The sequence below is a fragment of the Oncorhynchus masou genome, chromosome 15, assembly GCF_036934945.1.
Source record: "Oncorhynchus masou masou isolate Uvic2021 chromosome 15, UVic_Omas_1.1, whole genome shotgun sequence".
NCBI classification, from domain to species: domain Eukaryota; kingdom Metazoa; phylum Chordata; class Actinopteri; order Salmoniformes; family Salmonidae; genus Oncorhynchus; species Oncorhynchus masou.
The window spans coordinates 55,106,472-55,394,829 of NC_088226.1; the positions used below are offsets into that span (position 1 = coordinate 55,106,472).

At 44.8% G+C, this 288,358-nt stretch overlaps 5 protein-coding genes and 1 non-coding gene across 11 annotated transcripts in view; 4 read left to right on the plus strand and 2 right to left on the minus strand.

Moving 5' to 3' along the window:
- The first annotated feature begins 9,460 nt into the window (after positions 1-9,460).
- Positions 9,461-152,365, plus strand: LOC135556480 (semaphorin-6B-like). 4 transcript variants are annotated; one of them, XM_064989718.1, is made up of 18 exons: positions 9,609-9,713; positions 25,551-25,638; positions 83,624-83,750; positions 84,643-84,757; positions 98,752-98,812; positions 98,911-98,973; positions 105,025-105,123; positions 106,412-106,502; positions 108,100-108,219; positions 108,711-108,799; positions 109,900-110,117; positions 116,056-116,187; positions 116,831-116,980; positions 117,776-117,955; positions 119,742-119,882; positions 121,522-121,599; positions 125,053-125,111; positions 149,985-152,365. In XM_064989718.1, the coding sequence occupies exons 1-18, from the start codon at positions 9,700-9,702 to the stop codon at positions 150,866-150,868; spliced, it is 2,709 nt and encodes a 902-aa protein (XP_064845790.1). In that variant the 5' UTR covers positions 9,609-9,699; the 3' UTR covers positions 150,869-152,365. The 4 variants fall into 4 exon arrangements, with proteins under 4 accessions (XP_064845788.1, XP_064845789.1, XP_064845790.1 ...); XM_064989716.1 differs by lacking the exon at positions 25,551-25,638 and having other exon boundaries at positions 9,461-9,713; XM_064989717.1 differs by lacking the exon at positions 25,551-25,638 and having other exon boundaries at positions 9,461-9,713; positions 109,906-110,117.
- Positions 152,366-160,184: 7,819 nt separating this feature from the next.
- LOC135555131 (G-protein coupled receptor 55-like) lies at positions 160,185-161,680 on the minus strand. Of its 2 annotated transcripts, XM_064987488.1 has the most exons (3): positions 161,579-161,680; positions 160,929-161,266; positions 160,185-160,797 (listed from the first exon to the last, which is right to left on the minus strand). In XM_064987488.1, the coding sequence occupies exons 2-3, from the start codon at positions 161,256-161,258 to the stop codon at positions 160,780-160,782; spliced, it is 348 nt and encodes a 115-aa protein (XP_064843560.1). In that variant the 5' UTR covers positions 161,259-161,266; positions 161,579-161,680; the 3' UTR covers positions 160,185-160,779. The 2 variants fall into 2 exon arrangements, with proteins under 2 accessions (XP_064843560.1, XP_064843559.1); XM_064987487.1 differs by having other exon boundaries at positions 160,185-161,266.
- A 33,815-nt stretch (positions 161,681-195,495) lies between these two features.
- On the minus strand, positions 195,496-195,571 carry trnaa-ugc (transfer RNA alanine (anticodon UGC)). The gene has a single exon. It is a non-coding gene; the product is annotated as a tRNA-Ala (tRNA).
- Positions 195,572-208,278: 12,707 nt separating this feature from the next.
- Positions 208,279-228,659, plus strand: LOC135556482 (nuclear receptor ROR-beta-like). The gene is made up of 10 exons (XM_064989720.1): positions 208,279-208,734; positions 221,111-221,196; positions 221,685-221,826; positions 222,146-222,577; positions 222,694-222,815; positions 222,938-223,070; positions 224,565-224,672; positions 224,883-224,993; positions 225,108-225,220; positions 225,358-228,659. The coding sequence occupies exons 1-10, from the start codon at positions 208,728-208,730 to the stop codon at positions 225,517-225,519; spliced, it is 1,416 nt and encodes a 471-aa protein (XP_064845792.1). The 5' UTR covers positions 208,279-208,727; the 3' UTR covers positions 225,520-228,659.
- A 1,640-nt stretch (positions 228,660-230,299) lies between these two features.
- On the plus strand, positions 230,300-261,456 carry LOC135556483 (endophilin-A2-like). The gene is made up of 9 exons (XM_064989722.1): positions 230,300-230,614; positions 238,460-238,528; positions 242,258-242,330; positions 244,046-244,189; positions 244,294-244,427; positions 244,578-244,736; positions 246,898-247,001; positions 247,397-247,533; positions 258,797-261,456. Exons 1-9 carry the CDS (start codon positions 230,570-230,572, stop codon positions 258,988-258,990), a joined length of 1,059 nt encoding a protein of 352 aa, XP_064845794.1. The 5' UTR covers positions 230,300-230,569; the 3' UTR covers positions 258,991-261,456.
- An 11,291-nt stretch (positions 261,457-272,747) lies between these two features.
- The window catches only part of LOC135556485 (signal-transducing adaptor protein 2-like), a 16,676-nt gene continuing 1,065 nt past the window's right edge, over positions 272,748-288,358 (plus strand). Inside the window, exons 1-13 of one of the 2 annotated variants that reach the window (XM_064989725.1) lie at positions 273,048-273,138; positions 279,852-280,035; positions 280,833-280,904; positions 281,090-281,166; positions 281,253-281,309; positions 282,423-282,574; positions 282,670-282,801; positions 283,048-283,117; positions 284,085-284,187; positions 284,349-284,450; positions 284,820-284,891; positions 285,002-285,079; positions 288,083-288,226. In XM_064989725.1, the coding sequence (XP_064845797.1) occupies positions 281,140-281,166; positions 281,253-281,309; positions 282,423-282,574; positions 282,670-282,801; positions 283,048-283,117; positions 284,085-284,187; positions 284,349-284,450; positions 284,820-284,891; positions 285,002-285,079; positions 288,083-288,226 (937 nt within the window). In that variant the 5' untranslated portion in view covers positions 273,048-273,138; positions 279,852-280,035; positions 280,833-280,904; positions 281,090-281,139. Of the gene's footprint in view, positions 273,139-279,851; positions 280,036-280,832; positions 280,905-281,046; positions 281,167-281,252; positions 281,310-282,422; positions 282,575-282,669; positions 282,802-283,047; positions 283,118-284,084; positions 284,188-284,348; positions 284,451-284,819; positions 284,892-285,001; positions 285,080-288,082; positions 288,227-288,358 lie in introns of both variants that reach the window. The other variant, XM_064989724.1, reaches the window with a different exon arrangement.

Here is a 288,358-nt window from a genome sequence, read left to right on the forward strand (position 1 = left end):
TGACCTTACACAGTCATGACACAAGTTGTTAATATGGAAAGCTAGTTGACTAATGGTACAGTCTACACACTGTCACGTTCTGACCTTTATTTCCTTTGTTTTGTCTTTATTTAGTATGGTCAGGGCGTGAGTTGGGGTGGGCAGTCTATGTGTGTTTTTCTATGTTGGGGTTTTGAGTTCAGCCTAGTATGGTTCTCAATCAGAGGCAGGTGTCGTTAGTTGTCTCTGATTGAGAATCATACTTAGGTCACTTGGGTTTCACTTTTGAGTTGTGGGTGTTTGTTTCCGTGTGAGTGTTTGTTGCCACGCGGTACTGTTTTGTTGGTTTCACGTTTATTGTTTTGTAGTGTTCAGTTTATGTCTTTAAGTAAACATTATGGACACTTACCATGCTGCGCATTGGTCCTCCGATCCTTCTCGCTACTCCTCCTCAGAAGAGGAGGATGAATGCCGTTACAGAAACCCCCACCAACAAAGGACCAAGCAGCGTGGTAAAGGGCAGCAGCAGCGGCAAAGAACACATGACTCCTGGACATGGGAGGAGATTCTGGACGGCAAAGGACCCTGGGCACAGCCAGGGGAATATCGCCGCCCCAAAGCAGAGCTGGAGGCAGCGAAGGCAGAGAGGCACTGGTATGAGGAGGCAGCACGGCAGCACGGCTGGAAGCCCGAGAGGCAGCCCCAAACATTTATTGGGGGGGGGCACACGGGGAGTGTGGCGAAGCCAGGTAGGAGACCTGCGCCAACTTCCCGTGCTTACCGGAGAGAGAGAGGGACCAGGCAGGCACCGTGTTATGCGGTGGAGTGCACAGTTTCCCCAGTGCGTGTGCATAGCCCGGTGCGGTACATTCCAGCTCCTCATTTCGGCCGGGCTAGAGTGGATATCGAGCCATGTGCCATGAAGCCGGCTCTACGCATCTGGTCTCCAGTGCATCTCCTCGGGCCGGCGTACATGGCACCAGCCTTACGCATGGTGTCCCCGGTTCGCCAGCACAGCCCAGTGCGGGCTATTCCACCTCGCCGCACTGGCTTGGCTACGGGGAGCATTCAACCAGGTAAGGTTGGGCAGGCTCGGTGCTCAAGAACTCCAGCGTGCCTGCATGGTCCGGTCTACCCAGTGCCACCTCCACGTACCATCCCTCCGGTGGCAGCCCCCCGCACCAGGCTGTCTCTCTGTCTTCTGCCTACAGGTGTTCCCGCCTGTCCAGCGCTGCTAGAGCCTTCCTCCTCTCCAGCGCTGCCAGAGTCTCCCGTCTGTCCTGAGTCGCCAGAGTCTCCCGTCAGTCCTGAGCCGCCAGAGTCTCCCGTCAGTCCTGAGCCGCCAGAGTCTCCCGTCAGTCCTAAGCCGCCAGAGTCTCCCGTCTGTCCTGAGCCGCCAGAGTCTCCCGTCTGTCCTGAGCCGCCAGAGTCTCCCGTCTGTCCTGAGCCGCCAGAGTCTCCCGTCTGTCCTGAGCCGCCAGATTCTCCCGTCTGTCCTGAGCCGCCAGAGTCTCCCGTCTGTCCTGAGCCGCCAGAGTCTCCCGTCTGTCCTGAGCTGCCAGAGTCTCCCGTCTGTCCTGAGCTGCCAGAGTCTCCCATCCGTCCTGAGCCGCCAGAGTCTCCAGTCTGTCCTGAGCCGCCAGAGCCGCCAGTCTGTCCTGAGCCGCCAGAGCCACCAGTCTGTCCTGAGCCGCCAGAGCCACCAGTCTGTCCTGAGCCGCCAGAGCCACCAGTCAGCCGCCAGAGCCGCCAGTCTGCCACGATCCGCCAGAGCCGCCAGTCAGCCAGGAGCCGCCAGAGCCGCCAGTCAGCCAGGGGCCGCCAGAGCCGTCAGTCAGCCAGGAGCCGCCAGAGCCGTCAGTCAGCCAGGCGTTGCCAGAATCGCTTCACTTCGGCGCCGCCGGAGTCTCCCACCTGTCGGGCGCTGCCGGAGTCTCCTGCCTGTCCGGCGCTGCCGGAGTCTCCCGTCCATTCGGGACCCATTTCTAGGGTCTCCAGTCCGAGGTCAGCGATGAGGGTCGCCGTGTTTAAGAGGCCACGGAGGCGGACAATGAGGCGGAGAAAAACTGTGGTGAAGTGGGGTCCACGTCCCGCGCCAGAGCCGCCACCGCGGACGGACGCCCACCCAGACCCTCCCCTATAGGTTCAGGTTTTGTGGCCGGAGTCCGTACCTTTTATTTCTTACAAATTTGTGCACAAATTTGTTTACATCAATTTGGCAGTACATCCAATCGGCCTCACAACCCCGCAGACCACGTGTTTACACGCCATCCCAGGAACTCCACATCCGGCTTCTTTACCTGCTGGATCGTCTGAGGAGGGGTGGTGCTCAGGAGTATTTCTGTCTGTAATAAAGCCCTTTTTTTGGGAAAAACTCATTCTGTTTGGCTGGGCCTGGCTCCCCAGTGGCTGGGCCTGGCTCCCCAGTGGTTGGGCCTGGCTCCCCAGTGGGTGGGCCTGGCTCCCCAGTGGCTGGGCCTGGCTCCCCAGTGGCTGGGCCTGGCTTCCCAGTGGCTGGGCCTGGCTCCCCAGTGGGTTAATACTTGGTGGAAGCACCTTTGGCAGCCATTACAGCTGTGGATAATTTTTAATAAGATTCTACCAACCTTGCCCAACTCTTAGGGCAAAATACAAGTAAATCCATTGTTTCTGCTCATCAAAACTGCTCATATATCCATGTTAAGAAAGTTTAAGTTAATTCACTGCATTTTTATACAATGTAAAAGGTAAAATGCTATTTGGAGAACAGCAAAAACAAGCAAAAATGTATCCAGCCATTATGACATTGGTTGCTGTGGCTTCACTCACCTCAGTCGATATACAAACACATATACAGTAATTGTATAACTAAACACATTAGTTATACAATTAGCCACTACACATAAAGTCACATTAACACAGCACCGAGATTAAAAACTATCATTTAATACGTAGAGAGGGATCTGTTAGCAGAAAAATTATTTTAATAACAAAAGGTGAACAAATATGTTTGCTGTACATAACTTTTTGTTGCAGTTTTACAGCTAATTGCCTGCTATTCTATACATTTTGCCATGACTTAAGACTTATGCCATGTTAATACGATATCTGAGTGAGAGTGACTAACCAAATCAATGGGGTCCCCCTGGAGGTCAGGGCCCCTGGGCACGTGCTCTGTGTGCCTGGTCGGTAATTCGGCCAGTTTACGTTGCTGGCTAGACTAACTAAACTAATTTACCAATCTAAAATGTTTTAACTGACATTGGGTAGTTGAGTGACTGTCAGTGAATGACATATAACAACAGGAAAACTGCTTATTTAAAAATAAAAAATATATTTCACTTTTATTTAACTAGGCAAATCAGTTAAGAACAAATTCTTATTCACAACTACGGCCTACCTCGGCCAAACCTGGGCCAATTGGACTGCTCCGCAACTCAGGAGCCTGGGAATACCATTTATTTATGTGATCTTAAAGGGCATGTAGAAGCTATTTCTCAATGTCAGAAATGCAGCCATGGTAACTTAGAACACCCAAAGAAAACATTACCAAATTAAATACATTTTTATAGAGCCAGTTTGCACTGCTCTGTGAAGGCTCCTGAGTTGCTCCTAGTACACAGCGTTGTACGAGATCTTTAGTTTCTTGACAATTTCTCGCATGGAACAACTTTCCTTCTCAGAACAAAAATAGACTGACGAGTTTCAGAAGAAAGTTATTTGTTTCTGGCCATTTTGAGCCTGTAATCGAACCCACAAATGCTGATGCTCCAGATACTCAACTAGTCTTAAGAAGGCCAGTTTATTGCTTCTAAAACAGGACAACAGTTTTCAGCTTGTCACGAATACCACCGAAGGTGGCTCCCCTTCCTGTTCGGGTGGCCCTCGGCGGTCGTCGTCGCCGGTCTACTAGCTGCCACCGATCCCTTTTTCCTTTTGGGATGGGTGTTATTTAAGTTTGTTTAGCCCGTTGGTATTTGTGCGGGCTTGTGGTTATTTTACGTTAGTGGTGTTTGTTGACTTTTGGGTTTTCGCTGTCCGGTATTTTTGTAACAGTGGTTTTGGGTTTGTTGCGCCTGTGTTTTGGGCTTCACCCATGTTTGTACCTGTTACTGTGATTGAGGACATTAAAGCGTTTTTTCCCATCTACCTTCTGCTCTCTGCGTCTGACTCCACACCAATCACTCTCCCGACATTACAGAAGCCCGCACCACCATATGGAGTCAGCAGGAGCAGCGACCACCACTCTCCCCACGATGGAGGAGAGAGTCCTTCATCATACGTCCATCCTACATCGCATCGGATCAGCGATGGATCAAATGATGGAGAGGATGGACCGTTGGGAGAGGAGTGGTCTCCCTACTACCCCACCTACCCTCCCACCAGCAACTCTACCATCTCCTTCAGCGGGATCCGGTGCCAGCACTCTGCGCATCACGCCTCTGAGGGAGTACGATGCAGTGGCGGCGGGGTGCCAGGGATTCCTGTTACAACTAGTGGTCTACCTGGCCACCGTTCGGCCGGCTCCCTCGGACGAGGAGAGCGTGAGTGTCCTCGTCTCCTGCCTGATGGGTAGAGCCCTGGAGTGGGCCAATGCCGTCTGGAACGGGCCCGACTCAGCGAGGGGTAACTACCTGGAGTTCACCCGCCGTTTCGGGGCCGTGTTCGATCATCCTCCGGAGGGCCGAGCAGTGGGTGAGAGGTTGTTCCATCTCCGGCAGGGGACGATGAGCGCGCAGGACTTCGTGCCGGAATTCCGGACCTTGGCAGCTGGAGCGGGGTGGAACGACAGGGCCTTGATAGCCCATCACAGGTGTAGCCTAAGAGAGGACGTCCGCAGGGAGCTGGCTTGTCGGGACACTACGCTCAGCTTGGATGAGCTGATCGACATGTAAATCCGGCTAGACCATCTGCTGGCTGCTCACGGACGTTCTGAAAGGGTCCTGTCAGTTCCACCTCCTGGTCCCCCCGCTCCCACGATGGAGCTAGGAGGGGCTGCATCTAGGGAGACCGGAGGAGGAGGCTCCTCCTGTACCCATTGTGGCCGGAGAGGGCACACTTCCGGTCGGTGCTGGAGGAGTCCATCTGGGAGTCAAGAGGGCAGACAGAACAGTCCTCAGTCACCCCAGGTGAGTCAGCACCACACTCTCCCAGAGCTTCCTGTTGTTCACATGTTTTTGTTAATTTGTTTCCTGAAGTTTCTCCCCTCTCTCCAGCATAAGGCGCTAGTTGATTCAGACGCAGCGGGGAATTTTATAGATTGCGGGCTCGCCCAGAGGTTGAGGATTCCGTTAGTTAAGGAAGACAGTAAGAAGAAGGCGACCCTATTACCACCCCATCGACAGGGGGATTGCGTGATAAACCTCCAGGTAAACGCTGCACTACCCAGGAGTCACGTGTATCCTTTGTCCCAGGAGGAGACGTTGGCTATGGAGACATATGTCACGAAAGCCCTGGGACAGGGGTACATTCGGCCCTCCATGTCACCCATCACTGTGGGTTTTAGTTACCCACTACCTCTCATCACTATGGCAGTGGAGTCATTTCACGGGGCGCGATTCTTCACGAAACTGGACCTCAGGAGCGCGTATAATCTGGTGCGTATTCGGGAGGGAGATGAGTGGAAAACCGCGTTTAGTACCACATCGGCGTTCCAATTCTGTGAACTTGTGCGGCCTACCACTTTGCAGCTGAGCCGTTGTTGCTCCTAGATGTTTCCACTTCACAATAATAGCACTTAGAATAGTAGAATAGTGCAATTTCTGAACTTGGTTGTGCATTCTGTGCTGTTTTTGTAGCAGTGCCTTGCTTTATCTTGGCCAGGCCGCAGTTGTAAATGAGAACTTGTTCTCAACTGGCCTACCTAGTTAAATAACGTTTACATTTAAAGAAATAAAATTAAAAAATAATTTGTAACTCCACAGTAAGGAACAAGTTGTTCTAATTGGTCAGATGGGAAAGCATGTGAACCCTTTTGAAATACATGGATTTCTGCGTAAATCTGATCTTCATCTAGGTCACAATAATAGACAAACACAGTCTGCTTAAACTAATAACACACAATCAATGATACGTTTTCATGTCATTATTGAACACACCGTGTAAACATTCACAACGCAGGGTGGAAAAAGTATGTGAAACCTTGGATTTAATAACTGGTTGACTCTCCTTCTGCAGCAATAACCTCAACCAAACATTTTCTGTAGGATCAGACCTGCACAATGGTCAGGAGGAATTTCGGACCAGTCCTCTTTACAACACTGTTTCAGTGCAGCAATATTATTGGGATGCCTGGTGTGAACTGCTCTCTTGAGGTCATGCCACAGCATCTCAAACGGGTTGAGGTCAGGACTCTGACTGGGCCACTCCAGAAGGCGTATTTTCTTCTGTTGAAGCCATTCTGTTGTTGATTTACTTCTGTGTTTTGGGTAATTGTCCTGTTGCATCACCCAACTTTTGTTGAGCTTCAATTGGCGGACAGAGAGCCTAACATTCTCCTGCAAAATGTCTTGATAAACTTGGGAATTCATTTTTTCGTTGATGATAGCAAACTGTCCAGGCCCTGAGGTAGTAAAGCAGCCCAAACCATGATGCTCCCTCTACCATACTTTACAGTTGGGATGAGGTTTTAATATTGGTGTGCTGTGCCTTTTCTCCACACATAGTGTTGTGTGTTCCCTCCAAACAACTCAAATGTAGTTTTATCTGTCCACAGAATATTTTGACAGGAGCACTGTGGAAAATCCAGGTGCACTTTTGCAAACTTCAGATGTTTTTTGGACAGCATTGTCTTCTTCCGTGGTGTCCTCCCATGAACACCATTCTTGTTTGGTGTTTTACATATCGTGGACTCGTCGACAGAGATGTTAGCATGTTCCAGAGATTTATGTAAGTCTTTTGTTGACACTCTAGGATTCTTCATAACCTCAATGAACATTCTGCGCTGTGCTCTTGCAGTCATCTTTGCAGGACGGCTACTCCTAGGGAGAGTAGCAACAGTGCTGAACTTTCTCCATTTATAGACAATTTGTCTTACCTTGGTCTGTCTCATTGATTGGACTCCAGGCTAGCTGACTCCTCACTCCAATTAGCTTTTGGAGAAGTCATTAGCCTAGGGGTTCACATACTTTTCCCAATGTACACTATGAATGTTTAAATTATGTATTCAATATAAACAAAAAAAATACAAACATTTCTGTGTTATTAGTTTAAGCACACTATGTTTGTCTACTGTTGTGACTTAAATGAAGATCAGATAAAATTTGATGACCAAATTCATGTAGAAATCCAGGTAATTCCAAAGGGTTCACATACTTTTTCTTGCCACTGTATGTGCCAGAGCCCTTTATCAAAAAGGTTATTTTGTATCATGTTGAGATGAGCATATCCTCACATCAAATCAAATCAAATTTTATTTGTCACATGCGCCAAAAACAACAATAAATTGCTTACTTACAAGCCCTTAACCAGCAATGCAGTTTTAAGAAAAATACAAAAAAAAAGTAACAAATAATTAAAGAGCAGCAGTTAAAATAATAATAGTGAGGCTATATACCGGGGGTACCGGTACAGAGTCAATGTGTGGGGACACCGGTTAGTCGAAGTAATTGATGTGATAAGTACATGTAGGTAGAGTTATTAGGTGACTATGCATAGATAATAACAGAGTAGCAGCAGCGTAAAGGGGGGTGGGCAGTGCAAATATTCTGGGTAACCATTTGATTAGATGTTCAGGAGTCTTATGGCTTGGGGGTAAAAACTGTTTAGGAGCCTCTTGGACCTAGACTTAGTGCTCCGGTACCGCTTGCCGTGCGGTAGCAGAGAGTACAGTCTATGACTAAGGTGGCTGGAGTCTTTGACCATTTTTAGGGCCTTCCTCTGACACTGCCTGGTATAGAGGTCTTGGATGGCAGTAAGTTTGGCCCTAGTGATGTGCTGGGCCGTATGCATTACCCTCTGTAGTGTCTTGCAGTCGGAAGCTGAGCAGTTGCCATATACCAGGCAGTGATGCAATCAGACAAAAGGACAGATTTCCATCAGTCTAATGTCCATTGCTCGTGTTTTTTGGCCCAAGCAAGTTCTTCTTTTTATTGGTGTCTTTTAGTAGTGGTTTCTTCACAGCAATTCGACCATGAAGTCCTGATTCACGCAGTCTCCTCTGAACAGTTGATGTTGAGATGTGTCTGTTACTTGAAATCTGTGTAGTATTTATTTGGGCTGCAATTTCTGAGGCTGGTAATTCTAATGAACTTATCCTCTGCAGCAGAGGTAACTCTGGGTCTTCCTTTCCTGTGGTGGTCCTCACGAGAGCCAGTTTCATCATAGCACTTAATGGTTTTCGAAACTGCACTTGAAGAACTTTTAAAGTTCTTGAAATGTTCCTGATTGACTGACCTTCATGTCTTAAAGTAATGATGGACAGTTGTTTCTATTTGCTTATTTGAGCTGTTCTTGCCATAATATGGACTTGGTCTTTTACCAAATAGGCCTATCTTCTGTATACCACCCCTACCTTGTCACAAACGCATTAAGAAGGAAAGAAATTCCACAAAGGATCTTTTAACAAGACACGCCTGTTAATTGAAATGCATTCCAGGTGACAACCTCATGAAGCTGGTTGAGAGAATGCCAAGAGTGTGCAAAGCTGTCATCAAGGAAAAGGGTGGCTACTTTGAAGAATCTCAAATATTAAATATATTTTGATTTGTTTAACAATTTTTTGTTACTACATCCATATGTGTTATTTCATATTGTTTATGTCTTCACTATTATTCTACAATGTAGAAAATAGTAAAAATAAAGTTAATTATTAGGTGTGACCCAAACTTTTGTCTGGTACTGTATGTAAATAAGGTATTTCTGTTTTTTAATTGTAATAAATGTGCAAAAATGTCTAAAAACCTGTTTTTGCTTTGTCATCATGGGGTTCTGTGTGTAGGTTGAGCAGGAAAAACATGAATTTAATGAATTTTAGAATTTGTATGTAATGGAACAAAATGTAAAAGGGTCAAGGGGTCTGAATACTTTCTGAATGCAATGTTCAGCACAAACTACATAAATATCTGATAGAGTCCATTATCTGCTACCTGAACTTTAAAATGGATACTTCGGGATTCTGGTAATGAAGACCTTCATCTATTTCCCTGGAGTCAGATTAACTTGTGGATACCATTTTTATGTCTCGGTATCCAGTATGATAGAAGTTAGAGTTAGTTTTGCTAGATGTTACCATAGACGTCCAGTCATTGTGCTAACGCTAGTTAGCAACTTCCTTCAAACTGCTTGGTATCCATTAGTTCATCTGACTCTGGGGAAGATGATACATGGCTTCATTGTTAAAATCCCAAAGCATTCCTTTAATGTTTTATTTAAGAATATAATAATTTGCCTAATTAGGCCTAAACGTTAGCCCAACTATGAATTAATTCCATTCCAGTCAATGCATAATTCTGCTTCAGGTTTTGGTATCGCCTTGTTTTCTGTCCCTGTGGGTGACAGAAGGAGCAGTAGCCCACTGAAGATGCTGTATTCCACCGTTAGTAGAGAAACAGAGCCTACCTTGACAAAGCTCCTGAGGGGTAAACCACAGAAAAAAATTAAGCTAAATATTTTTAATAAACCGATTAATGGGATTTTCCTTCCCGGAAAATCCTGAAGTTGGAGCATACTGGAAAAGGTGCGCATTCCAAACTGATGAACAGCCTTTTCTTTCAGTGAGACCCGAAGTAAAACGACGCAGCAATGACATTCTACTGGTAAGAGCACCAGCCGTGCGCAGCTACATCGAGCACAAAATAACTATTGTGGGGATAGATGATTGATAACGCAACTGCTATAGCGCAGGCCGGGAGACGGAAACATATGTAATTGTCTTATTGTACAGCTGGTTCAGTGACACTGGGTGCTGCATGGATTGTTATTGCAATCAGTCCTTCTACATCAGCTACTTCAACCAGCAATTACAAATTACTTTGATTCCGGACGGCTTGCCGAGGAGGAATATTGCTGCAGAGCTATAGGGGAATGCCATGTGTCGTGGCCCGACATAAGAAGCGCTTTGTGGTGTGTTTTCCACCGGGGACAGGTGGTGTTGGGAGGTAGCGGGTGTATATGAAAACACAACCCGGAGACAGTTGTCTTAAGGATGTCACGCTGCCGTACAGGATATTTTTTTTTTGCCAGAGACAGATGCGACAGAGAGGAGTAGGCTAGTAGTTTACAAATTAGGTTAGGATTAGGTTTGACGAAAACATCGGATCACTCTCTCCTCTTCTTACATACTGGATATTATTCCAGGGGAAATCAGACTGTAGAGAGAGGCAAGAACTGTGTAAACGCCGCGTTCCGGGCGCACCCTTTACGCGACAATAAGCGGTAAGTGAACGGAGCTGTCCAACGTTGGGGTCCGGTGTTTGAGGGTGGTGGTGCGCGCTGTGGGACATTGCCTCCGGTCGCGCCATGCGGATACATTGGGTACAATGGTGTTCCAAATATAATCAAATGTGATGATTTGTCATGGGTTTGAAAATGGCTCAAACGAATGTAGGGAACTTACTTGAAATTGGCCTTGGTATTTCCCTCGGAGGGAGAGTTTCACAGTTATCACAATGACACACATTATTGCGACATAAATATAAAATGTTGTTCAATTGCCTAATGTTAGGCTACCTAGTTTTTCTATCATTGTGTAGTTCGTTTCTCGATTTCATACTGCGTAGCTCCATGTCCAAACCACATGAAGATTTCATGTTTTTTACAGACAGCAGGATTTATTAATTGTTGACTATAAAAAAAGTATGCTATGTTTATTCCTTCCCTATTTATAGAGAAGTAATTGACACTGACATGTTTACTATTTTCTAAAATAATAGGCTATCTTAAAATGCACAGAAATGACTCCTTTTACTCTTCTCTCACATGAAGAGTTCAGTAGCTATGAGGGCAGCAGCCCTCTCTGTGTTTGGTGTGTGTGTCTGGTGTGTGTCCAGTGGCACTGCTGGTGGTTGTGCATGCTGATCTGTGATCCTGCCCAATGGCCCCCAGGTGTCCTTACACCTGTCCTCCCCTCGGGCTCCTCTCTCTCCTTTTACCCCGTCCCTCTATTTCTGAAGCAGCTGCTGCCTTTACAGTACACTGAGTTAGTGTCAAAATCAAATGTGCGTTTTTATGTGAGGGCTAATTTTGAATTGCTGGCACTGAGCTCCCCAAAGTTTCTTCTTTCGGGAGAAAGCTGCACGTTTTTGTTGTGCTTCCTGTTTCAAATTCAAATAGCCTTTGAGCTGCCTTTTGTTTGGCCCTGGGGTTTGTGGCCTGGAAAGGGAGACAAGTAAGTGAAGTCCCCAAGGGTCAGAGCATTCTAATAATGAGCCCAAGTGTAAGAGAGGAGAGTGGAAGAGAAAAGGGGGCTAGGGAGAGGAGACAGTTCTGTTCAGCCAGCGAAAGCTAAGATATAACCAAGGGAATAGCACAAGCCCTCCCCTCACTCACATGTGTCAATCAGGCTCTAAGGACAAGGGGCTCTTTAAAATCCCCTGAAAGGCCTCTCTTTCTCCCTGGGCTCTGCCACAGGTTGCAGATCTCACCTATACTCAAATTAACTCTCCTGGTTCCCAGATGCTGGGCTATTGTCCTACAGTTCCAGCCTCATGCCATTGTTTTCTTTGCCTATGTGTAGAGGGAGAGAGAGAAAGAGAAATTGAGAAAATAGAATGGAATAGAGTGAGTAAGAATGGGAGAAAATGGAAGAAGAGAGAGAGGGGAGGGCTACTGGCTTAGTGGGTGACTGTGCTGTGTGTTCTCATGGCTAAGGAGTTCCTCTACTACACCTTTCTCCCTGCTAATGCCTCCGACCTCCTTGTACACTCATCATCCCACTAGCACTGATTACACAACAACTATCATAAGGAATAAATTAGGTGAGAAGAACAGAGGGAAACGCCTGTCTGATAAATGCTGTGATCTCCTCATTGTACTTTAAGAGCTGAAGAGGATGGATTAAATAAGAGAAAATAGTCACCTACCAGAATAATAATTTGTGGGATCTGTCTGAGTACTGTGTTTGTGTGTGTGTGTGTGTGTGTGTGTGAGAGAGAGAGAGAGAAAGAGAAAGAAAAAGAGAGGGAGAATTTGTTTGTCACAGTCTGTTCGTTTTCCTGTCATAGTGTGTGCCTGGGTGTATTTGTGTCTGTGCGCCTAAATGTGTGTGTTTGTTTCTCTACCACAGTGTGTGTGTGTGTGTGTGTGTGTGATTCAGTGCTGTCCAGGATTTGTTGAATGGATGCCCTGTTAGTATCCTCTCCACTCACTAGGAGCCGCGCAGGCCAGCGCCCCTCAGAGCAAGTGTTGATCCCACTGTGCTAAAATAACAGGTGCCCCTGTCCTGTCGCAGGGGTCTCAATCCTGTCCCCGCCACCCCCTCCTGGGGGTTATGTTACCTGGTCGGGGTAGCCCGATCACTGGCTCATATGTGAGAGAGCTGGTGACATCTCTACCACCCCCTGACTATTGAGCTGCCTGCCTGGGGGCCCCAAGGCTAACCTGCTCTGCCAGCCCTCCCCCTCTCCCTCCTGCTGGACCTTGATGTCAGGCCCTCCCAAGCAGTGTGGCCTCTCTTTGGGCTGTCAGGAGAAGGACACTGCCCACTGGGACTCTGAATGGGACACATTTACCGTAGCAATGTTTCCACTTAGTACGTGGCGTTAGGAGAAAGGGAAGGTGAATGAGAGGCTTGGTCAGTGTCAGTCCGTGTTGCAGAGTGAGGAGTAGACAGACGGGGCTCCTGTGTGCTCCTTTGCAGGAATCAGCAGTGCCTTGTATTTTATCCATTTCACCTCACCATTTAGGCACGGCGCCCAGCAGCCATCCGCTGCTACCACTGTTTATGTTTGCCCAAGGCCACTGCTGGGGTTGCTATGGCAGCAGATAAACAGGTTAGCCGGTGACCCCTGGGGCCTCCATTCCCAAGCTCCAATGGGCTTGCAGTGTAGCGGCTACCCCTCACCTGCGGCGAGGTGCGGCTGGAGCTGGCCAGAGGTCACCAAGCCACCAATCCCTCCTGTTGTTTAATCACACTCTCCCTCATCATCTGCACTTTCCATTTTATTTCCCCTCTCTCCTTTCCTCCCATATGGCTCCGATCATATATATCTCTAGTACACATGCATTTTCACGCTCAAGGTTTTCTTTGTACTTATATGTGAGTTTGGGTACCCTAGACACTGGAATGACTGTAGAATAAATAACCATCCCCTGGGTAATATGTTGTCTCATGAGTTTTAAACTATGGCACAAAAATTCTACAAAATGTCAATTCGTGTGTTATTGTTCTTTACTGCCCCATCTATCATCAGGCTGGTAAGGCCACTGGCTATAGGAGAATAGAATGTAGAATAGATCCGGAGAAAATAATGTAGGAAAAAAGTATGAAAATGTATGCACTCACTACTGTGCGGCTCTGGATAAGAGCTTCTGCTAAATGACTACAATGTAAATTATAAACTGGGTGGGTTGATTGGCTGGGTGGGTTGATTAGGTTGATTGGCTGATGGCCATCTTATATCAGACCGTATACCACGGGTATGACAAAACATTTATTTTTACTGCTCTAATTATGTTGGTAACCAGTTTATAATAGCAATAAGGCACCTCGGGGGTTTGTGATATATGGACAATATACCATGGCTAAGGGCTGTATCCAGGCACAGTTGTGGCGTGCCTAAGAACAGCCCTTAGTCGTGGTATATTGGACATATATTACACCTCATCGGGCCATATTGCTTAAATGTACTGTATATCTAGTGCAATACCAAAGCAAGGCAGGAGGATAAACGAAGCGGTACAAAGATAATGTCCCCTGAAATAGTCAATAATCAGAGCTCTTTCATTTTCCCTCAAAGGCTTTCCCATTGCTGCTCATTCTCATTCTGAGGCATATTTCTTCTATGTTATAATTTGGTGTCTGTGGCCTCTAACAGTGGAGAGGCTCTGGGAAGGTGAAGGGTATCTGTTACATAAGCCTGAGGTGATGGAGGAGCACAAAGCTACAGTCTCTCTGAGGACTGACTCGGCTAGCTGTTGAATAAAAAGCCCTCTGTATGGTTAATACATTACTTCTCCATGTTTAGATGTAGGAGAGGGGGGATTCATTCCACTACAGAGAAAATACACATTTCCATGGATACAATTCCACAGTGCCTTTGGCAGTGCATCATGAAGGATATTGTGCAGGAAAGGCAGGCAGATGTGATGGAGCAGGACGAGGCATTACTTCCTGGACATGAATGAACATACAGTCTATGTGTGAGGATGCTTTATATAGGCTGTTTTTTTGTCCATTGAGGCACTCTGACATGGCTGTACCACCACCGACATGGCCAATGTGGCATATAGAGGTGTGTTAATGAGTGGAGAGACTAACGATGGGCCATCGCAAGGAAAGATGTGGACAGACTGGTCCCCCTTTACTTTACCCCACACACACACACACACACACGCACACACACACACACACACACACACACACACACACACACACACACACACACACACACACACACACACACACACACACACACACACACACACACACACACACACACACACACACACACACACACACACACACACACACACACACACACACACACACACACAATGAGGCGGCTTGCATGGAGACTCTAATAGTACCCTGTCCGCCCGGGGAGAGATGTGGAGAGATGTTTAACAGGCCGTTTCCCGTTAAACTCCACATACACAATTAACAAGCATACCCTTTATACCTTAGATGCCTCATCTTTCCCATTTGGCCAACCTGGCTCTTTCTCATTGTGTTGTTGCTGACTAACAGACCATTGTTGTTGGATGGGGAGGAAGTGGGAGTGATTGAGTCACACTTCACCACCACAGTGTGAGGCTGTGGATGTGTGCCCTTTAGGCCCACAGATATCATACTCCTCATTTATGGCTGCCTTTATTTTAGGGAGACTATATCCTTCAATTGCTTGTTTTGCTTGTTTGCTGAGAAACGATGAGATTGTGCTTGTTTATCGTTCTAAGCCTAGCGACTCCTCCTTCTGTTCTCAGTGTACTGTAGTCTACCAGTAGCTAATGTGGTTCTCTTCATTACCAGGCCATTCTGTTCTATTCTGTTTCTCTCTGTCTGCCTGCCTGTTTTGCTGTATTTATTTTTCTCATGTACAGTGCCACTTGTTTTCCGCTTTGAAGAAATGAATGGCTTACTGCACTCTGCGAGGGGAGCCAGTCATGCGTGAGGCAGTCTGGCTGAAGAGAAACTGTACCGAGGGGAGGGATGGGTGAGGGGGTGAGGCATGAGGAGGGAGTGGTGCCAAGGCCTGGGTGTCCTGTGTGATGGGTGAAGTCGAGCTGCGAGGTAATGCTCACAGAGACCCAGGGAGGGGGAGGGGGAGGGAGAGATGGAGAGAGGAGGGGGATGACGGTCAGTGTCAGGGGGCAGAGATGCAGTAGCAGTGGAGGACGAGCAGCATTATACTGGGTGGGCAGAAGCATAACTCTGTAGACTGCTTACTCTGATGAAGTGGGCCCTCGAAAGCACTAAATCAACTGTTCACAAAGCACCAATTAATGTATGGTGCCGGCATCTCTGGTGTGAGGAATCAAAGATGTCTGGCTGTGCTGAGCGTCTGCTCTGCCCCCTCTCTGTGGAGCCAGCCAGAGAGCCATGGCCTGAGTCAGAGATGAGGGAAGGATAGAGAACGTGTGATGGAGGGAAGGGGGGCCCAGGGGCCATCTGGAGGCAACAGGTCTCAGGACAGCAGGTGGGTTCCAATCAGAGCATCACATGGCCTGTGTCAGGGCCAGAGTCTGAGCCAGGGTCTCCCCTATCCAAGACCCCCACATCCCTCCTTCTAATAAAGGAAATAAAGGATGTTGTATACTGTAGTTCCTGTATTTTATTGGAAATAAAGGATGTTGTATACTGTAGTTCCTGTATTTTATTGGAAATAAAGGATGTTGTATACTGTAGTCCTGTATTTTATTGGAAATAAAGGATGTTGTATACTGTAGTTCCTGTATTTTATTGGAAATAAAGGATGTTGTATACTGTAGTTCCTGTATTTTATTGGAAATAAAGGATGTTGTATACTGTAGTTCCTGTATTTTATTGGAATAGTTCCTCTTTCAGGGTGGTAGTGGAGGACTATTTGCTGGTCTCCTATGTGGTTATTTGCTGTCCGTGTGCATTCAGAAATCCCATGACTACATGCCTGCTCATAACTAGAGGGTCATTTGTATTTGCATGTAAATGTTTTTCACCCCCTGGTCTGCTGGTGGAGCAATCAAAATGGCTCACTGTCTGCCTCGCTTAGAGAGAGGGCGGGCTGACTGTCAGTGACATTCAGAGCAGTGCCACCCGCCCGCCCGACAGGGTTTTAATGCGTAGGGATTTTTCTCCTTGATGTGCTCTCTAGCCAGTGGATCTCTGTGTGAATATTCATGCACATCCTCCTGCCTTTAATGACTTGTTTTGCCGCAAACATCAGAGCTCAGCCCCCAGCACCGCTCCGACCGCCCCTCCACTCTTCATTGGCCCAATCCCTTGGCGCCTGTAAGATGGACACATCCAAGGTTTTCTGCTCAAAGTATGGCACACTCATCCGCCCGTCTGACTCACATACACATATCAGGGTCGGTTGTTTGAAGTTCGGCAGTTCAGCTCTAACAGTTCAGCTCGAGGAGTTCTTATTGTCAGAATGGAACATCTTTAACTCAGCTTGAGAAGTTTGACTTTGCAGCATGGGGAGTGAGTTCAGTTAGATGGCAGTATTTCAACGCTGGTGGTACTGTGCCATGGAATGCGCTCTGCTTTGTGCCGATAGCCTTGGTGTTTTGCCATCACTAGTGTGTGTGTGTGTGTCTGTATAGGGTTATGTGTGTATGTGTGTATGTGTGTGTATATCTGTATGTGTATGTATATATATGTCTGTATATAATGTATGCATTACCATCATACTTCAGTGATTGCCCCGTTCCTGCTTGTAATTACATGGTTGTATGGTTGGTCTGTGGGTGCTAGAGCATGACCAGCTAATTCTGGGAGACCATTGGCTGGAGCTGTGGGTCTCCTGGGCAGACAGCCACTCAGCCATGTGACAGGCCTAGAAAATTGGCTTTTTTCAGTAGCATGCAGCAACACTTCCCAGATTTCTTGTTCTTGTTGTTTGTCCCTTGCTTGTAGACTAACCTTTTAAACAACTATCTGCTTGCTCCATATAAATAGCATAGCTTGTCCCCTCTGTTTTGTTTCAGTCCTGGCCTGCTCTCTCGCTTAGCCATTGCAGTAGCCAAGGAAACTCGATCCCTGAGACTAAACTAAAGCAATAATCAGGCCAGGCTGAAGTGCCTGAGAATCCAGCTCTCACAGGCCTGTAGCCTGTAGCTTGTCATAACTTCATGTTCCCTGAAATGCTACGGTGGGGTAACAAGGGCACGGCAAGGCAATGACAGAGTTTTTCCATGTTCACGCAACTGAAGAATAGCCACAAAAGAAGAGTAGCAACAATAAAATCTAATATTATGATGGTTTGGAAATTGTGAGCACATGCTGGCACCAGGGAAGAATAGCCCTCATAGAAATATGTAAAGGTAACATTCTAAACAGCCCTGTTACACTCAGCATACTCCTGGCTTTCAGGGAATCAAATTGTTTTGGAACTCTTCTCTTTACTGACTTGCCTTGTTAAATAAAGGTTAAATAAAATGATTGATGAATCTCGGCCAGAGTGTATATAATTGTACTGCCCCAGTGTTGAGTGCTTAGTTTAAGTAACACTGGAGAGTGCTGTTCCTGCCAAATGTTAAATATGGCAGTCATTTTAGGATGGGTTTTTATGGCCTTTGGACAAGAGTGTTTCTCCCTCTGCTACTTGTATTTTTTGGCCTGGACATTTCACCCGCTTGGTGCTTCTCGCTGCTTCTGTCATCGGCACCATTAGCGGACACTACAAAGTGGCTTTGAAGCTCCACAGGGCTCAGGGCCTTAAAGAGGGACAGCTCGGGAGTTCAGCGTTGATCCTTAGTTCAGATTTCGGTCCCCTCCTATACGATAAGGCCCTCAGGACAGCTGGGCCAATTATTCTCCCCCTGTCGACTCTCTCTCTTTGTTTCTCTCTCTCTTCCCCTTTCATTCCCACTCTCTCACACCATGTGTGACCTTGGAAAGGTCCAGGCAAAACATTTAGCCCTTTTTTAAAAATGGAGTATTGTACAGTTGATATAGTAACATGCTTTGATAGTAACGTACAGTATATCAATGTTAAGACAGAACCTAAAACTAAAATAAGTCATGTTGTAAAAATGACACTCAATAACACAAGCATTGATCTGTTTTCTATAGCAGATGTAGTGACTGTTGGCAAGTTAACATTTTATTGGCGAATCTCTTGTGTGCATTTACTTGCCTTGAGTGCATTTACTTGACTGTGTTTCAATTCCTAATCAGATGGTTAATTTACTATCTTGGGGACATTTACCAGCTGGCTGTATGGAACGCAGGCTGATCCCATCTCTTTATCTCTGCCTTCATGTCTCCCATTGGTGTCTCCATGGTTTCCACATATGCAGTTTTGTTTTGGGAGTGGACTTATGCTAACAGAGGAGTCCAGAAGGTGAGGGGGATAAGGATGCAGGGCTTGAGGAGGGATGTGTGTGCGTAGGAGTGTGTGTGTGTGTGGGGTGGTGGTGGGGGGGGTTCATGTGACAGTCGTCCTGTCTCTGCATCAGCAGGCAAGGTGTCGGGGAGATTTGGCTGGCAGATCTTAATCAGCCATCAGCCCAGTGCTGAGAAGAAAAGTCCATGCAAATCCCTGCGTCGGCAGCTGTGTAGTGTCCTTCATTAATGTAATAACACTCCTCCATTATTCCAGCTTCACACTGAGTCCAGCACCGCATCCACATACTCGTAATGGCTGCCTGACTTGATGACTGGCTGGCCGGGGACCGCCGCCCGCCCGACAGACACCTTTATATATTTATATACTTGTCACTTAGCCTTTGTCACATTCGCAGCAAGGAAAGTGGAAAAGCTGATTATGTTGCCTGGAATCTATTCTGTTTGTATTTCACTGGCCACTAGGCTGTGCTTTGGCTGCATTGTTATGCATGTTCCCTGTTGCTGATAAGAAGTAATTAATGGTGTGGCTGTGCAGGCCTCTTCCTAGAGAGTTGACGCAGCATCCAGGCTCAAGCAGCTGCTGAGGAGCTTTTTGTTCACATGAAGAGTACATCAGAGTCTTTGTCTGCTCCGCTGTCGATGGAGGTGCGTTCTTTTCTCATTGGATAATCCCTTTCTGTTTTTCCATCTCAAATGAGACAGTGTGTCACTCCTCAGACTGAGAAGGAGTGCCAGACTTCCAACAGCAGTGCTCAACCAAGCAGGCTGGGCGTGTGCGTGTTTGTCTGGGCCTGTTAAAACAGTTTATGCGTGTGTCTCAAGAGCCTCATCTGTACCCTAGTGTCTCACTCCAGGCTCTTCATTAGTGTGGATGTTAATGAGTCACCCTCTGATCAGTGCAGCATCAAATCAAATTGTAGTCATCACATGCTTCGTAAACAACAGGTGTAGACTAACAGTAAAATGCTTACTTACGGGCCCTTCAAAACAATGCAGATAGAAAGAAAATAGAGAAGTAATAGAAAAGTAAAACACGTAATAATAAAAAATATATATATATATATAATAATATATACACAGAAACTATGCAGTATTTTGTCTTATTGTTAGGTTACTTGTTAGATATTACTGCACGGTCAGAACTAGAAGCACAAGCATTTTGCTACTCTCACATTAACATCGGCTAACTATGTGTATGTGACCAATAAAATTTGATTGGATTTGAGAATGAGTAACAATAACTTGGCTATATACAAGGAGTTACAGTACTGAGTGGATGTGCAGGGGTACGAGGTAATAACTTGGCTATATACATGGAGTTACAGTACTGAGTGGATGTGCAGGGGTATGAGGTAATAACTTGACTATATACAAGGAGTTACAGTACTGAGTGGATGTGCAGGGGTACGAGGTAATAACTTGACTATATACAAGGAGTTACAGTACTGAGTGGATGTGCAGGGGTACGAGGTAATAACTTGACTATATACAAGGAGTTACAGTACTGAGTGGATGTGCAGGGGTATGAGGTAATAACTTGGCTATATACAAGGAGTTACAGTACTGAGTGGATGTGCAGGGGTACGAGGTAATAACTTGGCTATATACAAGGAGTTACAGTACTGAGTGGATGTGCAGGGGTACGAGGTAATAACTTGACTATATACAAGGAGTTACAGTACTGAGTGGATGTGCAGGGGTACGAGGTAATAACTTGGCTATATACAAGGAGTTACAGTACTGAGTGGATGTGCAGGGGTACGAGGTAATAACTTGGCTATATACATGGAGTTACAGTACTGAGTGGATGTGCAGGGGTACGAGGTAATAACTTGACTATATACAAGGGGTTACAGTACTGAGTGGATGTGCAGGGGTACGAGGTAATAACTTGACTATATACAAGGGGTTACAGTACTGAGTGGATGTGCAGGGGTACGAGGTAATAACTTGGCTATATACAAGGGGTTACAGTACTGAGTGGATGTGCAGGGGTACGAGGTAATAACTTGGCTATATACAAGGAGTTACAGTACTGAGTGGATGTGCAGGGGTACGAGGTAATAACTTGGCTATATACAAGGAGTTACAGTACTGAGTGGATGTGCAGGGGTACGAGGTAATAACTTGGCTATATACAAGGGGTTACAGTACTGAGTGGATGTACAGGGGTACGAGGTAATAACTTGACTATATACAAGGGGTTACAGTACTGAGTGGATGTGCAGGGGTACGAGGTAATAACTTGACTATATACAAGGGGTTACAGTACTGAGTTGATGTGCAGGGGTACGAGGTAATAACTTGACTATATACAAGGGGTTACAGTACTGAGTGGATGTGCAGGGGTACGAGGTAATAACTTGACTATATACAAGGGGTTACAGTACTGAGTGGATGTACAGGGGTACGAGGTAATAACTTGGCTATATACAAGGAGTTACAGTACTGAGTGGATGTGCAGGGGTACGAGGTAATTGAGGTAGATATGTAATTAGGAATAAAGAGACAGATAGTAAACAGTAGCAGCAACGTCTGTGATGAGTCAAAAAAGTGTGTGCAAAAAGGGTCAACGCAGATCATCTGGATAGCTATTTTATTAACTGTACTGAAAAAAAATATAAACGGAACATGTAAAGTGTTGGTTCCGTGTTTCATGAGCTGAAATAAAAGATCCAATAAATGTTCCATACGCACAAAAAACATATTTTTCAAATTGTTTTTGCACTAATTTGCTTACATCCCTGTTCGTGAGCAAATCCCTCTTAGCCAAGATATCCACCTGACAGGTGTGGTATATCAAGAAGCTGATTGAACAGCATGATCATTACACAGGTGTACCTTGTGCTGGGGACAATAAAAGACCACTCTAAAATGTGAAGTTTTGTCACACAACACAATGCCAAAGATGTCTCACGTTTTGAAGGATTGTGCAATTGGCATGCTGACGGCAGGAATGTCGACCAGAGCTGTTGCCAGAAAATTGAATGTTAATTTCTCTACCATAAACTGCCTCCAACGTTGTTTTAGCGAATTTGGCAGTACGTCCAACCGGCCTCATAACCGCAGAACAAGTGTAACCATGCCAGCCCAGGACCTCCACATCCGGCTTCTTCACCTGCGGGATCGTCTGAGGCCAACCACCCGGACAGCTGATGAAGTATGTGGAGTATTTCTGTCTGAAATAAAGCTCTTTTGTGGGCTCCCCAGTGGGGGGGCCTATGCCCACCCAGGCCCACCCAAGGCCCAGTCATGTGAAATTCATTGATTAGGTCCTAATTTATTTATTTTAATTGACTGATTTCCTTAAATGAACTGTAATTCAGTAAAATCTTTGAAATTGTTGCATGTTGTGTTTATATTTTTGTTCAGTATATTTAAATATTTAGCGGTCTTATGGACTTTCTCTGATACCGCCTGGTATAGAGGTCCTGGATGGTAGCGAGCTCGGCCCCAGTGATGTACTGTGGTGCCTTGTGGTCGGATGCGAAGCAGTTGCCATACCAAGCGGTGATGTAGCAAGTCAAGATGCTCTCAATGGTGCAGCTGTAGAACTTTTTGAGGATCTGAGGACCAGTGTCAAATCATCCTAAGGGGGAAGAGTCATTGTTGTGCCCTCGACTGTGTTGGTGTGTGTGGACCACGATAGATCCTTAGTGATGTTGGCAAGGAGGAACTTGAAGCTCTCGACCCACTCCACTACAGCCCCATCGATGTGGATGGGGGCGTGCTCGACCCTCCGTTTCCTGTAGTCCACGGTCAGCTTCTTTGTCTTGCTGACATTGAGGGAGAGGTTGTTTTCCTTGCACCACACTGCCAGGCCTCTGACCTCCTCCTTGTCCCATTGCCGTCTGTGATCAGGCCTACCACCATCGTGTCTCATGTCTCTGCCCATTTGCCAGCCAGCGGCTCAGTCAGCTCTACCTGGCCTGGTGTAACAGATGTAAAACGTACTCTCCTTGCGTTGTGTTTTGTCTAAATAAATCACCCCAGCCTTTGGTCCCAGTTGAGTATGATTTATTACTTTAGTTGTGCAGTGCTTAACTTCTTGCGTCGAGCAATCCCGTATCCGGGAGCGTAATCATAGCCTCAAGCTCATTAGCATAACGCAACGTTAACTATTCATGAAAATCGTAAATGAAATTAAAGAAATATATTCACTCACAAGCTTAGCCTTTTGTTAACAAGACTGTCATCTCAGATTTTCAAAATATGCTTTTCAACCATAGCTACACAAGCATTTGTGTAAGAGTATTGATAGATAGCATAGCATTAAGCCTAGCATTCAGCAGGCAACATTTTCACAAAAACAAGAAAAGCATTCAAATAAAATCATTTACCTTTGAAGAACTTTGGATGTTTTCAATGAGGAGACTCTCAGTTAGATAGCAAATGTTCAGTTTTTCCAAAAAGATTATTTGTGTAGGAGAAATCGCTCTGTTTTGTTCATCACCTTTGGCTAAGAAAAAACCCTGAAAATTCAGTCATTACAACGCCAAACTTTTTTCCAAATTAACTCCATAATATCGACAGAAACATGGCAAACGTTGTTTAGAATCAATCCTCAAGGTGTTTTTCACATATCTATTCGATGATAAATCATTCGTGGCAGTTGACTTTCTCCTCTGAAGCAAATGGTAAAATGCACGCAGCTGGAGATTACGCAATAATTTCGACGGAGGACACCAAGCGGGCACCTGGTAAATGTAGTCTCTTATGGTCAATCTTCCAATGATATGCCTACAAATACGTCACAATGCTGCAGACACCTTGGGGAAACGACAGAAAGTGTAGGCTCATTCCTGGCGCATTCACAGCTATATAAGGAGACATTGGAACACAGCGCCCTCAAAATCTGGGCCATTTCCTGTTTGAAATTTCATCTTGGTTTCGCCTGTCGCATCAGTTCTGTGGCACTCATAGATAATATCTTTGCAGTTTTTGGAAACGTCAGAGTGTTATCCTTCCAAAGCTGTCAATTATATGCATAGTCGAGCATCTTTTTGTGACAAAATATCTTGTTTAAAACGGGAACATTTTTTTATCCAAAAATTAAAAGAGCGCCCCCTATATTGAAGAAGTTAACGATGTTGATGGCTGTCGATGGTCAAATCTGTAGCATGAAAACAACTGCGTTAGCAGTGGGCTTATGTGACCATTACATCAGTGTATGCTAGCTAACATAGTTATTTACAGCAATCATATGCCAAAGCACATCCCAGAAAGCCCCTCAATCCCTAACAGGTACCATATACCCACACATGTATAAATCAGTAATGTACAGCAAACTTGTACACATTGTAAAATAGAAAATAGAAAACCGTATTCCGAATGTGACCTACCCCTTGCATCACATTTTCATACTGGTGCGACCTGATGTTCGCGATCTCCCCCTATCTGCATGCGGGGCCAATCACAACACACCTTATTGTCATCAGAGTTGAACCAACCAATAAGAATGCTTGAACATTGAGTACACCTTTCTTTAGAGGCAAGTGGAAACATTACCAATCCTGTTACATTGGCATGGGTGAGGTGGACACTATGGACTACCCCTCACTGCTCTGCGGCACTGTGCCCTACCTTGCTTGCCCATCACTGGCGCTAAGGTGCATTAATGAGTTGCTGGGGTGTGAGGTTCTTCTCTCCCAGTGGCAGATGGGCGTAAGTCTGTCACAGTGTGTGGCTTATTAGCTACCGACAGAGTCCCCGACCTACTTTATCTCTGCCTCCATTCACAGCAGCAAGACAGGGAGCCCAACCAGAGGCCATTACTACTACCAAGGAGTCGCTGAGCACAGCCACACAAACATGCACACACACACACACAGCTCTGCAACAGAAAATATTCGGCCACAGAAAAGGCCTTAATAGCGTTTGTGTGATATTGTCCCATGGGAGAGTGTTGCTGTAAGCTTAAACTCCTGCTGTGGAAATACATCTTAAAGCCATGCATGCTCTGCTACTTGGTGCAATTTGTTGAACTGCTCACATTCATTCTCCCTGACTAAACCCAATGAGAGTAGGGTGTATTTTGGGGGATCCTGCCCTAGAAATAGTTGATGGTTTGTAAACACAGTCTCAGTTCTCCCTCCCTCCCAACCTAATTGGAGAGCATGATTTCAATCATGCTGATATTGGACATGTCAAACTAGTTTTCACGGGCAGGCATTGTTATTTAGTCTGTCTGCCTGTACGCCTGTCTGTACGACTGCCTGTGTATACACAGTATTTGTTTTTGTTGTGACCACAGTATTTGTTATTGTTGAGAGGCGTCGCCGGGAAGTAAAACCCATGGCATGGTTATTGTAAGCCTTACAGAGTTGCCTGCCAGACAGTTTTTTTCAGAGCTCTGGGACCCAACCCTACATACCCAGAGTAATTCCTCTGCCTATCATTAACATAATCTTAATGTAAATTATTATACACTCAAACCCAGTCAGGAGCCAGCTGGCAGGCAGGCCCACCAACCAACGTAACCAACTAGTCTGGAAAATGAGAATGCCCACTCGCGGTTGAGTCACCTGTGTCTTATAGCCACAGTATCTCCACATCAATCTTTTATACTGCAGAACAATACATATCCTCAATTACAGAATTCAGTCTAGCGTGTTTCAGGGGGCGTGATGGTAAAGACTACCTTCTCTGCTTTGGGATTTCTATGGGTATCAGAAAAGTATTTTTGCTGTTATTCTGATAGTTATTTTAATATAGTGTAATAAACCCTTCTCCTGACTTGGATGTAAAACATGCATACGAAGAAGTCTATAAATGAGTTTTCTGACCCACTATCTCGTAGCATACACCCATCCTGTATGTGACAATGTGCCAATCAGGTTGTTCCGCAGTGGGGTTGGTTATAGCTCTCGAAGTTGAGTGAGAGTGTATTTAAGAATTAATATGAGTGTTGTGTTGGTTGTGTTCATTGTTTTTTGTGCATTAGGGAGGAGGATGGTGCAACATTAGGCTGTCAACAAAGGTGTCTTACCCAGAAAAACAAACAAGGTTGTTTCACTACTTACTTCGTGCTGGTAAGTGATACCACAGGAGAAAAGAGGGAACGTCATAAACACACTTTAAGTAAGCAATTTTATGATAATTAGTGAGATGCACGGCTGTTTAAAATGCAGACAGACTTCCGAGAGTGAGGAGAGAGGAGGACAACAGAAAGGAAAACAGAAAGACCAGAGTGCAATCACGTCGCACGAGCAACAGCGGTTTATATATTTCATTACAACCGGAACACAACGTAAATAGCCTGTTATTTCAGGAAGTGCTTTCGTTTGTTCCCCTCAGAATAGCTTGGAAAATTGGTCTGGGACTGTCTATTGTATCACGTGTTACAGTGTATTTTATAAGAGCCCTTTGATATAGAGCACAGCCCAATCCACTAGCCATTGGCAGGGCTGGGTAATATAGAGATCCAAATGCATCCTTTCAACCAGTACAGGAACCCCCTCAACCACCACTGTCCCTCCTAATGTAATGGCGGGTGTCAGCATGTGAAATACAGCCAGACTGTCACGCCCTGGCCTTAGTATTTTGTGTTTTCTTTATTATTTTGGTCAGGCCAGGGTGTGACATGGGTATTTATGTGGTGTGTTTTGTCTAGGTTTTTTTGTAAGTTATGGGATTATGGTGTAGTATAGTAGTCTAGGAAAGTCTATGGTTGCCTGGAGTGGTTCTCAATCAGAGGCAGGTGTTAATCGTTGTCTCTGATTGGGAACCATATTTAGGCAGCCATATTCTTTGAGTGTTTCATGGGTGATTGTTCCTGTCTATGTGTTTGTTTGCACCAGATAGGGCTGTTTCGGTTTTTCACGTTCCGTTTATTGTTTTTGTATTGTTCGTTATTATCTTTATCAAAGATGTATAAAGATAACCACGCTGCATTTTGGTCCTCCTCTCCTTCGACTGAAGAAATCCATAACAGAATCACCCACCACCCTGGAATTCGCTGGAGCAGTGCGAGGAGGGTTATAGGAGAATGGAGTTGGAGAGATGAACACGGTGACGCGGATGGAAGCCCGAGAGTCAGCCCCAAAAATTTCTTGGGGGGAGGCACACAGGGAGTATGGCGAAGCCAGGTAGGAGACCTGCGCCAACTTCCTGTACTTACCGGGGGGCTAGAGAGACCGGGCAGGCACCGTGTTATGCTGTGGAGTGCACGGTGTCTCCAGTGCAAGTGCATAGCCCGGTGCGGTAAATTCCAGCTCCTCGTATTGGCCGGGCTAGAGTGGGCATCGAGCCAGGTGCCATGAAGCTGGCTCTACGCATCTGGTCTCCAGTGCGTCTCCTTGGGCCGGCATACATGACACCAGCCTTACGCATGGTGTCCCCAATTCGCCTGCATAGCCCAGAGCGGGCTATTCCACCTCGCCGCACTGGCAGGGCGACCGGGAGCATTCAACCAGGTAAGGTTGGGCAGGCTCGGTGCTCAAGAGATCCAGTGCGCCTGCACGGTCCGGTCTATCCAGTACCACCTCCACGCACCAGCCCTCCGGTGGCAGCTCCCCGCACCAGGCTTCTTGTGCGTGTCCTCGGCCCAGTGCCAGCACCACGCACCAGGCCTACAGTGTGCTTTGCCTGTCCAGCGCTGCCCGAGTCTCCTGCCTGTCCAGCGCTGCCGGAGTCTCCCAGTCTGCAAGGAGCCGCCAGAGCTGCCAGTCTGCAAGGAGCCGCCAGAGCTGCCAGTCTGCAAGGAGCCGCCAGAGCTGCCAGTCTGCAAGGAGCCGCCAGAGCTGCCAGTCTGCAAGGAGCCGCCAGAGCTGCCAGTCTGCAAGGAGCCGCCAGAGCTGCCAGTCTGCAAGGAGCCGCCAGAGCTGCCAGTCTGCAAGGAGCCGCCAGAGCTGCCAGTCAGCCAGGATCTGCCAGAGCCATCAACCTGTCTGAGCTTCCCCTCAGTCCCGAGCTTCCCCTCAGTCCCGAGCTGCCCCTCAGTCCCGAGCTGCCCCTCAGTCCCGAGCTGCCCCTCAGTCCCGAGCTGCCCCTCAGTCCCGAGCTGCCCCTCAGTCCAGTGGGGCTCTTTGTTAGGGTTACTAGGCCAAGGTTGGCGGCGAGGGTCACCAATCTAAGGACGCGGAGTAAGCGGACTAAGACTGTGTTGGAGTGGGGTCCACGTCCCGCGCCAGAGCCACCACCGTGGACAGACGCCCACCCGGACCCTCCCCTATGGGGTTAGGTGTCACGACCTGGCCTTAGCATTTTGTGTTTTCTTTATTATTTTGGTCAGGCCAGGGTGTGACATGGGTATTTATGTGGTGTGTTTTGTCTAGGGTTTTTTTGTAGGGTATGGGATTGTGGTGTAGTATAGTAGTCTAGGAAAGTCTATGGTTGCCTGGAGTGGTTCTCAGAGGCAGGTGTTTATCGTTGTCTCTGATTTAGGCAGTGTTTCGTGGATGATTGTTCCTGTCTCTGTGTTTGTTTGCACCAGATAGGGCTGTTTCGGTTTTTCACGTTACGTTTATTGATTTTCTATTGTTCGTTAACTTTATTAAAGATGTATAAAGATAACCACGCTGCATTTTGGTCCTCCTCTCCTTCGACAGAAGAAATCCGTAACACAGACTCTTTTACTGGGCTATAATAGAACCACTCCTATGGAAAGCTCAGTGTCCATGGCAAGACCTAAATAGACAGATAGCCTGGACAGAATAGCCCAGACAGCCAGAAGACCCTCATCCCAAACCAGGCCTAGTATTACTGCCAATATACAGTACCAGTCAAAAGTTTGGACACCTACTAATTCTAGGGTTTTTCTTTATTCTTACTATTTTCTAAATTGTAGAATAATAGTGAAGACTTCCAAACTATGAAATAAGACGTATGGAATCACGTAGTAACACTAAAATGTAAAATATATGTTATATTTGAGATTCTTTAAAGTAACCGTCCTTTGCCTTGATGACAGTTTTGCACACATTCTCTCAACCAGCTTCATGAGGTAGTCACCAGGAATGCATTTCAATTAAAAGGTGTGCCTTGTTAAACGTTTCCTTAATGTGTATGAGCCAATCACTTGTGTTGTGACAAGGGAGGGGTGGTATACAGAGAGAGCCCTATTTGGTAAAATATCAAATCCATATTATGGCAAGTACAGCTCAAATAAGCAAAGAGAAATCACAGTCCACCATTACTTTAAGACATGAAGGTCAGTCAATATGGAACATTTCAAGAACTTTTAAAGTTTCTTCATGTGCAGTCGCAAAAACCATCAAGCGCTGTGATGAAACTGGCTCTCATGAAGACCGCCACAGGAATGGTAGACCCAGAGTTACCTCTGCTGCAGAGGATAAGTTCATTAGAGTTAACTACACCCCAGATTGCAGCCCAAATAAATGCTTCACAGAGTTCAAGTAACAGACACATCTCAACATCAACAGTTCAGAGGAGACTGTGTGAATCAGGCCTTCATGGTTGAATTGTTGCAAAGAAACCACTACTAAAGGACACCAATAAGAAGAGATTTGATTGGGCAGAGAAACACATGCAATGGACATTAGACCGGTGAATAGCTGTCCTTTGGTCTGATGAGTCCAAATTTGAGATTTTTGGTTCCAACTGACTTGTCTTTGTGAGACACAGAGTAAGTGAACTGATGATCTCTGCATGGGTAATTCCCACTGTGAAACATGGAGGAGGAGGTGTGATGGTGTGATGGTGTGGAGGTGCTTTGCTGGTGACACTATTTGTGATTTATTTAGAATTCAAGCCACACGTACCCAGCACACCTGGTTACGTGTGGCTTGACACCTGGTTCAGCATATCGCTGAAGAATGCTGCATTCCACAGCATTCTTCAGCGATATGCCATCCCATCTGGTTTGCGTTTTGTGGGAATATCATTTGTTTTTCAACAGGACCCAACACACCTGCTGGCTGTGTAAGGGCTATTTGACCAAGAAGGAGAGTGATGGAGTGCTGCATCAGATGTCCTGACCTCCACAATCACCCGACCTCAACCCAATTGAGATGGCTTGGGATTGAGTGAAGGAAAAGCAACCAATAAGTGCTCAGAATGTGGGAACTCCTTCAAGACTGTATGAAAAGCATTCCAAGTGAAGCTGGTTGAGAGAATTTTTTTATTTTACTAGTCAAGTCAGTTGAGAACAAATTCTTATTTTCAATGACAGCCTAGGAACAGTGGGTTAACTGCCTGTTCAGGGGGCAGAACAACAGATTTGTACCTTGTCAGCTTGGGGATTTGAACTTGCAACCTTCCGGTTACTAGTTACTATCCTTCCAGTTACTAGTCCAATGCTCTAACCACTGGGCTACCCTGCCGCCCCAAATGCCAAGAGTGTGCAAAGATGTCATCAAGGCACAGGGGGCTACTTTGAAGAATCTAAAATCTAAAATATATTTTGATTTGTTTAACACTTTTTGAGTTACTGCATGATTCTATGTGTTATTTCGTAGTTTTGATGTCTTCACTATTATTTTACAATGTAGAAAATAGTAAAAAATAAAGAAAAACCCTTGAATGAGTAGGTGTGTCCAAACCTTTGACTGGTACTGTATATTGATGCATCAACAGAGTCAGCCATGCCAAGAGGAGCACACAGGTCAATATCTGTGAATAGCAACCTTGTTTCGCTAAATTCCCCTGATGTGAATATAGCAACCTTGTTTCGCTAAATTCCCCTGACGTGAATATAGCAACCCTGTTTCGCTAAATTCCCCTGACGTGAATATAACAACCTTGTTTCTATATTTACCGCCCGTAATGGGTATCCTGGGGTAGCATAAAATATCTTAAACTTGTAGGCCTTTTGTTTCAGATACCACCCACTATAGGTTTCATTAGATAAAATGCAACATTCATGAACATGCATAAATAACCAGGAAAGTGTTTCAGATGGAGTTTCACTTGTCTTTCACTGCGTTTAGTTCATAAATTGAACATAATTTCATCATACGGGGCTTGACCTAATTTGTGTATGTGTTTGTTTCCAGTCCAGCTGTCTGAGGCTGACCCAGGCCCAGGGCAGAGGGGATTCGCCTGTGGTCACGCCTCTGTAGTGTTCTGCCTGTGAGCCTCTAATGGATTGGTCAGGACAGGCAGGGGGATGTTGAGACAGCTCCAGAATTACTTCCACTGTGGCAAAAGCAGGAGCAAACTTTGTGATTTGGAGGCCCCAGGCAGAGTCTGTGCACGTGCCTGCTAAAATATATTATCTCTTAATGTGCCATGAACACAATCCTTCATTATGTTTTCATCTGATTGGCAAATAAATCACTTTAAAAAAATGTTGGTACATTTATCCAAAATAATTCCAGGATCCAAACAGTGCAAAACAGTCTTACTGCAGTATATGTAGCCCATGTAGCAAATGCTGTCTGGACTAAAAGAGCACGACATGCCATACTCTCTGTTGACCAGACAGCATCGGATACATGGGCTACAGATAAGTCCTCTACCTCTGCCTTGGCAACAGTGGCAGTATTATCAGCAGCACCTGTCTTTTTAATAAAAACATTTGTTAATTTAGGTCATTTTGCTGTTAAAATAAAAAAATTAAAAGAAAAGATGAACAATGTAATGTCTTGATGTTAACCTGTTCTCCTTCAGGGTAGTTCACCATCAGAGTGAAGCGTAATAAAGATGGGAAACTAACTACAAGCAGTGAGCACGGTATGCTATACCAATCCCCTGCAGGAAGAAAACCCCAGAATGCAGACAGGTGGAGGATGGGGTGGTGGTGGGATATCAGAAAAAGCTAATATAGCTAATAACAGCTAGTTACAGCAGCAGCGGCCATGGCAGCAAGACACCAGCAAAACCAACCCAACCCTAATGACATGGCAGAGAGGGAGGGACAAGGACACAATGTCAGAAAGTGAGAGAGGGGAAGAGGTAGAGTGTTTGTACTGGGATGTACATGTATCTGTGCTTGCATGTCTGTTCATGGTTGTGTGTGTGTGAGTTTGTGTGTGTGTGTGCTTGTATGTATTTGTGTGTACTTCCCCCTCCCTGTTGCTTTTACAAAGTAATTTTGAAGCCAGCAGCAGTCTCTAAAGTTCCACGTCGCTCGGGTGGCTTGATAGAGTTTTGAACCAAGTGGATCACAGACAAGCCCTGGAGACACCAGTTAGTTAATTAACCAAAGAATGACACTGATTCACCAGGGTGATAAACAGGAATAAGGGAAACTCTTTCCCCCTCCTCTCCTCCTCCGGAGAGAGGGAGGGACTCTGTTTCAGGCTGTTTGCTCTTCCAACAGATGTAGGCATCTTATCTAGTGTGAGGAGGTGGTGCTGATTTCACTATCAATTCTACCTTTGTTTCTGATGTATGATAATTATGATACACCAGCCAATAAATTCCTCCATTTATGGAACTTCTGCCAGTGATGCATGTCCTCCTATCATCTGATACAGCATTTGTGCATACTGTGCATTCAGGGATGACCGCCTGTGTGTGTGTGTGTGTGTGTGTGTGTGTGTGTGTGTGTGTGTGTGTGTGTGTGTGTGTGTGTGTGTGTGTGTGTGTGTGTGTGTGTGTGTGTGTGTGTGTGTGTGCAGTGCGGCAGGAGAATGTTGATGACTGTAGGTAAATAAGCGACACGGGGGACTGAGCAGACAGAGCAGAGCATGCTGGGATCATGTAAAGTGCTGGTGGAAATTATTAACAACCTTGCCGTCCCAAAATAACCCCTGCCTGCTTTACTGTGCCTCATTTGCTGTGAATTGACTTTTTCAAAGCTGCTAGTGGTGAGCATGATTTGGGAAGAGGAGGTAGGGGGTGTTGTTTGATGAGAACTCCCTAAGTCCTCTCCCATTGCTGTCTAGCGCTCTCCTTCAGCGCAGACCGGAGTGTCTGGGAGACAAAGTGCGCCGTGTCCCCTTTGAGTGGTGAGAAACTTTTTGATGATGATGATGATGCTGGCTGACAACTAGCCAAGTGCACATAGAGTGGACGACCCTGTGTGTGTTCAGCCCATTTCTGCTACCCTACTCTTCCCTCAGTAGTCTCTGTTCTACTGGCCCATTGTCTTCACACTAAAATGCTCAGAGCCTGCGTGCGTGACTGTGCTCTGGCTCTGCTTATCTAAACATTTACTTTATTAGACAAGGTCTCATAGACGCTGCTCTGCAAATTGCCCATTAAAAAAATCCTCCATTGTTGTTCATAGTGCTGCCCTGATGGAACATAATAGCTGGCTGTCACCTGCCTGTGCTCTGAGTGGAGGTGAAGCTAATGATACAGGGATTAGCTAATGAGATGATGGAGGAGATGATATGGATGTCGTATGCCTGGGATTCCTGTACTCATACAGGAGGTCTTAGAAGCACTGATTCCACAGCTCAGAACCGTGCATTTGAGTATTCAGAATGAATACATTACCATATCATAAGACATCTGTAGTGTATTTGTTTTATGCTGCCCTGCAACATTATTGGAAGTACTGATAGGGCTGTTCCAACACTTTGTACCTGAGCACTTTGGCCAGGCACTCACAGTTAAAGGAGTGTTTGTGAGAGTGGTCCTGTGATTGTGTGGGATGCTGGACAGACAGTGGGTTACAGTATGTACCCTGGTCCTTAACCCACTCTGTCACAGCAGGGCTGCATTGTTCCTGCTCACGCACTTCCCCAGGCACTGAGCAGGGCTAGCCAGGGTCAGCCACTTCAATGAGCAGAACCCATTAGCTTTACACAAAAATCTTAATCAGAAATGTCCTTTCCTCATGCAATCAGAAGTGAGTAGTGGGGCTGGCAAGCAGAAGTAGTGGTTTAGGTGAGGGGTGTGGTGTAGTTAAAGGTGTGTGTGTGTGTTAGTTAGCAACAGCTTTCATTCATCTCTATTCAAGTTTCAAGTTTTATTTGTCTCATGCACAAGTAGAGTGAAATGATTTACTTATTATAAGGGTGGCAGGTATAGCCTCAAAGTAAGAGTGTTGGGCCACTAACTGAAAGGTCACTGGTTTGAATCCCTGAGCCAGAAGTTGGCAAAATTGCAGTGGGGTTGCCAAAATAATAAAATACAACAATTTAGAGTACGGATTATTGTATGGGACAATATACAAATGTTTTTGAGAAAGCTTTAAAGAAAATGATGTACCGCGGTTGTGTTATTAGGGGTGTGGTGGGGTCACCAGAAATTCAGGTGAAAGAAATGGGTTCCCCGCTGAAAAGGTTTGAATACCAGCTAGGTTTCTACTAAGCTAACATATGGAATTGTTTTAAGATGGTCCTACCAAGGATCATTTAGCTATTTGATTTGGAATTTTAGGACTCCTATAGGTATCAACATTTTGGGGGGATAAAACATTGCATTTGGCCTTACTGCTATTAGCCCATAGAAACACACTGAATAACAGATTTATACATTCAAAAACATATATTTTTGTACTATAAGGGCACAAGGTGAGACCCACATGCAGACACAGAAGGCAGATGGTTGAGCTCCGATATTTGTTATAGCAAAAGGGTTAGGCAAAAGGCAGGTCGGGTACAGGCAAGAGTTCATAAACCAGGTCAGAGTTCAAATGGTACAAGACGATAGGCAGGCTCGATGTCAGGGGCAGGCAGTGGTCAGGCAGGCAGGCTCAGAGTCAGGACAGGCAAGGGTCAAAACAAGGAGGGCGAGAAAAGAGAGACTGGAAAAAGCAGGGGCTAAGACACAAAAACACTGGTTGGCTTGATAAACAAGACGAACTGGCACAGAGAGACAGGAAACACGGGGATAAATACAGCGGCGATAATAAGCGACACCTGGAGGGGGTGGAGACAAGCACAAGGACAGGTGAAACAGATCAGGGCGTGACATGTACTAAGTCAAAATGAAGTATGTTTTGGTATACAAAATTATCTGTACACCTGACATGGAAATACCCCATTCACTTCCATACATTTTTCGACCCGGTACCAGGTTACCTACAGACGAGTCCTGTGACAGTGGTGGGGGTCGTAGAGCAAAGCAGAGAACAACATCGTGTTCGTGATATTCTCATCTTTCCATAGAGGGGGTTGTAGTCCATAGTTTGTCGTCTCAACCATTCGGATGCCTCAGACGTTTTCGTGAGAAGGTCTCCTGTTCTGACAAACAGTGCTGTAGCTCTGCCATCTTCCACTGCAAATGCAGAAAGCCGACATTAGCGGATGCGGTGGATTGAGATACAGCCCATGCAAAAAACTGCTTGATCATGCTAATGAGGGGCTCAGACATCGACTCTAGGGTTAACCCCAATTACTCCAGCAGAGCTGGACAATGGTGACCCTGGGCATGATCCCACTCCAGGGGGAGTTGGGATATGCAAAAGCCACATTTCCATTACACACTTGTGTGTAACAGAACAAATATAAGCACCCCCCAAATTACTATTATTATTATTATTATTATTATTATTATTATTAAGCCCTTCCCAACAATGCGGTATTCAATATAAGAGTGTGCTGTGCCCTTAATTGCTGTCACTGTAGGCATACACTGAGTGAAAAAGAGCACAAAGAAGGACTTGTCATGGCACTTGAATGGCCTGATTTCCATACTGCTTGAGGAGTACTGTTCCTGCTCTGTCAAGTGGCCCAACAAACCAAACCACTCCGCAAAGGAAATGTACTGTACATTGTGTGGTTCGATAATGAGATCTACTGAGCTTACATTCTACTCAGGTCTTTACAGCTCACCTCTGTCACTGGGCTCGCAGAGTCCAGCTCTTTAAAAACACATTGTGTCTTCCCTCCCGGACACATGGCTGCTTACTGCGCAGACCCGGGGTGAATTAGTTTATAGCCTTTGCTTTCACAGCGTTAACCAATGCCACATTCATCACTGGAGGAGAAACATAATGCAGACTGCAGAGCTGCGGACTCTCTGAACCTTTTAATTTAACTTCTGTCCCCCTGTAAATGCAGAAGAGCATCTGCTGATGGCTCAGCCATCTCCTGCTGTATGGAAAGGGCTGTAGAGAGCCCTCCAGCTTTGCTCTCGTTCTCAGCCTCGCCAACCATGGTGGTTGACAGGGTGTGAGTGTTTGCACTTTTTAATATAGTCCTTTATGAAGTGTTTCCACAGTCAAGAGACATCATAGATCAGCAACGGTGCTCAGGGAGGAAGCCAGTGCCTATGGCCGGAATCTGTCTTTGCTACTACACTCTTAGAAAAAATGGTTCCCAAGGGATTCTTCAGCTGTCACCATAGGTGAACCCTTTTTGGTTCCAGGTAGAACTCGTTTGGGTTCCATGTATAAGCCAATAAGGTTCTACTTGGAACCAAAAAGGTTCTACCTGGAACCAAAAAGGCTTCTTCAAAGGGTTATCCTATGGGGATAGACTATGGGGATAGGTTCTAGATAGCACCTTTTTTCTATGAGTGTGCTAACTGATGTGGCCTGATAGCTAATCACCAGATCTGGTGGAGCTTTAGCCAACTCCGTCGTTTCTTGGAATGAAAGAGGAGTTAACTGAAGCACAATCAGATCCGGCTATCAGGCTATTACTGATGTCCTCGCTCCAGTCACAGATTGTCTGGTCACTGTGCAAACATGTGCATCAGTTCATTGCATTTGTGAAAATACAGAGAGGTAGCAAATAAGGTTGACAGAGAAAACACATGATAAGAAAGCTATCAATGATTGCAATGTTATTATTTTCAAATTACTGTAGGAAAACATGGCCCTCCCACGCCTGCTTGTACTTTCCCAGAGGCCTCAGCTGTCCTAATCAGCCTATCAGACTGCTCCTCTGGCCCAAATGTCTTCACTTACCAGACAGCGTGTTGCGCTGCCTCCCTGCAGCCCAGTACATTTGTTCCCTGACAGTTATGTGGACTGTGCTGAATGCAAATGAACATGTTGTGCTGTGGAAGGACTGAGTGATGTGAGAGACAGAATGAAGCCCCAAGATTTGTGGCAGAGAGGCGTTACAGCATCTTGCCGCTTAGGGCCCTACTCTCCTCTGTCTCTCCATCACTCTATCATGCTATTTCTCTGTTTACTTAGTATGCTGACTTTGTCTCTGCTCATTCATTCTTGCCCTCCCCTCTCCTTGTCTTCTGCTCTCTCTTCCAGCGGCCCCTGGAAACATTGGAAATTCCATCTCTATCTCTATAAAAAAATATATTGTTGTACCTGTCCCAAGAATCTCTCATCCAATTGCATCAAATTACTACAGACCTGTTGCTCTGACCTCTCTCTTGATTAAATCTCTTGAAAAGATCTTCAAGGCATACATAATCAACACCAGACACCTTCTTGACCCACTCCAATTTGCATACCGGTCAGAGAGAGGAACAGATGATGCCATCCTTTCGCTCTTACATCTGATGAATATGCATTTGGAGGGCAGTAAAACCCATGTGCATAGCATGTTCACATTTAACACAATCAATCCGTTGGTCCTCTCGGACAGACTGAGAGGAGACTTAATGCTATGCTTATCACATGGATCACCAACTTCCTAACTGATAGGTCTCAAAAGGTACGCGTTAGCAACACACTCTCTGAGATGTGCACTACTGCAGTTGGATCCCCACGGGGCTCTGTTCTTTCACCAGTACTATACATACTGTATACCAGTATGGAGCCGATTCCCAGGGCGCCACCTGATCAAATATGCTGACGGCACACTGCTTTGGTCAGTCTTCTGGAAGGGGATCAGACGAAGCACGGACCGGCTCTGAATGATTTTACTGTCTGGTGTGAGTCATTCCATCTAAAATTAAATACATAAAAAACAAAGGACATGGTGATTGACTTTGGAAGGGCTGGTCATTGACAACAAGTGTCCTGACGCTATTTTTAAGAAATGCCAACAGAGACTGTTTTTCCTACGGAAACTGCACTTTTTTACTGTTGATCTAATCATCATGGTTCTCTTTAATAAATCGTTCATTAAGAGCATTCTGTCCTACTGCTTGACCTGCTGGTTTGGGAATATCAAGGTTGCACAGACAAATAGGTTGGGCAAAGATAGTCAGGACTTGTGGGAAAATCATGGGGCTGCAACAGCATGAACTGTCATCTCTCTACCTGGGCAGAGCCCTCCAGAAGGAGAATAAAATAGCGGTTGACTCTCCCCATCCACTCCACCCTGAATTCCAGCTCCTTCCTTCTGGACACAGGTACAGACAACCTAAGGTTAAAAACAAAATAGGGCCAAGTACTCTTTTATATTGAAATTCTGCAACTTAACAAATGTTAGAATAATTGCACTTAGCACTTGTAGTATGAAACTGCACTTACCCTGCTTATTTGCTTGTAAATAAAAATGTTTATATGCTGGGTAGCACTCAGCAGGGTAACAGAGGTGTGTGGGTGGCAGTAGGATGGATGGGGTCTGGTCTGTCGCTGCCAGTGTCCAAGGTGTGGGGAGATATGCCAGAGTGCCCGCCAACCCAGGCCAGGGAAATAAACAGCGTTCAGGAACATTCTTCATAAACAGGTGTTATGGTTGGCAAGGCAGCTGTACATTTGTAATGTTAACTTAAGATCCTCAATCTCTCTCACTTTACTTGTGGTTTCCTGAGTATCGTGCCCTGAGGCTCAACACCTCTGATTAAGGAAACAGAGTCGCCCTGAAAGAACCTTGGAACAATGGAGCGTGGATGATATTAGTGGTGTACAGGATGGTGGCCCACCTTTTCCTGCTGCTAGTGTTCCTGTATGTGCACAGCCCAGGTCTGCTTTCTAAAGCTGTGTTTTAATGGGGTCATGACTGAAATCTCATGACTAAGAAGAAGTTTGTTTCCTGTTCCAGCAGCAGGAACACAACTCAACATTCCTCGTTCCTCTGCCTGCAGCGGCGCCAGTTCATTCCATGGGACTTGATCCCACTAGATTGCTGTCTGCTCCTCCAGATATCAGAAATATATTATTTCCATGTGTATCATCCTGTAAGGCAGAGAAGACCTCTATCTCACACCTTTCAAGAATACCGTGACCTCCTCTGGCTCCAGACTGAAATTTCTCATGGAATGCTGTCTTCTGATAGGGCGGTTGAAGGGGGGAGGGGGTTGCTGAACTGTCATCTTGTTCTGGAGTTGTGGATAAACAGTGTCAGAGGGTCTGTTTACTCTGCAGATCCCCCATTTCCTTCATGAAATGTCTGGGAGGAGAGGAGGAGATGTACTGTGTGGAGGGAGTGAGGGGAGGAGAGGAAAGAGAGGGTAGAGAGGTGTGCTCCATCATCACACTGCCAAACCAATATGCACTCAGTCTAATTTGACAAACAGCCCAGATGGACCAAGAATAGTGAGAATCACCTAAAGTTTTCACATGATAACCCACAAGTCCAACAGGAAATTTAATCTAGACGTAGGCTAACCTGCACATTAGTGTTTAAATTGCCTGGCAATTGACTGGAGTAGTAGGATATTTAACAAAAAAATGTGGTTTCTCCTTTGTCCTCTCCAAGACCTTTCAGTTAGAAGGGAGAAGAGGGTATATTACCCAATAATGCCTGTTCGCCTGTTCCTTGATAAGATAAAGAGCTGTCCTGATGAATTTCCATGCTGCTGTGTGTGTGCTGCTTTGTCCCCGCAGAATCCCTTTTGATTCCTCTTGTCTCCTCTCCCTTACAGTCCACATTTGGCATCCAGCACAAAACCAGAATGCATTTGGACACTGTCTGTGGGCCAGAGGTATTCTAGCATAGCAGAGGTTTGGTTTTCTAGATGTTCGGAGTTGAATTTTAAAATGTTCAGGTATTTCAGGTCAGTAGCAACTCTAGCTACATTAACATAAAATAAATAATATAGAATAGATTTTACCACAGGACATACTTTGTAAAACTAGTGCAAAGTATTTGAAAAGTTGGCAACACTAGTGCAAGGCTCCGGAGTGGCGCAGGGGTCTAAGGCACCACATCTCAGTGCTAAATCAAATCAAATCACATTTTATTTGTCACATACACCTGGCTAGCAGATGTTAATGCGAGTGTTGCGAAATGCTTGTGCTTCTCGTTCCGACAATGCAGTAATAACCAACAAGTAATTTAACTAACAATTCCAAAACTACTGTCTTATACACAAGTGTAAGGGGATAAAGAATATGTACATAAAGATATATGAATGAGTGATGGTACAGAGCAGCATAGGCAAGATACAGTAGATGGTATCGAGTACAGTATATACATATGAGATGAGTATGTAAACAAAGTGGCATAGTTAAAGTGGCTAGTGATACATGTATTACATAAAGATGCAGTAGATGATATAGAGTATAGTATATACAGTGCCTTGCCAAAGTATTTGGCCCCCTTGAACTTTGCGACCTTTTGCCACATGTCAGGCTTCAAACATAAAGATATAAAACTGTATTTTTTTGTGAAGAATCAACAACAAGTGGGACACAATCATGAAGTGGAAAGACATTTATTGGATATTTCAAACTGTTTTAACAAATCAAAAACTGAAAAATTGGGCGTGCAAAATTATTCAGCCCCCTTAAGTTAATACTTTGTAGCACCACCTTTTGCTGCGATTACAGCTGTAAGTCGCTTGGGGTATGTCTCTATCAGGTCGCAAAGTTCAAGGGGGCCGAATACTTTCGCAAGGCACTGTACGTATACATATGAGATGAATAATGTAGGGTATGTAAACATTATTAGGTAGCATTGTTTAAAGTGGCAAGTGATATATTTTACATAATTTCCCATCAATTCCCATTATTAAAGGTGTCACTACAGACCCTGGGTTGATCCTGGGTTGCATCACAACTGTCTGTGATTGGGAGTCCCGTAGGGTGGCACACAACTGTTAGGGGAGGGATTGCCCGGCGTAGACCGATAATGTAAATAGGAATTTGTTCTTAACAGACTTGCCTATTTAAATATAGGTTCTATTTTTATTTAAAGTTTCCATCTCCAGTTTAAAGGTCCAATGCAGTTGTTTTTATGTCAATATCAAATCATCAAGTACCTTACAGTGATTTGAATTTTCAATTTCAATTAAAATGCAAAAAAAGGCTTTTTAGTAAAGACCAATTTTTCAAGCAATAACTTTTCTAGGACTGTCTGGGAGTGGTTTGAGTGGGGAGGGAAAAACGAGTTGTTATTGCCCAACTACCTCATCCCCATATTGTTATTTTTTGTTGTTCCTCTTTTGCACCACAGTATCTCTACCTGCACATCATCATCTACACATTTATCACTCCAGCGTTAATGCTAAATTGTAATTATTTCGCCATTATGGCCTATTTATTGCCTTACCTCCCTAATTTTACAACATTTGCACACACTGTACATAGATTTTTCTATTGTGTTATTGTCTCTACGTTTGTTTATCCCATACGTAACTCTGTGTTGTTTTTGTCGCACTTTGCTTTAGCTTGGCCAGGTCACAGTTGTAAATGAGAACTGGTTCTCAACTGGCCTACCTAGTAAACTTCTGACCCACTGGAATTGTGATACAGTGAATTATAAGTGAAATAATCTGTCTGTAAACAATTGTTGGAAAAATGACTTGTGTCATGCATAAAGTATATGTCCTAACCGACTTGTCGAAACTATAGTTTGTTAACAAGAAATTTGTGGAGTCGTTGAAAAACGAGTTTTAATGACTCCAACCTAAGTGTATGTACATTTCCGACTTCAACTGTAACTATGGTAGCTATTGAAATGGAACAGTTTGGAGATTATGGGAAAATTATTAGGCCAAAGGTAAGGACACAACAGTTCACCTGACACAAGACCGAATTCAAATCAAATTTTATTAGTCACATGCGCCGACTACAACAACCTTACACAGAAATACTTACTTACGAGCCCCTATCCAACAATGCAGTTTAAAAAAATAGAAGTCTCTTGGACCTAGACTTGGCGTTGCGGTAGTAGGGAGAACAGTCTATGACTGGGGTGGCTGGAGTCTTTGACAATTTTTAGGGCCTTCCTCTGACATCGCCTGGTATAGAGGTCCTGGATGGCAGGAAGCTTGGCCTCAGTGATGTACTGGGCCGTTCGCACTACCCTCTGTAGTGCCTTACAGTCAGAGGCTGAGCAGTTGCCATACCATGCAGTGATGCAACCAATCAGGATGCTCTTTATGGTGCAGCTGTAGAACCTTTTGAGGATCTGAGGACCCATGCCAAATATTTTCAGTCTCCTGAGGGGGAATAGGTTTTGTTGTGCCCTCTTCATGACTGTCTTGGTGTGCTTGGACCATGTTAGTTTGTTGGTGATGTGGACACCAAGCTCAACCTGCTCCAATGCAGCCCCGTCGATGAGAATGGGGGCGTGCTCGGTCCTATTTTTCCTGTAGTCCACAACCATCTCCTTTGTCTTGATCACGTTGAGGGAGAGGTTGTTGTCGTCCTGGCACCACATGGCCAGGCCTCTGACCTCCTCCTTATGGGCTGTCTCGTCGTTGTCAGTGATCAGGCTGTAACTATGTTGTGTCCTCAGCAAACTTAATGATGGTGTTGGAGTCGTGCCTGGTGGTGCAGTCATGAGTGAACAGGGAGTACAGGAGGGGGCTGAGCACGCACCCCTGAGGGGCCCCTGTGTTGAGGATCAGCGTGGTGGATGTGATGTTACCTACCCTTACCACCTGGGGGCGGCCCATCAGGAAGTCCAGGATCCAGTTGCAAGGGGAGGTGTTTAGTCCCAGGTTCCTTAGCTTATTGATGAGCTTTGAGGGCACTATGGTGTTGAATGCTGAGCTGTAGTCAATGAACAGCAATCTCACATAGGTGTTCCTTTTGTCCAGGTGTGAAAGGGCAGTGTGGAGTGCAATAGAGATTGCATCATCTGTGGATATTTTGGGGCGCTATGCAAATTGGAGTGGGTCTAGTGTTTCTGGGATAATGGTGTTGATGTGAGCCACAACCAGCCTTTCAAAGCATGTCATGGCTACAGACGTGAGTGCTCCGTGTCTGTAATCATTTAGGTAGGTTACCTTAGTGTTCTTGTTCACAGGCACTATGGGGGTCTGCTTAAAACATGTTGGTATTAAAGACTCGGACAGGGATAGGTTGAAAATGTCAGTGAAGATACTTGTCAGTTGGTCAGCGCATGCTCACTGTACACGTCCCGGTAATCCATCTGGCCCTGGGCCCTTGTGAACGTTGACCTGCTTAAAGGTCTTACTGACATCGGCTGTGGAGAGTGTGATCACAGTCTTCCGGAATAGCTGGTGCTCTCATGCATGTTTCAGTGCCATTTGCCTCAAAGCGAGCATAGAAGTAGTTTAGCTCATCTGGTAGGCTGTGCTTCCCTTTGTAGCCTGTAATGGTTTGCAAGCCCTGTCACATCCGACGAGCTTCAGAGCCAGTGTAGTACGATTCAAGGTTTTTTCCCCTCTGGTTGCACATTTAACATGCTGATAGAAATTTGGTCAAACGGATTTTAGTTTCCCTGCATTAAAGTCCCCAACTACTAGGAGCGCAGCCTCTGGGTAAGCGTTTTCTTTTTTGCTTATGGCGGAATACAACACATTCAATGCTGTCTTAGTGCCAGCCTCTGACTGTGGTGGTATGTAAACAGCTACAAAAAATAACAATGAAAACGCTCTAGGTAGATAGTATGGTCTACAGCTTATCATGAGATACTCTACCTCAGGCGAGCAACAACTATTACACTGTTGATTTTAAGTGCATTTTTCATTTACTGTACTTTTTGCTGGATTTGTTGATAATGAAATCTGAAAATACTCTGCATACATTCAGTAATATGGTAAGAATATTCCTGGAAAATGTGGGGTAGGTGCAACATAAGACAAAATAATTACAAGGGTTTGAGTGAGAGGACTAACAGGTGTCTCCAAGTGGCCACACACCTCTCCAAAGTTTGTACAGTTCGTAAGTGATTTCAATGCACTTTTATGACTCAAAGAAGAGTCTTTTAGTCTTGAGCATTATTCAAATTGTCATACCGACCTTGTGCCATACCGGGATATTCGGTAATACCGGCACTGAACACAAGGGACGCTGAACACAGTGAGACAAACCCCACTGATAATCTGTAATCCGAAGTTTAGCATTGCTAACAAGTACATGTAAAATCCCATAGAAAATTATAAATAAATGCTACCGAGCGCATTGCGAATATTTAGTACAGTTTCTGACCTAAATGTCTTTATCTCCTATGTATTGCACAAGTTGACTGCAGGTATTTACTTTAAAAGTAAGTACAAATATTGAAATGTATTAAAAACTTAAAATAAATAGTTTCAACGGTAAATGTTACCCAGGTATATGATATACCGCCCAAGACTAGAGTCTTCATGTCACGTTCTGATCCTAGTTCTTGTGTTTTTTGTTTGTTTTAGTTGGTCAGGACGTGAGTTGGGTGGGCATTCTATGTTTTGTGTTTCTATGTTGTTTTTCTGTGTTCGGACTAGTATGGTTCTTAATCAGAGGCAGGTGTCGTTAGTTGTCTCTGATTGAGAATCATACTTCGGTAGCCTGGGTTTCACTGTTGTTTTCTGGGTGTTTTCTGTTCTCCACACGGTACTGTTTCGGTTTTGTTCACGTTTATTGTTTTTGTATTAGTGTTCATGTTGAGTTTTTTCATATTAGAAACATGGACACTTACCACGCCGCATCTTGGTCTGATCCTTGCTACACCTCCTCAGAAGAGGAGGAGGAAAACCTTTACACTTCAACAATAAGGTGCTTTTCTGAGCTCTCCTAGCTGAGCCGTTGGGAAACTAGAGCAAGCACAGTTGTTCTGCTTGGAACGCAACCCTGCATCCCTATCATCACACAATTACTGCTGTAGTTTATGCAATCCAAAAACGGTCCATTATAAATTGCAATCTGGGTCAGGTGGGCATAATTTGAAAGCTTGTTCTATTGCCAACAGGACTAGCTAAATTATAAAATCAATATTACAGTGTTAGGCTTTCACAACGCAATTTAGGGAAACAGATCATAATTTTGTTGCGCATAGAAAGGAGTTATTAGTGCATTCAGGTGTGTGTGCCGTGTCGAATTTTCTTCACAATAGACAAACATAGGGTAATTCTGTTCAGAACTACCCAGGATGATTTTGTGAGCGGGTGAACTAATGATGAAGAAGGGAATGTTTTCCTGATGAATGGACTCCACAGTGAGGGTGAGTGGTGTGGTGATGTGTGTGATGGTTCCGGATCTTAGTGGCCGATTATCAAGAGTTTGAACCGGAAATGGAGAGGAGAGCGGGTATGAGGTGATGTTAAGAGAGGAGGCAAGGGTCTGGTCAATAAAGTTCCCCGTGACACCGGAATCCACTAGCACTGTAGAAACAGTACGAGGGTTTGGCACAAAGTGATGAAGATGGGATACTCACACCTGCCCCAGGAGGTGGAAGATCACGTGACCATCCCTCTGCTCTCGTGGATCCCGAGTTGGGCGTACCGGACACTGCTGAAACTGGTGCCACTCTTGACCACAATAGGGACAGAGGCCCAGCTGTTTCCATCTGCGTCGCTCAGCCACGGGGAGGTGTGTGACCCCTACCTCCATGGGTTCAGGCTCTGATACGGTGTGGTCACTGAGGGAGAAAGAGGAGCGATGAGGGTACCGACGCTCCCGAAGTAGGTTATCTAGACTGATGGCCATCGCGATGAGTGCGTCCAAGAAGAGGTTGTCTCGACATGCCAGTTCCGTCTGGACCTCCTCGCGCAGTCCTCTTCTGAATAGCTATGGAGTGCTGGCTCATTCCATCCCATGGATGCTGCTACTGTCCGGAAGGTGAGCATGTACTCGGCAGCAGTGTACTCCTACCCCCCTCTCTGTCCTCCGGTGGATGATCGACGATACAGTACCACTGAACAGAGCCATGATTTCCTGCTGCTTCCATTTGTTGAAGCAGCATTCTCTAACGGAGACGCTGGGAGTCAAGAAGAAAGTGCACTGAACATGGAATGATACAAACCAAGAGTAGCGTCTGTACATGAAACACATAACTAATACTGCCTGGGGAATGAACCAAAGGGAGTGACAGATACAGGGGAGGTAATCATAGAAGTGATGGAGTCCAGGTGAGTCTCATAATGAGGCGCAGGTGCATGCAACGATGGTGCCAGGTTTGCTTAATGATGGTTGTCACAGCCATTGATTAGTAAATTGGCGAAGGCCGGAGAGGGGGAGGGGGAGCAGGCGTGACAGTATGACATCAAAGCTGTATTTATTGTAAACCTCTACGTACCATCTTTCAACATATAGAGAGTCCTGCTAATTTACAGCATTTCCCTCACTCAGGCAACAAAACATTTGCAAACGTTTCCTGATTAGTCGGAGGGATGGGGGTAACTTCTTGTTGCAAGAGGTGCAAGAAGTTCAGAACGGCTGTCAGTCAAAACCCATACAGAGCTGTGAGGTACAGAGCTCTGGTGTCATGTATAGCATGTCCAATTTAGGCATTTATCAGTGCCATTTTCAAGGTGTATATGGGTACGACTGTAAAGGGTTACTGTTCACATTCAATCCCAAAGTCAATGTAGAGTGGGGTTTTACCTGTGTGTCTGTCTCCCAGTGTGTTCTGGGTAGGAACTCTTTGAGCTGCTTCACATTGAGCTGAGTGTGATTGGCAGAGGCTCAGGTGCCCAGTGTGAGGGCTGTCAGGTTCAAGGCCAGCCTGCTGATCCTCCACTGCCTGGGGGGGCTTCTGTTTTATTCACTCTTCAACCCCACCCCTGCCTTGTCTCAGCTGTATGTGTGCGTGTGCGCGCGCGAAAGTAGAGTGAGACAAAGAGAGCGAGAGAAAGAGTAGAGCGAGAGATGAGGGAGATGGAGAGGAAAGTGAGAAGTGAGAGGTTTTCTACCTGATGTCAATGCTGTCAGTGCCAGAGGCAGAGAGGACAGACAGGTCTTTGATCTGCACTATGATGGGTCCCAATCCTCCTCCACCACAGCTCCACTGTCCCAGCTGCCCGCTCTATCGGAACCCGCAACACGTTCTCCCACTGAGACACTGCTAATCACTGGGTCCCATTGTCAGATCCAGGGGCACAGGAAGGCAGCCAGGCAGGCATACTGCTTTTGGGAGGCGGCAGTGAGTTAATGTGTTTTCCATGCCTCTCTCTCTCCCTCACTCCATCTCACCTCGCACCCTTTCTCTCTTCTCCTCCTCCATCTCTCAGTGTCACCTCCGTGATATTAAGTGGAGAAAACAGGACTTGTCACACTGCTTCCCCAACTCATCTCTGTGCCTGCCATTGTTTACACTCCTAAAATAATGCAGGTGCACCACTCACTGACAAACAACCGCCATGGTCTGGTACGAGGGGTGGCAGGTGGAATCAGGGCCTCTAAATGGGGCTTTTGTCTTCCATTGTTGATCTTTGTCACTCACGGACAGAGTAGTTGAGAGTAGTTGAGAAATTCTGCATCTGAGATTCATTCAAATGATATTGAAAGATTGTTTTCTTAAAAAAAAAACATCTGAACACCATTGTAATAGTATGGTTGTACATTTGAAATAGATTCAGTACTTCATATATTTAAAGTTATGACACCAAAACATGTAATTGTAAACCAAAGGCTCATATTGGCACATATTTGCTATTGAATTTGTTTGCTCACAAAATCACTGGATTGTTGAAGACCAAATCCCATGCTACTCACACTAGTCTTTTTCGACCATCGCCAAGTGAGACTACTCATACACTGAGTGTAAAGCATTTTTACATTGGCAATTTAAAGTTAAGCCACCACAAAGTCCACTGTAACACATGGAGCAAATAGCCATTTGACACATATTTGCTGTTGAATTAAATTGGCATTTCAAATAGTTTGCGCACAAACTCACTGGATTATTGAAGACTAAGTCCTAAACCCATCTTAGACTCATTGAGTATGAAACAGTTTTACTATGGAATCGTTATATTAGATTTGAAAATAACATGTAATGCATGTAATCAGACCAAACCGTATTTGATTTTATATTTGAGCCAAATAATCACATTGCATTGTAGGACCTCCTGAACCAGCATTAAGTTACACGCTTTAATGACGATTATGACGGCCATTTAAATGGTTGCAGCATTGTTAAATTAACTCTTAATTACACTATTGATTCAATTGCCATTTATTTCCCTTAAATCCAGCCAACTGAGTCGTGTTAGTAGATAGTACATTTACTGTAGTAATCAGGCGAAAGCAAGCATTTAAATGGCCTGTTTACCACTGAGCCAGACTCTGGTATCAGCCGAAAACAATTGAAGTCACATTATAATTCAAAAAATTGTTTAGACAGCAGTCAGACGATTTACAGCAATGTCTCAATCCTCACCACACGACCTCCGGGCAATCACTGTATGGAGTGGCATGTGAAGGCAATGTCACAGAGCAAGATGAAGATTCAATTAGGGGTTATTCTCCCAATGTGGACACAGTGCTGGGAAGTCTGAGAGTGGAGATGGCACTGACTAGGACTGCATAATAGAAGGTCAAGTGAAGGGAGAGACTGATGGAGCCCTGTAACATACTGTCGTCTACTTGCACATTTGTATTCCTCTAACACTCCCAGGCCGATGGACAAGTTAGCACTTTCTGCTCCGCTTGGGCTGTGAAAGAAAGCGGATGAGCGGATAGCTTCTTCTTTTCTCCAGGTTGTATCTTTCTTGTATGAGGTGCAAACTTTGAGCTGAAACCCCTGCAAAGCCCTTGATTATAGGGCTGTATTGTGGAGCAGCAGATTACTCTCTCCCTGCCTCTGCCTCGCCTCTCTGGGGAGACTGACAGAGAGACTGGGGCTACATGGGGCTGAGGGTTCCTGGCGTGGAGAGCGACAGAGACGCCTCCAACTCCTGGGGACACAGGGATTGGCGGAGTGATGAGGGTCTGGAGTCAAAACAGGCAGGGAGAATAGAGGGGCCCAATGCCAGAATGGTGGGCAGGAGGATTGCGGTTAGAATGGGGACAGGGCAGGGGGGTCAAAGGAACTGGGGGATGTGGATATGAAGAAACATCCAGGGTTGGAAAAGGCATTGTGCTATATTTTAGTATTTAGTATTTGTTAGGATCCCCCTTCCTGGGGTTCAAACAGGAATACAACAATTACATCACAACACAACAATAGCCTACATCATAAATAACTTTGTTGCTTCAGCATTGTGCTTGTAATGCCAGGGTAGTGGGTTTGATTCCTGGGACCACCCATACATGAAATGTATGCACACATGACTGTAAGTCGCTTTGGATATAAGTGTCTGCTAAGTGACATATGTTAGGCATCGTTCCTCTACTATTACAAATGTTTCTTATAGGTCAGGATGAAGGAAGATCTCTAAGAGGTGGACAGGGCTGGGATGGAGCCAGTGGCAGGGCTAGCTTTTGAGGGTGTTGTGGTCAAGGTTCACTCTGCGTCTGCTGGATACAGGGGTCAATGAGACTCCTCTGGCTGAGGGGAAGAAAGAACGGAGCCTGCCTGGGCCTCACACACATGCCTATAATCACACCCACACACACAGAGACCTTACCCAAGTATTCTGCCTATTTCTCTTTGTGACACACACATATGCACACCACCATCTTCAATTGAAAGTTCAAGTAATGGGAAGAAGAGAGAGAAACATCTCAGGGGAGGAAGCCCTTAGGAGTGGAAGCCCTAAGGAGAGAGCTAATATACCACTATCTAGTTTCACCTTTTGTCAGATGAAGCCTTTCCCGTGCTCTCTCTTTCTCGCCACCACTCCTTCCCTCCCTCTTTGACTATATCTCTTTTTGTCTGCCTTTCTCTCCTTTCCCCCATTCCTGCGCTCTCTCTTTCTCGCCACCACTCCTTCCCTCCCTCTTTGACTATATCTCTTTTTGTCTGCCTTTCTCTCCTTTCCCCCATTCCTGCGCTCTCTCTTTCTCGCCACCGCTCCTTCCCTCCCTCTTTGACTATATCTCTTTTTGTCTGCCTTTCTCTCCTTTCCCCCATTCCTGCGCTCTCTCTTTCTCGCCACCACTCCTTCCCTCCCTCTTTGACTATATCTCTTTTGGTCTGCCTTTCTCTCCTTTCCCCCATTCCTGCGCTCTCTCTTTCTCGCCACCGCTCCTTCCCTCCCTCTTTGACTATATCTCTTTTGGTCTGCCTTTCTCTCCTTTCCCCCATTCCTGCGCTCTCTCTTTCTTTCCCGCTCTTTCTTTCGCTCCTTGGCACATGCCTATCCAGGCACTCACAAACAGACGATTTGGCCTCATCCTCGTAACATGTAATTGCCAACGCAGGAACAATGCATCCAGCAGCAGGAACAGTTTTCTTCTCTCAGTTCCATGGTTCTACCTCTGCCACGCCAGATACCGGCGCCAGGGGAGTGGAGCCCTTCCCTTCTTAAACAGAACATAGTTTACCTCACTTTGAGGCTCTGTACAAAGTAAGCCAGGGCAAAGCTGGATGTGAAACATTAGACCCCTAGGAATGATTCACAAGAATCTGGGGTCAAATAGGAACAACATATATTTCAAAGGTGATGTCATTGAAACTGAGCTGTTTTCTCCCTACCATGGGCCGAAGGAGAGTAACCTGATATATGGTGCTCATAACGGGAATTGTGTGAAGATGACATGGCTGAACCTAAGCCCTCGGAGAGCATGTCCTTGGTATTGATTAGCATTTGATCCTAGCCACTCGCTCCTCTTGCTCTACACGCTCCTCTCTCCACTGTCCCCCCAGGCACTACTGTGACCTTCCCTGGCTGTCTGCCTTCTACCCTGTCCCCTAGTCCCCTATTCCCCTCAACCCTTTTAGACTCTTCTCTCCACTAGTAACACGAGTGATGGGGTTACGGGATGGTGGGTGAGTTAAGTAGAGAGTGAGAGAAGAAGAAAGGAAGAGAGAGAGAAAGGGTATTTCGCTTTGGGCATAAGGCAGAAAACAAATTCCTGAATGGGTCCATTATCAGAGGGGGGTGAGAGAGAGAGATGGGTGGTGAAGATGAGGCATTGAATGGATGTGAATAGATGCAGGGAGGAAGGGATGGATAGATCTGACAATCTGCTTAACCAGTGTAGTACTTGTGCATCTGGCTCTCCATTCTCTCTGCTCAGCCCTGCAGTACTGTGCCTGTAATATTGTCTAAAATGAGTCATTTATGTGGCTAGTCTATCCAATTGGGGTCTCTGTCTTATGCCATTGTTGTGTACCACATCCTGCTATTTGTTTCCACACAATACCTCTCTGTCATGGTCACTGACCAGGTATGGTTGAATTTCATAACAGCTAGAATTCCTTTTCCATTTACCTCCCACATCCCCCTGTCTCTGTCTCTCTCTGTCACTCTCTCTCTCTCTCTCTCTCTCTGTCACTCGCTCTCTCTCTGTCTCTCTCTCTCTCTGTCACTCTATCTCTCTCTCTGTCACTCTCTCTCTGTCACTCTCTCTCTCTCTCTGTCACGCTCTCTCTCTCTCAGTCACTCTCTCTCTGTCACTCTCTCTCTCTCTCTCTCTCTGTCACTCTCTCTCTCTCTCTCTCTCTGTCACTCTCTCTCTCTCTCTCTCTCTGTCACTCTCTCTCTCTCTCTCTCTGTCACTCTCTCTCTCTCTGTCACTCTCTCACTCTCTCTCTCTCTCTCTCTCTCTCTCTCAATTCAATTCAATTCAAGGGGCTTTATTGGCATGGAAAACGTGTTAACATTGCCAAAGCAAGTGAGGTAGATAATATACAAAAGTGAAATAAACAAAAATGAACAGTGAACATTACACATACAGAAATTTCAAAACAGTGTTGTAACGATGTACAAATGGTTAAAGAACACAAGGGAAAATAAATAAGCATAAATATGGGTTGTATTTACAATGGTGTTTGTTCTTCACTGGTTGCCCTTTTCTTGTGGCAACAGGTCACAAATCTTGCTGCTGTGATGGCACACTGTGGTATTTCCCCCAGTAGATATGGGAGTTTATCAAAATTGGATTTGTTTTTGAATTCTTTGTGGATCTGTGTAATCTGAGGGAAATATGTATCTCTAATATGGTCATACGTTGGACAGGAGGTTAGGAAGTGCAGCTCAGTTTCCACCTTATTTTGTGGGCAGTGTGCACAAAGCCACTAGGTACTATCTGTTTAAAGGTCAAATAGCATTCTAGTTTGCTCTGCTTTTTTGTTCATTCTTTCCAATGTGTCAAGTAATTATCTTTTTGTTTTCTCATGATTTGGTTGGGTCTAATTGTGTTGCTATCCTGGGGCTCTGTAGGGTGCGTTTGTGTTTGTGAACAGAGCCTCAGGACCAGCTTGCTTTGGGGACTCTTCTCCAGGCTCATCTCTTTGTAGGTTATGGCTTCGTTATGGAAGGTTTTGGAATCACCTCCTTTTACATGGTTGTAGAATTTAACGGCTCTTTTCTGGATTTTGATAATTAGTGGGTATCAGCCTTATTCTACTCTGCATGCATTATTTGGTGTTCTACGTTGTACACAGAGGATATTTTCGCAGAATTCTGCATGCAGATTCTCAATTTGGTGTTTGTCCCATTTTGTGAATTCTTTGTTCGTGGGCGCACCCCAGACCTCACAACCGTAAAGGACAATGGGCTCTATGACTGATTCAAGTATTTTTAGCCAGATCCTAATTGGTATGTTGAATTTCATGTTCCTTTTGATGGCATAGAATGCCCTTCTTGCCTTGTCTCTCAGATCGTTCACAGCTTTGTGGAAGTTACCTGTGGAGCTGATGTTTAGGCCAAGGTATGTATAGTTTTTTGTGTGCTCTAGGGCAATGGTGTCGAGATGGAATTTGTATTTGTGGGCCTGGCGACTGGATCTTTTTTGGAACACCATTATTCTGACAGAATCTATGCAGAAGATCTAGGTACTGCTGTAGGCCCTCCTTGTTTGGTGACAGAATCACCAGATCATCAGCAAACAGTAGACATTTGACTTCAGATTCTAGTAGGGTGAGGCAGGGTTCTGCAGACTTTTCTAGTGCCCGCACCAATTCGTTGATATATATGTTGAAGAGGATGGGTCTTAAGCTGCATCCCTGTCTCACCCCACAGCCCTGTGGGAAGAAATGTGTCTGTTTTTTGCCAATTTTAACCGCACACTTGTTGTTTGTGTACATGGATTTTATAATGTCGTATGTTTTACCCCCAACACCACTTTCCATCAATTTGTATAGCAGACCCTCATGCCAAATTGAGTCGAAGGCTTTTTTGAAATCAACAAAGCATGATAAGACTTTGCCTTTGTTTTGGTTTGTTTGGTTGTCAATTAGGGTGTGCAGGGTGAATACATGTTGTACGGTAATTTGGTAAAAAGCCAATTTGACATTTGCTCAGTAAATTATTTTCACTGAGGACATGTACGAGTCTGCTGTTAATGATAATGCAGAGGATTTTCCCTAGGTTGCTGTTGACGCATATCCCACGGTAGTTATTGGGATCAAATTTGTCTCCACTTTTGTGGATTGGGGTGATCAGTCCTTGGTTCCAAAAATTGGGGAAGATGCCAGAGCTAAGGATGATGTTAAAGAGTTTTATTATAGCCAATTGGAATTTGTTGTCTGTATATTTGATCATTTCATGAAGGACACCATCAACACCACATTAGAGTCTATGGATTATTCAATTACATTGAGCTGATTTCTGACGTGCTGTTCCTTCTTTTTCTGTAGTGTATTTTTGTATTGTTTTAGTGATTCACCATAGTGAAGGCGTAGACTCAGGTTTTCCGTGTCTCTATGTTTTTGGTTGGACAGGTTTCTCAATTTCTTTCTTAGAATTTTGCATTCTTTATCAAACCATTTGCCATTGCTGTTCATTTTCTTCGGTTTTCTTTTTGAGACTTTTAGATTTGTTGCTGGTATTTTGGCCCATTCCTCCATGCAGATCTCCTCTAGAGCAGTGATGTTTTGGGGCTGTTGCTTGGCAACGCGGACTTTCAACTCCCTCCAAATATTTTCTATGGGGTTGAGATCTGGAGACTGGCTAGGCCACTCCAGGACCTTGAAATGCTTCTTACGAAGCCACTCCTTTGTTGCCCGGGCGGTGTGTTTGGGATTATTGTCATGCTGAAAGACCCAGCCACGTTTCATCTTCAATGCCCTTGCTGATGGAAGGAGAATTTCTCTCAAAATCTCACGATACATGGCCACATTCATTCTTTCCTTTACACGGATCAGTCGTCCTGGTCCCTTTGCAGAAAAACAGCCCCAAAGCATGATGTTTCCACCCCCATGCTTCACAGTAGGTATGGTGTTCTTTGGATGCAACTCAGCATTCTTTGTCCTCCAAACACGACGAGTTGAGATTTTACCAAAAAGTTATATTTTGGTTTCATCTGACCATATCTTCTTCTGGATCCTCCAAATGCTCTCTAGCAAACTTCAGACAGACCTGGACATGTACTGGCTTAGGCAGGGGGACACGTCTGGCACTGCAGGATTTGAGTCCCTGGCGGCGTAGTGTGTTATTGATGGTAGGCTTTGTTACTTTCGTCCCAGCTCTCTGCAGGTCATTCACTAGGTCCCCCTTGTGGTTCTGGGATTTTTGTCCACCGTTCTTGTGATCATTTTGACCCCATGGGGTGAGATCTTGCGTGGAGCCCCAGATAGAGGGAGATTATCAGTGGTCTTGTATGTCTTCCATTTCCTAATAATTGCTCCCACAGTTGATTTCTTCAAACCAAGCTGCTTACCTATTGCAGATTCAGTCTTCCCAGCCTGGTGCAGATCTACAATTTTGTTTCTGGTGTCCTTTGACAGCTTTTTGGTCTTGGCCATAGTGGAGTTTGGAGTGTGACTGTTTGAGGTTGTGGACAGGTGTATTTTACACTGATAACAAGTTCAAACAGGTGCCATTCATACAGGTAATGAGTGGAGGACAGAGGAGCCTCTTGAAGAAGAAATTACAGGTCTGTGAGAGCCAGAAATCTTGCTTGTTTGTAGGTGACCAAATACTTATTTCCCACCATAATTTGCAAATTAATTAATTAAAAATCCTACAATATGATTTTCTGGATTTATTTTCACATTTTGTCTGTCATAGTTGAAGTGTACCTATGATGCAAATTACAGGCCTCTCTCATCTTTTTAAGTGGGAGAACTTGCACAATTGTTGGCTGACTAAATACTTTTTTTGCCCCACTGTAGGTAGCACACAGGAGGACATTTTTGTCTGTTAAGATATTTTCCTTTTGAATTTGTACAATGTTCCTGTTTTGACTAATTTTATGGAGTGAGTTAGGTCTGCTCTATACCAAATTAGCATACCCCCTGAGTCCCTTCCCTGTTTCACACCTGGTAGTTTGGTGGATGGGACTACCAGCTCTCTGTAACCTAGAGGGCAACCAGTGGGTCCATCTCCTCTATACCAGGTTTCTTGCAGGATGACAATGTCTCTATTACCGATTTCTTTGGTGAAGTCCTGGTTCCTGCTCTTTAGGCCAAAGGCAGATGACTTCAGGCCTTGGATATTCCAGGATGATTTAGTGAAGGCTTTGTGTTCCATAAAGTGTCCGATGTTGTTGGTCGTGTGGTTTGGCCTCAGGCCAGTAAGTGTGAGCAGAGCCTGCTGAGCATCTGGTACATGCCATTGGCTTGGGCTAGTGTAAGAGTGGGGGTTGGGCCTGTTTGCCAGCTCACTGCCTGGGCATATGTGTGACTTCCATGTTGATGCCCTCTTTGCGGGGGTGGGGTGCATGGGGTGGGCAGGAGGGGCAGAGGTCTGATCTGAGGGGGGCTAAATGGGGTGTGGGCATGGTTGACGTGGGGGGGTGTTGATTGATTGGGGTAGGGGTGTGGATGTGGCTGGGGGTGCTGTGGTCTGGATGTAAGTCTTCTTGGCGTGGGTCCTCTATGTGTAGGTCCAGGGGGGGGTGGGGGTTCCCGCAGGTCTGGGAGAGTGTCTCGCTGGTCTGGGCGGGGTGTCTATTGATCTGTTGCTCCTGTGTGAAGTGTTGGGGATAAGTTTGAGAGCGATGTCCTTTCGACTCCGGGCAAAGGTGGGCACTGCTGCCTTGTAGAGGTGGACCTGGTCATAGCGGCTGTTCAAGTCCAGGGTGGAGTGGTGGGCCAGGAAAACATTTGGTTTTGAGGCACAGTCACGAGAAATACTTGCGTTTACCCGCTGTATTGAGGCAGGGTGGAAGTCTTTTCTTGGTAGCAGGGTGGAGATAACCACTTGTGCATTGGGGAAAGTAGAATAAGCTTTTTCAATCACTCCCTTCATTGCTGTGGCCACCCTTTCCTGCTGTGCTCTCAGGTAGTTTGTGCCTGTGTGTATTATTATGTGGCTGGGTGAACCTAGCTGGTCCTCAGCCAGAAGGTCTAGGGTGCGCTGGGTGTTTGGACACCAGTTTAGACACACTGTGTTTGGGGAAAAGTTATTTTTTTCTTGTATATATTTCCCATTTGAGTCATAAGGAGAACAATATGTGTCTTGTGTATGTCCTCAGTGGGTGTGGGGGGGTTGTCAGAAGGGCTATCAGGGTGGCTGACAGGGGGGGGATGCTCAGAGGACTCAGAGAGCCCCTGGGCCTGGGGTTCTTCATTTGTCTGTTCTGCTGTGATGTCGAGGATATGGTCAGGGTCTGTGGTGGACTGTTCTGTTGTGGTGTTGAGACTTTTGTCGGGTGCTGAGGTGGGCTGTTCTGCTGGCTTCTCTGTCTGTCTCTCTCTGTCTCTCCCTGTCTCTCTCCGTCTCTCTCTGACTCTCCCTGTCTCTCTGACTCTCTCTGTCTCTCTCTGACTCTCTCTCTCTCTCTCTGACTCTCTCTCTGTCTCTCCCTGTCTCTCTCTGTCTCTCCCTATCTCTCTCTGTATCTCTCTGTCTCTCCCCGTCTCTCTCAGTCTCACCCCGTCTCACCCCGTCTCTCCCTGTCTCTCCCCGTCTCTCCCCGTCTCTCCCTGTCTCTCCCTGTCTCTCTGACTCTCTCTGACTCTCTCTGTCTCTCTCTGTCTCTCCCTGTCTCTCCCTGTCTCGCCCTGTCTGTCTCTGTCTCTCTCTGTCTCTCCCTGTCTCTCCCTGTCTCTATCTGTCTCTCCCACTCTCTCTGTCTCTCACTGTCTCTCCCTATCTCTCACTGTTTCTCTCTGTCTCTCCCTGTCTCTCCCCATCTCTCTCTGTCTCTACCTGTCTCTCTCTGTCCCTCCCTGTCTCTCTGTCTCTCTCTGTCTCTCCCTGTCTCTCTCTGTCTCTCCCTGTCTCTCTCTGTCTCCCTGTCTCTCTGTCTCTCTCTGTTTCTCCCTGTCTCTCCCTGTCTCTCTCTCTCCCTCTTACTGTTAAGTCATGTTTTATAGTTCTATTTGCTGACTGAGGGACCTGAAACTGGGTGCCTATCTTCTTGCTGTAATAGAATTGCTCTTTCCAACACGGCTAACAGTTTCCACGGTAACAGAGACAGGGGAGAAATAGGCTGGGAATGCAATGGTGTGGTGAAGACAGTTTTATCGTTGGGATGTTTTAGGCCTTTTCTGATACAGCATAACACCATCATAGAGTTCTGGAAATGGAACTTCTGCTATCATAATTGCCTGTTTGCATTTATATAATTGCTTTTCATAGCATATGTCTATCTTTCCCACTAACATAAACCTAACAGTTATGGTGAATCGTCTCATTTTCTCTGCTCTGCAGGTACGATCTATCGGCCATTGTAGGAGATAACCCTGATTGGTATTTGTAACGAGTGAGGTTGAGGTGCCTTGCAGGGAAGAGACTCCATGACATTTTCCTAATCACTTCATCCCCTCTTCTTTTATGACCTCAGGAAGTCATTCTCTGGTGGGGCTTCAGCTGCAGCTCTGCAGATCTTTTCTCTTCATGTAGTATTGGACATTTTGCCAGACAGAGTAGAGACAGACCATAATATAATACTACTTTCTGGCAGGCTGCTCATCTTATGTGCATGCTCTCAATGAGGATTTGCATAAAGCAAAGACATCAACTCTCATTCATCCAGACAGTTAAAAGTTTCCATAACAAGAGTATTCCATCCAATGCAAATATTGATGTTTGCATGTGGGATTTTCAAAAGATAGACACATTTAAGCCACAGTGTAAGATGGAATTGTGTGGGGAGGATAAGTTCTGATGGCTAACTCATCAGTGCCATTGGAAGAGCATTTATTTCTGAACACTATAATGTGGTAAAGGGATAGTGTAACCCTAAGGTAGCTTCTATACTTCTACCTAGCTTCTACGCTTCTACCTAGCTTCTACGCTTCTACCTAGCTTCTACACTTCTACCTAGCTTGTATACTTCTACCTAGCTTCTACGCTTCTACCTAGCTTCTACACTTCTACCTAGCTTCTACGCTTCTACCTAGCTTCTACACTTCTACCTAGCTTCTACACTTCTATCTAGCTTCTACGCTTCTACGCTTCTACCTAGCTTCTAAGCTTTTACACTTCTACCTAGCTTCTACGCTTCTACACTTCTACCTAGCTTCTACGCTTCTACATAACTTCTACGCTTCTACCTAGCTTCTACGCTTCTACACATCTACCTAGCTTCTACGCTTCTACCTAGCTTCTACGCTTCTACCTAGCTTCTACGCTTCTACACATCTACCTAGCTTCTACACTTCTACCTAGCTTCTACGCTTCTACATAGCTTCTACGCTTCTACATAGCTTCTACGCTTCTACACTTCTACCTAGCTTCTACGCTTCTAACTAGCTTCTACGCTTCTACCTAGCTTCTATGCTTCTACACTTCTACCTAGCTTCTACACTTCTACCTAGCTGCTATGCTTCTACCTAGCTTCTACATTTCTACCTAGCTCCATGTGAGGTTTGAAAGGGGTACTGGGATTGGGAGCGGGCTATATTTAGGCTGACCTGATTGGCCGTGTGCACAGTGATAACCGGGCGAGAGACAGGTGCAGATCAGAATTCATGGAAGAACACAAGAGCCCCACAGGCAGATAATGGAGCCCATCAGACAGCCCAGGCCCCAGCCCCTCGCTATATTTAGCCCACAGTCAGGGAGGGGGCAGAGCGGGTAGGGCCGTGGAGCAGGGCTGGGGGGATCCAGTAAAAACAGGGGGCTTGCTGGAGACTGTTTCACTGTTAGAGTCTCCTGGGTTTCAAGGCCTATTGCCTCTCTGCTGTTGACTCAGTGCGCGTGTTACTGTGTTTGCTCAGGCTGGAGCCATGTGAATGTTTTTTTGTTGCCCACAAGTAGTCTCAACTGAAAACAAATACGTTTGATGTATGTCTCTGGCACAGAGCGGTCTATTATATCCCTGTATCTCTTGTTTGGTGTGGACACTGGCAGTGCGGCCTGCGGCTGAGTGACGCATACTACAGGAAGAACCATCAGTGGTATCAGCCTGGTTGTTTTAGAAGGGAACAGATACACTGTGACACCAGGCAGAATATGTGGTCTTCTTAGTGGTATCTCTGTGCCAGTCCCTAGCACCCAGTCGTAGAGAGCACAGCTCACCGTGGCAGTTTAAGCAGTATAAGCAGGGAAATCAGATAGCTCCTGATTACTCTAACATATTGGCCCCGGTCTAATGAACTATTAGAGCCGGCTCCGGTTGCATGGGGGATTTCAATGTTAAATCTGTTTTCCATTTCACAGCATAAGGGCTCCATTTTATAGGTTTTGGGGGGGAAATTAGTTTTTCATACTCATTCAGGGTTGATTTGTTAATTTTCCATTTCAATGTTCTGCCACGCACTGAAGAATGAGTGAGTTGGGGTGGTGTCATAAAAAACACTTTATCTACCAACCACTGCCTGTTGCCTATAGATTGGTACAAAGTAATCATTTCCCTGAGTAATATACATTAAGTATTGCAGAACGACACCCACAATAACAGAATTTGTTATTTTGAAAAACACATTTTTAAGTTGAATCAAAACTAGTATAGGGGATTTGATTCATGTTTTGTATACACTGTGTTATGTTTATTGTTGCTATAGTACCAGACTTATAGGCACGGATCGGATGAACTGTCGACCTTTAGCTAACTCTAACTCGTAAATGTTCTACCTGTTAGTTCACGCTCGCCCAACCAGCCCCAGCCTGCTCCAGCCCCACAGGGTTCCCTCCATTTGCAACATTAGAGAGTCATTTGAGATCATGTGACGGGTCTGTGTGTTTCATATTTTTATCTGACTGGCACAATGCATCCTGGGTAGGGAACGAGAGGGTGCGTTGAGATGATGGGGGTGAGGGAGGCCCAGGGTGAGGAGAGAGGGAAGGTGGAAGAGAGATGGCGGGAGTATAAAGAGAAGACAACAGCCAAGCAGAGAGATGTGCAGAGAGATGTGCAGAGGAGATGAGCATAGGAGATGAGCATAGGAGATGAGCATAGGGATGAGCATAGGAGATGTGCAGAGGAGGTGTGCAGAGGAGATGTGCAGAGGACATGTGCAGGGAGATATGCAGAGGAGATGAGCATAGGAGATGTGCAGAGGGCACACGCAGAGGACACACGCAGAGGAGATGTGCAGAGAGATGAGCAAAGGAGATGTGCAGAGGAGATGTGTAGGGATATGTGCAGAGGACACGTGCAGAGTAGATGTGCAGGGAGATGTGCAGAGGACACATTCAAAGGGAACATACAGAGGAGACATGCAGAGGAGATGGGCAAAGGACACATGCAGAGGAGATGAGCATAGGAGATGTGCAGAGGACACACGCAGAGGAGATGTGCAGAGGACATGGGCAGGGATATGTGCAGAGGAGATAAACATAGGCTATATGCAGATGAGATGTGCAGAGGAGATGTGCAGAGGTGCTGGACATAGGATATGTGCAGAGGAGATGAACATAGGATATGTGCAGAGGAGATGAACATAGGAGATATGCCGAGTAGATGTGCAGAGGAGATGTGCAGAGGAGATGTGCGGGGAGATGTGCAGAGGAGATCTGCAGAGGACATGTGCAGAGGAGATTGAGGATAGCAGAGCCAGAAGAGATTCAGCTTGCCCACGGCGATGAAGAGGAGCAGTATAGAGAGAGGAGGAAGAGGAGAGTTTACAGGGTTTGTTATTGGAGGACAGGATGATGGATGGAAAATGTGAGTGTTTGACAGAGAGATCAGTGTGCTATTGGAGGATCCAAAGCAGGGGGCAACATGATCCAGTCACAGCTCCTCTCTCCCATCTCATTTCTGCACAGTGTGGGGAAAGAAGGAAACAGACGGGGGAGGTGCAGGGAAAGGTAGAGAACAGGCGCTTGAGAATTGTGAGGCACAGTAGGCACTGGCATCCGGGTCCCTATACCTACAGATGAGCCCATGTCAGAGGAGAGGAGCAGCCCATCCATCTGCAGAAAACGGCCAGTCCCAGACCCTTCTCTAGTCGAGTTCGGGGATCCACAGCTGCGGCTTTCTGAAGAACTTTCTGATCATTTCATGAGTGGATATTGAAGGAGAAGTTATATATATATATATATATATATATATATATATATATATATATATATATATATATATATATATATATATATATTCACAGATATATGTATATATATATTTACACATATATATATATATTTACAGACAGAGCATGCCCTCTGATGCATTATTCTTCTTCATTTCCACCACACGTTTCCTCTCCCCTCTGTCTCTATCCCCTTTACTCTCTCTCTCCCCGAGCATATAAAAGTTGGAGTGCTTTAATATGTGGTTAAAAAGGAGAGAGACGAAGTTTGTGATGCAATGGATATGTGAGCGGTGATGAAATGGAGATGGATTGGATGTGGATGAAGGAGATAGGTGACGAGCCTCTTCCTTCTCTTTCTTTGTCTATTTTTCTGGCGCTCCCCTCCGTACACCATGGCGCACGGTGCGGCACTTGGATAATTAGTGTGCGTTCATTAATAATGAATTAAAGCGGGCTTTCGGAGCCTGTCAGTGGGCTTCTTGCACTGCCTCATTAATTAAACATCAGAGTTTCTCAGGCTTTTGATTAAAGATAAAGAGGAAGTGGGATGATCAATAGACATCCTTTAGAGCCTGAGCAGACATCTCAGCCTGCTGCACCGGGGCGAGCTGGATGACACTCACCATGCCGGTCTGGGTCTTTTAGGAGGGCAGCAGGTTTTGCATGTTCCCACCTCACGTGACATCGACAACTCGGTAGGAGGGCCGGTACATTGTAATTGGTTGGATCAGATGTTGAGTCAGTACGCCCCCACACAGGCCCAGGGTTGGGCCAATGCCAGGCTGCCAGAGTGCCAAAGTACCAAACCCTCCTCCTCCTCCTCTCCTTAGGCCTCCAGGGCTCCAGCCATTCAACCCTTCTCTCTCTCTCTCTCTCTCTCTCTCTCTCTCTTTCTCTGTCTGTATCTCTCCCCCGCAGCACCGACAGCCTGCAGCAGGGGCTGTTGTCTGAGTGACAGAGTGGCTCTCAACACTGTACCAATAACACCCAGACACACATATACACACACAGAGGTCACACCCCTGCCCCCAGCAGCCACTCATCCTCTGACCAACATACCAACTGACCGACTAAAGGAAATAGGAGTTTCATCCCAGAACATCATGACACAACAGATGGCCTCACTCTCTCTGAGTAGGAGGAGAATGAGAACAAAGAGACACTGAATCATCTTCTGACTGACTCAGATCTTCATTAATGGTATGATGGTCTGATAGTAATTGTAAATGATGCTCTGGAGGATTGCGAAGGCTGCCTCCCAATAAGAGTGTTTGGGGCCTCCCGGGTGACGCAGTGGTCTAAGGTATCATCATTACAGACACCGGTTCGACCCCAGGCTGTGTCACAACCGGCCTGTGAGCGGGAGTCCCATAGGGTGGCACACAATTTGCCCAGCGTCGTCCGGGTTAGGTGACGGGTTTGGCCGGGGGGGCTTTACTTGGCTCATTGTGCTCTAGTGATTCCTTGTGGCGGGCCAAGTGCCTGCAAGCTGACTTCGGTCGTCAGTTGAACGGTGTTTCCTCTGACACATTGGTGCGGCTGGCTTCTGGGTTAAGCTGGCGGGTGTTAAGAAGAACGGTTAGGTGGGTCATGTTTCGGAGGACGCATGACTCCACCTTCGCCTCTCCCGAGCCCGGTGGGGAGTTGCAGCGTTGAGACAAGATCAAAACTGGATTGCAATTGGATATCACAAAATTGGGGATCAGAGGAGAGAGAGAGAGACAGACTATAGGAGAGAGAGAGAGACAGACAGATAGGAGAGAGTGACTTCAACTCTACAGGTTGCATTCTAAACAACAATATTTCAGTAGTATTTGTGAATTGTCTAATAAGTAAACTATATATATATATTATTTTGTAGTTCCACCTGACACTCATCAGTCACTTTGTTATGTTTGGTGTTTTGATATTCATGCAACCAATAGACTTCTAGTCATTGCGCTAACTCTAGTTAGCATTGGCTCATGAAACTACCTCTAACTTCCTTCATGCGGGACACAGAGGCATAAAGATGTTGTCCACGAGTTCATCTGACTTTGGGGAAGTAGATAATGGGCCTCATTAACAAAATCTTGAAGAAAAGACAGTGCTTATCTACATATCCTCTGTAAGTGGTTTAACAGCGAGGCTGTGGGATCATTAGAGGCAACTTGTACACTACGATGAGCGGAGGACAACGTATTCTCATTTAATCTAGGCCCAAAGACTTCAACCTGGGTTGAAGGGCAGGATAACGGTTCAAAAGCTGTCAGAGGAACTGTTGACTGATTATGAATATAAAAACCGACTTGATGTATATTCTCAAATGTAATTTGTATTTATATTATTTCAACTGAAATGGATTACCCCACAGGATATGGGAGATGTTCCCTTGATGTTTTATAGAGGCTATATAAGCATGTTAAGCCTGTACTCAACCCAAACACATTTGACATGTATTCCCTATCATATCACACCAGCAAAATCATAGGCATAGGATGAGACAAGCATGCAGGCACACACACAGTCTCCCACTGATACTCATGTATGTCGAGACACTTACAGAGGAAATGTCTTGTTGCCATAGCGCCCATTGGCAGTGTGGACGCAGCAAGCCTGACTGAACACCAGAGAAATAGAGGGGGGGGGGGGGTTTGAGAGAAAGAGAGGGTACAGGGAACGAGAAAGAGAGAGCGAGAGCGAGGGAGGTTCTTATTCTGATTGACTCTGGGAATCAGGCACCATGGCGCAATGTTTCATTTGTAAACTGCAGCCATTATACATCAGAGCAGGGAGGAAATGTCCCCCTTTCTATTGCCTCCCTCCATCCCTTTATCCTTCACTCCTCTCTCTCTCTAACACATCTCCTGGATTAGAAATGATTCTGATCATGTCTCTTTGGCCAGGGTGTGCAGCCATTTCAAAGCTCATAGCCAATACCTTTCACAGGTCTGATCACTGGTGTACAGCTCTGGCCATCCGCACAGAGAGAAATTAACCTGAGTCGTATCATTAAGGACTTAACACTCTCATAAACCCAGTCTTTCATACAGCACAGTGTAAACTGATGTTCTGTATCTGTTCTACAGCGAAGGCCATTACGTTTCATTTAACGCCAGTGTTGCTTCTACTAAGTTGCCCCTCTCCGTCTGTGTTTTTCTCCTTCTTACTCTTGATGGAACAACAGCAGAATGTGATAGCTAGCAGAGGAGATGAGACAGACATTTTGGCAGTGTTATTTAGCCTTCACTCGGAATGAGTAAAAAATGGAGGCTCAGGTTGTGACGGCTGTCCTTATCTTGTCATGAGCAGAATTGTTTCAGTGAGAGAGAACGATATTACCACAGCACTGGGGAGGCTGCCTTCCCCAGTCTGTTCCATTTGTCTCCACCACTTTCCATTCAGCTCTCTAGTTGGGTTTTCATCTCCCTCTGTCATCTCTCTCAGAATCAAAATTTCATTTCTGCACCCTCTCTCTCTCCCGCTCCCCTACCCGCTCTCTCTCTCCCTCTTTCTCTCTGGCTCTCTCCATCTCTCCTATCCTCACCTCTAGATGAATATAGATCTCTCTATCTGATTCAAATAAGACTTTCCTGGTTTGACAGTCGTCCATCCGTCCTTCAGTTGCACCAGATCTCCAAGTGAGGCAAGGTGCAGAATGGCGAATGTTAGGCTAAGTTGTATTTTAGTCAGACCTATCCAGAGCACTGTCTTCGTTCCACAGTACTTCATTCTATCTCCTTTTTCTGTGCTGGTCTGACAATAATCCTGGAAATACCCGATGGGAGAAAAACTGAACCAGTGGACTGATAGAAAACGAAGGAACTAAGGAGTTCATTACTGGGGGATATTGAATAGTAGGGGCCTGTTTCACACGGACAGAGAGAGACAGAAACCCAGGGTGTAGCGTCATACACAGTAAGGCTGTATGGCCCCGGGTTCTCTGCTCAAGATGAACCCTGGAGATCCTTCAATAAACAGCCTACCAAGGTTTAATCAATGGTGTGTTCTAGACCTTGTGCACTGTACATGCTTCCACCAGCTTGGATGTACCAGTACCACACAGTGGATGGTGCAGCTATCTCACTATTGTTTTCCTTCAGAATTAAGAAGTATTTAGCTACTACAATGAGCAACACAGGATGAATGGAAATCTCTTCTTTGTTGAGTGACTTGTTGGAAGAAGCGTTATGGAATGTGGGTGTCTTGAGAGAGTTGTGTAGGAAACTGTGCATTGTCTTGGCTGTTTGTCCCTCTCCTTTCGGTCTACTTAAATTGGTGCATCTGTCAACAAAAGCAGCAGGAAACCTCCAGTGTGTTTGGCTGGCTCTGTGTTGGAAAAACACCAGTCAACGGTACACAACTTACACTGTGATTTGGACATCACTTTGTATTAATAGAATCAACTCCGCAGGAGCACAATGGATGTGGGAAGCGAAGGTCTTTCAAGGCTTGATGACAGGTGATCAATGAGACTGTGTGGGATTGTTGTTGTCATTAAGGCCTAAATGAGTCTGCATTCCTGTTCACTGTGTAGACGTAAGGCCACCCACCCAGCCTTGAGTCTTGTGCCTGAGCCAGCATAGGCTTAAATACATGCCTCTGAATTGTGAAAGGACAGACCTGTTTGTCTCTGTCTGACTAAAGCATGTAGCTGTACGTGTTAAAAACGCTGTTGTTTTGAATCGTTCTTCAATAGTTTCAGCCTCACGTAGCCTCGCTGGATCCCACTGAGACTTTTCTACTGCACTTTTTCTTCTTCTTTATTGAATTACCAAACGGCGCGGATGCCATGGCGTTTGGAGGGAAATAAATGACTGTATTGATTTGATCCATTCCTTGAGATGCCAGGTAGTAAATGACATTGTCGAATAACCCTCCAACCGGCGAGGAGCGTGAGTGCAGCGGGGGATATTATTGGCTGATTCGATAAAGGAACTAAGGAACTCCTGGTGGTATTATTTTGAAGGGTCTGAGGATGTCATGTGAAACCTATTTATTGTGCAGACAGAGCAGAAAAGCCAGTGAACTAAAATAAATAAAAGGAGCCGTCAACCATAATAACATATTCAGGAAGGTCTGACAGGGTCATTCAGGTCATAGAAGCATCTCCTTTAATCCTTCACTGAGCTCAGCCCAATGTTTATTAATGTGTGAGTGGCTCTTATGTACTCTCCCCTCCACACATACATGTTCGCACTGAGCTATTGACTGGCCACGCTTCTTTCTCTGTCTCGGCACCACTCTTTCACACTCTCCTCCCCCATCTCTAAGGCTCACCCATTTTCAACCATTTTCTTTATTTTTCCTCTCCCACCCTACTTCTTTCCTCTTTTCACTTACTTCCTTCCTTCCTTCCTTCCTTCCTTCCTTCCTTCCTTCCTTCCTTCCTTCCTTCCTTCCTTCCTTCTCACACACACTCTCACTCTCTCACTCTCTCTCTCCCTCACACTCTCTCTCTCTCTCACTCACTCTCTCACTCTCTCTCTCTCTCTCACTCTCTCTCTCTCTCTCTCTCCCTTATTCTCTTTCATTCTCCCCCCCTCCCTCGCTCTCTCTCTCTCTCTCTGTCTGTCTGAACATGTGTATGACTATTGCTCTCTGTGAATGGCTGCTGCTACAGCTTTATCAGTCTATTCTTCAGTTATGACTTAATATGTCCCTGAGTTCTCATCTCCCTAGCAACGGGCTCAGTTAACACTAAACCTGGATTCAATATTTTCCGTTTTTCATATATCAGCCCCCGTCCACCCCCCTACACTCAACCTTCCTGTCAAGACTGACTGACATCTATAACCCCCTACACACACACACACACACACACACACACACACACACACACACACACACACACACACACACAAACCCTTTGATATCACTAGAACAGTCCACTCCCAACCCACCCACCCAGATTTGCCCAGCGTAACCCAATCTCTTTGTAGTAAACAGCACAGAGGGGCTGTAAGGAACTGTGAGCAGAGAGAGGAGAGGATAAGCGGGCAATTAAACTGTCAGCTAGAGAGAGAGAAAGAGGAATGAGGAATCTTAACAAAGTCCTGCTAAATGAACTTTTCACCACCGCCACCAAACCTCCCAGCACAAATCTTATCACACCAACACAGAAAATAATGCATTATTAGACCGATGGAAATGGATAGACCGGGATGCTAGACAGGATGCTAGACAGGAATGGGATGCTAGACAGAGAGAGAAGGACAATATTTTAAAGATATGTGAAGATGCAAGATCCTATCAGACAGAAAATGATAAATAGAGAATAAAGGGGTAAAGAGAGACAGCGAGAGAGAGAGAGAGAGGAGAGAGAGAGGAGAGAGAGATGGAGAGAGAGGGAGATGGAGAGAGAGAGGGAGATGAGGAGAGAGAGAGAGAGCGGAGAGAGAGAGAGGGAGATGGAGAGAGAGGAGAGAGAGAGAGAGGAGAGAGATGGAGAGAGAGGGAGATGGAGAGAGAGGAGAGAGAGAGAGAGAGAGAGAGAGGAGAGAGATGGAGAGAGGAGAGAGAGAGAGATGGAGAGAGAGGAGAGAGAGAGGAGGGGGATGGAGAGAGGAGAGAGAGAGAGGAGAGAGAGAGAGGGAGATGGAGAGAGAGGAGAGAGATGGAGAGAGAGAGGAGAGAGATGGAGATGGAGAGAGAGGAGAGAGAGAGAAAGAGAGGAGAGAGAGACGGGGATGAGGAGAGAGAGAGAGAGAGAGAGAGAGAGAGAAAGGGAGATGAAGAGAGAGAGGGAGAGAGAGAGAAATGGAGATGAAGAGAGAGAGAGAGAAATGGAGATGAAGAGAGAGAGAGAGAGAGAGGGAGATGGGGAGAGAGAGAGAGAGGGAGATGGGGGGAGAGAGAGAGAGAGTGTGCCATCACAGCAGCAAGATTTGTGACCTGTTGCCACAAGAAAAGGGCAACCAGTGAAGAACAAACACCATTGTAAATACAACCCATGTATGTGTAATGTTTACTGTTAATTTTTATTGTTTATTTCACTTTTGTATATTATCTACCTCACTTGCATTGGCAATGTTAACATGTTTCCCATGCCAATAAAGCCCCTTGAATTATATTGAGAGAGATGGAGAGGGAGATGGAGAGGGAGATGGAGAGAGAGAGGGAGATGGGGGGAGAGAGAGAGAGAGAGAGAGAGAGAGAGAGAGAGAGAGAGAGAGAGAGAGAGAGAGAGAGAGAGAGAGAGAGAGAGAGAGAGAGAGAGAGAGAGAGAGAGAGAGAGAGAGAGAGAGAGAGAGAGAGAGATGTGTGTATGGTGGCTCTGTCAGCCCCCCACCCTGATTTCCATGCCTGTCAGTTCTGGTGTGGAAGAATCAAGCCAGCCACATTCAGGGCTGGGAGTTATGCCTGCTACTCACAGATAGATATGTGGGTGCGCCTGTGTATGTGTTGGTAGTTGTGCATGTGTGTGTAATTGTCAGTAATTGTGCTTCTGTGTGTTTGCATTCCCGGTGTTGTCTATGATAGACAATTATAATGTTACTTGATTAACACAATGCATGGGTGTTCCCAGTGTACTTGTGTACTGTATGTACTATACTTGTGAATCGTTTGAATCTTGACATTCATTCTACCTGAACGACAGGGATACAGACAGGAAGGCAGAGGCAGACAAGACTGCAGACTCTTCTATTGAAGTAGATACTGAGGAATTGATCTCACTAAATTGGATGAGCAGGTGGCTGATTTCTGGAGAAAGAGAAAAAGAGAGAGTTGGGAGAGAGACAGAAAGGGAGAGGGGAGAGAAAGGGACAGATACAGGGAAGTGATAGAGAGATTCAGAAAGGGAGAGGGGAGAGAAAGGGACAGATACGGGGAAGTGATAGAGAGATTCAGAAAGGGAGAGGGGAGAGAAAAGGACAGATACTGGGAAGTGATCGAGAGATTCAGAAAGGGAGAGGGGAGAGAAAGGGACAGATACGGGGAAGTGATAGAGAGATTCAGAAAGGGAGAGGGGAGAGAAAGGGACAGATACTGGGAAGTGATCGAGAGATTCAGAAAGGGAGAGGGGAGAGAAAGGGACAGATACTGGGAAGTGATCGAGAGATTCAGAAAGGGAGAGGGGAGAGAAAGGGACAGATACTGGGAAGTGATCGAGAGATTCAGAAAGGGAGAGGGGAGAGAAAGGGACAGATACTGGGAAGTGATCGAGAGATTCAGAAAGGGAGAGGGGAGAGAAAGGGACAGATACGGGGAAGTGATAGAGAGATTCAGAAAGGGAGAGGGGAGAGAAAGGGACAGATACGGGGAAGTGATAGAGAGATTCAGAAAGGGAGAGGGGAGAGAAAGGGACAGATACTGGGAAGTGATAGAGAGATTCAGAAAGAGAGAGCGGAGAGAAAGGGACAGTTACTGGGAAGTGATAGAGAGACAGAAAGGGAGAGGGTAGAGAAAGGGACAGATACGGGGAAGTGATAGAGAGATTCAGAAAGAGAGAGCGGAGAGAAAGGGCCAGTTACTGGGAAGTGATAGAGAGACAGAAAGAGAGAGGGGAGAGAAAGGGACAGATACGGGGAAGTGATCGAGAGATTCAGAAAGGGAGAGGGGAGAGAAAGGGACAGATACTGGGAAGTGATCGAGAGATTCAGAAAGGGAGAGGGGAGAGAAAGGGACAGATACTGGGAAGTGATCGAGAGATTCAGAAAGGGAGAGGGGAGAGAAAGGGACAGATACTGGGAAGTGATCGAGAGATTCAGAAAGGGAGAGGGGAGAGAAAGGGACAGATACGGGGAAGTGATAGAGAGATTCAGAAAGGGAGAGGGAGAGACAGGGACAGATACGGGGAAGTGATAGAGAGATTCAGAAAGGGAGAGGGGAGAGAAAGGGACAGATACTGGGAAGTGATAGAGAGATTCAGAAAGAGAGAGCGGAGAGAAAGGGACAGTTACTGGGAAGTGATAGAGAGACAGAAAGGGAGAGGGTAGAGAAAGGGACAGATACGGGGAAGTGATAGAGAGATTCAGAAAGAGAGAGCGGAGAGAAAGGGCCAGTTACTGGGAAGTGATAGAGAGACAGAAAGAGAGAGGGGAGAGAAAGGGACAGATACGGGGAAGTGATCGAGAGATTCAGAAAGGGAGAGGGAGAGAAAGGGACAGATACTGGGAAGTGATAGAGAGATTCAGAAAGGGAGAGGGGAGAGAAAGGGACAGATACTGGGAAGTGATAGAGATTCAGAAAGGGAGAGGGAGAGAAAGGGACAGATACTGGGAAGTGATAGAGAGATTCAGAAAGAAAGAGAAAGGGACAGTTACTGGGAAGTGATAGAGAGATTCAGAAAGGGAGAGGGGAGAGAAAGGGACAGATACTGGGAAGTGATAGAGAGATTCAGAAAGAGAGAGCGGAGAGAAAGGGACAGTTACTGGGAAGTGATAGAGAGACAGAAAGGGAGAGGGTAGAGAAAGGGACAGATACGGGGAAGTGATAGAGAGATTCAGAAAGGGAGAGGGGAGAGAAAGGGACAGATACGGGGAAGTGATAGAGAGATTCAGAAAGGGAGAGGGTAGAGAAAGGGACAGATACGGGGAAGTGATAGAGAGATTCAGAAAGGGAGAGGGGAGAGAAAGTGACAGATACGGGGAAGTGATAGAGAGATTCAGAAAGGGAGAGGGGAGAGAAAGGGACAGATACGGGGAAGTGATAGAGAGACAGAAAGGGAGAGGGGAGAGAAAGGGACAGATATGGGGAAGTGATAGAGAGACAGAAAGAGGGAGGGGAGAGAAAGGGACAGATACTGGGAAGTGATCGAGAGATTCAGAAAGAGAGAGTGGAGAGAAAGGGACAGATACGGGGAAGTGATAGAAAGACAGAAAGGGAGAGGGGAGAGAAAGGGACAGATACTGGGAAGTGATCGAGAGATTCAGAAAGAGAGAGGGGAGAGAAAGGGACAGATACGGGGAAGTGATAGAGAGAATCAGAAAGAGAGAGGGGAGAGAAAGGGACAGATACTGGGAAGTGATAGAGAGATTCAGAAAGAGAGTGGGGTAGGGGGGGGGCAGATGGACAAATAATCTGCTGAATAAAATGTGTGTCCAGGATGTTGTCTGATTGCATGTGTAGGGTCGTCAGACTGCCTGCAGCAAGGGGCTATGCTGTGTTTGATGTGAAGGGATGTATCTATCTATATATCGCTCTACCACTCTATCACTATCGTTCTGCTTTACCATGGTGCTGTGACTGTCTCAACTATTGAGGGAGGAGGATATCCTGCATTTCTATTTCGTTTATGTCTCCAACCAGACAGTCAGAAATTGGAATTGCTTTTAGATATTGTTTTTGATGAGGCGTGAGAGTGACATTTCTCCTGAGCTGATTTCCTCCTGGAATATGCTGTTACAGTCTGATCTGAGATGTGGAAGACAGAGAAACAGAGGATTGCTGCTGTTACCCATCAACTGAGTTGCGATACTGACCACATTCAACTTATATTTGCGTGTTCTGCTAGCCTTGCAGTTGTGTTCTTCTTTCCCGACCATTAGGCAGGTTTCTTCTTATCATGTTCATTTGGTGCTGAAGGCCTAACAGTACTGCAGTCATCAGATTCACCCTGGTCTACAGTCAGGAAAAGAGATGAAGGAGAAAAGGGAAGATGAGTAGGTTTGGTAGAACTAGAAAAATACCATTAGTATACTGAGGTGTCATTCTGAATCCCACAATGTCTACAGCCCTGCCTCTCTTTCTCCCTCTCTCATTCCCTTCTTTTCCCGCTCTCTCTCGCTTTCCCCTCTATCTCCCCCTTCTGATGTCTCCTCCCCCTCCAAATAGAACAGAGGAGATGCTTACCTTGACATGCTCCCTCCCTCCCTCCCTCCCTCCCTCCCTCCCTCCCTCCCTCCCTCCCTCCCTCCCTCCCTCCCTCCCTCTGACAGGCCGAGACCCAGACCATTGTTTCCATTACAATAAATTAATCTTCCCTCGTGATTCACGGAGGGAAAGGGCAAATGGTGGCTGGATGAGAACAAGTTGGGGTATTACATTTCCCAGTCTATTTCTGTAAGATAACACATGGCCTCAGGGGAATTTTAGGAGAATAATCCCATCAAGGTTGGTTGTGTGTGATGCTCAACCATTAGGCAGGTTTCTCTAGTATTCTAACAGGCTGGAGATCTTTCAGCTTGTCGTCTGGGTTTATAGACCTTCACGGTGATGGATGCTATGGTTGTACTCTCTGTCACTCCAATGGGTTGTTCTTTTACTTTTACTGCGTGAAGTAGTTTGTATTTCCTGATTTATGTGTAATTTACGACCCCTCTCTGATCCCTGTCCTGCTAATGATAGCTATAATCTGGGCCGGGGTTAAAGGTCAGGTCACATTTATCTATAGTTGTGATGTGTTTATGTCTCTGTGACAGAACATGTGGTCATAATGGATGTATGGATCACCACCTAAAGGTTGAAACGTTGTCATAACACTCTTTTTATCTGATCAGCTTTTACAGATGTCTGTTACCAATCCCTATTCCAGACATTCTCAGACAATGGCGTATTCTTCCTGGCTGGTGCTGCGTCTCAGCCTCTCAGTAGGTGTAATGATGATGAGTGAGGAGGTTCGTGGGAGTGACATAGGGCCTGGAGGTACAGATCCAGTCATACCTGCAGATATGACTCCTTCATCAACAGTAAGCACATATATAGGACTTTTGTACTCCGCCAAGCACGGCTCTGCAGTTCTGTCTGCTCAGTGCTCAACTCACTGAGATATATTGTTCCAAGTTAATAAGATAAATGCTGAAGGGTAATGCCTTCTGACTGTAATGAGTAGAAACTAAAGATATGTTCCCAGGCAATGCTGCTAATGTAAAGAGTGATGTAGCCATGCTGTAAGAGGCAATATAGATCCCACTCCATAAATAAACATAGCTATGTTACCATCACCTGTGCAAGGGAAATGGCTGTGTCCAAAGACGACACACTCTAAGAATGTGGTCATAGTGACAGTGTGTCTGGTGGTGTTACGGTATGTGTGTCTTCTCTACGGTTCCAAACCAGAGACAGAAAGTCTAGAGCACAGCACTGCAGTCGCATCAGTCTTCATGCAAACAGCCATGTTTTGGTTAATTGGACTGGAATCCTGCAGTGTTTTTACAGGAGGCGTGAGTGACTGGAATCCAGCAGTGTTTTTACATGAGGCGTGAGTGACTGGAATCCTGCAGTGTTTTTACATGAGGCGTGAGTGACTGGAATCCTGCAGTGTTTTTACATGAGGTGTGAGTGACTGGAATCCTGCAGTGTTTTTACATGAGGTGTGAGTGACTGGAATCCAGCAGTGTTTTTACATGAGGTGTGAGTGACTGGAATCCTGCAGTGTTTTTACATGAGGTGTGAGTGACTGGAATCCAGCAGTGTTTTTACATGAGGTGTGAGTGACTGGAATCCTGCAGTGTTTTTACATGAGGTGTGAGTGACTGGAATCCAGCAGTGTTTTTACATGAGGTGTGAGTGACTGGAATCCTGCAGTGTTTTTACATGAGGTGTGAGTGACTGGAATCCAGCAGTGTTTTTACATGAGGTGTGAGTGACTGGAATCCGGCAGTGTTTTTACATGAGGTGTGAGTGACTGGAATCCTGCAGTGTTTTTACATGAGGTGTGAGTGACTGGAATCCGGCAGTGTTTTTACATGAGGTGTGAGTGACTGGAATCCTGCAGTGTTTTTACATGAGGTGTGAGTGACTGGAATCCAGCAGTGTTTTTACATGAGGCGTGAGTGACTGGAATCCGGCAGTGTTTTTACATGAGGTGTGAGTGACTGGAATCTTGCAGTGTTTTTGCATGAGGTATGAGTGACTGGAATCCGGCAGTGTTTTTACATGAGGCGTGAGTGACTGGAATCCGGCAGTGTTTTTACATGAGGCGTGAGTGACTGGAATCCTGCAGTGTTTTTACATGAGGCGTGAGTGACTGGAATCCGGCAGTGTTTTTACATGAGGCGTGAGTGACTGGAATCCTGTGTAACGGACGTGAAACGGCTAGCTAGTTAGCGGTGGTGCTCACTAAATAGCGTTTCAATCGGTGACGTCACTTGCTCTGAGACCTTGAAGTAGTGGTTCCCCTTGTTCTGCAAGGGCCGTGGCTTTTGAGGAGCGATGAGTAACGATGCTTCATGGGTGACTGTTGTTGATGTGTGCAGAGGGTCCCTGGTTCACACCCGGGTATGGGTGAGGGCACGGTCTAAAGTTATACTGTTACACCTGCAATGTTTTTACATGAGGCGTGAGTGACTGGAATCTGGCAGTGTTTTTACATGAGGCGTGAGTGACTGGAATCCTGCCGTGTTTTTACATGAGGCGTGAGTGACTGGAATCCTGCCGTGTTTTTACATGAGGCGTGAGTGACTGGAATCCTGCCGTGTTTTTACATGAGGCGTGAGTGACTGGAATCCTGCCGTGTTTTTACATGAGGCGTGAGTGACTGGAATCCTGCAGTGTTTTTACATGAGGCGTGAGTGACTGGAATCCTGCCGTGTTTTTACATGAGGCGTGAGTGACTGGAATCCTGCCGTGTTTTTACATGAGGCGTGAGTGACTGGAATCCTGCAATGTTTTTACATGAGGCGTGAGTGACTGGAATCCGGCAGTGTTTTTACATGAGGCGTGAGTGACTGGAATCCTGCAGTGTTTTTACATGAGGCGTGAGTGACTGGAATCCTGCCGTGTTTTTACATGAGGCGTGAGTGACTGGAATCCTGCCGTGATTTTACATGAGGCGTGAGTGACTGGAACCCTGCCGTGTTTTTACATGAGGCGTGAGTGACTGGAATCCTGCCGTGTTTTTACATGAGGCGTGAGTGACTGGAATCCTGCCGTGTTTTTACATGAGGCGTGAGTGACTGGAATCCTGCCGTGTTTTTACATGAGGCGTGAGTGAGAGGGATCATTTGTGGAGCGGAACCTGCACTGGTGGTTGAGTGTTTAGAGTTTAAAGTTGAGCTGACTGGCTTGTCCCTGGGGAGGAGAAGGAGGGGTGGGAGGGGATGAGGGGAGGTTAAGCATCCCGGGTCACTGGAGCAGATTTAGGGTGTGCTCAGGAAAGAATCAGTCCACTCTTGGCTCGATGCTCTTCCGCTCTCAGCGCCTTTCCCAGCCTCCAACCTATTAAAGCATTCCTCGCATACTTCAGCTGCACTTTCCACATATCCAACGTGATTCCTTCAGTGCTTTCTGCCACACTCTGTGCTCTTACCTTCCCTCATTCTCTCTCTCTTTCTCACTCGCTTACATTTTTTTCTAACTTTCTTCCTCATTTCGTCTCTCCTTTATGAGTATCCGTCTCCTCTCACTTTCTATCCACCCTCACGTAAAAAACTGCATACATTTCACGTGATCAGGTGTTCCAAAAACCTGTGTTTTCATGTGTCCATGTGATCTTATGAGAAGTTAATATGATAACATTCTGTGTTTCTCCAGTAAAGGCATCCCTACTGTGAGTGTAGGTAGTGTCTCCTGTTATTGCTACTTGAAAACGCTCCAAACTGGATGAGGCTAGCCTGTGATTGATTCTACACACTCCATAAAGCACACCCTCCCCTCCCTGTTATGACAATTAGCCGCTATAAGATCTATGAAGTGGGGCTTGCAGCACGCAAATTAAGGGAATCATTCATTGTGGGAAAAAGGAGAGTACAGTACTTCACTGGTTCAGGCTTTTCAGTTCCCTTTTCCCATGTAGGCCTGCTATATACTACGGAGACATATTTTAAATATTGACCAATGCCATTAAGTTTAGATTGTTGGGTTGTAAAGTTCACTGATGAACCCACTCTGGTCAAAAGTGCTTGTCTACTTGTACCAGAGCTCAGCTATTGATTTACAGCGGAGTCGTGTGTTACCACTGTATAATAAGACATGCCTCATGCAACTGAATACTGTAACACACCACAATATACCTACCAATCTCTCTATTTAGGAGATGCACAATCTGGGTTTGCTCTCCAATCCAAGGTGTGATTCATAGTACAAGAGTCTCAGGGCTACGTAATGGAAGCACTTTCTCAGAGTACACACACTAACACCAAGACTGTGAAGCAGACGCATACAAAGCTCTCCCTCGCCCTCCATTTGGCAAATCTGACCATAATTCTATCCTCCTGATTCCTGCTTACAAGCGGAAATTAAAGCAGGAAGCACCCGTGACTAGATCAATAAAAAAGTGGTCAGAGGAAGCAGGTGCTAAGCTACAGGACTGTTTTGTTAGCACAGACAGGAATATGTTTCGAGATTCCTCCGATGGCATTGAGGAATACACCACATCAGTCATTGGCTTCATCAATAAGTGCATCGATGACATCGTCGTTCACACCTGGACAAAAGGAACACCTATGTGAGATTGCTGTTCATTGACTACAGCTCAGCTTTCAACATCATAGTGCTCTGCAAGCTCATCAATAAGCTAAGGACCCTGGGACTAAACACCTCCCCTTGCAACTGGATCCTGGACTTCCTGGAGGGCCGCCCCCAGGTGGTAAGGGTAGGTAACAACACATTCGCCATGCTGATCCTCAACACAGGGGCCGCCCATCAGGAGTGCGTGCTCAGTCCCCTACTTTACTCCCTGTTCACTCATGACTGCACTTTCAGGCACGACTCCAACACCATCATTAAGTTTGTCAATAACACAACTGTGGTAGGCCTGATCACTGACAATGACGAGACACCCTATAGGGAGGTGGTCAGAGACCTGGTTGTGTGGCACCAGGACAACAACCTCTCCCTCAATGTAATCAAGACAAAGGAGATGATTGTGGACTACAGGTAAAAGAAGACTGAGGACGCCCCCATTCTCATCGACGGGGCTGCAGTGGAGCAGGTTGAGAGCTTCAAGTCCCTTGGCGTCCACATCACCAACAAACTAACATGGTTCAAGCACACCAGTCTCCCTCAGGAGACTGAAAAGATTCGGCATGGGTCCTCAGATCCTCAACAAGTTCTACAGCTGCACCATCGAGAGTATCCTGACTGGTTGTATCACTGCCTGGTATGGCAACTGCTCAGCCTCCGACCACAAGGCACTAGAGAGGGTAGTTGAACGGCCCAGTACATTACTGTGGCCAAGATTCCTGCCATCCAGGACCTCTATACCAGGCGGTGTCAGAGGAAGGCCCTAAAAATTGTCAAAGACTCCAGCCAATTTCTCTAAAAATTGTCAAAGACTCCCTCATCATAGACTGTTCTCTCTGCTACCGCACGGCAAGTGGTGCCTGAGCGCCAAGTCTAGGTCCAAGAGGCTTCTAAACAGCTTCTATCCCCAAGCCATAAGACTCCCGAACATCTAATCAAATGGCTTTGATTTGAGATAGAAGAGATTGGAGTCCATGGCATCCTTAATTACGAACAAAAGCATTCAAATTTCCAGAAAATCCAAGCAATGACAAGTATGAGCCGTGTCATTGACGTGCTAAGCATCTCAGCCCGGAGTATTGCGTCAATCTTTTTGTTTACCCAGAACCTGATGCTGCATCGCACTCATTCTACCTGCCTGCCTCCCGCCAGCCTCCTTCCTGCCTCCCTGCCTGGTCCCTGGTTCCTGCCTCTTCTCCTCTGTCTGTCTGGCCCCTGTTCTCCACTCTATCAGCACAATATCACTCCTCATGTGTTATTGAAGCCTTCAGTGGCGACCCCTCGCTGTCCATTGTGAATACAGCGTCCACAGCCTCCCCTCCATCTCAGACCCTAAATGATGTCTTAACTGCTTTATTTAGGAAATGTCCTGGCTAAATGTCTGTAATTACATTGATCTAGGTCTGTGGGAATGGACAAATGAATGGCTGTGTGTCAAGCCTGCTGGAGTGGATGGCTATTGTAGTAAATACAGTATAGCCAATTACATTGTAATGCTTAGGAATGCTATACAGTAGGCCGGGCCTACAGTTAAACTCTAGGCCACAGGCTAGAATATAAAGGCTAGCTTTGTTCACTGAATTGACTCCACCACAGTCATTTGTCATAATTAGGAAAACACTTCTCTGGATCTGTATGCTGTGTCTGCCCCTGAACGTCTACTGTATCTGCTTAGCGTGTTGTCCCATGAAATCCTAGAGCCCTCAGTTTCTAATTATGCTAATTGAATGTGTGAAGCCTGGCATTTAGTCATACATTATTAATAAATAGACACAATGGAATCTCTGGTAATACCGACTCACCCACTTCCACTCTTTATTTTCCTCCACATGTATTTCTCTCTCCTCTTCTCTCATTCCTTCTCTTCTCTCCTCTGACCTCCTTTTCTTCTGCCTGTGACTCTCTCCTCTCTCATTCTACTCTAATGTTGGGGTTTGGGTGTTGAGCGATTAGTGTTATGGGACTTCTCTTGTTCTGACTTCAATGAGAGGAATTTGAGTAATGCTCCGTTAAGATGACATATTCTGATAAAGTTCATTATAATGATGTCTAGATGGTTCTACAATGGCTGGTTGTGTGGCGATGCTGAGGAGAGAAAGGCAGTGTGTGGAGTGTGTGGCAATGCTGAGGAGAGAAAGGCAGAGTGTGGGGAGTGTGTGGCAATGCTGAGGAGAGAAAGGCAGAGTGTGTGAAAGTGCTGAGGAGAGAAAGGCAGAGTGTGTGGAGTGTGTGGCAATGCTGAGGAGAGAAAGGCAGTGTGTGTGGAGTGTGTGGCAATGCTGAGGAGAGAAAGGCAGTGTGTGTGGAGTGTGTGGCAATGCTGAGGAGAGAAAGGCAGAGTGTGTGGCAATGCTGAGGAGAGAAAGGCAGAGTGTGTGGAGTGTGTGGCAATGCTGAGGAGAGAAAGGCAGTGTGTGTGGAGTGTGTGGCAATGCTGAGGAGAGAAAGGCAGTGTGTGTGGAGTGTGTGGTAATGCTGAGGAGAGAAAGGCAGTGTGTGTGGAGTGTGTGGCAATGCTGAGGAGAGAAAGGCAGAGTGTGTGGAGTGTGTGGCAATGCTGAGGAGAGAAAGGCAGTGTGTGTGGAGTGTGTGGCAATGCTGAGGAGAGAAAGGCAGAGTGTGTGGCAATGCTGAGGAGAGAAAGGCAGAGTGTGTGGAGTGTGTGGCAATGCTGAGGAGAGAAAGGCAGTGTGTGTGGAGTGTGTGGCAATGCTGAGGAGAGAAAGGCAGTGTGTGTGGAGTGTGTGGTAATGCTGAGGAGAGAAAGGCAGTGTGTGGAGTGTGTGGCAATGCTGAGGAGAGAAAGGCAGAGTGTGGGGAGTGTGTGGCAATGCTGAGGAGAGAAAGGCAGAGTGTGTGAAAGTGCTGAGGAGAGAAAGGCAGAGTGTGTGGAGTGTGTGGCAATGCTGAGGAGAGAAAGGCAGTGTGTGTGGAGTGTGTGGCAATGCTGAGGAGAGAAAGGCAGTGTGTGTGGAGTGTGTGGTAATGCTGAGGAGAGAAAGGCAGTGTGTGGAGTGTGTGGCAATGCTGAGGAGAGAAAGGCAGAGTGTGTGGCAATGCTGAGGAGAGAAAGGCAGAGTGTGTGGAGTGTGTGGCAATGCTGAGGAGAGAAAGGCAGTGTGTGTGGAGTGTGTGGCAATGCTGAGGAGAGAAAGGCAGTGTGTGTGGAGTGTGTGGTAATGCTGAGGAGAGAAAGGCAGTGTGTGTGGAGTGTGTGGCAATGCTGAGGAGAGAAAGGCAGAGTGTGTGGAGTGTGTGGCAATGCTGAGGAGAGAAAGGCAGTGTGTGTGGAGTGTGTGGCAATGCTGAGGAGAGAAAGGCAGAGTGTGTGGCAATGCTGAGGAGAGAAAGGCAGAGTGTGTGGAGTGTGTGGCAATGCTGAGGAGAGAAAGGCAGTGTGTGTGGAGTGTGTGGCAATGCTGAGGAGAGAAAGGCAGTGTGTGTGGAGTGTGTGGTAATGCTGAGGAGAGAAAGGCAGTGTGTGGAGTGTGTGGCAATGCTGAGGAGAGAAAGGCAGAGTGTGGGGAGTGTGTGGCAATGCTGAGGAGAGAAAGGCAGAGTGTGTGAAAGTGCTGAGGAGAGAAAGGCAGAGTGTGTGGAGTGTGTGGCAATGCTGAGGAGAGAAAGGCAGTGTGTGTGGAGTGTGTGGCAATGCTGAGGAGAGAAAGGCAGTGTGTGTGGAGTGTGTGGTAATGCTGAGGAGAGAAAGGCAGTGTGTGGAGTGTGTGGCAATGCTGAGGAGAGAAAGGCAGAGTGTGGGGAGTGTGTGGCAATGCTGAGGAGAGAAAGGCAGTGTGTGGAGTGTGTGGCAATGCTGAGGAGAGAAAGGCAGAGTGTGGGGAGTGTGTGGTAATGCTGAGGAGAGAAAGGCAGTGTGTGGAGTGTGTGGCAATGCTGAGGAGAGAAAGGCAGAGTGTGGGGAGTGTGTGGCAATGCTGAGGAGAGAAAGGCAGAGTGTGGGGAGTGTGTGGCAATGCTGAGGAGAGAAAGGCAGAGTGTGTGAAAGTGCTGAGGAGAGAAAGGCAGAGTGTGTGGAGTGTGTGGCAATGCTGAGGAGAGAAAGGCAGTGTGTGTGGAGTGTGTGGCAATGCTGAGGAGAGAAAGGCAGTGTGTGTGGAGTGTGTGGCAATGCTGAGGAGAGAAAGGCAGAGTGTGTGGCAATGCTGAGGAGAGAAATGCAGAGTGTGTGGAGTGTGTGGCAATGCTGAGGAGAGAAAGGCAGTGTGTGTGGAGTGTGTGGTAATGCTGAGGAGAGAAAGGCAGTGTGTGTGGAGTGTGTGGCAATGCTGAGGAGAGAAAGGCAGTGTGTGTGGAGTGTGTGGTAATGCTGAGGAGAGAAAGGCAGTGTGTGTGGAGTGTGTGGCAATGCTGAGGAGAGAAAGGCGGTGTGTGTGGAGTGTGTGGTAATGCTGAGGAGAGAAAGGCAGTGTGTGTGGAGTGTGTGGCAATGCTGAGGAGAGAAAGGCAGAGTGTGTGGAGTGTGTGGCAATGCTGAGGAGAGAAAGGCAGTGTGTGTGGAGTGTGTGGCAATGCTGAGGAGAGAAAGGCAGAGTGTGTGGCAATGCTGAGGAGAGAAAGGCAGAGTGTGTGGAGTGTGTGGCAATGCTGAGGAGAGAAAGGCAGTGTGTGTGGAGTGTGTGGCAATGCTGAGGAGAGAAAGGCAGTGTGTGGAGTGTGTGGCAATGCTGAGGAGAGAAAGGCAGTGTGTGTGGAGTGTGTGGTAATGCTGAGGAGAGAAAGGCAGTGTGTGTGGAGTGTGTGGCAATGCTGAGGAGAGAAAGGCAGAGTGTGTGGAGTGTGTGGCAATGCTGAGGAGAGAAAGGCAGTGTGTGTGGAGTGTGTGGCAATGCTGAGGAGAGAAAGGCAGTGTGTGTGGCAATGCTGAGGAGAGAAAGGCAGTGTGTGTGGAGTGTGTGGTAATGCTGAGGAGAGAAAGGCAGTGTGTGTGGAGTGTGTGGCAATGCTGAGGAGAGAAAGGCAGAGTGTGTGGAGTGTGTGGCAATGCTGAGGAGAGAAAGGCAGTGTGTGTGGAGTGTGTGGTAATGCTGAGGAGAGAAAGGCAGTGTGTGTGGAGTGTGTGGCAATGCTGAGGAGAGAAAGGCAGTGTGTGTGGCAATGCTGAGGAGAGAAAGGCAGTGTGTGTGGAGTGTGTGGTAATGCTGAGGAGAGAAAGGCAGTGTGTGTGGAGTGTGTGGCAATGCTGAGGAGAGAAAGGCAGTGTGTGTGGCAATGCTGAGGAGAGAAAGGCAGTGTGTGTGGAGTGTGTGGCAATGCTGAGGAGAGAAAGGCAGTGTGTGTGGAGTGTGTGATAATGCTGAGGAGAGAAAGGCAGTGTGTGTGGAGTGTGTGATAATGCTGAGGAGAGAAAGGCAGTGTGTGTGGAGTGTGTGATAATGCTGAGGAGAGAGGCAGTGTGAAAGTGCCTTTATTTGCATTTGTGTCATGCAATGCCTTTGTAACCACAGTAAAATATGGAAATGGTTTTGAATAAAGAAATCCAAACCTTGAAGAGTCCAATGTGATAATACCTACACCACTACACCACTGAATAACACCCACTCATTGAGTCATTTGTGTTTGTGCTGTCAGCCACTGTGACTGACAGCTTTTCCCTTTATTGATTTTCAAAACAAATTATTGACAGTGTAAACTGTAATAATGTCAAAAGTTAAATAAGTGTCATCTTTACAAATATTTTTAAATAGTTCATGTTTTGTTCATCGGTGACATACACTACAGTTCAAAAGTTTTGGGTCACTTAGAAATGTCCTTGTTATGAACAAAGAGCACATTTTTTTGTCCATTAAAATAACATCAAATTGATCAGAAATACAGTGTAGACATTGTTAATGTTGTAAATGACTTTTGTAGCTGGAAACGGCAGATTTTCTATGGAATATCTACATGGGCGTACAGAAGCCCAGTGTCAGCATCCATCACTCCTGTGCTCCAATGGCACGTTCCATTTGTACGTGATCTTCAGTTTCTTGGCAATTTCTCGCATGGAATAGCCTTCATTTCTCAGAACAAGAATAGACTGACGAATTTCAGAAGAAAGTACTTTGTTTCTGGCCATTTTGAGCCTGTAATCAAACCCACAAATGCTGATGCTCCAGATATTCAACTAGTCTAAAGAAGGCCAGCTTTACTGCTTTGTTAATCAGGACAACCGTTTTCAGCTGTGCTAACATAATTGCAAAAGGGTTTTCTAATTATCAATTAGCCTTCTAAAATTATAAACTTGGATTAGCCAACACAACGTGCCATTTAAACACAGGAGTGATGGTTGCTGATAATGGGCCTCTGTACACCTATGTAGATATTCCATAAAAAAATCTACAATTTCCAGCTACAATAGTAATTTACGACATTAGCAATGTCTACACTGTATTTCTGATCAATTTGATGTTATTTTAGTGGACAAAAAATGTGCTTTTCTAAGTGACTTTTCTAAGTGACCCCAAACTTTTGAACGGTAGTGTATATTTGTGAACATCGTCACGCTGAGATTTTATGTGAAAAGAACAGAAGCATAATCATCCAGGAAGAGAGGCAGAGAGGGACGCAATGATAAGTATGGAGAGTGCTCTTTCCTTCAGCCACAACAAAGAGCCACTACAGAGCATAATATACCTTCAGCACTAAGAGCTGCTCTGCTCTAATCTCTTCTGTTCTGGGAGGCGGTTTGAGGTTTATGACAACAGTCAATAGCAATACCCAAGGCTAGCCTCCTCCAAAGTGCAGGAGTGATTTTCTCGATGGATTGGGTGTGCTAACTTAATTTGGCTATCATTTGTATTTCCATGTGCATTACATCCTCTCCCATCCTCTCGTTGTGGCTCAGGTTGCTGTAGAACAGCTTCATAAAAAATACCTGCTGTTTAGTCACCTGCCAGAGATGTGATTTGCGTTGACGGCAAAGATTTAATTTGAGTAAACAGTCACCTGACACACCTCACTCCTCTCTCTCTCTCTCTCTCTCTCTCTCTCCACCCCCTCTCTCTCCACACCCCCTCTCTCTCGCTCGCTCCCCTTCTCTTTTTTCTCTCTCACTCCCTTCTGCCGTGTCTCTCTTTCTTTCTTCCTGTCTCTCACCCATTCCAGCCTTCTTATCTCTCTCTTTCTCTCTCTCCCTCCTTCTTTTTCACTCCCTCTGTCTCTCTCCATCTACTGCCCTCTTGTTGTAAACCACCCTCCCTCCATTGTGTCTCATGTGTCATTGGGCTCCTGTGGTCTGATCTTTTCTCATGTTCAGGCTGTTCAGGCTGACTGTGCACTTCTCTTCTCCATCATCTCTGTCTCGCTCTACATTTTTCTGTCCAGCTGGAGGGAGAGAGAGATCTTGTGGGAATGCAGACAGGATGCCTGCTTTGTCTGGACAGTCAGTCAGTGTGTGTAGTGCATTGTAGTGTGAGCTGGTCACACTAGGTTTGTGTACTGCTATGTCACTGTTACGGCTTAATCTGACTAACCACGCTTTCTCTGTCTCTCTTTATCTTCACAGAGTCTGTGTTCTACTGCTGCCATGGCAACCCTGGCCCCACCCTTCTTCCTGCTGTTTTGGCTCCTCCGATTGGCCAGCGCCGCATTTCCAGAGGAACCGGGGCCTCTGAACTTTATACCCACTGAAGGTAACACCTCTCTCACATACAGCGTGTAGAGTATGGGGTCACTGTCATGGTTTAACATGGAAGGGGTGGAGTAGTGTGAGGTGTGACTGAAGGGGTCATATGCAGGATCTATGTTGTGGGAGTGGGGTCAGGGCCGACATGCACAGTGTGAGGAGTAAGGCGTCAGTGAGTTGTGTGGGTGCGAGGTCAGAGTCAGGGTTTATGTCAGGCTGCTCCCACAGAGGGCCAGACTCTGAGCCTCCATTATAGAAGGGCAGTCTCCAGACCAGAACAGAGTTGGCCATGATTGACCACAACTCAATAGTATCGACCAAGACCTCCCAGCTGAATTCAGACCCTTCTCAGGCTATCAATGCTAAGATGTAGGAGTCCTGTAGGGTCCTGTAGGGTTTTGGATTAAGGCAGATAATGGGCCTAGACAGTGAGGCAACAGTCTCAGCATATATGTGATGGGTGGATGGGGAACAGAGATGGACAGAATAGTGGGAGGACACAAAAGAAGAAGGAAGAGGGCACTCTATCACTTACTCCAGTCAAGGCCAATAAGAGATGGCAGCGTTAGACGGCTTCCCATGGTAACTTAGCAGATGTATGGTTCCCTCTCCCCTGTATCCTCCCTCTGCTCTCTCCCCTCTCTGTTCACCCCCAAGATAACTACTGCATGATAACAAAATTATGTAACTCCCTCTTTTTTGCTCTCTACTCCTTCTCTCTCTCATCCCTTTCTCTCCTCCTTCTCTCTCATCTCTCTCTCTCATCTTCTGACTCTCTCTTTCTCTCTCCCTCACTGCTCCCTCCTCCTTCTCTCTCTCATCCTTCTCTCTCATCCTCTGACTCTCTCTCTCTCTCTCTCTCTCTCTCGCTCTCTCTCTCTATCTCTCTCTCTAAACAGTGGTACGGCGGTACCCAGTGTTTCTGGGTCGGCCACATCGTTCATCCCTGAGACAGGAGACACTGCATATTCAGAGAGTTCTCAAGGTGAACCGGACTCTCTACATTGGAGCCAGGTATATTTCACAAATATAAATGTTTATATTCCACAAATATAAATGTTTTCATCAGATTTTAGCCACGAGCATTAATGTATTTATTCAGCCATCTTTTATAATCCTGCATACATTGTCTGTGTATCATCAATCACATATGAAAGTAAATGCCATTGAATCTGAATACATTTGTATCAAATCAATCTCAAAGCTCGCAAAGGACATTATCTGAGCTAGTGGTGGCCGCGGCTATAGAAGTGAGTGATTGGGGCCTCCCGAGTGGTACAGTGGTCTAAGGCACTGCATCGCAGTGCTAGCTGTGCCACTAGAGATCATGGTTCGAGTCCAGGCTCGGTTGCAGCCGGCCGTAACCGGAAAACCCATGGGGTGGTGCACAATTGGCCCAGCGTCGTCCGGGTTCGGGGTGGGTTTGGCCGGCAGGGAAGTCCTTGTACCATTGTGCTCTAGCGACTCCTGTGGCGGGCCGGGCTCAATGCACGCTGACACGGTTGCGAAGTGTACGGTGTTTCCACCGACACATTGGTGTGGCTGACTTCCGGGTCACCATTAAGCGGGCATTGTGTCAAGAAGCTGTGTTGTGTTGTGTTGTGTTGTGTTGTGTTGTGTTGTGTTGTGTTGTGTTGTGTTGTGTTGTGTTGTGTTGTGTTGTGTTTCGGAGGACGCACAGCTCTTGACCTTCGCCTCTCCCGAGTCCATATGGGCATTGCAGCAATGAGACAAGACAATGAGACAAGACTGTAACTGCTAATTGGATACCATCAAATTGGGGAGAAAAAAGGGTAAAAAAAGAAAAGAATACAACAACGAAAAAGGAAGTGAGTGCTTGACTCCCATCCGCAGAGTGTTGGTCAGGCCAGGCCAGGCTGGAGACCGAATGTGCTGATTCTGGTTAGACTAGTCTGTTGATGGGTGGTGTTGGACCAGAGGCCACACAGGTGTGGAAGTTTGTTCAATTATATCTGTTGTCTTGTCTGCCCTTTCCAACCAGAAATAGAAAACAACAATCAATCTTCTTCTAATGCTCTAAAAGATGACGGATGATGTCACAGACAAGCTTAATATTACTGGGAACCTATTAAAAAGACTACAATGTCTGTAGGGCAGAGACATATGGTGGTGGTTACAGCAGACTAGGCCATAGACATTCCCAATAAGGAGCCCCATACTGTGTCAGGAAATGACTCGGTCCGTGGCCTTTGGCCTTTCTCTAACCTCAAATCCAAAGGCCTAATAATAAATAATTATGTCAAATCCTGCAGCATTTGGCTCCAGCCGCTCTGGCTACACAGCCTAATAATAAAACCTAGAGGCTGAAGACAGGAGGCCTGTAGTGACTGCAGCCCGTCTCACTGCAGGTTAGTGATCAAATATAACCACAACCAGGAGACTCATGTTTTAGTGCCACTGTTACATGATAGAAAAGGTAAACTAATGCCTATGTCTCAGTGGACCGGATGGTAGTGAAATCCAATAACTAGAGTTAGTGGGAGGCAGAGCGTGCATGCGTGCGTATGTCTGTGTGTATAAATGTTGAGCCGGGTTGCGAAAAGCCAAGCAGATAGACTTAAAAGTGCAAAGGTGCCTGAGTACCTGTGGGGAGGCCGGGCTGATTGCCTGAAAGCTGCAGCAGAGTGGCTGGCCTGATAAGAGGCTCCAGTGAGCCCAAATCCTGTCACCATTAGCTTAGGTGTTCATACTGCAACGATTAAAGCCCTGCCCTAAGCCCCAAGCACCTGTTGGGGAGCTTCTGTCACTCTGTCCTCTCCCATCTATTGGCTGGCCAGAGATGGAGAGAGAGACGGAGGGAGAGTGGGGGAGAGAATAATTGGCCCAACTGTCCTGAAAGCCTTACCATATAGGAGGGGACCGGAATCTGAATATATGAGCAATACCTAGAGCCTTTATTTATTTTAGTTATTTATTTAACCTTTATTTAACCAGGAAGGGCTCATTTAGATTAAAATATATTTTTCAAGAGTGCCCTGGCCAAAATAGGCAGCACCAAGTCATTACAAAAAAAATACAGACAGACAACATGAAAAACTACAAGTAATCTAGTAAAAACCATTGAATTCACAAGAGTATAAAACCGCAAATTAAAAACATTGACAGGTCAGGGAATCAGCCTCAAAATCCTTCATCAGTGATTTAAAAACACCAATCGGGACAAGTTCTTCCAGTTTAAAAGTATTTTGTAAGGTGTTCCAAGACGATGGCGCAGAGTACATAAAAGCCCTTTTACCAAATTCAGTTTGGACATTTGGAACAGTTAGCAGGATAAAGTCCAGCGAACGAAGAGACGACCCACCACATTTCTGAACAATAAAAATGCACAAATAAAAAGATAGTAAGCACAAAATGGCTTTGTAAATAAAAGTATACCAGTGACTGAGCCTACGAGTGACTAGAGAAGGCCAGCCAACCCTGGTATACAAAGTGCAGTGGTGCGTAAGGGTTTTGCAGTTTAAAATAAATCTCAAAGTGCCATGGTAAAGAGTGTCAATTGAATCCTACAGACGAAGAACCATATGTGACAATTTTTCCATTTTAAGATAATCAGTTATTTTTATATTATTAATTGTGTGTACCACATTAGGTGTTTTATGGTTGACAAATAATTCACCATACCCATATCTTCCAACAACTATTTATATTTTTTTGTTATTTCAAATAATACTTTTTTTATTGCCGTTTTAATTTTTAGAATGTGGAAGAACAGTATATCTTGGTACTTGTTTTTTTTTGATAGGCAGAGGACTCTCATATGCTCTAGGGTAGTGGCTTGCAAAATAGGGAGGTTGAGGTGTAGCTCCTTGTTTTGGTTTGGAGATCAGCCACGATTTCCATCCCTCAAATAGACTGTGGCTCTGTCTGGCGTACAGATTCCAAGGATCCTTAACTGAAATTAGAACAGAAACATTCCTGACATCAATAAACAACTTTCACAGTCAAGCATTGGGATATTTTATTGTTAGAACAACATGTTGCATGTTGATGGGATGTTAGTATACTATTCTCTGTGCAATACCTGTGACTTTTAACCACTTCACTGAGGTGATCTGTCGTCCAGCTGGTCGCTTGAGGACAGAATCTGGGAGGTGCCTGAAGTCTTCACATTGCATCCTCATCACCTTGAATGGTTTTGCTGGTTGTGCTTCAAGTATCATCTTTGAAACATCATCAGGTGTATGAAGGACTGACACCTTGCACCTCTTCTCGATGGTGGCAAAAGATCCATCACAAGGAAGAAAATGATAATGATCTCAAACACTGAGCGGAAGCATTCATATATAAAATATCCCCATAGTCTAGTAAAGGCATACATGTAGCTGATACTAGGTTCCTTCTAGCTTCAAAAGAAAAACAGGCCTTATTCCTAAAATAAAATCCTAATTTCAGCTTCAATTTTTTGTAAGTTGCTGAATATGCAATTTAAAAGAGAGGCCGTCATCAATTAAAATTCCAAGATATTTATATGATGTTACAACCTCAATCTCCTGGCCCTGACAGTAATAGATGAAAGGTTCAGAGGTCTATTTCTTGCATTAGAAAAGTTTAGTTTTGTCAGTATTGAGGATAAGCTTCAATTGACACAAGGTATGTTGAACAGTCTAAAAAGCAGTTTGCATGTTCTGGAAAGCTTTTGTAAGAGACGAGGCACAACAGTAAATAACAGTATCATCAGCATAAAAATGAAGTTGTGCATTTTGGACATTTTTGTCTAAATCATTTATATAAATAGTGAATAAGAGAGGACCAAGTACAGAGCCTTGGGGCACACCATTCAAGACAGACAATTTAACAGACGTAAGCCCATCAAATTGAGTGCACTGAATTCTATCAGACAGATAGTTAGCAAACCATGCAACTGCATGCTCCGAAAGACCTACACTCGAGAATATCTGCCTTAGTATAGCATGATTAACTGTATCAAAAGCCTTAGAGAGATCAATAAAAAGTGAGACACAGTGCTGTTTTTTGTCAATGGCTTCAGTGATATCATCTAAAACCTTCATGGCTGCTGTAATTGTGCTATGCTTCTTCCTGAAGCCCGATTGGTACATTGATAAAATAGAGTTAGTAAATAAAAACTCTTTTAGCTGTTCAGCTACAAGTGTTTCAAGTATTTTCACCAGGGGTGACAGCTTTGAGATTGGCCTATAATTATTCAAAAGAGTTGGTTCTCCCCCTTTTAAAAGTGTTAGGACAAATGCTGATTTCCAGATCTTTGGAATTACATTACATTCCAGGGTTAGATTGAACAGAGATGTAAGTGGTTAAGCTATGAAATCAGCTGCCAGATTTAAAAAGCAGGGATCCAAAAGATCAGGATCTGCAGGCTTTCTCTGATCTAAGGATTTCAGGGCGTTATGTACCACCTGCACTGAGAATGGCAAAAAGCTAAAAGTTTGACCAGCTCTCACTGGTTCATCCACACAGGGTTGTACAGAGACAGAGGACACTGAATCAAACAGCCTAGCAGATGATACAAAGTGCTCATTGAAACAATTCAGCGTTTCAGTTTTGTCATATATAGCAACAGAGTCCTTCAAAACACATGACGGTAATTCATTAACATTACTGTTACCAGACATAGACTTAAATAGCCTTTCAACACTTTCTAGGGTCATTCAGGTTATCAGTGGTAACAGACCACTTGTTTCGTAACTGCCTAAAAATAAGCCAATCAGCATCAGAACATGATTTCCTTGCTTTAGCCCAGGCTAGATTACGGTTGTGAATAGTACAAGACAGCTCAGAAGAAAACCATGGATTATCCCGCCCTTTAACCCTGAACCTGCGGAATAGGGCATGTTTGTTTACTATTTGGGAAAAACCATCATGAAAGAATCTTACTCCAGTCAAAATAAAATAAATCATGAAAGAAAGCCTGCTCATTAAAACACTTCAAATTTCTCTTACGAATAAAACGTGGGTTTGTCTTTGGTACCTTAGTATTTCTAACAGCAACAACAGCACAATGGTCACTTAAATCATTACAAAAAATACCAACCACATTTTTTACATTTACATTTAAGTCATTTAGCAGACGCTCTTATCCAGAGCGACTTACAAATTGGTGAATTCACCTTCTGACATCCAGTGGAACAGCCACTTTACAATAGTGCATCTAAATCATTAAGGGGGGGTGAGAAGGATTACTTATCCTATCCTAGGTATTCCTTGAAGAGGAAGAATATTTATGTGGAACATTTGTCAATATCAAATCAATCAGCGTAGATTTATCTGGGCATTTAAGATTTGGGCGAGTGGGTGAGTTAATCAACTGGGTAAGATTCATAGAATTACAAAACATTTTTAAATCATCAGACACTGGCTTTAACCAACACCAGTTGAGATCACCAATCAAGATCATTTCACTGTAAAGAAGTTTAGACATAAGGTGCGTCAAAGAAGAAAATGCATCACCGAGAGCAGAGGGGGATCTGTAACAGCCAATCACAGTTATAGAGAGCAGAGGGGGGTCTATAACAGCCAATCACAGTTATAGAGAGCAGAGAGGGGTCTATAACAGCCAATCACAGATATAGAGAGCAGAGGGGGGTCTGTAACAGCCAATCACAGATATAGAGAGCAGAGGGGGGTCTGTAACAGCCAATCACAGATATAGAGAGCAGAGGGGGTCTGTAACAGCCAATCACAGATATAGAGAGCAGAGGGGATCTATAACAGCCAATCACAGTTATAGAGAGCAGAGGGGGGTCTGTAACAGCCAATCACAGATATAGAGAGCAGAGGGGGTCTGTAACAGCCAATCACAGATATAGAGAGCAGAGGGGATCTATAACAGCCAATCACAGATATAGAGAGCAGAGAGGGATCTGTAACAGCCAATCACAGATATAGAGAGCAGAGGGGGTCTGTAACAGCCAATCACAGATATAGGGAGCAGAGGGGGATCTATAACAGCCAATCACAGATATAGAGAGCAGAGGGGGATCTATAACAGCCAATCACAGATATAGAGAGCAGAGGGGGTCTGTAACAGCCAATCACAGATATAGAGAGCAGAGGGGGATCTATAACAGCCAATCACAGATATAGAGAGCAGAGAGGGATCTATAACAGCCAATCACAGATATAGAGAGCAGAGGGGGATCTGTAACAGCCAATCACAGTTGTAGAGAGCAGAGGGGGGTCTATAACAGCCAATCACAGTCATAGAGAGCAGAGGGGGGTCTATAACAGCCAATCACAGATATAGAGAGCAGAGGGGGTCTATAACAGCCAATCACAGATATAGAGAGCAGAGGGGGTCTATAACAGCCAATCACAGATATAGAGAGCAGAGGGGGATCTGTAACAGCCAATCACAGTTATAGAGAGCAGAGGGGGATCTGTAACAGCCAATCACAGATATAGAGAGCAGAGGGGGATCTGTAACAGCCAATCACAGATATAGAGAGCAGAGGGGGATCTGTAACAGCCAATCACAGATATAGAGAGCAGAGGGGGATCTGTAACAGCCAATCACAGATATAGAGAGCAGAGGGGGATCTGTAACAGCCAATCACAGATATAGAGAGCAGAGGGGGATCTGTAACAGCCAATCACAGATATAGAGAGCAGAGGGGGATCTGTAACAGCCAATCACAGATATAGAGAGCAGAGGGGGATCTGTAACAGCCAATCACAGATATAGAGAGCAGAGGGGGTCTGTAACAGCCAATCACAGATATAGAGAGCAGAGGGGGTCTATAACAGCCAATCACAGTTATAGAGAGGCCCTTTGAAACCTCAATATTCAAAGAAAGAAATTACAACTATTTACAAATAGTTTCAGACTTTGCCACACTTACATGGAATTTAGATTTTACATATATATCCACACCCCCACCTTTCTTAACCCGATCAGTGCGATAAACATTGTAACCACTTATACAAATATCCTTATCAAAAACAGACTTGCTGAGCCAGGTTTCAGAAAACACAATTACATCAGCATCAGTTGATTTAGCCCAAATCCTAACCCCATCAATTTTTGACAACAGGCTGCGTACATTGAACTGGCCCTCTTTTAGACCCTGAGCCCGGCGGAGTGAGAGAAAGTACACACACCTATTCACCAGGCGTTGGAACCGGTCCAGGGAACAGAACTGAAAACCTGAAAAAATCATATTTATCAAGGAACAGAATTAGAAACAGGGAACAAAAGTGATCTTTACTGTTCCGGAAGAGTTCCATTGTTTTAAATGCATGGGAACCGGTTAATAATGTTATTTTACATTGCAGGCAACAAAGCGCCTATGATCCGTCAATGCTAGTGAGGGATAGATACTATAGTTATCACATTTGACATTGGATTTATTAACTACAAAATGGTAAGATATGTTTTTAATTCTGGTCCCGCTCTTCACACACAAGCTTGAGGTCCAACGTTAAGCCAACTCTGAAGTTCAAAGACATTCAAAGTTCCCGCCATAGAAGCCCCTCCTCCTCAGCCCTCTCTTGCTCTCTCTCTCTACTGTATTAGCTCACGCTCCAGTGCTCTCCTCTCTATAAGTAGATGTGTGGACTCTCTGGACCTGTCACACAGCTCCAGATCCACTGGACTAATCCACAGAAATAAACCAATTGAGCAGTGCTTATCCCAAAAGGAGAGAGGCTACCAAGGAACATGGCCAATACATGATTAATTGGTTCCAATTATGGGAAACCGTAAGAGGATTTTGCCATCTGGATTTTGCGAGCAGGAGAGAGGCAGTAGAATCTATCTCTCCATTAGAGGCTGAAGAGTGAGAGTGACCATAGTCGCTGCCAGACCAGACCATCCGCTGGCCATGGAGAGACGCAAGACCTCAAAGCTCACAGGGGGATCATCTATGCGACAGACGCACAGTCACCACAGACGCTTCAGAATAGAGCCGTCTGGGGTCTGGCTACAGCTGCCCACTCAGCTGTAGGGAGTAACATAGCAAACAGGAAGTAGCATGCAGACAAAGGGACAGCGACAGAGTGACAATCAGTCAGCACAGGGAGGGTCAGGGTCACTGATTGGTCAGAAACTTCTCTTTTTCAGTTTCATCTATTTGTGTGGCGTTCTCTGCAAAGTCAGTGTCTGACAGCTCAGAAAGGCTTAGAGAAGCTCAGCATCTGAACAGCCCAAAATAGGCATTTGAGAATAATACAACACTTTGCGCAGTTCACAGGGTTGTTGCCTATAAATCTGAACGGTAATCCACACACGTATATATTCTGTTAACTCAATTTGCAGGTCTTCAAATGCCAGTCGGAGGACATTTTATTGGTGGTCAGGGAGATTGACGGCCTTGTGAACCGCCTGCAACATAAACAATGTAAAATTACATTTACATTTTACATTTAAGTCATTTGGCAGACGCTCTTATCCAGAGCGACTTACAAATTGGTGAATTCACCTTATGACATCCAGTGGAACAGCTACTTTACAATAGTGCATCTAAATCATTTAAGGGGGGGGAGGGGTGAGAAGGATTACTTTATCCTATTCTAGGTATTCCTTAAAGAGGTGGGGTTTCAGGTGTCTCCGGAAGGTGGTGATTGACTCCGCTGTCCTGGCGTCGTGAGGGAGTTTGTTCCACCATTGGGGGGCCAGAGCAGCGAAGAGTTTTGACTGGGCTGAGCGGGAACTGTACTTTCTCAGTGGTAGGGAGGCGAGCAGGCCAGAGGTGGATGAACGCAGTGCCCTTGTTTGGGTGTAGGGCCTGATCAGAGCCTGGAGGTACTGCGGTGCCGTTCCCCTCACAGCTCCGTAGGCAAGCACCATGGTCTTGTAGCGGATGCGAGCTTCAACTGGAAGCCAGTGGAGAGAGCGGAGGAGCGGGGTGACGTGAGAGAACTTGGGAAGGTTGAACACCAGACGGGCTGCGGTGTTCTGGATGAGTTGTAGGGGTTTAATGGCACAGGCAGGGAGCCCAGCCAACAGCGAGTTGCAGTAATCCAGACGGGAGATGACAAGTGCCTGGATTAGGACCTGCGCCGCTTCCTGTGTGAGGCAGGGTCGTACTCTGCGGATGTTGTAGAGCATGAACCTACAGGAACGGGCCACCGCCTTGATGTTAGTTGAGAACGACAGGGTGTTGTCCAGGATCACGCCAAGGTTCTTAGCGCTCTGGGAGGAGGACACAATGGAGTTGTCAACCGTGATGGCGAGATCATGGAACGGGCAGTCCTTCCCCGGGAGGAAGAGCAGCTCCGTCTTGCCGAGGTTCAGCTTGAGGTGGTGATCCGACATCCACACTGATATGTCTGCCAGACATGCAGAGATGCGATTCGCCACCTGGTCATCAGAAGGGGGAAAGGAGAAGATTAATTGTGTGTCGTCTGCATTGCAATGATAGGAGAGACCATGTGAGGTTATGACAGAGCCAAGTGACTTGGTGTATAGCGAGAATAGGAGAGGGCCTAGAACAGAGCCCTGGGGGACACCAGTGGTGAGAGCGCGTGGCGAGGAGACAGATTCTCGCCACGCCACCTGGTAGGAGCGACCTGTCAGGTAGGACGCAATCCAAGCGTGGGCCGCGCCGGAGATGCCCAACTCGGAGAGGGTGGAGAGGAGGATCTGATGGTTCACAGTATCGAAGGCAGCCGATAGGTCTAGAAGGATGAGAGCAGAGGAGAGAGAGTTAGCTTTAGCAGTGCGGAGCGCCTCCGTGATACAGAGAAGAGCAGTCTCAGTTGAATGACTAGTCTTGAAACCTGACTGATTTGGATCAAGAAGGTCATTCTGAGAGAGATAGCGGGAGAGCTGGCCAAGGACGGCACGTTCAAGAGTTTTGGAGAGAAAAGAAAGAAGGGATACTGGTCTGTAGTTGTTGACATCGGAGGGATCGAGTGTAGGTTTTTTCAGAAGTGGTGCAACTCTCGCTCTCTTGAAGACGGAAGGGACGTAGCCAGCGGTCAGGGATGAGTTGATGAGTGAGGTGAGGTAAGGGAGAAGGTCTCCGGAAATGGTCTGGAGAAGAGAGGAGGGGATAGGGTCAAGCGGGCAGGTTGTTGGGCGGCCGGCCGTCACAAGAAGCGAGATTTCATCTGGAGAGAGAGGGGAGAAAGAGGTCAGAGCACAGGGTAGGGCAGTGTGAGCAGAACCAGCGGTGTCGTTTGACTTAGCAAACGAGGATCGGATGTCGTCGACCTTCTTTTCAAAATGGTTGACGAAGTCATCTGCAGAGAGGGAGGAGGGGGGGGAGGGGGAGGAGGATTCAGGAGGGAGGAGAAGGTGGCAAAGAGCTTTCTAGGGTTAGAGGCAGATGCTTGGAATTTAGAGTGGTAGAAAGTGGCTTTAGCAGCAGAGACAGAGAAGGAAAATGTAGAGAGGAGGGAGTGAAAGGATGCCAGGTCCGCAGGGAGGCGAGTTTTCCTCCATTTCCGCTCGGCTGCCCGGAGCCCTGTTCTGTGAGCTCGCAATGAGTCGTCGAGCCACGGAGCGGGAGGGGAGGACCGAGCCGGCCTGGAGGATAGGGGACATAGAGAGTCAAAGGATGCAGAAAGGGAAGAGAGGAGGGTTGAGGAGGCAGAATCAGGAGACAGGTTGGAGAAGGTTTGAGCAGAGGGAAGAGATGATAGGATGGAAGAGGAGAGAGTAGCGGGGGAGAGAGAGCGAAGGTTGGGACGGCGCGATACCATCCGAGTAGGGGCAGTGTGGGAAGTGTTGGATGAGAGCGAGAGGGAAAAGGATACAAGGTAGTGGTCGGAGACTTGGAGGGGAGTTGCAATGAGGTTAGTGGAAGAACAGCATCTAGTAAAGATGAGGTCGAGCGTATTGCCTGCCTTGTGAGTAGGGGGGAAGGTGAGAGGGTGAGGTCAAAAGAGGAGAGGAGTGGAAAGAAGGAGGCAGAGAGGAATGAGTCAAAGGTAGACGTGGGGAGGTTAAAGTCGCCCAGGACTGTGAGAGGTGAGCCGTCCTCAGGAAAGGAGCTTATCAAGGCATCAAGCTCATTGATGAACTCTCCGAGGGAACCTGGAGGGCGATAAATGATAAGGATGTTAAGCTTGAAAGGGCTGGTAACTGTGACAGCATGGAATTCAAAGGAGGCGATAGACAGATGGGTAAGGGGAGAAAGAGAGAATGACCACTTGGGAGAGATGAGGATCCCGGTGCCACCACCCCGCTGACCAGAAGCTCTCGGGGTGTGCGAGAACACGTGGGCGGACGAAGAGAGAGCAGTAGGAGTAGCAGTGTTATCTGTGGTGATCCATGTTTCCGTCAGTGCCAAGAAGTCGAGGGACTGGAGGGAGGCATAGGCTGAGATGAACTCTGCCTTGTTGGCCGCAGATCGGCAGTTCCAGAGGCTACCGGAGACCTGGAACTCCACATGGGTCGTGCGCGCTGGGACCACCAGATTAGGGTGGCCGCGGCCACGCGGTGTGGAGCGTTTGTATGGTCTGTGCAGAGAGGAGAGAACAGGGATAGATAGACACATAGTTGACAGGCTACAGAAGAGGCTACGCTAATGCAAAGGAGATTGGAATGACAAGTGGACTACACGTCTCGAATGTTCAGAAAGTTAAGCTTACGTAGCAAGAATCTTATTGACTAAAATGATTGAAATGATACAGTACTGCTGGAGTAGGCTAGCTGGTAGTGGCTGCGTTGTTGACTTTGTAGGCTAGCTGGCAGTGGCTGCGTTGTTGACACTACACTAATCAAGTCGTTCCGTCGAGTGTAATAGTTTCTACAGTGCTGCTATTCGGGGCTAGCTGGCTAGCTAGCAGTGTTGATTATGTTACGTTACGTTAAAAGAACGACAATAGCTGGCTAGCTAACCTAGAAAATCGCTCTAGACTACACAATTGTCTTAGATACAAAGACGGCTATGTAGCTAGCTAGCTACGATCAAACAAATCAAACCGTTGTACTGTAATGAAGTGAAATGAAAATGTGATACTACCTGTGGAGCGAAGCGGAATGTTGACCGGGTTGTTGAAGTTCTATTCAGTAGACGTTGGCTAGCTGTTGGCTAGCTAGCTAGCAGTATCTCCTACGTTAAGGACAACAAATAGCTGGCTAGCTAACCTCGGTAAATTAAGATAATCACTCTAAGTCTACACACTATAAACTACACAATTATCTTGGATACGAAGACAGCAAAGACAACTATGTAGCTAGCTAACACTACACTAATCGAGTCGTTCAGTTGAGTGAATAGTTTCTACAGTGCTGGTATTCGTTAGCTAGCTGCTGGGCAGATAGCAGTGTAGACTACGTTAGGACGACGAAATACGATAATTACGCAATTATCTTTGATACAAAGACGGCTATGTAGCTAGCTAAGAAGAAATTGCTAAGATTAGACAAATCAAACCGTTGTACTATAATGAAATGTAATGAAAATGTAATGAAAATGTAAGGAAAAGTTATACTACCTGCGGACCGAAGTGTAACAATGCAACAGTAAAGCAGAGAGGTCAATCTAACAGCCTGAAGGAGACAAGAGACAACATTCACTGGCCTCTTCAAACCACAGCAGCCTTAGCTTAGCCACACCCACTGGCCTCTTCAAACCACAGCAGCCGTAGCTTAGCCACACCCACTGGCCTCTTCAAACCACAGCAGCAGTAGCTTAGCCACACCCACTGAGAGGCCTGTTCACATTTTCATATGTTAATACTGGACAGGGCTGAAGTGCTCTGGATGCGATTACGCCACACTCACTGCCCTACTTGATTGTTTGTAGGCTGCTTAAACTTTGACCCAGCCCAATGAGCGAGGCACAGAGTAAGTGGATGGTAATTCTACCCACATCACTTAGCCACCGTCCTGTATTGTGAGGGAGGTAACCTAGGGAGGGAATCTTTGAGCAAACCTAGAGGAACCACCAGTGAATAATTCAGTAGAGGAGCGCTTAGGCTTACCCTGTTCCCCTCACCAAAGACATACACACACGCAAACGCAGGTGCACCCGCATGAGCACGCGCACACACAGAGAACCTGCCTTCTGCTGAGGAGTAAGGCAGAACAGATGGAAGGCAGATCTAGGAGATAAGATCGATACTGCTGCAATAACATAGCTTTGGCAGATTTACAGATTAGAACATTCAAAGCCTGGTGTCTGAAAGGAGGTTGGCACAAGCAGAGCCTCTCCAGCTTATTCACCAGAGATATAGGGCCTTGATCAATATGCAACATCAGCTGTTAGCATCTTCCTTAAGGCTCCTACCCTAACTCAGATTCTAAAGGCCCTTTCACAGGCACGCAAAGGGGGCTCCCGAGTGGCGCAGCAGTCTAAGGCACTGCATCTCAGTGCTGGAGGTGTCGCTACAGACCCTGGTTTGATTCCAGGTTGTAACACAACCGGCCGTGATTGGGAGTCCCATAGGGCGGCACACAATTGGCCCATCGTTGTCCGGGTCAGGGTTTGACCGGGGTAGGCAGTCATTGTAAATAAAAATTTGTTGTTAACTGACTTGCCGAGTTAAATAAAGATTAAATCAAAATATATAAGAATTATGAATGTATTAGCAGTGAGTAGCATGAATGCATGGTATTATATGATGGGACCATTAGCATTGTGTGCTGTCTGTGTGGGGGTGGGTTATGAATGCAGGCAAACTTCCTGATTAAATCATCCATTAATTCAATTTCTTCCCAAGTGAGACAATTCAGGCCTCCCAGCAAAACCAACTTTACTGCAAGTGAACTCAAATGAGACCAAAGTAAACCAAGGGAAAAAACATTATGCAATTCAAAATGTCCATTATGCAATTCAAAATGTCTATTTATCAACCATACCCTGAAATGTTCTATTATACAGAGCTGAATCCCAATCTGAATCCCAACAGATTTCATAGCCTACTGTGCATGAACAGACAAAGAAGATTCAAACATTTAATCCAACCATTATTCTATGGCATGTCCAGAATTGTCCATAGGATAGTGGAGTATTTCTACTGCTGCTATGTGTGAGAGCGTGTGGAATACAGTTGAGTGCTTGTCTAAGACTTAGCTAGCTTTGTCTTGCTGTTGGCTGACTGCCGTGCTCTTTGTCTGTCAGAGATGACCTTTTCCGTGTGGAGCTGGACAATGTGGCGGGAGAGGAGATGTTCTACAGTAAGGTGAGGCCCTCTCCGTGCACACGCCTCATTAACATCTTACAGTACAGTCTAACCAGCGTAACTGACACGGTTGGAATGCCAATGTCTGTCTGTTATAGAAGAGAACATGGGAGTCCAACAAAAACGACATCAGGACCTGCAGGATGAAGGGCAAGCACGAGGTGAGCTGGGTAATGCACACACTTTCAGGGTTGAACACGCACGCACACACACACACACACACACACACACACACACACACACACACACACACACACACACACACACACACACACACACACACACACACACACACACACACACACACACACACACACTGAAACATGGCACAGGCCCCACCTTGCCACATGGAGCCGGGCATTCATGGTGCCAAAAGTTTGACTGGCACTCTGCTAGCTCTTCTAAGAGGAGGGGGCACCACCATGTGCCACCCCAAGTGTTCCTGTTCACCTAAACCACTACACACTTCAGAGGTCCAGCCGTCCCACCCCCTTTTATGAACATGGCCGCCTCGCAGGACATTCTAGTTGTGGTGTGTGCCCTCACAAAATGGAGGGGGGTTAAACCAAGGAGTTGAGCTGAGATGTGGCGAAGAATCAACAGTGAAACAGTCCCCACAGTCAACCCAACCCACGCATGACTACCTCAGCTATCTCTCACACACCCACTCTCCCTCCTCTGCACTTCTCTTGCCCCCACCAACACACAGCGGGCGGATCAGTGCCTCTCTCTTCTGACTTCACACACATTCTCCTAGCTCACACACCAACCCACACACAAACCGACCAGGGCATTGTTGAAAGGTGTCTGTGAAGGAGAGCGAAAAAAGACTGACTTAACACTGAAAATAACACCTGACATCAAATCTGTGTGAGACACCCCGAGACGAAGGCTCAACGTAGAATAGGGAGCGGAAGGTGGAGGAGGTAGCCTAGCGGCAGGTAGCCTACTGGTTAAGAGCATTGGGCCAGTAACCGAAAGATCACTGGTTCGAAACTCAGAGCCGACTAAGGGAAAGATCTGTCAATGTGCCCTTAACCCTAATTGCTCATGTAAGTCGCTCTGGATAAGAGCGTCTGCTAAGTTATTAAAATGTAAAATGAGACAAAGGTGGTTATGGGGAGAGGAGTCAGTCCCACCTGCCTGCCCCTAAAAAGAGCCACAGGCCTGACTGAGAAGAATAAAAGGCCATCCTCCCCCTAATGACTCTGGTAATGCAGTGAGTTACACAAGAATGAGGCAGAGATAAGCGCACCAGGTCCCTCATCCCCTTAACCTTCACCCACGGACACATGTACAAGTAGAAACACACACCTCTATCCTCTAGGCCCCTGTCCTCCACTCACTCTCTACACGCCACCCTCCTCCACCATCCACACCATCCCCTTAGCCTTCACCCATGGACACATGTACACGTACAAACACACACCTCTATACTCTAGGCCTCTACCCTCCACCCTCTTCCTCCACCCACGCCACCCTCCTCCACCATCCACTTATCCACTTCGCCTCCTGCAAATGTCCTGTCCGGCTCCCGGGATGGTTTTGTCAGATGTGATACATTCGCCACCAAATTAATTGGTTTTGTAATTAAATGTTTCTGGTTGGTTGATCAGAAAGGGCATATTCTCATAATTGGGTGGGAAATTCAACATCCTTCGTCCTCCTGGTGGACTTTAAAGGAGCCATTTTATTGTCCAGCTGAATGCAGATGGGTTCCCTCCCTCTTTCTCTCTCTCTCTCCCTCTTTCTCTCTCTTTATTTATTTCTCCTTCTCTTTCTCCCAACCCTAGAGACTGTCTCAGTTGTATGCAGCCTAGACTCAGAAACAGAGAGAGAGACTCCCCAGCTGGGGCTGGCTCAATGCCAAGCACAAGGGCAAGGCCAGTCAGTATGCAAACAAAGACATTCCATATAGACTTTTTTAAAGAGCAGGTTTGCATTGATATGTGCAGCACTTAGTGAGATTGTTTGATCAATATGTTGTTGATACCCACTCTCAGAGGGGGTCTGCATTTCAGTCCTCTACACCAGACAATATCAGTCTAACCATGATATGGTTCCACAGCTTATTTTATGTTTATTATATAGTATCTCTGCAGATGCCCTATATACAGCAGCTCTCCGGCTGCTCAAAACAACCTCGCTCAAAACAATGCGCGAATACAACATAATACAACAACCTTACAGTGAAATGCTTACTTCCAAGCCCTTAACCAACAATACAATTTTAAATAAGTGTTAAGAAAGTATTTACTAAAAGACACTGAAGTAAAAAAGTTTAAGAAAGAAAAATAGAAAATAAATAATTAAGACACAACAGTAAAATAACAGTAGCGAGGCTATATACAGGGGGTAGCTGTCACGTCCTGACCTTAGTTCCTTTTTATGTCTCTATTTTAGTTTGGTCAGGGCGTGAGTTGGGGTGGGCATTCTAAGTTTTGTGTTCTATGTTTTCTATTTCTATGTGTTTGACCTGGTATGGTTCCCAATCAGAGGTAGCTGGCAATCGTTGTCTCTGATTGAGAACAATACTTAGGTAGCCTGTTCCCACCTGGTGTTTGTGGGTAGTTATTTTCTGTGTAGTGTGTGTTGCACCTGACAGAGCTGTTTTGGTTGTGCCTTTTGTTACTTTGTTATCTAGTGTTCAGTTATATTTAATAAAATGCCGAACACGTACCACTCTGCACCTTGGTCCTCACCTTCTTCCACCAACGACAATCGTTACAGTACCAGTGCAGAGTCAATGTGCGGGGGCACCGGTTAGTCAAGGTAATTGGGGTAATATGTACTTGTAGGTAGAGGTAAAGTGACTATGGATGGATAATAAACAGAGAGTAGCAGGAGTGTAAAAATAGGCATTTGATGAGCTTTTCAGGAGTCTTATGCCTTGGGGGTAGAAGCTGTTAAGAAACTTTTTGGACCTAGACTTGGTGTTCCGGTACCACTTGCTGTGTGGTAGCAGAGCGAACAGTCTTTGACTAGGGTGGCTAAACATTTTTAATGTCTCCCTCTGACACCGCCTGGTATAGAGGTCCTGGATGACAGGAAGCTTGGCCCCAGTGATATGCTGGGCCGTACTCACTACCCTCTGTAGTGCCTTGGAGGCGGAGGCTGAGCAGTTGCCATACCAGGCAGTGATGCAACCAATCAGGATGCTCTTGATGGTGCAGCTGTAGAACCTTTTGAGGATCTGAGGACCCATGCCAAATCGTTTCAGTCTCCTGAGAGGGAATAGGTGTTGTTGTGCCCGCTTCACGACTGTCTTGGTGTGTTTGGACCATGATAGTTTGCTGGTGGACAACCTGCTCCACTGCAGCCCATCAATGAGAATGGGGGTGTGCTCGGGCCTCCTTTTCCTGTAGTCCACAATCATCTCCTTTGTCTTGATCACGTTGAGGGAGAGGTTGTTATCCTGGCACCACACTAACTGGTCTCTGACCTCCTCCCTGTGGTGAACATGTTTCTGAGTTCTTAGCAGGCCACATACTGCAGTAATTTGGGTTGTTCTGGTCAAGAATAGACCGCAGTGAACTCGACAGGGAGCTGACCCTGCAATCTCCAGGTCACCCGTCAATTGTCCTAACCACTACTGCCACAAAGCTGTCTTCATTAGTCTCTGGATCTCTCCCTCCTCCTCTTCCTCTTCTTCTTCAGGGGAGATGTTGATGCTGGCCTGTAGTGCATTCACTCAGGATTAGCATCAAACAGTCTCTGAGAGAGACAAGACAAGCTCGGGAGGGGATGTGGATTAGTACTAGCATGCTGAGTAAGAGAGAACGCGGGCAGGAAGTGCTTTTGTACTGGCAAATTTGTGCTAATTTAGCACTGCTGTTAATTGTTCCTCCGCATTCACCCCCCGCCTGCTCGTGCACCAGTCACTCTGCCTTACGTCAAAGTCTGAGTCAGACTGTTGCCTTGAAATGACAGGCCTGCTGCTGATGATCAGAGTCAAGCGTGGCTCACCCAATGAGAGGGAGGTGAGAGAAGAGCAAAGAGGAGGAGAGGAAGAGACACGAGTAGCCTGCTGGAGTGTGGGGAGAGTTCTGGCTCTGGAGCACTTGGCAAAGACACCTCTGCTCTGCATCATCCCAGCAGTGATGGACTCAATCGAGCATGCTACGGAAACTTTTAAGGTTTTAGTGAGAAGCTGTTTGCTAAATATTACCCTGTGATGAAGCAGCGTAGCTGACGTGTGTCGTTTGTGCCTGGCTAAACTCGGCTGTGCTCATTAGCTCTTCCATAGTTTAGTAAAAACATCATGGTCCAAGGAAGTTGGTTTCTTTTAGAGGTTCCTTGAGTCTTTATGCTTAGGTAATAACATACTGTTGCTTTACAATAAGGGGCGCCACCCTGGTGAATTGTGCAACCAATTTCAACATCAGGAGGATTAGATCAATGGAAACCAGATACACTAGTCTAGGTGGAGGAAGTCTTCATTTGTAATGCTCTCTGACTGTGGTGGGTTGTTGTGAGCAGATGTGTTGTTGTAACAGAGGGTTGTTGTTCCTCTGAGTGAGGTCTGTGTCTGGGTCTGTCTGACACTGACTGAGGGATGGGCTAGAGACTGGAAATCAACAGAGAGAGGTCTGCAGTGGAAGGAAACCTCGGTGTGTGTGTGTGCCCCCCCCCCCCACACACACACACACACATACCACAAATACCAACATGTTTATGTTTGTATTCATATGTGCGGCACACTGCGCAATTCATCCGGGCTGCTCTGTATTAATAATGCAGTGGTGTAACACAAACAGTGAGAAGTAGAGCTGCGATCGTCTGGATGTGGGTCACGTGAAAGAACTGCCAGCCAGCACAGGTGGTGCTTTGTCTGGAGCGTGCCCAGGGAGAGGAAATGGTGAGATTGGAGAGAGGAGGGAAACAGGGGGATGGATTGACGAGGCTGTGTGGTTTAATACAGGAGACGAATAAAATCTGTATATGGAGGCAGATTATAAAATAAAAATAGAATTAAAGCGAAACACCATTCAAGCGAATAAAGTGATACACCATGGCTCACAATGATGCAAGAGACGAGAGGCTTCCAAACAGTATAATTCCCTGTTGTTTAAACGGCAGACATCCTGTATTTCAATTTACGTTGCAGGGCCATGCCAAAAGCCCACACTTCATGTGATGGTATTTATTGTACAATCTTAACTGAGATTTTGGCGCTGTGTCTCGTTCTGTCTTTTAGCAGGTAATGTGTTACATCTGGCTTTATGCTTTCAGCCTATAGACCGCAGTCCCACTGAAAAACAAACATGCAAATCACACTGACACGAACAATGAATCTGTGCAGTGACACACACATGCGCACACACACACACTCATGATTTAGTATGCAGTTAGTAGTGGCTGTCACACGTCTCCCTATCTAGTACCACAGCGGTGTGGTGAATTCTAACCTCGCCTCACTCAACACACGTTGCTGCCCCCCGGCGCTCCTGCTCAGGCCACTCTGCTCCACCGTGGATAAACAGAACCCTGTTTGGGGCTGGAGCATCTGGAATAGCCCTCCCCCTTCTCCCATCCCCACACCCCCCTTTCCCTCCAATGACATCAGTGGCTCTGCTCCCCTGTGGTGGAGGGGCTGAGATGCCAGGCACAGGGCCAGGAGCTGGAGTTGGAGCCACGCTGACATGGACAGGAGAGGGGAGCGAGAGGGGTACATGCCACTAGGGATTTAGATGTACAGGGATACAAATCACTGCACTGACACACACTCACACAGATTACATAAATAAAATGTTGAACTATCAATTACAAATTGGATCTGCTGGTGATTGCTGCGCTGCTTGTTAACATGGTAATCATGGTAATAAGGTTTGTACCACCGCAGTAAAGTGAGTGGTGGTTGAAAGTACAAAGTTAGCTGGGATTTCCATCTGTCAATCAATAGCTGGTGTGAGCCAATGGAAAGTCTTTGATGCTACAGGAGGGCAGACTTGGAACCTCTGTAGAGGGCTGAGTAATGAGGAGATTGACAGTGTTAATGATGTGATAATTTCTCCCATCATGCATTTAGAAGCCTCATTTCACCTTGCAGTAGGATAATAAGTCACAGACTATCCACTCTGATTTGATCATTCTGATGTGATCATTTCTCCCATCATGCATTTAGAAGCCTCATTTCACCTTGCAGTAGGATAATAAGTCACAGACTATCCACTCTGATTAGAACCTCCTCATTTCTCTCTCTCCCCTATCAGGACGAGTGTCGGAACTTCATGAAGGTTTTGCTGAGTCGACAAGGAGGTCTGTTTGTCTGTGGGACCAACGCCTTCAATCCGCTGTGTGCCAACTATACTGTGAGTACCTATAGAACACACACGCTGTCTGTCAAATTCAAACAGCAGTCATTGCTGCTTGGGGAAGCTGAGCACATCTCTACCTGTCAGCAGTCCAGCCATGCATCAAGCCTAATGATTGGTGCATCGTTGATAAATGGACTATTCCTTTTCTCTGGAATCTGGAGCTCGCTCACAAACATGATTAAGCATGTTGCTTACTCACAAATTTACAACTTGTTTTCTGTCATTTGTTTCGTACCTAAGGCAGAGACAGAGAGAGGCTAGATATCGGCTAGATATCAGTAGCTATTGCACCACGCTTAAACTGTGGAGGTTGTTTTTGTAGAGCGGCAGAGACAGATGGTCATAGTGCAGAGCTGAGGGCTTGGAGAGGGTCAGCTGGAACCAAGGAGGAGGCTGTGCTTATGATGTGTCTGGCTGGTTCGTTTCTTCGCCTCTGGTGAAACCCAGGCAGGCAAGTAGAAGGAAAACGCTAAGTGGTTGCACTGCTCATGTACCTGGAGTTGCTCCCCTCCGGTCATACACCCTGTCCTGGAAGAGCACACCTCGGAGTTACTTATCTACCTGCTCCGTTTTACAGCCACATCCAGACTCTTCCAATCAGACTACCGAGTTGAAAAAGCTTGTGAAGGAGGGAGGGAGGAAGGAGATGGGGGATAGGGGCATCCAGTTTACGTGTCAAAGGCTTTCAGAGAAGTGTTATGTTCAGTCTGTCACATCTCCAACATACCAGCACACTGACTCCCTCCTCTATACCTGGCCCATTATCTCTGGCTGTTAATGAGCAGTGGAACCTGTGTAGGGCTGACGGCCTCAGGGCTTCTCCTGGGACTAGTTAGCACACCTAGGGTTTATTTATAGCTGGTTTTAATGACAACCACAGCGTTTCATTTATTTAATTCATTTTCAATCGGTGTTGGCATCTGTGTGACTTTGATTTCGCCTGTGGTTGTTTAGCTGCATGCATTTCAAAAGGTTGTGTTTGTGTGTATTTGTTCCTGTTGTTGTTGTTGTCTTCAGTATTTGCACGATTGCAGAGGGAGAATAACAATGCTGTGAATATGTTATAATATATACTAATTGCCATAATCTGTCGGCATTTATGTCAAATCAAATAACATTTTATTTGTAACATGCGCCAAGTACAATGGGTGCTTGATTACTAGTCCTTCCCCACTTCCCAACTATGCAGAGTTTAAAAAATATGTTTACTGTATGTGAAGGTAAACTTCACTTTTTGTTTCCCAGCAACACTATATAGTGAACTGTGTGTGTGTTGTTTCAGGGAGACACACTGGAGATGGTGGGAGAGACGGTCAGTGGCATGGCCCGCTGCCCCTATGACCCTAAACACGCCAACGTGGCTCTGTTCGCCGGTGAGGAGAAAACACAATCATTGCTTTAAATACCTCATTCTGTAGCAGGGTCCCATCACCACGTCAACAATGGCAGTGGCTGAAACAATAGGAAGCCTTTATTACACATTACTGGGCAGTAGAAATAGAGTGAATTTGTCCACTCTGCACCACTGGTGTCACGTCGGTATAAATGGTTGGGAGACAGGCGCAGGAATGCGTACTAGTTTTTATTTATTTACCCAAATTACAGCGTGCCATGTATAGGCACAGGGACCAAGACAAAACAAACACGATCAAAAACACATGGTTGAGACCCAAACAAAAGAGCGAGGAGTACCTCGAATTAATACACAATCGCACTCGACCCGTAATCTTCTGCACAATACAAGCGGCTCGAATGCCAAAACAACACAGCAAAGGTACTCACACGACCAAAGGACATTGGAAAAATAATCGACAGGACAATGGTGAACAAAGGGCACACTTATACAATTACGAATCAAATGGGAATAGGGACCTGGTGTGCGTAATGACAGTTCTGGAGGGATCCGTGACAACTGGAATTATCTCAAATCAAATCAAATTGTATTAGTCACATGCGCCTAATACAACAGTTGTAGACCTAACAGTGAAATGCTTACTTATGTGCCCCTAACTAACAATGCAGTTTATAAGAAATAAAAGTGACAAGTAATTTAGGAGCAGCAGTAAAATAACAATAGCGGGATATACAGGGGGGTACCAGTACAGAGTCAATATGCGGGGGCACTGATTAGTTGAGGTAATATGTACATGTGGGTAAAGTTATTAAGTGACTATGCATAGATGATAACAACAGAGAATAGCAGCGGTATAAAAGGGGGGGGGCAATGCAAATAGTCTGGGTAGCCATTTGATTAGATGTTCAGGAGTCTTATGGCTTGAGGGTGGAAGCTGTTAAGAAGCTTCTTGGACCTAGACTTGGTGTATAGAGGTATAGAGGTCCTGGATTGTAGGAAGCTTGGCCCCAGTGATGTACTGGTCCGTACTCACTACCCTCTGTAGTGCCTTGCGGTCGGAGGCCGAACAGTTGCCATACCAGGCAGTGATGTAACTAGTCAGGATACTCTCAATGGTGCAGCTGTAGAACCTTTTGAGGATCTGAGGACCCATGCCAAATCTTTTCAGTCTCCTGAGGGAGAATAGGTTTTGTCGTGCCCTCTTCACGACTGTCATGGTGTGCTTGGACCATGTTAGTTTGTTGGTGATGTGGACACCAAGGAACTTGAAGCTCTCAACCTGCTCCACTGCAGCCTCGTCGATGAGAATGGGGGCGTGCTCGGTCCTCTTTTTCCTGTAGTCCACAATCATCTCCTTTGTCTTAATCACGTTGAGGGAGAGGTTGTTGTCCTGGCACCACACGGCCAGGTCTCTGACCTCCTCCTTATAGGCTGTCTCGTCACTGTCTGGGGTGTGTTGTCATCCAATTATACATTGTTCATTGGTCAACTGTCATATGCATTGATTAGTGTACTGTACTGTCATTATATAAACTATCCTCTGCAATTTCTTTATAGGTTGATCTGTAACTGTCTCGATTTCCCATTCTCACTGATCTGGTGTGTGTTTTTGCCAGAGGGGAATCTGTTTACGGCCACTGTGACAGACTTCCTGGCAATAGATGCAGTGATCTACCGTAGCCTGGGGGACAGTCCTGCACTCCGCACTGTCAAACACGACTCCAAATGGTTCAGAGGTACGCCCCTCGGTTAAACATGTTTATTTGTGTGTATTTGTTTGTGTGTGTGTGTGTGTGTGCAATTGTGTGTGTGCGTGCAAGCGTGTGTCTGTGTGTGTGTATTTATTGGTATTTGTGTGTGTGTGTGTGTATTGTCTCTGTTGTTGTTGTTTAAATGCGATGTGTTTATGTCCACATCACTTAGTATCCGGATCGATATCTGGATCAGATTCACTACATCCCTGCTGATGTCAGTGGAGCCAGGGCTCTAGTCTGCTCTGTGCCTGTGGGCTATGCCTGATGGGGTTCAGTAGGCATGACACAAGAATGTTTTGAAACTGACAACGAAAATTAGCCACCTCCCTGACACCTCTATTTCCATCCATTTTCTCTAATTTGGTGCATACTAAACACAACCCTGGTGTTTGTGGTTGGGATTTAGGGAGGCATCCGATAGCTCTTACGGTAGCTATTGCTGTGTAACATGGCCCTCTCCCCTCCTTTTCCAGAGCCCTATTTTGTCAGTTCAGTGGAATGGGGTCCTCACATCTACTTCTTCTTCAGAGAGATGGCTGTGGAGTTTAACTATCTGGAGAAGGTACGAGACAAACTGGTAAAGCTTTGAACACTCCCCTGTGTGTAGTGTGTCTGCCTGCCTGGATGTTCCATCTCATGTAATTATTCAGATGTCAAAACCAGCCTAGTGCTTCTGATGACCTTTTTCCATTTATCTGTGTATCTGTGTTTCTGTGTATCTGTGTTCCTGTGTATCTGTGCTGTAGGCATATCTAATATAATAACAGTGGGCTATGCGAACAACCTTGCATCTGAGTTAGACAGGGGAAAAGTGTTTTCATAACAGCTCCAAATGGCATCAGTCATATCAGATTTGGGATACGTGCTCATGAAAAAATAGGACAGTAACAAGAAGCCTTTTTATCTAATAAATTAGCTATTCACATTTGGTGGAAATGTGCTGGCGCAGGCATTTCGTGCTGCATGTTTATAGGGCTCCCAGTAAGTGGAGACTTACACTATACCACAGTTGTGTGGGTTGAGATTGTTCAAAGAACACATTTGAAATGCACTGACATATCCTGGAATAATACATATTAATTTACCATTTTAAAACAATGATCTGTCAAATGTGGTCGTATGCATTGCAAATACTTTTTTTTTTTATCACCCAACTTGTTAAAAAGGGTTTCATCTTCATTTTGGAAGAATGTTTATTGTGGTATAAAACTGATTATTAACTGGGTGGTTTGAGCCCTGAATGCTGATTGGCTGACAACCGTGGTATATCTAACCGTATACCACGTATGACAAAACATTTATTTTTACTGCTCTAATTACATTGGTAACCAGTTTATAGTAGCAATAAGGCACCTCAGGTGTTTGTGATATATGGCCAATATACCACGGCTAAGGGCTGTATCCAGGCACTCCGTGTTGCGTCGTGTGGAAGGACAGCCCTTAGCCGTGGAATATTGGCCATATACCCTCGGGCCTTCGTGCTTAAATATATATCCATGGGCTCATGAATATGAGCCCATGAATATATCAACCACTAAATCTAATGTGTGCTTTAAAATGTCCCAGCGTGGAAAACTCTGTACATGGTTATTGATATGTAGTTTGGTGCGAGGTCATTGACTGTTCTGTCTGTTCCACGTACTTGCGTGCATGTGTGTTCAGGTACAGGTGTCTCGGGTGTCTCGGGTGTGTAAGGCGGACCTGGGGGGCTCTCAGAGGGTGTTGGAGAAGCAGTGGACTTCGTTCCTGAAAGCCAGACTGAACTGCTCCGTCCCTGGAGACTCCCACTTCTACTTCAACCTGCTCCACTCCACCAGCCCTGTCATCAGGATGCACGGCAGGGACATCGTCCTGGGAGTCTTCTCCACCCCCGCTAACAGGTACACACAGACACACAGAGACAGACAGACACACAGAGACAGACAGACAGACACACGCAGACAGGCAGACAGGCAGACAGACAGACACACACATAGACAGAGACACAGACAGACACAGACAGACAGACAGACAAAGAGACAGGCAAACCGACACAGACAGACAGACGGACAGACTGACTGATAGACAGGGAAGTCCCTGAAAAGAGGGGGATGGTTGGGGTTTATGGATAAGGTACAGTTCTGGATTAGGCACATTTATTTGCCACAAGCATTAGCTTTTAGAGAGGCAAAACATGCTGTTAAATGATTGGAGTGATGAAATGGAAGAAAAATGTTGTTTTTTTGAAGAGATTAGAGTGATGCAATAGAAAGAGAAGGAACGAGGGATGCTGCTTGGTAATAGAAGGATTAGATGAGGCTGAAGATGTTTGCAGAGAAAGCATAATAAACAGATTGAACAATGCAAGGGAGGAGAGGAAAGGTCCCCTGAGCTGCATTATGTGTATGTGTCTTATATATATCTTATATATCACCTGAGAGATAGTGTGTGTGCTGTGTATACAGAGCAGACTAATAGGAAATCGATGCAGGTTTCCCATGCAGAGGAGCCAGCAGGATGTATATCAGCAGAGGAGCCAGCAGGATGTATATCAGCAGAGGAGCCAGCAGGATGTATATCAGCAGAGGAGTCAGCAGGATGTATATCAGCAGAGGAGCCAGCAGGATGTATATCAGCAGAGGAGCCAGCAGGATGTATATCAGCAGCAGAGGAGTCAGCAGGATGTATATCAGCAGAGGAACCAGCAGGATGTATATCAGCAGAGGAGCCAGCAGGATGTATATCAGCAGAGGAGTCAGCAGGATGTATATCAGCAGAGGAGCCAGCAGGATGTATATCAGCAGAGGAGCCAGCAGGATGTATATCAGCAGAGGAGTCAGCAGGATGTATATCAGCAGAGGAGCCAGCAGGATGTATATCAGCAGAGGAGCCAGCAGGATGTATATCAGCAGAGGAGCCAGCAGGATGTATATCAGCAGAGGAGTCAGCAGGATGTATATCAGCAGAGGAGCCAGCAGGATGTATATCAGCAGAGGAGCCAGCAGGATGTATATCAGCAGAGGAGCCAGCAGGATGTATATCAGCAGCAGAAGAGTCAGCAGGATGTATATCAGCAGAGGAACCAGCAGGATGTATATCAGCAGAGGAGCCAGCAGGATGTATATCAGCAGAGGAGCCAGCAGGATGTATATCAGCAGAGGAGCCAGCAGGATGTATATCAGCAGAGGAGCCAGCAGGATGTATATCAGCAGAGGAGCCAGCAGGATGTATATCAGCAGAGGAGTCAGCAGGATGTATATCAGCAGAGGAGTCAGCAGGATGTATATCAGCAGAGGAGCCAGCAGGATGTATATCAGCAGCAGAGGAGCCAGCAGGATGTATATCAGCAGCAGAAGAGTCAGCAGGATGTATATCAGCAGAGGAACCAGCAGGATGTATATCAGCAGCAGAAGAGTCAGCAGGATGTATATCAGCAGAGGAACCAGCAGGATGTATATCAGCAGAGGAGCCAGCAGGATGTATATCAGCAGCAGAAGAGTCAGCAGGATGTATATCAGCAGAGGAGCCAGCAGGATGTATATCAGCAGCAGAGGTGCCAGCAGGATGTATATCAGCAGAGGAGCCAGCAGGATGTATATCAGCAGCAGAGGAGTCAGCAGGATCTATATCAGCAGAGGGCAAATCTCAACTAATGTCAGCTCAAATAGCATCCTCTACTCGTAATGGCTGCTGTTGTGGCAGCCAGGAGAGGAAGAGAGGGAGGGGGGAGAGAAGAGAAGAGAGGGAGGAGGAGAGAGGGAGGGGAGAGAAGAGAGGGAGAGGGAGAGAAGAGAGGGAGGGGAGAGAAGAAAGGGAGGGGAGAGAGGGAGGGGAGATAAGAGAGGGAGAGGGAGAGAAGAGAGGGAGAGAAGAGAGGGAGGGGAGAGAGGGAGAGAAGAGAGGGAGGGGGAGAGAGGGAGGGGAGAGAAGAGAGGGAGGGGGAGAGAGGGAGGGGAGAGAAGAGAGGGAGGGGAGAGAAGAGAGGGAGGGGGAGAGAGGGAGGGGAGAGAAGAGAGGGAGGGAGACACTCTCAAACCCTTTGAAGGACAAGGAAGTCAATAACTGGACACATCTGCAGCTCTCCCGCCCACCACCCTTTAAGACTTAAAACGGTTTCATCAGCTGCATCTTATCTTTTGGCCGGAGGGCTGGGAGAGGGATGGGAGAGGGATGGGAGCGGTGTGCCTGCAAAGAGAGATGGATGGTTTACACAGGGCCAACAATGACTCCCAGATAACATTGTGACCAGAATGTCAGGGAGAGGCCCAGCTGAACACACACTAACACACACTAACACACACTACCCGCCTGGGAACCGCTCCATAGCTATGCTCCATTATAAACAGCTGGAGGCAGAGAGAGAGTGACAGAGAGAGAGAAAGGGGGAAGTTTAAGAAAGAGAGGGGGAAGAGAGAGACAGAGAGGGGTACGCCATAAACCTTCCCTATAACGTGTGGTCCTCTGCGCCATACTTTTAAAAGCCTTACCACACAAATTGCGTGTTTTGGGAACAGCAGGGAAGAGGATTTGGTCAATCTGGAGTGGCCATTTTGAGATATTCTATCATCTCCCGTGTGTGCACATGTGCTAACAGCGTGGGAATAGTGGAAAAAGAGCTCTGTTTTAAGAGTTTCCCCACCAGCTTCCCTTGATGTTTGCTTGTTATTCTTCAGGTTGTCATACCTACAAACCCACAATAGAGTTTACAGCCCCATGAAACAGCCTGCAGCTGCTCAGGCCTCTATCTCCAATCCTGGTCTATGATGTCAGCGTTAGCTAGCCTAGCAACACAAATGCCAAATCCTTCTGGGTTTCCAGTTCTTCAGCGTGTCCACTTCTCCTGCCCCTGGTCCTTTCTGTCTGAGTGGATTAAAGAGAGGCTTGAGTTTCTTCTGAGCACCTGATCCTCCTCACAGCACAGGTCAACCTAACCCCCTGGAACTGCAGGAGGTCAGGGAGTTAGAGGAGCACGGGAGGCTATGAGAGGAGGATATGAGAGCACCTCCGAGCCTGCAGGTGAAAGGGAGGGGTGCTTTTTATAGCAACAGGATAGAGAGACAATTTAAGAAGATACTGTAACATGGAGGTGAGACAAGTCTAGCTATGCTACGCTTTATGCTATCCTGGGGCTAGGAATAGGCTTCGTTGTAATAGATTTGGCCTGACCAGATGGTGCCTGGTTCTCGGCTGGAGAAGTCCCCTGTGGGGAAGTGCAGGGCTCTCAGGGGACCCAGCCTCAGAGGAGCCATCAAGAAGACACAGTTGACAGGGGAGCTGTGAGGCTGTGACACCAAGGAGACAGGGTGGGAGTCACACCTGGATACGTCCACCGGGCCCCGGTTTGAGGCAGGAGGAGAATACACAATGGGGCCTTACCAGGTGCTGATGAAGCATATGGGAGAAGTAAAGGAAGAGAAAGCAGACAGACATGGACGGAAATGACAAAGAGTTTGATTGTGTGCAGAGAGTGGAGAAAGAGATGGGGAGAGAGGTGGAAAGAGAGATTAAGCCCCAGGTGGAGAGAGAAGAGAGAGCGAAGCCGTAACAAAACATCCTCTCACCTCACCTTGAGCCCTCGACTGAAGAACTCCTTCCAACCCACTAGCCTCCATCAGCCATCATGCTGTCACTGGAGCTGGGCTATAGAGAGCTGTCAGTCTGCTGGTTAAACTGTGAGGACGTGGTCTGACACAAAGTCTGACCACTCCAACAGCCTCCTACAGCACAGAGCTCAGACTGTACTGCCTGTCAGTCAACCACCAGCTCCACACAGACAGAAATAGAATAAGCATAGTATGAACAGAGAGATAATTAGCATGACCTTTTTATTGGGACAAAGCCAAACTAATGTCATGTCATGAGCAAATATTTGAGCAAATGAGCAATGAGAGAATGAGAAAGAGATCAGAAGAGAAGAGAAACAGAGGATGAAAGAGCAGAGATGAGGGAGGGAGAGGGAATGAGAGAGAACAATAAAGAAATCAAACAAAACAGAGAGAGAAGAAGAGGAAGAAGAAGAGGATGAGTACAGAATACAGAGAGATAGAACTGGAGGCAGGTTAGGCTGTCAGACAGGCAGGGAGCCTCACAGAGCCACTGACCTGCAGAGAGAAGAGAGAGTGGAGGGCACGCTGTGACCAGTGTACCGCTGGCAGCTGTGTCACATGCCAACATCTGGTGCCTCCTGTGAGAGGCCTGTAGAAAGCCTGAAGCTATACTACAGCACACTGGCATGAGGCACATTCATATTCCCCGTACAATGTATGAATAGCAAGCGAGTGGGAGAGAGGTTGACCTGGTCAAATGCTGTATTAGGTTACCTTGCTGGAAAAAGCCAATGGTTACTCAGCAAGGTAAAACTCTGACAGCTTACTCAGAGAATCCCTGGAAATCTCTCTACTGGCAGGCCAAGGTGCATAGGGCAGCGCAGAGAGAGACCATTAGCTCCTCTGTCGGTGAGTGTCACTACTTGACCCTAACACTGGAGTGATGGAGTGTTGGTGTGAGTGGCAAGGTCTCACTCCTTTCCTCTACTGTTTTCAAGCTTGCTTTCTCTCTCTCTCTCTCTCTCTCTCTCTCTCTCTCTCTCTCTCTCTCTCTCTCACTCACTCTCTCTCTCTCTCTCTCTCTCTCTCTCTCTGTCTCTCTCTCTCTCTCTCTCTCTCTGCAGTGCTCTCTCCCTATCTCTCTTTATCTTCCTTTCTACACCTCTGCAGCTCTCTCTCTTATTCTCTCTCACCCTCACCCTCTCCATTTCACCCCTTCTCTCAGGACATAGTGTCAGAGCTGGGAAAGGGAGAAGGGAGTGGGTGTGAGGTAGCCGGCGGGCACTGAGTCACTCTTTCAGGTTTACTTTGTGCTGTACAAGAGAAGTACTAAGTCACTCTACAGACTCACGCGTCGTCTTACCAGAAACAGGAGGTTTCAAAATGAAGAGAAGGACCCTAAGAAGGAGACAAGAGAGAAAGAGAGATGTTCGTATTCATCCCCTGTTGTCCTGACACATCTCTCTCTCTCTCTCTCTCTCTCTCTCTCTCTCTCTCTCTCTCTCTCTCTCTCTCTCCACTAACTACTACAGTCTAGTCCACAGTAACAGCACTGTAGTGTTTGGTTCAGTCAATTGTGGGGACTTTTTTGTTCCATTCTGGGTCAGTGAGTTCAAGAGGAGTTTAGCAGCAGCCAAGTTGTGCAGGCATTTTATTGGTACATCTTATGGACTCTATAGTATTGTCTTCGGAGTGTTTCCTCTTTCCTTAACTACTCAATTCCTGTAGGCCTATATTCACGGATTCTAATACAAAACGTACGCTGAGTATACAAAACATGAAGAACTCTTTCCATGACATAGACTGACCAGGTGAATCCAGGTGAAAGCTATGATCCCTTATTGATGTAACTTGTTAAATCCACTTCCATATGTGTAGATGAAGGGGGGAGAGACAGGTTAAAGAAGGATCTTTAAGCCTTGAGATAATTGAGACATGGATTGATGTGTCCCATTCAGAGGGTGAATGGGCAAGACAAAAGTGTTGTCTTTTAATTAACAGGGTATGGTAGTAGGTGCCAGGCGCATCGGTTTGAGCGAGACCTTGTAGAGTCCATGCCCCGAAGAATTAAGGTGGTTCTGAGGGTGAGGGACAAAGGCGGGTGGGGGGGGGGGGGGTTGCAACTCAATATTAGGAAGGTGTTCCTAATGTTTGGTATACTCAGTGTATGTTTCACATACCAACTTCAATGTCATATAGGACATAATCGTCCATTTCTGTTTGGTCCAGTGCTATCTATTTAACTATCTATCTAACCCTGCCTTATCCGTTGTATCTGGTTCTCTCTCTGTAGTATCCCTGGTTCAGCAGTGTGTGCCTTCGACATGGAGCAGCTGGCTGGGGTGTTTGATGGGAGATTCAAGGAGCAGAAGTCACCTGAGTCTATATGGACCCCTGTTCCTGATGAGCTCATTCCCAAACCAAGGTACTGTTTCACATAACATAGAGCATTGATCTACTGTATGAGTCTAGTTGTGTAATACTATGTTAGCTGAATTATAGCTCCTTTCTCACAGTTCAACATTGGTAATGTGAGCTTGTGCCTAAGTACTATGGTACTTTTACCAGCAGCATACCACCCTGCATCCCACTGCTGGTTTTCTTCTGAAGCTCAGCAGGGTTGGTCCCTGGATGGGAGACCAGATGCTGCTGGAAGTGGTATTAGAGAGCCAATAGGAGGCACTCTTTCCTCTGGTCTAAAAAAATATATCCCAATGCCCCAAGGCAGTGATTGGGGATATTGCCCTGTGTAGGGTGCCGTCTTTCAGATGGGAAGTTAAACGGGTTTCCTGACTCGCTGTGGTCATTAAAGATCCCATGGCACATATTGTAAGAGCAGGGGTGGTAACCTCGGTGTCCTGGCTAAATTCCCAATCTGGCCCCTCATTCCATCATGGCCACATAATCATCCCCGCCTTCCAATTGGCTCATTCATCCCCCCTCCTCTCCCCTGTAACTATTCCCCAGGTCGTTGCTCTAAATGAGAATGTGTTCCCAGTCAACTTACCTGGTAAAATAAATAAATAGACATATGGGTCAGCCTGTGCTAAGCCCTGTTCCCTCCACAGGCCAGGAGGCTGTGCCATCCAGGGCTCCAGGTTCAACTCATCCAATGGTTTCCCTGATGAGATGTTGAACTTTGTGAAGACCCACCCCTTGATGGATGAGGCTGTGCCCTCACTGGGACAGAGTCCCTGGATTGTCAAGACCATGGTCAGGTGAGGCTCCACTGTTCTCTTATCACAGACATGAGATAATACTCACACACACAAACATACTGTTCTGTCGCCCTGAGATATGGCTGTAGACTTCTATGGTGTCTTACCATGTCTCAGGGCAAACTGTGTTGAGGGCTTGCTAACAAACTAAAACATGGACCCATGCACCCAGACCTCATTTGTATGAACACACAGGCATTAGTCTGTTTATGGTGGTCACTCGATCCGCTCACTGTGAGGGTTTGCTGCAGGAGGCAAGCAGCTGGGATACATCAAACCCCACTGGCCACCAGCCGAGCCCGAGCAGGGAGGAGAAAATGAGTGTGACAAGTTGTATGTGGAATATTAAATACCCAGTGGTACATTAACTCATACACACAGGACTCATGTAGTTCAACTACGGTGCTATTGTCTCATGACAAGACCATTCATCTGAATGATATTAATGAGTGCTCTTGGTAATTAGTTCTGTATGTAAATGAGATGAATATTTTACTGTGTGAATCTCATTTAGTTGGTCTGGAGTGTCAGTGCAGTATGAGTCGACAGTGAGAGGTATGCAAGTAGACCCTATTCCAAATTGAGCTCTAGACACTACCCTCAGTAACTTCATGTACAATTTGATAGGACCATTTAAGCTTAATTAAAATTGTAATAGCAGCTGCACTTTGCCGTTTGACAGACTAGGTGGAATTAACACCATATTGCTTACTCCGATCCTCTCAGGTCCACACTAGGGGTCAACATGACACTGGATAGACTGTCTTTATCTCACCACTATATCTGCCTGTCCAGGTACCAGCTGAATAAGATGGTGATGGACACAGAGGCTGGCCCCTACCGGAACCGAACGGTGCTCTTCCTGGGCTCCAGCCGTGGGACCATCCTCAAGTTCCTGATCATCCCCAACTGGGACAACACTGTGTCCGGCAGCAATGTCTTCCTGGAGGAGCTGGAGGGCTTCAACCCTGACAAGTAAGGGTGAACAGGTTACAGACTGTCTCCAATAGGGTTTTTTTGTGCGGTATTGTGATCGTCTTCTTAATAATCTCTAAGTGTTTCACTGTAACATATATGTGGGACTGCAGGGGGGATAGGAAGCAGTCTAAGCAGATGGGGTATTAGTTGGTTATTATCTTCCACTGAGCCCAATTAGAAATGTCTCCTAACCAGAGCTACAGCGGCAGTGCTGCTTATTGTGGCCCCTGATCAGGTTGCAGGTAGCCTAGTGGTTAGAGTGTTGGGCCAGTAACCAAAAGTTTGCTGGATCAAATCTCTAAGCTGACAATGTAAAAATATGTCATCCTGAACCAAACAGTTAATAACCCACTGTTCCCTGCTAGGCAGTAATTGTAAATAAGAATTTGTTCTTAACTGACTTGCCTAGTTAAATAATTAATGTAAAATCTATTCTCAGCTTCAACTGAGGGGGAGATGGGGCTCATTTTACTATAACGGAGCAGCACAAACTTATCCGGCAGGTGAAAGGAGGTTCCAAGCGTAACTTTGCTACCCTTCAAAACAATGCATTAATTTTGGTGTCAGGGCAATGTTCCATTCCACAAACAACTTACATGGGGCGCAGAGGAGTCAGATCACAGGAACAATTAGTTCCGGCTGCAGCAGTAGCGGCGGTGGTGCCGGTGTATGAGTGTGTTTGGAGGTGATTTGCTGTGCGGTGACGGTTGCGTGACTGTGAGCCTGGTATAGGGGTGTATGACAGGGCTGGCAGGGAGCCAGCTAATCAGGAGACAGGTAATGGAGAAATCAGATCAGCATTCTCCCAGCCTGCCCTTCCTTAACCCCAGACCATCTCTCCTAATGGGTCCAGGGTAGATAGACGGGCCACCGCTACCATCACCGGGGCAACGGGAACACAAGACATCACAGAGAGAGATCCACAAAGACCAAATTGGTTTGTGATTGGCTGCCATAATGAACCAGGAAATGACGGAAATGGAGAGACTAATGGTCCACACTTTCATTATTCTTGCTACCTGTCTCCATTTGATTATTTCTTACTTTTACTTGTTTCTTGTTCTCTCTCTCTCTCTCTCTCTCTCTCTCTCTCTCTCTCTCTCTCTCTCTCTCTCTCTCCGTCTCTCTCTCTCTCGCCCTGCCCGTCAGTCTGGTTTGTCACATAGTGGATGTTTGTTGTGAGGTATGACTCACAGCTTGGCCGTACCGTACTGTAATTTCTGTAGAATCTCAAACCTGCCGTGTGTGATAAATTCCCCCTAATGACTCCTCAGCTCTCAGACATGTTAATTACCATAAGTCCATGCATGAGTCCACATATGTATATAGATCGATACAAATCCAGCCTACAAAGGAAGGTGTGTGGAAGATATGGGAGTGCTAAGTGGCAATTAGAGCTAATGCAGGGTGTAGCTGGTGGCTTGTTTGATGTCCATCCAACCCTAGACCTCACCCATCAGCACCCTGCATACTAAAGATGACACTGTGACAACCAGGCATTTCAATGCTTCCGAATGCACGTTACTGATTTTACTGCTATTGTTGTGCTTTTATTTATATACCGGTTTGAGGTATACTGGTTTGAGTTATACTGGTTTGAGTTGAACTGGTTTGAGTTATACTTCATGAAGCATTTGGTGTGAAGAACTGAGCAGTGAGTGTTGTCTTGGTGTCACGTGTATTGAGATCAATATGAAACAGAGTAGGGTTCTGTTCAGTCAGTGTGTGATATGATGTTTGATATTGAGGTGCATTAATATGTTAACTCTGTGTGTGTGTCCAGGTGTGGGGAGGACACTCCGCAGGCGAGGCATCTGTTGTCCCTGACTCTGGACCGGGTGAGCCGCTCTCTGCTGCTGGCCTTCCCCTCTTGTGTGGTCAGGGTCCCTGTGGCACGATGCCAGCTCTACTCACGCTGCATGAAGTAAGTCACATACACACACACCTCACACACACCCTACAAACACGTTGCTGTCCTCTGTAGCTCACACACACTTTTCAGCCACATACAGTAGATCTGTCACAGTACCGATCATTAAAATCACAACTTTAGTCAGGCCCTAAACCTTCTGCCAACGTTAAAAAAGCTACCCTCAGTGCACCTAAATACTTTACCACATCCCCAAGTGCTCTTCAACAGATCTGTAAATCCAAAATATCACAACACAAGTCTTACTTTCTTGCCTTTGGGCCTTGCTGATCCATCACTAAGTCGTGTTGCCTTGATGCCAGCAGTCTCCAGACCTAGTGAGGAGTGACATGCAGTAAACCATATTTCACATTTTTAATGTGTTCACTGAACCTGGGGACTCATACATGTCTGTAATGTGTTCACTGAACCCGGGGACTCATACATGTCTGTAATGTGTTCACTGAACCTGGGGACTCATACATGTCTGTAATGTGTTCACTGAACCTGGGGACTCGTACATGTCTGTAATGTGTTCACTGAACCTGGGGACTCATACATGTCTGTAATGTGTTCACTGAACCTGGGGACTCATACATGTCTGTAATGTGTTCACTGAACCTGGTGACTCATACATCTCATACATGTCGGTAATGTGTTCTCTGAACCTGGGGACTCATACATGTCTGTAATGTGTTCACTGAACCCGGGGACTCATACACGTCTGTAATGTGTTCACTGAACCTGGGGACTCATACATCTCATACATGTCTGTAATGTGTTCACTGAACCCGGGGACTCATACATCTCATACATGTCGGTAATGTGTTCTCTGAACCTGGGGACTCATACATGTCTGTAATGTGTTCACTGAACCCGGGGACTCATACATGTGTGTAATGTGTTCACTGAACCCGGGGACTCATACATGTCTGTAATGTGTTCACTGAACCTGGGGACTCATACATCTCATACATGTCTGTAATGTGTTCACTGAACCCGGGGACTCATACATGTCTGTAATGTGTTCACTGATCCCGGGGACTCATACATGTGTGTAATGTGTTCACTGAACCTGGGGACTCATACATGTCTGTAATGTGTTCACTGAACCTGGGGACTCATACATGTGTGTAATGTGTTCACTGAACCTGGGGACTCATACATGTCTGTAATGTGTTCACTGAACCCGGGGACTCATACATGTCTGTAATGTGTTCACTGAACCCGGGGACTCATACATGTCTGTAATGTGTTCACTGAACCCGGGGACTCATACATGTGTGTAATGTGTTCACTGAACCCGGGGACTCATACATGTGTGTAATGTGTTCACTGAACCCGGGGACTCATACATGTCTGTAATGTGTTCACTGAACCTGGGGACTCATACATGTCTGTAATGTGTTCACTGAACCCGGGGACTCATACATGTGTGTAATGTGTTCACTGAACCCGGGGACTCATACATGTGTGTAATGTGTTCACTGAACCCGGGGACTCATACATGTCTGTAATGTGTTCACTGAACCTGGGGACTCATACATGTCTGTAATGTGTTCACTGAACCCGGGGACTCATACATGTGTGTAATCCCGTGCACATTTGGAATGGATCCATCACTAAAGACCATGTTTACTCTGTTTATCTCCAGGAACTGCATCGCCTCCAGGGACCCCTACTGTGGCTGGACCAGGGGAAGCACCTGCTCTTTCCTCAGGCCCGGGACTAGGTGAGGTGCTGGGGGTGACAAGGGCACTGCTCTGGCCTCTGTCTGTCTCCGTCTGATCTCCAATTGGGCTCCGTCTGGTCTCTGTCTGGTCTCTGTCTGGTGTCTGTCTGGTCTTTGTTTGGTCTCTGTCTGGTTTCTGTCTGGTCTCTTTTTGGTGTCTGTCTGGTCTCTGTCTGGTCTCTGTCTGGTCTCTGTCTGGTCTCTGTTTGGTCTCTGTCTGGTCTCTGTTTGGACTCTGTCTGGTCTCTGTTTGGTTTCTGTCTGATCTCTGTTTGGTCTCTTTTTGGTCTCTGTCTGGTCTTTGTTTGCTGTCTGTCTGGTCTCTGTCTGGTCTCTGTTTGCTGTCTGTCTGGTCTCTGTCTGGTGTCTGTCTGTTGTCTATTTGGTGTCTGTTTGGTGTCTGTCTGGTCTCTGTCTGGTCTGTACCTGCTCTCTATCTGGTCTGTACCTGCCCTCTGTCTGGTCTCTGTTTGGTGTCTGTCTGCTCTCTGTCTGGTCTGTACCTGCTCTCTGTTTCATCTGTACCTGCTGGACCACCTGGGTTGCTCTAACAATCATTATTGGTACTTAATGAGTTAGGCTTAGGTTCTGACAGAGCCTACAGTTTATAAGCCTGCAGCACAAGCTGTCACTGCACAAACATGCCCTCATTTAGTTTTACTATCCTGTCAGAGCGAACTGTGTTAATTCATTCATTCATTCATCTATGATGTCTGCTATTGCCGTTGTGTGTTCACAACAATGCTGCATTTTCAATACAGCTTAATATCCAGAGCTGGGTGTACATCTTTGTCTTGTTCTCCTGCCATAGGAAGATTCCTGCCTGCCTTGGCAGCTCACCTCTTGTTCTGGTCTGTAAACCCTCCCCGCTCCCCCACCGCTCCCTCACTGCTCTCTCCCCACTCCCCCACCGCTCCCTCACTGCTCTCTCCCCACTCCCCCACCGCTCCCTCACTGCTCTCTCCCCGCTCCCCCACCGCTCCCTCACTGCTCCTTCCCCTCTTCCCCACCGCTCTCTCCCCACCCCCCCCCCGCTCCCCACCGCTCCCTCCCAATCACCTCCGCTCCCCCACCACTCCCTCCCAATCCCCCCTGCTCCCTCCCAATCCCTACCGCTCCCCCCCACTTCCTCCCCACTCCCTCCCAATCCCCCCTGCTCCCTCCCAATCCCTCCCGCTCCCCCCGCTCACTCCCCGCTCCCTCCCCGTGCCCCCCCACGCTCTCTCCCCGCTTCCCCACGCCTCCCTACCGCCCCCTTCCCACTCCCCCATCCCCGCACCACCGTTCCCTCCATTCCCCCACCGCCCCCTTCGCACTCCCCCACCACTTCCCCTCACGTCCACCCAGCCCAGTGAAATAAATCTCTCTTTAGAGAGGCTGCTTATTGATTTATGTGTGCGAACAGGTACAGTGCCAGCAGTATCAGACAACAGAGCCTTAAAGAGCACCTTACGGCCTCACCGTTATACAGTTAAGGCTCCTGTGTTGTTTCTGATTTGATTTAGCAAGGGCGGTCAACTTGCCCATCGATCCTGTATTGAGTGATGCGCCAGTTCTAGTTTGAGGATGAATTCCATTTGGAAAAGTCAAAACAATGCTGGGCAATGAAGAAACTCTCAGTAGTTTGCAATATAAGACCGTAATATGGACTATAACATAGACTGTAACAGGGACTATAACATGGACTGTAACATGAACTATAATATAATATAATATAATATAATACTGTAACATGGACAGTAGCATGGACTATACTATAATATAATATAAGACGGTAACATGGACTATAATATAATATTGTAACGTGGACTATATTCAAAGGAAGATAATTAAGTTCCTTACTGATTAGTTTGTGTTGATATTGTTTTATTACTTTAGGTGTTTTGTGCATCTTTTTTATTTTTTTATTTTACCCCTTTTTTCTCCCCAATTTCATGGTATCCAATTGTTGTAGTAGCTACTATCTTGTCTCATCGCTACAACTCCCGTACGGGCTTGGGAGAGACGAAGGTTGAAAGTCATGCATCCTCCGATACACAACCCATCCAAGCTGCACTGCTTCTTAACACAGCGCACATCCAACCCGGAAGCCAGCCGCACCAATGGGTACACCGTGCACCTGGCAACCTTGGTTAGCGCGCACTGCGCCCGGCCCGCCACAGGAGTCACACACAAGAAACACACACACAGGATACACACACACACAGGATAACTGTATCCGTAACACTGGTGCACAATGAGACAAGGACATCCCTACCGACCAAGCCCTCCCTAACCCGGGCGACGCTAGGCCAATTGTGCGTCGCCCCACGGACCTCCCGGTCGTGGCAGGTTACGACAGAGCCTGGGCGGGAAACCAGGGACTCTGATGGCACAGCTGGCGCTGCAGTACAGCGCCTTTAACCACGGCGCCACCCGGGAGGCTGTTTTGTGCATCTTTATCAGACTTTACGTTCATATTGCTCAGTTATAACTTTACTGGTAATCTTGCCTCCTGTAGACAATTCGTCCTTAAACTAATTAGCATTTTCTCAGCTGAAGGTATTGTTACAAAACATTGCCATTCTACCCATCTACTCTAAAGATTATAGCCTTCAGCCTGCAGCCTGCATTTAGCCAACACAATATACCCTATCAGGGTGAGCAATATATTCACAATTACTGTAGCCTCCAACCACTTCAGTGTAAACTCACTTTTCAAAGTCACTCTCAGGCAGTAAAACACTCAGTTGGCCTGCTTGTTGTCTGGGCCTTTTGAACTAATTGCAGATCGTACAGCAGGAGACACATCCCAGTGAGCTGTCTGTGACTGTTGCTGTGCAACCTGCCCTCTTGCCCTGGGCACTTTCCATGTTTAAATTACATAATTGGACGGGGGCCATTTTGAAGTCAAACTGCAGCCATTTCTCCTCGTTAGAGGGCCTTTATGGTATACATTCAGTAGATTAGAATAACGAGCTGATGTTTCTCTGGATATGGGCCATGACTAAGAGTGGCCTGCTCTCTCCAGGGGACGATAATGCACCTGGTCTCACTGCCGCTGGAACCCACTGGTTTCATTTGCTTTTTATTTTGTCGCTTCATCATATAATGTCAGAGCTCCCTTTAGTTTTCCAAGGTCTCATATTACCAAAGTAGAAATGGTCAATTGTTTTTAAAGTACGAGGGGAAAGAGCATATCCAGACGTGCTTTCTGAGGTGGGGGTATACTGGTGGGGTTATACTGGTGGGGGTATACTGGTGGGGGTATACTGGTGGGGGTATACTGGTGGGGGTATACTGTACAGTATGAGTACTATCAACTTCACACTAAAAACTCTTCCTGTCCTTTCTGGTACATTTCATAGTGTTTTGTTTACCAGAGAAAAGCAGAAAGTTCTGTCAGACCAAAGCAGTTACACGATGTATTGTTTGTGTCCGTTGATAAATGACTGTGTCTTTCCTCTCTTCCAGACTGCCGTTCGAGCAAGACGTGGAACGTGGCAACGTGTCCCACTTGGGCGACTGTGACGGTAAGATATGTTTTTCTTTCTCTTTATTGCCATCCTCTCAACCTGTGTTGAGAAGTATTAGTGTTGATTCTGTGTTCCTTACGTAATTGCCTTCTCTGGGGTAGAACATCATACTGCTGCCTAGCTCCATATCATCATTGCCATGTTGAAATCCCCATGTCTGTTTAGAATCTTTCCTTTTTTTTCTCTTCCCCAGCTTTGCTTATTTTTTTCCACTTCTGGCTAATTATTATGCATCTCTGAGAATCCTCGCCTTGATGTTTTCCGAGTTGTGTTCTGTTGTGAAAATGAAGGTGGCACAGCAAAGCGATTGCTCGGAGAGAAATCTCCTCGACTCCCGTGGCTCTTCTGATCCCCCTGCTAATTCTGATGAGACATGTGTGCTATTACTGCTCCACCTCCAGTTCTCAGAGTTCATCTGCCATGCACCTCGAGAGCCACTCAGATAAATAGTACATAACGGTCACACACGTGCCTCTAATCCTGCATCAGAGGGTCTGTTTGAAGCTGCTCCCCGCCCATGGACCCCTCTGGGTCCTGCTCTGTCTACGGGTGCTGGGCCGGTGGCTTGTCACTCTTCCTCTACGCTTGCGGTTCTGATACTGACATGACAAACGTGTGGTGGCCCTGACTTCTGCTGACAGAGGTGCTGTTGGTTGTCTCAAGATGAATGGTGCACCGTACCCCTGCGTACGCTTGCCAAAAGGGTGCGCCAGAATCATTAGGCACTGTGTCTTAGATAGTGATGAACTTGTGCTTCAATGTCCTACTCCTATTGATGCTAAATCCGTTTTTACAGCACATAGTTCCCCCAGTGTACATCGCTCACATGGTCTACACAGATCTCTGTATCTTTGTATCTATCAATAGACAAGACAGTCTGTGGAAGACAAAAAGCTGTAGAAAAGAGACCAGTTATGACATTTCATCATTCATAGTGTTACTGTTTGTAACCTGTGAAGTATCGTCTTCATTCTCACATCACATCACAACACACACACACACACACACACACACACACACACACACACACACACACACACACACACACACACACACACACACACACACACACACACACACACACACACACACACACACACACACACATATACACACACACACACACAGAGAAGGCAGGTGTGAGTCTCCAAAGCTCTGAGGTAGATTAGACAGAAGCATATCAGTCTATATCTCTCTACCTGACATCTGTCTGAGTCTGTAGCAGGCAGATAGAAAAGAGCCTGCCGTGCTCCATCCATCTATCTATGGGTTAATGCAGCATTCATCACCATCTCCCTCCTTCTCTCTCTCCCTGAGTGAGGGAGCGTACCCGGGCTCTGCCGCTCCTCAGTGGTGCCCCCACTGCACACACACAGCGCTGGGCTAGGGCCCACCGAGCTGAAGCCACAGCCAAACGCCAGCCAGACCCCCCCCCCCCCCCCTTTTCGGCACCCCACAGAGGAAGATGGATGGACAGCCCTGCTAACAGCCCATCTTACTGCCTGTCCTTCTCCTTAGCCAGAGAAAAGTACCCCTGGAATGAGAGGAGGGTGAATCGATTTTCATCTCCTCTTTGGCTCGATCTGAGTCTAATAAATATCAGGAGTGAATCTATAAAGCAGTCTGCAGCCGTGATGGCTGAGGGGCTGAAGGAGGGGTTGAGGGAGGAGACATGGCTGAGCCCGGGGTCCTGGACAGGGGCGTGACAAATGGAGTGAGAAGGCCACCGCCGTGTCTGGAATCACCGTGTTGGCACTGCTCCCGTTAGCGATAGCGTGACGAGGCAGTTACTCTGTCAGTTGGCACAAGGAGGCTGCCTACTCCTGCTCTCACACCTCGCTTTTGCTCTCCCTCTCCATCCATCCTTCTACAGTATCAACGTTAGAGCATGATTTAGTGCAGGAACAGTATATCCCATGGTGGTCTACCTCAGCCCAGGTTAGGAAAGAGGCAGTCACTGTCTCTCTTCTTCTACTCAACAAAACAGAGATCAGTTCAGGACAGGAGCTTGTGATTATTCCCCTGAAATGTCCGACGTTTGGATGCCTGACTTCTCTAAATCAGTCCTGATCAAAGCAGATGGAGACATCACAGCTTTTAATTGAGCTGACCTGTGGTGAAGGGCTGCTTAGTCAAATGAGTCCAATCAGAGCTGTGTGCGTGGGGGGGGGGGGCTGTGTGAGTTTGTGTTTGCCTGCGCGTGGCTCTGCATGCTGAGGGTCTGGGCCTATCCTACCTCGCGTCAGCCCACAGCCGACAGCTCAATCATTCTGTCCCCAGAGCAGCCCAAGTCTAATGCTGGACTTAGACTTTTAATCATGTTTGAGTTGAACCCAGTCAGCTCTGAAAACTCCTCTAGACTTGTCAGGTAATAATCACCAGCAGTGTAAACACAATAATGAGCGGGGTTTGAGTCCGGGCGTCAACTGATTGTCTAACGTGTCAGCTCCACTAATGGGCAGTTATTGCACCACGCGACTGCAGAGTGCAGGTTTTCCAGGTCATGACCTAACTTGCAGGAGTATCAGGTACAACAGGGTAAGCTCAGCTAAGTGTCAGGCTAGACATCAACCGTATACTATTTCATTTGTTGAAAGGGACCTTTAACTCTCACAAAATGTAAAACTATGTACATAGGAAAAGGCTAGAACCCTATAGTGTTGTTTCTTCACCCAAAAGCTCCAGACAGCTTGGTACCAGTGATACGGTTCCAATGCACCCACTGGCTTCACTAGCAAACGCTGTGGGAATCAACAGGAATTTCTGTTCGCACAAAAAGCTCATCAGCTAATGTCAACTGTATTAAACCAGGCGTCAAATGGGAGAGGATGCTGTCACTGCAGGAGAGAGTCGCTGGCACTATCACTTGTTCCAAGTCAACGCATTTCAAATCTACCTTTTCCCAGAAAGACGTCTCAGGGAAGCCGAGTAGGTTTCCGTCTGTGTGAACCAAGACAAAACGCGATAGTCAACTTTTACGCTCCTTCGCTGCTCGCTCACCATTCACTCCTTCCACGCCGCCTTGAAAGCACTCAGGCATAATGACAGACCCTCACCAGCGAGCGAAGCCATTACAGATGGAAGCAATTATGGTGCTGTGAAAATATTTCTCAATGTAAGGCGGTGTTTTGCCCTGGAGAACAGCGGGTTGCAATCACAAATTAATTGAGGTCCACAGCACAGCATTGAAGCGAGAGCAGGAAAGATCTGACGCGGTTGCGTCATGTTAGTGGGTGACAACTGCAAGGACTCCGGGGGAGAGGAAGCGGGAGGGAGCATTTGTTAGCACATTTACCACATTCTAATTTGTGTCGGTTAGAGGCCTGAAAGGAGCCGGTAAAGATTAGTGCTTTATATTTACATTGTGGGAGCAGTAAGTAGAGTTTTGAAACCTCTAGATGACAAATGCATTCCCTGAGGCTGAACCCAGCAGAGACACTGCAGCAATCACTCTAGGAGAGCTGCTCTGTCTGAGATCTTGGCGACCTTTACTACACCGAAGTTATCCGTGCCCGACTATCAAAGCTCCGCTCCTCGCACAACGAGAAGGAGGAGGGCAACCCACACGCCCCAGACGCCAGCCTACGTTCCTCTCACATACGTCTCAGCCACAAAGCAAAGATCTGAGACGCTTGAGCTGGGCCTATCCTACCTGCTGTCTGACGAGAGGTGCAGGTTTGTGAAATGTGAGGGAGTTTCAATGTGCAGCATCAAACCTGAATATCTAGAGAGGTGTGAGGACTCCTGAAGGGTTTCTTCTCTTTCATGTGGGTCTCTCTTGTGAGGAGTATGGGGAGAAGAGAGTGGTAGGAGAGAGAGAGTAGGCAGAGAGGGGAAAACTGATGGGTATCAGAGAGAGCATGAAAGGACAAACAGCTGCCGTGAGGTGCCGACCGAGCCAGACCGATAGCTGGCTAACACACCGCCATCAGGCCTCTGCGTGTCAACAGGAAATAAACCCCATAGACACAAAGTGCTGATCTTCTGAAGGATGATTGACTGCCTCAGTCTAAAGCGGTCTAAGGCCTCACGCTGCATGGCTGAGGAAAAAGTGTTCAGCAGTTAGTTAAGTCCCAGAGCCCCATAATGCCTCATTCCTAACCCTCACATAGTGACATCGTCTCTGAAACTCGTGGCATTATCTCTCACTGAGACTATAATCCAGCGTGCTGTTCCCAGGTAACATTCGGCCTCCCCTCACTAGTCTCCACACCCAGTGTATCGATCACCTTAAAGGGGATTTTGTTCAATTCACCACAAAAGCTGTCTATCTGATGCCTCATCTCACTGAGGATTGGTCTCATTGTTGTACAGGAGGATTTTCTAAAGCCGTGGGCCTGTGGCGGAGCGGATGTATGGTGCTGAAGGCATTTCATTAAGCGTGTGTCGTAAATCAGAGGAGCAGGGCGGAGGAGCTGATTCAATCAGCCAACCAGATGGGCTGGAGTCCCAACCAATGCTGGATGATTTAATCATCCCACTACTAAACCTTAAACAGTGTGTGATGGGAACAAATCAATGCTACAACACTGAGGTGTTGACACCGAAACAAATAGTTCTGTGTTTTCAGCTGGCGGTCATACTGTATATTGTGGTGTGTACAGCCATGGCACACTAGATTTATGTCTACAGCATGTGGGAAAGATGAATTTGAAATTGCGAGGTACCTGATTGGAGAATGAGCGATTGTAACCCTCGGTGGATCGTTAAACTAATAACACGGCCCGGATTTTGAGTTTATTGCCTGTGACATATCTTTTGAATATTTGTTATTAGTTTCCATGGTGTGCTTTTCCTTCGCACCTAAATTGAGGATATCAATTACTGCCCAACACCAACTATAACCGTAGGCCATCATGGGGTTGTGGGAAAGGGAGTAAAAAGCGACATCCCTCCGAGACGCATTTTTCTGGAAAACTATTTATTTCAGCACGTCTTCCACAGTCCACAGCCCAGATGTTTTATTTGGATTTTATGCAGCGGAAAGTGCTAACAGCCTCAACCTTGTTAAGCTGCTCCTAAAGGCCGGCATGATAAGAAAAGAAAGGTCTCAAAATATAGGCCCTCTAATATAAGCCCACTCAGTGTGGAACATGTGAATAGAAAGTGTTAAAAAATATAACACAAAGGAACCAGTCAAACGACCGACAGTTTCCCTCTCATCAAATTGGGCATGGGATGGAGTCAACTTCCTGTGATAGATATGAATTGAACACACACCTTTATTTAAACAACTCTGCTCTATCATTTAGCACAAGGGCATTGTAGCAGCACAGTGGACTACTGTGTGGATGCATTTATGATGGAATTAGCTACCTTGAGCCCGAGCTAGTAAAACTTCAATCTGTCCTTTACTAAAAGGACGGCTGAAAACCTGATTCTATTAACAGAGTTTTGTGGAAATGTTATGGAATTTAATTGAAAACACATGCTGGGGTTCATAAATATTTTACCATATTGATCAGTAGAGGCAACCTAGACCTGCCCTTATAAGGTTCTACACAACCTCTAGGCAGCTCACTCAGTCATGACTCTTCCTTGGTAATGTAGTCAGAGGAACTATAAATGCCTTGATAATCAACTCTATGAGTAAACACAGTGTCTATGATGTAGCAAGGCTATGGAGCTCCAACATGTCTGACCACAGAACAGTGGTGGAGGGAAGGAGACCACACTGGAGAGGAACCCAGATCAGAGAGAGAGAGAGAGAGAGAGACAGAGAGAGAGAGACATAGAGAGACATAGAGAGACAGAGAGAGAGAGAGAGAGCGAGAGAGAGAGAATGAGAGAGAGAGAGCGAGAGAGAGACAGAGAGACAGAGAGAGAGAGAGAGAGAGAGAGAGAGAGACAGAGAGAGAGAGAGAGACAGAGAGAGAGATAGAGAGAGAGAGCGAGAGAGAGAGACAGAGAGAGAGAGAGAGACAGAGAGAGACAGAGAGAGAGAGCGAGAGAGAGCGAGAGAGAGAGAGCGAGAGAGAGAGAGAGAGTCAGAGAGGGAGAGAGACAGAGAGGGAGAGAGACAGAGAGGGAGAGAGAGAGAGGGAGAGAGACAGAGAGGGAGAGAGACAGAGAGAGAGAGACAGAGAGGGAGAGAGACAGAGAGAAAGAGAGAGAGAGAGAGACAGAAAGGGAGAGAGACAGAGAGGGAGAGAGACAGAGAGGGAGAGAGACAGAGAGAGAGAGAGAGAGAGAGAGAGAGAGAGAGAGAGAGGGAGAGAGACAGAGAGGGAGAGAGACAGAGAGAGAGAGAGAGAGAGAGAGAGAGAGAGAGAGAGGGAGTGAGACAGAGAGGGAGAGAGACAGAGAGGGAGAGAGACAGAGAGAGAGAGAGAGAGAGAGAGACAGAGAGGGAGAGAGACAGAGAGGGAGAGAGACAGAGAGGGAGAGAGACAGAGAGGGAGAGAGACAGAGAGAGAGAGGGAGAGAGACAGAGAGAGAGAGACAGAGAGGGAGAGAGACAGAGAGGGAGAGAGACAGAGAGGGAGAGAGACAGAGAGGGAGAGAGAGAGAGAGAGAGAGAGAGAGGGAGAGAGACAGAGAGGGAGAGAGACAGAGAGGGAGAGAGACAGAGAGAGAGAGACAGAGAGGGAGAGAGACAGAGAGACAGAGAGGGAGAGAGACAGAGAGGGAGAGAGACAGAGAGAGAGAGAGAGAGACAGAGAGGGAGAGAGACAGAGAGACAGAGAGGGAGAGAGGGAGAGAGGGAGAGAGACAGAGAGAGAGAGAGAGAGACAGAGAGGGAGAGAGACAGAGAGACAGAGAGGGAGAGAGGGAGAGAGACAGAGAGGGAGAGAGACAGAGAGACAGAGAGGGAGAGAGACAGAGAGAGAGAGACAGAGAGGGAGAGAGACAGAGAGGGAGAGAGACAGAGAGACAGAGAGAGAGAGGGAGAGAGACAGAGAGAGAGAGAGAGAGAGAGAGAGAGAGAGAGAGAGAGAGAGACAGAGAGGGAGAGAGGGAGAGAGAGAGAGAGAGAGAGAGAGAGAGAGAGGGAGAGAGACAGAGAGACAGAGAGAGAGAGGGAGAGAGGGAGAGAGGGAGAGAGAGAGAGAGAGAGAGAGAGAGAGAGAGAGAGAGAGAGAGAGAGGGAGAGAGGGAGAGAGGGAGAGAGAGAGAGAGAGAGAGAGAGAGGGAGAGAGGGAGAGAGAGAGAGAGAGAGAGAGAGAGAGAGAGAGAGAGAGAGAGGGAGAGAGGGAGAGAGGGAGACAGAGAGATATCACGGCAGCCCCACTTCCCCCCCAGGAGGCTGAAAAGATTTGTCATGGGCCCTCGGATCCTCAAAAAGTTCTACAGCTGCACCATCGAGAGCATCTTGACTGGTTGCATCACTTCTTGGTATGGCAAATGCACCGCTCTTGACCGCAAAGCTCTACAGAGAGTTGTGTGGACAGCCCAAGCTTCTACCCACAAGCCATAAGACTCTGAATTAGCCAGACTGCTAAGTAGTTAGTTAATGGTACCCCAACTATCTTCACTGACTCTGTCTTGCACTGACCCTATGCACACTCACGAGAGTATATATACACACCATATACAGTATACACTCACACACACTACATTGACACTCCCACAAAAAATACACACACATTCACATACACTACAATCCTCATTGATCTGGTACTGGTACTCCCTGTATATAGCTCTACATTGATTTGGTACTGGTACTCCCTGTATATAGCTTCACATTGATCTGGGACTGGTACTCCCTGTATATAGCTCCACATTGATTTGGTACTGGTACTCCCTGTATATAGCTTCACATTGATCTGGTAATGGTACTCCCTGTATATAGCTCAACATTGATCTGGTACTGGTACTCCCTGTATATAGATCCAAATTGATTTGGTACTGGTACTCCCTGTATATAACTTCACATTGATCTGGTATTGGTACTCCCTGTATATAGCTCCACATTGATCTGGTACTGGTACTCCCTGTATATAGCTCCACATTGATCTGGTACTGGTACTCCCTGTATATAGCTAAAAATTGATTTGGTACTGGTACTCCCTGTATATAGCTTCACATTGATCTGGTACTGGTACTCCCTGTATATATCTCCACATTGATCTGGTACTGGTACTCCCTGTATATAGCTCCACATTGATCTGGTACTGGAACTCCCTGTATATAGCTCCACATTGATCTGGTACTGGTACTCCCTGTATATAGCTCCACATTGATCTGGTACTCCCCGTATATAGCTCCACATTGATCTGGTACTCCCTGTATATAGCCTGTATATAGCTCCACATTGATCTGGTACTGGTACTCCCTGTATATAGCTCCACATTGATCTGGTACTGGTACTCCCTGTATATAGCTCCACATTGATCTGGCACTCCCTGTATATAACTTCACATTGATCTGGTACTGGTACTCCCTGTATTTTGCTCCATATTGATCTGGTACAGGTACTCCCTGTATATAGCTCCACATTGATCTGGTACTTGTACTCCCTGTATATAGCTCCACATTGATCTGGTACTCCCTGTATATAGCTCCACATTGATCTGGTACTGGCACTCCCTATATTTTGCTCCACATTGATCTGGTATTCCCAGTATATAGCTCCCCATTGATCTGGCACTCCCTGTATATAGCTTCACATTAATCTGGTACTTGTACTCCCCTTATATAGCTCCACATTCATCTGGCACTCCCTGTATATAGCTCCACATTGATCTGGTACTCCTTGTATATAGCTCCACATTGATCTGGTACTGGCACTCCCTGTATTCAGCTCCACATTGATCTGGTACTGGCACTCCCTGTACTTATCTCCACATTGATCTGGTATTCCCCGTCTATAGCTCCACATTGCATTTACATTTACATTTAAGTCATTTAGCAGACGCTCTTATCCAGAGCGACTTACAAATTGGTGAATTCACCTTCTGACATCCAGTGGAACAGCCACTGTACAATAGTGCATCTAAGTCATTAAGGGGGGGGGGGAGAAGGATTACTTATCCTATCCTAGGTATTCCTTGAAGAGGTGGGTTTTCAGGTGTCTCCGGAAGGTGGTGATTGACTCCGCTGTCCTGGCGTCGTGAGGGAGTTTGTTCCACCATTGGGGGGCCAGAGCAGCGAACAGTTTTGACTGGGCTGAGCGGGAACTGTACTTCCTCAATGGTAGGGAGGCGAGCAGGCCAGAGGTGGATGAACGCAGTGCCCTTGCTTGGGTGTAGGGCCTGATCAGAGCCTGGAGGTACTGCGGTGCCGTTCCCCTCACAGCTCCGTAGGCAAGCACCATGGTCTTGTAGCGGATGCGAGCTTCAACTGGAAGCCAGTGGAGAGAGCGGAGGAGCGGGGTGACGTGAGAGAACTTGGGAAGGTTGAACACCAGACGGGCTGCGGCGTTCTGGATGAGTTGTAGGGGTTTAATGGCACAGGCAGGGAGCCCAGCCAACAGCGAGTTGCAGTAATCCAGACGGGAGATGACAAGTGCCTGGATTAGGACCTGCGCCGCTTCCTGTGTGAGGCAGGGTCGTACTCTGCGGATGTTGTAGAGCATGAACCTACAGGAACGGGCCACCGCCATGATGTTGGTTGAGAACGACAGGGTGTTGTCCAGGATCACGCCAAGGTTCTTAGCGCTCTGGGAGGAGGACACAATGGAGTTGTCAACCGTGATGGCGAGGTCATGGAACGGGCAGTCCTTCCCCGGGAGGAAGAGCAGCTCCGTCTTGCCGAGGTTCAGCTTGAGGTGGTGATCCGTCATCCACACTGATATGTCTGCCAGACATGCAGAGATGCGATTCGCCACCTGGTCATCAGAAGGGGGAAAGGAGAAGATTAATTGTGTGTCGTCTGCATAGCAATGATAGGAGAGACCATGTGAGGTTATGACAGAGCCAAGTGACTTGGTGTATAGCGAGAATAGGAGAGGGCCTAGAACAGAGCCCTGGGGGACACCAGTGGTGAGAGCGCGTGGCGAGGAGACAGATTCTCGCCACGCCACCTGGTAGGAGCGACCTGTCAGGTAGGACGCAATCCAAGCGTGGGCCGCGCCGGAGATGCCCAACTCGGAGAGGGTGGAGAGGAGGATCTGATGGTTCACAGTATCGAAGGCAGCCGATAGGTCTAGAAGGATGAGAGCAGAGGAGAGAGAGTTAGCTTTAGCAGTGCGGAGCGCCTCCGTGATGCAGAGAAGAGCAGTCTCAGTTGAATGACTAGTCTTGAAACCTGACTGATTTGGATCAAGAAGGTCATTCTGAGAGAGATAGAGGGAGAGCTGGCCAAGGACGGCACGTTCAAGAGTTTTGGAGAGAAAAGAAAGAAGGGATACTGGTCTGTAGTTGTTGACATCGGAGGGATCGAGTGTAGGTTTCTTCAGAAGGGGTGCAACTCTCGCTCTCTTGAAGACGGAAGGGACGTAGCCGGCGGTCAGGGATGAGTTGATGAGCGAGGTGAGGTAAGGGAGAAGGTCCCCGGAAATGGTCTGGAGGAGAGAGGAGGGGATAGGGTCGAGCGGGCAGGTTGTTGGGCGGCCGGCCGTCACAAGAAGCGAGATTTCATCTGGAGAGAGAGGGGAGAAAGAGGTCAGAGCACAGGGTAGGGCAGTGTGAGCAGAACCAGCGGTGTCGTTTGACTTAGCAAACGAGGATCGGATGTCGTCGACCTTCTTTTCAAAATGGTTGACGAAGTCATCTGCAGAGAGGGAGGAGGGGGGAGGGGGAGGAGGATTCAGAAGGGAGGAGAAGGTGGCAAAGAGCTTCCTAGGGTTAGAGGCAGATGCTTGGAATTTAGAGTGGTAGAAAGTGGCTTTAGCAGCAGAGACAGAGGAGGAAAATGTAGAGAGGAGGGAGTGAAAGGATGCCAGGTCCGCAGGGAGGCGAGTTTTTCTCCATTTCCGCTCGGCTGCCCGGAGCTCTGTTCTGTGAGCTCGCAATGAGTCATCGAGCCACGGAGCGGGAGGGGAGGACCGAGCCGGCCTGGAGGATAGGGGACATAGAGAGTCAAAGGATGCAGAAAGGGAAGAGAGGAGGGTTGAGGAGGCAGAGTCAGGAGAAAGGTTGGAGAAGGTATGAGCAGAGGGAAGAGATGAAAGGATGGAAGAGGAAAGAGTAGCGGGGGAGAGAGAGCGAAGGTTGGGACGGCGCGATACCATCCGAGTAGGGGCAGTGTGGGAAGTGTTGGATGAGAGCGAGAGGGAAAAGGATACAAGGTAGTGGTCGGAGACTTGGAGGGGAGTTGCAGTGAGGTTAGTGGAAGAACAGCATCTAGTAAAGATGAGGTCGAGCGTATTGCCTGCCTTGTGAGTAGGGGGAAGGTGAGAGGGTGAGGTCAAAAGAGGAGAGGAGTGGAAAGAAGGAGGCAGAGAGGAATGAGTCAAAGGTAGACGTGGGGAGGTTAAAGTCGCCCAGGACTGTGAGAGGTGAGCCGTCCTCAGGAAAGGAGCTTATCAAGGCATCAAGCTCATTGATGAACTCTCCGAGGGAACCTGGAGGGCGATAAATGATAAGAATGTTAAGCTTGAAAGGGCTGGTAACTGTGACAGCATGGAATTCAAAGGAGGCGATAGATAGATGGGTAAGGGGAGAGAGAGAGAATGACCACTTGGGAGAGATGAGGATCCCGGTGCCACCACCCCGCTGACCAGAAGCTCTCGGGGTGTGCGAGAACACGTGGGCGGACGAAGAGAGAGCAGTAGGAGTAGCAGTGTTATCTGTGGTGATCCATGTTTCCGTCAGTGCCAGGAAGTCGAGGGACTGGAGGGAGGCATAGGCTGAGATGAACTCTGCCTTGTTGGCCGCAGATCGGCAGTTCCAGAGGCTACCGGAGACCAGGAACTCCACGTGGGTCGTGCGCGCTGGGACCACCAGATTAGGGTGGCCGCGGCCACGCGGTGTGGAGCGTTTGTATGGTCTGTGCAGAGAGGAGAGAACAGGGATAGATAGACACATAGTTAACAGGGTACATTGATCTGGCACTCCCTGTATATAGCTCCACATTGATCTGGTACTCCCTGTATATGGATCCACATTGATCTGGTACTGGCACTCCCTGTATTTAGCTCCACATTGATCTGGTATTCCCCGTATATAGCTCCACATTGTTCTGGCACTCCCTGAATATAGCTCCACATTGATCTGGTACTCCCTGTATATAGCTCCACATTGATCTGGTACTTGTACTCCCTGTATATAGCTCCACATTGATCTGGTACTACCTGTATATAGCTCCACATTGATCTGGTACTGGCACTCCCTGTATTTAGCTCCACATTGATCTGGTACAGATACTCCCTGTATAAAGCTCCACATTGATCTGGTACTGGTACTCCCTGTATATAGCTCCACATTGATCTGGTACTCCCCGTATTTAGCTCCACAGTGATCTGGTAATCCCTGTATATAGCTCCACATTGATCTGGTACTGGTACACCCTGTATATAGCTCCACATTGATCTGGTACAGGTACTCCTTGTATATAGCTCCACATTGATCTGGTACTTGTACTCCCTCTATATAGCTCCACATTGATCTGCTATTCCCCGTATATAGCTCCACATTGATCTGGCACTCCCTGTATATAGCTCCACATTGATCTGGTACTGGTACTTCTTGTATATAGCTCCACATTGATCTGGTACTGGTACTCCCTGTATATAGCTCCACATTGATCTGGTACAGGTACTCCCTGTATATAGCTTCACATTGATCTGGTACTGGTACCCTGTATATAGCTCCACATTGATCTGGTACAGGTACTCCCTGTATATAGCTCCACATTGATCTGGTACTCCCTGTATATAGCTCCACATTGATCTGGTACTGGCACTCCCTGTATTTAGCTCCACATTGATCTGGTATTCCCAGTATATAGCTCCACATTGATCTGGCACTCCCTGTATATAGCTTCACATTAATCTGGTACTTGTACTCCCTGTATATAGCTCCACATTGATCTGGTACAGGTACTCCCCGTATACTGCTCCACATTGATCTGGTTCTGGTACTTCTTGTATATAGCTCCACATTGATCTGGTACAGGTACTCCCTGTATATAGCTCCACATTTATCTGGTACTGGTACTCCCCGTATATAGCTCCACATTGATCCTGTATTCCCCGTATATAGCTCCACATTGATCTGGTACTCCCTGTATATAGCTCCACATTGATCTGGTACTCCCTGTATATAGCTCCACATTGATCTGGTACAGGTACTCCCTGTGTATAGCTCTATTCTTGTGTACTTATTTTTTTTCCTCTTGTGTTACTATTTGCTGGGATGTGTTCGTAAGCAAGCATTTCGAGAGAGAGAGAGAGAGAGAGAGAGAGAGAGAGAGAGAGGTGCCTGGAGTCTTTCTTTAAACAAAGATAGAAATAATGGTAGAAAGTGTACTGAGCCATGAGTGCAGGCAGTGCATTCAGTCCATAATTCTCATATATTACATACACACACACATAGTATTCTCACATAGACACACACACTCATGTTTATACACTGCTCCAAAAAATAAAGGGAACACTAAAATAACACATCCTAGATCTGAATGAATGAAATATTCTTATTAAATACTTTTTTCTTTACATAGTTGAATGTGCTGACAACAAAATCACACAAACATGATCAATGGAAATCAGATTTATCAACCCATGGAGGTCTGGATTTGGAGTCACACTCAAAATTAAAGTGGAAAACCACACTACAGGCTGATCCAACTTTGATGTAATGTCCTTAAAACAAGTCAAAATGAGGCTCAGTAGTGTGTGTGGCCTCCACGTGCCTGTATGACCTCCTACAACGCCTGGGCATGCTCCTGATGAGGTGGCGGATGGTCTCCTGAGGGATCTCCTCTCAGACCTGACCTAAAGCATCTGCCAACTCCTGGACAGTCTGTGGTGCAACGTGTCGTTGGTGGATGGAGCGAGACATGATGTCCCAGATGTGCTCAATTGGATTCGGGTCTGGGGAACAGGCGGGCCAGTCCATAGCATCAATGCCTTCCTCTTGCAGGAACTGCTGACACACTCCAGCCGCATGAGGTCTAGCATTGTCTTGCATTAGGAGGAACCCAGTGCCAACCGCACCAGCATATGGTCTCACAAGGGGTCTGAGGATCTCATCTCGGTACCCAATGGCAGTCAGGCTACCTCTGGCGAGCACATGGAGGGCTGTGCGGCCCCCCAAAGAAATGCCACCCCACACCATGACTGACCCACCGCCAAACCGGGCATGCTGGAGGATGTTGCAGGCAGCAGAACGTTCTCCATGGCGTCTCCAGACTGTCACGTCTGTCACATGTGCTCAGTGTGAACCTGCTTTCATCTGTGAAGAGCACAGGGCGCCAGTGACGAATTTGCCAATCTTGGTGTTCTCTGGCAAATGCCAAACGTCCTGCACGGTGTTGGGCTGTAAGCACAACCCCCACCTGTGGACGTCGGGCCCTCGTACCACCCTCATTGAGTCTGTTTCTGATCGTTTGAGCAGACACATGCACATTTGTGGCCTGCTGAAGGTCATTTTGCAGGGCTCTGGCAGTGCTCCTCCTGCACCTCCTTGCACAAAGGCGGAGGTAGCGGTTCTGCTGCTGGGTTGTTGCCCTCCTACGGCCTCCTCCACGTCTCCTGATGTACTGGCCTGTCTCCTTGTAGCGCCTCCATGCTCTGGACACTACGCTGACAGACACAGCAAACCTTCTTGCCACAGCTCGCATTGATGTGCAATCCTGGATGAGCTGCACTACCTGAGCCACTTGTGTGGGATGTAGACTCCGTCTCATGCTAACCCTAGAGTGAAAGCACCACCAGCATTCAAAAGTGACCAAAACATCAGCCAGGAAGCATAGGAACTGAGAAGTGGTCTGTGGTCACCACCTGCAGAACCACTCCTTTATTGGGGGTGTCTTGCTAATTGCCTATCATTTCCACCTGTTGTCTATTCCATTTGCACAACAGCATGTAAAAATTTATTGTCAATCAGTGTTTCTTCCTAAGTGGATAGTTTGATTTCACAGAAGTGTGATTGACTTGGAGTTACATTGTGTTGTTTAAGTGTTCCCTTTGCTAAAAAAATAGTGTATATACTCAGTGTCCAGTTTATTAGGTATACCCATCTAAATCCCTGTCGGACACCCCTTTGCCTCCAGAACAGCCTGAATTATTTGGGGCATGGAAACGTTGCTCAATTGGTATCAAGGGACTTAATATGTGCCAGGAATACACTAGTCACACCATTACAACCCTGCCATGTTCGGTGCCTCCTAAGAAGAGGTAGGTGCAGGAGTCAGGAGCAGGAGAGCAAGGAATTTCCAGTGGCACAGTCGTTTATTATAAAGTCCCAAAACAATAACAGGTGGGGAAACACACCCCAACGAGGTCACCACACATAGGGAAAATCACGAAGCACACAGAGGAGAAACCTCTACTCTTAATACAGTACCAACGGTACAACGACTGTGAGAAACAAAAAACCCTGTGGTGCAAACACGCACCCCTAACAAAGCAAACACAGCAACATAATCCCACACAAAGACTAGCAGGCAGCGGAGGTTAATAAACCCACCGAAAATTAACTAATAGGACACAGGTGTAAACAAAAACAGACAGACACAAACGAAAAGGAAAAATAGATCGATGGCAGCTAGTAGGCCGGCGACGACGACCGCTGAGCACCGCCGAACAGGGAGAGGAGCCACCTTCGGTGGAAGTCGTGACATGCCACCAGTTATTACCGTTGACACCAGGCAGGATGGACTCACGCAGCTTATGCCAAATCCTGACTCAACAGGAACTGGGATTTGTCCCACCAGGTGATGCTTTTCCACTCCTCAAATATCCTGTGTTGGTGATCGCTTGTCCACTGGAGCCTCTTCTTCTTGTTTTTAGCTGATAGGAGTGGAACCCATTGTGGTCGTCTGCTGCCCATCTGTGACAAGGTCTGACGAGTTGTGAGTTTTGATATGTCGTTCTACATACCACTGTTGTAATGTGCCGTTATTTGCCTGTTTGTGGCCCGCCTGTCAGCTTGCAAGATTCTTGCCAGCTGTTTTTGCCCACAGGACTGCCGCTGACTGGATGTTTTTTGTTTGTCGCACCATTCTCGGTAAACCCTGGACACTGTCTTGTGTGATAAGCCCAGGAGGTCGGGCCGTTTCTGAGATATTCAAACCGTTTTACCCATTCTAACGTTCAATTGAATAGTAACTGAATGCTTCAATGCCTGTCTCGCTGCTTTATATAGCAAGCCACGGCCACGTGACCCACTGTCTGTAGGAGCGAACCATTTTCGTGAATGGGGTGGTATACCTAATAAGCTGTCCACTGAGTGTATACAGTACACACATAAAATTAGATGTGCATGCATATTATACGTACAAGTACATTGACATGCAGAGAAACAGTGGCTCCCTAGGTCAAAGTCTCTCAGATCATTCTATAACACCAATAATGTCGCTTTCAACCTAAGATGCATTTATGTCATGTGCATGTCCATCAGGAGTGTTGCTGCTTTGTACTGTAGTTTGAAGGCAGGATGTGTTTCATGTGTGAGCCAACCCAGTCTCCGGAACAGTAGTTCCATATCCCCAGCCTGTTCTATCCCCTACTGCAGCAGCCAGCATCACAGTTAATAACTGCATGTTTCCAGTCACCACATACCCGCCGTCACTGACACCGCATTGGGTTTGAAAATCAATAACTCCACCGCTGAAAGGACTGCCAATTTGTGAGCACGGGCATAGCAAATCCATAAACTGCCAGTGTTTTAATGAAGAGAATCTTAACTATTGTGGCTTTTCATTATGCCGGCCTACTCTGAGCCAGGGTCCATGGGGGGAAGAGAGGGAGAGAGGGCAGGAGGGAGCGAGGGAGGAGATGGAAGGTGGAGGAATGAAGGGAAGGAATCTGAGGGATATCTCTGGAGATGCAGAGAGAGACAGGGGAAGATTAACGGACATGCCACTGGAATGGAGGACGAGAGAGGAAGAGCAGATCAGGGAAGCGAGGGAATAGAAGACGGGGCTGCAAATGAATGGAGAGATATGGGGAAGATTAACGGCAACATAGAAATGAAAGAATGTGAGCCCTGAAGCCTGGTGAATACACAGAAAAAAAAAAAAAAAAACAAATACATGGCAGTTAGTTAGTCGGCCTCCGTAGCTCAATTTCCCTCCGCTTGGCCCATTTCTCCCTACCTCCAGCTCTAACTAGGCTTCTCCTGCCTCCGCGCTTGTTCTCCTGTAATTGGAGCTGGAAGCCCAAGACGTGCTCAGTGTTCGTCAGGCTGACAGTCAGGGCGGCTTCCATTAAGGTTTAATAAGTGAGTCGGCGAGGAGAGGGTTGCTGTCAGCCTGGTGGGGCAGAGAGAGACCTGCCCCCCTCCCCTCTCTTCCCTCCTCACCCCTCCCTGCTCCAGCTGCTTTGTCTCCCTCAGCCACGGCCACAAAGCAGAGTGGCCCCAAAAGCGACACTCACTAATAGCCTTTCAGACTGCGATGTGCATCGTCTCTCTGTGAGGAGAAAGAGAGAGACACATTGGGTCTGAAGGGGAGGAGAACGTGCTGCTCCAGATATGGAAGATGCATTTCAATGATGGTTCATTCTCATTAGCAGGAAAGGGCAGCCCTCATTGCAACATTCTCCAGCTGAGCCATGGAAACACAGACACTCATCGGGACCACTCCCTCACACCGAGACCACAGCATATTATTGCACCGTACACAATTTAATGTGAAGCGCCATAGTGAACCCCGGACATGCACTGGTAGGACCCAATTTGCTAACAACCGTCAGGTTGGTACTCAGGGCTCTACTGTCCCTCCATCAGGTCTTAACTTTCTGGTACTCAGGGCTCTACTGTCACTCCATCAGGCCATAATGACCTGGTACTCAGGGCTCTATTGTCCCTCCATCAGGTCCTAATGAACTGGTACTCAGGGCTCTATTGTCCCTCCATCGGGCAATAATGACCTGGTACTCAGGGCTCTATTGTCCCTCCATCAGGTCCTAATGGCCTGGTACTCAGGGCTCTATTGTCCCTCCATCAGGTCCTTATGGCCTGGTACTTAGGGCTCTATTATCACTCTATCGGGTCCTAATGGCCTGGTACTCAGGCCTCTATTGTCCCTCCATCAGGTCCTAATGGCCTGGTACTCAGGGCTATGTTGTCCCTCCATCAGGTCCTTATAGCCTGGTACTCAGGGCTCTGTTGTCCCTCCATCAAGTCCTAATGGCCTGGTACTCAGGGCTATGTTGTCACTCCATCAGGTCCTAATGGCCTGGTACTCAGGGCTCTGTTGTCCCTCCATCAGGTCCTTATGGCCTGGTACTCAGGGCTTTATTGTCCCTCTAACCACTCTGACGTCAATGAAAATGCAGTTCAAAATCACATCAAACACTTATCGTCAACACAGTATCATCATTTTAAAACTAAGCTCGCCGTGATGATCAATTTGAAGAAGTTCAGCAACAGGTTGAAACTGAGTGGAAAACATGGTTGTTGTGGATGTTGTTTCAAAGCCTGAACCCAAAGAAATACACATATTAGGGCTTATACATATGCATAGACCTATGTACAGTATATATTTTTAAAAAAAGATTAGAACCTATAACCTACTATTATAGAACCTATAGCCTATTATAACCTACTGCATATTACGCACAGTAGAAACACATTTATTAAACTGTTTAAAGATGTCTTTGATACATAATTGGTCTAGCCTATACTCAAAAATTAAACAAATTCTTGTAATCGAGTGTGGACTGTATTATTATGCATACTGGATGGACAGGTTTCCTTCTACTATACTCCAAAGTTTCTATCAATGAGTCTGGGAGAGGACGTAGAGGCCTAGGCGATGCTGTTGGTTCATTGATTGTGCAGGACGGCCTACAGAGTTAGCCTACAATAGTGAATTACCATTTGATTTTGAATAGTCTAGTAATAGGGCATATTCTATACATTCATAATGAATAGGCTGACACATTACCTTTAGCTACAGAATATCTCACCATCGGGAGTTTCCATTTCTCTCTCCTTCCTTCCTTTCTCCAGCATGCAGAGAGAGGTGCTGTCAACAGTTCAATGAAATATGTTTTGTTGCGAAAACATTTTACTCTCGATTTTCCCGAACTGATTTCACTTGCTCCCAAATTAAGCCCTGGGTAGCTGCAGGACCAGGGTTGTAGAGCCCATGGCGTACAGAGATTGGGCGGAATATCCCCTGTTGCACAGAGAGGCTGTATGCTCCTCGAACAGTGGTTGTTTCGTGAAATAAGTGTTTTCTTTAAGCCCAGACATTTCTATGTGCAATTTGTGTGAAAGCAGAGTTTGGATGTTTGCCACTAAAAAGAGGAGGATCCCAGCTGCTACTATATTGATTTCTCAGCTGCTCATATTAAGCACATGTTCCTCTATAAAACCGGCGTAGCCTACCCTGCATGAGTGAAAAACAAAATGGTGGGAAAGCATTCATTATTTCAGTGCATATGGATGATATGTATTTTTCTCCTGTTTCTGTTCCTGTTCCTGTTCCTGTTCCTGTTTCTGTTTCTGTTTCTGTTTCTGTTTCTGTTTCTGTTTCTGTTTCTGTTTCTGTTCCTGTTCCTGTTCCTGTTCCTGTTCCTGCCCCTGTTCCTGCCCCTGTTCCTGTTCCTGTTCCTGTTCCTGTTCCTGTTCCTGCCCCTGTTCCTGTTCCTGCCCCTGTTCCTGTTCCTGTTCCTGTTCCTGTTCCTGTTTCTGTTTCTGTTCCTGTTTCTGTTCCTGCCCCTGTTCCTGCCCCTGTTCCTGTTCCTGTTCCTGTTCCTGTTCCTGTTCCTGTTTCTGTTTCTGTTTCTGTTCCTGTTTCTGTTCCTGGGCCATTCTAAATGTAAACAAATGTTACATTTTTGTAAAGACTCGATTAAATTTAAAGTTTATCACTTGAGACAGCATGTGCGGACTGAGGCAAGGAACAGAGCGTGAGCTTTTTTTGCAACTTTCTCAAATCATCAATAGCCTATAGTCACATCATGCAGCCCATATACACTGTGTGTACATAACATTAGGGACATATTCCTAATAATGAGTTGCACGGCCTTTTGCCCTCAGAGGAGCATCATTTTGTTGGGGCATGCTTTCGACACTCTACAAGGAGTCGAAAGCATTCCACAGAAATGCTGGCACATGTGGACTCCGATGCTTCCCACAGTTGTGTCAAGTTGGCTGGATGTCCTTTGGGTGGTGGAACATTATTGATACACACTGGAAACTGTTGAACATGAAAAACCCAGCAGCATTGACGTTCTTGACACACTCAAACTAGTGCGCCTGGCACCTATTACCATACCGCTTTCAAAGGCACGTCATTCTTTTGTCTTGCCCATTCACCCTCTGAATGGCACTCAAACACAATCCATGCCTCAATTGTCTCAAGGCTTTTAATATCCTTCTTTAACCTGTCTCATCCCCTTCATCTACACTGATTGAAGTGGATTTAACAGGTGACATCAATAAGGGATCATAGCTTTCATCTGGATTCACCTGTCCAGTCTATGTTATGGAATGAGCAGGTGTTCCTAATATTTTGTACACTCAGTGTATGTTTGGATTTCTAAGACATTCCAAGGTTTGTATCATTCACAAATAACTCTAAATCAAGCATACAGTATTATCACTTTTGCGCTCAACATACAGTAGCCACTTCATATGCTTACTCACTCCGGAATGGGAAAAATATCCATTATATTTTATTCAGCTAAGTTCAAATATATTCTTCTTACTATAAAATCATATAAAATAATGTCACAGGACTTATAAGCATATCTTGTCAACTAAATGAACAAGCCTACAGCCTATATCATGATGCATAGCCAGATAACATACAGAAGGTCAACTCATATTCTGTTCTTCTGAAATACATTTCCTTCATATTACAATGTTTCTTTAGACCTGCCTAAAATAAATAATGGATTGGTGTATATTAAATTAACTTACTAGACTTTTTTAAATTCCAAAGGTGTGCATTAGCGGCTTATATGTGGCTTGTATGTGTGGATGCGTGGAGATGCTAAACCTGTTTATGTTAATAAATGGTCAATTATTGTGAGACCTGCAGTCTTTTGCTTGACAATAACTGGCTGACAAAATGTCATGACCACCAAGTATGAACATTTCCAGATGTGAATGAAATGATGGTCCAACGTTGTTTAGAGAGCCATCAAGGCTTGTGGTTTTTAGGAATGACCAAACCCAAGAACCAATTCATTACCTTATTGTTTTATTCCTAAACCAGAGGCCTCAGTAAATAATACGACAGCAGCAGCACCAGAGCCTGAGAATGACATTTATTCCACTGTCTCCTCTGCTGCCTGGCTGCCACTGAACATTGAGGAGCACAGTACTTTCCAGAGTTATGTAATAGATACTGCCCGTGAATCCAAGTTGAATATTGTCCCGAAAAGGGAAAATAAATAGTGCATGAATCAGGGATATGTTTAGGCTGGCCAAGTGGTGATGCCAACAATGTGTTTATCTCTGCCTAAGGAGAGAGAGAGAGAGAGAGAGAGAGAGAGAGAGAGAGAGAGAGAGAGAGAGAGAGAGAGAGAGAGAGAGAGAGAGAGAGAGAGAGAGAGAGAGAGAGAGAGAGAGAGAGAGAGAGAGAGAGAGAGAGAGAGAGAGAGAGAGAGAGAGAGAGAGAGAGAGAGAGAGAGAGAGAGAGAGAGAGAGAGAGAGAGAGAGAGAGAGAGAGAGAGAGAGAGAGAGAGAGAGAGAGAGAGAGAGAGAGAGAGAGAGAGAGAGAGAGAGAGAGAGAGAGAGAGAGAGAGAGAGAATTAGCAAATGCCAGATTCAATATAAATATCACAGAATATGGGTGTTTAGCCGAATACACAAACACAATGGTAGGGACTGTGCTTAGCCAGCAGAACTATGAGCTCCCTATGTGACAGTTAGAGGGAAGGAAAGAGAAGAAAGAATTAGGAGGGAAAATCAGTCACGTTAATATGAAACCAAAAACACATACATCCACATTTACTATTTAGTATTTATTAGGATCCCTATTAGCTGTTGCCAAGGCAGCAGCTACTCTTCCTGGAGTCCAAACAGGAATAAAACAATTACATCACAACAAACAATAGCCTACATCACAAATAAAACAGTACATAATACAAGACATTGTTACATTATTACTCTATTATTACAAATGTATAATATACAATTTACAATACTACAATAATACTATCTATATTGTGGATTTTAGTTTTTTAGTTTAGTTTATTATTACAACCATTTAAAAAAAAACAGGCACACAGTCTGAGACTATCCTCTGTGGTCCTCTTGAAACAAGATGGCGAGACAAGATCCAACACGGCTGAACACAGTATGGCATTGAGATAATCAAACGTACAAACAAAGAAGAAGAACATCTATCTCATCATTACTGTTACATCATAGGGGTCATTCATATGGGCACAGAGGACATCAAACTGTTTTTTACTTTATATTTAAAGCTCCCTAGATAGGACGTCATTTCATGGGCAGAGGCAACTCATTCCACTCTGAGGCTCCAGTATACAAAAGGGTACCTTTCCCAGCATTCCTCCTGAACATGTATAAGAACACATTAGCAACATCTGGTGCTGTGATTGTGTGCATCCCAAACATGGGGAAAGTAATCACTTAAATATCTGGGTGCAGAACCATAAAAACTCCTATAACCCAAACTAAGCTGGGACACCCTATCTTCAACAGGCAGCCATGTGAGTATGTGGACTCATCTTCAATACTACCCTGATTAGCGTATTCTGGGCTATCTGGAGCTTCCCCTTCATAAGCTTAGATAAGCTCCAAAACCAGGAAGTACTAGCGTAGTCAAAATGGCATTGAATGAGGACAGTGGCTAGCACTCTCATGGAGTCCTTATCAAACAGCGTGGACTTTCTAGACAAAAACGCAGTCCTGGCATTAACCTTCCCTAGCACTTTAGTGGCCATGCTCATACCTTCCAAACTTCCATCAAGGATGCATCCCAGGTAGCTAACAGAGGTTTTATTAGTCAGCACCTCACCCCCTAACTCCACTCTGATTTCAGAGGACCTGCACATTTTAGGTCTGGACCCCAAAATAATTGCTTCAGTTTTCCCTAAGTGCAGAGATAGCTTATTATCTCCAAGCTATTTGCTAATGTTAGTAAGCTCTGTGCTAAGTATGCTCTACAACATAGTTTTACTATTGTGAGACACCAGAAGTGTATAGTCATTTGCATAAATGAAAAGACGGCAAGAACCAGCATCTTTCATATCGTATATATACAGAACAATAGAGGCCCAAGCACACTCCCCTGGGTGTCCAATCTATGTCCAAAGTTGAAGATGGAAGAGACACACAGCCCATAATTCACTCACTGTAACTATGCTACCCAGCCATGCTCCATGTAACTCCAGGCTCTATTGGATAAGTGATAAAACACTAATTAGAGTAGAAAAGGACATTGATTGACCAAGATAGCATCTTGATTAGTACTAAATCATTTTCACTGTGGCCTGTTGAGTGGCCCCTTCTATTGTTGTGGTGTTTAATATAGGCCGCCGCCATTCCCCTGCCTCGTGTCAACGCATGGAGAATAATACTCTGTCTCGCCAAGACCCAAAACCCAGTCATTAACTACTAGCTAGTTTCTTCTACCTGCTCCTAATTCTTGCCATTTGTCTCCATTAAAATAAATGAGTCTGACGATAGCGTTATGTTAGTTTAAAGTAGACCGCTGCTCCTTGCATTTTGGAATGTTCTTTCTCTTTTTTCTGTGCAGGGTGAATAAGTGACTCTCAACATCGATTAATGACATCTATCTATTTCCTGTGGGGCCCGCTTTTATTTATCTAGTCCTCTCCTCTCCCAGACACACACATCACCATCCCTTTGCTGTTGGAGTAATTTAAGAAACATTTACTGTGTTTGTCTGGAGCCTCAGTAGTCTGCTGTAGGCCTCTTTCCCTTCCCTTCCCTTCCCTTCCCTTCCCTTCCCTTCCCTTCCCTTCCCTTCTCTCTCTGTCTCTCTCTTTTTTCCCCACATTTCTTCCTCTGGCTGGGAGTAAGCTCTTTGTTTTCTATTGGTGTTGTCCCTGGTGCTTGCACTGCAAAGAACATTTTTTCTCCTGACATGTTCTTAATTGATCCATGGCAGCAGCTTTGTGCTCTCCTGTTTTTCACTGCTTTAATAATTCATATATTCCGTTCTCCAGAGGAGCTTCTCTCATGTTCTTTGGGGGAAAAGAAACATATTGTCTGAGGCCTTTTTTCAGATGTGCTGTCAGTGATTGTAAACATTGTGAATCATTTCTCATACCGTTAGAAGAAATAACTTTGTGAAATTCATGTGTAAATACAGTAAGGAACTTAAAGCAATTATTCACTATTAATTCCAGAGTGTACAGACATTCTTCCGCTGCAAAATTAATGTTCCGCATCGCTTCGGGGTTGGGAGATATTCTCAATCAGGAAGACAGTTATTATAGCCATTAAAATAACCATCCACTTTAGGTAATGAACACAATTAGCCGTTACACCAATAGCATACCTTTGCAGGAGAGCATTCCTCCCCACCCACTGAGGCACAGATAAATAGGCCACTTTGTCAAGCTGTAAACTCCCACATGTTTACTAAGGCCAGGGCAGAGATGCTTTGTCTAGCGACTTTAGAACACTAATGAAGGCTAAAAACAGAAATGGATTGTTGTTTTATAATGTATATTTCTTTTCAACATCCATTGTCCTACAAGAGTGTCTGAACACTCACATATCCACTGTATCCAATTACTTACTGACATCCTTTACTGTCTGTCTGTCTGTCTGTCTGTCTGTCTGTCTGTCTGTCTGTCTGTCTGTCTGTCTGTCTGTCTGTCTGTCTGACTGTGTCTTTCTTTCTTTCTCTGTGTGTCTGTAGGTCTTCTTCAGGAGTCTTTCATTGACGAACCAGACGGTCTGGTATCCATCAACCTGCTGGTCGTGTCTGCAGTCTCAGCCTTCGCAACAGGGGCGGTGCTGTCTGGCCTGGCTGTCTGCTGGATCATGAGTCATCGCCACCGCCACCGCACGCGAGGGGCAGGAGCCAACAATAGGAGCCGTAAAGGGGACAAAGAGCAGAACATGCTAGGTCAGGGGCAGAGTGGCTCGGTGATGAGTGTGACCCGTACCAGTGGCAGCGAGAGGACCCGGTCACATTCCCAGGCAGACAACCCATTCGTAACGCCCAATGGCTGGCCTAAAGGAGAGATAGACCCAGGCTTACCTACTCCAGAACAGACTCCCCTACAGCAGAAACGGCCTCCACCCAGTATGAGGCTCCCAGACGGAGACTGGGACCAGAGTCAGACCTTCCTCAACTCAGTGGGCATGCCCTGCCCAGCCAACTCAGTCATCTACCTGAGCTCCAAGTTCCTGCAGGAGAGAGGGGGCAGGCACGAGGACCCAGGGAACGTGGGGCCCCCCAACACGGAGCGAACACGTTACCTGGTCCTGGCCAACCACCGGGAGCCCCACGGAGGACAACCCAGGACCACCCTGAGGAACTCTGCGGGCGAGTACAACTATCCAGCCACACCGCAGGACTCCCCAGACCGCAGGAGGGTGGTCTCAGCCCCCAGCAACCAGATGGACTTTGGGGAGCCCCCCCGCTGGACCCATGAGGGGCTCAACTATAACAGCAACAACGGAGTGCCCTACCACTCCCAGCGCCCGGGCCTGATCCGGGCCAACCACCACGGCCTGGCCGACTTCAATCACCTGATGGGAAAGAGTGTGGGCGAGCATACCCATAGTGGCCAGTGAGAAGAAGAGTGCCATGAACCCCCCTCTCTGAAACCCATTTCCCCTCAGCAACTGGAATACCCCTCAGACTCTCCCATCCCAAATCCTGCCCTGTCTGTTCTCTCTCACTGTCATTCAATGTTCTGACATCCCCTGGCGCGTAGCCTGGCTGCCTGACTGACTGACTGAAGAGACTGGGCCACCAGAATCCAGCAGCTTAGAGAGAGAAAGAAAGAGAGAGAGTTAAAGAGAGGAGGTTTTTCTCCTCATGGCTACTGCTCTGCTCTCGCCCTGAGAGGTGCACCCCTCTGCTCCGTAAGTGGTTTAACCTGTGGAGCTGGGGCTGGACACAATGAGACCAATCTCAAGGACTAGTAAGCGGTGCAAGGGAAGGAACATTTTGTGAAAAAGGAATTTTAAAAAACGGGACAACCGCTTCACTGATAATTTAGCATTCAGCTTCAGTTGTGAAAGGTCTCCTTCTACTATCTTGTGCTCTGCAAGTCATTCATGTTGTGTGACATTTTTATTTCTGCTTTACTTTTGTGCCAGCATCCAGGAGACAACCATGTGTTTGTCCTTGGTTTTTAGGCCACCTCTATCACTCAGCTCTATCCGTCAGCTTGAGTTTGGTAGGTATTAGCAATGCCAGAGAACACTGAATCACACATTAAAGGAGAGGCTTCCTGTCTTAATGTGAGCATACAACACACTGGAGCTTCTCATAGGAATAAGCTTGATAATGATGTCAACGATTATTCCCATTGTGTTAACAATCATGGAAAAAACACACATTTCTAGTGTTTCTGAAGCTCTATTAAGTGTTTATAAATCAGACCGTGTAATGATTATATCCCCACCCAAGTCTTCAGCCCAGAACTATCAACGACAGCACTGGACTTGAACATGTCAAAAACCAGGAGGGAGGCGATATGATGATGGTACCTTCTCATTTGATAAAAAGTGGAGGGAACAAGGAAAGAGGGCAGAGAATGGTATGAGAACTCCCTCCCCCTCCCTCTCTCCTCCTCTGTCTCCCTCTCCCTGGGTCTGTGTGACCTGACCTGAAGCCGAGGCTGCCCGACCTGGTGGAGAGGAGAACACACAGCCCATGTAGGGGAATGTGAGCATGGCTGTGGGAGATAGCGGGTCCTGGACCCTGCCACTGGGGAGCTCCATTCAGGCTCCTCTCCCTGACACTGAGTCTCTTTGTGCCCTGGGGCAGGAGGAGATGGCTACAACAAATAGCGGTTAAGAGTCAGGGCAGGCAGGACAAACCCAGCTTCCTAGCCCAGCGGAATATCAATGAGGAAAGCAGCACTCCCCTGCCCGTCCCTCCGGCCCCCTCACAGACACGGGCACCGTTTGGGACTGGGGCTGAGACCAGGCAGGGTGGTGGGCGCACGGATGGGTCGATAGGGCTGGGACCAGGCAGGGTGGTGGGCCCACGGATGGGTCGATAGGGCTGGGACCAGGCAGGGTGGTGGGCCCACGGATGGGTCGATAGGGCTGGGACCAGGCAGGGTGGTGGGCCCACGGATGGGTCGCTGGGGCTGAGACCAGGCAGGGTGGTGGGCCCACGGATGGGTCGATAGGGCTGGGACCAGGCAGGGTGGTGGGCCCACGGATGGGTCGATAGGGCTGGGACCAGGCAGGGTGGTGGGCCCACGGATGGGTCGATAGGGCTGGAACCAGGCAGGGTGGTGGGCCCAATGATGGGTCGCTGGGGCTGGGACCAGGCAGGGTGGTGGGCCCACGGATGGGTCGATAGGGCTGGGACTGGAACCAGGCAGGGTGGTGGGCCCACGGATGGGTCGATAGGGCTGGGACTGGGACCAGGCAGGGTGGTGGGCCCACGGATGGGTCGATAGGGCTGGGACCAGGCAGGGTGGTGGGCCCAATGATGGGTCGCTGGGGCTGAGACCAGGCAGGGTGGTGGGCCCACGGATGGGTCGATAGGGCTGGGACCAGGCAGGGTGGTGGGCGCACGGATGGGTCGATAGGGCTGGGACCAGGCAGGGTGGTGGGCGCACGGATGGGTCGATAGGGCTGGGACCAGGCAGGGTGGTGGGCCCAATGATGGGTCGCTGGGGCTGAGACCAGGCAGGGTGGTGGGCCCACGGATGGGTCGATAGGGCTGGGACCAGGCAGGGTGGTGGGCCCACGGATGGGTCGATAGGGCTGGGACCAGGCAGGGTGGTGGGCCCAATGATGGGTCGCTGGGGCTGAGACCAGGCAGGGTGGTGGGCCCACGGATGGGTCGATAGGGCTGGGACCAGGCAGGGTGGTGGGCCCACGGATGGGTCGAAAGGGCTGGGACCAGGCAGGGTGGTGGGCCCACGGATGGGTCGATAGGGCTGGAACCAGGCAGGGTGGTGGGCCCAATGATGGGTCGCTGGGGCTGGGACCAGGCAGGGTGGTGGGCCCACGGATGGGTCGATAGGGCTGGGACCAGGCAGGGTGGTGGGCCCACGGATGGGTCGATAGGGCTGGGACCAGGCAGGGTGGTGGGCCCACGGATGGGTCGATAGGGCTGGGACCAGGCAGGGTGGTGGGCCCAATGATGGGTCGCTGGGGCTGAGACCAGGCAGGGTGGTGGGCCCACGGATGGGTCGATAGGGCTGGGACCAGGCAGGGTGGTGGGCGCACGGATGGGTCGATAGGGCTGGGACCAGGCAGGGTGGTGGGCCCACGGATGGGTCGATAGGGCTGGGACCAGGCAGGGTGGTGGGCGCACGGATGGGTCGATAGGGCTGGGACCAGGCAGGGTGGTGGGCCCAATGATGGGTTGCTGGGACTGGGACCAGGCAGGGTGGTGGGCCCACAGATGGGTCGATAGGGCTGGGACCAGGCAGGGTGGTGGGCGCACGGATGGGTCGATAGGGCTGGGACCAGGCAGGGTTGTGGGCCCAATGATGGGTCGCTGGGGCTGAGACCAGGCAGGGTGGTGGGCCCAATGATGGGTCGCTGGGGCTGAGACCAGGCAGGGTGGTGGGCCCACGGATGGGTCGATAGGGCTGGGACCAGGCAGGGTGGTGGGCCCACGGATGGGTCGATAGGGCTGGGACCAGGCAGGGTGGTGGGCCCAATGATGGGTCGCTGGGGCTGAGACCAGGCAGGGTGGTGGGCCCACGGATGGGTCGATAGGGCTGGGACCAGGCAGGGTGGTGGGCGCACGGATGGGTCAATAGGGCTGGGACCAGGCAGGGTGGTGGGCCCACGGATGGGTCGATAGGGTTGGGACCAGGCAGGGTGGTGGGCGCACGGATGGGTCGATAGGGCTGGGACCAGGCAGGGTGGTGGGCCCAATGATGGGTTGCTGGGACTGGGACCAGGCAGGGTGGTGGGCCCACAGATGGGTCGATAGGGCTGGGACCAGGCAGGGTGGTGGGCGCACGGATGGGTCGATAGGGCTGGGACCAGGCAGGGTTGTGGGCCCAATGATGGGTCGCTGGGGCTGAGACCAGGCAGGGTGGTGGGCCCAATGATGGGTCGCTGGGGCTGAGACCAGGCAGGGTGGTGGGCCCACGGATGGGTCGATAGGGCTGGGACCAGGCAGGGTGGTGGGCGCACGGATGGGTCGATAGGGCTGGGACCAGGCAGGGTGGTGGGCCCAATGATGGGTCGCTGGGGCTGAGACCAGGCAGGGTGGTGGGCCCAATGATGGGTCGCTGGGGCTGAGACCAGGCAGGGTGGTGGGCCCAATGATGGGTCGCTGGGGCTGGGTCCAGGCAGGGTGGTGGGCCCAATGATGGGTCGCTGGGGCTGAGACCAGGCAGGGTGGTGGGCCCACGGATGGGTCGATAGGGCTGGGACCAGGCAGGGTGGTGGGCGCACGGATGGGTTGATAGGGCTGGGACCAGGCAGGGTGGTGGGCCCACGGATGGGTCGATAGGGCTGGGACTGGAACCAGGCAGGGTGGTGGGCCCACGGATGGGTCGATAGGGCTGGGACCAGGCAGGGTGGTGGGCCAACGGATGGGTCGATAGGGCTGGGACCAGGCAGGGTGGTGGGCCCACGGATGGGTCGATAGGGCTGGAACCAGGCAGGGTGGTGGGCCCAATGATGGGTCGCTGGGGCTGGGACCAGGCAGGGTGGTGGGCCCACGGATGGGTCGATAGGGCTGGGACCAGGCAGGGTGGTGGGCCCACGGATGGGTCGATAGGGCTGGGACCAGGCAGGGTGGTGGGCCCACGGATGGGTCGATAGGGCTGGGACTGGAACCAGGCAGGGTGGTGGGCCCACGGATGGGTCGATAGGGCTGGGACCAGGCAGGGTGGTGGGCCCACGGATGGGTCGATAGGGCTGGGGCTGGGACCAGGCAGGGTGGTGGGCCCACGGATGGGTCGATAGGGCTGGGACCAGGCAGGGTGGTGGGCCCACGGATGGGTCGATAGGGCTGGGCCTGTCAGACTGGCATCATTCAGACTGCAGATCACTATATCCCTGCCTTTCAGCGTCTCCCACTAGATCTCTGGCCCAGCCGCCATTATCAATCCCCAAACATTTACAAATCAGTGTAAACTGCATCACTGCGCTGGGCGCCGGGTGGCAACATGCATGGGAGCGCATAGACTGGCTTCATTAGTGGGTCTGTGGGCTGGGAGGAGCAGAGGAGTAAAGCAGGAGAGAGATGTACTGAGGCTGGAGGGGCATAGGAGGAGCAGGGGCTGGGCTTTGTATGACTGGCAGAGAGTGGAGGTAGAGAAACACAGCAGCACCAGTGCACACATGTAGATATGTACAGGGCTTAAATACCGAGTTATGCTGACCTGCAGGGGGAGCAGATGGCGAGGAAACCTGGCCTGTATAGAGCCAGCTGTGTGGTGGGCTGAGGAGAGGAGCCAGGCTGGGCGGTGGGTTTGTTTGTCTCAATGTGAAGGGCTAACCCACTGAGGTAGAATACTAAATGAGATTAATGTAGTGTAAGCACATGATCGAGCTGGGTAGAAATGCCAACACATGTCTGGGTTCAGGAAAACAGCTCAACAACTGAACGTGTGTGTGTGTGTGTGTGTGTGTGTGTGTGTGTGTGTGTGTGTGTGTGTGTGTGTGTGTGTGTGTGTGTGTGTGTGTGTGTGTGTGTGTGTGTGTGTGTGTGTGTGTGTGTGTGTGTGTGTGTGTGTGTGTGTGTGTGTGTGTGTGTGTGTGTGTGTGTGTGTGTGTGTGTGTGTGTGTGTGTGTGTGTGTGTGTCTGTGTGTCTGTGTGTCTGTGTGTCTGTGTGTGTGTGCTTGAGTGCGTGGGTGTTTGTTTCTGTACTTGTATTACAGTAGTAATGAGTGTTTCCATGAATGAGTAATGTAGTGGGCTGGGGAGAGGGGGGGGGGGTTATAGCATTAGCACAGTGAAGACATTCTTTACCTATTCCATACTATAGTAGACAACCCCTCCTCCTCCTCCCATCTCCATTGTAGCCCTGAGAGGAGTGTTGGTTGAGAATATGGGGCCTTGACAAAGTTTTGACCCCCTGTTGCCCCTTCTCCTCTCTGTCACCCCGCTAGTTGCGTCCCCTAAGTGCAGTGTGTGATTGAGTCCTGCTCTGCCTGCCCAGCCATCCGTGCTCCTGCCCCCTCTCTTACACTGTTTCACGAAACATGCTTGATTAGGCAAAGTACATCCCATCCCCTAATGGTGTGATGAGCCCCTGAGAAGATTACTACAGACACATCGAGAGGGAGACGAGCACCCACTCTCATCCCCAGAAATCACCCCTGCATACACACACACACACACTCTCACTCGCACACATGCACACACACACACACACACACACACACACACACACACACACACACACACACACACACACACACACTGCACCCTAACCAAATTCAGGATGTAATTTAATTACGATCCGCTGTCATCACCAGGCCAGGGAGGAGGGAGGCTTGTGGCTCAGACCCAGAGATGTGGCTCAGACCCAGAGATGTGCTCTTTGGAAGAGCCACATGATAATATGATTCTCTTAGTCCCCCATGACTATATATTAAAGAATCTAGGGTTCCCCTTTCTATAGCGCTTCAGGCTTGCACACAGACGGACACACACATATACACACACACACATACGTGTTTCTCACACACAATCAGCCTCTTCTTCTCTACCCCATGATGTATAATCATGCTGTGTCCCTCTGCTGTTTAGCTTCTACAATCAAACAGAGGCAGTTTTTAAATGTGTCAACACCAGAATGAGAAATCTGGGTAATTTACTGTGAAGCGCTCCAAAATCTTTGCTCTTTGAAAATCAGATTTGAAATGTTTTAACCGTTTTTTCATACATTAGCAATCCTCTGATGCAGTAAATTGTTTTCTTTGGCAGCCATTTCTTTCTGCTGGGAGATTTTTGTTTGGTTCTGTTTGATATGTAGCTCACACAGTGTCGCCCCCTCCCTCCCCCTCTCCCACATGACCCGATCTGTGTGTATAAATATCATGGACTGTGTGTGTGTGCCTGAGGCCATGCCATTGTCTGTTGTTGGCTCGTTTTCCTCGGTAACCCAGTGATTAGCTAATGGCCCCCGGCCAGAAACTGCCATGTCGGGATGGGACACCCTAGAAAGAGCCAAACCAAATAAGGAGACATGTAACCCAGTCTGCTGAGGAATTAACACAGGCAGCAGACATTTTACTCATCCAGCAAAACACATCGAAGGATAAGCACAAAAACGTTTGCATTTTTGTAAAGTTGTAGAGAACATTCTATTTAGTCCGCACTGATCATTCTTGTCATGTTTTCATTATTTTTTGTTTTTTTTGTTTCTATGGTAATATTTGTTTGGGTTTTGGGGGTTTTGTTGTATTGGATTTTGATTTGCTCTCTGGTGTGTGAGTTTGATGATGATGATGATGATGATGAAGAAGATGATGATGATATTGATTAGGAGGAAGATGATGGTGATGATGATGATTAGGAGGAAGATGATGATGACGATGTGTATGATGAAGAGGATGAGGATAATGATGATTCTGTACTGTGAACAGCATCTCAGTATTTGCTCCCACTCTGATGCCTGAGTCGTGTCTGAGAGGTGGAGAAGAGGAGAGGAGCTGGCAATACAGACTGGCGATTACGATGAAGTGAACTTTCCCACTCGAGTCTCCTGCTACTGTGACAGTCCTGTGGCTCTCACCAGAGGCTGTCTGTCCCTGTCTGTGACCAGGGACACTGTCATTAAAAAACACCACGTGTCCCTGTGTGTACATAATCTCAATGCTTAAATGTAATTTAAGTGCAGTAGCTGCATGACACAGCCTCTGTGTGTACATATGTAGAGACATGTGAATTTGTACAGTACATGCAAGTGTGTGTGCTTGTGTCCGCAAATGTCCATCAGACAAACACATGCATGCACCCTCAAGCAACTGCACAAGACACACACACACACACACACCCTTCAGCAGTTGAACACCATTTCCACATCATCCTCAGCGCTGCCTGTCACTTAGCATGGAGACTTTGCTCTCTGTCAACTTTCTTATTCTAATAAACCACTCAGACATTGACCATCTATCTACCTGTGACAGTTTTTGCTCTGGTAATTACTTTTTCTTCTCCTCCTAAGGGGATGACAGTATTTATATAGGCAGTATATAACTAATTACTTGTCTGTGCTTCAACTTTATTTGTAAGATAGACATTTAGTACTTTGCTATCAATTGAGTGTCAAACGCATTAGTACACTTCTGTTTCGCCATGGTGTAGTTAGAAAATACCACCACTGTCCAACAGAGAGTGCTGTTTCTCCAACAATGGCCTGGGACAGTCGTAAAATAAGGTCTGAACCATGCCCCTCCCTCTGCCATGGCAGTCCAGTGTGGACTATTGTGAGCATTAACCATCCAAAAGCATCAGAATGAACTCAAATAGTGGTGTCTCTCTCTCTCTCTCTCTCTCTCTCTCTCTCTCTCTCTCTCTCTCTCTCTCTCTCTCTCTCTCTCTCTCTCTCTCTCTCTCTCTCTCTCTCTCTCTCTCTCTCTCTCTCTCTCTCTCTCTCTCTCTCTCTCTCTCTCTCTCTCTCTCTCTCTCTCTCTCTCTCTCTCTCTCTCTCTCTCTCTCTCTCTCTCTCTCTCTCTCTCTCTCTCTCTCTCTCTCTCTCTCTCTCTCTCTCTCTCTCTCTCTCTCTCTCTCTCTCTCTCTCTCTCTCTCTCTCTCTCTCTCTGGGGAGTGTATAAGGCAGTAACACATCTGTTGACAGGTAAAGGGGTTGAGAGGCCTGTCAGTGCTTGATGGGTCCTCATAACTGGCAGTGAGGTACTGGAGCCACGCACCCCTCCCTCACTCAGCCACCTCATCCCTTGCTGGTGTCACCTGTTTTCATACATTTTCAGAATCAATCAGCCGAGCCATGGGTACATTCATGTGATTAATCTAATTCATGAATGGATTGGACCAATGCCAGCCCAGCAGACACTGTCGGGTTGACTTACATCTAAGCTCACTGCAGGCTAACAGTGAGACACAGCCCTGTTATGTGTATTCAGATTCCAGCCACAACGTGTCTTTTGGCATTAATTACAGGGCTGAATTGTGTAAACATCATGAATATAATATAAGACACAGGGTGTAATTTGAGGGCCCTCTAGCCGACATATTCATCAGGCACCTCAGAGAGAGAGAAGGAGAAGGTAATTCTATTTAATGCTCTATCTGTTTGCTTTCAGGCACCAACACAGACACGGGGGCTGCCTACGCAGCACACAGACATACAGATCACACACACTCAAGCACAGAGGGCGCAAAGGACTGTAAAATTATACAATCACTATCAGTATGGACATTGATCAGGTCTCTATTTAACTACCACAGTAGTCTCCTGGGACAGAGACCATCCATATAACATTACTCTCTACAATGTGGACCGTATATGATTTCTATAATAGGGCATTTCTATTCTGATTTTATAAGCCTTTTCAATATCAATTTTCCAATACAAACACTGTCAATATTGATTATTCAATATAAACATTGTCAATATCAATCATCCAACAATGGGCGTTAGGTAGCCTAGTGGTTAGAGTGTTGTGACAGTAACTAAATGGTTGCTAGATCAAATCCTTAAGGTAAAAATCTGTTCTGGCCCTGAACAAAGCAGTTAACCCACTCTTTCTAGGCTGTCATTGTAAATAAGAATCTGTTCTTAAAACTGACTTGCCTGGTGAAATAATGGAATGTACTGTATTTTAGCGTAAAGAACCGAGCAGGGTGTGATGACCAGCCTGAACACATGGGGGAGACATTAGCTTGCCAAAAAGTTAGGTCCAGAAAAGAAGCACATTTTACACTACCTTTCAGTTGTTAGAAAAGACGACACCAGACACCTAGATAGGAGGAAAATATGTATAGAATTTATATATCGTATAACCATCAGAATATTTTTATGATACTTCATGTGACAGCATTCACTAGGCCAAAACAGAATATAGAGTAGCTGAAAATTCCTCTCCATTCCTACCTATACAGTTCTAGAGAGAGCAGTTCTCTCTGAAGAGGCTTCTTGGTTCTCTCTTTTGTTAACCTCCCTGGAATCAGTTCCTTGCGGAACTCCTCCACTAAGAAGAAATATCCAATAGCATCTAAACAGCAGCTTGTTGTGGCAATCCCTTCTGAGACATGATAGAAGTTACGCATTAAATTATACTGTTGGCAGTCAAGGGGGACTTCGGAAGCAACATAGAATTTCATGAAAAATGCAATATGGATAGGAGTGTAACAGATGAAAAAGACAACCAAATTGGCTGATATTATTCTAATACTTTTCCTGTTGTGCTTATATGAGTGCGTGTCCTTGTAGGCCAGCAGAGTGCAGATCATCTGACATGAACAAAGCAGCATTGTGAGAAGAGGAACCACATATCCCAGTATCTCCAGAGTCACAATAAAGTCCAGTGGAAAGGGACGGGTGTCTTTCTCAAAGCAGGCCAGTCTGTGCTCAGGCCCATTGGGCTCCCTGAATATCACACATAGGAACACAATAGTCACCCATATCATCACACACACTACAACAGCCACTTGTTTTTTGGAGACAATTCTCCTGGAGTGGAAGGGAAACTGAATGGCAATGAATCTCTGGACACTTACAGCTGTAACAGTGAAGATGCTAGCGTACATGTTGGTGAAGTGGATCAGAACAAGAACAGCACAGAGGCCTGGAGGGTCCAGGGTGAAGAAGGTGTGATAGATCCTGAAGGGCAAGAAGGTGATGAGGACACAGTCGGCCACGGCCAGGTTGAACATGTAGACGTGTGTGTCTGTCCAGCTGGCTCTCTTCCGATAGAACATCCTCAGTGCAGAGAGATTCAGGACCAGACCCAGAACAAACACAGGGCTGTACACAACCCTCTGGAACAGCCGTACCTCCTCCGTCATGTTGAGGTTACAGAGGTGCTGTCCGTGTGAATGGTTGGACATCCTTCTCACTAAGATGGAGAGTATGAACATGATGTTTGTACTGATTACATCAAAAATGAGGAACATTACATTCTGATGAAGTTGGTAATGTCTTACTATTTCAAGTGTATATTACTAAAAGTGAATCTACTAAATGTTACAATCAGGTAGCAGCAATCAATTGCTGTTTTAGGGGTCAGAGGCTAAAGTTTATATAGTGACATACTGTACATCATCATTGAAACCATCATTGTGACACTTTTAACTTGGTCTATACATTCCAGTTCAATTGAACACACATCATTCTTTCTTTTGGTTTTGACAGTTTATAAATGTCTTACCTTAAATTGAGAGGACCTCTGACAAAGGCAGTCTTTTTAATGTGATTGTCACCCACCAAGCCTGCAGATGTTTTTCACCTGTAAATGAAGTCTACACTTTTACTTTCTACTTCTTGAAGCTGCATGAGAAGCTTGACATTTCTCCTTGACAACAGAGAAAGAAATCTGCCTTTGATAGGCTGCGGTCTATTTGCATTTCAAAGTGTAGAACTGGGAGTAACAGTTTGACACAATGACATTAAAGCGTAAAAACATCTCAACAATAAAGAGAGAACAGGAAAATAATCCTGCAGCAACATGAAATGTTAATTATTTTGTGGATAATAATTCATTCATATTTTTGTATTGGTTTTGTAGGGGTTGATACATTAGAAAGGGCAAATCAAGTCTGACGTTTTAAAGTGGAAATTACAGAAATTTTAGAAGCCTTTTTAAACCTTGAATACATTACATGTTTGCCTTTCCTGCTGTACAGGGCATTTCCTGCAAGAACAAAGTGATCAAATTAAGATCCTACACTTGTATATGCTACGTTATGCACGTACATGTCTATTTGCACGTTCTAAAACCACATACAACGCCTTCAGAAAGTATTCACACCCTTTGATTTTTTCCACATTTTGTTGCATTACAGCCTGAATCTAAAATGGATTCAATTTAGATTTGTGTCACTGGCCTACACACAATACCCCATAATGTCAAAGTGGAAATGCGTTTTTAGAAACATTTATAAATTAATACAAATGAAAAAGCTAAAATGTCTTGAGTCAATAAGTATTCAGCCCCTTTGTTATGGCAAGCCTAAATAAATTCAGGAATAAAAATTTGCTTAACAAGTAGCATAAGTTGCAATCACTCACTCTGTGTGCAGTAATACTGTTTAACATGATTTTTGAATAACTACTTCATCTCTGTACCCCACACATACAATTATTTGTAGGGTCACTCAGTCGAGCAGTGAATTTCAAACAGATTCAACCACAAAGACCAGGGTTTTCCAATGACTCGCAAAGAAGGGCACCTATTGATGGGTAAAAAAAGCAGACATTGAATATCTCTTTGAACATGGTGAAGTTAATAATTACACTTTGGATGATGTATCAATGCATCTATCCTGTTTGCAGTAAGGCACTAAAGTAAAACTGCAAAACGATGTGGCAAAGAAATATACTATATGTCCTGAATACAAAGCTTTATGTTTGGGGCAAATCCAACACAACACCTCACTGAGTACCACTCATATATTCATCTTTCAAGCATGGTGGTGTCTGCATCATGTTATGGGTATGCCTTTCATTGGCAAGGACTATGGAGGTTTTTAGGATAAATATATACAAAATAGAGATACGCACAGGCAAAATCCTGGAGGAAAACCTGGTTGTCTGCTTTCCAAATTTCCCTTTCATCAGAACAATAACCTAAAACACAAAATATACTGTAAACTGGAGTTGTTTACCAATATGACTTTGAAAGTTCCTAAGTGGCCTAGTTACAGTTTGGACTTAAATCCGCTTGAAAATGTATGGTAAGACTTGAAAATGGCTGTCTAGCGATGATCATCAACCAACTTCATGGACCTTGAAGTATTTAAAAAATAATAATGTGCAAATGTTGTACAATCCAGGTGTGCAAAGCTCTTTTGATACTTACACAAAAAGACTCACAGCTGTAATCGCTGCCAAAGGTGATTGTAACATGTATTGACTCAGGGGTGTGAATACTTATGTAAATTAGATATTTCTGTATTTCATTTTCGATCAATTTGCAATTTAATACATTTTGAATTCAGACTGTAGCACAACACAATCTGGAAAAAGTTAAGGGGTATGAATACTTTCTGAAGGCACTGTAGGTCAACAGCTGTCCTTTGCTGATAAAGTTTCAGTTTCACTTGCACGGACACAAATTGTTTACTGCTATTCATCCCTCAATCATCTAGATAATTTGAAATAGTGAGATTTTGGTTAAAATCACTGATTAGGGCTCGCGAGCGGCGCAACGGTCTAAGGCACTGCATCTCAGTGCTAGAGGCATCACTACAGACCCTGGTGTGATTCCAGGCTGTATCACAACCGGTCGTGATTGGGAGTCCCATAGTTCGGCGCACAATTGGCCCTGCGTCGTCCGAGTTAGGGTTGGCCGGGGTAGGCCGTCACTGTAAATAAGAATTTGTTCTTAACCAACTTGCCTAGTTATTATATTATTTCAAATAAAATAGGCTTACTGTACCTTTCATAGAAAAGGACAGACAGAAACGTACCAGACTGTTGATTTGAAACATAATCTTTTCATTGGGCATAGATACTTATCATTACTGGAGATACAGTATATGCACATGTTATGTCCTGATGTCTTGTTTTGACACTCTTTGTCCCTCTGTTACATGAGTTGTACTTCAACCTCTTATGTTGTACTGGCAATGCTTGTAGCATGGGCGTCAAACAGACAAACATTTTGTGGTGAAAGGGCCCCGAGGGGGAAGAAGAAAGCACAATCCCTAAAGGGGCTTTGAAGGACTTCATCTTTGTTCTTTTCAGAGCCTCTCATCCCTCACCATTTCCAATTTTCAAAGAAAATGATTGTCATCATTTTTACATCCAGTCACACTAAGGTGTTTATCTGTTATGTGACAAACTGTGCTTACTGGCAGCATCTGCCTTTGTCTGGCCAAGCAGGTTGGTGTGGAAACCAAGAATTGTCATGGAGACTGGGTTCAAAGGTCAGGTTATTTCAGAAGTGTGACACGGAGAGAGAAAATGGGAGAAAAAAATAGTCTGTTTCTGAAATGATTTGGAGCAAAGTTAGATTATTCAGTATCCTCGAAAGCGTAATGCTCATGAGGCCCACTTTGTTTGACATTTTTCCTGGCTTCTTCTTATAATTTTGTGCTACCAACTCAAATGCATAGGCTACAAACAATACTTTTCTGCCCAGGTAGTTCTTTGTTTCAATAGATGTTCTCGACTGCTGCTGCCCTGCCCTTTCTGTTCCCGGTTTGTCTGGTTTACTGTACATCTGTCTTAATTCTATTCCAACTACACTCATTGATATTCATGGACACACACACATAATGGCTCACTCACTCACTATAGAGTTAATTAAAGAGCAGTGTTGTTGAGGCTGCGGTAAATGTATGTGTCAAGGCTTGTGAATAGCACTGAGTGCTGTCGTGTTGTAACCTAATGAGGGTTAGAGTAATTGAAAAGCAATCCCTCCGATTCATCAGGATCATGAGATGTGGTGCACCACGGTTTCCACATAAGATGTAGGAAAGAACATTCAGAGGCCAAAGACTTTAAAAGGGGGAAAAACTATTGTGAGAAACACGTAGTTTTTTTTCAGAACTCAATCTCCCATTGATCAGTATTTGATTGAGTGTTTGCTGTTGTAAAGCATCCTCTCAGAAAAAAATATATAAAAATACAGACTTTCTGACATTTAGATTAATTCAGATAAAGTTTTAACCGGCGATAGCAAACACACACATAGCAGATGTTTTGGTCGCGTCGGAGGTGGAACTGCATTGGAGCCGTCAAAACGGTGATCATTGAGGGAGTTTGATTAATCTGGCCGGGGTGCCCTGGTTGGCGTGTTTTGCGCCGTGTGAAGGTTCATTGCATTTGTTTTGGAACCGGGCTGCCTCCTAGGAGTGAGCCATGTGCTCCATTCAAAGCCCAGGTGAAGTCAGCTCAAAACAAAAGTGATGTCATTAAACAAGTGGAGTAGGCCTAATGAGTATGCTACTGTGTTTTTACATGCAAAAGTGATTGCTTTGATGAAAAAGCTTTGTCTGCCAACCCATGAAAACTAGTTAGAAAATGCAAACATACAGTATATTTCATGGAAAGAGATGTCATACAGTTGAAGTCGGAAATCTACATACACCTTAGTCAAATACATTTAAATACAAATACATTTTCTTCGGCTTGCAAGCCTACCCCTTTATCCTAACATAATGATGGTCATTATGGCCAAACAGTTGTACTTCTGTTTCATCAGACCAGAGAACATTTCTCCAAAAAGTACAATCTTTGTCACCATGTGCAGTTGCAAACCGTAGTCTGGCTTTTTTATGCCGGTTTTGGAGCAGTGGCTTCTTCCTTGCTGAGCGGCTTTCAGGTTATGTCGATATAGGACTCGATTTACTGTGGATCTAGATACTTTTGTACCTGTTTCCTCCGGCATCTTCACAAGGTCCTTTGCTGTCAGGGGGATTCACACTCACACAAAATTGATAGATGTTGGAATCAAAGGTCTTACTTAGGTCATGTAGTTCATTCATAATTCACAAGATCATCAAAATGTTGTTATTGAATTCAATGAACTATTAAGCAAATCTTTATAATGGGTCTTCAAACATTTGGCTGTCATTCAAAAACCATATGTACTCTAAATACCATGCATTTAGTCTGGGCTGTGGAGAGACATATCATCAATGATTGAAGAACCCCAGTGGAGAGTCAGCAGAACAGGACTGCAGCCAGCCAGCAAGTTCATAGTCCCATCTTGTTGAGCTGTGAATCTGGGTCATTCTACCTGCATGCTCCTGAAGACCGTGTGAGGGAGCCTTGGCTCTCCTCCAAGGTAGTTTTATGAGCTGGCCTGTAGCACTGTTCAGTGTTAGCTGTCATTTCATTAAAAGCTACTCTCAGTGTCAGGTTACCACAGGGGTAAAAATGCCTGCTCATGATCCTCTGGTGTTCCTTAAAGGCGTTCACCAGAGGTCTGAATGATAATGCTAGTCTGGCCCCATTTCTGGGAAATTACAAATGAACATGACTCAAGTGTTTTGTCACTATAACATAACATTACATACAGTAGAGTGCAGAGGACGCTGGTGGGAGGAGCTATAGGAGGACAGACTCATTGTAATGGCTGGAATGGATTTAATGGAACTGAGTGAAACAGGTGGTTTCCATATGTTTGATGTGTTTGATACCCTTCTATTTATTGCATTCCAACCATTACATTAAACCCATCCTCATATAGCTCCTCCCACCAGCATGCTAGCAGATATCCATAGACTTCCAGTTATTGCACTAAAGCTAGTCAGCATTGGCTCGCTAAACTACCCCTAAAGCCTTGTTCACACTGCAGGCCTTAATGCTCAAATTAGTTTTGTTTTTCAAATCCGTTTTCGATTACTGACTGTCCAAACATGTTACAAGTGACCAACTCAGATTTGTGTGTGTTCAGACAGCAGCCATTTGCTGACAAGGCTACACTAGTTGTCATAATAACAACGGGTATGTGCAGTGGTGTGGGCTGATTGGTGGTGGTGCTTGTGCTTCCTCAGAAGTTATGTAGCAGGCTAAGGTGACAACAATGCCTGTCATGGACATTTCCCAGTTGCTTTGAGTGTTCAAAATCATAGAGTAAGAACACTTTTAAAGCCTCAAAAGATAACATGATCCAACTTTTAAAACAAGTTATACTCCTACAAAGGTGATTTGAAATGTGACTTGAAATATCTGATTCCATGTGCTTTTTTAATGTTCAGGCTGCAGGAAAAATAATAGATTCGAATCAGACATGCAAATAAATAGGATTTGAGTCACTTCAAACTGTCAATGTGAACAGGGCTTAACTTCCTTCATACAGGACACAGGCACATAAAAATGGTATCCACTAGTTCATCTGACTCTGGGGAAGTAGATAAAGGGCATCATTACCAAAATCCCGAAGTATCCCTTTAAAGCAGCTTCTATTGGTACACACCTAGAAGATAAAGAAAATATGTTTTATTTTCACAAACACCAGATAGGTGCAGTGAAATGTGTGGTTCTACAGGGTCAGCCATAGTAGTACAGCACCCCTGAAGCAAATTAGGGGTAAGTGCCTTGCTCACGGGCACATCAACACATGTTTAACCTTGTCAGTTCAGGTATTCGAACCAGCAACCTTTCAATTTATATTTGTTTTTATTATGGATCCCCATTAGCTGCCTATAAGGCAGCAGCTATTATTAAGGTAGTTTATACAATTTTAAAAACATTATAATACATAAACAGATTTCATAAGCAACTGTGTGCCCTCAGGCCCCTACTCCACCACTACTACATATCTACAGTACAAAATCCATGTGTGTACATGTGTGTATAGTGTCAAATCAAATCAAATTTTATTTGTCACATACACATGGTTAGCAGATGTTAATGCAAGTGTAGCGAAATGCTTGTGCTTCTAGTTCTGACAATGCAGTAATAACCAACGAGTAATCTAGCTAACAATTCCAAAACTACTACCTTATACACACAATTGTAAAGGGATAAAGAATATGTACATAAAGATATATGAATGAGTGATGGTAATGTAGGGTATGTAAACATTATATTAAGTAGCATTGTTTAAAGTGGCTAGTGATATATTTTACATCAATTCCCATCAATTCCCATTATTAAAATGGCTGGAGTTGAGTCAGTATGTTGGCAGCAGCCACTCAATGTTAGTGGTATCTGTTTAACAGTCTGATGGCCTTGAGATAGAAGCTGTTTTTCAGTCTCTCGGTCACAGCTTTGATGCACCTGTACTGACCTCGCCTTCTGGATGATAGCGGGGTGAACAGGCAGTGGCTCGGGTGGTTGTTGTCCTTGATGATCTTTATGGCCTTCCTGTAACATCGGGTGGTTTAGGTGTCCTGGAGGGCAGGTAGTTTGCCCCCGGTGATGCGTTGTGCAGACCTCACTACCCTCTGGAGAGCCTTACAGTTGTGGGCGGAGCAGTTGCCGTACCAGGCGATGATACAGCCCGACAGGATGCTCTCGACTGTGCATCTGTAGAAGTTTGTGAGTGCTTTTGGTGACAAGCCGAATTTCTTCAGCCTCCTGAGGTTGAAGAGGCACTGCTGCGCCTTCTTCACGATGCTGTCTGTGTGGGTGGACCAATTCAGTTTGTCTGTGATGTGTACGCGGAGGAACTTAAAACTTACTACCCTGTCCACTACTGTTCCATCGATGTGGATAGGGGGTGTTCCCTCTGCTGTTTCCTGAAGTCCACAATCATCTCCTTAGTTTTGTTGACGTTGAGTGTGAGGTTATTTTCCTGACACCACACTCCGAGGGCCCTCACCTCATCCCTGTGGGCCGTCTCGTCATTGTTGGTAATCAAGCCTACCACTGTTGTGTCGTCCGCAAACTTGATGATTGAGTTGGAGGCGTGCGTGGCCACGCAGTCGTGGGTGAACAGGGAGTACAGGAGAGGGCTGAGAACGCACCCTTGTGGGGCCCCAGTGTTGAGGATCAGCAGGGTGGAGATGTTGTTACCTACCCTCACCACCTGGGGGCGGCCCGTCAGGAAGTCCAGTACCCAGTTGCACAGGGCGGGGTCGAGACCCAGGGTCTCGAGCTTGATGACGAGTTTGGAGGGTACTATGGTGTTAAATGCTGAGCTGTAGTCAATGAACAGCATTCTCACATAGGTATTCCTCTTGTCCAGATGGGTTAGGGCAGTGTGCAGTGTGGTTGAGATTGCATCGTCTGTGGACCTATTTGGGCGGTAAGCAAATTGGAGTGGGTCTAGGGAGTCAGGTAGGATGGAGGTGATATGGTCCTTGACTAGTCTCTCAAAGCACTTCATGATGACAGAAGTGAGTGCTACGGGGCGGTAGTCGTTTAGCTCAGTTACCTTAGCTTTCTTGGGAACAGGAACAATGGTGGCCCTCTTGAAGCATGTGGGAACAGCAGACTGGGATAGGGATTGATTGAATATGTCCGTAAACACACCAGCCAGCTGGTCTGCGCATGATCTGAGGGCGCGGCTGGGGATGCCGTCTGGGCCTGCAGCCTTGCGAGGGTTAACACGTTTAAATGTTTTACTCACCTCGGCTGCAGTGAAGGGGAGTCCGCATGTTTTGGTTAAGGGCCGTGTCAGTGGCACTGTATTGTCCTCAAAGCGGGCAAAAAAGTTATTTAGTCTGCCTGGGAGCAAGGCATCCTGGTCCGTGACTGGGTTGGTTTTCTTTTTGTAATCCGTGATTGACTGTAGACCCAGCCACATACCTCTTGTATCTGAGCCGTTGAATTGCGATTCTACTTTGTCTCTATACTGACGCTTAGCTTGTTTGATTGCCTTGCGGAGGGAATAGCTACACTGTTTGTATTCGGTCATGTGTGTATGTTATCATGTGAGTGTATGCATGTGTCTGTGCCTATGTTTGTGTTGCTTCACATTCCATAAATTTGATCATCTTGCCAAATAAAAAATCATTAAAGTATTGAGCAATATCAGTTGGTTTTGTGATGAATGAGCCATCTGATTCAATGAATGATGGAGCTGAGTTTGCCTTTTTCCCCAAATGTATTTTAATTGCTCCAATGCTTTTTACTATCATTCTTTATGTAATTTATCTTTGTTTCATAGTGTAGTTTCTTAATCTTTTTATTCAGTTTAGTCACATGATTTCTCAATTTGCAATACATTTGCCAATCGGTTGTGCAGCCAGACTAATTTGCCATTCCATTTGCCTCATCGCTCACAACCACACATTTTTTAAATTCCTTATCAATCCACTGGGATTTAACAGTTTTTACAGCAATTGTCTTAAAAGGTGCATGCTTATTAGTAACTGGAATAAGCAATTTCATAAATGTGTCAAGTGCAGTGTCTGTTGCTCAATTACTGACTCAATTACTGGCCCAATGCTCTAACCGCTAGGCTACCTGCCGCCTGACCTGTCAGTCTGGGAGGGAACTGGTGCCATTTTCCCTCACTAGCGAGTGTGTATGAGAGTAAGTGAGAAAAACTGTTGAAACACTCCCAATCATCCAAAACAAGTGGAACTCAATACTGTGAAACAATTTGCATTTATTTTATGAAATTGACTTTGAAAGGAAAAGCATGCAGCAATTCCTCTTGTCAAATCACTCATTCTTCATCTTGTTGGAGGTGTGTTTGAATGGGTTCCTTCTGCCTTTGGTCATGGCTGAGAAGACCCTGACAATGAGGGGGAGTTTTTTAGGCTTCTCCTCCAACTGGGAGATGGAGGAAGAAATGTCTCCAACTGAAGACAGCACCATGAGGCTCAATGTTTTTTTTATTTAACTAGGCAGTGAAGAACAAACTCTTATTTACAAATTTACAATGATGGCCTACCCTGGCCAAATGCAGATGACGCTGGGCCAATTGTGTGCCGCCCTATGGGACTCCCAATCAGTGCCGGATTTGATGCAGCCTGGATTCGAACCAGGGACCTTAGTGACACATCTTGCACTGAGATGCAGTGCCTTAGACCGCTGTGCCACTCGGGAGCCCAATGTGGGGGATGAAGGCATGAGAGAGTGGGTGGTGGGGGGATAGAGGAGAAAGTGACGGGAGTCGGGGGGGGGGGGCATAGAGAGTAAATTCATGAGAGCGATGTATTCATTCATTATGCTATGTTGTAGTTTTAAGGACTGTTTACATGTTCCATACACTTTAACAAAACTACAACTCTAGCTACAGTAGAGCTCTGAAATATCCTTACTGTGGCAATGTCCACCAGCAGAGGAAATCACAGTCTGCTCCTGGATGGACTGGCAGTCCTGCTTGTTTACTCTTTTGCGACACTAGCAGTTGAAAGAGAAAGAAAATTACAAAGAGAATATGTAAATGACCTAAAAGCTATTGAGGATGGTAGCTGGCTCTATAGCCACTCCTATCTGTCATATTTTAATCTGTGCCTAGAGGAAAGTCTTTGTCCTCAGATCTGGAGGGAAGCCAAAGTCATTCTGCTACCCAAGAGTGGTAAAGCGGCCTTTGCTGGTTCTAACAGCAGACCTATCAGCTTGCTGCCAGCTCTTAGCAGACTGTTGGAAGAAATACAATGCTATTTCTCTGTAAACAAATTAACAACATACTTTCAGCATGCATACTGCCCTGACACAAATGACTGATAATTAGTTGAATGAAATTGATAATAAGAAGATTGTGGGAGCTGTATTGTTAGATTTCAGTGCAACCTTTGATATTATTGACCATGACCTGTTGTTAAGAAAACATATGTGTAATGGCTTTTCAATCTCTGCCATATCGTGGATTCAGAGCTAAAGTATTTATCTAATAGAAATCAGAGTTTTCTTTAATGGAAGCTTCTCTAAAGTGTGGTGTACAGCAGGGCAGCTCTCTAGGCCCTCTACTCTTTTCTATTTTTACCATTGACCTACCACTGGCATTAAACAAAGCATGTGTGTCCATGTATGCTGATGATTCAACAATATACACATCTGCAACCGAAGTCACTGAAACCCTTAACAAAGAGTTGCAGTCTGTTTTAGAATGGGTGAGCAGTAAAAAAAACTGGTCCTGAACATCTCTAAAACTAAGAGTATTGTATTTGGTACAAATCATTCCCTAAGCTCTAGACCTTAGCTGAATTTAGTAATGAATGGTGTGGCTGTTGAACAAGTTGAGGAGACTAAATTAGTTGGTGTTACCTTAGATTGTAAACTTTCACGGTCAAAACATAAAGATTTAATGGTTGTATAGCTGGGGAGAGGTCTGTCCGTAATAAAGAGATGCTCTGCTTTGTTGACACCACACTTGACAAAGCTAGTCCTGCAGGCTCTAGTTTTGTCTTATCTCGATTACTGTCCAGTCATATGGTCAAGTGCTGCAAAGAACAGCCTAGTGTCAGTTCTTTGTCAGTTGGCCCAGAACATAATAGCATGTTTTGCTCTTCATTATAATCAGAGGGCTAACATTAATACTATGCTGCCAGTCTCTCTTAGCTGAGAGTTGAGGAAAGACTGACTGCATCACTTCTTGTTTTTATAAGAAACGATGTTGTTGGAAATTCCAAATTGTTTAGATATTCAACTTACACAAAGTACTGACACACACACTTACCCCACCAGGTCATTTCACAGTCCCCAGGTCCAGAACAAACTCAAAGAAATGTACAATATTATACAGAGCAATGAGTGCATGGTACTCCCATCTTATATAGTGCAACTGACTAGCAAACCTGGTTTAAAAAACAATAAAGCAACACCTCAAGGCCTCTCCCCCATGTGACCTACTTGTTGTGTGTATGTACTGACATGTAACTGATAGATGCACACACACACAACATGTTCATGTTTTTGAATGTACAGAAATTGTGAAGTCTTTTGTGTGTAATGTATTTTTCGTTATGTGCCGGACCACAGACTAGCTGTCGCTATTGGCGTCGACTAATGGGGATCCTAATAAATCAAATAAAACAATTATCCGAACCCAAGAGCAACAATTTGGTGTTGAATAACAGATATATTGTAATGAACACGAGGGGAGACAGAGAGCTGGTTTCAAGCGCAGCAGGTGTTTATTGCAAAGGACCACAGGAGGAGGCAGGTAGCTGGGTCCAGGGGCAGGCAGACGTTCATACACAGGAGGAGGCAGGTAGCTGGGTCCAGGGGCAGGCAGAAGGTCATACACAGGAGGAGGCAGGTAGCTGGGTCCAGGGGAAGGCAGAAGGTCATACACAGGAGGAGGCAGGTAGCTGGGTCCAGGGGCAGGCAGAAGGTCATACACAGGAGGAAGCAGGTAGCTGAGTCCAGGGGCAGGCAGAAGGTCATACACAGGGGGTCCAAAAGGGCAACAGTACAGGCAGGGAAAAGGCTAGTAACATAGTCCGGGAGATCAGGCAATAGGTTGATAACAGGAAATCCAATAGGCTAAAGTATAGGCAGGGAACAGGCAAAAGGCGTCGTTAGTGAGGCAGGAAAAAACTATCATACACGGGAGGAGTAACTCACGGGAAACCCAGCACTCTGAAAGACATGTGTCACAAAACAAACAATACCTCACAGTGATGGGGTGCAAAGAACTGAACTAAATAGTGTGTGATAGTGACATACATGTGTGTGAACAGGTGATTAGAATTCGTATGATTGGGATCTGGAGAGTGAGCTGCGTTCAGGGGATCTAGGTGTTTGAGAGTGTGAGCTGGAAAGTGGGCTGAAAAGTGAGCTGCATTCAGGAGATCTACGTGTTTGAGAGTATGAGTTGGAAGCAGACGTTACATGCATCTCATGTATTTGTCTCATCCATACCCACATCAATAACACCAATATCATAATAACATCAACAACAACATCAATATCACCCACTAATTGAAACAAAAATACAACAAATCTCTCTGCTGTACCTTGAAGTTGATCCTAATTTTGGTAATTGGAAAACAAACGATGCTCCCTCGTTTCTGCTGAGCCTCCATCTCTGCTTTAGTCTGTGTGGCTACAGGAGGCTGGTCTGCTGGGTCAGTTGATGAAGATCTCGAGGCCTCAATGTATTCCCAGGGATTTTACCAGAACTCTCTCGAAAGCAGGGTCCTGGGCAGCCATGGCTGCTTGGAGGGGGTTACAAGATCCACATTCTTCCAGTAGGTCCTTATTTACAGCCCTGAACACCCTGTGGATACTCATGCCCTGGGGATGTTCCTGAGACATGGAGCAGCTGGATGCAGAGGAGAACTCAGAATTTCAGAATGAATACAGTGGCAGTGCTGATGTCTGGGGTGGTTGAGACTTCCCTCAGGTGGCCAGAGCTGCTGTCAGTATCAACTCCTGTTAGTACTCCAGAGGTCCCCATGCTGCCAGAAGGAGTGGAGGATCGAGGCGAGGCTTTGGCACTCGATGGTCGGCTGCTGTTTGTGCGTGACAACACCTCGGCATGTTCTCCATAGTCTACATCCTGGGCTGCTGAAGTGGTCTACATGACCTGTTTCAACATCACCCTAGTGAAAATGCTGACTGTATCTTTGTAGGGAAAGGAAAAGGGGATACCTAGTCAACTGAATGCATTCAATCGAAATGTGTCTTCTGAATTTAACCCAACCCCTCTGAATCAGAGAAGTGCGGGGAGCTGCCTTAAGCTAATAGGCATCCATGTGATCAGCACCCATGATGAGCTGAAAGAGCTGGTAGTGGTGCTCTGCTCCAAGGCAGTTGAAGAGTAACAGGAATTACCTGGGATGATCGACGTGCTAGTGAATGATCCTTCCTGATCCAACCCCCATGATGAGGGGAGAATTAGCGAAGCAGCAATGGCGCTTCACAGACACCTCTGCGAAGGATTATACAGTGTATTCGGAAAGTTTTCACATCCCTTGACTTTTTTCACATTTTGTTACGTTACAGTCTTGTTCTAAAATGGATTCAAAATCTAAAAACCTGTTTTTGCTTTGTCATTATGGGGTACTGTGCGTAGATTGTTGAAGGGGACGACGACTATGTAATCCATTTTAGAATAAGACTGTAACAACAAAATGTGGGAAAAGTCAAGTGGTCTGAATACTTTCCCGAATACGCTATATACCAATAGGTCTAGATAGTAGATTTGACAAGTTTTACTGTCAATTTCATATTGCCTTGGCGTACTGCATGATAGTTTGCCAGCAGTTGTTTGTGTGATACTGTATTACAGGCTCTATTTCTACAGAAACTACTGATAATCATGTCCCTCATCAAGAGACTGGTGCGGTATACAGGCTCTAACTACTGATGATCTGTTGATGATCATGTCCCTCATCAAGAGACTGGTGCGGTATACAGGCTCTAACTACTGATGATCTGTTGATGATCATGTCCCTCATCAAGAGACTGGTGCGGTATACAGGCTCTAACTACTGATGATCTGTTGATGATCATGTCCCTCATCAAGTGACTGGTGCGGTATACAGGCGCTAACTACTGACTACAGTAAGATCTGCACTGCCATCTCTGGGTGGACAGCCTCCATTAGGGTGTCCGCGATTGTCATCACGTTCTTTCTCTTGTCATTGATGGATGTTGCTGGTGTCAATGATAGAACTCCTTACGATGGGAAACTTCACATCAGGCACCTCATTGGGGATGGGAGTGTCAGGGAGTTTGATCTCTGGCTCTGTCTCTGTCACCCTTTAGATCTGGACAAGCAACTATGACCCCTTGAAGATGTGGACAATGATGATTGGGTCCTGGGTGTTTCTTGAACTTGTTAACTGTCACCCTCACTTCTCTCTTCTTCCTTCAACATCATTCCCACCATGTCGTTGATCTGAAGAAGCTCCCTGGGTGTATTCATCAGCCATTCTCTGGATAGTGACCAGGAATTGTATAAGTCTATTTGGAAGAGGACTTTGAAGCCTTTGCTGTTTGTTTAGGACCTGATGGCTTCAGCCCTATGAGGAAATCTTTACGTTTATTCTGCACATTGGTGCAGATGGTCTTAGCCGTTAACCAAAGCTTTTCCTTTGATGTTCTCACAGTAAATCCCCATGAGACCACTGTTGAGGTCTTGAAACTCCATCACTGTTTTCCGGTAATACAGACTCTGTCCATAGTCTCCACAGTAGCATTAAGGACCTCATTGGTCAAAGGGTCCATTAGGGGCTTAATAATGTTCACCCTGCATGGTGTGACTGAGTATTGAACCTGGGTCATCCGTGATTCTGAAGACCAAAATGAGTACACTGATGGTTTATCATGCCAGTGTAGTAAACCAAACAACCTCCACTACATACAGTGCATTCAGAAAGTATTCAGACCCCTTGACTTTTTCCACATTTTGTTACATTACAGCGTTATTCTAACATGCATTAAATAGTTTTTTTCCTTCATTAATCTACACAAAATACCCCTTAATGATGAAGCAAAAACAGAATTTTTGACATTTCTGCAAATTAATAAAAAATAAAAAACTGAAATATCACATTTACATAAGTATTCAGACCATTTAATCAGTACTTTGTTGAAGCACCATTGGCAGTGACTACAGTCTCGAGTCTTCTCGGGCTTGGCACACCTGTATTTGGGGAGTTTCTCCCATTCATCTCTGCAGATCCTCTCAGGCTCTGTCAGGTGGGATGGGGAGAGTCGCTGCACAGCTATTTTCAGGTCTCTCCAGAGATGCTCGATCAGGTTCAAGTCCAGGCTCTGGTTGGGCCACTCAAGGACATTCAGAGACTTTTCCCGAAGCCACTCCTGCATTGTCTTGGCTGTGTGCTTAGGGTCGTTGTCCTGTTGGAAGGTGAACCTTCGCCCCAGTCTGAGGTCCTGAGCGCTCTGGAGCAGATTTTCTTTCATCTGTACTTTGCTTCGTTCATCTTTGCCTCGATCCTGACTAGTCTCCCAGTCCCTGACGCTAAAAAACGTCCCCAGAGCATGCAGCTGCCACCACCATCCTTCACCGTAGGGATGGTGCCAGGTTTCCTCCAGACGTGAAGCATGGAATTCAAGCCAAAGAGTTCAATCTTGGTTTCATCAGACTAGAGAATCATGGTCTGAGAGTCCTTTACTGTAGGTGCCTTTTGGTAAACACCAAAGTGGGCTGTTATGTGTCTTTTACTGAGGAGTAGATTCCATCTTGCCATTCTACAATAAAGGCCTGAATGGTGAAGTGCTGCAGAGATTGTTGTCCTTCTGGAATGGTCTCCCATCTCCACAGAGGAACTCTGGAGCTCAGTCAGAGTGACCATCGGGTTCTTGGTCACCTCCCTGACCAAGGACCTTCTCCCCTGACTGCTCAGTTTGGCCAGGTGGCCAGCTCTAGGAAGGGTTTGGTGGTTCCAAACTTCTTCCATTTAAGAATGATGGAGGTCACTGTGTTATTGGGGACCTTCAATGCTGCAGAAATGTTTTGGTACCCTTCTCCAGATCTGTGCCTCTATACAATCATGTCTCAGAGCTTTACGGACAATTCCTTCGACCTCATGGCTTGGTTTTTGCTCTGACATGCACTGTCAATTGTGGGACCTTATATAGACAGCTGTGTGCCTTTCCAAATCATGTCCAATCATTTGTATTTACCACAGGTGGACTCCAATTAAGTTGTAGAAACATCTCAAGGATGATCAATTGAAGCAGGATGCACCTGGCTTAATTTCGAGTCTCATATCAAAGGGTCTGAATACTTATGTAATAAGGTATTTAGTTATTATTATTTTATTTTTTGGATGCTAGGATCGTAAAATAATGTAGAATGCAATGTAGAAACATTACTGTGAACATACCTCTTACGGGAGTAACATGGTGATGTGGATTTACGAAAGGATCTTGAGCGGCGCCCTCCGCTGCCGTTCCTCATTATCTCATTAGGCCAGTTTTTCATCTCACGAGCCAGCAGCCTTCCATCCTCTAGGCTGAGGACAGAGGAGGTGTCAGACCCTGCCAGAGAGCACTGGAACTCTGGGGAGGTCTCCCCGCTCCTCAGATTCATCCCAAGGATACAAGCCAGCACTGGCAACGGAATCTTGAGGGCCATCTGGGTCACGATCTTAACGATCTTCAGGCACAGCATGGAGAGCTGCTTGAATGCCAGCTGTGCCTAACAAACAGTGTTGTGTTTTGTCAGTATCTTAAATAAGTCTAGCCTCTCAGATAAAATCCTATTCCCCATGTAATGCATTACTTTTTCCCAGAACACTATGTGAAGAGACTTACACGGAGTGTACAAAATATTAAGGACACCTTCCTAATATTGAGTTGCACTCTACAAATTGACTCCACAAGTTGTCGAAAGAATTCCACAGAGGCGCTGGCCCATGTTGACTCCAATGCTTCCCACAGTTGTGTCAAGTTGGTTGGATGTCCTTTGGGTGGTGGACCATTCTTGATACACCCAGGAAACTGTTCAACGTGAACAATCCAGCAGTGTTACAGTTCTTGACACAAATCGGTGCGCCTGGCACCTACTACCATTCAAACGTACTTAAATCCTTTGTCTTGCCCATTCACCCTCTGAATGGTACACATACGCAATCCATGTCTCAATTGTCTCAAGGCTTAAAAGTCCTTATTTATCCTGTTTCCTTCCCTTCATCTCCACTGGTTGAAGTGGATTTAACAAGTGACATCAATTAGAGATCATAGCTTTCACCTGGATTCACCTGGTCAGCCTATGGTATGTCCTTAATGTTTTGTACACTCAGTGTACATTATTCTTCATGACATGCTGGAAAACGATCCATTGGCTGGATAAAAAAATAAACATAATTAAGTTAGTGTTCACTGGTGTTAATGAAGTTACGGAGTCGCCAGATAGCCATTATGTAAACAAATAAATTATATTAAGTAGAACAAATGTGTCTATTCTATTAAAAGTGATTACCAAGTACACAATTTGTTTTTGGTTAGGGTTAGAGCTTGTATGTTGTTTTATGTAAGGTTAGTGAAAGACATGGGACATACTCATCAGTTAGACCCAGGAAGTTGAGGAGGACTGGAGTGCAGCCTCTCTCTATATTAAGAGAAGGCATTACAGTCCTCTGAGCCTCCTTCTCCAGCTGCTCAATGATAGACCTCAGGTCCATGAAACCATACCTGGGTACCTGAGAGGACTCTGGGGAACCACAAAGAGAAATATAAAGTTGAATCTTAACTAACTTGACTTATAGGTGTGACTTCCACCATATTGCTTTCACTTATCATATCTTCTCTGATCAGTGCTGATGAATGGAAGGAGACAAAGACATTGAGACTCACACAATTATCCTCTTTTTACCTACTGTGCATTTCAACACAACCTGCACCCAACATAAAACAACCATCTGACCTGCACCAGTGGTGCTGTCCTGCTCCACTGAAGTCTTCTTGGCTCGGCCACTGGTCTTCCTTTTGGCCTAGAAGACAATAGATTACAGGTCTCATAGCAGATCTAAGGTTAGTTTAGCGAAGGTACTGTAGGCTTATCCTAGATCTGTTCCTAAGGGGGCATGCAGACAATGTGTCAAGTATAATTGAAGAGTATCATTCCAAAACGCTATATCCACCAATTTTTCACATTTCAGTTTTTTTTAATCAAAAATTATTGCTACTAGGTACCTTCATGTGTGTGTAAAATATGACTGTTCTCAGATTTGTATTAATAGATTAGACATGTATTAAAATGGATTTTGTTGCAAAATACTATAAATCCATTGTTTAGCTCGAATGGAATGTTTCTATCCTGTTTATTTAACTGTGATATGTGGTTGTCTCATCTAGCTATCGGAAGATGAATGGACTAACTCTAAGTCTCTCTGGATAAGACCATCTGCTAAATGACAATACTGTCAAATGTAAATATTTTACATACAGAGCTCATACTACTGTATTGATTCATATAAAAAAGAAAATATTATATTGATGTCACAAATGTATCATTTGTACAGTTCTTTATTAAAAATGTAGTTATTTATCACATTTGACTGAGTACAACCTAGCAGTACTCCTTATTTGAGAGTGAGGCAGATATACAGCAATCAAATGTATTTATAAAACCATTTTTACATCAGCAGATGTAAAGATCCGCAAGCAGCAAACAATGCAGATATAGAAGCACGGTGGCTTGGAAAAACACCCTAGAAAGGCTGGGACTTAGGAAGAAACCTAGAGAGGAACCAGGCTCTGAGGGGTGGCCAGTCCTCTTCTGGCTGTGCCGGTTGGAGGTTATAAGAGTACATGGCCATTAAGGCTAGATCATTCTTCATGATGTTCAAATGTTCATAGATGACCAGCAAGGTCAAATAATAACCACAGTGGTTGTAGAGGGTGCAACAAGTCAGCACCTCAGGAGTAAATGTCAGTTGGCTTTTCATAGCTGAGCATTCAGTGGTCGCGACAGTAGGTGCGGTAGAGAGTGACAGAGTGAGAGAGAGAGAGTCGAAAACAGTAGGTCTGGGACAAGGTAGCACATCTGGTGAACAGGTCAGGGTTCCATAACCGCAGGCAGAACAGTTGAAACTGGAGCAGCAGCACATCCAGGTGGACTGGGGACAGACAGGAGTAATCAGGCCAGGTAGTCCTGAGGCATGGTGCTAGGGTTCAGGTCCTCCGGGAGGGGAGGGAGAGAGGGAGAGAGAGAGAATTAGAGCATACTTTGCAACCAAACATTATTAGTTAACTCTCTGAAATCAAGTGATAGATGTCTAACAAATACATGTCCCAATGTCATGATTAGATAAACAATAAAAGCTCATTTACAAAAATGCCTGAAAATGTATTGTGACGGTCCCACCCTGCTCTGTCTACTGGATTTTGCTGTGCTTACCTCCTGCAGGAGATTTGTGGGCAGAGTAGGAGAGGTGGGCGTAGCTGGGAGGGTCATCAGTGCTGATGGGTCACACCTGTGAAAGCTCAGCTGTGGCATAAAGCCACTGTTTCCCCATTCAGCAAGTGATTCCGCTCTCCATGCATAACTTTTGTTTTGTTGTGGCTTTGGCAGTTGATACCTAATTTACTGACCTTCATGCCTCATCTGATTACTGTTGTGTGTTTACTTTAAAATATGGAATAAATACATTTTGTTATTATGTTACTCAGTGTGTGGTTTCCCATTGTTACAATCTTGAGCCAGGTTGTAACAGTATACATAGCTTTCTGGATCTTTTTGGTATCATACCGTCTTGTTTTTCTTGGCCTCAATCTTTGTCTCTGTCTCATCTTTAATCATCATATCCTCCATCGGGTTCATTTGACAATAAGGAGGATCCTCCCCTCTCAAGCTCTGGTGGACAAATGATAGGGCTTAGTTTGTGACTATTAAAAAATAAAATGTACAAAATCTCATTTACACCAAAAGGTAACAAAGTCAGCATGCAGTCCATTGGTTAGCCTATACCAGTCAGTAGCCTAGGCCCTAGGCCTATTGGCCTAAAATATTATCACAGTAACATGTTGACACACTGCTCGCACGCACGTCTGCGTTGCCAAGCGCTAAAATAGAAGTTAGTTCTAATTGTGACGCTGAACGCTGTGCAAGTCCTGCCTCTCCCATCTCCACATCGGTTTATAGAAGCAGATACCCATATGTCACCATTGGTTATACCCACGTGGGTGATTGAAAGATGAACTGAGGTCGGTCGGTTGTGGTAATACACCTTATTATGAAAGTAGATGCCAATCTCCATATGAAGTCCAAAGAAGAAAAAGCCTGGAAGAAGGAAAGATGACTAGAAATGATTCTATTTACCGTTTTACATGTGAATTAATTGTCGGTGTAGAGGACCTTGTGCATTTCAGGTAAAACAACAACTCAACGTAAATGTTTAATGCTTTTTGACCTGTCCCCAAATTAATAGAATTGGTTCAGAGTTTGTTTTGATATTTCAACCTGTGTGTCGTGATCGCGTTTGGTGTGGGGGTACTAAATCAATTTGCTCATGATGGTGCACGCGCGCTTCCGGTTTGGGCATGGTGTAACTCAAAATAGGCTTAAAAAAACGAATGTCCTCAGACATTATGTGTCACCTACTGTAGGATATTTAGACTCCTATTAATTATGATATTACAAATAGCTACGTTCAAGACACATCTGTGAACTGTCCCCAGGCTCAATAAACTAAACTAAGACATAACAACATTTTACACATGACATCACAATTAAAATATGTCTAGATTCATTGTCAACATCATCAGAAAAATAGTATTTGATTTTGAGAGCCTGATTCTAAAGTGTACTGTTTTTGCACTTGTTTAGGTTATGATTATCAGGCACTGTTATCCTCCTCTTTAACGTTGCTACTTGGTCATTCTGTGACTGCATTGGCCGTGCAACATTTATGGACTCTGCAGAAGTCAGGGTATTCATACTTCTGGCGCTTCTCGAAGCAGCACAGAGCTGTTATGAAGGAAGTTGTCAAGGAAGTGAGTTTGTGTTTATACAGGACTTCCCGCCCTCATCTACCGTCAACCAATAAACGTCAATAATAATGTCAGAGCCCTCCGCATTGTTACAAAATGTGAGAGGCACACTGCGATGTGGTACAGAGCTCAATTTGGCCTTTGACTGCAATTGAGTCACACCATCCATCCATATGGCGCCTCCGACCACATATTCAGATCAAACATAAATAGTCTCTTACCTATCATCATTATCATTATCAGCAGCATCATGCTCCCTCACGCTCGTCATCTTTTGACACAAAAAAGTGACAAGCACAACTCTGCATGGCTGGCTCCCTACCAAATCACCGATCTAATCACTGGCCTACCTAGTTTATCACGTTTTAAAGGCCGACTCCTTAATTCAAAAGACACCTGAAAGGCAGCCCCCCAGTTGGTTTAGCCTACTATAGGCCTAAAGCTGTGGGGTGGAGCTGGAGAAATGTAGCAAATGTAGCATGGAATTTAGCATTTAGCATGATTTAAATTATAAAAATATCTGTAAATATCATAGAGTGGGCCATCTGTAGCAAGATCAGAAAAGCACCTGCCCCTTTAGGGCACGAAATAGGCTATTTGTTTGGGGCGCCTGCCCCCAGCGCCTTTGATTAGGTAGCAAACTCAGATACTCTTCTCAGGTGTGGTCTACTCACTCAGTTGTAAGCACTTTATATAAAGTTTTAGTTCCCTTTGCGATGTTATACCAATTATTTATAGACCCTAGGCCTACTGAAGATTTAAATCCCTTTATAGTGGCGGTTAGGATGTTCCCAGAGCAGGTATTCCTATGTGTTTGAAGCCTACATGGAATAACATGGCTCTTTTAGGCCTAGCTATGGTAAATAAATAATAATCTTTTTCAAAAGTGGAATTATGTTTTATTTTTTTTTACATTAAAAAAAATATTGAATATCCGAAACAAACAATATACTTGCAGAGATGCCGCTCAACAACGTCACCATACCAGTCATCCAACAGATTCCCATTCAGAGCGACACACAGAAGCATCCAGGGTCAATGCCCTGGTCAAGGGCACGTTGACAGATCTCCCACCAGGCCAAAAAACGTGAACCCGTACCCTCCAAGATCCCCCTCCACAGTTACCCAATAGCTGTCCCTCAACCATTCGAGACCCCTCCCACATTCCCCCCACCATAAGAATAAAAATAAAAATAAAAAATACAATTATTTAATTCCCCACCCCTAGGGACCCCCCAATGCACCAACAACCAAGAGAATGAACAAAAGAGAAAAAAGAAAAAGACAGAAGAAAACAGCAAACAACAATGCAAAAAAATACAATTAAAAAACACAAAAAAACAAAGGACATCAAGGACAACTAAAATCATAACAGCAATGCCAACTGTATATGTTTGTGTGCCTTCTGGCACTATACATGTATGTGTGTGTTGTTGTATGTGTTTATTTGAACAAGAGTGTGTGTATATGCATGTGTACAAACACCTGCACGGCATCAGCCTCAGGCAAAATGGCATTTACTGTAAAAACACTGCCCCTCAGCTCCAATTATGTTTTTACATTTTTTTAAACAAATTGGTTAAAAATGAAAAGCTGAAATGTCTTGAGTCAATAAGTATTCAACCCCATTGTTATGGCAAGCCTAAATAAGTTCAGGAGTAAAAATGTGCTTAACAAGTCACATAATAAGTTGCATGGACTCACACTGTGTGCAATAATAGTGTTTGACATTATTTTTAATTACTACCTCATCTCTGTACCCCACACATACAATTAAGTGATAATGCCCTCGAAGCCAGTGTTAGCAAACCGTGCCAATATATCCACCAAACACTGTCTTTTTGAGGGAATTATCACTTTTATAAAACGGGTTACCAACATATTCAAATAATTATTGACATATTTTCATTTTTTTTTTAATGTATTTAATCATACTATTTCATACTTCCACAAGATATAGTCCTGACACAAATCTAAGGTTGCTTCCCAAGCCGGCTGGTCGTTCGTTCTATTGGTTCGGTTTCTAGAGATGCGACCCAGTCGTTCAGTCTTTTTGTTCTGTATCTATGGACGTGACCCAATCGTTTGTTCTAAATGTTCTATTACCATACTGGCTGGCAACGTTCTTATCCTTTGTTTGCTAGCTAGCCAACTACGGCTAACGTACAGTCACGGCAAAATGTGCAGCCAGAACAACATCAAAATAGCTGCATTTGCATTTGTTTATTTGGACACATCCATAACAATGAGCTAATGGGGCGCGATTTCGCCTGGCATAGAAAATGTCAGGAAACTGTTGTTCAGAGGAGCTAGCCAAAAACACAGCTAACACAATCACATAAATGGAAGCTGGAAAGACTGCAAACTAGCTGCACTTTGTTTCGTTTGACCTTTTTTCAATTGACATTTCTTTGAATAAAAAATATGCTGATTCATGATTTTAACTGGTTGAGAAACGTTACCTGCCTGTCTGTCTCGTCCCTACTCCCGACACGTTCATTACTATGGGACAGCTGGAAATCGAATTTGAATATTCAAACTATGTTTCAAATGTCAGAGACAGACAGCAAGGTTCGTACAAATACAAATCACAAAAAACAGGGAGGTTTTCCAATGCCTCGCAAATAAGGGCAGATGGGTAAAAATAACTTCCTAACTTAATTGCCGAAGAGGAAGGAAACCGCTCAGGAATGTCACCATGAGGCCAATGGTGACTTTAAAACAGTTACAGAGTTTAATGGCTATGATAGGAGAAAACGGAGGATGGATCAACAACATTGGAGTTACTCCACAATACTAACCTAAATTAAAGTGTGAAAAGATGGAAGTCTGTACAGAATAAAAATATTTCAAAACATGCATCCTAAGGCACTAAAGTATAACTGAAAAAAATGTGGCAAAATGTTTACTTTAAGTCCTCAATCCAACACAACAAATCACTGAGTACCACACTTCATATTTTCAATAATGATGGTGGCTGCATCATGTTATGGGTATGGTGGCATTGGCAATGACTATGTTTTGGGGATAAAAATAAGTGGAATAGAGCTAAGCACAAAATCCTAGAGTAAAAGCTGTCTCAGTTTGCTTTACTGGTGTGTTTACGGACATATTCAATTTCTCCCATATCCCAGTCTGCTGTCCCCAAATGCTTCAAGATGGTCACCATTGTTCCTGTACCCAAGAAAGCAAAGGTAACTGAACTAAATGACTATCGCCCCTTAGTACTCACTTCTGTCATCATGAAGTTCTTTGAGAGACTAGTCAAGGATCATATCACCTCCACCTTACCTGTCACCCTAGACCCACTTCAATTTGCTTACTGTTCATTGACTATAATTCAGCATTCAACACCATAGTAACCTCAAAGCTAATCATCAAGCTTGAGGCCCTGGGTCTCGACCCCGCCCTGTGTAATTGGGTTCTGGACTTCCTGATTGGCTGCACCCAGGTGGTGAAGATAGGAAACAACATCTCCACTTCGCTGATCCTCAACACTAGGGCCCCACAAGGCTGCGTGCTCTGCCCCCTCCTGTACTCCCTGTTCACCCATGACTGCGTGGCCATGCACGCCTCCAACTCAATCATCAAGTTTGCAAACGACACAACAGTAGTAGTCTTGATAACCAACATCGACGAGACAGCCTACAGGGAGGAGGTGAGGGCTCTTGGAGTGTGGTGTCAGGAAAATAACCTCTCACTCAACGTCAACAAAACAAAGGAGATTATCATGAACCTCAGGATCAGCAGAGGGAGCAGCCCCCTATCCACATTGACAGGAGTGGAGAAGGAGTGGAGAGCAGTGGAGAAGGTGGAAAGTTCCTCGGCGTACATATCATTGACAAACTGAAATGGTCCACCCACACAGACAGTGTGGTGAAGAAGGCGCAACAGAGCCTCTTCAACCTCAGGAGGCTGAAGAAATGTGGCTTGTCACCTAAAACCCTCACAGACTTTTACAGATGCACAATTGAGAGCATCCTGTTGTGCTGTATCACCGCCTGGTACGGCAACTGCACCGCCCACAACTGCAGGGCTCTCCAGAGGGTGGTACGGTCTACACAACGCATCACCAGGGGCAAACTACATGCCCTCCAGGACACCTACAGCATCCGATCATCAAGAACATTAAGGCCAAAAAGATCATCAAGGACAATAACCACCCAAGCCACTGCTTGTTTACCACCTAGAAGGCGAGGGCAGTACAGGTGCATCAAAGCTGGGACCGAGAGACAGCTTCTATCTCAAGCTTCTATCTTAAGGCCATCAGACTGTTAAATAGCCATCACTAGCACAGAGAGGCTGCTGCCTTCGTGCAGACGTAAAATCATTGGCCACTTTAATAAATGGAACGCTAGTCACTAATAATGCCACTTTAATAATGTTTACATATCTTGCATTACTCATCTCATATGTATAGTATATACTGTATTCTTTACTATCTATTGCATCTTAACCTATGCCGCTCTGACATTGCTCATCCATATATTTATATTTATATATAATCACTTATTCAATTCCTTTACTTATATTTGTGTGTATTAGGTATTTGTTGTGGAATTGTTAGATATTACTTGTTAGATATTGCTGCACTGTCGGAACTAGAAGCACAAGCATTTCACTACACTCGCAATAGCATCTGCTAACCATGTGTATGTGACCAATACAATTTGATTTGATTTGATTTCCAGTAACAGTTGTACCCTCTATTGAAACCCGTCTTCTTGAGCAGCTGTTGAACAAACTAGACACCAGGGATCAGTTAATGATGGGCTTTGTTATCTCATTGGTAAGCACATCTACCCAGAAGCACTTGGCCAATTAGTGAAGTATTGTGTCATTGATCCTCATGTTACTTCTAATTACCCGGACCACCATTGACTGCATAAGGCGCAGGCTGAATGACCTAGTAATAGGTGTATTGTATAAGACAGTGCAGAGGAGGTCAGAGAGAGAGAAGGGCAGAAAGAGAAAGAGGGGGAGGGAGGGGGGGAAGAAAGAGAGAATGGGAGAGGGAGCGGAAAGAAGAGTGAGTGTGAGAGAAAGAGAGAGGTACAAAGAGAGGGAGAAAAGCGAATGGATACCCTGTTGCTCTGAAGATAATACTGAGAGAAGATGACTTGTAGTAACACGGGAAGTTTGAGTGTAGGGCTGTGACGGGGTCCTCTGTTTTATCTCATGTAAAACAATTATTACCTTCTTTCCTCTGTTCATCCCCACTTCCTTGCACTTTTTATAAGAAACTCACTGATGCCTTTTTTTTTTTTTTTTGTCTAAAACTGTTCTATGGGAACATAGAGTACATTCTGTTTCCTGTGTTTGTGGTTTGTGTGTGTGTGCTGTAGGTTCATGACCTTCTCGCCTCTTTGAGCCGAGGAAGCCGTTGAGGTTTGCCCTTTCACACCCCCACTCCCCTCTCCTCTTTCACTGAAGATGAATGACATAGTCTGCAGTGATTAGTACACTCAACGCTGCGTGCATTTAGTCACAGACAGTAAAACTGATCACAAGGTCTGATCACAAGATTCCTCAAAACACAACATGACTGACACAACAGTGCAGCCTTTGCTGTCTTGTGTATTCTCATTGCTCAGTGCCAGCCTGTCAGGACTGTGCTACATTTCACATAATATTGGATATGATCTATTTTATGACATACATTGTAGAGGAACTAAAAGGGGATGAGAGTGCATGGTGTTATTTTAAGACCTCAGGGTGATCCAGAGGCCTTGACAAATAAGGAAATCCTGGTTATACGAGCCATTCTTTGACCACACCAATGTATTATTCAGAGCTTTTGGCAAGGTGTGTGTCGAGCCACACTAATTAATCTATTGTTTATTTAGACGCTGTTGCGTGAGCGGAAATTTTACACTAATAATGTAAATAATGCTTACATCCGCTAGAAGCTCAACGCACCAGTGCTTTGGAAAATGTCCCTATGTCCCTTGACTACACAACAGTGTAAACTACACAGCACAGTGTGTGTTTCTCGATAAAAGGCAAGTGGAAAGGATAGATCACATAAAAGTGAAAGTAAATAAAATATCTCTTGGTTTTCTGTGTCAGAAAGACATATACAGTATATATAAAGGTGTCTGTTAGCTGCAGATAGTGAATGAAAAAGACAATAAAGGGTCTGAAGTATCACACAAAAGGGGAGCATTGAGTATGCTTATTACAGAATGGGAGCATTGCGTTCAAGGGAAATAAGAGATACCCAGATCCCTCTAGTCTACAGTTTCCTGTTGGCTGTTAACCAGTTGCTAAGCAGTTGCTAGGGACTCTCCTAAAAAAAGCTGAAAAAGACAATAAAGTGGCCATAGTGTCACTGGGGATCTAATCTCGTTCTAAATTACATTTCCCCATTGAGGATTAGATTAATCCCTCTGGGGACATTTCTGACGTTAACCAAAGGATTCATGAGCAGGAAATTACATACCCTACACACTTGTTTTTGCATCAAATGTTCTCTTTAACAGACAGAAAAAAAACATCTATAAAAAAGAGAAGCAGCTCAGGTGGGACTTTTTATTAATAGCATTATTACCACAATTGAATGCAGAAACAAATGTATGGGGTATGGAAAGAAGGGGTAACCTAGCTTTTCCAGTTATCCAATAATGATGATTTACAACAGCACATCTAGAATTGCTTTTGCAGCTAGACAAGTATAAATCCTGAAACAACAGAGAAAAGTAGTTGGAAAATTATTTGCCCTGTACGGAGCTTGTGCGATTGCACATGCCTAGTATCCAAATATGCATGGCTTGAGAGATGTGGTCACTGGTCGAGTGTGTGTAGCTAGATACCTAGTTTAAATATCAACAATACTGACACCGCAGCATAACATGATTAACATAGGATCGTGTTTTGGAAGATGCATGGCTCTCGACCTTCGCCTCTCCCAAGTCCGTACGGGAGTTGCATCGATGGGACAAGACTGTAACTACCAATTGGATATCACGAAACTGGGGAGAAAAAGGGCTAAAAAAGATAAGAAGCAAAAATCTAAAAAGACTAAAAACATGAAGTGTCCTTTAGAATTATGCACATATTTGTTCCTGGAATGTGATTGGCCCTGGTCTTGGGGGCGACACAGCCTGAAAGACAGTGCTGCCTGTCAGACATCATTCAGGGGTTAAATTCCCCATGAGCACATTTCGGTCAATGCCACAGGGCTCCTTCATGATGTAATTAGCTTGCATCTGAACAAATTAATGATTAGCTCGGGATCTCGACAAAACTTTCTTATGTGGTGATAACAAGAAAATTATCTCTTGATCTCGACAAAACAACTTTTGTTATGTAGTGATCATGAGATAAATAAGACATAAGTTTTTTATTATTATTATTCATGTCATCTCTGTACTTCTGTAATAAAGATATAGAGAGGTAAATCACAATCAGTAAAAGAAATCGAGCTAACAGATTTACATCAATCATCAACATCAATGATCAGCTGATAGCCCTCGCTCTTTTCCCCATGTCAGTCATGTCTTTAGGAGGCACTGTAACTAGCTTGCTTACAATTGGTGATGATGAGTGTGTTGTTGCAGAAATAAATAGACACAAAAAAAAATACTACAGATGTAACTAACGGATGTGAAATAGCTAGCTAGTTAGCAGTGGTGCGCACCAAATAGCGTTTCAATTGGTGAAGTAGTGGTTCCCCTTGCTCTGCGGCTTTTGTGGAGTGATGGGTAACGATGCTTCGTGGGTGACTGTCGTGGATGTGTGCAGAGGGTCCCTGGTTCACGCCCGGGTATGGGCGAGGGGACGGCCTAAAATTATACTGTTAACTTGATGCTGTTGACCCGGATCACTGGTTGCTGCGGAGGAGGAGGTCAAAAGGGGGGGGTGTGTAACGGATGTGAAATAGCTAGCTAGTTAGCGGTGCGCGCTAAATAGCGTTTCAATCGGTGACGTCACTTGCTCTGAGACCTTGAAGTAGTGGTTCCCCTTGCTCTGCAGGGGCCGCGGCTTTTGTGGAGCGATGGGTAACGATGCTTCGTGGGTGACTGTTGTTGATGTGTGCAGAGGGTCCCTGGTTCGTGCCCGGGTATGGGCGAGGGGACGGTCAAAAGTTATACTGTTACACAGAGGCATTTGGTATGTTATGAATTTCGAGATATGAAATATGAAAGTAAAAATGAAAAATAGGGCGCAGTGGTCTAGGGCACTGCATCACAGTGCTAGCTGTGTCCCCAGAGACTGGGTTCGCGCCCAGGCTCTGTCGCAAGCCGGCCACGACCGGCAGGTCCATGGGGAGATGCACAAATGGCCTAGCGTTGTCCGGGTTAGGGAGGGCTTGGCCGGTATGGATATCCTTGTCTCATCGCGCACTAGCGACTCCTGTGGCGGGTCAGGCACAGTGCGCGCTAACCAGGTCGCCAGGTGAACTGTGTTTCGGATGCGCGCTGTGTTTAGAAGCAGTGCGGCTTGGTTGGGTTGTGTGTTCGGAGGATGCATTCTTTCGACCTTTGTCTCTCCCGAGCCCGTTTGGGAGTTGTAGCGAGGAGACAAGATAGTAACTACTAACAATTGGATACCACGAAATTGGGGAGAAAAAGGGGGTATAATTTAAAAATTAAATCCATTTTGAGCACCTGCCGCCTGAAAGGCCTTTGCAAGGCTCTGTGTGTGTGCGCGCGCACGTGTGTGTGTGGGATGGTGCAGCAGTGTGGTAAGTTTCCTCTTATTGTGTTGTAAGTAGGTCAGAGCAGAGCTCCCCCTCCCTCCCTCTTCCTGTCCCCTCCCTCCCTGTGTGATGTGTGAGACCATACTTCCACTCCATTTCACACTTTTCCACTGAGTTTGGGAAGCATGACATGGTGTCTCCTGAAGTGCACCAGCACTTGTCTCTTGTATCTCTCATAGCAAACCCCATTACACCCACTTTAAACATGCAGACCTATTTACTGAAGCAAACAGTGAAGTTTAACACACTAAATCAACCTCTCAGTACAGTACATTAATTTCCATCTGGTAAAGTTTGTTCAAGTCTACAATCTGTTTCATATTACTGGGAGTCTGTGTTTTCTCCTGTCATACATGCTGTGTATACATTATTGAGAGGAATGACATTGTAATTATTGCCTGAACAATTGTGCTGACTGGTGATTCTGAAATTATTTAGAAAATTCGAGTTGACATTAACAAATGAGCTCTTGCCCCCAAAACCCCTAACAGATGCTTGAGTTTCTGTTTTGAAAAGAAGAGTGCAAATCAAAGCCAAAACTAAATTTATACAGCTGGCTCCCACAGAATGTATGTTACATAATCAGACACATTTTTTATCATGCCTAGAGACTAGATAAATCAAGCCAGGAGAGTACATTAAGTCACTATTTTATGAATATTCTATAGCTTTAATGGTCTCATTTGAATCATGAGTCTCATATCATATGATCTCATTTTATGTCTCACAGTGTGTCTGCACAGACAGGCTGCTGGGGAGGACTGGACTGGTTAAATGTCTAATTAGCGGAAAGTGCATCACAAGACTCACCACCAGGGGTCTTTGTTTCCCCATTTTTCATTGGTTATCAAAACACCACCACATGATTCTAATAAAACTAGAGGAAAAAGCCAGAACATAAACAGAGCTATGCAAGCACTTTGTATGAGCCAGAGAGGCAAGAAGGGTTGAAACAGCTTACTGAAAATACTGTGAAGTCTATAACAATCCTTGAGCCACAGAGTATGATAGAAGTGGAGACATACCAACTAAGAAACAGAACAATTATAATGAAAATAGGAAGTGTGTATGGAGTTAGAAAACTAAACTATAAATCAGGCGAGACATTTTACAATGATATGACATTGCTGCAGTCAAATTGGCTCACTTGACAGGACAACTTTGTTGTTTGGGTACCACATTGTAATTACGGGGATTTGAATAGCCAGGTAAACACATAAACTGATAGAGTAATTTGATTGCTACAGTAATTGTCACCAAGGGCCGATATGGAGGTCAGTAAACAGATAAAGTAGTAAGTGGAGAGCATATGGCTGCTTTGTGGGGAGAGAGGGAGAACGCAGGCAGCTGAACAAAATGGAAGGGCAATTATTGAGAATGATAAGGGATGAAAAGAGAGGTTAAGGGAAATCGAGACCAGATCTATAGATGGAAAGAGTTTGTTTCACCCCATGGTGCCTCCTCCAAGGCATCAGGAGAGAGGGAGGAGCGGGTAGGAGTGATAGAAGAAATAGGCCACCAGGCCAGAGAAGGCGAGGGATAGAAGAAATAGGCCACCAGGCCAGAGAAGGCAAGGGATAGAAGAAATAGGCCACCAGGCCAGAGAAGGCGAGGGATAGAAGAACTAGGCTACCAGGCCAGAGAAGGCGAGGGATAGAAGAACTAGGCCACCATGCCAGAGAAGGCGAGGGATAGAAGAACTAGGTTACCAGGCCAGAGAAGACGAGGGATAGAAGAAATAGGCCACCATGCCAGAGAAGGCGAGGGATAGAAGAACTAGGCTACCAGGCCAGAGAAGGCGAGGGATAGAAGAAATAGGCCACCAGGCCAGAGAAGGCGAGGGATAGAAGAACTAGGCTACCAGGCCAGAGAAGGCGAGGGATAGAAGAACTAGGCTACCAGGCCAGAGAAGGCGAGGGATAGAAGAACTAGGCTACCAGGCCAGAGAAGGCGACGGATAGAAGAACTAGGCTACCGGGCCAGAGAAGGCGAGGGATAGAAGAACTAGGCTACCAGGCCAGAGAAGGTGAGGGATAGAAGAACTAGGCTACCAGACCAGAGAAGGCGAGGGATATAATAAATAGGCCACCAGACCAGAGAAGGCGAGGGATAGAATAAATAGGCCACCAGACCAGAGAAGGCGAGGGATAGAATAAATAGGCCACCAGACCAGAGAAGGCGAGGGATAGAATAAATAGGCCACCAGACCAGAGAAGGCGAGGGATAGCAAAATGTAGGGACGAAAGTAGAGGAACTGAGGAGGGGGCAGAGAAGCTCCTAGTGATATGAAAGTGAAAAATACACATCTATTTTTTCTTTCTCTTAAACCACTTTGCCCATTGATTCTCCTCAGTTTCCCTTTTAATCTCTGCATCTATGTACACCTATCCCTCATTTCCATCCCTAGATCAGTTTTTTATCCATGTCTATGTGTGTGTGTTTTGTGAGAGTGTGTGAGCGTGTGTACATTTGTATATACGAGCATGTAACAGTAAGCCACTAGGCTGACTAACATTGACTACTGAGAGAGTACTATTGTTTTTAGTGTCTCGGCGAAGGTGTGTCAGTATGTTAATGAGAATATGTGTTTGTCTGCGTATGTTCCATAGTGAGTATATTTGTCATCTTGGTAAGTAGGTCAGCCATACATGTCATATCATGCTGATTCATCTGAGATAAACAAATCCCTATCACCATGGCAGCGCCCCCGCTGCCCACTTTGGTCATGGATGGATCAGGACAAGCCGCCATTTAACAACAACAAAAACTGTGCTAAAGTGCTGAGAAATCATACTGTGGCCTACTCTCTGACCAGGTGAATCCAGGTGAAAGCTATGATCCTTTATTGATGTCACCTGTTCAATCCACTTCAATCAGTGCAGATGAAGTCAGGTTAAAGAAGGATTTTTAAGCCTGGAGACAATTGAGAAATGGATTGTGTATGTGTGCCATTCAGAAGGTGAACGGGCAAGACAAAATATTTTGTGCCTTTGAACGGGGTATGATAGTATGTGCCAGGTGCACCGGTCTGAGTGTGTCAAGAACTGCAACGCTGCTGAATTTTTCACGTTCAACAATTTCCTGTGTGTATCAAGAATGGTCCACCACACAAAGGACAACCAGCCAACTTGGAAGTATTGGAGTCAACATGGCCCATCCCTGTGGAATACTTTCAACACCTTGTAGTCCATACCCAGACGAATTGAGGCTGTTCTGAGGGCAAAAGGGGTTACAACTTACTATTAGGACGATGTTCCTAATATTTTGTCCACTCAGTGAATATTTCCATTTAAATGTATGATTCTATTTTGAAAATCAGTTTTTTATCCATTGGTCAGGTTTTCGGTGCAAAATTCATGTTTGTTGTATGGTTGAGCCAGGGTGCCTGTGTGTTAATGCAGTGAGTCAATAGCAAGCATGTGATTTGCTCTTTAACAATCAGTGTAGTTATTGTTCTCAGCTGTAGCTGGCAGAGAGGAGAATTAATGGCATTCCATACAAGACTCCAACAGGATTAGACCTGGTAAGCCTAGGGTGCATAGGGGGAACGGCCTCACCAGTACCTCTGTACAACGCTGTTTCAATGATATTGTAGAGGAACTATAGGGCTACAAAGACAGTGAGAATGAAGTCAGCACATTCTAAACAAAAAGGACAACAAGCATGTAAGGAATATAAAACAGTATTTTTGTGAGAAGGACAAAAACCAATGACGGTTTTACATAACTTCAGCCTTCCACTTTGGAATATTTACTTACACACAGCATATGGCTGTTCCCTTTCTCTACCAAGAAAGCAGCTAAGCAGCATGCTTGTGTTCCACCCTATATGCTCTAAACGCCCAAAGAATGAAATCTAATATGTTCTGAGGAAAGGAGAACAAGCATGGCCGTCTCAGCTAGATTACCTTCAAGCCAGATTATTCATTGCTGCCAGACCACAGGACGGCCGATGTCATGGAAGCCTGCTGGAAAGAGATATCCCATCAGTATCATCTTCAGAGCAACAGGCGGTCGACTCGGTTCTCCCTCCCTCTCTCACTCTTTCTCCACAGTACTCTATTGCAGAACCAACTCCCTTGCCCCCTGCATGACCTGTGACCCCTGCAATGGCTGACACATTTCCTGGTACTTGTCCATTCCATTCTACCCCTTGAACTTGACCTCCTCACTGACTTGTCCTATCTGGTTAATGACAGAGTGGATGCCTGGTGAACTTGTTGGATGTTAGGCAATGTCATCCATTGAGGAAACCCAGAGGTAGGAGTAAGGAGAATAGCAGCCAATGTAAAGGACGTCACACTGCTTGCTTCGTGAGTACTACTTCCTCCTGATTCGGCTCATATTGAGGTTCACACCCAGGATCTCTGGTTTGCTAGCACACGTGACCGCGCTCCTGAAGCATATTACCAGTCGGCGTCACGCGAACATCTAGCTATTCGCTGGCGCAAGTGGGGACACTTTAGGCTGAGAAGTAAGCTTCACACATCCCAATGTGCTACACCAAGAAGGACTTCAACTTACAATGGAAGTTGTGTGTCTAATATCTCTATGAAATGCTATATCAATACTGTAGGTTGATAGAAAATATATCCCATTTAGCAGACGCTTTTGTCCAAAGCGACTTACAAGTCGGCTGGGGCCACTACTTTTACATATGGGTGGCCCCAGTGGGAATCGAACCCACGACACTTGGCGTTGCAAGCGCCATGCTCTACCGACTGAGCCACACAGGACCCACACAGGATAGCTCATCATTTGTTTATTAATGACGTGGCCATTAAATAGGAATGTAAAGAAAGAAAGGAAGAAATTAAGGAAGTGGTTAGCCAATTCAAATCAAAATCAAATTGTATTGTTCACATACACCTGTTCAGCAGATGCTATTGTGGGTGTAGCGAAATGCTTGTGTTCCTAGCTCCAACAGTGCAGTAATAGCGACGGTCCCCAGTCCGGGGCCTCCGGCGACGGTCCCCCAGTCCGGGGCCTCTGGCGACGGTCCCCCAGTTGGGGCATCCGGCAACGGTCCCCCAGTCCGGGGCCTCCGGCGACGGTCCCCCAGTCCGGGGCCTCCGGCGACGGTCCGCAGTCCGGGTCCTCCAGCGAGGGTCCCCAGGTGGAGCCAGAGGTGGAGCGGAGTCTACGCCCCGAACCGGAGCCACCGCCAAGGGTAGATGCCCACCCAGACCCTCCCCTATAGGTTCGGGTTTGCGGCCGGGAGTCCGCACCTTTGCGCCTTGGTCTCCTTCAAACAATGCACGTTACACATGAAGCCGGTTGAGAGAATGCCAGGAGTGTGCAAAGCTGTCAAGGCAAAATGTGGCTACGTTGAAGAATCTATAATATCAAATATATTTTCATTTGTTTAACACTTTTTTGGTTGTGTTATTTCATAGTTTTGATGTCTTCACTATTATTCTACAATGTAGAAAATAGTCAAATTAAAGAAAAACCCTGGAATGTGTGGGTGTGTCCAAAAGTCTGAGTAGTACTGTACATATGAAATGGGTAAAACAGTATGTAAACATTATCAAGTGACCAGTGCTCCATGTCTATGTACATAGGGCAGCAGCCTCTAAAGTGCAGGGATGAGTAACCGGGTGGTAGCTGGCTAGTGACAGTGACTACATTCAGGGCAGGGTACTGGGTGGAGGCCGGCTAGTGATGGCTATTTAACAGTGATGGCCTTGAGATAGAAGCTGTTTTTCAGTCTCTCGGTCCACGCTTTGATTTACCTGTACTGGCCTCGCCTTCTGGATGAAAGACTAATTCTCCATTACTTCACCTATTTCAACCAACAAATAATGGTCATTTACCACCAATCTCATTCTGTATCTTTCCTATTACTAATTGGATCTTTTTTTAGGTTATTTTCATAGCAAACAGTAAGTCCCATGTATAGTAACTGTCAGTTTTGATGTTGATCAAGATGGAGCAGAAACAGACTGACACAGCCTGCCACACAAATTAACCTGGTCCCCCGTGTTGGCGAGCAGCTGCTTTCCATCCCAATACGCCTGTGCCAGACGAGCTCATCAAGATGAAAACAATATGGATTGTTTTGACAAGGATAAAACCCATATTGATCTCAGGATAACTCGTTGCTGATATCTCAGACACCGACAGCTTTTAGCAAGATGGATGGATATCGGGTTTCAATCAGTCTGAAAGCTTCAGGATGTTTATGGCTGATTGTTACTCAACGTCTGTGACATCCAACCTTTTCTCTTCTGGCCATGGAAGAGACAGGCTGTGGCAAAAACATGTCACTTCTGAGATAAACCTGCTCCTAGTCAAACGAACAGCCCCCCCCCCCCCCACCCCCCACCCCACCCCCCCCCCGTTTGAAAGAGATTAATAACAAACTGCCAAAGCATATTCTCTTGTAGACGACCCACAAACCCTTTGGTTGTGGAGGAGTGACATGAGGTGCTCCGAGTTGCTGGAGTTTGGCCCACTGACCTATTGGTGTGAATTGAGAGCAGGATCTTAAAATAATCCTGTGCTTCATCCACTGTGGGGTGGCGGGGAGCACTCTAGTCCCCCTCCAAACTCATTTCATCCTCTGTCCTCTGTCGAAGCCTGCAACTAACCTTTTGCACTGTTTGATTTCCACTATTTTCGCCTTTGCATTGAAATCACTCTCTCATGCTGCAATCTCCTCTCTCTTTCTTTATCTCTACAGTGTATATGCTGTAATCTTTCTCCCTATCTTTTCACTTTCTCTCCCTCTATTGTAATCTCTCTCGCTCTCATTTTCCTCTGTGCTGTAATTTCTCTCCTTTCTCTTTCTCTCCATCTATCCCTCTTACCCTGTCTATATGCTGTAATCTTTCTCCCTCTATTTTTTCTCTGTGCTGTAATCTCCCTCACTCTTTTTCTCTCTATCCGTTTTTTCTATGCTGTAATAATCTGGAGAGTTTTGGCCTATGCGCCTGTGTGTTGTTAAACTCCTCCCTCCTCTCTCCCACTCTACTTTAGGTATCACCATGGTTATATAAGATTCAGGGTCAATGGGTCAATGACATCGCCTGTGAATGCAGGATAGAGACTGTCTCTGTGGCTGCCTGAATAGGAAAGAGAGTCAAGAGTCTAAGGATACGTAACCGAGGAAGCAGGATGAAGAGGAATAAACATTCGGCCAGAAAAGAAAACATAACCAGACAAGAAAAATAGGAGAAAGGAGAGGTTTAGAAAGAGCAGAATTAAGAAATTCTCCCGTGCTTTTGTTTTCACAACTGTGTTTGCGAATGTTGCAAAGGAAGCACTCTATGCTAATAAAAACCAGTGGTGTAAACTACTTACTTATTTATTTTTATTTCACCTTTATTTAACCAGGTAGGCAAGTTGAGAACAAGTTCTCATTTACAATTGCGACCTGGCCAGGATAAAGCAAAGCAGTTCGACACATACAACGACACAGAGTTACACATGGAGTAAAACAAACATACAGTCAATAATACAGTATAAACAAGTCTATATACGATGTGAGCAAATGAGGTGAGATAAGGGAGGTAAAGGCAAAAAAAGGCCATGGTGGCAAAGTCAATACAATATAGCAAGTAAAACACTGGAATGGTAGATTTGCAATGGAAGAATGTGCAAAGTAGAAATAAAAATAATGGGGTGCAAAGGAGCAAAATAAATAAATAAATTAAATACAGTAGGGAAAGAGGTAGTTGTTTGGGCTAAAATATAGGTGGGCTATGTACAGATGCAGTAATCTGTGAGCTGCTCTGACAGTTGGTGCTTAAAGCTAGTGAGGGAGATAAGTGTTTCCAGTTTCAGTGCTTTTTGTAGTTCGTTCCAGTCATTGGCAACAGAGAACTGGAAGGAGAGGCGGCCAAAGAAAGAATTGGTTTTGGGGGTGACTAGAGAGATATACCTGCTGGAGCGTGTGCTACAGGTGGGAGATGCTATGGTGACCAGCGAGCTGAGATAAGGGGGGACTTTACCTAGTAGGGTCTTGTAGATGACATGGAGCCAGTGGGTTTGGCGACGAGTATGAAGTGAGGGCCAGCCAACAAGAGCGTACAGGTCGCAATGGTGGGTAGTATATGGGGCTTTGGTGACAAAACGGATAGCACTGTGATAGACTGCATCCAATTTGTTGAGTAGGGTATTGGAGGCTATTTTGTAAATGACATCGCCAAAGTCGAGGATTGGTAGGATGGTCAGTTTTACAAGGGTATGTTTGGCAGCATGAGTGAAGGATGCTTTGTTGCGAAATAGAAAGCCAATTCTAGATTTAACTTTGGATTGGAGATATTTGATAAGGGTCTGGAAGGAGAGTTTACAGTCTAACCAGACACCTAAGTATTTGTAGTTGTCCACGTATTCTAAGTCAGAGCCGTCCAGAGTAGTGATGTTGGACAGGCGGGCAGGTGGGGGTAGCGATCGGTTGAAGAGCATGCATTTAGTTTTACTTGTATTTAAGAGCAATTGGAGGCCACGGAAGGAGAGTTGTATGGCATTGAAGCTTGCCTGGAGGGTTGTTAACACAGTGTCCAAAGAAGGGCCAGAGGTATACAGAATGGTGTCGTCTGCGTAGAGGTGGATCAGAGACTCACCAGCAGCAAGAGCGACCTCATTGATGTATAAGGAGAAGAGAGTCTGTCCAAGAATTGAACCCTGTGGCACCCCCATAGAGACTGCCAGAGGTCTGGACAGCAGACCCTCCGATTTGACACACTGAACTCTATCAGAGAAGTAGTTGGTGAACCAGGCGAGGCAATCATTTGAGAAACCAAGGCTGTCGAGTCTGCCGATGAGGATGTGGTGATTGACAGAGTCGAAAGCCTTGGCCAGATCAATGAACACGGCTTCACAGTAATCGATGACGGTTAAGATATCGTTTAGGACCTTGAGCGTGGCTGAGGTGCACCCATGACTAGATCTGAAACCAGAATGCATATCAGAGAAGGTATGGTGAGATTCGAAATGGTCGGTAATCTGTTTGTTGACTTGGCTTTCGAAGACCTTAGAAAGGCATGGTAGGATAGATATAGGTATGTAGCAGTTTAGGTCAAGAGTGTCACCCCCTTTGAAGAGGGGGATGACCGCAGCTGCTTTCCAATCTTTGGGAATCTCAGACGACACGAAAGAGAGGTTGAACAGGCTAGTAATAGGGGTGGCAACAATTTCGGGCAGATAATTTTAGAAAGAAAGGGTCCAGATTGTCCAGCCCGGCTGATTTGTAGGGGTCCAGATTTTGCAGCTCTTTCAGAACATCAGCTGAACGGATTTGGGAGAAGGAGAAATGGGGAAGGCTTGGGCGAGTATTCACTTATTCACTTATTCACTTATAAATACTTTAAAGTACTACTTAATTAGTTTTTGGGGTATATGTGTCACGGCCGTCATGGGAAGAAGTGGATCAAAGCGCAGCGTAGTGAGCGTACATTTTCTTTTATTTGTAAATATGTCACCAGCAAAACAAGAAATAACAAAAATGACCGTGAAGCTTACAAAGGCTATAGTGCCCCCAACAAAGACAACTTCCCACAATGACCAAAGGGGAAGTTGCCTAAGTATGATTCCCAATCAGAGACAATGATAGACAGCTGTCCCTGATTGAGAACCATACCAGGCCAAAACCTAGAAACACAAACATAGAAATCAGAACATAGAATGCCCACCCAAATCACACCCTGACCAAACCAAATAGAGACGTAAAAAGTCCCTCTAAGGTCAGAGCATGACAATATGTACGTTACTATTTATATTTTTGACAACTTTTACTTTTACTTCACTACATTCCGAAAGAAAATAATGTGCTTTTTACTCCATACATTTTACCTGACACCCAAAAGTACTCATTACATTTTGAATGCTTAGCGGGACAGGACAATGGAAAATTCACGCACGTATCAAATCAAATCAAAGTTTATTTGTCACGTGCGCCGAATACAACAGGTAAGGTATCCAACCTTACAGTGAAATGCTTACTTACATTCTCTAACCAATAGTGCAAAAAAGGTATTAGGTGAACAGTAGGTAAGTAAAGAAATAAAAACAACAATAAACAGACAGTGAAAAATAACAATAGCGATGCTATATACAGTAGTGAGGCTATAAAAGTAGCGCAGCTACATTCAGACACCGGTTAGTCAGGTTGATTGAGGTAGTATGTACATTTATTTTATTTATTTTTATTTCACCTTTATTTAACCAGGTAGGCTAGTTGAGAACAAGTTCTCATTTGCAACTGCGACCTGGCCAAGATAAAGCATAGCAGTGTGAACAGACAACACAGAGTTACACATGGAGTAAACAATTAACAAGTCAATAACACAGTATAAAAAAAGAGAGTCTATATACATTGTGTGCAAAAGGCATGAGGAGGTAGGTGAATAATTACAATTTTGCAGATTAACACTGGAGTGATAAATGATCAGATCAGTACATGTAGATATGGTTAAAGTGACTATGCATATATGGTGAACAGAGAGTAGTAGCATAAAAGAGGGGTTGGGGCGCACACAATGCAAATAGTCCGGGTAGCCATTTGATTACCCGTTCAGGAGTCTTATGGCTTGGGGGTAAAAACTGTTGAGAAGCCTGTTTGTCCTAGACTTGGCACTCCGGTACCGCTTGCCATGCAGTAGTAGAGAGAACGGTTTATGACTTGGGTGGCTGGGGTCTTTGAAAATTTTTAGGCCCTTCCTCTGACACCGCCTGGTATAGAGGTCCTGGATGGCAGGAAGCTTGGCCCCAGTGATGTACTGGGCCGCACGCACTACCTACTGTAGTGCCTTGCGGTCTGAGAATTTGTTCTTATCAAGACAACACGTGGTCATCCCTACTGCCTCTGATCTGGCGGACTCACTAAACACAAATGCATCTTTTGTAAATTATGTGCCTCAGAGCATGCGCAGACCAGCTGGCTGGTGTGTTTACGGACATATTCAATCAATCCTTATCACAGTCTGCTGTCCCCACATGCTTCAAGAGGGCCACCATTGTTCCTGTTCCCAAGAAAGCTAAGGTAACTGAGCTAAACTACTACCGCCCCGTAGCACTTACTTCCGACATCATGAAGTGCTTTGAGAGACTAGTCAAGGACCATATCACCTCCACCATACCTGACACCCTAGACCCACTCCAATTTGCTTACCGCCTCAATAGGTTCACAGACGACGCAATTGCAATCACACTGCACACTGCCCTAACCCATCATGACAAGAGGAATACCTATGTGAGAATGCTGTTCATCGACTACAGCTCAGCATTTAACACCATAGTACCCTCCAAACTCGTCATCAAGCTTGAGACCCTGGGTCTCGACCCCGCCCTGTGCAACTAGGTCCTGGACTTCCTGACGGGCCGCCCTCAGGTGGTGAGGGTAGGTAACAACATCTCCACCCTGCTGATCCTCAACACTGGGGCCCCACAAGGGTGCGTTCTCAGCCCTCTCCTGTACTCCCTGTTCACCCACGACTGCATGGCCATGCACGCCTCCAACTCAATCATCAAGTTTGCAGACGACACTACAGTGGTAGGCTTGATTACCAACAACGACGAGCCTGCCTACAGAGAGGAGGTGAGGGCCCTCGGAGTGTGGTGTCAGGAAAATAACCTCACACTCAACGTCAACAAAACAAAGGAGATGAGCGTGGACTTCAGGAAACAGCAGAGGGAGCACCCCCCTATCCACATCGACGGGACAGTAGTGGAGAGGGGACAAACTGAAATGGTCCAATCACACATACAACATGGTGAAGAAGGTGCAGCAGTGCCTCTTCAACCTCAGGAGGCTGAAGAAATTTGTCTTGTCACCAAGAACACTCACAAACTTTTACAGATGCAGAATCGAGAGCATCCTGTCGGGCTGTATCACCGCCTGGTACAGCAACTGCTCTGCGCATAACTGTAAGGCCCTCCAGAGGGTAGTGAGGTATGCACAACGCATCACCGGGGGCAAACTACCTGCCCTCCAGGACACCTACACCACCCGATGTCACAGGAAGGCCAAAAAGATCATCAAGGACAACAACCACCCGAACCACTGCCTGTTCACCCTGCTATCATCCAGAAGGCGAGGTCAGTACAGGTGCATCAAAGCAGGGACCGAGAGACTGAAAAACAGCTTCTATCTCAAGGCCATCAGACTGTTAAACAGCCATCAGTAACATTGGGTGGCTGCTGCCAACATACTGACTCAACTCCAGCCATTTTAATAATGGAAAAGTGATGTAATAAATGTATCACAAGCCACTTTAAACAGTGCCACTTTTATATGTTTACATACCCTACATTACTCATCTCATATGTATATACTGTACTCTATACCATCCACTGCATCTTGCCTATGCCATTCGGCCATCACTCGTTCATATATTTTTCTCATTCATTCCTTTACACTTGTATGTTTAAGGTAATTGTTGTGAAATTGTTAGGTGAGATTACTCGTTGGATATTATTGCATTGTTGGAACTAGAAGCACAAGCATTTCGCTACACTCGCATTAACATCTGCTAACCATGTGTATGTGACAAATAAAATATGATTTGATTTGATGTACAGTGCCTTGCGAAAGTATTCGGCCCCCTTGAACTTTGCAACCTTTTGCCACATTTCAGGCTTCAAACATAAAGATATAAAACTGTATTTTATTTTTTTGTGAAGAATCAACAACAAGTGGGACACAATCATGAAGTGGAACGACATTTATTGGATATTTCAAACTTTTTTAACAAATCAAAGACTGAAAAATTGGGCGTGCAAAATTATTCAGCCCCTTTACTTTCAGTGCAGGAAACTCTCTCCAGAAGTTCAGTGAGGATCTCTGAATGATCCAATGTTGACCTAAATGACTAATGATGATAAATACAATCCACCTGTGTGTAATCAAGTCTCTGTATAAATGCACCTGCACTGTGATAGTCTCAGAGGTCCATTAAAAGCGCAGAGAGCATCATGAAGAACAAGGAACACACCAGGCAGGTCCGAGATACTATTGTGAAGAAGTTTAAAGCCGGATTTGGATACAAAAAGATTTCCCAAGCTTTAAACATCCCAAGGAGCAATGTGCAAGCGATAATATTGAAATGGAAAGAGTAAAATCTACCAAGTGCAAATCTACCAAGACCTGGCCGTCCCTCTAAACTTTCAGCTCATACAAGGAGAAGACTGATCAGAGATGCAGCCAAGAGGCCCATGATCACTCTGGATGAACTGCAGAGATCTATATCTGAGGTGGGAGACTCTGTCCATAGGATAACAATCAGTCGTATATTGCACAAATCTGGCCTTTATGGAAGAGTGGCAAGAAGAAAGCCATTTCTTAAAGATTTCCATAAAAAGTGTTGTTTAAAGTTGGTGATTTGTTTGTCTTTGCCAGCAAGTTTGCCACAAGCAAGACACACCAATCATGTGGAAGAAGGTGCTCTGGTCAGATGAAACCAAATTTGAACTTTTTGGCAACAATGCAAAATGTTATGTTTGGCGTAAAAGCAACACAGCTCATCACCCTGAACACACCATACCCACTGTCAAACATGGTTGTGGCAGCATCATGGTTTGGGCCTGCTTTTCTTCAGCAGGGACAGGGAAGATGGTTAAAATTGATGGGAAGATGAATGGAGCCAAATACAGGACCATTCTGGAAGAAAACCTGATGGAGTCTGCAAAAGACCTGAGACTGGGACGGAGATTTGTCTTCCAACAAGACAATGATCCAAAACATAAAGCAAAATCTACAATGGAATGGTTCAAAAATAAACATATCCAGGTGTTAGAATGGCCAAGTCAAAGTCCAGACCTGAATCCAATCGAGAATATGTGGAAAGAACTGAAAACTGCTGTTCACAAATGCTCTCCATCCAACCTCACTGAGCTCGAGCTGTTTTGCAAGGAGGAATGGGAAAAAAATTCAGTCTCTCGATGTGCAAAACTGATAGAGACATACCCCAAGCGACTTACAGCTGTAATCGCAGCAAAAGATGGCGCTACAAAGTATTAACTTAAGGGGGCTGAATAATTTTGCACGCCCAATTTTTCAGTTTTTGATTTGTTAAAAAAGTTTGAAATATCCAATAAATGTCGTTCCACTTCATGATTGTGTCCCACTTGTTGTTGATTCTTCACAAAAAAATACAGTTTTATATCTTTATGTTTGAAGCCTGAAATGTGGCAAAAGGTCGCAAAGTTCAAGGGGGCCGAATACTTTTGCAAGGCACTGTATGTTTAGGTAAATGCAGATATTGAAAAGGAGCAACTCAATAGGTCCTTGTAAAAACAAAAGTGGAGTATAAAAGACAGGAACTGAGAGAAAAGGATGGCGAGGAACTGAGAGAAAAGGGTGGCGAGGAACTGAGAGAAAATGGTGGCGAGGAACTGAGAGAAAAGGGTGGCGATGAACTGAGAGAAAAGGGTGGAGAGGAACTGAGAGAAAAGGGTGGAGAGGAACTGAGAGAAAAGGGTGGAGAGGAACTGAGAGAAAAGGCTGGCGAGGAACTGAGAGAAAAGGCTGGCGAGGAACTGAGAGAAAAGGGTGGCGAGGAACTGAGAGAAAAGGCTGTATGGAGAGAGGGAATGCTGGACTTTGTGGTTCACTATGAGCAAACAAATACACAGGAAGTTGAAACTTTCCAATTCTACCAGTGAAATTAAAATGTGCTAGTTCTCGCTTGTGGTCTGGATAAAAATAAAAACATAATGTTGTTAATATAGTAGTGACTATTTGCTGTGGCAGAGCCCGGGTAAAATTCCCCTTTAAGTAGGTCTAGAAGTTACATCATAGCACTTTAGTCTTAACCACGCTCACCGCATTTCTATTTTCATCACCCGTATTAGCATTGTTTTTGGCTTGATTAGCCCGCTGAACAGACATTAGCTCATTGTAAGGAGCTCCCACACATACACAAACACACAGATAAAATAAAATGTTCTCGGTGACATTAACATATTTAACATACACACACACATTTCGATTGAGCATGTATTAGGTTGTGTGCCGATTGTGCTCTGAGCTAATTGACATAAGGACTCCCACCCCTGAGTCAATACAGAGTCACCTTTGGCAGAGATTACAGCTGTCTTTCTGGGTAAGTCTCTAAGAGATTTGCACACCTGGATTTTACAATATTTGTATAGTATTCTTTTAGAAATTATTCAATTTCTGTCAAGTTGGGTGTTGATCATTGCTAGACAGACATTTTCAAGTCTTGCCATGGATGTTCAAGCCGATTTAAGTCAAACTATAACTAGTCCACTAAAGAACATTCAATGTTGTCTTGGTAAGCAACTCCAGTGTATATTTGGCCTTCTGTTTTAATACTTCTTGCGACTCTCAAACCCGGATCCGGGAGTGTAATCATCGCCTCAAACTAATTAGCATAACGCAGCTGACATAAAAACCCCTAGAAAATCTTCCTATTCATGAAAATCACAAATGAAATATATTGAGACACAGCTTAGCCTTTTGTTAATCACACTGTCATCTCAGATTTTCAAAATATGCTTTACAGCCAATGCTAGACAAGCATTTGTGTAAGTTTATCATAGCCTAGCATAGCATTATGCCCTGCTAGCAGCAGGCAACATTTTCACGAAAATAAGAAAAGGAATCAAATTAAATCATTTACCTTTGAAGAACTTCGGATGTTTTCACTCAGGAGACTCCCAGTTAGATAGCAAATGTTCCTTTTTTCCAAAAATATTATTTTTGTAGGCGAAATAGCTCCATTTGTTCTTCACGTTTGGCTGAGAAATCGACCGGAAAATGCGGTCACTACAACGCAGAACTTTTTTCCAAATTAGCTCCATAATATCGACAGAAACATAGCAAACGTTGTTTAGAATCAATCCTCAAGGTGTTTTTCACATATCTATTCAATAATATATCCACCGGGACAACTGGTTTCTCATTAGAAGCGATTGGAATAATGGCTATTTCTGTACATTATGCAGTATTTTCTGCAGGATCAATCATGTGACCACTTGCTCAATGTGGTCCCTTACGGCTATTCTTCAACATAAATGCGGAAAAAGACGTCACAATGCTGTAGACACCTTGGGGAATACGTAGAGAGCGTAAGCTCATTCGTAGCCCATTCACAGCCATATAAGGAGTCATTGGCATGCAGTGCTTTCAAAATATGGGGCACTTCCTGATTGGATTTTTATCTGGGTTTCGCCTGTAACATCAGTTCTGTTGCACTCACAGACAATATCTTTGCAGTTTTGGAAACGTTAGAGTGTTTTCTATCCAAAGCTGTCAATTATATGCATAGTCGAGCATCTTCTCGTGACAAAATATCCCGTTTAAAACGTGAAGGTTTTTTATCCAAAAAAGAAATACCGCCCCCAGAGTTCCTTAAGTTATTGTCCCGCTGAGGGGAATTTGTCTCCCAGTGTCTGTTGGAAAGCAGACTGAAGACGGTTTTCCTTCAGGATTTTGTCTGTGCTGAGCTCTATTCTGTTTCTTTTCATCCTAAAAAACTCATAAGTCCTTGCCGATGACAAGCATAACCATAACATGATGCAGCCACCACCATGCTTGAAAATATGAAGAGTGGTACTTAGTGATGTGTTGTGTTGGATTTGCCCCGAACACAATGCTTTCTATTCAGGAAATAAAGTTAATTTCTTTGCCACATTTTTTGCAGTTTTACTTTAGTACCTTGTTGCAAACAGGATGCATGTTTTGGAATATTTGTATTTTATACAGACTTCCTTCTTTTCACTGTCATTTAGGTTACTTTTGTGGAGTAACTACAATGTTGTTGATCCATCCTCAGTTTTCTCCTATCACAGCCATTGAACTCTGTAACTGTTTTAAAGTCACCATTGACCTCATGGTGACATCCCTGAGCGGTTTCTGTCACTACAGACACCCTGGTTCGAATCCAGGCTCTATCACAACCGGCTGTGTTTGGGAGTCCCATAGGGCTGCGCATAACTGGCCCATTGTCGTCCGGGTTTGGCCTGGTGTAGGCCATCATCATTGTAAATAAGAATTTGTTCTTAACTGACTTGCATAGCTAAATAAAGTTTACAAAAAATGCATATTAAGGTTCATAGCCTACATATTTTCTCTCCAAGACATGTTGTTTTGTATTTCTTTACTTGTGTTACATGATGGATGCATATTGCTGCTTTATAAATAATAGTTTTTATGCTCATAGGTTCTCACTGAAGAAAAATGTCAATTAATTAATGATTTCAAGTCTGATAATAAAACATTTAAAAAAATTGATGCAACAGGATACGTTTGATATTAGACAGGTTTGATTTTTGAATACAGAACTATCAATGTACATATAGCCTGTGTAATAAAGTGCTTATTATTTGATCACAAAATAGCCTTGTAGTGGGAGAAGAGAAAAAAGCAAAACGCACAATCAGAGCACCGCTATGCTTACGTCTACTTGAGACAGCCTACTTTTTAAGAATGTATTTTAACGAGGAAAAGAAAAGCCTCGTAGGAATATTTCCCACGATGTTGCTCCTGTGACACACTGCCACACTTTCCCACGCAAGTGAAAGCCCGATCCTCCTTAAGCGCGCGGGGCCGCGCGCTGTTTCGCGGGAAAAAAACAGGCCAGTCGAGCAAGATCATGTGAGAGTCCACGCGCCGAAAGAAGGTTACAGCAGCGAGCGATAAGAGACAGTGAGCACCAGTACAGGAACGAGGTGGGAAGACCAGGAGTTCGCCACAATATCTCATTGTGAACAGTCACAGGAAGAATACTTGTGCTACACGGAGTAAATACGTTAACAAACTTAACCTATTCGTTTGATATTTTGTTTGTTTCACATACCAACTATTAGAAAACATATTAGGATTTGTTGTTTTTACTTTCAACAGCTCCTTTTCGGAGCGAAAATATTCCTTCGTTTTATTTTCTTTACGTTGAGTTTTGCGACTCAAATATAATAACAGCAAGAATATGAGAGGTACGTTTACTTTTATTCTAATAATTACAAACATGTATAGCATACATGTCTATGTCTGGGTTTTGCTCATTAAAGTGGCAGTTTTGTATGGGAGTAATGTAAACTGTGATAGACGCATTACTTTGAAATAGTCTACTGAACTGTCGGACAGAGGTGCATGTGTTGAAACTGGGCGCGCTTGGGAATGAACGACGACATAGATCTCAGATAAGTTAAACTGTTTGGCCATGAGATATGACAAATAATCAAGTAGCCCACTCTATGTGCTTCGTCAGGATGTTTTACAAAGTTAATTTAGAAGAATAAAAACACTGCACTTTTAAATCTGCACATTTAAAAAGTACACCAAACACAAGTAAAAATGTCCCATAGGCTATTAGTGTGCAGATGAATGTAGATGGTGATTTGTTTGTCTTTGCCAGCAATTGGCAGCAAGCATTTTTTGTTATGTAAGAAAAGGGAGGTGGGAGAGTGATTGAAAGACTTATTAGGCCTACATATTATCTTTGTTCAGCTCTGTTTGCCATTCTGGACGTGGGTAGGTTGTATTTGCATTAGTACTGTTGGCCATAATTAACTTGATCATATAAAATATATGTATTAATATTATATTATATTTTTCCCCAAATCCTCAAAACTTGAGAGTGCTGATTTCGTTTCATTCCTACTCGTGGTGCGTGGGCGGGTGTTGTTGTTGTTTTCGGCATCCAGTCATGGCGGACTGTGTGAGGTAGAGTCCGCTGTTCCATTGACCTAGTTCTGTCATTGAGGATTACACAGCGTTCAGAGAGAGTGGAGGATGGGCGGGTGGGGAGGCATGGCTTCTGAGGGTTCTCGTCATTTCTAAGGCAAACCATTAACATGAGCCTATTATTACTTCAAACTGAGGACATTATCAGTGAAAAAAATAACCAGTGGTTACTAGGGGATGGCAGAGCAGAGGTTTCATGGCATGTGCAAACCCATGCGGTTGACTGTCAAAAACAGAGCCTTTTCTGGTGTACAAGCAACCTCCTTTACCTACAAGGCATATTAAACCATTTATTGTAGGCCAGTTATTATTTGGTAGGCATTTTTTTTGCATCACATGGCAAATCATTTATTTACAAAAGTCAAAAGACCACATGTTGGTCTTTCATACTTTATCAGACAGCTGACTGTGATTTTAGTTTTTTTTTTCTGCAAATAATTGTAGGCCTTCATTGTAAATAAGAATTTGTTCTTAATTAACTGACTTGCCTAGTTAAATAAAGGTTAAATAAAAAAACGATCTCATATCTTTTATCCAAAATATTCATCCGGATTTTACATTTATTATGCAATTTCTATGCGGAGTCGCGGCAGGATATGGGGACCAACAACCAGTAGCCTACATTCACCTCTCAGCAGGACACCTTAAGCCCTCACTCAGTTTCCATTGTGAGTTTAGCTACTTGATTACATTAACCATGATCTATGTCACCCATTTGTTTTCAAGTACGGCTTGCATCAATATATAGTAGAATCGATTATATATATCCTGGCTCTTTTTCTCCCCGGTAATCCACACCTCTGTGACTATGGATGGACCCTCAGGTGCCAATGGCAGAACTGCTGTAAACTCAATGGCTTTAGCCACTGTAGCAATGACTTTTATGAAATGCACTTCTCCTATAACGTGAGAAGAGAACTCTGTCTGCCACACTGTCTGAAGTGCTACAGCCATGTAGGGTATAGTTTTGGGGTATAGTTTTAGCAAGGAATCAAAGACAAAGCAGAGCAGTGATGGCAGCTCTCTGCTCCCAAGGGCACTGTTGATCAAGCGCAAAGTCACTATCTGTCAGGAGATGTTCACAGTGGGGCTACAGTATGTGTGAAGGTGCCTCTCTCTGACAACTAACTGCTAACGTTCCACTCCCTGAGCTTTAACTCCCTGCTGGATGGCATCATCCTTTGATTCCCTATACAGTATGGAAAACCTCTGAGCCCCAGATAAAGCCTATAGGCTACAATGGAAAAACTGCTGACCCAAAGCACAGTCTGACTATTTGTCTGGAAGCAGAGCCAAATAGACATGGATTTATATATGTTGTGTGGAACTGTGGTTGTAGCACAACCCTAAATGTGTTCCAGTGGTTGGGATGAGCACCCCATACCATATGGTTTATTTCAGGACTGATAAATAGCAGTGGAGTAAAATACATAAAGCGCAAAAGAGAAATTGATGTTTCATATGCCAAAAATAAAGCCACTAATGAAACAGAAAAACAGTACAATATTTATTAGAAACACAGCAACTAACACAGATTGTTAACCTAATGTAACTAGGTTAGATCATCAGTCACCATCATTGGTTCTGCATTAGCATCGAATAGCCCCCGTGATATGCAACTTTTATTTTTTTTCTCTTTTTTGTTGTTGAATTTTACCACATTTTCTCCCCAATTTCGTGGTATCCAATTATTTAGTGGCTACTATTTTGTCTCATTGCTACAACTCCTGTAAGGGCTTGGGAGAGATTGAAAGTCATTCGTCCTCCAATACACCACCCAACCAAGCCGCATTGCTTCTTAACACAGCGTGCATCCAACCCGTAAGCGGAGGAAACACCATGCACCTGGCAACCTTGGTTAGCGCGCACTGAGTCGCTGCGCGATGAGACAAGGATATATATCCCTACTGGCAAGCCACTCCCTACCCCGGACGACGCTAGGCCAATTGTGCGTCGCCCCATGGACCTCCCAGTTGGGGCTGGTTATGACAGAGCCTGGGCGCGAACCCAGAGTCTCTGGTGGCACAGCTGGCGCTGCAGTACAGCACCCTTAACAACTGCGCCACCCGAGAGGCCCTGATATGAAACTTCTCAGGGAAGTTAGGAACCAATATACACCGGCAGTTAGGAAAGCTAAGGCTAGCTTTTTCAAACAGAAATTTGCATCATATAGTACAAACTCAAAAAAGTTATCGGACACCGTGAAGTCCATGGAGAATGAGAGCACCTCCTCCCAGCTGCCCACTGCACTGAGGCTAGGAAATACTGTCACTACCGATAAATCCTCAATAATTGAGAATTTCACTAAGGATTTTTCTATGGCTGGCCATGCTTTCCACCTGGCTACCCCCACCCCGGTCAACAGCCCTGCGCTCCCCACAGCAAATCGCCCAAACCTCCCTCACTTCTCCTTCACCCAAATCCAGATAGCTGATGTTCTGAAAGAGCTGCAAAATCTGGACACCTACCAATCAGCCGGGCTAGACAATCTGGACCCTCTCTTTCTAAAATTATCTGCAGAAATTGTTGCAACCCCTAATTACTAGCCTGTTCAACCTCTCTTTCGTATCGTCTGAGATTCCCTTAGATTGGAAAGCTGACGCGGTCATCCCCCTCTTCAAAGGGGGAGACACTCTAGACCCAAACTGCTACAGACCAATATCTATTCTACCCTGCCTTTCTCAGGTCTTTGAAAGCCAAGTTAACGTACAGATTACAGACCATTTTGAATCTCACCGTACCCTCTCCGCTATGCAATCTGGTTTCAGAGCTCAAGGTCCTAAACGATATCAAAATCATTGATAAGAGACATTACTGTGCAGCCGTATTCATCGACCTGGCTAAGGCTTTAGATTCTGTCAATCACAACATTCTTATTGGCAGACTGAACAGCCTTGGTTTCTCAAATGATTGCCTCGCTTGGTTCACCAACTACTTCTCCGGTAGTTTAGTATGTCAAATCGAAAAGCCTGTTGTCCGGACCTCTGGCAGTCTCTATGGGGGTGCCACAGGGTTCAATTCTCGACTCTCTTCTCCTTATACATCAATGATGTCGCTCTCGCTGCTGGTGATTCTTTCATCCACCTATATGCAGATGACACCATTCTGTATACCTCTGGCCCTTCTTTGGACACTGTGTTAACCAACCCCCAGATGAGCTTCAATGCCATACAACTCTCCTTCCGTGGCCTCCAACTGCTCTTAAATGCAAGTAAAGCTAAATGCATGCTCTTCAACCGTTCGCTGCCCGCACCTGCCCGCCTGTCCAGCATCACTACTCTAGATGGTTCTGACTTATAATATGTGGACAACTGCAAATACCTAGGTGTCTGGTTAGACTGTAAACTCTCCTTCCAGACACATATTAAGCATCTCCAATCCAAAATTACATCTAGAATTGGCTTCCTATTTCGCAACAAAGCATCCTTCACTCATGCTGCCAAACATACCCTCGTAAAACTGACTATCCTACCGATCCTCGACTTTGGCGATGTCATTTGCAAAATAGCCTCCAACACTCTACTCAACAACTTGGATGCAGTCTATCACAGTGCAATCTGTTTTGTCACCAAAGCCCCATATACTACCCACCACTGTGACCTGTATGCTCTCGTTGGCTGGCGTTCGCTTCATACTCATCGCCAAACCCACTGGCTCCAGGTCATCTACAAGTCTCTGCTAGGTAAAGCCCTGCCTTATCTCAGCTCACTGGTCACCATAGCAGCACGCACCCGTAGCACGGGCTCCAGCAGGTATATCTCACTGGTCACCCCCAAAGTCAATTCTTCCTTTGGCCGTCTCTCCTTCCAGTTCTCTGCTGCCAATGACTGGAATGAACTGCAAAAATATCTGAAGCTGGAGACTCATATCTCCCTCACTAGCTTTAAGCACCAGCTGTCAGATCACTGCACCTGTACATAGCTCATCTGTAAATAGCCCATCCAATCTACCTCATCCCCATACTGTATTTATTTATTTATCTTGCTCCTTTGCACCCCAGTATCCCTACTTGCACATTCATCTTCTGCACACCCTACCATTCCAGTGTTTAATTGATATATTGTAATTACTTCGCCACCGTGGCCTATTTATTGCCTTACCTCTCGTATCCTACCTTATTTGCACATGTTGTTTATCGATTTTGCTACTGTATTATTGATTGTATGTTTGTTTATTCCATGTGTAACTCTGTGTTGTTGTATGTGTCAAACTGCTTTGCTTTATCTTGGCCAGGTCACAGTTGCAAATGATAACTTGTTCTCAACTAGCCTACCTGGTTAAATAAAGGTCAAATAAATAAAAAACCATTTTTGCACCATCCACTCCTGCCTTAGGGCCTCTCAGTCAACTCCTGTTACTCCTACAGAGGAATTACTCTCTCCTCCTGGCATATTTAAAGAGTGGGGCTCTGTATCAGCCACACCCTCTCACAGAGTACTTTGTGTCTGTAGGTCACATTGAGGTGGAGAGAGAGAGGGATAAGTTATCAATATCCACACAACTGTTTAGAAAACAGGTGCAAGCTCGGTACTGTAGTTGAAGGCCCCATCAGCAGCCCAGCCTAGAGAGAGGGTTATGTTTTAAGAACTACATGTCCCCTTAACCCTGCAATTAAGCTCTAGGACAAGAGGACCATATTAAAGCACCCTTATCGCATATGCAATGTAGGTTAAAAGCTCTGGCTGTAGCGTTTGTGCTAAAGTATATCGCTATGCGTTACTACTTTGAGGTTAAACATACAGCGTGTCAAGTAAATACAAAGTAGAAGGTAAATAGGACCTTCGGACTCCCTGTGAGCTGTTTGGTTAGGTAAGATAAGAGAGAAAAGTATCTGTGACTGCAGGCTTTACTGCTGGGACAAGCAAACTGGCTGACAGAGACAGACAGTTTGCTTGTCCCAGCAGTAAAACCTGCAGTAAAGCCTGCACCTTTCAAACCAAGACGTTTTGCCAGCAACTTTTTGCTGACTTATTGCAGGCAACAAAGCCTGTACTTTTGTTTCCACCAACTGACCTAGTATGCTCCAAGGTTCCAAGGTTCACCAAAGTACACGTTGTCTGGTCTTTGGTGCCCAAATGTAAATAGCGTAGCCGGCAATACACTCCTAATCCCCCGCGACCAGTGACTACATAAAACCAGGGGCTAGTACCAGTTCATGGAACAGAACTGAAGTCTAGAAAATAACAACATCTTTCAAGGAACATAATCAGAACCCGAGAACTAAAGTGATCTAAACTGTTCCGGAACAGAACCATTGTTTTAAAAGCATGGGAACTGGTTAATAACGCTATTTTACGTTCCAGGCATTTTATTCCAGTCCCACAAAAAAAAAACACAGCAAGGACCTATGCAAAGCCCTACCTCTGTCAATCAGAAACTTCTTCCAGTGTCTGCCTGCAAGCTGAATATCTTTGCCAGTATGTGTGTGTGTAGGTTACCTGCCCCTCCCCCGCTGAAGCATAGCTGAAGCCTACTGAAGTTACAAGTGTGATTCAGATGATAGAGAGAGATTTGTAATTAGAATGGATTAACTTTTTCACTGCTAGTTAGGGACACTATAGTTATCACATTTCACGTTGGATTTATTAAAAGTACGATTTTTTTTCTTCTTTCGGGTGCCACTGTGCACACACTGCTAGCTTCTCTGGTCCAAAGTTAAGCCAACTGTGAAGTTAAAAGCCCTTCAAAGATCCTCCATAGAAGCCGGTCCTCCGTAGGTATAATTCTGTGGTCCAAATTCAAATAACCCCATATGTACTGTACAATTTGGTGGTGCATCTTCCATTTGAAAATCGTTACCAGTGTGTGATTTTAGGCTACCTGTTCCTCCATCTCCCCTACTGTCTTGGGTGGCTATGTGTTATGTACCGCATTCAGCCAAACAGGTTGCACCAGTCTGTTGTTTACCCCTGCTAGACTAAACGTCCAGAAGAATCTAGCCACCATAGCATGGGGGAGGAAAGGTTGTTTTATTAAGACAGTATGCATATTTTTCCAGATTTTTTTGTGTGAAGTTAAGTAGGAAATTGACGCCTTTGCAGCCTGCAACAAGTATGACGAACTGCTAACTTACTGCTGTGAATGTGAAGAAATGAAAGCATTGCACTCTCTTTTGTCCTATCGGAGGAATTTAGAACTTGATGATGCTGCTTTCTGTCATGTCGGGTTACCATGACAATGATCGAAACAACAGGGTCAAAGTTGAATTTCTCTTGCTCAGTTGTGAGCTGCAAGGCAATCATATATCAATCAACTTTTACCAGACTTTTCTAAGACATTTTTGTATTAACATGTTCTAGAAATATGTTGTAAAAGTATGCATATTAGGCAATATCTCATTAAATATACACATATTTGCATATCGCACAAAAAGTTTTGGGGGGACACTGGATGAAGTCAGCCTAAAGTTTCATTTTGTTAAAATACTCCAGGATCTTAGTTGTCCAGAGCAGATTTGGATAAATACATTTTTCATCTGTCTATCTGTAGAATACTAAAGACATTTTTGGTTCATTTTTCCAAAGAAAATGTTATCTAGAACAACATTTTTACAACATATCAACAATTTTCTCTGTGCAAGTCTGGAGAATATATTTTAGGATAACCACAGACAATTTGGTGAATGCAAATGCTTTTGAACCTGAGAAAAATACATTTGTGTGTGGGAATCTGTCTGTAAACAATTGTTGGAAAAATTACTTGTGTCATACATAAAGTAGACGTCCTAACCGACTTGCCAAAACTATAGTTTGTTAACAAAAAAATTGTGGAGTGGTTTCAAAAGGAGTTTTAATGACTCCAACCTAAGTGTATGTAAACTTCCGACTTCAACTGTACATAATAAAAATGTAATTTCAGCCTGTGGTGCCAGCCTTAAGCAATGGCTATATAAAAGTTGAATGGCCTGTTTGTAAGGGGGTCATATAAACATTGCCCTATGTGAAAGAAGTCTGACAGTACCACTAACTGCTTCACTACTAACTGCAAAACATTTCCCACCTTCAATCACAATTGTCTGCATATTAAATAAAGCATGAATGTTGTCAGCACTTTTTGAAGCCGTGTGAATTTGCTAGCTAGTATTGTACGTTATTATTGCCAGTGGTGTGTCCAGAACATTTTGAATGGGGTGGCCAAGGTGGGGCACAGACCGAGTTTAGGGGGATTGTACGCAACATTTTTTTTAAATGTGTCATGAACTCATCCAGTCATGATGTTTTCATCTGATTGTCAAACAAATCACTTCAAAAAGTAGGTTAAGTAGGTTACCTGTGCACGTTTAATGGAAAGGGACATCTATTACAACCACCATAAGTGTAATGACATTCAACCTAGTTCATGTTTCAAGTTTTTTGAGTCATATGTACTGGATATACATGGTATACACTCTCCAACGAAATGCTTACATGTAGGTTCCTTCTTGACAATGCAGCAAAAATAAGAAATAATTAATTAAATAATTAAATTAAATAATTAAATAAATAAGAATGTGTCAGCGATTAGTTGAATGCATAAGGCGGAGTCAGGCACAGGACACAGGTATGAGTAATAATCAGAGAATTTACTCAAAATTAAGCAATTTTCCAACAAGGAAAAACACAAATATCCAGAGCACAAAATAACGAAACCACATGACAACGACAATCACGCACAAAACAGAAAGGGAAGCCAGAGGGTTAAATAAGGAACATTGATTATGGAATGGAAACCAGGTGTGTATAATGAAGACAAAACAAAACGAAAATGAAACATGGATCGGTGGTGACAAGAAAGCCGGTGACGTCGACCGCCGCCTGAACAAGGAGAGGGACAAACTTCGGTGGACAATATGACAATATGAACATAAACATAAAGTAAATGACTCAGTAGAATAGAATAAACATTTTAGCATGAGTATGATACATTAAAGCACAATTTCTAGCCTAATATTTACACGTGTTTTGGGCAAGTGTTTAAATTGTGCAGTATTTAGCAATCATCATTTTTCTACAAGGTGGCGTGTGTTCATGGATACCAAGGGAAGCCAGGCTTCCTCTAAAATGTTACCAATAAAAAAAGAAACAAACTTATAAAATATTTAAAGTTTGTGTCTATCCGTGTTTCATAATTTCCCTTCAATTCACAAGAGGCTGAATCTATTTCACCAGAGAAAGCATCCTAGCGAGGCAAACAGGACCCCTCTGTCTTAGTATCTGTAGCCCATGTATCTGATGCTGCCTGGCCAAAAATAAACATGTCATACTATTTAATCCAGACAGCATCAGATACATAGGCTACACATACTAAAACAGAGGGGCGCGGTTTTGCTCGCTCTGATTCTTTCTCCAGTGAGCTTGATGAGTCTTACTGTTGGTGCGCGTCTTGTTCGAAATAATCAATATATTCATAGACGACCTATCAGATTTCAGAATTTCTAGGTGTGGGCAATCAGATTTCAGGGGAGGCTGTGGTCATCCTGGGCCACCCCCTGGACACGCCACTGAGTATCGCTGGGCTTGTTTTGAATTAGAGTATCATCGTGCTTGGTTTGAATTAGATTATACATGAAGAGTTATTTAACAACAATTTCACAACACTCCTCTCCCACTTAGTAAAAGGCTATTGCAACATAAGGACCCTCCCTTAATATGAATACTTTTTAAACTGGTTCCTCTATATGTAGCCTATATCATCTTATCTTACTCATATTGGTTAGACTTTATTTTTCTGCCCACTAATTACCTAGTATTTACCATGGGACAATGGCTATTACATAGTTATTACTTGTTGTTTTCCATGAGATAAGTCTTCCTCGAGAGAGTTAATTTATGAGCGTAAAGGACAAAGTGTGTAGAGAGAATGTTGCAGTTTTAGAACACATTTAATGCAATTCTACTCATTTTCTCATGGGGCAGAGAGACATTTTTGCAGTCTTTGCTTAAACTTGTTGGCAGAGGAAGACTTCAGGTCAAACATCCCTGACCCACTGACCAAACCAGAAAAGTAAGGCCCGCGAGAACTTGTCATTCTTGAAACAATGTCCAGGAACTTTGCTGACATTCTGCAGTGCTCCATAGTGCTACAAACTGCGTTGTACTTTGTGTACATTAAATGTCATATTCTTTCACGTGATTCAAATGTCTTGAAATGAATTAGAGTTGTGTAAAAAGGGTTCAGGTGTTGAAGCCATGACCCATTATGTAACTGACTTGTCCAGACAGCTCATAATACTCCTGCAGTAATCAGTGGTTATGCTAGGGGTAGAACTAGTTTTATGAACTGCTCCGAGACAGCTGAAACTGCCCAAATACCTGACATGCTTCCACAAGTTGAGCACCAGTGTAAGTTACAATCAGGGCCCCTTCAGAATATACTGCAGATATGTTTAAAATACTCTCACACTCCCTGGTGTTACATAAGTGGAACATGGATGTCGATACACTTGTATTTACTCTACAGATTCTAAAGTGATAATCAATCTTTCACTAATCAAACATGGACTGTTTTTTTTAGCCTGTGAACATTTCCATTCCCCTGTCAGTGATTGAGTCAGATTTGGTCCCACCTTAAAACAGGAAAGAAAGAAATCAGATGAATTGCCAGGGATGCCAACCAAAGCGCCTCCCCTTGCTGAATTGGAAAGTGTGTCAGTAGAACAGCTCCTCCTCTCTCATAGCCTGACTGTTCCACACAGCTGAGCAGCATGTCAGTTAACATATCAGAGACAAAGCTATGCTCCCAGGAACCTATGGGAACAATAAGAGAGGGAAGGGGTAGGCTCGTCACGGCGTTGCTAGGGTCACCTCCCCTGAATGAGTGTGTTCGTGAAACTCGGCCAGACAACAGTTATATAACAGGGAGAGGGTGGGGGCCAGGGGCGCTAGATGGGGTAGAGAGAGAGAGGTTTTTTTCCACTGCCTTTATATTTTTATTTCCCTATTTGCTTTTTGTAGGTCAGTAGGAATTATATCTGGGAAGCCACTCAAATATCTCACTCACATTATGCAAAAGACTCCCACTCACAAGCAGTTGTAGTTGAGCATTCTCCCTTCCTATCTATGATGCTGAGATTTCAACTTTATAGTTTAGTCATTTGCTTTGCTCCCCGTGTGTGACGCACTTACTGTATCTAGACACAGGCTCACTCGGGTGATTGGTTGTGCTGGTAAAGGGCCGTTAATACAGTTGCTACCTGCAAAGTAAATGTTACATAACGCCTTGTGTCACTGTAATACAAAATAGTTTCGAAGAAAAATATTTAACACACCCAGCAGTCAGAGTGAACACAGAAAAACAACCATTTGTTTTTGAGAGTAGCCATTTTATCTTGTGTAGCAGAGGAGGCTCTCCTGAAGCGGGGGCTTTTTTAACCTCTTCTAACATTTAATTCACCCTGGAGGAGGAACAGTGAAACACACACTGTTGCACATACTGTTAAATGTTCTGTTTATATGAATACATTCTATATTCGTATCACCAGTATGGAGTTTTCTTTCCTGCAAAATGCTGCAAATTGGCTTTTGACTCTGATAGTGCCCGTCGGTATTAGATGAAATGTCACGTCCCCGCACGTCTGTGGGGAAAACAACCTGTGGTTTACCCCATTGGCTCACAGCAAAAACGTAACCTTTTTCTTGTTGTTTGTTTGTTTGAGTTAATTACAAAACTACATTTAAGAAAAGTACAACATGTCTAAAGGATACTTTTCAACATTGCCTGCTTCTGCCCAAGCATTCTCACTACTTAGAAAAACATCATATTGAGTGCTAGAACATTAAGCTAGCCAAGACCAACAACATAAACAAATGGACTATACAGCTACAAGTAGTGAGTGACGATACAAACAGACTATACCAAACAAGTTAAATGTCTTACCTGTGATGAAATTTTTTCCACAGGTATAGTACCAGTCAAAAGCTCGGACACACCTACTCATTTTATTTTTACTATTTTCTACATTGTAAAATAGTAGTGAAGACATCAAAACTATGAAATAACACATATGGAATCATGTAGTAACCAAACCAATCAAAATATATTTCATATTTGAGATTCTTCAAACTAGTAGTCTACTTGGGCACCGGTTCCCCACATTTCCCACTCTCCCACGCCAAATAGCCTAAAGCCACAGGACTCATCTCGCAGGCTCTATTTCTCTATGTGGGAACATTGCGAACCGTAGATCAGGATTTTTGGGCTGGTTAAACAACACAGCAGTTTTTCTGCATGTAATTCATATATAACAAAAAATTGACAATGAAGTTGGCTCTTATACAATGGGGGTCAATGGGAAAGAATGTTTGTTTTCCCCAATTTGTGGGTGTTGTCAAGGGAAATTCCTTCTTTTGACGTGGATACCGACTCAGAGTATAGTGTTTCTGTTGAGTTCAAAATCATGGCAGTTGGGAGCAAAGATTGAGCAGATGTTTCTATCCCTTCTTATTTGATAGGGTAGGTATATCTACACCTGTCTTGCACTTTCTCAGACAGTTCTGGCACAGTTTCTCAGACAGTTCTGGCACAGATCTCATGAAGACATCAAAACCCAAGTCACCATCAAGTTACATTTTATTATCTAGTCTAGTGAGTCTTTAGTGTTAAGTATGCAATGTACTAAATGTTCCTCCTCTCTCTCTCTACTTCCAGCACAAATTGAAGTAATACCCTGCAAGATCTGTGGGGACAAGTCATCAGGGATCCACTATGGTGTAATCACCTGCGAAGGCTGCAAGGTGAGCTACCTCAATCTCAGAGATATACTTACTCCAAGTGTTCTATTTTAGTTCTGCCTACTGTCATCCCTCTAGAATACACACAGCAAATTCAATCAATTTAGACTATTTATATATTGTATGCCCTTGCCCAGTGCCCATCCATCCCTGCACCTGTATTCATGGTAAAATAGCTCCAGCTTATGTGTCCTGTTTCACACTTGTGTAACCTGTACAAGTGTAGAACCTGTACAAGTGTGGAACCTGTATAAGTGTTTGGTATGAAATTGAAATGTGTTTTTTTGCAATTCCCACTCCCCCTGAGAGTGGGATCACGGCCAGGGATCAGCCATTATTGATGGGTGCCTTGCTCAAGGGCAGAGCGACAGATTTTTCACCTAGTCGTCTCGTGGATTCAAACTAGCAACCTTTCGGTTACTGGCCAAATGCTCTAACCGCTAGGTTACCTGCCTCTCTGATGGTGTTTGTGCTTGTGTGTGTGTTTGCAGGGCTTCTTCCGACGCAGCCAGCAGAACAATGCTATATACTCCTGTTCCCGGCAGAGGAACTGTCTGATTGACCGTACCAATCGGAATCGCTGCCAACACTGCCGGCTGCAGAAGTGCCTGGCCCTAGGCATGAGCCGTGATGGTGAGTGTGAAACACACACACACATACACACACACAGCAAGGTCAGTCCAGAGGGGACCCCTGTCTGTCTCTTCACCGGACGCTAGAGCTCTCTGGGTCTTATTGAAAGGCCAAATGTGGAGTTGTGTTACACTGTGTAAAATCACTCCTGGAGTCATGCCTGAGAGACAGCAGTGATGCTATGAAATGAAATTATCAGTGGATTTTCTTCTATATTTGCAATTGTTCAAGTTCCATATTGGCTCCATATGGACTTACTATATGAGCTCATAATTCATTCCCTGATTATTTACTGACTCTATCTCCTTTCCTGGTACAGCGGTAAAGTTTGGCCGCATGTCCAAAAAGCAGAGAGACAGCCTGTATGCTGAGGTCCAGAAGCACCAGGCGTCCCATGAGTTAACTGCCGCCCGTGAGGAGGGAAGCGAGGTTGGAGGTCACAGCCGGGCATACAGCAGAGGCTCCAGTGCCGCTCTCAGCGACCTTGATGACATCACCCTGCCAGACGGCCTGCTGTGTGACCTGCCCCTGACACCAGAGGGCGCTGAAAGAGAGTTCTGCAATCTGGAAATGATGGGGGGAAGCGGGGGTAGCAGCTCCTCCTCTCAAAGCTCACCCGAACAGAACAGACTGGACTTCGGAGACAGCAACCACCACATCAAGCACGAGTACCAGCTGCTGCACGAGTCTGGCCTGTTCACACACGCGCTGCTCAACCCTCTACCCGAGGGATTCTCCATACTCGAGATTGGTAAGTGGAACAGTCACTCTATCATCATCTGCTGTATGTCACTATAACTAACACTAGATTTTTTTTTCATTGAGTGTGGTTGATAGATAAACCATACATGTACTGTCCATTTCCAGAACGTATAACTGCTAGTGTAGTAAAGTCTCACATAGAGACCAGTCAGCATGGCAGTGAGGAGCTGAAGAGGCTTATCTGGTCCCTGTACACCCCTGAGGAGACACGCAGCTTCCAGAGCAAGGTAAACATCTATGTCCTGTACCAAGATTAACTCAGTGACCTGTGACCTATTTACTCTTACACGACTATGTGCTATTCCTAATGTTATATCTAATATGGGCATCCCTTTGTTCTCTCTTTCAGTCTGCGGAGGTCATGTGGCAGCAGTGTGCCATCCACCTCACCAATGCCATCCAGTACGTGGTGGAGTTTGCCAAGCGCATCACTGGATTCCTGGATCTCTGTCAGAATGACCAGGTCATTCTTCTCAAAGCAGGTCAGTACCTATTGTTAGGACATAAGATGAGTGCATTTCACAACTCTATTCCATGGCCTCATACACCAGCTTTCTCTGACCTCAAAGCACACAGTGGGGTCTGATATTAATCACACCATTGATAAAGATGAGCAAAAATGATTGTATCATTTCTTTGTATAAAACAAATACTGAGCTATATTGTATGCAAGAAACATTGGGGAAATTATATTATTTTATACTAATACAATTTCTCAGAGAAAGAGATTTTGTTAAACAAGTGACCATTATTTTTCTCAAAAAGGTAGAGGTCAAAATGATTGACATCCCTGATTTCACCTTACGAGAATAACGTCCCTGAGCCTTTTTCTAAAATGTTTTATGAGTTGGAGAACGCATTGGGATAGATCTTAGACCATTCCGCCATACAGAATCCTTCCAGATCTTTGATATTCTTTATCTGCGCTTATGGACTGCCCTCTTCAATATAAACCACAGGTTTTCAATGGGGTTCAAGTTCAGAGCCTGAGAAGGCCATTGCAACATGTGGATTTTGTGGCCAATCAACCATTTCCATGTGGATATTGATGTATGTAAAACAGTTAATTGGTCCAAAAGCGCAGACAAAGGATATCAAGGATCTTGAAGGATTCTCCAATCTCATCTCATTGATTGGACTCCAGGTTAGCTGACACCTGATTCCAATTAGCTGTTGGAGAAGTCATTAATCTAGGGGTTCAAACCTACACTGTAAATGTTTAAATTATGTATTCAATATAGACAAGAAAAATACAATAATTTGTCTGTTATTAGTTTAAGCAGATTGTGTTTGTCTATTGTTGTGATTAGATGAAGATCAGATCTAAATGTATGACCAATTTATGCAGAAATACAGGTAATTCCAAAGGGTTCACATACTTTTTCTTGCCACTGTATTATATACAGTAATTTTTGCTCATCTTTATCAAGGGTGTGAACAATTTCGGAGCCCACTGTAGTTCCTGTTCAGACAACCTGAGCATGTAAGCATTAACTGCATTTCCATGTTTCAGTACTACAGCATTCATACACAATAGTATATTTGACAAACATGTGTGTCTGCAGACAAACAAACTTCGCCACTTAGGACTACATTTTAGAATATACAATCAATTTAACCTTATGTGGCAAAGGCCACATTCTGTTTCCAACGATGTTCAAGAAAAAAGTTATTATTCTAATGATGGATCTTCTTGTTTTTCTTCTAGACCACCTTTCCTTTTATATGCTGTTTGTTCATCATCTTTGTTTGAATTGTAACAAATTGTATTGTAAAAATTATTTAATTTATAATTGATTGAAATACATTTGATGTTGTGATATGAAATGGATGTATTCTATTGACTGACAACATGGAATTCATGTTTTATTTCATATTGTTTGTGTGTACTTGTTGGAGCATCCTTTGTCCCCCTTTTCCTCTTCCTTTCTCGCCCCCTCTCCATCTTTACGGTCTCTTTACGGTCTCCTCTTCAGGATGTCTGGATGTGCTTCTGATTCGCATGTGTCGCGCCTACAACCCCATAAACAACACTATTCTGTTTGATAGCAAGTTTGCTAGCGCACAGACCTTCAAAGCTCTTGGTGAGTCCCCTCTTTATGAAACCAAAGCATTAATATTTCATCAGAGTATATTCACACACACACACAAAAAGTATATAAATATATTCACCCACCCACATAGTGGAAAAATGCTAGGTCAACCCTTTTTTATAGCTTAGTTTAAAAAAAAGTGAACCAAGTCAGACGTTTCTGTTTTGAAGACACGTGTTTTTCCCCCCTCTTTCCTTGAAGGTTGTGATGACCTTGTGGGTGCTGTGTTTGACCTGGCCAAGAGCCTGAATCGTATGCAGCTCTCTGAAGAGGAGATGGCTCTGTTCAGTGCTTCTGTTCTCCTGTCACCAGGTAATCCTCTCACACTGTCTCCCGTTGACTGGGGTGATGTCTCAGCTCTGAAACAGACACTAAGTAATATGTAAGAAGGAAAACCAGTTGGTTGTTGCTCTTTTTTTCCTCCAGACCGACCATGGTTGACAGACAGGCAACAGGTACAGAAGCTTCAAGAGAAAGTATATCTGGCTCTGCAACATTGTCTACATAGAGGTGGCTCATCAGAGGAGAAACTGGCAAAGGTACATATTGGCAGACGATGATATATTCCTTTATTCCTCAAACAGGCTTTTGTTAAAGGATTTGGGGTGGAATGTGAAAGATACAAATTTTCTATCTTGCTTTTTCCTTTCTCTGTGTCTCTTCTTCTACCTCTAAGATGGTGTCCAAGCTTCCCATGATGAAGTCCATCTGTAATCTACACATTGACAAGCTCGAGTTTTTCCGTCTGCTCCACCCGGAGACTGCATTCAATTTCCCCCCTCTGTACCGTGAGGTGTTCAGCAGTGAAATCACCTTCCCAGACTCCACAATGGACTAAAAATCTGTTTAGATATGAAAGTGATTCATATAGAGACAAAAAGATGTAGGGAACGAGAGGTAGGGAGAGGAATGTGGCAACAGCGAAGTAACCAGCAGCTCTGTGACAACCCTGCACGCTACACTTTAGGACATACTACTCTCACCTCAGACCTCCACCTTATGGAGTTGCTTGGACTGTAGCGAGATTCCAAATTCAACACTAGGTGCTGGGTACTATATGCATGCTGCCTATTTTGGCGGGAGTAAAAAGTCTTTTTGCAATCTCAGATGGTTTTTCTAAGAGCTTGAGAGCTTGAGATCTCCCTTAAGCTGAAGTCCTCTGTAAAACCAGTTTAACTTATTTTCCAGGTCTCAGTGTAAGTCCTTGTAAGATAATCTTGAATGTACCCCACAGACATGCAGCACAGCCCAAGGCACGAGACTGAATGTACTATACAATCCTGCGCCATTGGAGGAGATGCTGTGTAGTCTCTTTTTTATCTTATTGCAGTTTGACAGCTCATTTTTTTCTTAATTGGTAGTGCCCATACTTTGCAGTTTTGTATCATATGAACAAACTGTTTAAAGGGACCAAGATCAAATGGATAAGTGGGCACATTTTTTTGCATGCAAGACATGGACGATGCAACTATTACCATGCATTCAGACTTGCACACACATCACTAAAACAAAGCACTTATGCTGACCTATACATGTATTTTTACAGGCACACATTCAGATACTGATATTTTTCAGCTCGACTTACATTTTCTAGGTGCAATCAAAGACCTCAGTCCCACTACATTTTCCCTTGCAAATGCCACTTAGAGAGAGAGCAAGAGAGAAGAATCACATAAGTATTTTTAAATGGTCTTTATCTATACACTTATATTTACTAATGTAAAAATCAAATTAGACAGGGATTTAAATATATATATACATTGAGAGGGAGGGAGAGGGGGAGATGTATAATACGTAAAAATGATTCAGGTTGATATTGTAAAAGATAATGTGTTATCAATGACTCAGCTGGTTAAATAAAGGCAAATAAATAATAGATTCGCCAGGACTGCGTCTTTCAAAGTATTTCTGGTCATATTCTGGGGTACCTGGATGGAAAATTATTAGATGAATAGCACTTACCGACAATGAGCCCTCCCTCACCCAATCTGGACACTTTTCTCGTGCTACAAATAATCTCAGGGTTCCAGCTCAGAGACTGACGAACGTCCTCCTGAAACTGACAGAAGTGGGACATCCTCCTGCCTCAGACAGGCAGGACTAAAGCAAATGAGATAGAGAGTTCCCCAGGAGATTAAGGATCCTTCAAACCAGGGGTCTGTAGGCCCAATACAAGACTTTGTTCAAGAGGGAAAGGAAGCAGATGATAAGAAGAAAACAAATAGGTAGTGAAAACACTTTCTAGTGCTCCCAGCTCGGCACCAACAACAATTTGGAAGGGGTGTTTAGAGTTTGAGCTTTGACCAGTATGGGGAAGGTGGGGACTCAGGTTCCCTCTGTATGTTTTTAGGCAGTCTACTGTTTCAGACTGAACTGAAAGTGTGATGATTTGTTAATGATGCATTCTCTCCCTAACCCTCCCCCGTTTACCTCACCCTCTCAAAAAACACTCACGGCATAATGAAGGGTTAACAGAGCCATCAGCTACCCCCCAGAGTTAGGGATTTCAACATTTAGATTATAGAGTATTTAAGATGTCAGAAATTATAATGCAATTTGAAGGATGATGATAGAGTACAAAAATATGTATTTTATGTTTATATATTTTTCCACACTGTTTATTTGGAAGCATTAAATCTGCCCCTCTGTCTTCAATGAGAGCACAGATTTTATTAATCTATACCAGGAAGTTAAAGTTAGATTAATATCTCTTTTTATGGAGAGGGACATTGGGTGTGGCAGGATATTACTTTTGAACTATTCTTAAAGGGGCTTTTGAGATTTCAAAAAACTCTCAACACCCTCAGTACAAAGCTTGTACATAGACAAGCTGCAGTGTGAAAGGTTTGGTCAGAGCAGAATACTTGTATTACTTTTACCACAATAAGAGAGAATCACTTACGGGCCTTGAATATTTTCTGTCCAATTATATTTCAATAATCATATGTTTCACTATGCAATGCTGGAACAGTGCGGTTCTTCATACTGTATATATAAAAGTAGTTGGTATTTAGGGGGATACACTTTTCTGGGAGCTTACCACTGTGTCATATTGGGACTGTGCAATAATGTATTTCCCGATTTCAGTTAGGAAGGTCTTAACAGCCCTGGTTAGATGTCTCAGTAGACTTCATAAGCAATCCAGCCTGAGACCCCTTAAAAGTACAGCACAAGAGGTTTTTAATTCTCTCAACATAACAACACTCAACTTTTACACAGAACTAGTTTAACTGACTTGAGTTTATGGTTCGTAAGGCAGAGGAGATTCTATTAAGTGAAATTCTTTGTAAGTGTTTAGAACTTAGATGGTTATGTATTTGCACACCTAAAACTGCTTTTCTTTCTTTTAAGGCAGTTCGCAATGTGTGCAGTTACATTTCCTCTCAGTCACTCAGGGAGATAGCAGGGCTCTCTGTTCCAGTGTTTTCATCAGTTAACCTAGTCCGACACCTTGCGCGGAATAGAAGAAGACCTTAAAACCTTGATCACAGTGTACATGTTCTTGTGAATGTTGTTCACAAAAGTATCAAAGGTTTGATCCCAGTCTAATATCAATATTATTACAGGACTTTTGAGCCTACATTTTTGAATAGGATCTAAAAATGTAATTACATTTAAAGATGGATTTTAATCTATGTATCCTGTGTTGGTTTTGTTGTGATCTTTTGTTTCTTAATTTCTATCGTAGTCTGTCATATTTTTCTTATCAGTTTAGTGTCCTCCTTTTTGTCTTGGAGAGTTGTTATTCTATTTTTTCAATAATATCTCCCTAAATCTTTTCATGATACTTCTAGTTATCATGTTTTCATTCTATTTTATGATGATTATTGAAATCAATCTAGATTTTAAAAATATATAATTTAGGATATATTATGAATATGAAGCCTAAGAGTATTTTTTAACACATTTAAGAGTTCTTGTTGTAGCAACAATGGAGACACAATATGTGGATTTAAGAATGTAATAAAAGTCATTTTGCAATAAGTTGATGTTGTTTGTGTGCTTACTCATGTACAGTATTTAAACTTCCTAATCATTGGAATTGGGTGATCCACACCAGTTTATTAGTTTTACAGATAGGAATATCAATCATATGGAATAAAGATAGGTCAATTGTTAAATATTTAACAAAAGATATACGGTTAAGTAACATCTGTTGACAACAGAACAACCCCAAAAAATGTACACTACCTTCTAAAAGTTTGGGGTCACTTAGAAATGCCCTTGTTTTTGAAAGAAAAGCAAAACAATTTGTCTATTAAAATAACATCAAATTTACAGTGTAGACATTGTTAATGTTGTACATGACTATTGTAGATGGAAACGGCTGCTTTTTAATGGAATATCTACATAGGCGTACAGAGGCCCATTATCAGCAACCATCACTCCTGTGTTTTAATGGCACGTTGTGTTGGCTAATCCAAGTTTATCATTTTAAAAGGCTAAGTGATCATTAGAAAACACTTTTGCAATTATGTTAGCACAGCTGAAAACTGTTGTCCTGATTAAAGAAGCAATAAAACTGGCCTTCTTTAGACTAGTTGAGTGTCTGGAGCATCAGCATTTATGGGTTCGATTACAGGCTCAAAATGGCCTGTAATCGAACAAAATACTTTCTTCTGAAACTCGTCAGTCTATTCTTGTTCTGAGAAATGAAGGCTATGCGAGAAATTGCCAAGAAACTGAAGATCTCGTACAACGCGTGTACTACACCCTTCACAGAACAGCGCAAACTGGCCCTAACTAGAGTAAAAAGAGGAGTGGGAGGCCCCAGTGCACAACTGAGCAAGAGGACAAGTACATCAGAGTGTCTAGTTTGAGAAACAGACACCTCACAAGTCCTCAAATGGCAGCTTCATGAAATAGTACCCGCAAAACAATAGACTCAACATCAACAGTGAAGAGGCAACTCCGGGATGCTTGCCTTCTAGGCAGAGTTGTAAAGAAAAAGCCATATCTCAGACTGGCCAATAAAATGAAAAGATTAAGATGGGCAAAAGAACACACACACTGAACAGAGGAACTCTGCCTAGAAGGTCAGCATCTCGGAGTCTCCCCTTCACTGTTGACGTTGAGACTGGGGTTTTGCAGGTACTATTTAATGAAGCTGCCAGTTAAGGACTTGTGAGGCGAGCAGGGGTTCCCACTTCGGTCTGATGCCAAAAAAAGGAAATTCTTGTCAATTTCACCCAAAAGATATATATTTTTTTGAAAAATAAGTAGTGTGTAGTTTCAGTTATTATAGCTATAGTACTACATGAAAAAAAGTAATGAACTACCGAAAGCACTACCAAGATTTCAATGTTCAACTATACCACCAAGCTACTGCAACATGCAGTTTAATTACTAGTTAGGCTACATGTAGTTCACCACTCCCCAACACTGAGCATGAGTGAGTTTGAAGTGGTTTTCAACTAAAGTACTTGAGACTGAAGTAGACACATCGACAACTACTGAAAAACACTTATGCCACCCTGTGGGGGAAAAAAAGTGAACACAGACCATATTGGCCTGCTCCTCTTGTGTGCGATAGAGGGCGCTGCACGTTTGCTTATGGAGAGACAACTTGGAATGTGCAGCGAGCGCAATGATATGTTGGAGGTGTCGAGTTAACGGTTTGGTGCAGCTAAAAGTGTACACTGTGGATATACTCATACCTAGTCCTAGAGTCTTTCAAGACCTATATGCACTTTATAGAGATCTGCGCCCTTGTTCAATAGCATTTCTAGTCACAATCGTGAACAGCAGGACATCCTCGTCGGCGTGTACTGTAAAGGAGAACGACTTTAACGCAATCATATGACCGCGGCGTACAACTATTTTAGCAAGTAATAGTTATTATATCAAATTCAATCCTATTACGGCAAAGGTGAAAGACCGGTTCCAAGATGTCTGTAGCGGGCTTCAAGAAGCAGTTTTATAAAGCCAGTCAGGTTAGCAAACAACTTTCCTCCCCTCCTAATACAGATTTGTTTCAATAAGTATTAGCTTGCTAATGTTAGTGATTTTACGTAACAAACGGTTTAAAAAAATACATCATTATCTTAGTTTGCTAGGTAGCTAGCTTGCATGAACCTTTATGAAGTTTAGCTTGCTAGCTAAGTTACTGGCTCGGCTCAACTTGTAGTAACATTAGCTAGTTATACATAGCTCTCTTTTTTTTGTTAATGTTTTTGTAAGTTATTTAACTAGTTATCCGTCTTAAATCATTTCATGGCAAACTAAAGTTAAAACGTGGCCAGAACCTTCCAAAGAATGCCATGATAAACTTGACAGCTAACGTTAGTTAGCTAGCCAGCCAGCTCGCTAACGTTAGTTAGCTACTTTATGTAACGTTACTTAGCTAGAATTTCAAGAAAAACACTTCGCAGGTAGTTAGCTATCCTAGTACCCCCAGCTGACAGTACTATTCTAGATGGTACACGTGTCATGTCTGTCAGCTGTCACTCAACAGGCAAGTTGAGTGTGTACACACCTTCAGGTAACCCATTCCAATGTCCCTACTGTTACTAGGCTATCTAGCTGTAGCCTGGGGATACCAGGGGCAACATGCTGTTGTGGTTTTGTTAGTTGGCTTGTAGAGCAGGGGTTCCCAAACGTTTTCACTCAGCCTCCCATTCTGCCGACCGTTGGCCCACACTTTGGAACACTCTTGTAGAGCATAGGCTATCTCTGCTGTAACTGATTTGATTAAAATTCTAATTTAAGAGTGTCAATATCTTGTTGGTTATGTAGACAGAAGATGGATTATTTAAATTTGTTTTCCTCAGTTGGAGCCCTGGCTGACCTGTTCTGAGGGTTGATACTGCTATTACTTTATTTTATTATTTGATTTGATTTGTTTTAGCATAATGAGACCAAGGTGTCTTTTACAGATGAGCCCTGAATTACAGAAAATGCATATATAAAAATACTAAATGCAAGCAGAAAGAAAAACACGGTGAAAAGGTCAATCAGCGTTCTGAATTTGTCTAGAGGCACCAAAACATCAAATTTCAGAGCATTTAGATTGTTCCACAAATAAGGTGCAAAAAACTAAAAGCTGATTAAAAAAAACCTGAGACCAGGCTAGCCATCCCTTAGACCGGGTGTGGTAACTTGTATGTCTAAAGTGTAGTGATAAGTACAGTGGGACTTTTTGTAAAAGGGCTTTATAAATGAAAACATAGCAATGTGTCAACCTACTTTTGAGTGCTTTATACCCCAATATCCTTTTAGGAGTGGGCTCAGATCCCCTTTGGGGAGATATAAAGAGGAATTTGAAGAGAGAGGGAAAAGTCAATCCGTTGGGAAGACAGAACGTCAAATAGGAAAGGAAGGGCCAAAACTGCAGTGTTTGTGCGTGTATGTATGTATGTATTTACTGTATTTTTTAACATTTGTTTGCGTGCATGTGTTACAGGGGGCTAGGAGAGAAATTATGTGCGTTCTTCCTGATTGGACTGCAATGCAGTTTCATGAGTCAATTATGCCTGACGCCAACTAGAAATAGGACTCTCCCCTGTAATGCACAAAATAATATGCTTATTCCGAGCATGCAGTTGCATTGTCACTAGCAATGACTGCATGTGATTGTAAATAGGCCTACTTGTAGGAATTTTCTGCAGCACTGTGATTCTGTTCTTATGGAATGCAGGAAGTTGGCTTTAGGAAATGAATATAGCTGCAGCAGCCCGTAGCACACGCCCATGTTTTTATTTTATTTTAACTATCCACTTTTCACATTTTACAAACCTGTCAAACATGGCCTACACATTATTCAACTTGTGTACGCACACATACCAAGTGTCATAAATAATACTTAATGTGACTATCGATATCTGAATGAAATGCCTTTCATTGTCCTGCAACATCACTAGCATACTTTGCAACATGTATAGGGAAGTTGGTGGGAATGTGAGAGGAAACGGTGGGTCAGTAGAATCTGCAGATGGCTGATCCTATCATATTCGCTCACAAAGGGAGCAGTCAGCTGAAGGATCATATGCCGCTCAAAAGTTTAAGTTAACATGTACAGTGGCATTGGCCCCTGTCACTTATAGGCTAGTTACATATACTCTTTACAGACAGACTTTACATTGTTACCACATTCTTGCCAGGGTAAGCCTTTATATGTCCCGTGAGCATGTCAGCAAGTGTGGGACTAGACTTTTATTTTAAGAAAACCATTGACTATACACCATCACAAAGAAATCCAGCATTAAATTGTTTCTGGCAGGTCCTAAGAAACATAAGACTAATAAAATGTATTTCCAAAAGAATAAATGTATTTTAAGTTGAATTATGTTACTGGTTTGAGCAGCCTGTATGGCTATGCCAAGCACATGAAATCAATAATTTTGTTCATTAAACAGACAAGACACACTTGGGCTACCCTGATCAAATTCAACACGCACGCATTATAGGGTAAGAATATGATCTTTACCGGAATAATATACAAATATTTTTCCCACACAACTTGCGTCACAGCAGCAATGTAGAACTGCTCTCATATATTTAACATTTTTGTACTAAAAGGTGAGATTTTGAAATAAAGCCCAAGGCAAGCCCATACTTTTTTTGATCCAACTTTCATCAGGCGCAGGATCTTACGCTCAATGTGTCTTCATGATACCAGTGATAGAAAAGTACCCAATTGGTATACCTGCGTAAAAGTAAATAGAAAATGACTCAAGTGAAAGTCACCCAATAAAATACTACTTGAGTAAAAGTCAAAGTATTTGGTTTTAAATATACTTAAGTATCAAAAGTAAATGTAATTGCTAAAATATACTTAAGTATTATGAAAAGTATAAATCATTTGACATTTCTTATTTTTATTTACTGACAGCCAGGGGCACACTCCAACACAGACATAATTTACAAACAAAGCATTTGTGTTTAGTGAGTCCACCAGATCAGAGGCAGTAGATATGACCAGGGATGTTCTCTTGATGAGTGTGTGAATTTGACCATTTTCCTTTCAGCTTAGCATTTGAAATGTAACATACTTTTGGGTGTCAGGGAAAATGTATGGAGTAAAAAGTACACAATTTAATTTAGGAATGTAGTGAAGTAAAAGTTGTCAAAAATATAAATGGTAAAGTACAAATGCCCAAAAAAACAACTTAAGTAGTACTTTCAAGTATTTTTACTTATGTACTTTTCACCACTGGCAAACATTTGGCGTGATGCTAAAGTTGGTGGGAAAATGCCCTGGTTTGAAAGGTGTATTACACACAGAGCACTAACTAATGAATTGTATATTTGGATGCAAATTTCAGAAAATTTTGCTGCCAACTAACTGACCCTCATTAACCGGTCATGCATACACGGAAGGGACATTTGTAATTAAGAGCTTAATGGAAACGTTCAACAATAGGAAGCCTATCGTCTTACAGTCAAAAGTTTATAGCCTATTATTGAGCATGCAACTCCTGTAATGGAAGTAGCTAATATACATAAATATACATTTGTTTACATTCCGGTTAGTGAGCATTTCTCCTTTGTCAAGATAATCTATCTACCTGACAGGTGTGCCATATCAAGAAGATGTTTAAACAGCTGATCATTACATGGTGCCCCTTGTGCTGGGGACAATAAAAGGCCACTCTAAAATGTGCGGTTTTGTCACACAACACAATGCCACAGATGTCTCAAGTTTTGAGGGGGCATGCAATTGGCATGCTGACTGCAGGAATGTCCACCAGAGCTGTTGCCAGAGAATTGAATGTTAATTTCTCTACCATAAGACACCTGAAACATTGTTTTAGAGAATTGTAACAGAGATGAAAATCTGTTAGGAATGTAGAGAGGGGAATTTAATAGCAACAACTACAATAGGTTGCTAATATGACTAGCATTATTTAGAGTAAAGTAAAATGTTTAGGTTTCAACAATTATACTGCCTCAAGCTCACATTGCAGAGTGGAAGGTGACGCGCTGATAGCCTGCCTACAGTTGACTGTCGCCTAGGCACGCGAATGGGATGCACACTTTAATTACGAGTTGAGATTGAGAAATAAAATAGTTTTTAATTGTGGCTATCAAGAGTTTTTACCATGCGATTGCATTTAGAATGATTTTTTTACGCAATGACTTGGCTTATAAAAGCACGTTTCACCCCAGTACAAGCTTTTTGAGGAGCTGCTTTTATGCCATCTTACAGGGGATGGGCTATTCTGCTTCTCAAACTAGACTCTGTATGCTGTGTGCATGTGATAACATGCATGACAACTAACGAAAATACACAAGCACCAATTGAATTCCACAAAATTATGCAAATGTACCATTTTTATGACTCTGTATCCAGTATTGAAGAACTTGCTATTCCCAAGGACTTCCAGTCATTGCACTAATGTTAGTTAGCAATTTATGTAACGCTAGAAAAGCCACTTCCTTCAAACTGAACACAGACACATAAAATGGTATCTACAAGTTCTTCTGACTCTGGGGAAGTAGATAAAGGTGCTTCATTGCCAAAGTCTCTAACTATCCCTTTAAGAGTAAGCAAGCCTATATGAAGTGAACAAGCCTATGTGCCACACCACAACTACATTTCTGCTGTATTGGAGACCTCACACTATAAATCGCACATGCACAGCCATGTCTCTCAAATAATACATTCTTTGTAGGATGCTTTATTTCTAAATGCTCACATGTTGCATAATCTCACATTGTGTGACTACATCAAGATGTATAGGCCTATCATGACATTGTATGTTCATTTGATCAGCAGGTTTCCATTGTTCTTCACGGCCAAGTTGTCCTCTCAGGGTCTTTGGGGCCAGTGTGAGGCTGATGATCAGTGTGTGATTCCTTTAGGTGTTAGTTCAGTTCTGAAATGTTTTTCTATAATGTTGTGCAAAAGGAGAAAGCCTGGCAGCGGTTGGCCCATTGTTAAGGAGGCAGCTGACTGACTATCACATAGTCTTGCTCACAATAAGATTACAATCACAACATTATCTGTGTAAAAGAGATGCTATTTTCAGGCGTCAGTGATGTGCTCTCCTCCCTCTTAATCTAGCTAGCAGTAGCAGCCGAGTATGTGGCCTTGTGTGTCTGCCTCACGGCATAGCTGAAATGAATCAATTTCTCTTGGTGTAAATAAATAAATAAATAAATGATATACTTAAAAAAACAGCTGTAGGCCAAAATATTTTATTCTAAGAACCCCCCCAGGTCTATGAAAGGCTAACACAGCCACCATCCATGATGTTTTGACAACGTAGCAGTTTTGTGGTTAGGAAGATTCAAAGAGCTGAACACTCCCACCTGTTGATGGAAAGCAAAAAAAATATGGGCTAAGACACAGGTTCTATTAGCTCCAGCATGGTAACTGTGGCTGTTGCTCTTTGTCCCTGCTCAGATTCCTCTATATGAGTCACGTTCCCCTCTCCTATATCCCTCAGTCAATGAACTTTCTACCCCAGATGCTGTGCGGGTTCAGCTTATCCATTCTCTGGCTTACACATTAGGTCCAGGATCAGTAGCAGCATGCACATTAAGTCATCACTTTGTTTGCTGCGTGTCCATTTCTACCATCAGATCTGACACTCAGTGTAAAAGCAGTGTACAAGTGTGGTAACAACAATTGGTACTATGAAGTACATATTTTCTGAACCGCCATAGTGCTTTGTTCACTCTGCGGTTTGCATTGGGCAAAGAATGTACCAATCATGTCCTCCCCCTGAAGTAGATAGGCATAACTCATTGTGGACTGTTTCAGTAAACCCAAATGCCACATGATCATCATGTCACAGAACCGAAAAAATGATAATCTTGCTCTCACCAAGCTCACTTTTTTGTGACTGTATTGAATGTTAGATTAATCTAAAGCTGCAATATGAAACTTTTTGGGCGACCCAAACAAATTCACATAGAAATGTAAGTTAGAGATCTGTCATTCTTATTGAAAGCAAGTCTATGAAGCGAGATTTGTTCTATGTGTGCCATTCTATGCTTCGCGGTCTTAAGTTTATTTTTTTTGCATCTTTTACTTTCGGCTTTGTACACCAGCTTCAAACAGCTGAAAAATACGACAGCGGTTTAGATGGTACAATGATTTACATTTACATTTAAGTCATTTGGCAGACGCTCTTATCCAGAGCGACTTACAATGATTCTCTACACTATACTTGCTTGTTTTGTGTGTCAAACTGAAATTAGGCAAACTATTAGAATTTTAGCAACCAGGAAATGGCAGAGCCGTTTCTTCATATTGCATCTTTAATTACTGTAATCTAAAGGCAGGCTAGCTTCTGCACCCACCAAGTGCCTATAGGCAAACTAGTTTGTTACATTTGCAAAAAGGCTGAGTGAGGTGGAAATGCATAGCCTAAACATCTCTCCTAGTTAGAGTGAAGCCCCTCAGTGGGACCAGTACGGAAATATATACTGTACACTCACTACTTACTGTAAGTCGCTCTGGATAAGATCTGCTAAATGACAAAAATGTAAATGGCTGGTCATGTATTGGCCTCAGAAAGGGCAGGAGTAGTGGGTAGATGTTGTGCCTTGTCACTGGAATTGTCTTGAACCATCCCATTGTCCCCACGTGCAGTTGTTTTTTTCCTGGTCATAATTGAGTAAGCTAGACCTTCCAAACATGTTTAGGACTGACATGGCAGAAAGGAGAGAACATGTATGCTACTTGCATGACAAAGAATTACCGGTAGCCTATGGGGAAATAAAAAGCATACAAACTCATGGCATATGATGTGCCACAGAACGTTTTTAAATTGGGATGGCTGTCTACAGTACGTGACCTAAAAAATGTTGCATATGTACTAAGTTTCCTCTTGAAAGGGTGCCTGATATGATTTAAATTAGCATAGTGGTTTATGTCACTTCAAAAACATTGGTATTGTTCAAATAAACATTTCCAGAAAGGGGTACAATCAAGACATCCAATTGCCCTGTGTGTCTTGATATACATTCATATTTGTTGTGCAACTGTGATGTCATGGTCGTCATATGGAACTTGCAACAGGTCGAAGCTGAAAATGATTTATTGACGACTTTACTACACACTGTATTGTAGTCAGATACAGTAGTTGAGAGAGGATAATCTCTATTGTACATTTTATGAGGGAGGAAGCAAAACTAAACCAGAGAGGAGCGGTGGGATAGGGTGAATTTGTTTTACATGTGTAACGTGCAGGTATGTAAAGCAGTCTTTTTCCACAAGGTGGAAGAAAGAGATAGCGGAAGCTAGGGTAAACGTGTAGGCTGCATTTACTGCTGGATGGCCTGCCCTGCACACATATTGGTGTCTCACACGACAAGTTACAACATGTCGGGATGAATGTGACGAAGGTCCTGTAGCCTGTGTTGAAAGTTATGAGATGATTCACTACTCTACAGTACATGGTCATTATAGAAATAGTCCTAAAAGAAACTTTGCAGGATTCCAGCATCTGGTCCTTCTCCTGCATCTCTAGAATTCCACTTCAGAATCTGTACATGGTTGATGGAGGCAACAATGATCTACAATGTCTACAATGGTCTTTGTCTCTGCACAGGGGTGTTTCTTTGTATGAGAGAATGAAGAACTTGTTTCCTACAGGGTTGTGTTTGATGGTGTCAGTCAGATCAGATTGAAATCAGTTAAGATTCAACTGTTTTGTCTGCTATTAGAACCTAGACTCTTGTGAATGGTGGAACTGGCAAGCTGTAATTTCTTTAAATATGAGAAGTAAGAGAACTATCATGTGTTGAGGGATCTTTCTGATCCACTTTTATGCACATGTACATGTATTGTGTAACAATGACCCTTTTCTCTCCCACTCTCTGCGCAGATGGTCAGTGAGAAGGTCGGCGGTGCAGAGGGAACGAAACTGGATGAGGACTTCAAAGATTTGGAAAGGGTATAATGCCTCTGACTGTACATTTAAAGACCAGTACCTGAAGTAGGCTAGTTACTTAGAATTCAATATATTAGGCCTATCCAGAGCCATATATAAAGAGTTGGGCCATTGTGTTTTCTGTTTCAACGTTCCTAGAATAGCCCTTTCTCCTGCATAGACGTTAAGTACATTTTTTAACCTTTAATTAACTATGCAAGTCAGTTAAGAACAAATTCTTATTTTCAATGACGGCCTAGGAACAGTGGGTTAAATGCCTGTTCATGGTCAGAACGACAGATTTGTACCTTGTCAGCTCGGGGGTTTGAACTTGCAACCTTCCGGTTACTAGTCCAACGCTCTAACCACTAGGCTACCCTGCCGCCCCAATAAGACAAATACATTTAAAATCAGTTTTTCACAATTCCTGACATTTAATCCCAGTAAAAATTAATTCTATGTCTTAGGTCAGTCAAGATCACCACTGTATTTTAAGAATGTGAAATGTCAGAATAATAGTAGAGTGATTTATTTCAGCTTTTATTTCTTTCATCACATTCCCAGTGGGTCAGAAGTTTACATACACTCAATTAGTATTTGGTAGCATTGCCTTTAAATTGTTTAACTTGGGTCAAACGTTTCCGGTAGCCTTCCACAAGCTTCCCACAATACGTTGGGTGAATTTTGGCCCATTCCTCCTGACAGAGCTGGTGTAACTGAGTCAGGTTTGTAGGCCTCCTTGCTTGCACACTCTTTTTCAGTTCTGCCCACAATTTTCTTTATAGGGTTGAGGTCAGGGCTTTGTGATGGCCACTCCAATACCTTGACTTTGTTGTCCACAACTTAGGAAGTATGCTTGGGGTCATTGTTCATTTGGAAGACCCGTTTGTGACCAAGCTTTAACTTCCTGACTGATATCTTGAGATGTTGCTTCAATATATCCACATACTTTTCTTCCCACATGATGCCATCTATTTTGTGAAGTACACCAGTCCCTCCTGCACCAAAGCAACCCCACAACATGATGCTGCCACCCCTGTGCTTCACGGTTCAGATGGTGCTCTTCGGCTTACAAGCATCCCCCTTTTTCCTCCGAACATAACGATGGTCATTATGGCCAAACAGTTGTATTTTTGTTTCATCAGACCAGAGGACATTTCTCCAAAAAGTACGATCTTTGACCCCATGTGCAGTTGCAAACTGTAGTCTGTCTATTTTATGGTGGTTTTGGAGCAGTGGCTTCTTCTTTACTGAGGGCCTTTCAGGTTATGTCGATATAGGACTAATTTTACTGTGGTTATAGATACTTTTGTACCTGTTTCCTCCAGCATCTTGACAAGGTCTTTTGCTGCTGTTCTGGGATTGATTTGCACTTTTCGCACCAAAGTACGTTCATCTCTAGGAGACAGAATGCATCTCCTTCCTGAGCAAGTTCCACAGACATGTAACTAACAGAAATGGAATAATGTGTCCCTGAACTAAGGGGGGTCAAAAGTAACAGTCGGTATCTGGTGTGGCCACCAGCTGCATTAAGTACTGCAGTGCGTCTCCTCCTCATGGACTGCACCAGATTTGCCAGTTCTTGCTGTGAGATGTTACCCCACTCTTCCACCAAGGCACCTGCAAGTTCCCGGACACTTCTGGGGGGAATGGCCCTAGCCCTCACCCTCCGATCCAACAGGTCCCAGACTTGCTCAATGGGATTGAGATCCGGGCTCTTCGCTGGCCATGGCAGAACACTGACATTCCTGTCTTGTAGGAAATCACACACAGAACGAGCAGTATGGCTGGTGGCATTGTCATGCTGGAGGGTCATGTCAGAATGAGCCTGCAGGAAGGGTGAGGAAGGACATGAGGAAGGAGGATGTCTTCCCTGTAACGCACAGCGTTGAGATTGCCTGCAATGACAAAAAGCGCAGTCCAATGATGCTGTGACACACCGCCCCAGACCTTGATGGACCCTCCAGCGCCAAATCGATCCCACTCCAGAGTACAGGCCTCTGTGTAACGCTCATTCCTTCGACGATAAACGTGAATCGGACCCTCACACCTGGTGACACAAAATCACGACTCGTCGGTGAAGAGCACGTTTTGCCAATCCTGTCTGGTCCAACGACTGTGGGTTTGTACCCATAGGCGACGTTGTTACAGGTGATGTCTGGTGAGGATCTGCCTTACAACAGGTCTACAAGCCCTCAGTCCTCTCTCAGCCTATTGCGGACAGTCTGAGCACTGATGGAGGGATTGTGTGTTCCTGGTGTAACTCAGGCAGTTGTTTTTGCCATCCTGTACCAGGAGTGATGTTCAGATGTACCGATCCTGTGCAGGTGTTGTTACACGTGATCTGCCACTGCGAGGATGATCAGCTGTCCATCCTGTGTCACTGTAGCTCTGTCTTAGGACATTCCAATTGATTACCTTGGGCATCTTTCTTTTGGTGTATTTCAGAGTCAGTAGAAAGGCCTCTTTAGTGTCCTATGTTTTAACTGTGACCTTAATTGCCTACCGTCTGTAAGCTGTTAGTGTCTTAACGACCGTTCCACAGGTGCATGTTCATTAATTGTTTATGGTTCATTGAATAAGCATGGGAAACAGTTTTAAACCCTTTACAATGAAGATCTGTGAAGTTATTTGGATTTTTACGAATTATCTTTGAAAGACAGGGTCCTGAAAAAGGGAAGTTTCTTTTTATGCTGTGTGTGTGTGTGTGTGTGTGTGTGTGTGTGTGTGTGTGTGTGTGTGTGTGTGTGTGTGTGTGTGTGTGTGTGTGTGCGCGTACCAGTCAAAGGTTTGGACACACCTACTCATTCAATCTATACAGCCACATTCACAAAACATTACTAGAACATGTGTTAGGGTTATAGTCTAGACAACCATGCACTAGAAGGTGTTACATCATGTGTTGCTGTAGACTGAAATATTGTCAACTCTTAGTGAACAGTCTCAGTTTGCACACTGTATACAGTGTATCAGTATAGTATTCATGTGGGAGCCCTGTGTATAGAAACATGTTATACATAGAGGGAGTGGCAGATTGTCAGAGCACCTGCCTTTGCTGCTCCGGTCAGCTGTCATGGAGAACTCCAGCAATCAACAGCCAAAGCCATCACTTACTACACACCTTCAGTGAATGAACATGATTGGTTGTTTCACAAAGCAATTTTCATTTAGCAGTACAATACAGGGACAATATTTCATTACCTTTTTCATAGCCTGTTTGGCAACTCGTCTCATCACAAATAAAGAATTTGGAAGATGGGGAAGACATGGTGCATGTCCAAAATCTTGTTTACCCACTACTTACTTAAACTGAATACTGTGCACTAATCATACTACATACTATTTAGAACGTACTATTTACTAAAAACCAATGCAGTGATCAACAAATATCCACATACTACTCAACCACACTGAGAAGGTGTCAGCTAATGTGCAAACGCACTTCTTCCCTGCCATTCGTTACTTTTTGTAGAGCGCATGCGCTTCCCATATTCAGATTATCAGATGTTGTCAAACACGTGAAACGAAGATTCTCTTCCTTAATAGTGTGAAGCAAATTGTACTAGAGGAAAAGCCTAAATAAGTATCCTGGCGTTTTAAAGCATACTAAATTTCACATAGTATAAAACTTTATATTTTGCATACTCAAAATGCCTACTATTTAGAATGCAAGTATGGGTATTTGGACACGGCCATGGCGTTTTCATATTTCCTTACGGTTGTTAGTGATGTCCCCTCCCCTGTGTTTTGTAGAAAGTAGATGTGACCAGCAAAGCTGTGGTGGAGGTAATCTCCAAAACCTCTGAGTACCTACAGCCCAACCCAGGTGAGACTACGCACCAGGAAGAGACTGCATTAGTGTCTTATTTACTACTTCAATAAGAAATGAATATCAATTGTGTTATTGTGTAAAATGCCTTTTCTGCTAAATCACAGAAAAAATGTTTGGACACACCTACTCATTCAAGGGTTTTTCTTATTTTTAAAAAACAATTTTCTACATTGTTGAATAATAGTGAAGCCATCAAAACAATTAAATAACACATATGGAGTCATGTAGTAACCAAAAAGTATATTTGAGATTTTTCAAAGTAGCCACCCTTTGCCTTGATGACAGCTTTGCACACTCTTGGCATTCTCTCAACCAGCTTCATGAGGAATGCTTTTCCAACAGTCTTGAAGGAGTTCCCACATATGCTGAGCACTTGTTGGCTGCTTTTCCTTCACTCTGTGGTCCAACTCATCCCACACCATCTCAATTGGGTTGAGGTCGGGTGATGGTGAAGGCCAGGTAATCTGATGCCGTACCATCAGTCTCTTTCTTGGTCAAATAGCCCTTACACAGCCTGGATGATCATTGTCCTGTTGATAAAGAAATGATAGTCCCACTATGCCCAAACCAGATGGGATGGTGTATCGCTGCAGAATGCTGTGGTAGCCATGCTGGTTAAGTGTGCCTTGAATTCTAAATAAATCACTGACAGTGTCATCAGCAAAGCACTATCTCATCTCCTCCTCCATGCTTCACGGTGGGACCACACATGTGGATATTATCCTTTCACCTACTCTGCGTCTCACAAAAACACGGAGGTTGGAACCAAAAATCAGAAATTTGGACTCATCAGACCAAAGGACAGATTTCCACCTGTCTAATGCCCATTGCTAGTGTTTCTTGGCCCAAGTAAGTTTCTTCTTCTTATTGGTGTCCTTTAGTAGTGGTTTGTTTGCACCAATTCGACCATGAAGGCCTGATTCACGCCGTTCCATCTGAAAAGTTGATGTTTGTGTCTTACTTGAATTCTTTGAAGCATTTATTTGGGCTGCAATTTCTGAGGCTGGTAACTCCAATGAACTTGTCCTCTGCAGCAGAGGTAAATTGGGGGCTTCCTTTCCTGTGGCGGTCCTCATGAGAGACAGTTTCATCAAAGAGCTTGATGGTTTCTGCGACTGCACTTGAAGAAACTTTAAAAGTTCTTGAAATGTTTCGTATTGACCTACCTTCATGTCTTAAAGTAAGGATGGACTGTCATTTCTCTTTGCTTATTTGAGCTGTTCTTGCCATAAATTGGACTTGATCTTTACCCAAATAGGGCCATCTTCTGTATACCACCCCAACCTTGTCACAACACAAGATTGGCTCAAATGCATTAAGAAGGAAAGAAATTCCACAAATTAACTTTTAACAAGGCACACCTGTTAATTGAATTGCATTCCAGGTGACTACCTCATGAAGCTGGTTGAGAGAATGCCAAAAGTGTGCAAATCTGTCATCAAGGCAAAGGGTGGCTACTTTGAAGAATCTTAAATATAAAATAACCTTTTTGATTACTATGTGACTACATGTGTATTTTCATAGTTTTGATATCTTCATTATTATTATTCTACAATGTAGAAAATAGTAAAAATGATTAAGAAAAACTCTGGAATGAGTAGGTTTCCAAACATTTGACTGGTACTGTATGACTAAGTACCACCTCTCCATCCGACTCTTTCTACATCCCATCCTTTCTCTGCATCCCTCTCCTCCATTCCCCCTCTCAGCGTCGCGGGCGAAGCTATCTATGTTGAACACAATGTCTAAGATCAGAGGTCAGGTGAAGAACCCAGGCTATCCCCAGGCTGAGGGCCTGCTAGGAGAGTGTATGGTCAAGTACGGCCGGGACCTAGGAGAGGAAAACAACTTTGGTATGGTGTGTGTGTGTGTGTGTGTGTGTAGATGGCACCAGTAATGTGGAGTGTTGTTTTTAATTTGTACATTTGACTAAGCTTCTGCTCTTGCTCTGTGTCAGGTGGGGCTCTAGTAGATGCGGGGGAGACCATGAAGAGGCTGGCGGAGGTGAAGGACTCTCTAGACATAGACGTTAAACAGAACTTCATCGATCCATTACAAAACCTGTGTGACAAGGACCTTCGAGAGATACAGGTACTGTATTACATTACACACTTACCCATCTGCTGCAGAAATCATCATCTTTGTCATCACTAGAACTTATATCCCCCATACCTTCATCTCCCCTCTCCGCATCTACCCATCCCTTGTCCTCTCCCCATCGTCCTCTCCTCCGTCCCCCAGCACCATCTGAAAAAGCTGGAGGGAAGGCGTCTGGATTACGACTATAAGAAGAAGCGCCAAGGGAAGATCCCAGACGAGGAGCTAAGACAGGCCCTCGAGAAGTTCCACGAGTCTAAAGATGTGGCCGAGACCAGCATGTACAACATACTGGAGACTGACGTGAGTAGTACCTGTCTGTGGGTGGGGGTGTGGTCCTGTCCCGTGATAACATTCATAATGTCAATGGAACCACCCAATCTATTATCAACCTAATGTTTATGGTTTAATTATCAGTATTGTTGCTCTGGGAAAGAGACCAGGGGGAATCAGTGTCACCTCAAGGTCATTTGTTCAATAAGCTTTACTGGTTAAATCCACTCTTTGCCACCATAATGAGTGTCACCTACAGCATGAATCAATTTAGGTCAAAATGAAATATAATCTATGTACAGTCCTAATCAGCAGAGCAGCTCCATGGCCTATGTGTACTATGGTTAGCCTGCCCTCCCATCTGTTTAGGGTGTATGTAAATACAATACTGTTTTCACTCAAACCGTTAAACAGATTATATATTAACCACAATGTGATACTGGATATCCAGGGGAATGCCACTGTTACTACTCGTGTCTATCAAGGTGACCATGGGCCTGGTCCTTGCATGCTTGTATCTCGGTTTGTGTTTGAGTGTGTACTAGGGATGTGGCAAATGGAGAAAAAAATTCTTAACTTCTAAATTGACATTTTTTAAAATCGATTTTCAGTTAAAACATTGTTTTTTTTATCATAAAATTCCACATGAATTCACAATGCAGCTGCACTGCTGCCAGCAACAGTTTGGGTCTGATGGTGCACCCCTTTCAAGATGGTTAAGCATTGCACCTGTACTACTATTACTCTACCTCAATTCCACCTCTCAAAGTTTGCATTTCCTTCTCATTTAACTTCTCAAAGTATTGCCCGACAGGACTTTGCTGCTGTCGCTTGCCTTTCTCTGCCATTTTTCCAACTGTTAACGACGATGATGTAGGCCTAGTGGTGGAGAGTCGACTCCAAAATAATTGAAAAGTTGACTGTCCATTTCTGAGTGTCAAGTCTCAGTATTTTTGGAATGGATGAGACAGATTAGTTGCCGTACTTCCGAGAACACAAACACTTGCATCTTTCATAGCGAGTTAGCAAGGGACGGAGAGCGAGGGGAGGGGCATAGTACAGGCAGGTTGGCCTACATGCAGACCGTCAGAACCATGCACTAGGCCTTTCTATTGGCATTCAAAAGCTGGATCTCGCAATGGAATGCTGGATCTCGCAATGTCTCGCAACTTCAGTAAAGTCATCATAAATGGATAGGCTAGGATATTGAGATGAGCAACACTTTGCTCTCACACAGTCACACACAGTATCTGCGCTGTTCACAGTATCTGTGCTGTTTACAAGCGTGTTGGCTAGGGCACAAAAACGGTGGCTAAGTTGAGCCTCATGCTTAAAGGCTCTTAAAGTGGAACTGACAGCGTTTTAGCAACATCAAATCGTATAAAAAATCTGTTCATATATTCCCACAGGAAGAATGATACCTTTTTTTCTTTTCTTTTTGATTTTCTGACAATATATAGTGGCAAAGCGGCCGTGCTTTTGGACAATTAATAGGTATCGTAATAAAAACGTCTGTCTCGTCCAGGATCAGAGTTTACGCAGATCGGTGTGCCATTGCCAATCAAAACTAGTAGGCCTTTATGCAAATAAGCCTGTGTGTTTACAGGTACTAGCAAAAGCGCAACTTTAGATCATTAGAACGTATTCGCCAAAAGCCACAAAATACACCTGAATATATTTCTGCAAAGTCGGAAGTTTACATACACTTAGGTTGGAGTCATTAAAACTTGTTTTTCAACCACTCCACAAATTTCTAGTTAACAAACTATAGTTTTGGCAAGTTGGTTAGGACATCTACTTTGTGCATGACACAAGTAATTTTTCCAACAATTGTTTACAGTCAGATTATTTTACTTATAATTCACTGTATCACAATTCCAGTGGGTCAGAAGTTTACATAAACTAAGTTGACTGTGACTTTAAACAGCTTGGACAATTCCAGAAAAGTATGTTATGGCTTTAGAAGCTAGTTAGGCTAGTTAGGTTATAACACTGAAAATAATGTATTTTGATAACTGCACAATGATTTTTTTTTTTTTTAGTGAAGAAAATAAAAATAAAACATTATTCTTTGGTTAGATATTTTTCTTAACTTTAAGGATCCCAATTTCATTTAAACATTTAAACGTTCACACCCCTAGTGTGTACAGTTAGTAACCATATCCTGTTCTTTGTGTGTGTCTCTGTGCAGATAGAGCAGGTGAGCCAGCTGTCGTCTCTGGTGGAGTCCCAACTGCAGTACCACAGGCAGGCCACACAGATCCTGGACGAGCTCTCAGACAAACTCAGGGACAGGTAGGTACACGTGTCTCTACTTCCACTGCCCATCTTTCCTGTACAGTCACTTCAAGCGTATGTGTGCAGTGTCATGATAGAGATACAGTAGGCCCACTCACCAATCCCAGCCCCGTGCCCTGCCCCTTTACCAGCCCAGCCCCCTCATACTGTCTAGTCACAGCAGCCCTTGCCATAATCTGTCTCAATGTGTGGATCTGCATGGTAACATTCAAGGCCCTTAATCACAGAAAAACTGTTAGCTGTAAAATATATCAGAAGCGTCAAGATAGCCATTCCCTTAGTTTCTTTTAAAATATTTTTAGTATGAATTATGTATATTTGAGTACCCTTTCTAATATTGAGTCTACTGATAACTGAGATCTGCCAGGCTGCTCTATCTTTCTTCTCTTCAGGATGAAGGAGGCCCAGAACCGACCACGTCGCGAGTACACACCTACGGCCAAACCCATCTTTGACTTTGACAGTGACAACCAATCAACCAATGGTGGCTACACGACCTCAGGTGGACCACCACCCTCCCGCAACTCAGGTAAGACGGTTGCACATGCTACCTATTGTGTATATCAGCTCATCGAAAAGGAATTTCTTTCAAATATTTCACTAATGCAGATTTAGAGATTCACTTCCGTACTTTGGAGTGTGGTATGAATGTGTGTGTTTGTCATAGGATGAGTTGGTTGTCTGTGTGCGTGCTCATGTATGTGTGAGCATGCACGTATGTGTGAGAGAGGGTGAATGAACAGGAGAGGGGTGCAGGCAGCTTTCAGCTGGTTGCCCTCTCCTGTTGACCTTGTTCCTCTCTTCCTGTGATATCATCAGTCACCCTTCCTCCACACCAAGTTTTTTTTTTAATTGAACCTTTATTTAACTAGACAAATCAGTTAAAAACAAATTCTTATTTACAATGACGGCCTACCAAAAGGCAAAAGACCTTCTGTAGTGACGGAGGCTGGGAAAATATACACGAGAGTGTGTTTGTTTGTCAGAGACAGCCGACCTACTTTTGTGAAATGGTAGATGCAATCCTATCAGTGAACTACATGTATCAAATCAAAAGCTCTAGAATGTAAGTTCTGTGATTGAAATTATCCATTATTTTGTACTCAAAATATTTGAGTAACAGGTCATTTTAAGAACTCATTCATTTGATTGGGTTCTTTATTGGGTTTGTTTGTTTCTCTGGTTGAAATGTTTACCAGCTATTTTTAGATACAATGCCTTGAGCTTTTTGATTGATAGTTTAATGACCTGCACTGACTGCCTCTGAAATGGCACACAGCCACACACATGCTGTTAGACCACCCCAGGCCATAGTCCTGTCACTACAGAGTTTGGACTGAACCCACTTTCAGTTCAATCATTAAATACCCCATAATGTCAAAGTGGAATTATGTTTTTTGAAATTTTTACAAATCAATTAAAAATGAAAAGCTGAAATGTCTTGAGTCAATATGTATTCAACCCCTTTGTTATGGCAAGCCTAAATAAGTTAAGCAGTTAATTTGCTTAACAAGTCACATAATAAGTTGCATGGACTCACTCTGTTTATGATAGTGCAATGATAGTGTTAAACAAAAACATTTTTAATGACCCATCTCTGTACCCCACACAATTATCTGTAAGGTCCCTCAGTCGAGCAGTGAATTTCAAACACAGATTCAACCACAAAGACCAGGGAGGTTTTTCAATGCCTCGCAAAGAAGGTAGATGGAACAACATTGTAGTTACTCAACAATACTAACCTAATTGACAGAGTGAAAAGAAGGAAAGCCTGTACAGAATAGAAAATATTCAAAAATATGCATTCTGTTTGCAATTAGGCACTAAAGTAATAATGCTACAAAGGTTGGAAAGCAATTAACTTTTTGTCCTGAATACAAAGTGTTATGTTTGGGGCAAATCCAACAGTCTTTAACAATTTTAACAATATGTTCAAGCATGGTGGTGGCTGCGTCATGTTATGGGTATGCTTGTAATTGTTAAAGACTGGGGAATTTTTTAGGATAAAAATTTTAAGTAATTGAGCAAAGCACAGACAACATCCTAGAGGAAAACCTTGTTCAGTCTGATTTCCACCAGACACTGGGGGAGAAATTCACCTTTCAACAGGACAATAACTAGGGTTTCTGTATTTAATTTTCAATAAATTTCCAAAAATGTCTAAAAACATGTTTTCTCGTTGTCATTATGGGTATTGTGTGTAGATGGCTGAGGAGAAAAAAAATATTTTAATACATTTTGAATTCAGGCTGTAACAGCAAAATGTGGAATAAGTCAAGGAAAATGAATACACACACAGTACCAGTCATTTTCAGGGTTTTTCTTTATTTTTACTATTGTCTACATTGTAGAATAAAAGTGAAGACATCAAAACTATGAAATAACACGCATGGAATCATGTAGTAATCAAAAAAGTGTTAAACAAATCTAAATATATTTTGAGATTCTTCAAAGTAGCCACCCTTTGCCTTGATGAAAGCTTTGCACACTCTTGGCATTCTCTCAACCAGCTTCATGGGGTAGTCACGTGGAATGTATTTCAATTAACAGGTGTGCTTTGTTAAAAGTTCATTTGTGGAATTTCTTTCCTCAATGCGTTTGAGCCAATCAGTTGTGTTGTGACAAGGTAGATGTGGTATACAGTAGATGGCCCTATTTGGTAAAAGGTAAAAGTCCATGTTATTGAAAGAACTGACAGTCCATTACTTTAAGACATGAAGGTCAGTCAATGCGGAAAATGTAAAAAATGTTGGAAGTTTCTTCAAGTGCAGTCACAAACACCAAGCGCTATGATGGAACTGGCTCTCATGAGGACCACCACAGGAAAGGAAGACCCAGAGTTACCTCTGTTGCAGAGGATATGTTCTTTCGAGTTAGCAGACTCAGAAATTGCATCCCAAATAAATGCTTCACAGAGTTCAAGTAAGACACATCTCAACATCAACTGTTCAAAGGAGACTGTGTGAATCAGGCCTTCATGGTTTATTTGCTGCGAAGAAACCACTACTAAAGGACTTGCTTTGGCTAAGAAACACAGGCAATGGGCATTAGACCGGTGGAATCTGTCCTTTGGTCTGATTAATCCAAATTTGAGATGTTTGGCTCCCACCGCCATTTCTTTGTGACACGGAGAGTAGGTGAACGGATGATCTCCGCATGTGTGGTTCCCACCGTGAAGCATGGAGAAGGTGTGATGGTGTGGGGCTGCTTTGCTGGTGACAATTTATTTAGAATTTAAGGCACACTTAACCAGCATGGCTACCGCCGCATTCTGCAGTGAAATGCCATCCCATCCGGTTTGTGCTCTTTATTTTACCCTTATTTTACCAGGTAAGTTGACTGAGAACACATTCTCATTTACAGCAACGACCTGGGGAATAGTTACAGGGTAGAGGAGAGGGGATGAATGAGCAAATTGTAAGCTGGGGATGATTAAGTGACCGAGATAGTTTGAGGGCCAGATTGGACATTTTCCAGGACACCCGGTTTAACACCCCTACTCTTACGATATGTGCCATGAGATTTTTAGTGACCACAGATAGTCAGGACACCCGTTTAACGTCCCACCCAAAAGACTGCACCCTACACAGGGCAATGTCCCCAATCACTGCCCTGGGGCATTGGGATATTTGTTTATTTTTTACCAGAGGAAGGGTGCCTCCTACTGGCCCTCAGCAGCATCTGGTCTCCCATCCAGGGACCAACCCTTTAGAAGCAAGCCAGCAGTGGGATGCAGGGTGGTATGTGGGATTATAATTTGTTTTTCAACACAATAATGACCCAACACACCTCCAGGCTGTGTAAGGGCTATTTGACCAAGAAGGAGAGTGATGATTGAGTGCTGCATTCGATGACCTGACCTCCACAATCACCCAACCTCAACCCAATTGAGATGGTTTGCAGCCAACAAGTGCTCAGCATATTTGGGAACTCCTTCAAGATTGTTGGAAAAGCATTCCAGGTGAAGCAGGTTGAGAGAATGCTAAGAGTGTGCAAAGCTGTCATCAAGGCAAGGGTGGCTACTTTTAGAAATATCAAATATATTTTGATTTGTTAACACTTTTTTACTCCATGTGTTATTTCATAGTTTTGATGTCCTCACTATTATTCAACAATGCAGAAAATAGTCAAACAAAAAGCCCTTGCATGAGTAGGTGTCCAAACTTTTGACTGGTACTATGTGTGTGTGTGTGCCTGTACGCGCATACATAAATACATACATACATACATACATACATACATACATACATACATACATACATACATACATGCATACATACATACATACATACAGTGCCTTGCGAAAGTATTCGGCTCCCTTGAACTTTGCGACCGTTTGCCACATTTCAGGCTTCAAACATAAAGATATAAAACTATTTTTTTGTGAAGAATCAACAACAAGTGGGACACAATCATGAAGTGGAACGACATTTATTGGATATTTCAAACTTTTTTAACAAATCAAAAACTGAAAAATTGGGCGTGCAAAATTATTCAGCCCCCTTAAGTTAATACTTTGTAGCGCCACCTTTTGCTGCGATTACAGCTGTAAGTCGCTTGGGGTATGTCTCTATCAGTTTTGCACATCGAGAGACTGAAAAGTTTTCCCATTCCTCCTTGCAAAACAGCTCGAGCTCAGTGAGGTTGGATGGAGAGCATTTGTGAACAGCAGTTTTCAGTTCTTTCCACAGATTCTCGATTGGATTCAGGTCTGGACTTTGACTTGGCCATTCTAACACCTGGATATGTTTATTTTTGAACCATTCCATTGTAGATTTTGCTTTATGTTTTGGATCATTGTCTTGTTGGAAGACAAATCTCCATCCCAGTCTCAGGTCTTTTGCAGACTCCATCAGGTTTTCTTCCAGAATGGTCCTGTATTTGGCTCTATCCATCTTCCCATCAATTTTAACCATCTTCCCTGTCCCTGCTGAAGAAAAGCAGGCCCAAACCATGATGCTGCCACCACCATGTTTGACAGTGGGGATGGTGTGTTCAGGGTTATGGGCTGTGTTGCTTTTACACCAAACATAACGTTTTGCATTGTTGCAAAAAGTTCAATTTTGGTTTCATCTGACCAGAGCACCTTCTTCCACATGTTTGGTGTGTCTCCCAGGTGGCTTGTGGCAAACTTTAAACGACACTTTTTATGGATCTCCTTTAAGAAATGGCTTTCTTCTTGCCACTCTTCCATAAAGGCCAGATTTGTGCAATATACGACTGATTGTTGTCCTATGGACAGAGTCTCCCACCTCAGCTGTAGATCTCTGCGGTTCATCCAGAGTGATCATGGGCCTCTTGGCTGCATCTCTGATCAGTCTTCTCCTTCTATGAGCTGAAAGTTTAGAGGGACGGCCAGGTCTTGGTAGATTTGCAGTGGTCTGATACGCCTTCCATTTCAATATTATTGCTTGCACAGTGCTCCTTGGGATGTTTAAAGCTTGGGAAATCTTTTTGTATCCAAATCCGGCTTTAAACTTCTTCACAACAGTATCTCGGACCTGCCTGGTGTGTTCCTTGTTCTTCATGATGCTCTCTGCGCTTTTAACGGACCTCTAAGACTATCACAGTGCAGGTGCATTTATACGGAGACTTGATTACACACAGGTGGATTGTATTCATCATCATTAGTCATTTAGGTCAACATTGGATCATTCAGAGAGAGAGTTTGCTGCACTGAAAGTAAAGGGGCTGAATAATTTTGCACGCCCAATTTTTCAGTTTTTGATTTGTTAAAAAAGTTTGAAATATCCAATAAATGTCGTTCCACTTCATGATTGTGTCCCACTTGTTGTTGATTCTTCACAAAAAAATACAGTTTTATATCTTTATGTTTGAAGCCTGAAATGTGGTAAAAGGTCGCAAAGTTCAAGGGGGCCGAATACTTTCGCAAGGCACTGTACATACATACATGCATGCATACATACATCACATCACAACACACACACACACACACACAAAGATGAGAGGCCTGTAATTTTCATCGTAGGTACACTTCAACTATGACAGACAAAATTCGAAGAAAAAAATCTAGAAAATCAGATTGTAGGATTTTTTATGAATTTATTTGCAAATTATGGTGGAAAATAAGTATTTGGTCAATAACAAAAGTTTATCTCAATACTTTGTTATATACCCTTTGTTGGCAATGACAGAGGTCAAACGTTTTCTGTAAGTCTTCACAAGGTTTTCACACACTGTTGCTGGTATTTTGGCCCATTCCTCCATGCAGATCTCCTCTAGAGCAGTGATGTTTTGGGGCTGTTTGCTGGGCAACACGGACTTTCAACTTCCTCCAAAGATTTTCTATGGGGTTGAGATCTGGAGACTGGCTAGGCCACTCCAGGACCTTTGAAATGCTTCTTAGGAAGCCACTCCTTCGTTCCCCTGGCGGTGTGTTTGGGATCATTGTCATGCTGAAAGACCCAGCCACGTTTTATCTTCAATGCCCTTGCTGATGGAAGGAGGTTTTCACTCAAAATCTCACGATACATGGCCCCATTCATTCTTTCCTTTACACAGATCAGTCATCCTTGTCCCTTTGCAGAAAAACAGCCCCAAAGCATGATGTTTCCACCCCCATGCTTCACAGTAGGTATGGTGTTCTTTGGATGCAACTCAGCATTCTTTGTCCTCCAAACACGACGAGTTGAGTTTTTACCAAAAATTTATATTTTGGTTTCATCTGACCATATGACATTGGGAGAATCTTCTTCCCGATCATCCAAATGCTCTCTAGCAAACGGGCCTGGACATGTACTGACTTAAGCAGGGGGACACGTCTGGCACTGCAGAATTTGAGTCCCTGGCGGCGTAGGGTTTTACTGATGGTAGGCTTTGTTACTTTGGTCCCAGCTCTCTGCAGGTCATTCACTAGGTCCCCCCGTGTGGTTCTGGGATTTTTGCTCACCATTCTTGTGATCATTTTGACCCCAAGGGGTGAGATCTTGCGTGGAGACCCAGATCGAGGGAGATTATCAATGGTCTTGTATGTCTCCCATTTCCTAATAATTGCTCCCACAGTTGATTTCTTCAAACCAAGCTGCTTACCTATTGCAGATTCAGTCTTCCCAGCCTGGTGCAGGTCTACAATTTAGTTTCTGGTGTCCTTTGACCGCTCTTTGGTCTTGGCCATAGTGGAGTTTGGAGTGTGACTGTTTGAGGTTGTGGACAGGTGTCTTTTATACTGATAACAAGTTCAAACAGGTGCCATTAATACAGGTAACGAGTGGAGGACAAAGAAGAAGTCATCTTATAGAAGAAGTTACAGGTCTGTGAGAGCCAGAAATCTTGCTTGTTTGTAGGTGACCAAATACTTATTTTCCACCATAATTTGCAAATAAATTCATTAAAAATCCTACAATTTGTGGCTGACTAAATACTTTTTTGCCCTACTTTACATACATACATCACACACACACACATACATACATACATACATACATACATACATACATACATACATACATACATACATACATACAGTGCCTTTGGAAAGTATTCAGACCTTTTTTACTTTTTCCACATTTTGTTATGTTACAGCCTTATACTAAAATGTAGGCTGCCGGGGCGGCAGGGTAGCCTAGTGGTTAGAGCGTTGGACTTGTAACCGGAAGGTTAATTGGATATGATTTGGAAAGCCACACACCTGTCAATATTTACATTTACATTTAAGACATTTAGCAGACGCTCTTATCCAGAGCGACTTACAAGTTGGTATAAGGTCTTACAGTTGATAGTGCATGTCAGAGCAAAAACCAAGCCATGAGGTTGAGGCACACATCTGAGGAAGGGTACCAAGACATTTCTGCAGCATTTAAGGTCCCCAAGAACACAGTGGCCTCCATTATTCTTAAATGGACGATGTTTGGTACCACCAAGAATATTCCTAGAGCTGGCCGCCCTGCCAAACTGAGCAATCGGGGGAGAAGGGCCTTGGCCAGGGAGGTGATCAAGAACCCGATGGTCACTCTAACAGAGCTCCAGTTCCTCTGTGGAGATGGGAGAACCTTCCAGAAGGACAACCATCTCTGCAACGCTCCACCAATTAGACCTTTATTGTAGACTGGCCAGACAGAAGCCACTCCCCAGTAAAAGGCACATGACAACCTGCTTGGAGTTTGCCAAAAGGCACCTAAAGAACTCTCAGACCATGGACAACAAGATTCTCTGGTCTGATGAAACCAAGATGTAACTTTTTGGCCTAAATGACAAGTGACATGTCTGGAGGAATCTTGAAACCATCACTACGGTGAAGCATGGTGGTGGCAGAATCATGCAGTGGAGATGTTTTTCAGCGGCAAGGACTGGGAGACTAGTCAGGATCGAGGGAAAGCTTTAAAACAACCTAATTCGTCACTGCTGCCAACAGGAGGGCCTCTAAAAAAATGTAGGTTGATGACCGCACCATTGGCCACGCCCATGACCACATCCCCACCACCTATGCACCATTTTGATCCAGAAAAAAAACCTGTAGATGATACATCTTTGGGTTAGTGTGTCTCCGAATGTCTCCTAGATTGATGGGATGTGTTGTGTTCCACAATAAAAGTGATTCTCCCATAAACAGTGATGGATCCCTCCCCATATCCAGTGTGTTGTGCCCTGTGCCAACTGCCTGTGGGGTAACCTGGTACAAAGAGGACATTTTTTGAGACAAAAAGCCTGGTGTTAGAGCCATGGCCATGAGCTGCCTGAGCTTAGAGGGAGATGGATGGAGAGAGGGAGCAGGGTCAGAGTGAGATCGAGGGATGGCGAGAGGGAGCAGTGCAGGGTCAGAGGGGGATGGCGCGAGGGAATAGGGCAGGGTCAGAAGGGGAGTGAGTGAGTGAGTGAGTGAGTGAGTGAGTGAGGGGGCAGGGTCAGAAGAACTTCAGAAGGGTTGGTCTCACAGAGATGATGCAAAACACTGTCACTGGGATTGTGACAGCCATCAGTGTGTGGTTTCACTACTTTTGCGTGTTTGTGTTTATTTGTGTGTTTTGAGACTGACAGGCTCTCTGATCCATCCTATGAGTAAGATATGGACTTCCTGTGCCCCTCCAGTCCTAGCCAATGTGTTCTTGGGTTGGGCGATGTCAACCTTTGTCCTATCGTGATTATGTACTAGGCATGATTATGTACTAGGCATGGGGCGTATCCAGATTGTCATACCTTTAAACTAACCTTGTACCACCGTCGGATTTTGGCACTGAACACAATTGGCGCTATTTTCAAACCCCACTGAGCCTCTGTAATCCAAAGGTTAGCAATGCTAACCTGTACATGTAGAATCCCATAACGAATGCTAGCTAAATGCTAATGCATATATGTCTCTGACACAAACTATTTGCAGGACAGACATCCCGGCTCAAAGTTATACAAGTAGCTAAAAAACGCTATGATACTCAGTAGGGGATTATCTGCTGTTACCAAGAGAAGCTTGATTTTGAAAGAAGCTAACCAGCTAGATAACTACTACGTTTGCAAACCAAATACACAACTGCAGAGCATTTAGCACTAGAGGTGTAATGATTCAACAATCCGCACCGGTCCCGGAGTGCATCATCCAACATACCTCAAACCAATCCAAATGTAGCATGTATCGGTCAGAAAATGTATACGAACATTATGCGTCCTCTCTTTCAGTGTCGAACTGCATCTAACTGTCATTGATCTCATTTTGCATGTGTGTCGAACAACTCCAGGCAAATACCAGTAGCCTTCTCAAACTGCTCTCTAACCAACGCACGGTAGGTGTTCCTGATCTTTCACATCTGCGCAGCACCTTCAGCATTCAAATGCTAAAATGGCTTCCGTGATATTAGGCTTAATTATTTGAGCGACAACCTATGTAATTCGCTAGGTTATTGACATCTATGCGCTGTTGAAAATGGTGTTTTACCGGAATAAAAGTAAGCTACCGGTAACACAACTCTCATCTGGCTTACACTATATTTTTATTTTGATTGTTCAGGATCACAATCAGCAATAGTTTTGGTAGTTTTGCTTTAAATAATCAGTGTATATTGTCATTTTTAGATATACAGGGTTAAATTGATAATTTCATAACGAGCCATCACTTTTGTGAATCTCACGGCCGACATGAGAAGAGAAGATCTCTCTGTAAACTTCCAAACCATTTTATTTTGAGATGGTGTGAAGTCCAAGTTGTGCTATATAATCATTGGCTATGTCATAGCCAATTTGTAATTTTTTTAACCTTTATTTTACTAGGCAAGTCAGTTAAGAACAAATTCTTATTTACAATGACGGCCTAGGAACAGTGGGTTAACTGCCTGTTCAGGGGCAGAACGACAGATTTGTACCTTGTCAGCTCGGGGATTTAAACTTTCAACCTTCCGGTTACTAGTCCAACACTCTAACCACTAGGCTACCCTGCCACCCCTGATAAATTATAAATATTGACAGATTACTAACACTTAATCTGAAAAAAATACTAGTTAATTGGTGGGTGTTGGTGATTTCAGCACCAAAGTGGGGAGACGAACTGGCTACATTTTCCCACCCCAATCTGATAGTGGGGTGGTAGATGCAATTCGTTCTCTAATCAAACTGAATCGTACCAAAAAATTTCAAACTATACTGAACAAAAGTATGAACGCAACATGTACATAGTTGGTTACATGTTTCATGAGCTGAAATAAGAGATCCCAGAATCTTTCCATAGGTACAAAAAAAAAAAACTTTTGTGCCCAAATTTGTATACATCCCTGTTAGTGTCAAATGGTGTGAGTACTTTCTGAAGGCCATGTATGTACCTATAAAACATTGTGCTAAATGATGAATGCCCCTATTGCCCCCCCCCCCCCAAAAAAAAAACAAACAAGTTAATTAGAAGTGAAAGCGACAATTCATGACAAAAGACGTTGACAGCCCGGGCAGAGGTGGCGGAAATGATATTACTTTCTGGTGGAGGAGCAGGTTAGCGTGTCTCTCTGTGACGCACACATGATGGAGCAGTGACTGAAGGATGAGGAACAGGCTATCATGAGCTGGGTAGAAGCAGTCGGCCGTCTTCAGAAGTGCTTAATAATTGCTTTATTTGCCTCGTGAAATAATAGAACAATAAATAATATTGATTGTTCGATTTCTCATAAAGCGGGTGGAGAATAGCCTAGGCTTAAGCTATGAACTCATTCTTATTATTTTGAAATCCACAACAATTTTAGGACAACACTGTAGGCTAGAATATTTTGTAAATAAGCTACTGTTCATAGTTACGTATATGTTTTGTCTTTAAGTTTTTCTGATAGGTCTAGGAGGATGGGTTTTTGGCCATTTTGTTTTCAACCTCGCATGGAAGGATTTTCCCAGCCTGCATGGATCATTTCTTTCTTAATAAGCTTCAACTGTCATTAGATTTTTCTATAGGCTAATGATATTATTTTTCTCATTAATCCTTTGACTACCTTACATTTTTAGGATATTCAAATAACTGTTTTAAATGAATTTGTTGACCAGAATAACACAGGGCTGTATGGGGGGCCAGGTCATCTTTCTAGCACTGTCACTCCTCACACTGTCTGAGCCTGCAGTGTGTTAATTTCACAACCCAGCCACACCTACTAATACTTCAACTACAGTGTGAACCATAAGCTAACAAATCATGTTATGTGAACACCTAAAACCATAATCGGATGGTGCAGCTCTGTTAGCCAGCAGAAGGAGGGTGGGATGGACAGAGAGAGAGATGGGATTAGTCTATCACAGTCTGGTATGACGTACACTTTTTCAACCTTCTCTGTTTTCCATCCCTCTCTCTCCTCCTTTCTCCTCTTTTTGTCATTCAGTTTCAGAACAGCCATGCTGTAAGGCCCTGTATGACTTTGACCCGGAGAATGAGGGAGAGCTGGGCTTCAAGGAGGGCGATATCATCACCCTGACCAATCAGATCGATGAGAACTGGTACGAAGGCATGCTGCACGGCCAATCAGGATTTTTCCCTCTCAACTACGTGGAGATTGTCGTCCCGCTGACAAACTAAAGAGTGCCTTAAGAGTACGTGAGAGAGGGAATGAGGAGCCAGTTGAATCTGTGGGAAAGGTCCTAGAGTCTTTGTCCTCATCTTCACCATCATCACAGACGTACCTGTACTCTTTGGCACGGTTTCATCTTCACATTTGAAGGAGGAAAATGATGGCTTCTCACATTCCAGTTCAAATAAAAAGAGATTTGAATATGATCCCCTTGCCCTACAAGCAAATACGGAAGACCGACATTCGGACACAGACATGAAGAACCTGACTCAACCAGACTAACATTTTAAGGTAACTTTTTCTGTCAACCACAGATATCTCTACAGAAAATAGAAGTTTCAAATTAAATGTATCAAAATTTAAATGGTAACAATTTATTATTGAATGTAAAGTTACGTACCTGTAAGCAGCAGAAGACATTAACATCTGCAGTTAGCTGGTTCTGACTGTAAACTATACCACTTGTAAAGCCTTGTCTTTTTATTTTTCGTAGTTTCAAAACAAAAAATGTATTTCACACATCCCGCATTTCTCCAAGTCCCACATTTTAGTATGGACTCTGCTGAATATTCACCTTATTTACAAGGCAAGTATGTCGGACACTGCAACTGCACAGCCTTGCAAATAGTGGCTTTTGACTGGACTACATCTCTTGAAGCCCCCTGCTGGCCAGGCTAACACAACCATCCTCCTCAGTAAACAACTACAGCAATGCCTTGTACTAATGATCCATTTACAGTCAGTTGATTTACAAAACGATGTACCTTCTGTATGCCTGAGCCACAGGAGAGCATGAAGGGCCTCAGATATGGTTTAGTTTTTCTATGGTCTGCATTTGATTTGTTTTGGTCTAAGCCTCATTTATTGTTTTTTTTTAATGTACAGCTAAACGGTTCAATTGCACCTTGGTCCTCCAATGAGATTGTTGATGTATGTGTGAGGGACTGTGTAAGTAATGTGTAGTTGGAGGCCTCTACTGAAAGGATGTTCAAACCCAGACTGTCAGAGACTGAAGCCCCTGAGGAGAAAACTGTTTGATTTTGGGTCTAGTTAACATTTATAAGAAAACATTTTCCCCAGGGGCTACTGGACATTTCATGACATTAGCAACATTCGGGGCCTGTGTGTTTTTAGTTTTCCTGTCTGTCCATCTGTTCAATAGAGAAAACACAGCTAAAAATGCCAAATAGAATAGAGTACATGGTGTGTGAACCATATGTGATCTGGTGAGGTGGGGGTTTTAGGTGTGTCATCATAGTGCCTGTCTGTTCAGCTTGTCCTTAGAACCTCAGCTTGTACATCCATAGACAACAACGCTGCTGGCAGTGTCTCCGTCTGTCTCCCACATAGTGCACATAAATGTGGGACTCTATTCAGATGCGTGTGTGAGACTGTGAAGTTCTTTAGGATCAGGAAATCTCATTCATTCACGTCTGTATTAAGTATTATTTACTTCTTCGTTGGTTATCACACTTCTCCCCGGGTCTCGTAGGAGGAGGGGTTGGTGTGTGCTGCTGGACAGGACTGCGTACGGTGTCAAATATAGTAAATACTGAATGAGGAAATGACTGGGAAACTGAAGGGGAAAAAATGGTTATTTTATTTGTGATGATGGTTCTGTTAGGAAAAGCCCCTGCTACCAAGATGCATACTGTCAGAGCTTAAAGACCCTCCATGATTGATATTTGTGGATATGATTGAGTCACACATGCTGCAGTGCACTTTTTCATTCACATATTTCTCTCCCCTCGGTGTTGAGGTCCAGGCTAACTTTAGCTACTATTCTCTCTTCCAGCCTGCTCCCTCCATCCACCACCCTCCTCTGTCTCTCACATCACCTCCTCTCTGGTGTTAGAGCTCTCCCATACGTTTACAGGCCTGGGTTCTGTTCATTTCAATGACAGAGTGCAGTGGTGGACTGATACAGAGCAACCTGGTGCTGACTGGATCACACACCAATAAGAGTCCAAAACAAACAAACATAATTTATAGTTAGGGGTGCTTCAGTGCCTTTGGGAAAGAAATTAGGAAAAGACTACAACCAACCAAAATAACCAAGCTACTTACTATGGTCATGAATTTCTGTAGTAAGGGTTCTGTTCATTTCCAGCCTTGGCACTTTGCTGTGTACACTTGCTTTTGTGACACACTACACTTTTTAAAAAGGGTAATTTCTGTCTAATCCGTTGGAGAACCAGAATTATCACTTGAACTAAAAAAGATAATTCTGGCACTCAATGGTATTACTTTTTTTACATAAAACATTCACAAAAAAATGTTTTAAATTAATCTTTGCATGTAGGTCTACCGAATACCTTGTAAATGTATGTATTTTACTTTGTTTTCTTTTTACTTTTGGTATGTCAAATTTAACTGCAATATATTGTCATGTATTATAAAAACATATTTGTACTTGCTTTTTCTTGTTTTCTGCCTTCTACCGTCTTTGAATAAATAAATGTCACCCAAGCATTTTTGTACTGTGTATGGACTGTTTTTGAAAATATTGTTTTGATCATAAGTGTAAATAAACTATTACTGCTTAATTGCCAAAATGTTAATGCATGTGAGGAGGTGGAATCTACACTAATGATAATTTTTTTGTGTGTTTTTGATGGAAATGTTCAGTAGCTTGGTGGGACAAAAGGTGGCAGTGTAGTTCTTTCCAAAGCACCATCAACACTAACAGTGAGCAGACAGTGAAATACAATGTTTTATCAAATAGAAAGTTAAAATATGCAATATATTGTCTCGTGTATATATTGCATATTTTAACATTGTATTTTATTACAAATATTGTGCTAGATCAGGATTTTACTTTTGATGATATTCTATGATTGTAAATGGTGTGCAATTAATTCTGTCTATAGCTAGGTTTCCATTCAATTGGCGTCAGATTTTCATGCAAATATTTTAAAATCCGCATAAACCTTACCGTGAAATGCTTACTTACAAGCCCTTAACTAACAATACAGTTCAATAAATAGTTCAATAAATATTTACTAAATGAACTAAAGAAAAAAATCAAATCAATCAAAAAGTAACAAATATACATAACAATAACGAGGCTATATATACAGAGGGTACCGGTACCGAGTCAATGTGCGGGGGTACAGGTTAGTCGAGGTCATTTGTAAAGTGACTATGCACAGATAATAAACAGCAAGTAGCAGCAGTGTAAAAACACTGGTGTCGTCAGCAAACGTAATGATGGTGTTGTTGTCGAGCTTGGCCACGCAGTAGTGGGTGAACAGGTAGTACAGGGGGTCAATGTAAATAGTCCGGGTGGCCATTTGATTAGTTGTTCAGCAGTCTTAGACACTCTGGTACTGCTTGCCGTGCAGTAGCAGAGAGAACAGTCTATGACATGGGTGACTGGAGTCTGGCCATTTTTTGGGCCATCCTCTTAATTGCACACCATTTCCTCTGACACCACTAGTATATAGGTCCTGGATGTCAGGAAGCTTGGCCCCAGTGATGGTAGCATGTATAGCCCAGTACCTCTGTCGCGCCTTACGTCATGCTATACCAGGCGGTGATGCAACCGGTCAGGATGTGCTCGGTGGTGCAGCTTTAGAACTTTTTGAGGATCTGGGGACCTATGCCAAATCTTTTCAGTCTCTTGAGGGAGAAAAGGTGTTGTCAAGCCTTCTTCACGACTATCTTGGTGTGTTTGGACCATGATAGTTTGTTGGTGATGGGGACACCAAGGAACTTGAAACTCTCGACCCACTCCACTTCAGTCCTGTCGATGTTAATGAGGGCCTGTTCGGCCCTCCTTTTCCTATAGTCCACAATCAGCTCCTTTGTCTTGCTCACATTGAGAGAGAGATTGTTGTCCTGGCACCACACTGCCAGTTCTCTGACCTCCTCCATATAGGCTGTCTCATCATTGTCGGTGATCAGGCCTACCACTGTTTAGTCGTCAGCAACCTTAATGATGGTGTTGGAGTCGTGCTTGGCCACGCAGTCGTGGATGATCAGGGAGTACAGGAGGGGACTAAGCACGCACCCCTGAGGGGCCCCAGTGTCAAGGATCGGCGTGGCAGATATGTTGTTGTACCCTTACCACCTGGGGGTGGCCCGTCAGGAAGTCCAGGACCCAGTTGCAGAGGGAGGTGTTTAGTCCCAGGGTCCTTAGCTTAGTGATAACCTTTGTGGGCGGGCACTATGATGTTGACCGCTGAGCTGTAGTCAGTGAACCGCATTCTCACATAGGTGTTCCTTTTGTCTAGGTGAGAAAGATAGTTCGTCTGAGGGCATAGTGGGATTTCTTATAAGCGTCCGGATTAGTGTCCCACTCCTTGTGGATGTTGCCTGTACTCCATGGCTTCTGGAAGGGAAATGTACGTACGGTCACTGTGGGGACGACGTAGTCGATGCACTTATTGATGAAGCCGGTGACTGAGGTGGTATACTCCTCAATGCCATTGGATGAATCCCAGAACATATTCCAATCTGTGCTAGCAAAACAGTCCTGTAGCGTAGCATCCGCATCATCTGACCACTTCCGCATTGAAGGAGTCACTGGTACTTTCTGCTTTAGTTTTTGCTTGTAAGCAGGAATCAGGAGGATAGAATTATGGTCAGATTTGCCAAATCGAGGGAAAGGGAGAGTTTTGTATGCGTCTCTGTGTGTGGAGTAGAGGTGGTCTAGTTTTTTTCCCTCTGGTTGTACATGTGACATGCTTGTAGAAATGAGGTAAAACTGATTTAGGTTTGCCTGCATTAAAGTCTCCGGCCACTAGGAGCGCCGCTTCTGGATGAGCATTTTCTTGTTTGCTTATGGTCTTATACAGCTCTTTGAGTGCGGTCTTAGTGCCAGCATCGGTTTTTGGTGGTAAATAGACGGCTATGAATAATATAGATGAGAACTCTATTGGTAGATAGTGTGGTCTACAGCTTATCGTGAGGTATTCTACCTCAAGCGAAGCAAAAACTCGAGACTTCTTTAATATTAGACATCGCGCACCAGCAGATATTGACAAATAGACACACACCCCCGCCCCTCATCTTACCAGACGTAGCTGCTCTGTCCTGCCGAAACACGGAGAAACCAGCCAGCTCTATATTATGCGTGTCGTCGATCAGCCAAGTCTTGGTGAAACATAATATATTACTGTTTTTAATGTCCCATTGGTAGGATAGTCTTAATCATAGATTGTCCCATTTGTTTTCCAATGATTGCACATTGCCTTTTGCACACAATGTATATAGACTCTCTTTTTTTCTGTGTTATTGAGTTGTTAATTGTTTACTCCATGTGTAACTCTGTGTTGTCTGTTCACACTGCTATGCTTTATCTTGGCAAGGTCGCAGTTGCAAATGAGAACTTGTTCTCAACTAGCCTAACTGGTTAAATAAAGGTGAAATAAAAAAATTGGCCAATAATACAGGCAGTGGTGGTTTACTCACTCGGAGCAGCAACGAGAACTGCCCCTCCCTACCTTCAGACTATGCTCAAATCCTACATCCCAACCCGAGCACTCTGTTCCGCCACCTCTGGTCTCTTGGCCCTTGCACCCCTACAGGAGGGCAACTCCCGCTCAGCCCAGTCAAAGCTCTTCTCTGTCCTGGCTCCCCAATGGTGGAACAAGCTTCCCCCTATAATTAAGACAGCGCAGACCCTGCCCATTTTCCGAAAACGTCTGAAACCCTGAAGAGTATCTTAAATAACTCTCAAAAAAGGTTGTGGAAATCGCACTGTAATTTCCTGGTTGCTAAAATTCTACACCGTTCACTCGATTTCAGTTTGTGAGAAAACAAGCACTGAATAGTGTAGGGAATCATTGTACCATCTAAGTTTTTGAGAAATATCTTTTCAACAACAAAAGATATTGGTTTTATCAGCTGGTGGACCCATAGCTGTGGGAAGTAGAGTAGGGATGCTGAGGTAGGCTGTGCTGGTAGGCTAGTCTACATTATTATGGATAAGAGCAAAAATATTTATATTTGTCAAAAGGCAATCAAGCATTGCTCATTGTGTCACCAGAATAAGACCCTCAATATTTATTGGAAAGGAGCAGAAAGCTCATCACCTTGCACTGTCAACAGCCTGTGAAGTTCATCATCATTTATTTAATCTGTAGCCTAATAAACTGCATAGTTTCCAGAGTTGTAGTGGGAAGGCCACACACCATATCATCGCGTGACTCCAAGTTGACTTCGATGTGATGGTCATTACATCAATATTTGCGTATTGAGTCGTTTCCATTTCTCGCATAATCAACTTTACCAACACAAAAAGATCCCGCCATGTAAAACGAACAAATTATTTGTCTGCATTTATTAAATTGTACTCAAACTTCCTGTTTCCATCACAGCTGTAGTGATTTTTGTTCATATGACTTCACTAGCATAAAACTGTAGATGGAAACATGGTTAATGACTGCAAAAAAAACAAGAATCTACTACTATTACAGAAACACAGAAGTAGTTCCACTATGTGTTTTTAATCTAATTGTATTGGTAACATACACACTGGTAACATACACATATTTAGCAGATGAAGCAAAATGCTTGTGATGCAAAGTTGCTTAGGAGCTTGAAGCAGAGCTGCCATGTCAGTGTGCCATCCTGTTCTGTGTATTTAGCAGGTTCAAGGCATTGTTCTCATATCAGTACTTCCACATGTCACAGACCACAGTTTCGATAAATATATCACAGGTAATAGAGAAGAGGAAGACCCTTATTTCCATGTCGACTTCTGTAACAACAGTCTGATGCCAAGCACTGGCAGCAGACGCTAGGGAACACATTCACAGCACACAAAGCATCACGTTATACTGTACAAACATTGTCAGTTATACAGACCTCACAGTCAGAAAAGGCCATGGAGACCAGTACACTCACCCTCCGGACTCTGGAGTCACCATCTCCTCCTTCAGGCCAGTGCATATTCAGCTTACAGTATGCCTGAGGCCATGGCAGCAGTTGTAAGACCACAGACAAAGGACAGAAATGACAACCTATTATCTGTGTAGACCCTATTCCCTACAAAAGTAGTGCACTATAGTATGGGGAATAGGGTGTCATTTTGAGATTTTCATTTGAGATCAATGCATTATACACAAATTGTTTCTCTTCCACCTTAGTGTGTGTTGATGACTTGGTTGTAGATGAGCTCCAGGATCTGAGAGTAGGTCTGGTCTTTGGGTGTGTGGCCTCTCAGAGAGCCCTGGGGGACAGAGAGGGGGAGCGAAACCAAACAAGTGAGGAGGAAATCTCTGAGGGACAATTCCTAACTGGAGATAACATGCATGACTCGAACTTCACGCAAATGTATCGATGTCAATGAGAGATGTGAGATAATTTGGGTATCATGCGCAGATCACAAGTTAGCATCCGGCCCTAAGTGATTAACATGGTGTGGAATCTATGCTACTCATGTTACATAGCAGTTTCCTGTTGTAAATGGCTTATGTTTCACAGACCTTGATTTTGTCATGATGGTATCAGGACACCAGAACTGATGGAACTGTACCAGGTCAGGAGCTGCCCTGTAGAAGTCCACCAGCAGCATCTGTGGAACAATAATTGAATACAGTAAGAAGAACACAATTACAAAATGGCCAATGGTCTACAATTTTAATGAATTTGCATAGGTATGGTTACTATGATGATAACTAAGTTTACAGACAATACCATCTCATCTCATACATAGGTCCCCACCACCACCACCACCACCACAGGGATGCCATGGTCATTGGGCATTTGCTGTGGATGGTAGAATAGTGATAAGTTGGTGTTATAGATGTTTACCTGACAGACCTCGCATGAACAGATTCTGGCAGATCTGAAAGGTCATTGATTGTTTTTCACACAAACATCTGTATCATACTGTGGACTTGGCGTGTGCTGTTCCATGTCCTGATATTATCAGTGTTACTCTGGCTTACCTCTTCCTCAACAGCAAAGGCCCAATCTCTATCTGCGACAGGGAAATGCTCTTAAACTGCAAGCAAAAGGGCACAACAACAGAGGTCATACATGTTGAAGATCATTACTGTAATGCCAGAGCCTGGGGAATGCAATGTCATACTTCTGACATTGCTCACTGTCTCTGCTTTTAAAGGAAATACTCACGTTGTGTGTTAGTGTCCTATCGTCCTCCGAGGTAGCCCACCACCTCACTGGTGGTCAGGTGACAGTGGAAATCCTGAGGACACACGATCATACATCTGTCATTTTCCCCCACTACAACGGACTCAAACTGTAGTTTTACATTTCTTATCTTACTACCACTGTATGACTTACCATGAGAAGCATCATGTTGCTGCATACAGCACATTGAAAGGCTGGAATCTCTTGATGGCTGAGAAAGCTGATAATCCCACCAACGTGTGTGGACCCCTGTTGATATACAGTATGTGTTTAATTGTTGACGCTTACTTATATGCATTATATGCATTATTGAGACAGGCTGGGATAAGCACAAATATACCACCCAGCAGATCTTCCCATCGTTAAACAGGTCGCCTAAAAACTTTTTACCCGAGGGAGGGAGGGAAGGATGCAACTTTAGGCTGGTGCTGGCGACATTATGTAGTGAGGTCCATACAGAAGTGGTTTGTCGAGATCGATGTGAAAGAACTTGACTGGCCTGCACAGAGCCCTGCCTCAACCCCATCGAACACCTTTGGGATGAATTGGAAAGCCGACAGCGAGCCAGGCCTAAACGCCAGGCCCTGACCTCACTAATGATCATGTGGCTGAATAGAAGCAAGTCCACACAGCAATGTTCCAATATTTGGTGGAAAGCCTTCCCAGAAGAGTGGAGGCTGTTATAGCAGCAAAAGGGGACCAACTCCATATTAATGGCCATGATTTTCGATTGAAAAGTTTGATGAGCATGTATCCACATACTTTTGGCCATATAGTGTATTTGTGTATGGACATGTATTATGATAATCAGTTACAGGTGCAGTACCAGGTAGTAAATGGACAGCACTCCATCCCTAGGCTCTACCAGGCTGTCCTTCAGCAGCACTCTCAGGGTAATGCCTCTCCTCCTCAGCAGGGAACCACAACCCGAGAGGGTTCTCGGGTCTGACTATGCTCCTCCTCTTCCTCTCCTCCCTCCCCCATGACCTGTGGAGACAAGGGTGGCTCAGAGTCTGTGAACACAGACACACTCACATATTTTAAGCATTTTGCATTTGTAAGCCATTCAATAGAAATGTGATCTCTTAGAGCCAAAGATTGCCATTCATCCACAAAAAGAAGTCCAACAAATGATTCCCTCTGAATTTGTTATAGGGGTCATGAAATCTTTGAGATCAAGAAGTCACCCAGTGACCCACATAAATCACTGTCAATGTTGAAATGTAATAATCTGTTGGACGTTACATTTAAAGTTGTTTGACATAGCTAATTTGTTGTCACGTTTGATCATTTGTGATAGCCCTAAATAATGTTGTGGCTTTTGTGAGACAGCGTCTATTTATATGGTTAATAAGAAAAAAAGAAACGCAGAAGGCATTCCATATAGGGATAAAATAGTAGCCTACTGATTTGATCTAATTGTATTAATTACCACTATTACATTTAAAGATGGATGCGCGTTGTTCTTTATTCTTGGCTATTGGTTATTCATCCGCAACTCGAGGCCTGCTCCTCGAGATGAATTTCACTCAACATTTTAATTCAAATCATGTATTATTCTCACCCATTTCCATGAAAGCGTTTGAGAGCCGCTAGAGGTTTTCTTTTCACCCACTTTTGATCAATGCTCAGAAGGGTTCAATAAACACACTTTGCCACACTGGCTGGCAAGCTATTATGCAATTATGCAAAAACATAACATGAACGCGTCTGCAGTGTTGTGGTGTTTTAATGTCAATTCCTCATTTTTCTTTCTCCCTCATTCCCGTCCTTGTCACTCTCCCCATAAACTAAAGCGATGTTTCTTTGATCATATTGGTTTTATCTCATTGTAAACTATTTGCTGTTCAGTCGCTATCAGACACCGTTTGTTATAGTCAAAAAATATATTTATCTATCCATTAGTAATTACATAGTATTGAATCAGATATCAATTCCTGCTTCCGGAAAGATAGTGTCGCTCGGTGCTTTGAGATAGCCGCTATGTGGCCAGTGTGCCCATTCGATTTTGCTTCAAGCAAAAATAAAATATTTATCCCCCACTAGAGAATTTCCTCTTCCAGTCCCACGCATCTAATCAAATCAAATTATTTATATAGCCCTGATATCTCAAAGTACTGTACAGAAACCCAGCCTAAAACCCCAAACAGCAAGCAATGCGGGTGTAGAAGCACGGTGGCTAGGAAAAACTCCCTAGAAAGGCCAAAACCTAGGAAGAAACCTAGAGAGGAACCAGGTTATGAGGGGTGGTCAGTCCTCTTGTCACACCCTGACCATAGTTTACTTTGTATGTTTCTATGTTTTGGATGGTCAGGGTGTGATCTGAGTGGGCATTCTATGTTGGATGTCTTGTTTGTCTATTTCTATGTCTGGCTTGAAATGGTTCTCAATCAGAGGCAGGTGTTAGTCATTGTCTCTGATTGGGAACCATATTTAGGTAGCCTGGGTTTCACTGTGTGTTTGTGGGTGATTGTTCCTGTCTCTGTGTTTTGCACCAGATAGGACTGTTTTAGGTTTTTGCACATTTGTTGTTTTGTTAGTTTATTCGTGTACAGTTTTCTTTATTAAAGTAAAATGAATAACAACCACGCTGCATTTTGGTCCGCCTCTCCTTCTACAGACGAAAGCCGTGACACCTCTTCTGGCTGTGCCGGGTGGAGATTATAACAGAACATGGCCAAGATGTTCAAATGTTCATAAATGACCAGCATGGTCAAATAATAATAATCACAGGCAGAACAGTTGAAACTGGAGCAGCAGCACGGCCAGGTGGACTGGGAACAGCAAGGAGTCATCATGCCAGGTAGTCCTAGGGCTCAGCTCCTGCCAGAGAGAGAGAGAAAGAAAGAGAGAATTAGAGCATACTTAAATTCACACAGGACACCGGATAAGACAGGAGAAGTACTCCAGATATAACAAACTGACCCTAGCCACCCGACACATAAACTACTGAAGCATAAATACTGGAGGCTAAGCTAGGAGGGGTCAGGAGACACTGTGGCCCCATCCGATGATACCCCCGGACAGGGCCAAACAGGAAGGATATAACCCCACCCACTTTGCCAAAGCACAACCCCCACACTACTAGAGGGATATCTTCAACCACCAACTTACCATCCTGAGACAAGGCCGAGTATAGCCCACAAAGATCTCCGCCACGGCACAACCCAAGGGGGGCCGCCAACCCAGACAGGAAGATCACATCAGTGACTCAACCCACTCAAGTGACGCACCCCTCCTAGGGATGGCATGGAAGAGCACCAGTAAGCCAGTGACTCAGCCCCTCTAATATGGTTAGAGGCAGAAAATCCCAGTGGAAAGAAGGGAACCGGCCAGGCAGAGACAGCAAGGGCGGTTCGTTGCTCCAGAGCCTTTCCGTTCACCTTCACACTCCTGGGCCAGACTACACTCTATCATATGACCTACTGAAGTGATGAGTCTTCAGTCAAGACTTGGTTGAAGACCGAGTTTGCGTCTCTCACATGGGTAAGCAAACCATTCCATAAAAATGGAGCTGTATAGGAGAAAGCCCTGCCTCAAGCTGTTTGCTTAGAAATTCTAGGGACAATTAGGAGGCCTGTGTCTTGTGACCGTAGCGTACGCGTAAGTATGTACGGCAGGACCAAATCAGAGAGATAGGTAGGAGGAAGCCCATGTCATGCTTTGTAGGTTAGCAGTAAAACCTTGAAATCAGCCATTGCCTTGACAGGAAGCCAGTGTAGGGAGGCTAGCACTGGAGTAATATGATCAAATTCTTTGGTTCTAGTCAGGATTCTAGCAGCCGTATTTAGCACTAACTGAAGCTTATTTAGTGCTTTATCCAGGTAGCCGGAAAGTAGAGCATTGCAGTAGTCGAACCTAGAAGTAAAAAAAGCATGGATTAATTTTTCTGCGTCATTTTTGGACAGAAAGTTTCTCATTTTTGCAATGTTACGTAGATGGAAAAAAGCTGTCCTTGAAACAATCTTGATATGTTCGTCAAAAGAGAGATCAGGGTCCAGAGTAACGCCAAGGTCCTTCACAGTTTTATTTGAGACGACTGTACAACCATTAAGATTAATTGTCAGATTCAACAGAAGATCTCTTTGTTTCTTGGGACCTAGAACAAGCATCTCTGTTTTGTCCAAGTTTAAAAGTAGAAAGTTTGCAGCCATCCACTTCCTTATGTCTGAAACACAGGCTTCTAGCGAGGGCAATTTGGGGCTTCACCAAGTTTCATTGAAATGTACAGCTGTGTGTCATCCGCATAGCAGTGAAAGTTAACATTATATTTTTGAATGACATCCCCAAGAGGTAAAATATATAGTGAGAACAATAGTGGTCCTAAAACGGAACCTTGAGGAACACCGAAATTTACAGTTGATTTGTCAGAGGACAAACCATTGTCAGAGACAAACTGATATCTTTCCGACAGATAAGATCTAAACCAGGCCAGAACTTGTCCGTGATTCCTCGCCTCTTTCCTCCTCACGATGTTCCTTCAGTTCTAAAAGAAGAAAATTAACCAAACAAATCAGGTGGAGGCCAGCAAAACCACCTACAAGTAAACCCTCACAGTGACAATAGGCCTAGGCTACTTATTGGCACCATACATTCGGTTTGGGCCTATTACATTTCCAAACTCACACTCCACACTGCCCTTTCCCACCTGGACAAAAGGAACACCTATGTGAGAAATCTGTTCATTGACTAGAGCTCAGCGTTCAACACCACAGTGCCCACAAAGCTCATCACTAAGCTAAAGACCCTGGGACTAAACACCTCCCTCTGCAACGGGATCCTGGACTTCCTTACAGGTCGCTCCCACATCTGTCACACTGATCCTCAACAGAGGCCCCTCAGGGGTGTACTCCCTGTTTACCCACGACTGCGTAGCCAAGCACGACTCCATCATCATCATTACGTTTGCTGACAACTAAACAGTGGTATGCCTGATCACCAACAACAATGAGACAGCCTATATGTTAGGAGATCACACTGCCAGGACAACAACCTCTCCCTCAACATGAGCAAGACAAAGGAGATGATCGTGGACTACAGAAAAAGGGGGGCCGAACATGCCCCAATTAACATCAACAGTGCTGTAGTGGAGTGGGTCGACAGTTTCAAGTTCCTTGGTGTCCACATCACCAACAAACTATCATGGTCCAAACACACCAAGACAGTCGTGAAGAGGGCACAACAACACCTTTTCCCCCTCAGGAGACTGAATGTACAAATTACCTCGACTAACCTGTACCCCTGCACATTGACTCGGTACAGGTAGCCCCTGTATATAGCCTCGTTATTGTTATTTTATTATGTTACTTTTTTATTTATTTTTTACTTTAGTTTATTTCGTAAATATTTTATTTTCTCTATTTCTTGAACTGCATTGTTGATTAAGGACTTGTAAGTAAGCATTTCGCGGTTGTATTCGGCGCATGTGACAAATCAAATTTTATTTGAATTCCAACACTTTGACTGGGTGTAGAAAGTGGGAATACCCTGCATTGATGACTTTTTTTGTTACGGTAGTTCCCGCACTCGCGGAAACGTTTTGTTAAAATGCCAGAGCACGTCCTTACCTGGAAAATGTGTATGGCCCAATGTGTGAAATAGACCAAGGAGTGTTTAGCCTGTTGTGGGCGTGTTTGGAGACAGATACTTGCCTTGAGTCGAGTGTCACCTGCCTACCACAGATCAACGGAGTGCAATTACCAGCAAAAATAGTTTCCAGTCGAGAGGAATCTCAGATGATAATTGAACAGAAAACAAAAGCTTTTCCAAATTTCACCTTGGACTACTAACCAAACCTTATGGTGCTACTCTGACAGGAACTCTCGCACTGAAAATATATATTTACAATTTCTCACTTTTTTTGAAGCCATTACTCCACCCAAGTGTTGTCAAATCACTTAACCAGGAGAGTAGGAAACTATTGTCCCCGTGCGTAAACTCTGCGTCCGTGCACGAGACTGATGGCGACCCCCAAGCGAGCCAGACGACGGAGCAAACATCTTACACACTGCTACTACGAAGGGTACCTGGAGAAGAGATTATTCAACGACACGGTATAAGGATTTTGTGATAGTAACATTTCGTCTATCTTTGTTGTCAGTAGCGGTGTGTGGGTAAAATCACTGGAGTAATTGCGTTGATTGCTCTATACCCTTTTAGTTCATACTCCGTGATACATACGCAGGGCCGGATTTGGCACACTGTGACTAGCCTAATGAATATGAGGCCATAGGCTACTCACAGGGATGGTCGATGTGTTCGTCGTGATAATAGACTATCATTAGATGAGCTACTTTGAAAAACAGTGCTGCGGTTAGCTTCAAATTGGAGGTTGATGAAGATGTTTTTGTTGTTTCTACAGACATATTTGTCTTCTCTTTTCAGCAGTTAGGCATGTGCTTTTCAACCTACATTTTTCACAGTATTGTATTTTGAAATCTCCAAAAGACAAACTGACAGCTGCAACCAGCAATAGAAATATATTCCACATATGGCAGGACTGGCATACTTTGCTAGTGTACGGATCATGGCGCGCATGCTGCCCACACAGCGTTCTTTCTGACTGTAGGCATACCGGTAACTGCCAAAATAAAGGAAACACTTGAGTAAACAAGAATATAAAGTACATGTTATGGTGTGGGGTGCATTTTCCTGGCATGGTTTAGGTCCACTTGTAAGAATATTTGCAAAAGTGGATTGAAGCTGTTCTGGCAGCTTGTGGTGACTTAACACCCTTTTAAGACACTTTATGTTGGTGTTTCCTTCATTTTGGTAGATACCTGTATGTGCTTCATAAAACTTAATCCATATTCTTTTTTATAAACTATTGATCCTCTGTGGCTAAATTATGCTCTCTGGTATATTTTGAAAATTGAGAGCATGGTTGTATAAAAAATCATAATAAAATAACAAAAAAATGCCACAAATTGCTATACAGAAACCCAGCCTAAAACCCCAAACAGCAAGCAATGCAGATGTAGAAGCACGATGGCTAGGAAAAACTCCCTAGAAAGGCAGGAACCTAGGAAGAAACCTAGAGAATCAGACTCTCAGAATGAGGGGTGGCCAGTCCTCTTCTGGCTGTGCGGGTTGAGATTATAACAGTACATGGCAAAGATGTTCAAACATTCATAGATGACCTGCAGGATCAAATGATAATAATCACAGTGGTTGTAGAGGGTGCAACAGGTCAGCACCTCAGGAGTAAATGTTATTTGGCTTTTCATAGAAGAGCATTCAGAGTTAGAGACAGCAGGTGCGGTAGATAGAGTTGAAAACAGCAGGTCCAGGACAAGGTAACATGTCCGGTGAACAGGTCAGGGTTCCATAGCCGCAGGCAGAACAGTTGAAACTGGAGCAGCAGCATGACCAGGTGGACTGGAGACAGCAAGGAGTCATCAGGGCAGGTAGTCCTGAGCAATGGTCCCAGGGCTCAGGTCCTCTGGGAGGGGAGGGAGAGAGAGAGAGAATTAGAGGGAGCATACTTAAATTCACACAGGACAACGAATAAGACAGGAGAAATACTCCAGACATAAGACTGACCCTAGCCCCCCGACACAAACTATTGCAGCATACATACTAGCGGCTGAGACAGGAGGGGTCGTGAGACACTGTGCCCCCTGTCTGACGATACCCCCGGACAGGGCCAACCAGGCAGGATATAACCCCACCAACTTTGCCAAAGCACAGCTCCCATACCAACTAGAGGGATATCTTCAAACCACCAATTTACTACCCTGAGACAAGGCTGAGTATAGCCCACGAAGATCTCCCCCACGGGACAAACCCGAGAGGGACGCCAAACCCGGACAGGACGATCACATCAGTGGCTCAAGTGACGCACCCCTCCTAGAGACAGGATGGAAGAGCACAAGTAAGCTAGTGACTCAGCCCCCATAATAGGGTGAGAGGCAGAGAATATCGGTGGAGAGAGGGGAAACGGCCAGGCAGAGACAACAAGGGTTGTTCGTTAATCCAGTGCCTTTGCGTTCTCCTTCACACCCCTGGGCCAGACTACAGTCGTAGCCAAAAGTTTTGAGAATGACACAAATATTAATTTTCAAAGTTTGCTGCTTCAGTGTCTTTAGATATTTTTGTCAGATGTTACTATGGAATACTGACATATAATTACAAGCCTGTCAAAGGCTTTTATTGACAATTACATGAAGTTGATGCAAAGAGTCAGTATTTTCAGTGTTGACCCTTCTTTTTCAAGACCTCTGCAATCCGCCTTGGCATGCTTTCAATTAACTTCTGGGCCACATCCTGACTGACGGCAGCCCATTCTTGCATAATCAATGCTTGGAGTTTGTCAGAATTTGTGGGTTTTTGTTTGTCCACCCGCCTCTTGAGGATTGACCACAAGTTCTCAATGGGATTAAGGTCTGGAGAGTTTCCTGGTCATGGACCCAAAATATTGATGTTTTGTTCCCGAGCCACTTAGTTATCACTTTTGCCTTATGGCAAGGTGCTCCATCATGCTGGTAAAAGGCATTGTTCATCACCAAACTGTTCCTGGATGGTTGGGAGAAGTGGCTCTCAGAGGATGTGTTGGTACCATTCTTTATTCATGGCTGTGTTCTTAGGCAAAATTGTGAGTGAGCCCCACTCCCGTGGCTGAGAAGCAATCCCACACATGAATGGTCTCAGGATGCTTTTACTGTTGGCATGACACAGGACTGATGGTAGCACTCACCTTGTCTTTTTCCGGATGCCCCAAACAATCGGAAAGGGGATTCATCAAAGAAAATTATTGAACAGCAGTCCAATCCCTGTACCTTTTGCAGAATATCAGTCTGTCCCTAATGTTTTTCCTTGAGAGAAGTGGCTTCTTTGCTGCCCTTCTTGACACCAGGCCATCCTCCAAAAGTCTTTGCCACCCTGTATGTGCAGATTCACACACACCTGCCTGCTGCCATTCCTGAGCAAGCTCTGTACTGGTGGTACCCCGATCCGCAGCTGAATCAACTTTAGGAGATGGTCCTGGCGCTTGCTGGACTTTCTTGGGCGCCCTAAAGCCTTCTTCACAACAATTGAACCACTCTCCCTGAAGTTCTTGATGATCTGATAAATTGATGATTTAGGTGCAATCTTACTAGCAGCAATATGCTTGCCTGTGAAGCCCTTTTTGTGCAAAGCAATGATGACGGCACATGTTGCCTTGCAAGTAACCATGGTTGACAGAGGAAGAACAATGATTCCAAGCACCACCCTCCTTTTGAAGCTTCCAGTCTGTTATTCAAACTCAATCAGCATGACAGAGTGATCTCCAGCCTTGTCTTCGTCAACACTCACACCTGCGGTAACGAGAGAATCAGTGACATGATGTCAGCTGGTCCTTTTGTGGCAGGGCTGAAATGCAGTGGATATGTTTTTTGGGGATTCAATTAATTTGCATGGTAAAAAGGGACTTTGCAATTCATCTGATCACTCTTCATAACATTCTGGAGTATATGCAAATTGACACCATACAAACTGAGGCAGCAGACTCTGTAAAAATTAACATTCATGTCATTCTCAAAACTTTTGGCCACGACTGTACACTCAATCATAGGAACTACCAAAGAGATGAGTCTTCAATAAAGACTTAAAGGTCGACCGAGTCTGTGGGCCCAGCCCCTTTTATTTATTTGTCACATACACATGGTTAGCAGATGTTAATGCTTGTAGTGTAGCGAAATGCTTGTAGTGTAGCGAAATGCTTGTAGTGTAGCGAAATGCTTGTAGGCCTCCTACCTCCTCACCTCCCCACCTGATGATTAGCAGAGCGACATCAGGCTGTATACACTCATTGAGAGCAGCTCCTGAGTCTTCATGTGGTTTGCGGTTGCAGTGAAAAAATATTAAATATGCACTGCTCCAAAAAATAAAGGGAACACTAAAATAACACATCCTAGATCTGAATGAATGAAATATTCTTATTAAATACTTTTTTCTTTACATAGTTGAATGTGCTGACAACAAAATCACACAACAATGATCAATGGAAATCAAATTTATCAACCCATGGAGGTCCTGATTTGGAGTCACACTCAAAATGAAAGTGGAAAACCACACTACAGGCTGATCCAACTTTGATGTAATGTCATTAAAACAAGTCAAAATGAGGCTCAGTAGTGTGTGTGGCCTCCACGTGCCTGTATGACCTCCCTACAACGCCTGGGCATGCTCCTGATGAGGTGGCGGATGGTCTCCTGAGGGATCTCCTCCCAGACCTGGACTAAAAGCATCCGCCAACTCCTGGACAGTCTGTGGTGCAACGTGGCATTGGTGGATGGAGCGAGACATGATGTCCCAGATGTGCTCAATTGGATTCAGGTCTGGGGAACGGGCGGGCCAGTCCATAGCGTCAATGCCTGCCTCTTGCAGGAACTGCTGACACACTCCAGCCACATGAGCTCTAGCATTGTCTTGCATTAGGAGGAACCCAGGGCCAACCGCAACCAGCATATGGTCTCACAAGGGGTCTGAGGATCTCATCTCGGTACCTAATGGCAGTCAGGCTACCTCTGGCGAGCACATGGAGGGCTGTGCGGCCCACCAAAGAAATGCCACCCCTCACCATGACTGACCCACCGCCAAACCGGTCATGCTGGAGGATGTTGCAGGCAGCAGAACGTTCTCCACAGCGTCTCCAGACTGTCACGTCTGTCACATGTGCTCAGTGTGAACCTGCTTTCATCTGTGAAGAGCACAGGGCGCCAGTTGTAAATTTGCCAATCTTGGTGTTCTCTGGCAAATGCCAAACGTCCTGCACGGTGGTGGACTGTAAGCACAACCCCCACCTGTGGACGTCGGGCCCTCATACCACCCTCATGGAGTCTGTTTCTGACCGTTTGAGCAGACACATGCACATTTGTGGCCTGCTGGAGGTCATTTCGCAGGGCTCTGGCAGTGCTCCTCCTGCTCCTCCTTGCACAAAGGCGGAGGTAGCGGTCCTGCTGCTGGGTTGTTGCCCTCCTATGGCCTCCTCCACGTCTCCTTATGTACTGGCCTGGCTCCTGGTAGCGCCTCTATGCTCTGGACACTACGCTGACAGACACAGCAAAACTTCTTGCCACAGCTCGCATTGATGTGCCATCCTGGATGAGCTGCACTACCTGAGCCACTTGTGTGGGAAGTAGACTCTGTCTCATGCTACCACTAGAGTGAAAGCACCGCCAGCATTCAAAAGTGACCTGAACATCAGCCAGAATGCATAGGAACTGAGAAGTGGTCTGTGGTCCCCACCTGCAGAACCACTCCTTTATTTGGGGTGTCTTGCTAATTGCCTATAATTTCCACCTGTTGTCTATTCCATTTGCACATTTGTCAATCTGTGTTGCTTCCTAAGTGGACAGTTTGATTTAGCAGAAGTGTAATTGACTTGGAGTTACATTGTGTTGTTTAAGTGTTCCCTTTATTTTTTTGAGCAGTGTATATAAGGCTTGACTATGCCGTTCGGCCATCGGTCATCCATATATTTATATGTACATATTCTTATTAATTCCTTTACACTTGTGTGTATTAGGTAGTTGTGAAATTGTTAGTTTCCTTGTTAGATATGACTGCACGGTCGGAACTAGAAGCACAAGCATTTCGCTACACTCGCATTAACATCTGCTAACCATGTGAATGTGATTGATTTACACTACCATTCAAAAGCTTGGGGTCACTTAGAAATGTCCTTGTTTTTGGAAGAAAAGCAAAAAAAAATTGTCCATTAAAATAACACCAAATTGATCAGAAATACAGTGTAGACATTGTTAATGGTGTAAATGACTATTGTAGCTGGAAGTGGTGCCATGTTGAAAGTCACTGAGCTTTTCAGTGAGGCCATTCTACTGACAATGTTTGTCTATGGAGATTGCATAGCTGTGTGCTCGATTTTATACACCTGTCTGCAACAGGTGTGGCTGAAATAGCCAATTTCACTAATTTGAAGGCGTGTCCACATACATTTGTATATATATTTTTTTATTAAAAAAAACCTGAATCAAATCTAATTTTATTTGTCACATGCGCCGAATATAACCGGTGTAGAACTTCCCGTGACATGCTTACTTTGAAAGTCCTTAACCAACAATGTAGTTTTAAGAAAATAGATGTGAGAAAATATTTACAAAAAAAATTAAATAAATATATTTTAAAAAGTAACACAATAACAATAACGAGGCTATGTACAGTGGGTACCTGTACCGAGTCAATGTGCGGGGGTACAGGTTAGTCATTTATATACTGCTGCTCTACTAATCATCAGATGGGGGGAGGAGAGGAGGTAGGGGGCCCACATGGGGAACTGGGGGGCCTGTCTTGATTGGGTAACTTATAAATACAACATTTAAATTATTAGTATAATTAATAAATGTGACTGGTCAATTGTGTGAGTTGGGCTGGGGTCCAAGAGGCAAAAAACATACAAATACCAACCACAGGAGCCCGCTCTCAATGTTCACAATACAGCAGAAAGCATCATTTAGCCACAGAGGATAAATAGTTTATTAAGTTTTATCACAAGCACATACAAGTATCTGCAAAAATAGTAATGTCTTAAAAAGGTGTTGGGCCACAAGCTGCCAGAACCGTTTCAATGCGCCTTGGCATAGATTCTACAAGTGGACCTAAACCATGCCAGGAAAATGCACCCCACACCATAACATATACTTTGGATTTATTTTTTTTAACAGAAAAAGTTCAAAAATCACCGGAGAACATCTTTAAGATAAGACCAGGCTGTTGTGACAGATTAGATAGAGATATTGACCAACCTTTATTCTTCTCTTTGCAGACATGAGTTGACAGTGTTGAGGCTCTGCTCTGGGTCAATGATAATGGCATCGCGTGACAGCATACGGTTGTTTAATCAACAGAAGAAGCTGAAAGACATATGTTATTTACCACCATTTCATTTACACTTCACCAAATCTTTCCCAGTTTGTACTTTTTAGTTGCAGGACAAAACTGTCACAAAGGTAGGCTTGATGGGAACTAGACTTTTTTTTAAATTTGATTTATTTTACCTTTATTTAACTAGGCAAGTCAGTTAAGAACAAATTCTTATTTTCAATGACGGCCTAGAAACGGTGGGTTAACTGCCTGTTCAGGGGCAGAACAACAGATTTGTACCTTGTCTGCTCGGGGGTTTGAAATTGCAACCTTCCGGTTACTAGTCCACCGCTCTAACCACTAGGCTACCCTGCCGCCCGAACAGGATTTGCATAAATTACACTGGGCGATCAATTCTCAAAGAAGATCGAATGTGTCACTTTGTGCTGAAAGCCACCTGCTTACCTCCATTACATTTACATTCGAGCCATATAGTGTACACTCTTATCCAGAGCGACTTCCAATTAGTGCATTCATCTTAATATAGTTAGGTGAGACGACCACACATCACAGTCGTAGCAATTACATTTCCCCTCAAAGTAGTTATCAGCAAAGTCAGTGCTCGTAGGAAAAATCAAGTGCATGTTTAATTTTAATTTTTGTGTCAAGAGAGTATAGACTGATGGCTCAAATGATGCACATTTTTCTTACTGAGAAACATACTGTGACTGATTGGAACTAGCAAACCAGTTCAGTCAGCTCCAATGATTACTGTCAACACTCTTTATAATGTCAGTAGTCCAGCTGTTACACAACGGTATGACATGAACTATGGATAATGAGTTAAAGGTTATCTGAATCAGAAATTCTTGTCAATTGTATTGTCTTGGGTATCTTTCACCATCTCTTTGCCAACAAGTCTTAAATCTGTATGTCTGTCCAGGCATCTCGGAGACTATGGACATGCTTGTGTGGGAACACTCTTTTCTTCTTCAACAACACTAAAGACAACGATGTGAGTTACCTGAATGTAATGGGCAAGAGAAGGGGGCTATGATGGGACAGTGGTACATTAAATAGAGAAAATAACAGTGGTGAATGTATTGCAGTTGGGGACAATCCAATATTTCACCTACTTGTATGTGTGTTTTTAATAGTATGTTGAGAAACTGGATCTCAGTGACGTCATCTCCTTGACAGATGACTGCAGTGGAGACAGAAACCTGGATGCAGCAGGATTCCTCCTGTACATGAAGGACGAAGAGATCCAAATCACTGTAAGGACGTAGGGGACTGTTTTCATCGTCTTTATGCAACATTATTGTGTTTAATGGTTTCACTCCCTCCCTCCCTCTCTCTACAGGCCCCAAGTCTAGAGGCTCGAGAACTATGGAAAGGTTTCATCTATTGTGTAGTTGAGGTTAGTGAATCAGGATACAGTTCATTCACAACCATACCGCATATTTTCAGTATGATCGTTTTTCCTGCTAATACCTTGTCAGTAAACTGAGAATAATACCTTTATCTCTGCTCTGATTGCCCTGGTGAACAACAAACAATGATATCAAAAGCGAATTATGCTATCACAAAGGGACTTTTCCTGGCAGTGATTGCGATAATACCTTTTTAAGCGTGACCTCTCTCTCGCTCTCTCTCCTTCCTTCTCTCTCTATTTCTCTTCCTCCTCTCGCTCTTTCTCCTTCCTCCTCGCTCTCTCTTTTTCATCCTCTCTCTTTCCTCTTCTCCTTCCTAATCTCTCCTTCCTTCCTCATCTCTTTCCTCCTCGCGCTCTCTCTTTCCTCCTCGCGCTCTCTCTTTCCTCCTCGCGCTCTCTCTTTCCTCCTCGCGCTCTCTCTTTCCTCCTCGCGCTCTCTCTTTCCTCCTCGCGCTCTCTCTTTCCTCCTCGCGCGCTCTCTTTCCTCCTCTCGCGCTCTCTTTCCTCCTCTCGCGCTCTCTTTCCTCCTCTCGCGCTCTCTTTCTTCCTCCTCTCGCGCTCTCTTTCTTCCTCCTCTCGCGCTCTCTTTCTTCCTCCTCTCGCGCTCTCTTTCTTCCTCCTCTCGCGCTCTCTTTCCTCCTCCTCTCGCGCTCTCTTTCCTCCTCGCGCTCTCTTTCTTCCTCCTCTCGCGCTCTCTTTCCTCCTCGCGCTCTCTCTTTCCTCCTCGCGCGCTCTCTTTCCTCCTCTCGCGCTCTCTTTCTTCCTCCTCTCGCGCTCTCTTTCCTCCTCGCGCTCTCTTTCCTCCACCCACGCTCTTTCCTCCACCTGCGCCACTCGCGCTCTCTTTCCTCCTCTCGCGCTCTCCTTCCTCCACTCTCTCTCCTTCCTCCTCTCACTTCCTCTTAGTTTGTTTTTTATCTCTCTGCATTGACAGACAGTATAATGTCAGTGTTTATTGGCATTGTATAATTATATATGTGGGGAATTTGATAGGATTATACAACATAGCTCAGCCAATATTGTCTCATAAATGCTGTGTTTCATGGTTTTTGGTCTAAATTACAGTATTAAACAGTCCCTGGGTGTCTCTTCCTCCAGCTGTCAGTGCCCAGCTCATTCAACTTACTGCCTGGCCAGATCCACATGATGAGGGAGACAGTGGAGACAGAGCGGGAGAGACGGAACAACCTGTCCCTTACCCTTGCTGTAGCATCCAGCTCCAACCTCAGTCTCGTTGAGGACATGCCTGCGTAAGCATACACTAAACTAATGGATTTAGCCTAACTCTGTATAGGCTTTGATTTCCTCTGCTCAGATGTGTTATATGTGGATGGTCTGTGTGCAGGTGTTACCAGCCAGTGTCTCGTATCGAGGCAGAGATTATGTTGGAGAGACACTCTGACCGTGGGAACCTGCTCCTGCGGCCCAGCAGGGACGGAGTCTCATTGGCTGTCACCACTCGACAGGACCTCAATGGGTATGCCACCCCCCCCCACCCCCTTTCCCCTCAATTCCTGACAATGATATCTGCAGTACAGTCAAAGAAAATGCATGTCACATGATCATTTGATTAATAATAGTCCATGATAGGCCACACATGCTGAATCACGTGAAGAGAAGTGCATACTTATTTGTTGATGTGACAGATTCCAGTAGATTGATTGATTATTACTTCTAATCCATTAATGTGCCACTCCTTGATAACGTATCTCTCTTCGGTCAGGTCTGTATTCAGACACTATCGCGTGGATAGGAAACATGACGGAAGATACACATTCGATGTAGAGACTCCAGTGAGTATTTCAAAGGGATTCCTGCTTCCTCCTTCCTGAATACACATGCTTGTCAACTGCCACACATAATACTTTAATGCAAAATACTACATTTAAAGAAAGTTATTTTCTTTATGGCAAAAATTAACAATGTTGCACTTTTCCTCAATCTAAACTTATGAAAGTGAATTCTCATTATGACCCTAAAGAGGCATTGAACCTCAGGTTAACCCAAAAGGAGGGCGTGATGAGGGAGACTGATTAAATATTCCGGGGTGGCAGTGTAGCCTAGTGGTTAGAGCATTGGACTAGTAACCGAAAGGTTTCAAGTTCAAATCCCCGAGCTGACAAGGTACAAAATCTGTCGTTCTGCCCCTGAACAGGCAGTTAACCCACTGTTCCTAGGCAGTCATTGAAAATAAGAATTTGTTCTTAACTGACTTGCCTAGTAAAATAAAGGTAACAAAAAACAAAAAAAATCCACATGTACTCACAGGACAATAAACCATAACAGATTGTCTTTGCCTGCCCCTGTTTTCTCCTGATTTACAGACAACTCAATCAGTATGATAATACATCTTACCTTTATTGGTCCTTTCTGAAGTGATGAGCGTGACAAGGCCTGAGTTCTGCTGTAGGCGATCTCTGAGATTTGAACTCTGATTGATTGCTGGTACAGTGTGTACTAAATGTTTCTCTAAATGAGTCATGTTGACTCGGTCTGTTTTCAGGCATAGGCTGCACTCACACAGGCAGACTGATTCTGATACCGGCCAATCCTGATCTTTTTTCTACTAATTGGTCTTTTGACTAATCACATCAGATCTTTTCACAGCAGATCTTTTTCAGAGCTGATCTTCTTGGTCAAAATACCAATTAGTGAAAAAAAAGATCCGATTTGAGCTGCCTGTCTGAATGCAGCCATATTGACAGGCTGTTTTCAACTGTGGTGTATGCAGTTTGTTAATGATATGGGTTCTGCCTGTAGATCCCCTGTGCCACACTGCATGGTGTCATCAATTGTCTTGTGGAGAAGACTAATGGAGCTCTGACACCCTTCCTTATGGAGGGACCCTACGAAGAGAGCATCAGTAAGAAAAGGACACACCCCCCATTTACTACCACTTATTCTCTCTCTCTCTCTAATTCTCAGTTTTTCCCTGTGTTTCTGTTAATTGTCCATCTTAAGTTAAATATGGCTCTGGCTTATCAGTCGTGTTGGTCATAACATTAATACCCGCTGTCTATGCAGCGTTTGTTCAGGCAAATGAGGAGAGTGGAGAGAAGAGTCTGCAGTGCGCCCCCAGTACTCCCATGCCCCCTGTGCCAGTCCCTGCCCTCCCTCCCAAACCAGGTATACAGACCTCCCTTACTGGGACCTCCTTGACCCTGTTAACAATCACACACACCTTTACAATGGCACCATGTTGGCTTTACATCAAGAGTATCCTCTCTAACCAACTTTACAACTATAGCTCTCATTAAAATAAGGAATTGGCCGCTAACACACATTTTTGGACAGGTAGACAAGACCGGTAGTTCATTTGTGTGGTGTTAAACTATATGATGTAAGACCATGGGAAAGGATCTGATCCTAGATCAACTTGGCAACTTCTTTCTCAAGCTTCAAATGATCAATGTTTTGCCTTAGTAATGACCAGATTCAATTGTAAGAGTTGTAATGGAAAAAGGACATAAAAGGAATATTGTGTTTTAATCCCAGGTCCAAGAGCGAGTGTTCCAACTCCAGAGTCTGAGTCAGATAGAGGGGAGGTCCTTTACCTCAATGATACCCGTGAGTACTATCATTCCTCTGTCCCCCCCTGCGCTCCATCTTCCAACACACTTCAGGTATGACTTCATTCCTCACCCTCTGTTGCTATTCCTGTTTGTGTGCTTTTCTAGAGCAAGAAAAGGAAGAAGGCACTGCAGTGCAGGCTGCTCACCCCCTTCAGCCTCCTCCCACACCTTTTCGTCTGCCAAGTGAGTCCCACTATCTTAAGACTACTTGTACTTTAGGAGAGATTGGGGTGAGTTGAGACCCCTTTTTTTCTTGGAAACCATGCATTTTATAATTTGACCAAATATTTAGGAAGAGGTCATAATTTCATGGAGTCTGTGAAGGAAGAAACCACATGGAAAATGTGGTATGCAAGTTAGATCCAATAAACAGATTTCACAAAGATTTCTTGATGCTTGTATCAAAACAAAAGTATATAATTTTAAGATTGTTCTGTACTTTAGATTGGGTTTCTATAACCTACAATATGAGGTCCTAAACCTAGCATGAAAGTGCATCCTTGTAGCTGTGTGGGCTAATATATTCCAAATATTTGCCATGGGTGGGTTGAGGAATTGGAATGTCGAGCAAATTGAAGTGTCAAACCCCCCCCCAGGTGTAATGCAAGGCATTATCTCTGGAATATGAGGTAACAATAGGGCCTGGCCTAAGTGTTTAAAAAAAGTCTTTTGTTAGTGAATACATGCTATGTATTCACTACTGCAATGTTTACATGAGTACACAACATCCCGAAATATACAGTGGGGAGAACAAGTATTTGATACACTGCCGATTTTGCAGGTTTTCCTACTTACAAAGCATGTAGAGGTCTGTAATTTTTTTATCATAGGTACACTTCAACTATGAGAGACGGAATCTAAAACAAAAATCAGGAAATCATATTGTATGATTTTTAAGTAATTAATTTGCATTTTATTGCATGACAAGTATTTGATCACCTACCAACCAGTAAGAATTCCAGCTCTCACAGACCTGTTAGTTTTTCTTTAAGAAGCCCTCCTGTTCTCCACTCATTGCCTGTATTAACTGCACCTGTTTGAACTCATTACCTGTATAAAAGACACCTGTCCACACACTCAATCAAACAGACTCCAACTGCTCCACAATGGCCAAGAACAGAGAGCTGTGTAAGGACATCAGGGATAAAATTGTAGACCTGCACAAGGTTGGGATGGGCTACAGGACAATAGGCAAGCAGCTTGGTGAGAAGGCAACAACTGTTGGTGCAATTATTAGAAAATGGAAGAAGTTCAAGATCACGGTCAATCCCCCCTCGGTCTGGGGCTCCATGCAAGATCTCACCTCGTGGGGCATCAATGATCATGAGGAAGGTGAGGGATCAGCTCAGAACTACACGGCAGGACCTGGTCAATGACCTGAAAAGAGCTGGGACCACAGTCTCAAAGAAAACCATTAGTAACACACTACGACGTCGTGGATTAAAATCCTGCAGCGCACGCAAGGTCATGCAATATGTCATGCAAATTAATTACTTAATCATACAATGTGATTTTTATGGATTTTTGTTTTAGATTCCTTCTCTCACAGTTGAAGTGTACCTATGATAAAAATTACAGACCTCTACATGCTTTGTAAGTAGGAAACACTCCCAATTTTGCAGGTTATCAAATACTTGTTCTCCCCACTGTATGTAGATACCATATGGATGCAAAAGTATGTGGACACCCTTTCAAATTAGTGGATTCGGCTATTTCAGCCACACTTGTTGCTGACAGGTGTATAAAATTGAGCACACAGCCATGCAATCTCCATAGACAAACATTGGCAGTGGAGTGGCCTCACTGAAGAGCTCAGTGACTTTCAACATGGCACCGTCATAGGATGCCAGCTTTCCGACAAGTCAGTTTGTCAAATTTCTGCTCTGCTAGAGCTGCCCCGCTTTACTCTTAAGTGCTGTTATTGTGAAGTGGAAACGTCTTGGAGTAACAATGGCTCAGCCACAAAGTGGTAGTCCATCCAAGCTCACAGAATGTGACTGCCAGGTGCTGAAGCACGTAACGCGTAAAAATGGTCTGTTCTCGGTTGCAACACTCACTACCAAGTTCCAAACTGCCTCTGGAAGCAACGTCAGCACAATAACTGTTCGTCGGGAGTTTCATGAAATGGGTTTCCATGGCCGAGCAGCCGCACACAAGCCTAAGATCCCCATACACCATGCCAAGCGTCGGCTGGACTGGTATAAAGCTCATTTCCACTGGAGAAGTGGAAATACATTCTCTGAAGTGATGAATCCCGCTGCACCATCTAGCAGTCCAGCGGATGAATCTGGGTTTGGCGGGATGCACATACTTTTGGTCATGTAATGTATCTTTGTTAGAAAGAATACTATATTTCCCTTTTCGTAGGGATGCAGAATCATGTAGATAATCTCTCCACTCTCCCCGACTACTCTAACAACCTCGCTCAATAACAAACTGAAAGGCATTTCATGAACTATTGGAGTAACAATGACTCAGCCACTTATAGCTGAGCTTTCAGTTAGTCGACCTTCATCAGAGTATATCTCCACAAACAATAGTGGAACAGATAAAGCCATGCAGCGAGCCGAAGGTAATTGCAAACACCTGAAGTAATCTAAAGTACCCAAAAGGGCCACTAGATGTAATATCAGATAGAAATACAGGATAGAACAGAACGTTATAGATGTATTTCTACTAGAACAAACCACACGTACACAGGGAATGTGGTGTTAGCATAAGGAACCTATACTCTCAAGTAGAGGGCAATAAAGCTGAAAAACAGTAAAAGAAAGACAAGGAAAACATATAAAAGGGAAAGGGGGATACCTAGTCAGTTGTACAACTGAATGCATTTAACCCAACCCCCCTGGATCAGAGGGGGGGGCTGCCATAATCGACCTCCACGTCATCGGAACAGTGGGTTAACTGCCTTGCTCAGGGGCAGGCACGACAGATTTTTACCTTGTCAGCTCAGGGATTCGATCCAGCAACCGTTCGGTACAACACTATATATACAATGTTTGTGCACAATTTCGACTTAAAATATCAAAGGGACGCGAAAGGGACTCGTTTCGTGGAACCACCCGTATTATGGCACTTTGTTTCATTGTTTTTTGTTTCTTTTTTGGGTAGCTGCTTGTGTGACACTAAATCTTCCCTTTTGGAATTGATCAGTCAATGAAAACATTCTCCCTTGTGTTGTAGAAGCTGAGAGGAAGACCCTGAAGCCACCACTGATGCCCCCTGTTCCGACACCTCGTACATCCCCCAGCACCTCTACAGATACCCCTGACGCCAGGTTGAGACGCCTCGCTGTAAATTCTGTCCCACTAGACGTTGTGGCTCAGAGTAGGTCAACCGTTTTGGTTCTGTCTTTTAATTTAGAAGAGTTCCAACCATCTATGATATGATTATAAGAAGTAATTGCTCAGGGAACTTAAAGCCCTAAATGCTGGTTTCTTGACCCTCTTGTCTTCCTTT

Bases quoted from the DNA above. Each gene is read 5' to 3' on its own strand.
- LOC135556480 (XM_064989716.1), top strand. From the start codon at position 9,585: ATGGGATTTTCCTTCCCGGAAAATCCTGAAGTTGGAGCATACTGGAAA. The intron at 98,813-98,910 runs GTGAGGCCCTCT...TGTCTGTTATAG, and splicing joins AGGAGATGTTCTACAGTAAG to AAGAGAACATGGGAGTCCAA. The intron at 116,188-116,830 runs GTACTGTTTCAC...TTCCCTCCACAG, and splicing joins GAGCTCATTCCCAAACCAAG to GCCAGGAGGCTGTGCCATCC.
- LOC135555131 (XM_064987487.1), bottom strand. From the start codon at position 161,258: ATGTCCAACCATTCACACGGACAGCACCTCTGTAACCTCAACATGACG.
- LOC135556482 (XM_064989720.1), top strand. The intron at 222,578-222,693 runs GTAAGTGGAACA...GTCCATTTCCAG, and splicing joins ATTCTCCATACTCGAGATTG to AACGTATAACTGCTAGTGTA. The intron at 223,071-224,564 runs GTCAGTACCTAT...TCTCCTCTTCAG, and splicing joins GGTCATTCTTCTCAAAGCAG to GATGTCTGGATGTGCTTCTG.
- LOC135556483 (XM_064989722.1), top strand. From the start codon at position 230,570: ATGTCTGTAGCGGGCTTCAAGAAGCAGTTTTATAAAGCCAGTCAG. The intron at 242,331-244,045 runs GTGAGACTACGC...TCCCCCTCTCAG, and splicing joins GTACCTACAGCCCAACCCAG to CGTCGCGGGCGAAGCTATCT. The intron at 247,534-258,796 runs GTAAGACGGTTG...TTTGTCATTCAG, and splicing joins ACCACCCTCCCGCAACTCAG to TTTCAGAACAGCCATGCTGT.